Here is a 288,358-nt window from a genome sequence, read left to right on the forward strand (position 1 = left end):
GACGTTCTTATGGTGCTCTGTATTTTTATGTTTATACTCCCTGGGAGGCATCAAATTGAATATTCCACAAGGCTTCTCTGCGGTTTGATTCCCACACACTGAATAAATGTTTTGGCCCTCGGGGGTGGTAACATGAATGCCTGAGGCTTATGTCCCCCACAGAAGGTTCAAAAGGGAATCAAACTTCATTTTTGTTTTTTGTTTCTTGCTATTTCATTTCATTTTCTACCTTTCCCTCTTTTTTCTCCCTTTCTTTCTATCATATTTTTTTTCTTCAAAACTACAATGGATGAGGGGAACAAGTAAAAATAAGTGGCATGCTTTGGAGTGGCCTTGAGGTTGACTCCATTTTTATGCATTTCCATCACAGGACCTTTTATGTTAAATCACTTACTTGCTATCAGAGAGATGCACAGTGAACCCAACTTAGAGATTCATCAAAATGACAAGACGGAAAGTCTCCCAGGGCTGGAAAAGGTCGCCAGACTCTGTACAGCGCTCGATCTGTTTGAGTCCTTAACAAATGCTCTCAGGATGGTGATGCCTTTGTTCCCCTCTATTCTGGCGGAAATGATTTAGTGAATGCCTTGCACCTTCCTCTCCCTTCAATGCCACCCTTGACCCCTCACCCCTACCCCTTCACATTAGATCTTTTTGCTTCACTGGCCTTTCCGGGTGAGGAAGAGTCTCACCAAATGAAGAATGCACCTTTGGGGAAGAGGTCAATTAGTCCTGGGGAGTAATGAGGACTAAGCTGATCCCTCCACTTTAGCCATTGATTTAAATGCCATTCACAGGTTCCAGGATGCTAGTGAGGCAAAGCTTTGGGCACTGATGAGGGACTTTGTCCTCCATTCCCATAACCCATGCCCAGTCACCCCAGAGAATCAGCCACCAGCCACAGCTCCCTCCCACCCAGCTACACAGGAACCGAAACAAGCCCCTTCTGTGCACACTTTCTGTAGCGTGTAATTGCCAACTGGTGAAAGAGAAGAATGGAAAGGAAGTATATTAAGAGAGCGTTGACAGAACTATCGTGACAAGGGTTCTGAGGCCGCAGCCCTCCATGCCAAGAGGCACACTTTATGGCATGACCCAAGCCTGTAGGCTGGACAGTGCAGGAACCACTGCAGACAGAACCTGGCCCCTTCAATGCCGCCCCCACACTATGTGGGTCACCGTGTGCTTCCTAAAGCCACAGCCTTTCAGAGTCAGGAGAACAAAGAGATTCTTTACTCTTTGTCAACATGGCGATTCCTTCTTCAAATCCTGCGCAAGCGGCCACCATGGAGGCACCACTCTTTTCCCCCAGTACGTTCGAATTGAACCAAATAACTCATAAGTTATCAAGCCTTCCTTGATTTCATCATTTCTGCCCTAAGCTAAATTTCTGCCCTCCTTTTGATCGTGCCTAAGAAGGCAGGATTTTGCAATTGTTCCCTGTCCTGGTTACTCTTATGGTCAAGGTCAATAAGGACATTCAAGCTCAGCCCTATCTATATAGAAGCATTCGTTGGCCTCTAAATGTTTTATTTGAGTTTAGAAGAGCCTGAAGAGAGTGGAGGTAGGAGGTCAGGGAGGTCAGGGGAAGGGGAGGTCATGGCAGTGGCTTTAACCCATCTCTGAAGCAGCAGTGGGTTAGAGCAGGAGTTCCTAGAGATAGGAAGCAGCCTTCTCACTCTGAAAGAACAACAGTCTAGATATAATCACATAGTTTCTGAGCATCTATCAGGAATGATACCAGGCATTTCACATATTTTAGTCCTTATAAGAAAACATCCTCACAGTGAAAAACTACAATGAAAAACGAGGCTCATGATTTGCCCAAAGTTACACAGCTAGTAGGTAGCAAATGATATATTACTCCAGAACTTCTAACTTAGGATCATATTTCCTGGCCATTGCCACATCCTCAAACCATACAAACTACTGAGGTCCAGATATTTTCTCTTTCGACCGTTCAGATCTGTCCAGTCACTCCTGTTAGGTCTGATGCTTGGGGGCTTACTTAATTACTTGCTGTGACCTTCAGTTCCTTCCAGACTTCCTGCTCTGAACTCCTCTCTGACACCACTAACTAACCTAAATCCCTAGTTTTCCCCTCACTGTTATGTGTCGATATACACTAAAGCTCCTTCATGAAAAAGGGAGATTCCAGACCCCCGAATCACTGATGCCACCTGTTTCTTCCTGGCAGGTTCTGGGAAATAATACTCTTGGTGTTCAAAAAGAAAAGTTAGCTCTAGGCTTCCAAATGCCATTAGATGAATTTTAAATCTTCCAAATCTTTCTGCTAAATATTCACATCTTCCTTCTTTGAATGTGTGTATGTGGGGAGGAGGAACTTCCTCAAAGAATCCAGTGTCCTGTGGATGTTTCCTCAATTTCCAAAAAGTGAAACAAAAAAAAATGGAAGCATCCCATTGTTGAAAGGCTCATTAAATTGGCTTTCAGCTCATACTCAGAACAATAGAACTTGAGTCAAAACTCTAGAGACCTTTTTAAGCTATCCTACCTGCAATGCAATTCAGTTGATTGAGAACCATCAGAAAGTTCACATCCGAAATCCATGGACATTGAAACTGGGCATGGTATTCCGACTGAAGAACCTGCTTCTCATGAACTGAAGGCCCCTTGGTACTTTCAACAACTGTTTATAAACCAGAGCCCCATGATGTCCACGGTCTGCAAGTTACAGCATTCAAGTAAAGAGTCCAACAACTATAGGTAATTAAGAGCAATTCCAGTCTTTCCTTGAATATCTTAAAAGATATCAATGAAAACCAATTTATTATCCACAACCGTGCTTCCCTTTTTTTTTTTTTTTTTTTGTCTTTTGTCTTTTTAGGGCCACACTCACGGCATATGGAGGTTCCCAGGCTAGGGGTTGAATCACAGCTACAGCTGCCGGTCTATACCACAGTCACAGCAATTCAAGATCCAAGCCAAGTCTGTGACCTACACCACAGCTCACGGCAATGCCAGATCCTTAACCCACTGAGCAAGGCCAGGGATCAAACCGCAACCCCATGGTTCCTAGTCAGATTCATTAACCACTGAGCCATGACTGGAACTCTCACAATAGTGCTTCTTAAATCTCTTTCTCTATTACTTTTCCCTCAATATTAGTCAAATTCCCAGCTTCCCAAAATCTTCTCTCTACATACTTCACTCTCAACCTCCAATCCCCAAATCTTCCTCTAAAAACAAGTTGGCACAAACCTACTCTTTCCTCTTGATATCCCCTACCCAGAGCTTTCTCAGAACCCACAGGAACCCAGTCTGTCCTAACACACGTGCGATCTCACAGTGCGAGGTAGTTAACACCTTTGGGCCAAGCTTGACCGATGGAGAATAGGAGCAGATTGACAAATGTTTCCTTGTTTCTTCCCCGGGCATTTCATAAGCATTTCCCATCGTCCTGGAGAGGTCATTTGTGAGAGACTTAACATCCTTTTAGTAAATTCCTCTTTTTTTTCCTTTTCTTCTCTCTCTCCTTCTCTCTCTCTCTTTTTTTCTTGAAGTAGTCAGAGTGAATTATGTTGTTTGCAACCAAGGATCCCATCCAATAGTAGTTATTTGAGTTCCAGTTTTCCTGGGTTCTTGACAACACTGGTTATCATCAATTAAAAGAAGCAAACAAAATGAAACAAAAAAATTTCCTTAGGTTCTAGACTTACAGGACAAGAAAAGCAGATAAATTTTTGCAGAGTGCCCACAGTCGAGCTAGCTCTTAACTCTGTAGCTACAGATTGGGTTTGGGATTCATTTAAGTTGGTGAACATAGGGATTTAGCTGGAAGGCCATTTCCATCCTTTTATTATGCTGATCATTTCATGTTGTGACCCCAGGTTTCATGTGATGCTTGGTGGAAAACATGTGTTTTGCAAAGCATGACTGTTTCTGGTTGGTAAACCAAAAGATGGATGTTTCTGACCCACTGGAGGATATCATAGATTCCTTCTCAACAGAGGAACCGGTTCCCAAAGCATTTGTCTAAATTGCCTTGCCTCATAACAGCTTCTCAAATTTTTCTACTAAAGTATCCCTAATAGCAGAGTAAATACATTCCCTTCGGAATCTGGTGGCAGAGTAAGAAGTGGCACCACTTGAATTTTAAATGTCTTTGAAACTTTGTTCTTATCAAAAATTAATTCAAATTGTACATTCTGGGGAGCTCCTGTAGTGGCTCAGTGAGTTAGGAATCTGACTAGTATCCATGAGGATGCTGGTGTCATCCTTGGCCTTGCCTAGCAGATTAAAGGATCTGGCATTGCTGTGGAATAGCATAGCCCAGGAACTTCCATATGCTGCAGGTATGGCCCTAAAAATTTTAAAAATGACAAAAAAAATAAAAAAGCATAAATTTTACATTCTGTTCCCTACAATGCCAATTTTATATTTATATGAAAATAATAAACAATGACTTGCTAAGGAGAATTTCTATTAAATAAATGAGATAAAATAATGTATTTATCTCTGCTCCGTCCCAAAATAAATTGATATGACCCAGGTTTCAAATATGCTAGGTACACCTCCAGTTTCAACCCTACTTCATTCTGTATCAGCATAGTCAGCTAGTGACAATCAGATCCGTGAAATACAGAGACCAAAATTAATAAACCAAAAAGATGAAGCAGAGACCAGACTGGAGGACAGAAGGAAACTTAAACTTCAATTAAAAATCCTCAGAAATAAGAGAAAATACTGCCTCCATGACTAGAAGTAACAAGAATAGGATATCTTAAAATAAAAGAACAACTTTAAGAGAACAAGAAAGAACTCTCTGGGATTTAAAACATAAATGCAAACTAAAATATTAAAAAAGGTAAAGTCGGGAAACTTATAATAGAAGTAGAACAAAAAATTATAACGAACAGAAAAATAGGAGAAAAAAGGGATTTTTAAAATAGAGGATCAATTCAGAAGGTCTGACCTCTGACTAATAAGAGTTCCAGAAAGAATGCCAAGTAAACAGATGGAAGTAAAAAAATCAGATAATACTGGAAATTTTCCCAGAACTAAAGGCCATGAGCTTCTTTTTTTTTAATGCATTTTATTACATTTATAGGTGTACAACAATTATCACAACCAAATAAGGCCATGAGTTTCCAAATGAAAAGGCCCACCGAATGCCCAGGACAATAAATAAAAAACCAACCACACCAAAGAAAACCACTGTGAAATTTCTGAATATTAGAAATAAAGAAAAAGTCCTAAAAAAATCCCAGACAGAAAAAACAGGGCATATGCTTAAGCCAGGAATCAACATGGCATTGGATTTTCCATTAGCACCTTGAAATCTAGAGACACTATCAATATTCCAAAATTTATAAAATACTTTCAATCTAGAATTTTGTAGGTGGCCAAACTACAAATTAATGTAATTGTACAGTAAAAATTTTCTGACATTCAAGGTCTGTCTGAAAAAATTTACTTCCTTACGTACCTTATTTCAGAAAGCTACTAGAGGATGTGTTCCATAAAAACAAGAGAGTAAACAGAGATAAAAGAACGTAAGATATACAGAAAATGGGAATTATATAGGGCCCTCCATTAAAATAAGAGGGAACCATCCAGCTCTACTGCAAGGGGTCCAAAGAGTCAGTTCAGGAGTTCCCGTCGTGGCTCAGCGGTTAGCAAACCTGACTAGCATCCATGAGGGCACAGATTCAATCCCTGGCCTTGTTCAGTCAGTTAGGGATCCAGCATTGCTGTGATCTGTGGTGTAGGTCACAGACACAGCTTGGATCCTGCGTTGCTCTGGCTGTGGTGTAGGCCAGTGGCTACAGCTCCGATTAGACCCCTAGCCTGGGAACCTCCATATGCCATGGGCACGGCCCTAAAAAGACTGAAAAAAAAAAAGACCAGAAAAAAAAAAGAGTCACTTTACAGCTCTAGGACCCAGGCTTTCTGACTGAAATGTCACACACATTAAATTATAGGACAATAACAGCTTCAGTCTTGAAAAATAGCAAAATTAGGAGTTCCCACTGTGGTGAAGTGGATTAGGGATCTGCTGCACTTGTGGTGTAGGTCATAGCTGTGGCTCAGTATTAATCCCTGGCCTGGGAAATTCCATATGCTGTGGGTGCAGCTGAAAAAGAAAGAAAGGAAAGGAAGAAAGAAAAAGAAAGAAAGAAAAGAAAACAGCAAAATTAAATCTTCAATGCCAAAAAAATGAAACCATGGAAGCAATTTTGAAGCCCACAGAACTTTTGAAAATGTCATTCGCAAACTGTGAAATCAGGGAGATAAAAATCAGATGCCCCGAGGAGGAAGCACAGTGCCCCCAGCCCAGCCCCTCACCCTGAGTCCTGGAGAGCCCCGTTTGATGCTGCGGGTCAGGAGGCAGGGGGCCCCGAGCTAAATGCAAGTCTCCTGTTCCGAGGCACAGAATGAGAGAACTCTCCAATGTGGAAAGCTGAACTACAGAACGAGGAAACCAGAGCCCTGGGTGAAGACCTGGGGAGCAGAGGGGAAGCTCTTCCAAGGATCAAGGAGAAGCAGGTTCATTCTCCTGACTTCGGTTGGGTGATTCCACACCTTTGTGCAGGGAGTCAGAATCACAGAGCCTATCCATGATCATAAATTTACAGTTATTCCCAGGGCAAAGCACTTGTTACTGTGGGGTTAAGTGCTATAGAGCAAGCATGGAATACCCAGACCACAAACTATTTTCAAAAGCTTCTTTGTTCTTTAAGAACTTTAAGAGCAGAGAATGTGTATTCTATTGATGGGAAAACTTTGGAGCTGGCTCTCTTGAGGAACTCAAGAGATACTTTCTAGGACAAGAAAGATGGAGAAAGAATATCTAGAGAAGAGTGTCTGATCCTAGCAGGGTGGTAACCTCCTCTAGTCTTCGGCCACGATTGCCAAGTTCAAGAGTGAGGAAGCCTGAGGAGCGGGAGAGTTACACAAGTGCAGAATAAATGAGCGTGAGGGGGCCAGGAAATGCCCCCTTATCCTCAAGAAGAATAGCACTCAATTTCCCCAGAATAGAATCCAGGGATAAGAAATGGGAGTATTTCCACGGAAGTTCAGACAGCAGGCCACAGCTCAGCTTTCCTGGACCCAGTGCCATCCACTGGCTTTCCTGCTTCCCTGATCACTGGCTCACAGAAACTCCAGAAGGACCTACCCCAGACCACATTTTCAGTTTCTTCCCTCTGACCATGAGGTTGCAGAAAATTTCAAAAGGAGAAGGGGGTATTAACCATTTTGGAGGCCTCTGTCACAACGCCAGGTGGTGCTAAACCTCCCAGGGGCCAGCTGTCTCAGGGCACCAGGAGGCCCTCCTTTCCCACCTCTGCTGAGTGTTCAGTCAAGATCAGTAGATACAGCAGCACAGAAATGCATGTTTCCTTAAATCATTCATTCCTAGCCTGGGCATCTCCTCATTTGAATAGCATCAGAAGGGAAACTCTTGGATAGTGGGGGCTCGCACAGCCTAGGGAAAGGCAGGCAGGTGAGATGGAACTGCCTATCTTTGTCCTCAAAACTGTGGTCCAACTCTCTTTGCTCCTGGAATCCTTGACAACCTGTAATATTTCCTGGGAGAGTGCACTTCCCTCCTATTCAAATGCACACTGATATAAGCATCCTACGTTAGGGCAGAAAGGCACACTTCCTGACATGACGTATCTTGACGTATCTTATAGACCCTTTGCCCAGCAGCTGGGAGCTTTGTTGCAGGGCTGCTTGGCTTTAAGGTCTGTTCCTGCTCTGCCAATCAACAGGCCCGAAAGAGCGTTTACACTTCAACTCAAAATGATCCCCACCACATTCCTCTTACTTACCTCTACCAGAACTTTTTATTTTATTTTTTTTTCTTTTTAGGGCTGCACCTGCAGCATGTGGAAGTTCCCAGGCAAGGGGTGGAATCAGAGATGTAGCTGCTGGCCTTCATCACAGCCACAGCAACTCAAGATCTGAGTGGAGTCTGCAACTTACACCAGAGCTTGTGGCAACGGTGGATTCCCTAACCCACTGAACAAGGCCAGGGATTGAACCCGCAACCTCACAGAGACAAGGTCAGGTCCTTAACCTGCTGAACTCTCATCAGAACTTTTTTTTTTTTTTTTTTTTTGCTTTCAAGGGCTGCACTTGTGGCCTATGGAAATTCCCAGGCTAGGGATCGAATCAGAGCTACAGCCACTGGCCTACGCCACAACCACAGCAATGTAGGACCTGAGCTGTGTCTCTGACCTATGCCAGAGCTCACAGCCACGGAGCCAGGGATCAAACTGGCAACGTCATGGTTCCTAGTCAGATTTGTTTCCGCTGCACCATGACGGGAACTCCACCGCCAGAACATTTTAAACGCTGAGTACAGTTCACTTTTTTTTTTCAAGTTTAATAACTGAACCCTGCTTCTCTGCCTCCACAATCTTTCTATATCAAACAAGGCTTATAATAAATGCTGCCTCAATACCAATGGTGGGATCGAAATCAGCACAACTACTCCGAAAGATTACCTGGTCCTATAATAAAATCCCCCAATGAACATGCCTTCTGTCATTCTTCATTTCCACCTTATCATGTGGTTATATTTAGGACTGTTCCCAAAGATGTTCTTGTCAATAGGGAAAATGTGAAATAGGTCTAATGTGAAAACCTGGAATCAGTCTAAAGGTCCATTGATACAATTAACATTTCAATTAGTTAAAGGTACATCCAGACACTAGGCAGAAATCTATTGCATCAAATAAGAATAGTGCCATGAAGATCTGTTTACTTACAGGGAAAACGCCCAAGATGCAATACTGAATGTTAAAGTGGGCCACAAAACAATAGCCAGTTGATAAAATTTATAACATACACATGGATGCAGAAACTGTTCATTCGTTCATCCATTCACCAAAGGCATAGGAAGCACTCTTGTGTTCTTACTGTTGCAGGCGCTCTTTCCAGGCGCTGAAGGGACAACAGAGAACAAAATATTCAGAGTCCCCACCCTTATACAGTTTACAATATAAAAAGGTGCAGAGAAAGTACATATACGTGTGTGTGCATATGTATTATATATGTATGTGTATATGTGTGCGTGCGCGCGCATACACGTGTGTAGGTTGCATGTAACCCTATTTAACCCCTTTACTCCTTGCCTTTTGAAAACAGCCAAATGCAATGAGAGAAATAAATATGAATAAACATGAAAGGGATAACCCCTGAATCTGTTTTAATGTCTTTCAGCAGAAATTTTGCAAATGGATGACTGTAAATCACTACCCTTCATGTATCCCCACATATTCTGTTTGACGCACTCAAATGGACAGAAATTCACCAGTGGGGCCCCACACCAAGCTCTGGTTTGGATGTTTATATGAATTAGATAGCTGGAGGGCATTGATTTTTTTTTTATTTTCAACATTTCATAAGTGAGAGCTCTCATTTTGTGTTTTCTCTCCAATCAGTAGTCTTTAACCACAGATTTGGCTTTGTCCAACAAGTTCTGTCTCTATGAATGTGCTCAATGAAGCATAGACAGTAGGGATAATTATAACTCTTTACAGTGGATGAGCAGAAAGACATTTGGGGTGGGGCCTCTGTTAGTTACCATAGTGACACGCTCCTGATTGGCGAATCCTGCAATTCCACCTGCCCCAGGGAGGAACTGATTTGCACAGAATTCTGACTGTCCTCAGTCGCTATTTGATATTCTCAGGGTACATAAGTAGAAGACCCACTAATCATGTCCAATTTAAAAGGAAAACTCAGTTTGAGACTTGGGCTCGTTCTGCTCCTCCATTAATGCTTAATAAGCTCCCTGAGGCTGGAAGTACACCAAGGACAGTCAAATTCAATTACTGTCATCCCAAACAAATATCTATTTGTATTTTCTTTTGAGAAGGTAGAGAGAGTCTTATTACGTGGAACTGGATATGCTTTCAATCAAAAGGAGTCACCTAACTCAGGAATCTTAGAACCGGAGAAAAATTCGAGATTCCACAGCCAACTATGTCACTTAACACATAAGGAGACACATGATCAGAGAGACTGAGCCATCTCCCCAGGACCACACAGAATGACGGCCGCTACCCAGCTGCCCTCACCCTGAACCCAGGGCTTGCTCCACCCCCCAGAATTTGTGGCCTTTCTTTTGCACAAGCACCTGCCAAGGCTCCCCCAAGTGGTCCCAGGATCAGATCCAGGAACTGCCTCCATAACTTCACCATGTTCCACGTATCTCGTGGGTCCCCCAAGGAAAAAGGAAAACTCATGCAGGCAGCAGACAGATGACTTTAAATCACAGGAGGGACGCTCTAGTGCCCCATGGCTGGAGCCACAGAAGCCTGTGATCCTGCCCTGACGTCCAGTCCAGAGATTGCGAAAGGAAATTTAGGAGGACTAAAGAAAGGGAGAAAGGGGGTGTGGGAAATCAACATATATGCAAGAATCTATGGAAAATGAAAAAGACATTAAGGAAACGTAGGTCAGAAGCATTTAAGCCTTTACTATTTATTTATTTATGTCTGTTTAGGTCATGCCCAGGGCATACCCAAGTTTCTTGGCCAAAGATCAAACCCATGCCATGACAGCACCCTGAGCCACAACAGGGACAATGCTGGATCCTTAAGCGGCTGAGCCACTAGGAAACTCTAAGCCTTCAAAGCCACTTTCCGTAACAACTATCTTCTGAGAACTTCTGCCTTCCTTGTGAATGTTTGCTCAAGTTCTGAACAAGATAAAATTCAGATCACACTCTGGCTTTACACCTTTCTTCTCTCACACCTCGGCTACATTTCCTTTAGCAGATCAACCAGTAACAAGATCCCAGCCTGCTTTGCCATCAAGAGCCAAAAAGCTTATGATAGGAATTGTTTTAAAGATGAAAATTGGCATCCTGGAGTTCCTGTCATGGCTCAGAGGAAATGAAACTGACTAGTATCCATGGACACAGGTTTGATCCCTGGCCTCGCTCGGTGGGTTAAGGATCCAGTGTTGCCGTGAGCTGTGGTGTAGGTCACAGAAGTGGCTCAGATCTGGCATTGCTGTGGCTGTGGTGTAGGCCGACAGCGACAGTTCTGATTCGACCCCTAGCCTGGGAACTTCCATCTGCCACAGGTGTGGCCCTAAACATACACACACACACACACACACACACATGCACATGCACAGCACACGCACACAAACTGGCATCCTCTCTGCTCTGCAGTAAAATCAAAATGTTCTTAGCTTTGAGAGTAGGGATAGATGTTGGCAATACAATCTAGACTTGATGCGTATTTCTGCCTATAACTATCTGTCGCAATTACCGACTCTTACATACACTGCAGGGTGCTATAAACTGGCTGGGTTTACCTCACAAAATCTTTACCCTCTGTCTGGATGAAAAGAGGGACAATTCCCAGCTACCCCCTCCTTGTAGAGCCTTTCTCACCGTGGTGACAAGTCAGTGTACCATGTCAGTCAACGTAGCTGGGTTTGCCGTATCCCATCTGTCTTGGGACGGCACTGTTAACCGGTCCCCAGGGGCTCAAACTCTTGGCTTAGCTGTTGCTTGGATTTACTGAGTCGGTGGAATCCACCAATACTGCTAGGAAGTCACATGCAAATCCATTCATAGAGGAAAAACTGCCCCCTCTGTTTTAGTTACTAATGACTGGCGACCCTTCAGGAAAGTGGTCTGGAGCCTCATCCTGACCCCGCTGCTGGATGCCCTGATGTAGACAGGCTCTTCCCCTCTGAGCCTCTGCTCTCACGTGCAGGATAAAGCAGGAAGCCAAGAGAACCTCTGCAGTCCTCTCAGGCTCTGACATACTGTGATTTGGCTCTGGAGGAAAGTATGTATTTATACAGAAGGGGCACAATGAGAAAGATGTTATTTCTAATTGAAAACAACCAGCCTTGAGAGTTGACAAGACTTGTCACAGGCCAGGCCAGTCCTTTCCTGAGGATAAGGCAGGTGCCAGTCTGGGCAAGAGAAAAGAGGGTATCCACCTGTATGTTTGGGGGAAGGTCTGCAACCCTCTGCAGAATCATTCACATTTATTTTATTTACTTACTTAGTTAGTTAGTTAGTTAGTTAGTTAGTTAGTTAGTTAGTTAGTTTTGCTTTTAAGGGCCGCCCGCACCCATGGCATATGGAAGTTCCCAGGCTATGGGTCCAATTGGAGCTGCAGCTGCCAGCCTACACCACAGCCACAGCGACATCTAAGCTTCACATGCGACCTACACCACTTTTTAAGCTGGATCCTTAACTCGCTGAGCGAGACCAGGGATCAAACCCACATCCTCATGGATACTAGTTGGATTTTTTTTCCACTGAGCCACACTAGGCGCTCCAGAATTGTTCACATTTAAATGTGCATTTCTGAGCTATCTTTCCCCAGGCAAGTACCAGAAACTTCACCTACACGTCACCAAGAGCCAGTGTTCCTTCTCTAAATGCCAGGACAGCTCACACTGTAGATGCTGTCCTCAGTGGCATTTAGAAAGTGTCCGCTGGCCAGACATAGAATTCATGAATGTAACCTAATTTCTCACTATCTGCCCTCCAGAGGCCAGCTCTTTTACTGATTTAAAAATCCTGATATATCATGATTTCTGAAGCTGTGCTGACTGTCTGAAGAGTCAGTTTCCTTCAGGGTTATTGTGCATCAGGTCTTCTCTTGTTAAGGTACCAGGTAAGGCATAGAGCACTTCTGAGCCCCAGCTTTCCCAATAATAGTCTCCAAAAAATATTGCTGAGAGAAAAAGTAATCACAATGATAGAAGAGACAGTTTGCAAAAGCTGCATCCTATCCATAGCACAGGATTTATGTGGGGAATTTTATAACAAATAACAGCTGGAGAAATTGTGCCATATTTTAATCTTGCGTGTGCAGGCTAACCTTGTTTGAAGCAATCTCAATCTACAAAAATCAGGCAATATTAAGTTCTATTAAGTTCATAAATTATATAATAGTTGCTTTACATAATGTTTATTGACTTTGTTGTGAACAGAGAAATAAAATGTATTCAAACCTCTGCACCTGAGGCCTCACAAAGAAAAATCCTGGTAATTTACAAAAGGATCCAGAATAACACCACACCTAAGATGTACCTAATATGGGCCAAGCACTGTTCTAAGTGCTTTACAAATATGAACTCATTTAATCCTCAGAAGAATCCAAGGCAGGTTTTATTATTATCTCTCCACAACACTAACAGATTAAGAGATTTGCCAAAATCACATGCTAGTAAGGGAAGGGACTCAGTCTTGCTCCCAAACATGTTGAATCCATTCTTCACGCTTCCAACTTCTCTGTTATGTTTACATTCATTTAAAAATTTTACACTTAAGAATTTTTCAATTTAAAAATTTTACATTTTAAAATTTACTTAGTACATATACAAATGATTTTTTTTTTTACTTTTTTGAAATATTAGTTTTAAAACCAAAGTACCTTAACTTAGCCCAGAATAAGTCGGCACTACTTCTCATGGATTTTGAAGGTGAGATATTATATGTCTCTCACCTACAATGACAGAAACTCAACTTGGGCTTAAGCAAAAGAAAGACATATTGCAGTTACAAAAACTGAGCTATTGGGGGTAGAGTTGGCCTCAAGGATCCCAAAGGACTCAAGATACATCATCGAGACTCACTCCCTTTCCAGTTCCCTTTGTGGCTCAGTGGTTAAGGAATCCGACTAGGATCCATGAGGACATGGGTTCAATCCCTGGCCTTTCTCAGGGGGTTAAGGATCTGGCATTGCTGTGAGCTGTGCTGTAGGTCACAGACATGACTCAGATCCCTCATTGCAATGGCTGGGGTGTAGGCTGGCAGCTGTAGCTCCAATTCAGCCCCTAGACTGGGAACCTCCATATGCCATGAGTGTGGCCCTAAAAAGACCAAAAAAAAAAAAAACAAAACAAAACCCAAAGACTCACTCCCTTTCTCTGCTTAGTTCTCAGCTCTGACTTCCTCTGTCTATTGGCCATATTCTCTGAAGATAAGCTTTCTCTCTCCCCTCCCACCCCCATGTGTGTGTGTGTATGTGTGTGTGTGTGTGTGTGTGTGTGTGTGTGTGTGTGTGTGTGTGTGTGTGTGTGTTTAAGAGACCAAGGGGCATGGCTATGGGCATAGCTTGTTCACCTGATTCCAGGTTAGCAACCCCAGGACAAGCACTCAGTAACCCATAGACACATGCCCTGAAGGCCACTGACGGGCCTCACTCTGGGCCAGTCAAGGGATCAGAGGACTCCTTTACTATCAATAGTTGGAATCTGGGTTGTAAGATGGTTTCATTATTATTCATTTTTCCCCTTTTATTCATGCATATTTGGGGTTCTCTTGCAAACATTTCCCCCTCAACAAGTTGGAAGAATGCAGCTGACATCTGTTGGTTTGGTCTGCCCAAGATCCTGGCTCCCCCTCTTTTACTTGGGGAACCACTTTCATTCTGCTGCATGTGGTGCTAGGGGAGGGTGAGTGTGATCCATGGCATTTCACCTCTCTGCTCACAGTGATGGCCAATCATGAGGATAGTCCAGAAGATCATCGGGCTTTGCAGACAGTGATCATGTTCAGACAACAAACAACTCTTGGTATGGGCTTGGGGTGGAAAACATCTACACACATGGGCAGGAAGTGAAATCACTGTTAACACAAAGCTGTGACAGCAAGTCATCCCCAATATCCATTAGCCCTTTCCATAATAACAGAAAACCCAGTTGTAAGCTGAACACACCCCAATCTAACTTACAAGATAGGGGTGATCATGTGCCTAAGTTCTGGACAATGAGTTTGAGACAAAAGGGCTGTTGTGGTTTGTGAAAAGGCAGTAGGGGGTGCCCTTGCCCATTTTTTTTTTTTTTCTTTATTCCTCCTTCATTTCAGTTAGCTGGAATGGAAACATAATAGCTGGAATTACAGCAGCCATAATGGATCATGAGGTAACTTGGCATGGAAAGAATATGTGATAGAGGAACAAAACAAATTTGCCTGGGTCCCTGGGAATTCATGAGCAGAATAGCCATTTGCATTATCTACCTCCTAACTTCTACCGGAGAAAAATCAATTTCTATCTTGTTTAAGCCACTGTTATTTGGGGTCTCTTGTTACTTACAGCCGAACCAAATCTCAAATGAGTCTAGAAATAGACTCCAGCCAGCACATAGGGATGTGGGTCAGTGGATGGAACCAATGAAGAGTTAGGGACACTCACTTGGTTAGAGTGTGGAGAACACTTTCTAAAAAGATTCTAAGGCTGTTTTTTGTGACAGTCAGTTTTATGTGTCAACTTGGCCAGGCTATGGTCCCCAGTTATTCAATCAAACACTAACTTAGGTGTTGCTGAAGATATTTTGTAGATGTGGGTAATGTCTAGGATCAGTTGGCTTTAAGTAATGGAGATTATTTTAGATCATGGTGGTCCCAACTCAATCAGTTGATAGACTTTAACATCGGAACTACTAATTCCTTGATGAAGAAATTCTACCTATAGAGTTCCCGTCTTGGCGCAGTGATTAACGAATCCGACTAGGAACCATGAAGTTGTCGGTTTGATCCCTGGCCTTGCTCAGTGGGTTAAGGATCTGGCGTTGCCGTGAGCTGTGGCATAGGTTGCAGGCCTGGCTTGGATCCCGAGTTGCCATGGCTCTGGCATAGGCCAGTGGCTACAGCTCTGATTAGACCCCTAGCCTGAGAACCTCCATGTGCTGCGGGAAGTGGCCCTAGAAAAGGCAAAAAGACAAAAAGAAAGAAAGAAAGAAATTCTACCTATGAATTGCAGCTTCAGCTTGAGCCTGAGAGTTCCAGTCTGCCTGTTGTGATTTCATGAAGAGGACCTCACTGGAGCCAGGCTTTTCGCCTATGTTACCTCATTCAAAGCTCTAGCATCAAGTCTCTGAATTATTTCCACTTTGCAACTGAGGGAAAAAAGAGGGTCTGGTGGGTTCAATCTTTATCCTAAGGTCACACCATGAAGAAGTGACAAAGGAACAATTTGTGCCCTCCTGGAGCTGTCTCCAAAGCCACTGTGGTTTCTATTCTGTGAGCCCTACCTCCTTGCTCTCCTGGGCCCTGGACAATATGTTTGCAACAAGGCAACACAACACAAAAGTTAGTCAAGTTTGCCAATCCATTCAGGAGAATATTTTACAATGTTCTGTCCTAAAATATTCTTTTGTTACAATAGACTATTCCTTGGCATAAAAAAAAAAAAAAAAAAAAAAAAAAAAAAGGATATCCTACCATTTGTAACAACGTGGATGACCCTTGAGGGCACTAGGTTGAGTGAAGTGAGTTAGAGAAAGACAAATGCTATATATTCTCATCCACGTGGAATCTAAAGAAAAATCTTTTTTAAAAAGCTGAATTCATAGAAACAGAGAGTAGAATAATGGTTGCCAGGTACTGGGGAAATGGGAGATGTTTGTCAAAAGGGTAGTTGAGTTAAAAGTAAGTTTGGGGGTTATAACCCCCAGCATGGTGACTACCATTAATAATGCTGTATGTGAAAATTGCTAAGAGAGTACACCTTTTTTTTTTTTCAGTCTTTTTAGGGCCTCACCCACAGCATATGGCGGTTCCTAGGGTAGGGGTAGAATCAGACTGCAGCCTCCAGCCTACACCACAGCCACAGCAATGAGAAACCCGAGCTGTGTCTGTGACCTACAGCACAGCTCATGGCAACGCAGGATCCTTAACCCACTGAGCAAGGCCAGGGATCGAACATGTGTCCTCATGGATACTAGTCAGATTCGCTTCTGCTGAGCCGAAATGGGAACTCCTAAGAGAGTAAATCCTAAATATTCTCACTACACACAGACACAACATCTGTAACTACTATGTGAGGTGATGGATGTGTTCACTAACATTTTTGTGGTAGTCATTTCACAGTATGACTTAATTCACAATATGACATTTCACAATATGTCAAGTGATCGTGTGGTACATCTTAAACACACACATTGTTCTAAATCAATTATATCTCAATAAAGCTTGGGAGGGGGATCTACTTCATTTTTTAAGTTTATATTATACTTTTACACAATGGAATACTACTCAGCCATAAAAAACTATATTTTAATAGTCCCCACTATGGAGCAGCAGGTTAAGGATCCCGTGTTATCTCTGCAGGGGCTCGAGTTGCTGCTGAGGTGACCTTCCATATGCCTTGAGTGCAGCCAAAAAAATAAACAAATAAATAAATAAGTATAAAAATAAAAATTTTAATTTTGTATTGGAATATAGTTGATTTACAAGGCTGTGTTAATTTCAAATGTAGAGCAAAGTGATTCAGTTATACATGCACATATAGCCATTCTTTTTCAGATTCCTTCCCCATATAGGTTAATATAGAATATTGAGTAGCATTCCCTGTGCTATTCAGGAGGTCCTTGTTGATCATTTATTTTACATACAGTAGTGTATATCCTAATTTATCCCTCCCCCATTACCCCTTTGAGAACCATAAGTTTGTTTTCTATGTCTATGAGTCTGCTCCTGTTTTGTAAATAAGTTTATTTGTATCATTTTTTAGGTTCCACATACAAATAATATCATATGATATTTGTCTTTGTCTGACTTCACTTAGTATGGTAATCTCTAAGTCCATCCCTGTTGCTGCGAATGGCATTATTTCATTCTTTTTCATGGCTGAGTAATATTCCGTTGTAAACATGTACCACACTTTCTTTACCTACTTCACTCTTAAAAGTTAACTGACACCCAACTTTCAAGAACATGCATGTAACATGAATCAAACTACTCCTCCATTGAGGGCATTCCCCTTGTGAGATCATCTTCATCTTCCCTGTCTTGTGGGGGTGCAGTTTTGTTGTGTAAAATAGCCTAACTCTTGAATTAAGAAGTTCAGAGGTGAAATGGTGCTTTTCCCTAACAGCAGAGCACATTAGAGCAGATCTCTTGACTTGTTTCCACTCTGCAAGTCCTCTGGCCCCAGCAGCATCTTAAAGTAAGTGTTCAAGCCAGAAGTTGGTCAACCACGATTATGGAGCTGACAGATTTTTGGCTCTTCCAAGTTTTTTTTTTTTTTCTTTTTTTTTTTTTTTTTTTGAGTGACTAAGTAGGTCTAGTTAAGTTTATTATAGGAACAAAAGTTCTTCTGGAAAGCTAATTCTTTTGAATGGCTGAAAAGAAAACTAATATCCCCTTCCACCCTTCAAGAGTCCACTCTGGCTGAAGCAGAAGAAACTTTTTTCGCATTTCTAAGCCCAAGGCTTGGTGTGGGACGAAGACTGTGAAGTGCCTTTCTAGCCATTGTGATGGGAAAGGAATGCACAGGTTTCTCAAGAGAAGATTGCAAAGGCCACGCTGATCTAATTTATGTGTCTTCCTACCAGGAATAAAACCTCAGGGTTGTGGCACTTACTCGATGATGATTTGATATTTTATGTATTCAGCGCATATTTGGAAATCATTTTCAACTGGATTTTTTAAACTGCTTCTGAAGTGAAAAAGTATTCTTTTCCTCTCTTAGCTTCTGACAGCCACACTGAAAAGCCGTCCTTATATGGGAGAGGAGATGAATGATTGTAGGACCACAGGTTGAAATGAGCCAGTTAGGAAGCCCAAGGACAGCTTCTTTTTTTATTTTTTCCTTTTTTTCGGCCTTTTTTAGGGCTGCACCCGAGGCATATGGAAGTACCCAGGCTAGGGGTTGAATCGGAGCTATAGCTGCCAGCCACAGCCACAGCCACAGTAACGTGGCATCTGAGCCAAGTCTGCGACCTACACCACAGCTCATGGCAACGTGGGATCCTTAACCCACTGAGAGAGGCCAGGGATCAGATCGTACCCGCATCCCTATAGTTACTAGTCAGATTCGGTTCTGCTGCAGGAATGCCCCCAAGGACAGCTTCTAATGCTGGTCAGTGAGAGATGCGTGGTGCTGTATCTGGCACTGGTTTTCAATGTCAGCAACAGCCACTTGGAAGACTGTCCCCTGTCAGCCTGATCTCTTGTTTTTCTCTTTCTCTCTTAGGTGAGAGAGGAGCAATGAGACTTGCACCCTCACTGGAGTGGGCACACAAGCAAGGTTGTGCAGGCTGTGAGGGGACGACGTGTGACAGTGATCCAGACCCTGGGACACCAAGAAAGGAAGCTCCTAGGGTCAGAATCTGCTTTGGGACCTTCTGTGTAGCCCAGGGAACTCTATTCAATATTCTGTGAAAACCTCTATGGGAACAGAATCTGAACGAGACTGGATGTGTGTACACGTGTAACTGCATTACTTTGCTGTACAGCAAACGTGATCACAACCTCGTAAATCAACTCTTCAATAAAATTTTAAAAAATGAAAAAGAAAGAAGATTTGTGAGTATCACACCATCAGGGGAAGATAGTTTTTAAAAGTCTCTGTGCTGATCTCTTTTTCTCAAAAGTTAATCTGTTTAGAAGACACCCTATTAGAAGGGCTTTAAAAAAAAAGACCTGTAAGAAGACAGAACATTTAAAATATTTGTAAATGTGGAGTTCCCATTGTGGGGCAGAGGAAACAAATCCGACTAGGTATCAGGAGGTTGAGGGTTCGATCCCTGGCCTTGCTCAGTGGGTTTAGGATCCGGCGTTGCCGTGAGCTGTGGTGTAGGTTGCAGACCCCGCTCGGATCTGGCATTGCTGTGGCTGTGGTGTAGGCCAGCGGCTACAGCTCCGATTAGACCCCTCGCCTGGAACCTCCAAATGCCACGGGTATGGCCCTAAAAAGACAAATAGACAAAAAAAAAAAAAAAAAAACCTAAAATATTTGTAAATGTTTCATCTGTTCTGAAGATAAATGTTGTTATCCTGATTTCCCACTGTTGAGTTAGCTTTAGAGGGCTGCTGGAACAAATTACCACGAACTTGGTGGCTTCAAACAACAGATGCTTATTCTCCCTCTTTGTTCTGGAGGCCGGAAGTCTGGAATTAAAGTGGCGGCAGGGTTGGCTCCCTCTGGGCTCTGAGGGAGGATCAATTCGGGCCTCTCTCCCAGCTTCTAGTGGCTGCCCCACACATCTCGGCATTTTTCAGCCTATAAACTCATCACTCCGATCTCTGCCTCCTTCTCCTTCTCTTCTGCCTCCATAGGCCTGTGTGTCTTCTCCTTTTGCGACTCTTCTGAAGGCAGCATCACTGGATTCAGGGCCCACCCTGAACCAGGGTGATCTCATCTTGATGCCTTCACCTTCATCACCAGGGCAAAGACCCACACTCACAGATTTTGGGTAATGTGTGTTTGGGGGCCTGTCTTCATCCACTGCAGCTGTGATGCTGTCACTCCCCTGGGAATCCTCGAGGTCCCCAATCTTGGCTTCATCTGGGATCTTTCTTCTCTTTTCTTTGTTTCAATTTCTGTTTCCCGCCTCCCATGCCACCCACAACACAGCTCGGTAACTTGATTACTCCAACCACAGCCACAGCAATTTGGATTCCAAGGTGCATCTTCAACCTACACCACAGCTCACGGCAACACCAGATCCTTAACCCACTGAGAGAGTCCAGGGATCGAACCCGCATCATCATGGATTCTAGTCTGTTTCATTTTCACTGCACCGTGAAGAGAACTCCCCCCAAAAGGTTTTTGGGTTTTTTTAATGATGTTTATTTTTTCCATTATCGTTGGTTTAGAGTGTTCTGCCGATTTTCTACTGTACAGCAAAGGGACTCAGTCACACATGTGGAGCCACATGGATGGAACTAGAGACTCTCATACTAAGTGAAGTAACTCAGAAAGAGAACGACAAATACCAAATACCATATGACATCACTAATATCCGGAATCGAATATATGCCAAAAAGGTTTTTATTGAGAGTCTAGACACAAAGACAAACCAAAAATACCTGCCCTCAAGGACTATGTTACAGTACATCAGCAACTAGATAATATTAATGTGATAGCAGCAAACCAGATCCACCACGGGACTCTACTGGACCACCTGCTCACCGAGTCCAGCATGTCTATGCCTCTGTCTCCCCTGCCCAGACCTAAGCCTGCAACCTCTTTTCTCTATTTCAGCAGCTGCAAACATCACTTCCATAGAGTGACCTGGTACTTGGCACAACTGCATTATTTACGTGTGTGTGTGTGTGTGTGTGTGTGTGTGTGTGTGTGTGTGTAATTTTTTAAACCCATTAAGTCTGACTCTAGGGGTTTTTTCGGTTTGTTTGTTTGTTTTGGCTTTTTAGGGTCGCACTCCCGGAATATAGAGGTTCCCAGGCTAGAGGTCGCCTTCGAGCTGTAGCTGCTGGCCTACACCACAGCCACAGCAGTGCCCGATCCTTAACCCACTGAGCGAGGTCAGGGATCGAACCCATGTCCTCATGGATGCTAGTCAGATTTGTTTCCGCTGAGCCACGATGGGAACTCCACATCATTTCCATATTAAACCCGCCTTTTTCTTTTCTTCTTAGTCCTCAACCATGAAACAGTACATCACTCTGCCACACCATCCCATTTTCTTGGATAACAAATCCACATGTCACCATGTTACACAACTTAAGAAATCAGAATTTTCCACTAGGAAAGCGTCTTTCAAGTGCAAATGTCACAGTCAAGAAGCAATTTTTGTCTTTGGAACTGATTAAAATAAGTTACTTTTCATGGTCTGGCTTTTTTTTCGGGGGGTGGGGAGGTTCACCAGGATTCTCAGTATTTCAAGAGTCTGAACTCCAAAAGTTCGCTACTGTAGAAAAATGTTTGCTCTACCCTAGGATTTCATGAATGTATCCTCTGCTGTTTTTTGTTTTTTGTTTTTTTCCTTTCTAGTATTTAGATGAAGAAAAGGGATACATAAACTATATTTGTCAAATTTCACTTTAATACTTTGAATTTCACACTCTGGCTTAGGTGTTATTACCTGGCAAAATATAAGCAATCCAGAAGTACCACAACTCCGCCTATGAGCAAGGGAGAGAGAGACGGGAGGGGGAGACGCAGTGATTCCAGAAAGACCTTTTATGCCCATTCACACATCCTTGCTGCTCGAGCCACCTGCACCTCTGAATTCCCAGGCCATCCGCTGAGGCAAATGCCCTAGAGAGCTAGTCCTTCTTTATCACCACGAAGAAATTTCTTAGCAATTATTTTATCATCATTTAGGACAATTTTGTTCTTTGGGCACGTCCAGTGTTTAGACTCCTGGGTAAACAACCTTCTACTGAACAGCCCTGGCTGAGGGGTGGTTATTGTGATTTTGACATTAGAAGCAACCGGCCTAATAAGCAGCCAGACGTACTTGGTAGCATATTTAAAAATTAACACTAAGTCACAATGGGAACTTCTTTTTTTTCTTTCTCAATTCATTAGTTAAATGAATATTCCCTCCTATCCATCACTAGTTCCTAGGAGGCAAATTTTTAACTCCACTGTTCTTAGAGTGACCTCTTTGATACCCAACTCAATCTGAAAATTAACCCAAGATATATCGAAGGGCAAAAGTCTTTGCTCTCAGAGCTGACAAGATTTGAGACAAGCTCAGGCACAACTGGATCAGAGTCTAGAATTGTAGAAGCCGGCAATCTAGACAATGAGGCTGGGGCTTCCGTGTGCCCCACATTCACACCGCTAGACCAATGACACCCTGCAGAGCCCCTCAGCCTCCTAGAGTCTGAATCTAGGTTTGCACGCACAGTGGGATTTTTTTTTTTTTTTGCCCTTTAGGGCTGCATCCGCAGCACATGGAGGTTCCCAGGTTAGGGGCTGAATCAGAGCTGCAGCTGCCGGCCTACACCACAGCCACAGCCACAGCCACACAGGATCCTTAACCCACTGAGGGGGAACAGGGATTGCACCTGCATCCTCTTAGAGACAACATCGGGTCCTTAACCCCCTGAGCCACAACAGAAACTCCAGCAAACACTCTTCTAAACCCGCTTCGTAGACTAACTCAATCCTCATAACATCCCCAGGAGACGGAAAGTGTTATTACTCGCATTTGGATGGACACGGAGACACACCATTGAGACCCCACGTCCAGGAGGAAGAGCGTGTCAGGGTTCATGTCAGCAGCAGAGCAGCCACTCCAGCTCTGCCCCCAGGCAGCCTGCTTCATGGGGTAATTCCTCTAGGGATCCCCACTGGCCCAGCCCCCATGGGGCCCAGTTTTCCCCATGGTTTGAATACAGATTTTGAATCTTAGCAAAGTAGAGACAAGAAAAGATCATTAGAAAGTTTATCCCAGGAGTTCCCATCGTGGCTCAGTGGTTAACGAATCCGACCAGGAACCATGAGGTTGCGGGTTCAATCCCTGGCCTTGCTCAGTGGGTTAAGGATTCGGTGTTGCCATGAGCCATGGTGTGGGTTGCAGATGCGGCTCGGATCCCGAGTTGCTGTGGCTCTGGCGTAGGCCGGTGGCTACAGCTCCGATTCGACCCCTAGCCTGGGAACCTCCATATGCCCTGGGAGCGGCTCAAGAAAAGGCAAAAAGACAAAAAAAGAGAAAGAAAGAAAGAAAAAGAAAAAGAAAAAGAAAGTTTATCCCAGAGTTCCCACTGTGGTGCAACGTCTGGAGCAATGGCATACAGTTTCAATCCCCGGGCACAGGAGGGTAAGGATCTGAGTTGCCGAATCTGCTGCAGAGGTTGCAGAACATCATAAGCTCTCAGGGCAGCCAAGAAAGAAATAAAGTTTATCCCACTACAAATAATAATTAATTCTATCATAATGTTTGCCCACACAGCCCAAGTCTTAAAAGCCTAGACATTTTGCCTTTTTTTACCCAGTTAGCTTCAGGCCCGTGGCCAACCGGTTGTCAATCATTTTAACCTCTCAACCTAACTCCACAGAACAGAATATTCTCAGAGAAATCTGAAAAGAATTGGTTGGCTGCCTTTTGACTGCAGTTTCTCAGCCTGCACTTTACAGAATCCTTGGTTGGTAAGAAGAAATTCCCTCCAAAGCCACGGTGACCAAATTCTTTTAGAGCTTCAGCAGTTTTTCTTTCTTTAAGCCAGAGTCAAAAAAAAAAAAAAAAAAAAAGTTACCGTTACACTCTCTATTTATTTATTTTGGCCTCAGTGGACGAGACCACAGCTCAAACTTTATGGGCCTAATAAAATTCCCAACATTCTCAGACACAGGTCGTGATGTGTGAGTGCTGGGTGGAAAACAAAGGTGCATTTATGAAGGGAATGGACGCACTCAGAGATAAGGGAATGGAGTCAGGCTACCGGGTGAGGCTGCAGCCACCATATGAGCGAGCCTGTCCCCCATTTGCCACATGCCTTTTCCTCTGTCCTCCTTCCCCACAGTGACCCAGTGCCCGGTGCTGTTCCTCAATTACCAGGACCTCCCACCATGTCACTCACAAAGAATGAGGTCTAGGACTTTCCACCCTCATGATAGGGATGGAGTAGGATAGTTTCACAGGTAGTTGTAGGAGTCCCAGTTAGGGACCACAGATGGAGAGGGAAGCCTAGGGGACTTTGGGAGATCCCTGTAAGTTAATAATTGCTCAAGAAAGCATCCAAACGAGGCAGGCCCATGCTTGACTAGTGGAAGCCTGAGATGTGCCTCTGGTCATTGGATGGGGGATGGGATGAGCCCTGCATTCAGGTTCAGACCAAGGGCAGAAGTTTAAGGACCACCCTTCTGCTGATTAGAATAAGCACCATGACGATTCTATTTGACCTTATAGGGTCAAAGACTCTCTTCCTGGATACTAAGCTGGAGCTACTATGCTAAGAAAGAGAAAGAGGCGGTCTTTTCTGACCCCCCACCCACCTTGGATGATGAACTGTAGCCCACCAGATCCTGGGGGTAGAACCTCCTTGCCTGCCTGCTTGCATCTCTCACAAGCGTCCTATCCTAATCAATCTATTTCCTGCCTAGCACTTTGTCTCTCACTGAATTCCTTCTGTGCGGAGGCACAAAGAACCTGAACCTCAGTTAAGTCCAGATGCCGGGTGAGTGATTCTAATTTCAAAACCATGGGTTCAAGTCCCAATCTCGATTCTGGCTGGGTTCAAGTCATAAGTGCTCTCAGTTTCACTCATACCCACTCCTTCCCAACCTCTCTGTCCTGTGTGTCCTTCCCCAGCAGCTCAGCTTTCTTCTATGTGACAGTTGCTTAACCTGTTAGAGTTTCTTAATATGTTACCTCAACCTTGTAGGGAAGGCCTTTCAGCACCTTTCTGGGGCCAGTGGTTCTGTTGTTGAGGAAGTGGGTAGAGTTTGCGGCACTTTGGAAATTATACTACACCAGTGGTTGCCTAATGGACCATCTAATGTGGACTAAATCCTTGCATCCCCTGGAAATTCGCCCACTGAATACCTATCCCCCAAGGTATTTGGAAGTGAGGGTTGGATGAGGGCATGAGGGTGGGGCCATCATGATGGGATTAGTGCCTTCTAAGAGGAGGAGACATGGGGTCCCTTTCTACTTAGATAGAAGGGAGGGTGGAGAGGAAGGGGGAAGGTCACATGGAAACTAAGCAGGAAGAGGCTGCTCCACCAGAACCCAACCTGATCTCAGAGGTCCCACCTCCAAGACTGAGAGATGTCAATGCCTGTTGTTTATGGTATCTCATTGCAGCAGCCAGAACTGAGACACCTGCCGCAGCACTAGCCCCCAAAGCTTGCAGGAGTGTGCAAGTTACACTGGCCTGTAGTTGGGATGCTTAATCAGCCTGGTTTCACCTGCACTTTCTGTACTTCATCATGTTTCCATAAACTTTTCAACTTTCATCTCCCTGGATTCTCCTAACACTCCTACCTCGCTAGGTAAACAAAACTACACACAAATTGGTTTTCTCTTCCCTGTACCAAACGGAAGTTCTCTTACTAAAAGGAACTGGGTGAAGTTTGTTACTTTGAAGCCTACAGTTTATCAGCTAAAAACCACAAAACTTCCTTTAGGTAATGTGTATGGAAAAGAGATAAGGGGCTCTTAGTCCCTTGTAAGGGATTAATGACTTTAGTTCTTTAAGTAAGAATCACTCTTCCTGAAAGTATAAATCCTCAGATGGATCATGCATATAGCCTTTCCGTTTTTTAAGATCTGAAAACTCAGTGGGAACATATTACAAGACTAATTATGCCTAGAGCAAATAAGAACTGCTGTCTACCTTCAGATAAGATTAGGGTAGGGGTTTTATTTACTTCTTTTCTGCCCCCCAATTTTTTCATCTATGCACTTTCTCTCATGCATGATGTTTTTAAAAACTGCATTTAGCATTAACATCTTGCCATCTTTCCTGTCCCTCAATTTTCTCTCTTGCTTCTAACATCTGCATAAGTTTTCAATTTAGATTATATTTCCAGCAGACGTTATATCTTTTAGAGGGTTTGCTTTCTCTTCCTTAAAAAGGACATGTAATACATTCTATTACTTTGAAAGAAAATTAGCCTAAATAAAGATGTTCAGAGATCCTGATTGTTGCTTCTTAACTCTGTGTGTGTGTGTATGTCTGTGCGTGTGCGCATACTCACACGTGCCAGATAACATGCGGGATTGTGCACACACCTTCGCGCACATGCACACACGCACACACAGGCAAATAAGCATGCATGCAGAAAAAGATGAGCTATAGAGAGAAAGCTTGTGTTTCATAAACGCCAAAGGAAAATAAGACTATCTTCCACTTGTTCCTAAAAAGGTAATATAGATAAACATTTAAAACACAATCAAAAATTCCACCGCAGAGCATTTTCAATATTCAAAATCATATATGTGCAAAGCAGGATGTTTCTGTTTTCTGGTTTTCCCTTGATGCTCAGCAGAAACATTAGCTCATGATACTAATGAACAGCTCTCTGGGGATTTGAAGTATGTAAAAATCTACCTTTAGCTGTATGAACACAAGTTTTACTATAATTTTTTGTAACAGGCTGGTAGCTCTTGAAGAAAACTGTGGCTGTCTTAATTTTTTTTTTCTTTTCTACGTAGAAACCCTTCACTCCAATTACCCCTGCCCTCCAGCCCCACCCTTCCCTCTCTTTTCCAAAAAGGGAAACCTGTCAGTTATTCACATTCTTTTCAGATTTAAGTCTACAGTTATCTCTCTGCAGTAATTTGGCTTCTTTAACATCCTTAAAATATGTAAGGACCTCAGTCCCTATTATCGGAGTCCCAGACATCAGTCAGCAGGGCAGGGTGGGGAGGGGGCAGGTGGACCAGGCAGGAAAAGGGCACTTTTCCTGGCTTCTGAGCTCACCTGGGCTGCTTTTTCTTTTCCCAGCAAGACTGACCTTGTTAACTGTAACACAAACAGCAAAAAGCCCTAAACGACAACAGACTCTTCAGGGCACTTGAAGCCTATAAAATCTAAGTCTATGAAACTGGCCCACAGAGTTTTTCTTGGCTTCTCACCTTCTCACCTCTCCTGAGCAGGAGAGAACCCATTTTCCATGCATGATGGGTAGTTTAGCCTGATTATCTTGCTTTTGTCTAGAGGATAACTAAGATCGACAGTTATTAAGTTCTGGGGTTTCACTCCTCTTAGGACCTCTAGAGTTTAGCACAGTGACAAGCAGGCACCCAGTAAAATAGTGGATGCTTGACTGAATGCATGAATGAACGAATGCTCATATTTGAGAGTGAGCTGAGGTACCATTTCCGGTAGGCAACTGGAGCAGGATGGATGAACTAGTACAAATACCTGAAAGGACATTTCCAGGACTAACAGGATAGCCCATTATCCAACGAGAGCTCTTTGGGATGGTGAGTCAGCCTCAATCAATGGACATTCCTTGGAAATGATATTGAGAGATGGAACTTCTTGAGCAAAGTGTTGACGCAACTTCTGAGCAAGGAGCGTCCAGTCTATGGGATGCATAAGACAAAAAAACTGGGAATCAGGAAAGACTGTGTTGAGATTTTCTGTTACTCATGCCTGACTGAATGCATGCATGAATGAATGCCTACATTTGAGAGTTAGCTGAGGGTCCATTTCCAGCAGATAATTGGAAGGTTGCAGACAACTGCACAGGATGGTTGCCATCAATCATCAACTCAGCTCATCCAGAACTTCAACCAGAATTCTAGCACCTCGGAGGATTCCATGCTAGGGATTTACAACTCACACATAAACTTTGTAGATTACATCCTTGGTCTACGGTCAGCCCTACCCTAAATAGATGAGATGAACCCCTTCTTCTCCCCAAATTCCTCCTACCTGAATTGGTTAGTAGCAAACAAATACTTTCATCCCACAGTGAGATCTAAGTCTTAAAATAGATTTAACAAATGAAATAATAAATGCCTCACATTAGATTCTTTCGGAGATTCCAGAGATTGAGCAAGCAAGGACTGGGAGTTGAGAAAGGAATTGCTAAAAGGAGGCAGATGCAGACAAAAAAAAAAGAGGGAGAGAGAGAGAACTTGAGTGGGGAGTTCCCTCTGTGGCGCAGCAGAAACGAATCTGACTAGGAACCATGGGGTTGTGGGTTCGATCCCTGGCCTCACTCAGTGGGTTAGGGATCTGGTGTTGCTGTGAGCTGTGGTGTAAGTTGTGGACTCAGCTCAGATCCCGTGTTGCTGAGGCTGTGGTGTAGACTGGCAGCTGTGGAAGCTCGATCCCCTAGCCTGGAAACCACTATATGCCAGGAGTGCGGCCCTAAAAAGCAAAAAAAAGAGAGAGAGAGAGAGAGAGACCTTGAACACCAAGAAGTGGGCTGCTCACTCCTGAGTTAGCCAGAGGTTTACACACTTAGGACAGCTTGACATCTAGGCACTTCCTTCCCTGAGGTTTTGTTTGATGTTTGTTTTGTTTTTTGGCCCCATCCATAGCATATGGAAGTTCTAAGGCCAAGGATCAAATCCAAGCTGCAGCTGTGACTTATATCACAGATCCCTAACCCACTTCCCCACAGCGGGAACTCCCTTCCCTGAGTTTTTAGCAAACCGCTGTCACAAGCCACAGCCAGGGGACTGGACAAGAACCACCAAAAAATCAAGAACCACCATGAGGATGTCTGCCTCAAGCCCCAGCTCTAGTGCTGCCCACGCCCAAACCTCTCTGGACTTCAGGCCAGCAAGAAGCTGGAAGAGGCCAAGTTGTCAGAGATACTCTCCATAAGATCTCCAAGGACCTGAGTTCCTCTCCCACTGGCTCCAGTCACAGCCCCTGCAGCCAGTCAATGCTCCAAGGAGGGGGAAACAGAGCCACTGTCCCGAGCTGGGCACCATCTCAAGAGATTACAACCCCACTTGCAGTTTAATGACAATGCACTCGGCCCTATTCCATGGGAGTCCCTGCCCCTCGCAGGCTTTCATGTGTCCACAAATAAAACAACGAGGAGAAGATTGATGGTTATTCTCAAATCAGAGAGGAAAATATATTTTTCAAAGGAGTTTGATGGTTGGCTTGATTTGAGAAAAACGGTTCCTGATTAGTTTATCTTGAGATTCTTAAAATTAAATTGAGCATTAATAGATTGGGGGTAGACAATAGATACATTTATTTATAGCCTATAACCAAGTTACTCTACTAAGTTAAAAATTAATGTTTTTGTATATATATGTATAACTGATTCACGTTGCCATACACCTGAAATTACACAACATTGTAAGTCAACTATACTCCAATAATGTTTTTTAATTAATATTTTTACCAAAAAAAAGGTTCAAATATTTATAACAACATTTTCCTTTTGAGATAAATGCATTTGTGTATCCAAGTGCATCTTGCTAACCCTACATGGGTGAGTATTTATATGTGAATATTATTACAGTTATTTAAACATTACCTTCAAATATTTTAAGGCATGATTACCAGCCTTTAATCGAATACACATTAACAGAGCCACCATCTTGAAATGGAATTTACAAAAATGTTTTAAAAGAGAAAAGCTATAAGGATTGCAAAAACTAATGAGGTACAGAAATTGCAGTTGCATATTTTCTAATTATACAGTTGCATATAGATAAAATTCTGAAGTAACACAATCTTTGACATGGTTGTTCTTATGTTTTGGGGTTCCTGCTGTGGCTCGGCAGAAATGAATCTGACTAGTACCCATGAGGATACACTTTCTATCCCTGGCCTCACTCAGTGGGTTAAGGATCTGGCATTGCCGTGAGCTGTGGTACAGGTTGCAGATGTGGCTCAGGTCTAGCATTGCTGTGGCTGTGGTGTAGGCCGGCGGCTACACCTCTGATTCAACTCCTAGCCTAGGAACCTCCATCTGCAGTCCTTAAAAAAAAAAAAAAAAAAAAAGTTCTTTTCTTTCAATACTGTTTTTAACCTTTGTGGATAGCAAGATGGGAACCCCCTAATTTATTTCCCTTTGGTTTTCCTGTGAGCTCTGTAACAAGGCATTTTCTCCCATCTCCCACTCCTCACTGCAGTTTTCTCCAAATAGAGCACTATTTGAAATCTCCCATGAAAAAGCTCTATCACAATTTAAATAGATAGGGGAGGATGGTGGAAAGAACTCACAAACACTTGCTGTATGACCAAAGGTCTCCAGAAGACGGAAATCAGAATTTTCTCCCTAATTTCTGTGTGATGAAAACAATCACTATTTACACCCTCATGGAGCACATTGAACTCTGGCTTACATACTATACTTTACAAAACTGTTTAATGTGCTATTACTTGCATATTATTTCATGTTTTGTTTTGTTTTGTTTTGTCAGCTGCAATAAATATTTTCTCTGGGAAATCAGGACATTCAAGAGGCACATTGAGAAGACCTACCTGCCTCCTCATATGTCCCTGGACCATTTCCTTGTTGCTACACAAATATGCTATTTGCTTGTTGCTACATAAATATGCTATTCCTATAGAACATTCTATTTCCCATTTGCAAGGAAAAGCATTTATCAAGTATTTCTCAGATTCCTAACCTAATTCAGACACAGAGAAGGAGGGGAGAAAATGAGGGAAAAGAGAATAGAGTCTCAAGAATATGTTAGATAATATCAAGTGGCAGAACACACATGTAATCCAAGTCCCAGAAAGAGGAGAAAGAAAAAATGGGGAGAAACTATTTGAAGTGATGACCAAACATTTTCCAAATTTGAGGAAATGCATACATTTACACACTCTGCCTGCTCTCAAAACATCAGGAAGGAAAGCCAAATTTCAGAGTCAAAATCGGAAGTCAAGAGACAGAGGCAAAGTCAGAAGCCATGTATAATGAATAAGTCTGGAAAGGAGAAAAAGAAAAATGACACATTTTATACAGAGGAACAGCAATTCATTGCTGACTGACTTTTCATCAGAAACTATGGAAGCCAGAAGAGCATAGGAAAACATTTTTAAAGTGATGACAGGAAAAAAATTTATCAATCCATAATTCTATATCCAGCAAAAATACCCTTCAATAACAAAAACAAAAATAATGATATTTTCAGTTTAAAAAAAAAATGAAGAGAATTTGTCACCAGAAAACTCGTGTAACAAGGAATTCTAAAGAAAGTTCTTCAGGCTGATTGGGAAAATTATCAAACAGAAATTAAATGCTCAGGAAGGAATAAAGAGCAACAGAAATGAGGGGGAAACATATAAATCAAAATGTTGTTGTGAAAAAAAAATGCTATAGTGGACATCCATTTTGGGCCACGATAAGCACACTTACATCCAGTCAATCTTCCCTATCAAAAATTCGAAACTAAAAGGAACAAACAACTACTAAAACTAAACACAAAACCTCAGGAAAGGAAACACAGAAGATAAGACAGACTTCCAAGGGCACATTTACCTTCAAGGACATTTGCTCATTAGGAAGTGACGGCTTTAAAAAAAAAATGAAAACCTGAGCAGAGATTTCAGAACTCTCACAGGGTCAGAGGGACAAAATTGGGGTTCAAGGTGGTACGAGGCTGAATAATGTCCCCTAAAAATTCATGTCTACCTGGAACTTCAGAATGTAAACTTATTTGGAAATAGGCTCTTCACAGATAACAATTAGTTAAGGTGGTTCCTGAATCTAAAATGACCATTTAGATGAGCCATGGAAGACGTAGACATGCAGGGAAGCAGATCATGTGACAGCAGAGGCAGAGACTGGAGGGATGCAGCTGCACGCAAAGGATGCTAAGGGCAGCTGAGACCACCAGAAGCTAAGAAGAGGCAGACAAGGATTCTTCCTCAAGGCTTGAGAGGAGTGTGGCCCTGCTGATGCCTTGATTTGGAACTTCTGGACTTTAGAACTGTGTGAGTGAGAATCAATTTCTGCTGTTTTAAGCCACCTTGTAGTTATTTTTAATAGCAACCCTAGGAAACTAGCACAAGGGTCAACCAAGGAGGAAGAGTTAAAAAATAAGAGTGAGTCATACACAGACCAGACATCTTGAAGATGACTCAACTTACTCTTGAATTGCATTAACATGAGTTACATGTAACTTAAATGCTTGTCAAAAGGAAAGTCAACCCTCCCTGAAAAAAAAAAATGTAACATACAGAACTCCAAATTATCTCTGCAATAAGCGTACACATTGCTTATGCTGCAATTAAAAATAATCAAAAATGCCACCAAACAATGTCTAAGGCCATTTGAGGGGGTCTTTGATCTCCTTAACAAAAGCAATTTCAGGAGACAGAAGTATTGAAGCCCTGGGTAGAATTCAGAAAGCAGAAATAAAGTGAGGAAATAGAGCAGGACAAAAACAAATATTTTGGCCACAGAATCATAACCTTTTGGAAACCAGTGGCTACGATAAGCCAAAAAAAAAAAAAAAAAGGAGAATCCATAGATGATTCTTTGCCAAATGACCAAAGAATGAGAAGTACCTTGAACAAAAGCAGGAGGAGTGGGTGCGGAGTGGGGAAGGTCAGCTTGTGTCCTACTGTTCAAGCACTTTGTCCAGTTTCTGTCTAAAAATCTACTCCATGAAGAGTTCCTCAACTCTCAGCATGCACAGGCAACAGATCACAGGCCGGGTGAGAGATGGAAGTTACAAAGAATTGATTTGATTTGTGCTGCATTTGCCTGGACAGAGTCTTTGTTCAAAGGTGCTGGATTCCCAGCCTCCCTGCTGGCAGCATCATTCACGCTCACAGCCTGTGGTTTTGCCTTCAGTTCTAAGACTCAAGAACTTTTCAGAAGGAAGCTTTAAAAATCTGCTTTGAATTACAGCACAGCGAGGCCATATTTTTCTTCACCAATGGGGTTTTTCTCTTTATTGGACTTTGGAACACTTTGGAAGAGAAGGACATTGAAATGTTGGAAGGGCAGGAGGTCTCTCCAGCTCCCATCTCCAAGTTTAATAACTTGAATATCCTCTGGTGAACTCATTTTCAATAACTTGTATCCATTTTGATTGTCCTTTTTTCATTTTCTGTAAAGCCATTTTCCAAATTTTAAATTCCTCCTAAGAGCATGTGCCTCAGAACAACGAACTTGGACTTTGTTATTGTCAGTGAGCCTTCCTCATCTCCAGGTTCCAACACCCCTAAATTGGAACCACAGATTGATTAAAAAGTGTGTTCCATGGAACACAGAAATCTTGGGAAAGCTACCGTGACCTCGTTCTTGGGTGACTGTAGAAGATGCTTGCTCAGGAGTCCTAAGTGAGTTCTAGGCCTTCTGCAAAAATGGATGGAAAGGTTTAAAAAAAATGAATGAATGAGTGTAGGAAACCATCAATCCTGGAGATGCGATCAGTGATGTGAAAGAGGCTGGCGACCCCATGAAAATTGCATGTGGCAGACTCCACACTCTCTAGTTCAAGTGCCTGCAGGTGAGCTCCATTAGAGCTGAGCCCTCTTCTGTCTTTTTACCTCCCTGTCTCCAGAACTGGAAAATATGATCTCAAAGAATTGGGACTCCAAAAGCAAAATGGAAATGTTACTGTCACTTGACATTTTGGAGGAAAACATTAAGGAACAATCAAAAAAATCCACCCTAGCTCATCAAAGGCTATTTCCCGTACATCCAGAATGTGCGTATGTGTTTGAAGAACAGCTTTTTAAAGCTCTAAGAGGAAGTTCTGAGAACAGAAAGCAACAATTTATGTCTTTAGCACTTTTCCTGCTCTGGGTTTTATGGTCACTAGTTTCTAACCAATCCACACCACCCTTCCCTGGGAAAGCCCCCTATTACATCCCAGACTCCTCCAATCAGAAGAGTTATAAGAACTCCAAACAAATGTGACATCTGCTGTTGGCAATCTCAATGAAAATTCACTCTGGGAGATGTTGAATTCCAACTTCTCTGCAGTTCTCACTATTCTGTTTTCACTGTGTTGACTTTATAAGCAAACCAAGCAAGGTGACATCATTCCTCCAAAAAAGGAAAGGATAAAATTAAAACCCTTTGCAATGGGGATGTGTATTCATCTTCTTGGACTTTGACAGTGTTTAAATCAGGGAAATCTCAAAGTGTATGTATCTTTCCATTGGATTCCATATGTCAAATATATGTATACATATTCTCCGTAGAGCTGTGAAAGTCTTCTGCCATAGCATGCTTAAAATCTAGCGCTGTATTCATTGCCCTAGAAAACCAGGAACTATTTACCCTCAAGTGATAATGACTGTGGAACATGGCGGGGGAGCTGGCTATGACCTTCAAGTGGAACACACACAAAATTCCACTGCCACCCTTCCCCAGCCCAGCTCTGACTTTCCCCCAGGAAATCCAATGGTTCGTCCAACTGAGAATAGCGTCAGACTTTCACATAGAAAGTTTATCACTGTTGCGATGAGATTTTAACACCCCATTTTTTCTTCCTGTGTAAAATAAAGCACGGAGTCATTCAGACAGTTTAAGACAGGCCATCAAACCCTGCCTGCACTTATCAACTCCAAGAAAGACAGATCAACCTGTACTTCATCAGTCTTATCTTAGAAATCGAATCAGAGGCTCTTCTCTCTGGATTTTTTCACATTGTTCCTTATTACCTACTTGGGCTGTTTGCTTAAGTGTTTGTGTTTACATTTTTTAAAAGACTTAATGATATTTGTTTGCATTAAGGCTGATTTGCATTGCATCCTCTAAATCTGAGATAGCTGGCTTCACAAATTTGAACTTGCTTCTTTTTAAGGGATAAAAAAAGAAAAATAACATTTGAGTACTATTTCCAGACATTTTATACATGTTATCGAATTTACACCTTTTTTTCTTTTTCTTTTCATGGCCTCGCCTGCGGCATATGGAAGTTCTCGGGTCAGGGGTCAAATTGGAGCTGCAGCTGCCGGCCTACACCACAGCCACAGCAATGCCGAATCCAAGCTGCATCTGTGACCTACACCGCAGCTTGTGGCAATGCTGGATCCTTAACCTGAGAGAGGCCAGGGATCAAACCTGCCTCATCACAGACACTGTGTCAGGTCCTTAACCAGCTGAGCCACAATGGGAACTCCCACATTTACAACTTTAAATAGTCTAAATATTATTATCCCTATGATGTGGAGGAAGAGAATGAAAGTAATAGAAGTAAAATAACTTGCCCAAAATATTATACAACACATAAGGTGTGATACAGGAATAGGAATTGAGAACTGTCTGACCCCAAAGCCACTGATCTTTCCCCTCCACCACTTTCCCCTCATCACAGGTCTGGTTATGTGGGGAGTCAAGGAAACATTATGAGCCTGTAAATTGATCCGTTTACTAATACTACCCTTAAAAAGCATTCCACGTAATACTTATAACAAGAACCATCAGGATCCTTCCAAATGTATACAAATATAACAACGCCTTCAAGATTTTTTTTTTTTTGTCTTTTGTCCTTTTGGGGCCACACCCGCAGCATATGGAGGTTCCCAGGCTAGGGGTCTAATCAGAGCTACAGCTGCCAGCCTATGCCAGAGCCACAGCAACGCCAGATCAGGGCTGAGTCTGCGACCCATACCACAGCTCACAGCAAAGCTGAATCCTTAACCCACTGAGCAAGGCCAGGAATCGAACCCACAACCTCATGGTTCCTAGTCGGATTCATTTCCGCTGCACCATGATGGGAACTCCAACAATGCCTTCAAGATTAAATGAGAGTCTATTTAAACTATCTATATGATTAGAGTCTATTTAAACAATCTATATGAACTGTTGTATCAGTTCATTGGGATTGGGGTCCAGTGACCTGAGTAAAGGCTTAGGTTTCTCCATTTAATATCTGTGAGAGTTTGAATGAGCTACTTATTATTAAGAGTTGTATTATTTGTGAAATGGTATGTGGCAGAGAATGGTAGAGCTCTCAGAAGCATTCCCAACTTTCCTGCTGGCAGGTTGAGAAGCACCATGTGACTAATTAAAGCCTGTGAAATCAGAAAATGTATGACTTGGGTCACGCTAGGGCAAGGCAGGTGTACCTCTTCCATCTCTTTCTCAGCAACACTTAGAAGCCATATGTTCCAGATGTTCAATTTGATGTAGTTGCAAGAATGAGAGGGAAGGCTCGGGTGCCATCAGACTTCCTCTGAGCAGGAAAGAAAGCTTCATAGCGTTAAACCACTGAGGTTTCAGGGTTTACCTGTTTTGACAACTAAAGTTAATTAACCCCAACTAGCACGTGGAGATAACAACTTTGGCCATACCATACTAGATTATTGTGAAACTCATATAAGAATGTTGAAATCTTTGTTAACCCTTTCCTTACACAGTTGTAAAGCTTATCATTGTTATTGTTCATATGTTTAAATAAATCTGACTTTATTCTCCAAGGTTTCATAGTCTCATGACTATATAAAAGTTATTGTAGTTATAACAACTAAAGTGTGATTTCAAGTAAAATGAAGGTTGTATCTTGAGTACACTAGTCTCTTGTTCAGCAGCCTTCCACAGACAGTACAAATACAAGCTTCGACTCTATTTAATTGAAGAATATCAATATTAATGAGGCTTCCTTGGAAATTACTTCCTAAGAAATTTCTTTTTCCTCATCACATAGACAGAAGAGAGAATGGTTGGCTTTCATGAAACTAACAGCACAGGGCAATGATCCCCATCCACACTAGCATGGTAGCCTGCCTGGCTTTCAACCCCACTAACTATTGGTCTCGTTAAAACAATGCCAATTCATTCTCCAGGTACCAAAAAAAAAAAAAAAAAAAAAAAAAGCATCCTAGGCAGAGCAAATGAACAAATCATGGCCCTTCCATCAATGGACAAATGGATAAAGAAAATGTGACATTAATAGATGACTGGATTAAGAAGACATGGTACATATACACAATGGAATACTACTCAGTCATAAAAAAGAGCAAAATAACACCATTTGCAGCAACATAGATGCAACTCGAGACTCTCATACTAACTGAAGTAAGTCAGAAAGAAAAAGACAAATACCATATGATATCATTTATATCTGGAATCTAATATATGGCACAAATGAACCTATCTATAGAAAAGAAATAAATTCATGGACTTGGAGAACAGACTTGTGGTTGCCAAGGGGGAGGGAGAGGTGGAGGGAGTGGGATGGACTAGGAGTTTGGGGTTAGTAGATGCAAACTGTTGCATTTGGAGTGGATAAGCAATGAGATCCTGCTGTAGAGCACAGGGAACTACATCCAGGCACTTGTGATGGAACATGATGGAGGATAATGTGAGAAAAAGAATGTATATATCTGTATGACTGGGTCACTTTGCTGTACAGCAGAAATTGACAGAACATTGTAAATCAACTATAATAAAATTTTTTTAATGTGGAATATAATACAACAGAATACTATTCAGACATACCAAAGAAGGAAATCTTGCCATTTGTAACAACATGGCTGGATGGATCATGAGGGTATTATGCTAAGCAAAATAAGTCAGACAGAGAAATGCAACTATTGTATGACCTCACTTACAAGCAGAATGGAAAAAAAAAATGAACTCATACATACAGAGAACAGACTGTTGCCAGAAGTGGCTGTGTGGAGGTGGTGCATGAATGGAGTGAAGGCGGTAAGAGGAATTATCTTCCAGTTATAAAACAGGTGCTGGGGGTATATGATGAGGTGTGTATCAAATATCTTCTCCAGAACTTCTCTCAGAGGCTGCTTCATTTTACCATGAAGAGGCAGGCGCATGGCAGTCTTGAGTAACATGCCCACTTATCAGATGTGAAATTTGCTTCTTTCCTGTATTTCAGTTTTCCGTCCCTATGCATATGGGCAAGTGAGAAAGGGAATGTATTTATGAGAGTCTGATGCTATTCTCTCTCTCACACACACACACACACACACACACCTCACACACACATACTGAGAACACAAACTCTATCTTCGTTTTCAATGACTAAGCTGTAATATTATCAGGTGCCATATTATGTCACAATGAAAAACAGCAGGACTTTCAAGAACTGAAGAGAAGGAGGAATGGGAGGCAGAGAAGGGAGAGGAAGGAGGGGGTGGGCGGGGTCCCCGCCCAGAGAAGGGACTGGGTGACTGGGCTTCTGGGCTCCTGCCAGAGGGTCACTGGGAAGGGAGAAGATAAAGGTTATCTGGGAAGCCGTGCTTTCTTTCAGGAAGAATATTCAAATTGGGAATGAAAAGATTCTGTTTCCTGGCATATTTTACAATTAAAAAAAAAAAAAAAGCCTTTTATAAATCTGCCCATAATCTAGCTGAAGAAGGCCTAAAGCATCCTATTTCTGTTTGGTGTTTGTTTTTTTTTCCCCTGAACTATTGCGTGCGTGTAATTTTTTTTTTAAGAAAAATAAGGTGAACCACTACAATGAAAAGTTTTTTAAATCCTGGCAGAAGAAACATTTCATTGCCCAATCAAGAAAACTCTGCTGAGACATGCTTTACCAAGTGAGAGCTAGAGCCGTGAAAACCTGATTTTCAAAGCGGTTTGGTTTGGTCCTAAATCACAAGCAGGCCCTCGAAGCCCCATCCTTCTCTTCTTTCAGACGTTCAGGCCTGGCCAGAGAGGCTGTCCCACGGGGTGAGGCTCACCAGTGACAGAGAGAGAGCAGTTCCGAGGCTAAAAGGTCTGGTTCTCCAGGCGATTGGTCAGTGGCCAAGAGAGACGAAAGGACCAGTCAGAAGATACTCATTCAGGCAGCGCCAGCAAGGGCTTAGGTCTGAATTGATAACCTTTGCGGCTGGCCCAGCGCTGATCACTCACAACCACAAACAGCTAGCGGTCCCCCCAGCAGCTCCTAAGTAATACCTCTGAACAAGCTGTAACAGCGAATTCAGACACGGGAAAAGATATAGCGGCTTAACGTGGATTTGGAAAATCACTGCTGTCTTAGAACTGGGTAAGCGTTCCCTTGGCTAACAGAGTGGGAGGTTTTCTACATGGAGCCCTCTTGGGCTACCTAATCCTTGAGGAATCTGTCTCATTTTCCCTCTGCCTCCCACAGATCCTCATGTTATAGCCAAACCTTGAATCTGAAAGGAAGACCATAACCAGTGCTCTGAGGTCTTCTCCTTATTAGTACGTCTGATTTCTTGGTATGCGCAAAACCACGAAAGCGGGTCTCCTGCTCCAGTCCTGTCCTGCTCTCTGGACGGCCAAGTCTAGATGGTGGAAAGTGACATGGGGTAGCATTGGTCAACTGGTCTCTAATCATGTGCTGTCCTACTGCATCCATAAAGCAGTGATGGCAAGTATGTCCTCTTGAGGGACAACTCTAGTCATCTAGCTTTTCATGCCTAAAACATCTGTGTTAAGAAGGATTCTGAGGACACATCTGGCTTCAGGGGAAAGCATGAAAAATATAGGAAAATGGGAGTTCCCGTCGTGGCTCAGTGGTTAACGAATCCGACTAGGAACCATGAGGTTGCGGGTTCAATTCCTGGCCTTGCTCAGTGGGTTAAGGATCCGGCATTGCCGTGAGCTGTGGTGTAGGTTGCAGACACGGCTTGGATTCCGCGTTGCTGTGGCTCTGGTGTAGGCTGATGGCTATAGCTCCGATTTGACCCCTAGCCTGGGAACCTCCATATGCTGCGGGAGATGCCCAAGAAATGGCAAAAAGACAAAAAAACACACAAACAAACAAAAAGAAAAATGTAGGAAAATGGATCATTTCAGTTGAAACCCTGGGTTTGCAATTTTGTGAAGAAGCGTGCAAGTCAAAAGGGAGAAGCAATAAACCAGTTGGAGGTAAGATAAAGGCCAGGAGTACTTGGCTAGTGAAATGGAACTGGATGCAGTGTTTTTCCAGAAGGCAGTTTGACAATACACAGGAAAAGGCTTAACCAAGCTCCTGTTCTCTGGTTCAATATTTTTACTTCTACAAGTTATTCTAAAGAAATCAGTATGGGAGTTCCTATCATGGCTCAGCGTAAACGAACCTGACTAGCATCCATAAGGATACAAGATCAATCCCTGGCCTCACTCAGTGGGTTAAGGATCCAGCGTTACCGTGAGCTGTGGTGTAGGTCGAAGATGTGGCTTGAATCTGGTGTTGCTGTAGCTGTGGCGTCAGCCAGTGCTATAGCTCCAATTCAACCCCTAGTCTGGGAACCTCCACATGCTGCAGGTGCAGCCCTAAAAAAAAAAGAAATCAATATGGATACACTCAAAGTTTTGTCTACAGATCTGTTCATAGGATCATTGTTTATGACAGCTGAAAATTAGAATCTACATAAATGTTCAACAAGTGAGTATTCTCGAAATCATTTTGTAGAGGACAACTGAAAGATAATGGGGAGTTCTCCTGTGGTGCATCAGGTTAAGGATCTGGCAATGTCACTGCAGCAGCTTGGGTCACCTCTGTGGCTTGGGTTCCAGTCCTGGCCCAGGAATTTCTGTAAGCTGTGCGTGGCCAAAATAAAAAATAAAAAAATCCTTTAAAGAAAATGGGGAAATATTCATAGCATATTGTCTTATGGAAAAGGACATATGGTACATAGCATAGATAGCATAACAGTATATATAGTATGATCCAAATTGATTTTAAAATATAGACTATAAAGAGGTAATGTATCTATGTTCTACAATGTTAGCTCTGAGTATCTTAAATCCTCTACAATGATTAGGCGTCTCTTTTGTGACTACAATAATAAAAACATTGTATTTGTTTTTACAACCAATAATACACAACTTGACCATCCAACTTTATTGCCCCTCAAAAAAAAGTAAATTAGGTAAATTAATGTAATTAAGTCAGAACGTGAAAAACACTAGACCCAATAAATGGGAAAAGAGATGCATGATTGAACATCTGAGGGAAAAGGTGTGTGAAAGTCTCCTGGGGTCCAGCAGGCTGTGTCCACACATCCTGGCCGCTAAGTGGACCAAGACCAGCTTCCTCCTGCAATAGCAGCATCGGTCTTTCTTCCCAGTGCTTAAGTCTCTGAAATACCCTCCATAATAACACACTTAGAATTAGGGGCTTTTTAAAGACTGCCACTAAGCGGCTTAAGAAAAAAATGAATTGGCCAATGCAGCAAGGGACTAGGAGCACCCATGGCTCAGATGAAGTCATGCAATCACCCAAACGTGACCCACAGTTCTTCTGTTGAAGACCGTGTCTTGCTTTTTTATTAAGTGAATGGACCTCTTCCAGTGTCACAGACATGCTCGTCTCACTGTACCCACCCAGGATGGGGCATCGGTGTCCCGAGTTGAGCCCCGATGAGCCCCAAACTGTCTGGCTGCTGCTGCCTCTAGCCTTCCTATCCTAAATGTGGGGTGAATAAGCCCTAGTATTCAACTTACTTTGCCCCCCCACCAAAATGAATATTGTTGAGATCATGTCTGGAAAAATGCTATCCAGAAGTCCATGAACAGTGGGTACCTTTACGTGAATCAGAAAATTCTCTTTTCCTCCTGTTACCCTTTGTACCATAAGTCCAGTAAGGGAAGCTCTTGCTCTAGTGCACTATTATCTCCTCTTCCAGCAACATCTAACCCTTAACTGCTTGAGCTGCGCATATTTGTATGCCCTGGATTCAAAGTTGTGTTGAGTCTCCTGATTTGGGAAATCTTTTCACTAGTCAGAACAGTTTTTTAACAGCTTTAGTTCTGTGTATTTCTTAAAAGTGATTGAGCAGATAAGATGAATTCTTTTAAAGAGCAGATTTCTTTTTTTAGGGCCGCACCGGTGGCATGTGGAATTTCCCAGGCTAGGGGTCCAATCAGAGCTAAAGCTGCCAGCCTACACCACAGCCACAGCAATGCCAGATCCGAGCCATGTCTGTGACCGAAGCCACAACTCACGGCAACGCTGGATCCTTAACCCACTGAGCAAGGCCAGGGATCGAACCTGAAACCTTATGGTTCCTAGTTGGATTCATTTCTGCTTCGCCACAACAGGCACGCCAGATTGCTTTTTTTTAATGACTTGTTAGGACTGAAGGAACCACAACAATTTCATATGATGAATCACTATCATGTTCATAGGTTGTTGTGGGCGAATGTCTAAAAATAAGTTTATTTACGAGGACAAAGAGAATTGCATATCTTGCTTATCAGAAACTCACACCGTGGTGGGAAAGAAGCAGGAGGCACAACCAGCCAGGCTCCCTGACTCAGACTGAATGCCAGGAAATCATAACGGGGGAAGTTGTATTTTGTTTCCTAATAGAAGTGGGGCATCTGTAGCCAAATATCAATAATTTTTAGCAACGTTTTAAAATTGCTTCCCCCACAGTTTTGCTTTTTCTACTTTTCTAAAGTTTCCTTTATATGTGACTATTTTTCAAAATGCTTCTCAATGGATGTCACAGGAAAAAATAAAGCCCCCCCCAAATGCCACATGTTTCAGTATCTCTCCCTATCTATAAAAACACAGAGACATATTCTCCCATTTCGCCCCGACACACACACACACACACACACACACACACACACACACACGTTGTTCTGAGTCTATCTGGGAAGGCAGTGTGAGCTAGCTTAATCTCCACTTTCCCATATGGAAAAAAAGCAGCCACCTTGACAATTTGAGTTCAGATTCCCACAAGGATGACTCCAAATGAATGACCAATACAAGCATTTGACTCTGTGGTTAAAGCAAGCAATTGTTTAAAAATAAATAAAGTAAAATACTCAGGTATACAAACAGAATAAAGGTAAATTAAAGAAAAGGAGGTTTCTGTTTCCTATAATCCTGGTTAATAGGAGAAAACTGGAATTTCCAGATATTGAAGAAATATAAGGACCTTAAATCTCTTGAAGATCAAACGAATGAAGTTAGCTTTGCCAGCAATTGATTCTCTGCCAAATAAAATGTCTTGAGTGATCAGTCCTTCATAGACTTTTTTAAGCTGACATTTCATCTGAAAAGAATTTCCTAGAAAAGAAGAGAGAATTGCAGACCTGAGATTGGATATCACACGTCTTGCCAGGGAAGAACCTTTGACGACCTTTCTGTGACCCTGAACCCCCCTCCACCCCCACTAAGTGTCTCTAAGATAAGGTGCCCATGGCCCTGCCTGTACACTCACTTCCAAGATCTTTATTGGAAGGAGGTTCTTCTGGTCACAAGTTTGTTGGATACCTTGAATAATGTCATTTATGCTTAAAATCAGACTGCTTGGAATCAACAGCTGTTGCAATAGGGAACAGTCCAGAGTGTTGGGGAACAGAGGGGCTACTTAGAATCTAAGGTAAACATAAACACTTTATTTTACTTCTGTGTCTGGTACCAGCTTGCACTATTCAGACATTTAAAAGCTTCTTTTGAGAGCTCCTGTTGTGGCTCAGTGGGTTAAGAAGCTGACATAGTGTCTGTGAAGGTGCGGGTTCGATCCCTGGTCTCAATCAGTGGGTTTAGGATCTGGCATTTCCACAAGCGGCTCAGATCCTGCATTGCTGTGCCTGTGGTGTAGGCTGGCAGCCGCAGCTCCAATTTGACCCCCGTCCTGGGAACTTCCATATGCCACAGGTGCAGTAGTAAAAGGAAAAATAAATAAATAAGGAAATAAAAGCTTATTTTTCCTAATACTACGTTCTGTGGGATTTTTCATGCCTGTGCCTGCTGCACGTTTTTGGCTATAGCCACATCAGTCACCTCATAATCACGCTTTTGCTTTGCTGTGCTCATTTAAAATACCTGACGTTTGGGAGTGCCTGTGGTGGTGCAGCAATGACAAACCCAACTAGTATCCACGAGGACCTGGGTTCGATCCCTGGCCTCACTCCGTGGGTCAGGGATCTGGTGTTGCCATGAGCTGTGATGTAAATCACAGACACAGCTTGAATCCCGCGTTGCTGTGGCTGTGGTGTAGGTAGGCAGCTACAGCTCCCATTCAACCTCTAGTCCAGGAACTTCCATATGCCACGGGTGTGGCCCTGAAAACACAAAAATAAATAAAATTTTTTAAAATCTGATATTTACTTTTTTCCAAACACTACTAATCCTTACCTAAAAAATCTGAAATTCAAGTGAAATGGACAAAAATAACAGAATGCATATGCACCAGACTGAAAAACCAGGTTTGCATATTTGTATTTATAAGTGTGTATAAGTGTGTGTGTAAGTGTGTGCATGTGTAGGTGGGTGGGTGTATAAGTGGGTAGGTGTGTGTGTGTGTGTGTGTAAGTGTGTATGTGTGTAGGTGGGTGGGTGGCTGTAAAGGAGGCGGAGGCGGACCCCACAGGGGAGCCCCCCTCAGACAGGTGTGTAAGCAGCGCGCCTGTGCTGAAGGGAGCTCAACTGGACGCTCAGACAATAGTCTGTCATGTCACTGGGCACGTTAACAGCGGAATTCTATTCCCGTTGTGGCAAAAGAGCTGAGTCCATGCTACTTGGTCTTCATGCAAAATAACAAGCAGGGCTGCTACTCAAAGGAACTTCAAAGAGAACATTAAGAGACACTCAATGCTCCTTCTGAGAGACACAGTGATGAAAGCAATATTTTAGCTTGCCATGCTGTTGCTTGCTCTGATTAGGAACCCGCTAGCCCTCAGAGGAGATCTAGCCCTCTCGGAAAGTGAATAAATCAGAAGCCTAGGCTCTTTTCTCTTTTGGCAACTTGACCCTTGACCCCCTTTCCTCCCCCCAGGCAGAGGCCTTTGAAAATTTCTTTCGCTTTTGTTCTGGCTCACTGCTTCCGTATCTTTGGACTCCAGAGTAGCTGAGCTTGTCCTCAAATCCAGTGGCTTCAGGGAAAAGCCTGAGCGTCTCTAGACTCAGAGAAGCTTCTCTTTGTTACGCAACAGGCTCTCCAAAATCTTTTCTCAGAGAGGTATTTTATAGCCTATGGTTTGGGAAACAATACAAAAAATCTTTCAAGAGTCCCCCAAAGCAGCTCATAGGAGGTGGCAAACAGTCCTGTCAGAGAAGAAAACATAAATTTTGCCTAAATTGGAGGAAATCCCCCATACCACACACACACACACACACACACACACACGTGCATGCATGCACACATCCTAATAGATTTCTCTGTTTCCACCCAAGAAGCTTCTTAATCTGATGGAATTCGGGAGATCTGTGAATTGGAATGGGGAAAAATTAATTTTCACTACCACTATTTGCACTCATTTCTAACCAAAAAAAATAGCATTTCATTAGTAGAGTTCCTTTGGGTTTGTCATCAAAAAAAAGCACAGATATTTTCATATTTCCTAAAATTCACCTTTGGCATCACCACTTCAAAATGATGGTAATTTTTAGGCCCATGGCTGCATGTTAGTATCTGATGTATCAGGAAGCAAGAATGGTAACAGCCCAATACCGCTCTCCTTAACACTTGGATAATTCTGTTCCAATACAATTCCTTTTTAATTTATGTATTTGTATTTTATAATTGTATATTATTTGTCTTTTTTTTTTTTTTTTTTTAGGGCTGCACCTTTGGCATATGTAAGTTCCCAGGCTAGGGGTCGAATTGAAGCTATAGCCGCGGGCCTACACCACAGCCACAGTAACGTGAGACCCGAGCCTCATCTTCAACCTACACCATAGCTCACAGCAGTGCTGGATCCTTAACCCACTAAGCAAGGCCAGGGATCGAACCTGGGTCCTCATGGATACTAGTCAGATTTGTTTACACTGAGCCACAATGGGAACTCTTAATTTATGTATTTTTAAATGTCAGTCTGAGAAAGAGTCCACGGGCTTCACCAGACTGCCAAAAGAGTCCATGATCCTTTTTACAAAAATGCAAGGAAGCCTGGAAGTAAAGGTTTTAGACTAGATTAACTCATAATTTAAATGGATGCTGATATGTTTGGAAGAGTCTGTGACTTAACCTCTTAAAAAATAGTGTTCAGTAGTGTCTAGCAAATGTGGCATTTTCTACTCAAATCTGCAAGTTCCGTCTTCTTCTGGTGAACTAGAGAGACCAAAAGAGGCTTGCATTTCCTGAGTTTGGAGGGAGAAATGGGTTCCTTAAGCAAACCCTTCAAGAGTCACCTGAGGACAGCCCTCGGTGTCACTGTCAACAATGTCTCCCTGTTTTTCTAAGGATGCTAGTGGTATGAGCTCTCCTGGTTTGGGATCATTTCAGAGCCTTTCTTAGGTATTTTATTCTTTTTGATGCAGTGGTACATGGGATTGTGTGTTTCCCTAATTTCTTCTTCTGAGAAATTATACACTGTTAGTATGAATAGAAATGCAATTGATTTCTGTGTATTAATTTTATTTTTTACATTTATTTTTTTTAATTTAATGATTTTTTTCGTTATAGCTGGTTTACAGTGTTCTGTCAATTTTCTACTATGCAGCAAGGTGACCCAGTTATACATACATGTAAACATTCTTTTTTCTCATACTATCATGCTCCATCATAAGTGACTAGATATAGTTCCCAGAACAGTATAGTGCTAGAATAGTACCAAATTCATTGATGGTTTCTAATAGTTTTCTGGTAGAATGGATTAGGAAGATGTGGTATATACATACAATAGAATACTACTTGGCCAGAAAAAAGGACAAAATAATGCCATTTGCAGCAACATGGATGGGACTAGAGACTCTAATACTGAGTGAAGAAGTCAGAAAGAAAAAGACAGACACCATATCACTCATATGTGGAGTCTAAAATATGGCATAATTGATTTATTTACAAAACAGAAAAGAGATCATAGATATATAGGACAGAATTTTGTTTGCTGGTGGGGGGGGGAGTGGGATGGATTGGGAGTCTGGGCTTAGTAGATGATAACTTTTGCATTTGGAGTGGATAAGCAATGGGGTCCTGCTGTATAGCACAGGGAACTATATATCTAACCACTTGTGGTGGAGCATGATGGAGGATAATGTGAGAAAAAAGAATATATGTATATATGGATGACTGGGTCACTTTACTGTACAGCTGAAATTGACAGAACATTGTAAATCAATCATAATGAAATTTTAAAAAAAAAAAAAAGAGCCTTTATTCTGCTCTCAAAGATAGCTAGAATACCCTCTCAAAGGGATCCAGATGGCCAGACTCCACAAAGAGCACCTGGCCTGACGCACACGTCAGCACCTGCTGAGTTACAGCCACCGAGACTATGACCACCTTCCTTTTACAGGCTTATAAATGCAGATACAGGAAATCTCAGACACATGTATTTCTCTATATCATGGTCTAAAACTTTACATCTGCTGTGAGCTCTCAATGAAATCAGTGGCAAACTCTAGTTAGTACTGAGGATGCCTCCGCACCCTCCAAGGGGTCCCGCTCCAATCCGAAGCTCTCCCACTGCCAAAAAAAAAATGGGCGAGGGGTCAGTTTTGTCACCGCCATCGTTCCTGCTGTCCTTTCTGCTAATCAGTGCCTCCTGGCTCCCAGGAAGCACAAGGATGCCATCTCCATGGTCTCAGAAAGCCTCACCACTGTTTTTAGGGCTGAAGAGCACACAACACACCCTTTACCAGCCTCCCAATCACCCACGGAAGGGTCGCTGTACCAAATACAGACACCCTCAGTCCGACCTTATCCTTTCCTGTGGCAGCGACCCTGACTTCCCTCGAGTCTCCCCTGTGATGGCTTCCACCTCTCAAAATGCTCTCTTCCATTCTCTCCCCTACCAAGGACTGAACATCATTCCTCTCAATAAGCCCAGGCTTTTTTTGGTGGCAGGAGTGGGGTGGGGGGGCGCACATATGGAGGTTCCCAGGCTAGAGGTCTAATTGCAGCTGTAGCCACCGGCCTACACCACAGCCACAGCAACACTAGATCTGAGCTGTGTCTGGGACCTACACCACAGCTCATGGCAACGCTGGATCCTTAATCCACTGAGTGAGGCCTGGGATTGAACCTGCATCCTCATAGATACTAGTCAGATTCGTTTCCACTGAGCCACAATGGAAACTCCCAGCCCAGGCTTTTAGAAGCCAAAGGCAAGACAGGCCCTTGCCTTTCGGATGCCTGGCCATTTCTCCATTTTATCTGTAACCCCAACGCTATGTCCACTGAGCCAAGGGGACATAAATGCCTGGCTACCTTATGGGGGCAAAACAAAACCCTAGAGTAGCAGAAATAAAACACAAATTCATCTTTCAATCAAATATCCTGCACATAAAAGTAAGCACATCTGCTAGAGATGCATGTCTAGGGAAAATAGATTAGGTATTGGTGTAGAGTTCTAGAACAGAGATCTATTTTATGCAGTAAGAATAAATGACATTTTTGGAGTGAATTGATTTGTCCTCAAACACACACACACACACACACACACACACACACACACACACTATATTATAGCCTTTAACCAATCTCAGAGCAAAACCAAATAAGACCCAGTTAATGGACAAAGCTTTCAGTGAAAGTATTTGGAGATTCTGTGTAACCAGTGACACATCAGGACATCATATCAAGTAACAGAAGGATTGCTTTCAAGATAACAGCACTGACAACCCTCAATGCGCCCCAGCAGTGATTCCACAAATCTCTGCTATTTTAGCCAGGTCATACTGAATTTCTCAACTGCAGCCGCATTAGGAAAAGAGAAATATTCCAACTCTTATGGTCATTACTCACTCTTAAAAGATTAATTTAACAGAAATGAATACCCACCACAGTAATGAATGTGATTCACTGGGAGAGGAGTTTGAGAAAGCCAGCCACACGGGAAAGCATTACTTCTTAAATTAATGACAGATCTGAAGATTATTTTTAGATTGGGTCAGCATTTTTGAGAAGTAATGATTAGCCAGGGTGGGAAAAATCCAGATTAGTATTAAGTTTTTGCATGTTATGAGGCAGAATAAGCTAAATCCAAGACTGGGGCTTATTATTCAGCCTCTCACCATCCACTTCACTAGCCAAAACAGACACAAGGTCAGACTGCACTGCAAGGCTTGGAGAATTCATAATGTTGGCCCATTAAGACCTCAGTTACATGGATCCATCACAAGTAAGAACTAATAATCGCTAATATTCATTAAGCGTTGACTATGCCAACTCAATGGAAAAAGTACTTTATGTATATTACTTCATTGATGCCGCAAAGCTACACAATAAATGAAGTGTTATTTGTATTAATATTATTCTCACTTTAAAAATGAATGAGGATATTTAGGAACAGAGAGGTTGAGTAATTTGCCCATGGCCACACAGCTGATACCTATGGATCCAGAATGTGATTCTGAACAGTATAGTTACAGAGCCCGTATTTTTAACCACTGTTCCGTGTTGGTGGCAAAGACAAAAAAAAGCACACACCCATATATACACACTTGAAACTCCTCCTACATTTGTACAAGGTGATAAAGCACTTTCATGGGCCTTATCATAGCTAATCCTTGCCTAATAACAACAAGAATTGTCAGCCTTTACAGGCCCTGACTTCATTTCAGCCTCTGCTCCAGTACTTTGTGTCTACTCATTCAATGAATTCTCAACCCTGTGAGGTATGTATTATTATTACCCCATTTCACATGTGAACCAATTGAGGCAGAGAGAAACTAAGTTTCTTGTCCAAGATCACATAATTAAAAAGTAGCAGAGTCAGAATTTGAACCCATGAAGCTATGCTAACTCCTCTACTGACCTGATGAAGCAGGTATTATCATGCTTATTTTACAACTGAGGAAACAAATTCATTAAGACTCGTGATTTGTCTCAGAAAGTTGGTGTCGATGTATTGCTATTTTGTAAAAGTTACAAATCTCTGAATAAACTGGTATTCTTTATCTTTGTGGTAGGACCAAAGAGTAGTTAAATGTATATGTGACTGCATTTAAATAGGTAGGCTTTTGAAACCTTGGCTTTTTCCCACGGCAATGTCACTGCTCACACTGGGCTTCTACTGAATCCTGCTAGACCAGGATCAAAATTGTCTTTTCTACAGAAGCTGTACCTTACTATATTAGCTCTCTAGGATCCATCCCTAACCTCATCCAGCAAAATTACCGGGTTGTGTCATGTGTATTAGAACACTTTTAGTAGCCTAACAAAAAAGTTCTTTGAGAGGATAGACTTAAATATTTTTTAAAACCCCTACCCCTCCCCTCGTCATACCCACAGGACCCACAGACCAGGCAATGCTAGGGCCACAGACAGAAGAGAGCCAGGGTTGGTAATGGGTTATAGATGACTGGTGGATTTGTAGGTAGCATCAAGCACAAAATTCGGTTAATCAGGAGTTTCCGTTGTGGCTCAGTGGAGATGAAACTGATGAGTATCATGAGGACATGGTTTCAATACCTAGCCCTGTTCAGCAGGTTAAGGATCTGGCACTGCTGTGAGCTGATGTGTAGGTCACAGATGTGGCTCAGATCCTGCATTGCTTTGGCTGTGGTGTAGGTAGGCAGCTGCAGCTCCAATTTGTCCCCTAGCCCAGGGAACTTTTGTATGCTGCATGTGCAGCCTTAAAAAAATAAAAAATAAATTTAAAAAATAAAATTCAGTTAATCAGTACATGAATAAAGTTCTTGACCTCATAAAGTTTATAGAAATTTCAATGAAGAAAAACATAAAAAAAAAAAACAAGTAAGTATATCTCATGACCGATAATGATAAGAACTAAGAATGGAAACTCAGCAAAGTGAATAGGGAGATGCCAGAGGCAGATGGGAAGAGATTGCTTCTTCATACAAGGAGTCAGAGAAGACTTTTCTGGTAAAAGGAAAAATTGAGAGAGATCTGAAAGAAAGACATGCACATGAAATGAGTTCACATCTGCAAAGCATTTTCATATCTGCAAATCTACTGGAATAGACTTGGCACAGTGTGAGTGCAATGTTAGGGCTGTATCTCTCATGGGAAGAGCATTCCAGGCAGAGGAGTTAGCAAGGGCAAAGACCACAAGGTATGAAAGTTCCCAGCATCTTTAAGAAACAGTAAGGAAAACAGCATGGCTGAAGCTGAGTGAGTGAGGATGAAGTAAAGAAGATGATATGCTTAGGGAAGTAATGGATTCAGGGAGTGAGGAAGCAGATTCTAGAGCCATTGGAGAGATCTAAGGGAAGCTGTTTTATGATTTGGCATATTTTTAAGGGATCAACGGTCTGCCATCTTGAGGTTCCAATGCAGGGGGGAAGCCATGGCAAAGGCAAGAGCAGAAGCAGAAAAGTTAGGCAGCCCTTGCAATAACTCTGGTGAGAGAAAGTGGAAGATTGGTCCAGAGTGGTGGTAGTGGAAGTGGTAAGAAGTGGTCAGAATATGGATATATTTGGAGAGATGAATCGAGCTGTTGCTAGCTTATGGGTGGTGTTTAAGAGCCATGAGATTATTATTAATACACATAAGGAGTAAGTATGGAGAGAAAAATCAAAGAATTTCAAAGACTAAGCCTTGGTATACTCAAGGGCTCACAGATCAGAAAATGGGTTAGAAAAGAAACTAAGAGGAGAAGAAGTGGAGAGTCAATACAGAAAGTTCAAAATTTTTCTGTAAGGGAACAGAGGAATGAGGAAGTAACCGGAGGGAGAAGGGGAATTGAGAAAGGGTCATGTTATTTAAGGTGAGAGAAATCACAGCATTTTTGCAAACTTGTGCTCACTTTATAGTGCTGCTATAACAATGTACCACAGACTAAGAGGCTTAAATAACAGAAATGTATTTTCTCGCAGTTCTGGAGGCTAAGATCCTAAGGTGTCAGGTAGGGCAGACTTCCTCCTCGGCCTCTTTTCAATGGCTTGAAGATGGCCATTTTCTCCTTGTGTCTTTACATTGTCTATTGTCTTTCCTCTGTACATGTCTCTCTCTCTTTCTCTTTTTTTTTTCTTTTTGCTTTTTAGGGCTACACCTATAGCATATGTAAGTTCCCAGGGTTGAATCAGAGCTACCGGGGTACCTCAGCTTGATAAAGATTATCTTGAATAAGACCTACAGCTAGCATCATACTTAATAGTGAGAAACTTAAAGCTTTCCCACCAAGATTAGATACAAGGTAAGAATAACCCTTCTCACCCCTCATCTTCAATATCATTCTGGAAGTTCTAGCTAATGTGATAACACAAGAAAAGGAAGTAAAATATGTACAAGTTGAGAAGGAAGAAATAAACTGTCTTTGTGTACAGATAACAGGATATGTGTAGAATATCTGAAAAATATCAACCAAAAAAACTTCTGAACTAATAAGCAATTATAAAAAGATGCAGGATACAAAGTTAACATGTGAAAGTCAATTACTTTCCTGTATGTCAGCAATAAATAATTGGGATTTAAAATTAAATACACAATACTATTTGCATAAGCACCCCCTCAAAGTGAAATACTTAGCTGTAAGTCTAACAAAATACGTACACAATCTACATGAGGAAAACTATAAAACTCTGACGCACAAAGTCAAAGAATAAAGAAACAGAGCTAGTCTATGTTTGTAGGTAAGAAGACTCAATATTTTCAAGATGTCATTTCTTTCCAACTTAATCTATAGAGAAAATGCAATTCCTGTCAGAATCCCAGCAAGATATTTTTTGAATATCAAGAAACTGATTCTAAAGTTTATATGGAGGGTCAAAAGATCCAGAATAGTGAATGTAATATTCAGAGAGACCAAAGTTGGAGGACTAATATTACCAGACTTCAAGAATTACTATAAAGACACAGTAATCAAGATGGTATGGTATTGGCAACAGAATAGACAAATAGATCAATGGAACAGAATAGAGAGCCCAGAAATAGACCTTTATAAATATAGCAAGCTGATCTTTGACAGAAGAACAAAGGCAATGCAATGGAGTAAAGATATTATTTTCAACAAATGATGCTGGAACAATTGGACATCCACATGCAAAAAAAAAAAATTAATCTAGACATAGACCTTACACCCATCACAAAAACCAACTCAAAAAGCACTAGAGGATGACATATGAGAAAACAAAGAGGATACCGTAGGGGTTAACCTAGATGGCCTTGGTTATATAGATGCCTTTTTAAATACAACACTGAAGTCACAATTCATGAAAAAAAAATGATAAGCTGGACTCAAAAATTAATAATTTCTACTCGGCAAAAAGATAATGTTAAGAGAATGAGAAGACAAGACACAGACTGGGAGAAAATAATTACCAAAACACCTCTGGTAAAGGACTATTATTGAATATATGGAAATAACTATTAAAACTCAATAATAAAAAAACCCAAACATCTCCTCCAGAAATAACTCAGTGATGGAGAGCCTTCTATGCACATCTAATCCTCATGACAAGTCTACTATTAAAGAGGAGGAAAGAAAGAGATGTCAATTGGTTCAGCCCATTGCCTGAACAACTCAAAAGTTAGGAAGGAGAGGTGTAGTCAGTATGGCAGAGTGGGAAGACCCTGAGCTCACCTCTGCCCACAGGCACACCAGAGTTACAATATTTATGGAGAAATTTTTTTTGTCTTTTTTTGCCTTTTCTAGGGCCGCTCCTGCAGCATATGGAGGTTCCCAGGCTAGGGGTCCAATCAGCGCTTTTGCTGCTGGCCTATGCCAGAGCCACAGCAATGCCAGATCCAAGCCGTGTCTGCGACCTACACCACAGCTCACAGCAATGCTGGATCCTTAACCCACTGAGCAAAGCCAGGGATTGAACCCGCAACCTCATGGTTCCTAGTCGGATTCGTTAACCACTGCACCATGACGGGAACTCTTGGAGAAATTATTTTTTGAGAAAAACATGAAGGCTAGGAGAAGAGATTTTCCAGAACTAAAGATACAAAGAAAGAATCACAATGAGTCATGTAGGAGGGATGGAGATGAAGTGTAATCAAGACCCATACCTCTGGGTGGGTGACCCACAAACAGGAGGATAATCATAACTGCAGGGGTTCTTCCCAAGTAGCAAGGAGACTGAACCCCACATCAGGCTCCCCACTCAGGGGAGGTCCTGAACTAAGAAGACAAGCCTCCAGGACATCTGGCTTTGAAGGCTGGAGTATGGGAGAGCCAGCGGGCTATAGGAAACAGAGACTCCACTCTTAGAGTGCATGAACAAAATTACATACGCTCAAGCCCCAGCATGAAGGTAGTAATTTGAAAAAAGCCTGGGTCACGCCCACTTGCTGATCCTGGAGAATCTCTTGGAGAGGCAAAAAGCAAACAGGATGCCCCCTGGGGACAAAGATGCTAGAGGAAGCCATTTTTTGGAGCTTATTCTACCACAAGGACACTGGTGCTGGCAAGCCATTTTGGAGTCCTCTTTATAGCTTATTAATGCAAAGGGCTTACCAGCCCAACAGCAAGCCAGAACAGCTCCAGGACCTGGCGCCAACTACAACTGCAGCCGCAGAAATCAGAAGAGCCCACACAATAGAAGAGCCCACACAGCCCACATACGGGGCACCACTAGAGCATAAAGCTCTGGTGACTAGGGGGAGCATGATGCTGAGCTCCAATGGGACATTTTCTACATAAGCCCACTTCTCCAATATTGAGAAATATAACCTACATACCAAATGCATAGAAACAAATACATATCTAGGTGTATATATTAGGACATATACATACATGTATATATTTTTAAGTTGATGATCTCTTAAGTTAGCAACCCTGCATTTTTACTCCCCCACAGCATATTTAATGTTTTTGACTTATTTTACATCTTTCTGTTTGGGGTGTTTCTTAACTAAGAAAGATGCTTTTACTACTTTTGCCTTCTCACTTTGCGTCTTGCTTTAAAAATGTTCAATCTACTATATTTACTGTGTATTTGCCCTTACCAATGAGATTTTTCCTTTTGTAATTTTCATATTTCTAGTTAAGATCTTTGCTCTTCTGCTTAGAGAAGTCCCTTTAATGTTTCCTGTAAAGCTAGTTTAGTGGTGCTGAACTCTTTTTTGGCTTTTGCTTACCTGTAAAAGTCTATCTGTCCTTCACATCTGAATGATTGGTCTGCCAGGTAGAGTATTCTTGGTTATAGATTTTTTTCCTTTCATCACTTTGAATATATCATGCAACTCCCTTCTGGCCTGCAAAGTTTCTGCTGAAAGGTCAGCTGATAGTCTTATGGAAATTTCCTTGAATGTAACTAGTTGCTTTTCTCTTGCAGTTTTTAGAATTCTCTCTATTTAAAAAAATTCAGCATTTTAATTTTGGTGTGTACTTCTTTGATTCATCTTTTTTGGGACTCTGTGCTTCTTGGACCTAGAGATCTGTTGTTTCCAGCATCATACTCTACAATGAACAGCTAAAAGCATTTCCTCTAGGATTAAAAACATGACAAGGATGTCTACTCTCACCACTTTCATTCAACATAGTATTACAAGTCCTAACCACAGATAATATACAAGAAAAAGAAATAAAAGGAATCCAAATTGGAAGGAAGGAAGAAAATTTTCACTGTTAGCTAGGACATTCTATAAGCAAAAAAATCCTAAAGCCTACCACAAAAAAACTATTAGAATTAATAAGTGAATTCAATAAAGTTGTGGGTTAGAAAATTAATATACATAAATCTATTGTATTTCCATGCACTAATGAGGAATTATTAGAAAGAGAAATTAAGAAAACAAGCCCATTGATAATAAAAAGTGGGCCAATCTATGCATAATGGGGATTCCAGAAGGTGAAGAAAAAGAAAAGGGATTGAAAATATATTTCAAGAAATTATGGCTGAAAACTTTCCAAATCTAAAGGACATTACATCAAAAAAAAAAAAACCCAAAAAACCAGAATGTACATTCTTTTTAAGTGCACATGGAACATTCTCAAGGATTGACCACATTCTGGAGCACAAAACTAATCTCAGCAAATTTAAGAATATAGAAACTATTTCAAATATCTTCTTTGACCACAATGGCATGAAACTAAAAATCAATTACAGGAAAGGAAATGAGAAAAAAAAACCTGACTACATTGATACCAAACAACATGCTACTCAAAAACCAATGGGTCATGAGAAAATCAAAAGGGAAATTTAAAAATACATAAATACAAATGACAGTGAAAACATTACCAATTCAAAATCCATGGGATGCCACAAAAGCAGTTCTTAGAGGGAAGTTCATAGTGATAAAGGCCTTCCTCAAAAAGAAGAAAAATCTCAAATCAACAGCTTAACCTACCACCTAGAAGAACTAGAAAAAGAAAAAACAAAATCTAAAGTCAGCAGAAGGAAGGAAATCATAAAAATCAGAGAGGAAATCAGTAAAATTGAGATTCAAAAGGCAATCAAAAAAAATCAATAAAACCAAGAGCTGTTTCTCTGAAAAGTAAACAAAATTGAAAAACCTCTGGCCAGACTCACCAAGAAGTGAGAGAGAACACAAACAAAATAAGAAATAAAAAAGAAGTCTCAACAGATACCGCAGAAATGCAAAACAAAAAAAAATCATAGGAGAATACTACAAACAATTATAAGACAACAAATTTGATGACCTAAAAGAAATGGACAACTTTCTAGAGACATACAGCTTGCCAAAACTGAATCAGGAAGAAATAGATCCCTATCAAATTACATATGACATTTTTCACAGAACTAGAACAAGCAATTCAAAAATTCATATGGAACCATAAAAGACCCAGAATTGCCAAAGCAATCCTGAAGGAAAAAAAAAACAAGCAAGAGGCATAACTCTCCCAGACTTCAGACAATGTTAAAAAGCTACAGTAATCAAGACAACGTGGAACTGGTACAAAAAGAGACATACAGATCAGTGGAACAGAGAGCCCAGAAATAAACCCTGACACTGTGGTCAATTAATCTTTGTCAAAGGAGGCAAGAATATAAAATAGGAAAAAGAGAGTCTTTTCAGCAAGTGATGCTGGGAAAACTGGACAGCTACATGTAAATCAATGAAATTAAAACAAACCCTCACACCATGAACACAAATAAACCCAAAATACCTTAAAGACTTAAACATAGGACAAGACACCATAAAACGCCTAGAAGAGATTACAAGGCAAAACATTCTCTGACATCAACTGTATAAATGTCTTCTTAGGTCAGTTGACCAAAGCAATAGAACTAAAAACAAAAACAAACCAATGGGACCTAATTAAACTTACAAGCTTTTGCACAGCAAAGGAAACCATTAAAAAAAATTATAGTTTGGGAGAAAAAAATATGGAATGGGAGAAAATAGTTGTAAATAATGCAACCATCAAGGGCTTAATCTCCAAAATATACAAACAACACATACAACTCAACTGCAAAAAAACAAAAAACACAATTTTAAAATGGGCAGAAGATCTAAACAGACATTTAGACCTAGGCATTTAAATATTTATTTAAATACCTAAATAGACCTAAACAGACATTTCTCCAAAGAAGATGTATGGATGGGCAAGAGGCACATGAAAAGTGCTCAACATTACCAATCATTAGAGAAATGCAGATCAAAACTACAATGAGGTACTACTTCACACCAGTCAGAATGACTATCATCAGTAAGACTACAAATAACAAATGCTTGAGAGGGTGTGGAAAAAAAGGGAATCCTCATTCACTGTTGGTGGGAAAGTAAATTGGTATAACCACTATGGAAAACAGTATGGGAGTTTCTCAGAAAACTAAATATAGAACTGCCATATGATCTAGCAATCCCACTCCTGGGCATATTTCCAGATAAAACTTTCACTGAAAAAGACACATGCACTCCTATGTCCACTGCAGTACTATTCACAATAGCCAAAACAACCTAAATGTCCATTGACAGATGAATGGATTAAGTAGGTATGGTACATACACACAAGGTTACTACTCAGCCATAAAAAGAACAAGATGATTCCATTTGCAGCAACATGGACAGAAGTAGAGATTCTCATACTAAGTAAAGTAAGTCAGAAAGAGAAAGATAGATACCATATGATATTACTTATATGTGGAATCTAAAATATGGCGTGGAAGAACTTACCTATGGAACAGAAACAGATTCACAGACATGGACACCAGTTTTGTGGTTGCCAGGGGGAGGGGGTGGGGAGAGTGGGATGGACTGGGAGTTCAGGGTTAATAGATGCTAAGTATTACATTTAGAATGGATAGAAAATGAGGTCCTGCTGTAGAGCACAGGGAACTATGTCCAATCACTTGTGATGAGACATCATATGAAAAAGTGAGTGTGTATGGATGTATGACTGGGCCCCTTTGCTGTACAGCAGAAACTGACATAACAATGTAAATCAACTATAATAAAAATTAAAAAACAAAAAACAATCCCATTGACAATTACATCAAAAAGAATAAAGCACCTCCGAAAAAATATGACCAAGGAAATAAAATACCTGTATTTGGAAAACAATAGGACAGTGGTGAAAGAAATTGAAGATGACACAAACAAATAAAAAGATATACTATGCTCATGGAATGGAAGGGTTAATATTATTAAAATGACCACACTACCAGAGGCAGTCCATAAATGCAATGCAATACCTATCAAAGTACCAATGGAATTTTCACAGAACTAAAACAAATAATTCTAAAATTTGTATGGAAACACAAAGGACTGCAACCAGGCAAAACAATCTTGAGAAAGAAGAACAAATCAGGGGTATCATGTGGCTCAATTTCAAACCATACTACAAAGCTATAGTAATCAAGACAGTATGGTACTGGCACAAAAATAAGTCAATGGAACAGAATAGAGAGCCCAGATATATACCCACCCATGCACCTATGGTCATTTAGATTGTCAATTTTCCCAATGTATATGAGGCAAGAACACACAATGGCAAAAAAAAAACAGCCTTTTCAAAAAATGATGTTGTGAAAACTGGACAGCTAAATCCAAAAGAAACAAACCGGATTACTCATACCATATACAAAAATAAACCTAAAATGGTTTAAATACTTAAATATAAGAGCTGAAACCATAAAACTCCCAGAAGTAAAATAGGTAGTACACTCTTTGATGTCAGTCTTAACAATATTTTTTGGGATCTGTCTCCTCACACAAAGGAAACAAAAGCAAAAATAAACAAATGGGCCCACATCAAACTAAAAAGTTTTTGAATAATAAGGAAAACATCAATAAAACAAAAAAGAAGCCTACTGGATGGGAGAAGATATTACCAAACAATATATGAAATAAGAGGTTAATATTCATACAACTTAACATCAAAAACAAGTAACCCAACTAAAATATGGACAGAGGACTTGAATAGACGTTTTCCCAAAAAGACGTACAAATGGCCAACAAACATGAAAAGATGCTCAACATCCCTAATCATCAAAAAAAAAAATGCAAAACATAACCCCTCACACCTGTCAGAATGGTTATCATTAAAAAGACAACAAATAACAAGTTTTGGTGAGGGTGTGGAGAAAAGAGAAGCCTCGTACATTGTTGCTGGGAGTGTAAACTGGTGCAGCCACTATGGAAAACAATATGGAGTTTCCTCAAAAAACTAAAAATAGAACTACCACATGACCCAGCAAATTCACTTCTGGGTACTTATCTGAAGAAGATGAAAACACTAATTTGTAAAGTTATACACATTCCAGTGTTCACTGCAGCATTGTTTACAATAACCAAGATATGGAAATAACCTAGCTGTCCACCAATAGATAAATGGATAAAGAAGTGGTATGTATATACAATGGAGTGCTACTCAGCCATAAAAAAACAAATCTTACCATTTGTGACAACACATATGGAGATAGAGGATATTACATCAAGTGAAATAAGTCAACTACTGCATGACTTCACTTACATGCAGACTTTAAAACACAAAACAAACAAAATAAAATGAAGACAGACTCATAGATACTGAGAACAAACAGGTGGTTGCCAGAAGGGAAGGGGGTTTGAAGATCAGTGAAGTAAGTGATGGGGACTAAGAAGTACAATCCTCCATTTATATAATAAATAAATCACAGGGATGTCATATTCTGCACTAAAAATATGGTCAATAAAGAGTTCCCATTGTGACACAGTGAAAATGAACCTGACTAGTATCCTTGAGGACTCTGGTTAGATCCCTGGCTTCACTCAGTGGGTTAAGGATCTGGCATTGCCATGAGTTGTGGTGTAGGTCACGGATGTGGCTCAGATACCACATTGCTATGGCTGTGGTGTAGGCTTGCAGCTGTAGCTCCAACTCTACCCCTAGCCTGAAAACTTCCATATGCTGCAGGTGCAGCCCTAAAATGGGAATACTTGTATATAATTCAATCAACGGCACGCACCAATGGGCACCTCTCACCAATATAGAATTTCCAGTTATCTCTGTTCTGTTTTTCTCAAGTGGACCTCTATACATTCCAACCAGAGCGATTCTACTGGATCAAGCCTCAGGAAACTTGCAACAAATATCTCTAGAAATTTCCTTGGCTTTTGAGCTGAAAAGAGGAATTGCTTTATGGTGACATTGAAAGGGTGAGATGTCAGATAGGTGCCAGATGGTGCATGATTCACTGAAGAAACCCTTCCAGAAGTGCCAGGAAATTAGAGACAACTATCCTTTCCTTACATACGCTTTCAGGTCAGACATTGCACTAGCATCACTACAGTTGGTTCAACAAATAGTCCCTGGGCTCCTACTCTCCCAGGCACTGTCCTAGATGCCAGAGCCATGATGGTACTGAGCTAAGACATGCTCCCTGCCTGAGAAATATTCACACACCTAAAGGACTAAGGTAACAAAAATTATAAAAACATAGAGTAGAAGTGGTAAAACACAGACACAAAATAGCACGAGAATGATAGGAAAGCCGCAAGGACCAAAAGTTTTGGGAATGGGAATTAAGAAGAACTTTGTGAACAAGATGCTGTTCGAGGCAGAACTGGATGGACAGAGAAAATTTTAATGGTCTGTGTATCTGCACGAGTCAAGGCAGAGGGGCTGAATGAAGTCTGCGGGACATGTTTGGAGACTGACAAGTAGTTTAATTTGCCCAGTCTCAGAAATGCTGAGATGCATGTGTACCAAACCCAGGACGAAATCAGGAAGAGCTGATGGATTTTTTTTTTTTAAGGCTGCACCCACAGCATATGGAAATTCCTAGGCTAGAGGTCAACTCGGAGCTGTAGCCATGAGCCTACACCACAGTCACAGCAACGTCAGTCTGTGATGCATCTGAGACCTTCACCACAGTTCACAGCAATGCCAGATCCTTAACTCACTGAGTGAGGGCAAGGATCAAACCCAAATCCTCATGGATACTAGTCGGATGTATATCCACTGTGCTGTGCAATGGGAATTCCAGCTGATGGAATTTGAGCAAGCAGGTGACACAATCAGAACATGGTTGCATGAAGATATTCTGATAAAAAGCACAGAAGAGGGGCTGGAATAGAGAGCTGAAGGGGCACCAAGTGATAGAAGGTGTCCTCATGATAGAGGCAAGAGTGGTTGAAGGGATGGACAGAAAGCCCTGACTGTAGAACGTGACAGAATTAGGCTAGATGTGACCGCATGGGAGTTGGTCATTTATTGATGATGGGGGACAGCAAGTGAGAAGGAGTTGAAGAGGACACCAAGGTTTGGAACCTGGGGACTTGGAGGATGTGGAGCTATTCACAGACATGGGAACGAGAAAGGGAGGGGCTGGTCTCAATGGGAAAATGATTTCTTTTTGAACATATGAATTAAAGATGCTCGAGGACCTCCCAGTGAAGTCATCTAGCAGTTAGTTGGAATTTGGGGGTCAGAGATTGGGAAAGTAGAGCGGGGCAAGGAGGCAGATATTTGGTTGTCTTTTTCACAGAGGAGTGGTTAATATGGATAAAGTCTAATAGGAGAATTGGGATAAGAAAATACTAGTGACTAGAAGCCAAGGATGCTTCTCAATATCTTACTCTTCACAGGATAACCTCTTTCCACAGGATGACATTTATCTGGGTTAAACATTAGTAGGTCTAGGAATTCCTGTCGTGGCTCAGTAGTAATGAACCCAACTAGTATCCATGAGGACTCTGGTTCAATCCCTGGCCTCGCTCAGTGGGTCAGGGATCCGGCATTGTCATGAGTTGTGGTGTAGGTCGCAGATGCAGCTTGGATCCCACGTTGCTGTGGCTGTAGCTTGGATTCAGCCCCTAGCCTGGGACCTTCCATGTGCCTCAGGGGCAACCCTAAAAGGACAACGACAGCAACAACAAGTCGTTTCTAAAGTTGAGAAACTTTGTTATAATACTTTCTTCTTTCTTTGTATTTCAACTGTCTGTGTCATTTGCGAGGGCCTGCTAGCCTTAATTTACACACCTCGGCATTGCTAAAGCCCAGCACATGCTAAGCCCATCTTTCCTACATTTGGCACAGTATGATTTTGCAGATCAGAAAGGGTGGTGCTAGACACGCCCTCTGTCTCCTCCTGACTTCAAAACATCTTCCTGCAAGATCAGTTCTCTACTAGCATTTTACAAACCCTGAAACTGTGCATAGTTTGAAACAGCAAAAACATGACCTAAGAATGACTTAAGAAATAAAATAAAATGACTGACCTCTTACCCCTTTCTCACCCCTCATAAATACACCAGTCAGCTGGCCCTCTTGGTAGCCTTTTAGTCATTAAAAACCATTAGACCAAAATGAGAAGGAAACAGACTCTATTCTTCTCTTTGTCCTAAGCCTGTAAAACTGTAGGGCATTTGGGATAAAGTATTTTGCATTTTATGACCACTTTAGTTTACTATAGATGAGAGACATCACACATCTTTATCTAATTTATTAGCTTATACACTGTCCAGGTTTGGCTGATAACTGGAGCATATTTATCCCTTCCTACATAGTTAGATAGAAAAGGAACAGATGCATTGACTCCTTGTTGTATATTCTGAAATGTTCCTTTGTGGTTGTTAGTTACCACTTCATAGATCTGCACTGCGCTTATTTCCACTGGAACCTTGCAGCCCTATAACTTCTTTAAAAGAGATCTTTTTTTTTTCCCCAGTGAATTAGACTGTCTTGCCTTTGTACTCTATACTCTGCTTTTTTTTCCCTTCCTTTTTAAAAAAATCCTTGGTTTGGGAATGAAAGCAAGATAAGAGGAAGGCACATATTACATGAAATGTGTGTTTAACCTATGAGAAATACAAATGGGCTCCATTTGCCTTATAGTTCTTCCCTAAGATTATTTTTTAATCTATTTGGTTCAATGAACGAAGTAAAACATCCAGGTGTCCAGCCCATCCAATACAATGAACGTTATCAAGTTCAATGCTATTACACCTAAGATCACTGGACAAACCCTGTATTTTTACAGATGAGGAAGCTAGGGCTTGTCTTATATAAGGCCTCCTTATGTGAGGAATGGAACTCGACTTGCTTGGCCAAGAGCTTCAAAAGAGCAGGGAATTGAACTCATGCAACCTGAAAACAGATTCAATGCTCTTAATCAGAGGCCAGCAGCCTCTTCTTGAAACATAGCAAGACAGACTACAGTTGATGGTTCAGGATGGATCTACTCTCTTGAAGTCTTCAGGTTTCCTCATTGTCCCACTAACTGGCAAATCCAACACTTCGTTCTGCTTTCTTTTTTTTTTTAAGATTTTTATCTTTTCTATTATAGTTGAATTATAGTATTCTGTCAATTACTGCTATACAGCAAAGTGACCCAGGCCTACATATAGATACATTCTTTTTCTCACATTATCCTCCATCATGTTCCACCACAAGTGACTGGATATAGTTCCCTGTGCTCTACAGCAAGACCTCGTTGCTTATCCACTCCAAATGCAATAGTTTGCATCTACTAAGCCCAAAGCCCAGTCCATCCCACTCCCTCCCCTTCCCCCTTGGCAACCACAGATCTGTTCTCCACAGGTCTGTTTGTTTATTTTCTGCAGATAGGTTTGTTTATGCTGTATTTCTTATTTATCTATGTCTCAGCACTTGGCATTGCTGATGTTGTTGAGTAGCCTTCCCTCACTTGCTTCCCCTCATTAAACCTTCTCTCTATTATCACAAATTCTTCCATTTCTTTCTCAGTGAGTTCTATCCAACCAAAGTTCTCCTATCAGACTTTATCCATATCAACCCCTCCTCTGTGAAAAAAAGACAACCAAATACCTGCCTTCTTGCTTCTATTTTCCCAATCTCTGACCCCAAAATTCCAACTGACTCCTAGATGACTTCACTTGGAGGTCCTCAAGCATCTTTAATTCACATGTCCAAAAAGAAATCATCTCTCCTGTGGTATATATACACAATGGAATACTACTCAGCCATAAAAAAGAACAAAATAATGCCATTTGCAGCAACATGGATGCAACTAAGTGAAGTAAGTCAGAAAGAGAAAGACAAATACCATATCATATCACTTATATCTGGAATTCTATATACAGCACAAATGAACCTTTCCACAGAAAAGAAAATCATGGATTTTGAGAATAGACTCACGGTTGCCAATGGAGAGGGGGAGGGACCAGGATGGATTGGGAACTTGGAGTAGTAGATGCAGAATATTGCCTTTGGAATGGATTAGCAATGATATCCTGCTGTGTAGCACTGGGAACTGAATCTAGTCACTTACGATGGAGCATGCTAATGTGGGAAAAAAGAATGTATACATGTATGTGTAACTGGGTCACCATGCTGTACAGCAGAAAATTGACAGAACACTGTAAACCAGCTATAATAAAAAAAAATCATTATATAGATTTAAAAAAAAAAAGGAAAGAAATCATCTTCCCATTGAAACCACCTTCTCCCTTTCTTGTTTCCATATCTGTGAATAGCTCCACGTCCTCCAAGTCCCCAGGTTCCAAACCTTGGTGTCCTTTTCAACTCCTTCTCACTTACTGTCCCCCATCGTCAATAAATAAGCAACCCCCATGCAGTCACATCAAACCTAATTCTGTCACGTTCTGCAGTCAGGGCTTTCTGTCCATCCCTTCAGCCGCTCTTGCCTCCATCATGAGGACACCTTCCAGCTCTTGGTGCCCCTTCAGGATATTCCAGCCCCTCTTCTGTGCTTTTTATCAGAATATCCTTCATGCGACCACGTTCTGACCACTTCACCTGTTTGCTCAAAATTCATCAGCTCTTCCTGCCTGCATCCTGGGTTCTGTACACATGCATCTCAGTATTTCTGACACTGAGAAAATTAAACTGCTTTCAATATCCAAAAATGTCCTGCAGACTTCAGCCTCTCTGCCTTGACTTGTGCAGACACATGGACCATTAAAATTCTCTCTGTCCTTCCAGTTCTACCTCCAACAGCATCTCATTCACAAAGCCCTTCTTAATTCCCCCAATGCCTTAGACATCTAAACTTGCTCCTGGCTAAGAACTACTGAACTGTAAAAGGAAACTCATGGGTGATCACTTGAAATTTTCCTTTTATCAAGGTATTTTGTCCCCCAGATCGATTCTTTTTTTTACAAAGAAAAAGAGGTTTTCATAAACTGTGAAAACCCAAATTTCTCACTATTCCACCATACTGAAGAAAGGCTTTCTGTGTTTAGTCACCTAGTCGATGAAATAATCCTGGCATATTTCCAGTTCCAAAACCATCAAGAGATCACACAGATCATTCCATAACAAAACAGAGACACATTGGTTTTTTTTGTTTGTTTGTTTGTTTGTTTTGTCTTTTTGTTGTTGTTGTTGTTGTTGTTGCTATTTCTTTGGCCGCTCCCGCAGCATATGGAGGTTCCCAGGCTAGGGGTTGAATCGGAGCTGTAGCCACCGGCCTACGCCAGAGCCACAGCAACGCAGGATCCGAGCCGCGTCTGCAACCTACACCACAGCTCACGGCAACGCCGGATCGTTAACCCACTGAGCAAGGGCAGGGACCGAACCCCCAACCTCATGGTTCCTAGTCAGATTCGTTAACCACTGCGCCACGACGGGAACTCCCAGAGACACACTGTTAAGTTTCAAAATACCCTCCCTTCACATTGGATGTCTGTTATCAAAAGAACCCAAATTCTACAAACAAGTTTTTTGTTTTGTTTTGTTTTGTTGCTTTTTTAGGGCTGCACACATGGCATGTTGAAGTTCCCAGGCTGGAGGTCAAATCTAAGCTGCAGCTGCCAGTCTATGCCAGAGCCACAGCCACACAGGATCCGAGCCGTGTCTGCGACCTACACCACAGCTCACGGCAACACCAGATCCTTAGCCCACTGAGCAGGGCCAGGGATTGAACCCTGAATCCTCATGGATACTAGTCAAGTTTGTTTCCATTGAGTCACAAGGGGAACTCATACACACAAGATTTGAGCTGTGGGGGAAAAAAAAAAAAGATTTGAGCTGTGGGACAAAAGAGTTATGGGACAAGGGTTATAAAGATGAATCTTATTAAGTTTACCTAAGTCTATAGAGCAGCTGCTAGAGAAATAAACCTGCACAATTCTTTCCAAAGAGCATCACAAAGTCATTAAGTAGATAACACTTTATATTTTTCATTCTTGAGATAATGGCTTTGGATGTCTCCGTGGTTTGGGGGATTCACAGAAATTGCAGATGACTGACACTTCTTCTCCTTCTGTCACGTAGGAATCGTCCTTTGAATTCCTTCACAGAAACAAGCAAGACCGATTGAACAGAGAAACTAGGAGAATTTCTGAAAAGAAACCATTAGACTTCTTGGCCCTAGAGTCAATTTATCTGGACCTCAATGTCTCATTGCCAATTGCTGGTGCTTAGATTTTACCTCCTCTCTACAGGCCCTTCCCTTGCTAACACTACACAAAAACTAATGTTTAAATCCAAGACACCCAATAAAACATAATGGGAAGGGGAAGAAAACTTGAAACCATGTGTTGATGCTCTAATATTCAGATCAGATTGGCTTAGGCTTTGTAGAGGCGCTGTATTCTGTTTCAGACAAGACAATGAAAACCTCTCTGGAAGTCTTAGGGCATACAGTATCTGTCTTCTATGACAGTATAGGGGCCTGCCCTTTCTTCCATTATGACAAGGCTATGTGTTTGTTACTCTGGGGGAAAAAAAAAGAAGATTTAGTGTAGAGAAAGGGGAATCCCCAAACTCTGGCTTTAGGAGTTGTAGAAAGAAGATAGGAGACAGAATTAGTTCAGTTTTACTAAACACCTTCCATTTCCCCCCAAGGAACTTCCTTCTCCTTTTTTGTTGTTGTTCTTGATCCATGTATATGAATTTAATAAGCAACTAAAATGTGGAAGTAGAGAGGGAAAAGAATATATACCTGATAATCCAAATTTGCACAAGAGTCTGACTCTGAAGAGAGGAAACTTCCCAACCTGGAAAAACTAGAATCTTCAACCAGGGCTACTTCTTCCCAAAGTAATAAGCTTTGTCAGGTTGAGCTAGTACTATTATAAAGCCTTAGAATATGGCTATATCCAAACACAGATCCATAAAGTCACTTTGGCCATAATGTAGGTCCAAACCATCAGTACCAATTTTTCTTTAGGATGAATTAAAAGACTTTATTATTCAGGTTTCTTCTCCTTGGAAACAGATCCGCTGATTGGAGAAAAACCTCTGCTGGTAAGAATGAAAATGCATCTTAAGCTAAAACAGGCAAAAAGTGACATTGTCCAAACTTAATTTTTATTTCCCTGTACAAGGATTTCACATATGCTTTAAAATAAGGTCTTGATGTGTAGCAGACTCACTGATGAGCCCTGAAAATAAAGGAACAATCACAGTAGTATCTTTTTTGATCCACCTCCTAGAGTAATGAAAATCAAAACAAAAATAAACAAATGGAACTTAATTAAACTTAAAGGCTCTTGCACAGCAAAGGAAACCATAAACAAAATGAAAAAAACAACCCACAGAAAGGGAGAAAGTCTTTGCAAACAAAGCAACCCACAAGGGATTAATCTCTAACTATACCAATAACTCATACAGCTCAATATCAAAAACAAAACAAAACAATCCAGTCCAAAAAATGGGCGGAAGATCTAAACAGACATTTCTCCAAAGAAGACATATAGATGGCAAAAAGAAAAAGAAAAACACATGAAAAGATGCTCAACGTCACTATTAGGGAATTACAAATGAACACTACAATGAGGTATCACCTCACACTAGTCAGAATGGCCATCATCAAAAAGTCTACAAACAATAAATGCTGGAGAGGGTGTGGAGAAAAGGGAACCCTCCTACACTGCTGGTGGGAATGTAAATTGGTATAACCACTATGGAGAATAGTATGGAGATTTCTTTTAAAAACGAAATACGGAATTACTATATGATCCAGCAATCCCATTCCTGGGCATCTATCTGGAGAAAACTCCTAATAATCTATAATTTGAAAAAGATACATGCACCCCAATGTTCACTGCAGCACCTTTTACAATAGCCAAGACATGGAAGCAACCTAAATGTCCATCAACAGAAGATTGGATAAAGAAGATGTGGTAAAATACACAGTAGAATATTCCTACTGCAGTAATATTAGTAAGAAAGAATGAAATAATGCCATTTGCAGCAACATGGATGGACTTAGAAATTATCATAAGTGAAGTACATCAGACAAAAAAAGACAAATATCATACGCGATCATTCATATGTGGAATCTAACAAAAAATGATGCAAAAGAACTTACAAGACAGAAACAGGCTCGAAGATTTTAAAATCAAATTTATCGTTACCAAAGGGGGAATGTGGGGCAGGAGGGATAGATTAGGGGATTGGGATGGACATAGAAATAATGCTATGTATATAAAATAGACAACTCACAAGATCCTACTTTATAGCACAGGGTAATCTACTCAATACCTATATGGGAAAAAGTCTGAAAAGGATCAGATGTATGTACAGGTAAAACAGATTTACTTGGCTGGACACCTCAAACTAACACAACTTTCTATGTCAACTATACTCCAATAAAATGGACTTAGAAAAAAGAAAGTAAGGGAATGAAAACTGGCAAAGATGCCTTCCTACATGGGGTGACAGATCCTGCCTTTCAGGCTTTTTCCAGAGGTTTTGGGAAGCTCCCTAGGATTACAACAGTCTTATTCTTTCTACATTGTTATACCCTGTCTCCACCTGGCAAGGTGTCCTCTAGTTTTCAAAGCATCTTGATAATTTTTATATAATACTACATATTTTTATTGGGATCTTTCAGGGTACTAGGATTTGTTCAGAGCCCTTGAGTTTTCACTGTTTGGGTTGGGATTTTATTTTTATGAGGTGTTAGGGCACAAGAGGGGGTGTGTTTGGGTTTTATTTTGATTGCCGTGCATTCTTCTAACCCTTCCCCTGGGATTGACCCCTCTGAAAAGATGATAATCTTATTTCCTGCATCAGAAGAGAAATTCTTCACAGGTCAGGAATCGTAATCAGGTTTAGACGACTATTTTAGCCTTCCTTTTCCATCCCACTGACATGAAACCCAAGATGAGTCAAATGGTGATGTATGCCATGCGTTCTTTCCAAATCTCCTTGAAATAGGCACATGATTTCAGTTCTGTTCCGAATAGCCTGTTCCAAAGAATTGCAGCTTTGTGATCCTCCTTAACTGTTAGCATTGTATTTCTAGAAAGTACACCAAAGAAAGCTTTGCACTGGGCACAACATTAAACAGCTAAACTTAACCTTAAAGTAGATGACCTGAATCGTGCATAAGAGATATTAAAATCTTCCTCCCAAGAAGAAGAAAGGGACAAGTTCTAAACACAGTAAAAACATATGTTCAAAACCATTTGCTTCCAGATCGAAAGTGGGAATCTAACTTTCTTTTCTGACTTTGAGAGTGGAGAAAAAGTCCAATTTAACTGTGTAATCTCCTACCCTCTCACTGGGGTTGGATCTGAACGAGTAGGACATGTGAGAAGTCTCAAAGAAGAGCAGACAATAGTTTTTAATTCTGGGAACACATGTAGAAAGTCATGGGGGGGTTATGTACAGCAAGCACAACTCCACTCTTCACTCTCTCAGTGTAAAAAGAAAAAAGAAAAAAGAAAATTCACTGAAACATACTCTTTACTAAAGTTTCATTGCTCCAAAGAGTCGATGTAACTTTCAACCCAGAGGCACTCTGCAAACTGTACTTTCAAACCTTCCAAAATCCCTCTTGTAAATTCTGAGCTTAAATACATTTGCCCTCATTTTCTAGGGTAAAGTAATTTCTGAATTAACATCTATTTAATTGCAATAGTGATTAAATAAGTTATTTCTTAATGAGCCAGCCCATTACACACATGGTTTGCTATCACAGTGTAAATATATATAGTGGTCCCTTAGGATTTTCCTAGAGGCCTACTTTTCCCTTCATGTCTGGTTAAACAATAGCCAAAGCACAAATTACCCAGACTACACTAACAGGCAGTATCATAAAATAACAGAGGACTGAGGTAGTCCAAAGATACTGTGCAAACTCAACTGCTATATCATGTATTTTTGGCTATTTATTTTATTATTGTTATTTCTAATGAAGTATCATTGATTTACAACATTATATTTTTTTCAAGTGTTGACTATAGTGATTCAATATTTTCACAGTTTAAACTCCAGTAAAAGTGATTACAAGATAATGGCTATAGTTTCCTGTCCTAGTTATGTATCTATTTTATACATAATAGTTTCTAGCTCTTAATCCCATACCCTTAATGTGCCTCTCCCCCTTTTCCTCTCTCCTTTGGTAACTCTATTTTTTTATACCCATTGTGTCTGTCTCTGTTTTGCTATATATCTTTTATATATATATATATATATATATATATATTTTTGGTCTTTTTTAGACCACTGAACGAGGCCAGGGATCAAACCTGCATCCTCATGGATGCTAGTCAGGTTTGTTAACTGCTGAGCCATGACAGGAACTCCTGTTTCGCTATACATCTTCATTTTATTATTTTTCAGATTCCATATATAAGTGATAACAGTATTTGTCTCTCTTTGACTGACTTATTTCACTAAGCAAAATATTCTCTAGGTCCACCCACATTGCTGCAAATTGCAGAATTTCATTCTTTTTAGTGGTTGAGTGATGTTCCACTATATATATATATATATATATGCCATATCTTCTTTATCCATTCATCTGTTGCTTCCATATCTTGGCTATTATAAATAATGCTGCTGTCAATATTGGGATGCATGTATCTTTTTTGTTTGTTTGTTTGTATTTTTAGGGCTGCACCTGTGACACATGGAAGTTCCCAGGCCAGGGGTCAAGTTCCAGCTGCAGCTGCTAGCCTATGCCACAAGCCACAGCACTTCCAGATCCGAGCCACGTCTGTGACCTACACCACAGCCCACAGCAATTCTGGATCCTTAACCCACTGAGCAAGACCAGGGATTGAACCCATGTCCTCATGGATCCCAGTCAGGTTCATTACTTTTGAGCCACAACGAGAACTCCTGTATGTATCTTTTTGAATTAATGTTTTCATTTTTTTCTAGATAAGTATCCAGGAATAAAATTGCTGGGGTTATGAGGCCACCATCACCCTCATTCCAAAACCAGACAGAGATACCACCAAAAAAGAAAACTATCGGCCAATATCATTGATGAATATAGATGCAAAAATTCTCAACAAAAGCTTAGCCAACCGAATCCAACAACATACCAAAAAAATTATACACCATGACCAGGTTGGGTTCATCCCAGGTTCACAAGGATGGTTCAACATACGCAAATCAATCAGCATCATACACCACATTAACAAAAAGAAGGTCAAAAATCATATGATCATCTCAATAGACGCAGAAAAAGCATTTGACAAAGTCCAACATCCATTCATGATCAAGACCCTCGCCAAAGTGGGTATAGAGGGAACGTTCCTGAATATCATCAAAGCCATTTATGATAAACCCACAGCAAATATAATCCTCAATGGGGAAAAACTGAAAGCCTTCTCACTCAAATCTGGAACAAGACAGGGATGCCCACTCTCACCACTGCTCTTCAACATCGTTTTGGAAGTCCTAGCCACAGCAATTCGACAAACAAAAGAAATCAAAGGCATCCATATAGGAAGAGAAGAGATCAAACTCTCACTGTATGCAGATGACATGATACTATACCTAGAAAACCCTAAGGACTCAACCCAAAAACTCCTTGAACTGATTAATAAATTCAGCAAAGTGGCAGGATATAAGATTAACATTCAGAAGTCAGTTGCATTTCTGTATACCAGCAATGAAACATTAGAAAAGGAATACAAAAATACGATACCTTTTAAAATTGCACCTCACAAAATCAAATACCTCGGAATACACCTGACCAAAGAGGTAAAGGACCTATATGCCGAGAACTATAAAACTTTAATCAAAGAAATCAAAGAAGATGTAAAGAAATGGAAAGATATTCCATGTTCCTGGATTGGGAAAATCAATATTGTAAAAATGGCCATACTACCCAAAGCAATCTACAGATTCAATGCAATCCCTATCAAATTACCCATGACATTTTTCACAGAACTAGAACAAACAATCCAAACATTTATATGGAACCACAAAAGACCCAGAATCGCCAAAGCAATCCTGAGAAACAAAAACCAAGCAGGAGGCATAACTCTCCCAGACTTCAAGAAATACTACAAAGCCACAGTCATCAAAACTGTGTGGTACTGGTACCAAAACAGACAGACAGACCAATGGAACAGAATAGAGAATCCGGAAATAAACCCTGACACCTATGGTCAATGAATCTTTGACAAGGGAGGCAAGAACATCAAATGGGAAAAGGAAAGTCTATTCAACAAGCATTGCTGGGAAACCTGGACAGCTGCATGCAAAGCAATGAAACTAGAACACACCCTCACACCATGCACAAAAATAAACTCCAAATGGCTGAAAGACTTAAATATACGACAGGACACCATCAAACTCCTAGAAGAAAACATAGGCAAAACACTCTCTGACATCAACATCATGAATATTTTCTCAGGGCAGTCTCCCAAAGCAATAGAAATTAGAGCAAAAATAAACCCATGGGACCTCATCAAACTGAAAAGCTTTTGCACAGCAAAGGAAACCCAAAAGAAAACAAAAAGACAACTTACAGAATGGGAGAAAATAGTTTCAAATGATGCAACGGACAAGGGCTTAATCTCTAGAATATATAAGCAACTTATACAACCCAACAGCAAAAAAACCAATCAATCAATGGAAAAATGGGCAAAAGACCTGAAGAGACATTTCTCCAAAGAAGATATACAGATGGCCAACAAACACATGAAAAAATGCTCAACATCGCTGATTATAAGAGAAATGCAAATCAAAACTACCATGAGATACCACCTCACACCAGTCAGAATGGCCATCATTAATAAATCCACAAATAACAAGTGCTGGAGGGGCTGTGGAGAAAAGGGAACCCTCCTGCACTGCTGGTGGGAATGTCAACTGGTACAGCCACTATGGAGAACAGTTTGGAGATACCTTAGAAACCTATACATAGAACTTCCATATGACCCTGCAATCCCACTCTTGGGCATCTATCCGGACAAAGCTCTACTTAAAAGAGACACATGCACCCGCATGTTCATTGCAGCACTATTCACAATAGCCAGGACGTGGAAACAACCCAAATGTCCATCGACAGATGACTGGATTCGGAAGAGGTGGTATATATACACAATGGAATACTACTCAGCCATAAAAAAGGATGATATCATGCCATTTGCAGCAACATGGATGGAACTAGAGAATCTCATACTGAGTGAAATGAGCCAGAAAGACAAAGACAAATACCATATGATATCACTTATAACTGGAATCTAATATCCAGCACAAATGAACATCTCCTCAGAAAAGAAAATCATGGAGTTGGAGAAGAGACTTGTGGTTGCCTGATGGGAGGGGGAGGGAGTGGGAGGGATCGGGAGCTTGGGCTTATCAGACACAACCTAGAATAGATTTACAAGGAGATCCTGCTGAATAGCATTGAGAACTATGTCTAGATACTCATGTCGCAACAGAAGAAAGGGTGGGGGAAAAAACTGTAACTGCAATGTATACATGTAAGGATAACCTGACCCCCTTGCTGTACAGTGGGAAAATAAAAAAAAAAAATTGCTGGGGTTGACAATTCTTTAGGTGAAAATTTGTTTGTGATTCATAGATGAACCAAACCAATGTAATTCAATGTAATTATTGATTGAAAGCTGACAGGCAGGTTAGAGACCAGCATTTGCTGAGATTATCCTATCATTTAATCTTCCAACAATGTTCAGGAAAAATGCTATTTTTTTCCTATGTCACAGGTGAATAAACTGATGATAACTTGTTTAAGATCAGGCATCTAGTTAGAGACAAGACTAAGGTTGGAATTTGGATTATGGGATGATTTGTTCAGGAAGAGAAATCTTGGCTCAACTTAGGGAATTTCTTTCTACTTGTAAGATTATCAGAAACAAGGGAAAGAGGAAACAGCTTCATCATCATGATTTGAAAAAAACTTTATCGTGTTTATCAGCTCTGGAAAAAATTACCACAAATGAATAATTTTACTAGAGAGGAAGAGTAGAGAATCAAAATTCTCCCCAAGGTCCCTCAATCCACCTTTGGAAGAGGATTAAAGCTAGTACAATGGCAAACAAATCTCCCAGCCTGAAGTTTGCCAAAAAGTCAAAGAAGATTGCTTTGTCTTTTTCCTCTTGTCAGTGCAGTATTTCCAGCTCAAGAAATAAGGCTATCAACCATATGTGGCTCGACGTAATTCTTGATGTCACTTGTATGAACTAACAGCATTTCCTGAACTAACAGCATTTCCTGATGCGGATATTTCACTCTCTGAAAACCTACTGTGTCTTCAGGCCAGATGAGTGAGCTCTCTTCAAGAGCCATAGAGGGCACTTTCCTCAAGGCTGAACCCTCTCCCCTGACCTTTGAAGAACAGAATGATGCTCTAAATCTGAAGACAGTGGTACTGCTTTTGTTCTTTTTTGGCCGCCCTGAAACATATGGAGCTCCTGGGCCAGAGATCAGATCAGATCGGAGCTGCAGCTGTAGCAATGCTTGCTCCTTTAACCCACTGTGCTGGGCTGGAGATCAAACTTGTGTCCTGGCACTGGAGAGACACCACCGATCCTGTTGCACCACAGCAGGAACTTGTCTCTTTATTTGTTTGAATATTGTGAACATTTATTTATTTGTTTGTTTGTTTACTTATCTGTTTATTTATTTTCCTTTTAGGGCTGCACCAGCAGCATGTGGACGTTTCCAGGCTAGGAGTTAAATTGGAGCTGTAGCTGCTGGCCTACACTGCAGCCACAACAATGCCAGATCTGAGCCACATCTTTGACCTACACCACAGCTCATGGCAATGCCAGATCCTTAACTAGAAATTTTGAAAAAAGTCATTAAGAAAACAACTCCATTTAAAATAACATCAAGGGAGTTCCTGTTATGGTGCAGTGGAAACAAATCCAACTAGCATCCATGAGGATGCAGGTTTGCTCCCTGGCCTCATTCAGTGGATTAAGGCTCTGGCATTGCCGTGAGCTATGGTGTAGGTCAAAGACGTGGCTCAGATCTGGCAGGCTCATTACTGCTGCGCCACAACAGGAACTTCCATAAACATTATTGTAAATACTTTACAAATGGACTCATTCTGTCTGATTCTCAAGGTGCCAATTCTCCCACTGTTTGGTGGCTTATGCCTCCTGTGATGGTCCTTTTGCTGTCAGCTCACCTGCTGCAGAGGTTGTCTTGGGAGTGCCATGTTTCCTGGGCTGCTGTGTTCCTATCTAGTGGTCTGGGGCTGGTGTGCCAGGATCTACAGATTTCAGTGGCAAAGACCACTGGTTAAGTTAATGCATCGCTCTTGGATTTCTGTGCCCTTGGGGAGTGGAATTTGGACCCCACACCTGAGCAATGGGCTGGAATAAACACTTTGTGCCCTTGGGGAGTAGAGTTTAGACCCCACACCTGAGCAATGGGCTGGAACAAACGCTTTGATTGCTTATGAGCTTTTATGGCTCATGAGCAAACAATTCTTTCATCCACTGCCTCAGAAGGAAGAAATGGTCCTTAAAGCCAGCCCAGGCAGGGGGCAGGGGTGCCTTATCCTTCACATAGACAGGGCTGCCCTTTATGCCCTCAGCTTTATTCAAAAGGTCCAGTTCAAACCCCTCATTTTTCTTGGGCCTGATTTCTTCTATTTTGCTCCTTGGGTGCGTTAAACCCAGACCTCTTAGGCCCATATCTGGGTCTGACTGTGTGGACATTTGCTTTCAGCTCATCACTCTGGTTTTGAGTTCCCTCTTTTTTTCTGGTATATGGAAATTTCTCTTTCCTGTTTTCACTCTCAGGAGATTTCACTCTTCATTTTCTTTTGTCATCATTATTATTTAGTTCTATTCAGCATTTCTGTGTGTCTGTAGTGGGATGGAGTGTTCCTCTGCATCACCTCATATCGATTGGAGGTTTCCCATGACTGCATATATAATACTTCCAAAAAAATGAATATTTTCAGAAGGTTGATTTTCAAACTTCAGGTAGGTTGATTTTCCTATCTCATGGATAAGGTATAAACACATGACTGAGAATTAGATTGCACTGACTAGGAGTTCCCATTGTGGCTCAGCAGCACAAACCTGACTAGCATCCTTGAGGATGCGGGTTCGATCCCTGGCTTTGCTTAGCGGGCTGGGGATCCAGCGTAGCCGTGAGCTGTGGTGTAGATCACAGATGTGCCTCAGTTCCAGCATTGCGTTATTGTGGCTGTTGTGTAGGCCAGCAGGTGCATCGCCAATAGACCCCTAGCCTGGGGACCTCCATATGCCACAGGTGCACCCCCAAAAAGACAAAAAAAATTCCCCTAACTACCTGAGGGAGTAGCCACCCAACAAAAGATTCCATCCCTGTCATTATGAGTTTCATCATTTTCTTGAATTCAGAGGAGACTCTAACCCAAAATATAAGCCAACAATGGAACTTAGGTGGGAGTGATTAATATAAAGTCAATATTCAGCATCACAGGCAATGTTCATAGAAGACAGTTAATTTAATTTACTAATTCCCACTCAGTAAAAAAGCTAGCAACAAGATGAAGCCTGACAACCATTATGAACTACACAGGAATAATTAAATAATTATGCATGAGGAGTTCCCATCTTGGCTCAGCAGAAACAAATCTGACTAGCATGCATGAGGAGGCAGGTTCGATCCCTAACCCCCCTCAGTGGGTTAAGGATCAGGTGTTTCAGTGAGCTCTGGTGTAGGCCAGTGGCTACAGCTCTGTTTTGACCCCTAGCCTGGGAACCTCCATATGCTATGGGTGAGGCCCTAAAAAGATGAAAAAATAATAATAACAAAATAAAAAATATGCATAAATATTCAACTGAACCTCAAGAAACTTGAGAAATAATGGTGCTTCAGATTTCAACCTTAAAATTGTTTAGAAAATCAGAGAGGAACCCTGGAATTAACAACCAAAACAGAACAAGAAAAGACAGCATTACTATTAGAAGAAATTAAAAGAAAGATTTCCCCGGGAGACACATTGTATCATGCCACATATTTACCATTATATCATGTCACATCACTCATAACACCCGAGGTCCTAAATATAGACGTATCTACAGAAATTGCTCTAGATTTCAGCTTAATTTCTATTATTGTTCTTGCTTCAATCGGCATGCTACCTTAACAGACCCTCAAGTCTTTCTTTGAAACTTCTCTGAGAAAATAGCAAAGAAATTCCTTGTTCTTCCATGACACTACGTAAGATCAATCAAAAGGTTGCCTGATGGGAGGGGGAGGGAGTGGGAGGGATCAGGAGCTTGGGCTTATCAGACACAACCTAGAATAGATTTACAAGGAGATCCTGCTGAATAGCATTGAGAACTATGTCTAGATACTCATGTTGCAACAGAAGAAAGGGTGGGGGAAAAAACTGTAATTGCAATGTATACATCTAAGGATAACCTGACCCCCTTGCTGTACAGTGGGAAAATAAAAAAAAAATTAAAAAAAAAAAAAGATCTGTTGGATAGATCAAGGTTCAAGGAAAGCTAGGCTTAAAAGTTCTACTTCAAACTCTGAGAAGGTAGTGGGGGGAAAAAATCAACACTATTCACAAAAAAATATCTCCATCAATAGTTCTTAAATGATTAAACTTTACCATCTGGAATCAATTGCCCTGTGATGGAGAAACAGATGTTCTATCAAAGTTGCTTTGTGACCAAACAAGCCAAGAAGAAGGGTCAATCCAGCTCCTGAAACACGCAGAGCCCTTTACAGAGCCAAGGAAAGGGAAAAAATGGTAAAGTAGATTGTCTTTGGCCAGCGGAGACATGAACAAGGCTAGGAGTTCTACTTTGGTCCACTCATAAGCCATCAGTCCTGTAGCTGAGCAAAGACCACCACCGCACTTTTTCCTTGGGTTTCTGATATAAGAGAAAGATAAGTTTGTTATTAATATGAGTGATCCTACCAGAATATGTATTCCTTGAGGGCAGTGGCCTTCATTGATTTTGTGCCTTGCATGAAGTAGATCCTCAGCTATTTATCACATGGATGGATGGATGGACGGGTGGATGGATGGATGAAGCTGCTTCCCATTGAACAGCACCCCTCATTTGGATGCCTCTCCCATCCCCTTTTAGGTTGACACCAGCCACATCCAAATCCCCTCAGATTCCAGCATCTGGGTTTGAACAGATGCTGTGAAAGCCTACCTCCTGCAGGCTAGGGATGGAAAACACAACTGTGTGGTTTGCTCTGTAGGGATGTGAAATTTATTTCTAATCTAAGTTAAGGTTGAATTTACCCCTAAAATGTGAGTTATCAGAACCTTCATAAGTTTTACTCTACCTGCTTTTTTTAAAAAAAAATGTCTAATCTTTATGGGCAAATAATCTTAGACTTTTTTTTAAGTTTTCACACAGAACTTTTATTGCTTTTTTAATTAAAGTATAGTCAATTTACAATGTTGTGCCAATTTCTGCCATATCACAAAGTGACTTAGTCATATATATATATTTTTTTTTCCCTTTCTTATATTATCTTCCATCACATTCTATCCCAAGAGACTGGATGTGTTTCCTGGTGCTATAGAGTAGGACCTCATTGCTTATCCATTCTAAATGGAATAGTTTGCATCTACTAATCCCAAACTCTCCATCCATCCCGGTCCCTCCCAAGTATGGAGATTGCCTATATTTTCCATTCTCCTTCTTTTTTTTAATATAAAGTATATAAAAATAGGAGTTCCTGTCATGGCTCAGCGGAAACAAATCTGACTAGCATCCTTGAAGACGCATGTTCGATCCCTGGCCTCACTCAGTGGGTTAAGGATCCGGCATTGCTGTGAGCTGTGGTATAGGCCGGCAGCTGCAGCTCTGATTTGACCCCTTGCCTGGGATCCTCCATATGCTGTGGGTGTGGCCCTAAAAAGACCAAAAAAAAAAGGTATGTAAAGATAAGCAAAAAATCGATTTTGCATCTGTTTAAATGGATATTTTATTTTTCTTTTTTATATTTGGTAATATGGAGAATTATATTCATTGGCTCTCAAGAAGTAAAGCAATCTTGCATTTCTGGGATAACTTCTACTTCATTATTACGTAATGTTTTTACATGTTGTTGGATTTCATATGCTGATACTTTATGAAGGACTGGGTATTCATGAGGGATATTGGTTTGCAGTTTTCTTTGCTTTTTGATAATATCTTTGACTAGTTTTAGCATCAAGGTTATGTTGACCTCATAAAGCAGGTTGGGATGAATTCCCAATTCCTGAAACCATCTGGACTTGGAGTTTTCTTAAAGCCAAAGACCAGTTTTGAGAACACATTTTATTCTTACCCAACCCACCTGACAGAATGTACAATAAACACTTTCCCTTCATATCTCATTTGAAACTTTCGACCCACTATTATTTAATCATCATGATGGTGACCATGAATAGCAATTGACAACATCAAGATCAAAAATAGACATGATGGAGTTCCCGTCGTGGTGCAGTGGTTAACGAATCCGACTAGGAACCATGAGGTTGAGGGTTCGATCCCTGCCCTTGCTCAGTGGGTTAAGGATCCGGCATTCCTGTGAGCTGTGGTGTAGGTTGCAGATGCAGCTCGGATCCTGAGTTGCTGTGGCTCTGGCGTAGGCTGGCGGCTACAGCTCCAATTGGACCCCTAGCCTGGGAGCCTCCATATGCTGCGGAAGCAGCCCAAGAAATGGCAAAAAAGACAAAAAAAAATAGACATGATGATGAGTTCCCATTGTGGCTCAGTGGTTAACAAACCCAACTAGCATCCATGAGGACTCAGGTTCCATCCCTGGCCTCACTCAGTGGGTTACGGATCCGACGTTGCCGTGAGCTGTGCTGTAGGTCGCAGATGTGGCTCAGATCCCGCGTTGCTGTGGTTCTGCCCTAGGCCAGAGGCTACAGCTCCGATTCGACCCCTAGCCTGGGACCCTCCATGTGCCGCTGGTGTGGCCCTAAAAGACAAAAAGACAAAAACGAAAAAATACAGACTTGATGTTCATAGAAAAAAAAAATGTTCAGTTTCTCATTTTCTATGAAAGAGGACCTGATTAGACCAGAGAGTTAGAATCCCAGTTAGGTGATCCACACCCAAGTCTAGCAAGTCAAGGCTTGGGGACCAACACTTGCAATGGTTTCCAAAGCACACTCAGTGTAACTTGTCTTTTCTGTCCCTGACACGCCAACTACTGCCCATGTTCCTAATCTCCCCCCCCCCTCCAAAATAAAACATCATGGAGCTTGCCAATGCACTGACATCAGTTCAGGGAAGTAAAAACCGCTAAGAGCAGGCAGATTTGGATTATTACTGATTTACATACTTGTGGAGTTTAATCCTCCCATTCCCAAATCCAAGTTAGGTTTTTGGGATTCTATTTCACTCACACGCAGAGCCAACAAGTGCAGGTGTCTCCATAATGTAGAGTTATGTATATGTCTGGTGTCATTTTATATTTTTCCATTCTCTATTATGTCTCAACAAAGAAGACATGTGTTCAACCTAAAGGACTATGAAAATGTCTTAGACTGAATAGCTCAAGAGCCATTCAGCTGTGTTCCTATCAAAAGGCAAAGCATGGCCGCAAAGGAATAAGGCTGAATTGAATCCATAAACTAAAATAAATGTATTTCTCCTATTGGCTGCATCCTTATTCCAGTGAGTTTACATTCTCGGTTTATGTAAGGGACCTTCTCTTAGAATTGCCTTCAGGAGCTGCACCCCATCCCCTGACCGTCCCCCAGTGGAGCGATGGGGATTAGTGGTAACCGATGAAAGTCCTTAGTGGCCACCCTAGATGTTCTCCATTTGCCCTTCTGAACGGCTCTCCATGCCTCTCCACTCAGCCCCATGTTCTAGGAGACCGATCTGCGTGGGCTGCATTAAGTCTCCAAGGTTCTCTGGCTCTCTCCCAAGCTTGGCCAAAGGGAAACACCATCAGAAATTGGAGGCAAAGAAGGGAATGAGCTCAGAGGTAGTGCTGCCTTCCTTCTCTGAAGTCACCAGCTCCAGGGAGCGGAAGGGCTCCCCCATCCCTTGTTGATTTCCCATTATCCTTCTCACATCTTTTGTAATACACTCTTTAAAAATTTTTTTATTAAAATAGAGTTGATTTAAAATGTTGTTTTAGTTTCAGGTGTATAGCAAAGTTATTCAGATATATATTTTTTATATATACAGATAAATACATATCTATATATATTCTCTTTTTTTACATTCTTTTCCACTGTAGGTTATTACAAGATACTGAGTACAGTTCCCTGTGCTATACAGTAGGTTCCTGTTGTTTACTTGTTTTATGTATAGGCATGTGTATCTGTTAATACCTAATTTATCCCTTCTCCCCCTTTCCCTTTGGTAACCACAAATCTGTTCTCTATGTTTGTGAGTCTATTTATGTTTTATAAGTAAGTTCTTTGGTAGCATTTTTTAGATTCCACAAGTGATATCATAGGAGATTTGTCCTTCTCTGTCTGACTTACTTCCCTTGATATGATAATCTCTAGGTCTCTTCATTAAAGACTCCTCAGTCTCACACACACACACACACACACACACAACACACGCATAAGACACACACACACTGTGGATCAGCAGTACATGTCTTGCCCAAACCCTGACTGAAAAAAAAAGGGGGGGAATAAAGTTTGCTGAACAAGATTGGGTGATCAAGGTAGATAACACGTCTTTTAGTACAAAAAATAGACTGCATAATCATGAGAGTAATTTTTTGCCCTTGCTCATTCATTGGCTCTGAAGTCCTTTCCAAATGAATGGAAAAACTATTCATTTAGCTGCTAAATGTCTGGATGTTTTTTTTATCTCAACATCTCAAGACTTTACCGTCACATTTTGTAATATCTGCTCATCACTTCCCATAAAAAATAAATCCCTTGGAATTTCTTAATACATAATCAAATTTGGGGCGGGACAATACTTGTCCAGAGAGTAAAAACAGGAAATAGTTTATTACCAAAAAGGAGAGGGGGAGAGAGAGAGAGATTGAGAAAGAGATATTTGAGAATAGATTGGACATCACAGGATACTGAGAAAGAAATTGTTTCCAAAAAAACATTTAATTAAGCAGACATATGTAAAATTTACATGCTCTGAGGGGCAGATTGTCTATGTAAAATCTGCATGTGCTTGAGGAATCTTTGATTCCTTCGACTCCTCTAGAATCAGTTTTCTTTTTTAAGACTGTTAATGCATAGGACAAAAACTTGAAATCTGAACTAGTGGCTAGTTCTCTATTTGGATCCAGTTAATTTCATAAAGCTGTTGTTCAGCTATTCTCTTTCTTTTCTCCGTACATATTGTACTATTTTAAGCTGTTGTTGTGGCTTAAAAATACAAGACAAACATTTTGAATGTCCCAGTGTTTTTAATTTAGATTTACACAATCATAGAAATTAGAGATGGAAAAACTAGGATTCTTCCTCTTAACATGAACTATGGACCTTGGTCTGGGCTTGGTTCTCTTTTTCTGATTAATGAAGCTGGGGTGGAGCATGAAAAAACCCTCTGGGCAATTGCTCCCATTATTTCAGGATTTCGGGACAAGCGTTATCTCTTTAATGGAGCACCATTATGCCAATGATTTATCCTGGAAACCTAACAAATAATGTCTGTCTCTTGGGATTACATTTTAAACTTTTTGGTTGACAGAGGCTATGTCTCTATCAACTGCAGTATATTTGAGCAAAAGACGCTGTCAGTGCAATTAACTCTAATATCAAGATTGGCCTAAAAAGACAACAACATGTAACTCCCCAATCTGTCACGTTTGGGACCTTGGACAAAACCAAATTTAACCTGTCTTTTAGTCATATGTAATTCATATGATGGAATATTGGCAAACATAGACTCTTATGCAGGTTATTTTGTTAACAATGATCTATATCTTTAATTCCCTTAATCTACACATAACTTAATGCTTCAGTTTTTTCCATTTGAGGCAAAATGGTCTTTTAAATCCTCTGTTACTTTGGAGAGTCTCCTAATTTGGCTTTCCTTTCTCAAGTACAGATCCCTCTTTGATCCATGTAGCTGAAAGAAATTTTGCAAATCATCTAGTTGATAACCTCATTTCAAATATGAGGAAACTAAACCCAAAAAGTGATTTACCATTATCCTGTTCAAGCTTTCTCCTGATACTTACTAACAAGGTATAATATATGCCACTTTAAAAAAAAAAAATCTTGCAGTATAATTCACTTACAAAATTGTGCTAGTTTCAGGAATACAGCAAGTAAAATCAGTTATACATGTACAATTCATTTATTTTCAGATTCTTTTTCCACATAGGTTATTACACCGTATTGAGTAGATTTCCCTATCTTCTATAGTAGGTCCTTGTTACCTATCTATTTTATATGTAATAGTGTGTCAATCCCAACCCGCTAATTTCCCACCACCACCACCACCACTTTTCCCCTTTGGTGGCTGGTAAGTTCCATTTGAGTCTGTTTCTGTTTTGTAAGTTCTTTTGTATCATTTTTGTTAGATTCCACATATAAATGATATCATATGATATTTGTCTTTCTCAGTCTGACTTTGCTTAGTATGATAATCTCTAGGTCCATCCACATTGCTGCAAATGGAATTGTTTCACTCATTTTTATGGCTAATACTCCATTGTCTGTATAAACTACATCATCTTTATCCATAACTCTATTAATGGACATTTAGGTTGTTTCCATGTTTTGGCTATGTTTTGTTCATTGCAGCACTATTTAGTGCTGCAATGAACATTGGGGTGCATATATCTTTTCACATTATGAAAAAGCCAAATATATGCCCAGGAGTGGGATTGCTGGATCCCATGGTATTTTTATTTATTTATTTATTTATTTTGTCTTTTTGACTTTTTTTTTTTTTTTTTTGGCTTTTTGCCTTTTTTCTGGGGCCATTCCCACGGCATATGGAGGTTCCCAGGCTAGGGGTCGAATTGGAGCTGTAGCCTCCGGCCTGCAACCTACAACACAGTACACGGCAACGCTAGATCCTTAACCCACTGAGCAAGGACCGGGACCGAACCCTCAACCTCATGGTTCCTAGTTGGATTCGTTAACCACCGCGCCACAACGGGAACTCCCTTTTTGACTTTTCTAGGGCCACTCCCGCGGCATATGGTGGTTCTGAAGCTAGGGGTCTAATCAGAGATACAGCCGCTGGCCTATACTACAACCACAGCAACTCGGGATCCAAGCCTCTTCTGCGACCTACACCACAGCTCACAACAACGCCAGATCTTTAACCCACTGAGTAAGGCCAGGGATTGAACCGGCAACCTCATGGTTCCTAGTCAGAGTCGTTAACCACTGAGCCACGACAGGAACTCCTGGATCCTATAGTATTTTCATATTTAGTTTTTAAGGAACCTCCATACTGTCCTTCATAGTGGTTGCACCAATTTACCGTCCCACCAATAGTGTAAAATAGGGTTCCTTTTTCTCCACACCCTTTCTAGCACTTATTGTTTATAGATTTTTGATGATGGCCATTCTGACTGGTGTGAGGTGATACCTCATTAGAGTGTTCATTTGCATTTCTCTAATAATGAGTGATGTTGAGCATCTTTTCAAGTTCTTTTTGGCCATCTGTCTGTCTTCTTTGGAGAAATGTCTGTTTAGCTTTTCTGATCATTTTTTAATTGGGTTGTTTGGTTGGTTTGGTATGAGTTATATGAGATGTTTGTATATTTTAGAGATTAATCCCTTGTTGGTTGCTTCATTTGCAAAGATTTTCCCCCACTCTGTAGGTTATCTTTATGGTTATGGTTTCCTTTGCTGTGCAAAAGCTTTTAAGTTTAATTAGGTTCCATTTGTTTACTTTTATTTTTATTTTCATTATTCTGTGAGGTGGATCTGAAAAAATATTGCTGTGATTATCTCAAACACATATGCTTTCCTCTAAGAGTTGTATAGTATCTGGCCTTATGTTTAGGTCTTTAATCCATTTTCAGTTTACTTTTGTGTATGGTATCAGAGAACCTTCTAATTTCATTTTTTAACATGTAGCCGTCCAGTTTTCCCAGACCATTTTTGAAGAGGCTGTCTTTTCTCCACTGAATATTCCTGCCTCCTTTGTCATAGATTATTGGACCATATGTGCATGGGTTTACTTTGGGGCTTTCTTACATGTTCCACTGATCTGTTTCTGGTATGTGCCAGTACCATACTGTTTTGATTACTGTAGCTTTGTGATATAGCCTGAAGTCTGGGAGCCTGATTCCTCCAGCTCCATTTTTTTCTCTCAAGATTGCTTTGACTACTCTGGGTCTTTTGAGTCTCTATACAAGTTTAAAATTTTTTTGTTCTAGTTCTGTGAAAAATTCCATTGATAATTTAATAGGGATTATACTGAATCTATAGATTGCCTTGAGTAGTATAGTCATTTTGACAATATTGATTCTTCCAATCCAAGAACAAGATAATATATGGCACTTCAACAATAACATTTGAAAAAGAATATGATATACTTTCTAAGAGTTTAAGGCAAGTTTTTTTAAATGATTTGATATTCTACTAAAATTTCCAATTCATTTCAACTCAGTTATTTCAAAACCAAATGAGACTGTCTCATTCCAAGGTAAATGAACTGAGAACAGATGAGGACTAACCTGGCCCTTATCAAATGTTATGTTAGCTAGCCATATTTTAGAATACATTTCTTAACCTTTTTACCAGACCTTATGCTTTTTTCTTTTGTTTTCTTTCTTTTTTTTTTTTTTTTTTTTTTTTTTGCTTTTTAAGGCCACACATGAGACATATGGAAGTTCCTAGGCTAGGGGCTGAATCAGAGCTACAGCTGCTGGCCTACACCACAGCCACAGCAATGTGGGATCCACGCCATGTCTACAACCTACACCACAGCTCAGGGCAATGCCAGATCCCTAACCCACTCAGTGAGGCCAGGGATCAAACCCACATCCTCATGGAGCCTAGTTGGGTTCATTAACCTCTGAGCTGCAAAGGGAACTCTTTATGCTCTTTGTTTTTTCCATCTCCCAAGATGCCCATGCCAAAGCATTCCATGTAATCAAGTGCACTGACTGATGAAAGATATTAGCAACTAGAATCCACAGCTCTTAATCCCAGTTCACATAATGGTAATACCAACATAAATGTGGGAAAAAATAAATTGGTATTTATCTGGGTTTAAAAATACACAGAGGAGTGAGTTATTTGTTTTTAGCAGAAAGAACCCAACACATCTTGATGAAAATGTACAGGACCTGAAAGTAAGCATGTGATCTGAACACAGGCATGGGAGGAACTCTGGTGACTCCCAACCATCATTTTTGATTGGTCATTACTGTCCTCTGGAATGTCTAGCCTAAGGCTAGTACTTATGACCAATCAGTACAATGAAGCCAGTAAAATGCTTCCACTTCAACTTAACTTGTAAATTCACAAAGATAATCTACTTGCTCTCTTTGGCTAGAAAAACTGCAAAAGGGTGATTCTAATAGAATAGACATTTTTAATTATAGATGTCTTATGTCTTCTACATTCATTTGATACTTATTTTTCTGCTTTGTTTAAATAAACAGTGGTCTCTATATGAGTCTTGATTTATCTAAAATATTAATTAGTTAAAATTTTTCCCTCTGTATTATTTGTCTGGCATGACAGAAAAAAAATAACCAATAGGAAAAAAACTAAAATTTAGACTGAAGAATATTTTTCTAAGTTCATTTGGCCTGGTCAGTAGGTTTGGAATTTGGCAGTGCCTGTAAATTTTATTTAATTTCGCTTCACTTTGAAATTTTGCTGAGTAAAAAGAACTAGCTAAGGGAATCAGAGAATGACTGATTATAAGCTGTTTTTTAAAAATACTGCCTAAAATAGTGAGGGAAAGACAGGAAGTTTAAGACAAAGGAACCATTCAGTGGATTAAACAGAATTTTAGAAAGAAAGGTAAATGTACAGAATGAAAAGAGTCCTGAAAAGAATTGTTTTATTCTTCAGGGATATAGCTGATATTTCTTTCCCATAGAACATAGTAAATAGATGGTGTTTACTATAGAGAGATTTTAGTAATAAATATATAAATTGGAATTAAAAGAGTGAGAAGTTTGAAGGATTTACAAAAGTATCCCATATTCTGACCACAATGGGTACAGCTTTCTGTGTCATCTGAGGCATAAAACCATTTTCTCTCTCAATGGACATCATTATTCCCAAGGTTGGCTTAGCAGAATCATGTACCCCACAATTTTTCATAAACTGGGAACCCAATGTGTCACTTTAGAGAAAGCAGGGCAACCTTATGGGAAGGTCAAGGATCACAGAAACATAAAATAAAACACAATTCCAATGTATAGAATGTTACAGCAAAGAAAAGACTGAACTCACAGATATAGAAAATAAACAGTGGTTACCAGAGGGGATTGGCAAGGGGGAAGGAATAAACTAGAGGCATCGGATTAGCAGATACAAACTACTATATATAAAATAGGGAAGGAACAAGGATACATTCTCAAGTGCAGGGAATTACAGCCATTATGTTTTAATATCTTTTAATGGAGTATATAATCTGCAAAAATACTGAATCACTATGATATACACCTGAAACGAATAAAATATTACGTCAATTATACTTCAATTAAAATATTGCTATCTGGAAAAAAAAAAAAAAAAGACTGACTAGAGGAGAATGATCAACTTTCATCTGAATTCCTCTCTAAACATTTCAGAGCAGGTGCCTGCTATATATCAAAGCTGGTGGGAAGAGTGGACCTGTTCCCTCCTAATAAATGTGGGAGACCTACAAAGGCAGACATCACAGCTGTGGTGTAATAGGGAAGAACAAATCTGACTCCACCTTAGATCTGGTCTATTGCCTGTGCTTAGTCATGCTGGCTCTGCATCTTTTGTAAAAGAATGTTGGGTTGCCTATGGCCTGCCATAGACAGCAGAGCCCCTTCTCGGGGGGCTCTGACCTTTAAGGGTCCACTTACATAGAGATATAGAGTTGCAGCACAGAGAAGATTTGTCTTGTTGGAGGTTTACAGGAACACCTAGACCTGACCTACAGGGACAGCTGCAAGAACAAAGGATTCTGACATCAAGAAATTTGCAACAAGTAGCCACGCCCCTCCCTCACCTTGCATTTAAAAGAGTTTTGCTGAAACTCTTTGAGGAGTTCTGGATTTTTTGATCACGAGCCACCTGTCTCCTAGCATGTTTCTGCAATAAACCTTTCTCTGCTTCAAACTTGATGTTTTGGGTTGTTTGGCATTCCTGTGCCTCAGGCACACAAACTTGCATTCGGTGACAGTGGTGGCAGAACTTTAAAGGTTCTCTTTATTTCCCCTCAATCACAGGCAAATGAAGTGTAGGTCAGATGTGAAAGTGAGGGATAAATACCCTTTCCAAGGAAACTTTCTACAGGCATGTTTACATGGGAGGAGAGTCCCATAGAACAGAGGGTGCAAAGTCTTAAGCTTTTGCCATTGTGAGACAAGCGGGCATAGCATAGTTTAAAAATTCACCCCAATGTAGCTTCACAGACATTTTTTTTTAATTTGCTACTATGCAGCAAGTTTTGTAACATAATTTGAGGCTCAGTGGAGGAGCAAAATTTAAAAAGGGGGGAGGGGCAACAAGAAAGATAGTTTGTTCCCGGAAATGGAGATGAAATCACAACTTGCACTGTTTCTGTCCTCCCAGAAAACAGCCTTGCTAAGGATCCAGTGCTCTTGGTTTGCATTGCTAGCGCAGAAACACTTATTTGGCCCTTTGGCCAGGACCCCTGAGCTCAGCCTATGCTAGCCTCCCGGTGATCACAAGTCAGGTAGTCCTCTCAAGAGGGTCAATGAGATCAAGAGCAGCTTTCTCTGTGCCTGGAAACTTCATGGAGAAAAAACAGGGTAATTTAAATGTGTAATAAGCAAAAGGAAGCATGAAATCAGTAATACTCCCTCCGAAGTTATTGTTACTCAGGACTTTGGAGAGGGTATTTGACAAATTAAGTCATGACATTTATTTGTCAAATAAATTCAGTGCAGCTCAGATATGAGTGTGGCCACATGAATGAAAATAACCAAAAAGCAGGAAGAGGGGAGAAAAAAAGAGATGTCTCCTGCAAAGAGGAAATAATGGCTCTTGGGGCACCATAAAGCCCAGGATTTGTTGGGTTTGTTTATGCCATGAGATTTAGGTGTCCTGACTTTGGGTGACTATCTACTGGGTATTTTGTTATGAATGTACCTTAGGTATCTAAAAGACAACATATCCAAACACAGATCCATTATTTTAAAATTCCAGCATAGACTAATAGAATTAAGGTTTATTCTAGGGTCTCTAAGAGAACTAATACATTGTGGATGTCAAGGAAAGCATCACAGAAAAGGCAAACTGTGAGCCACTTGTTGACAAGTGAGCTCCCAAGGTGATGAGTATCTGAAGAAGAGTCCAGACAGAGAGCAGAGCACAAATTAAAGCAAGAGGCAGGGGGATCATGCGGTATTTCAAGAACTTCAAAGAGAAATAGACATTTCTCCAGAGAAAATATACAGATGGCCACCAGGCACATGAAAAGATGCTCAACATCGCTAATTATTAGAGAAATGCAAATGAACACTACAATAGGTATCACCTCACACCAGTCAGGATGGCCATCATCAAAAGGTCTGCAAACAACAAATGCTGGAGAGGGTGTGGAGAAAAGAGAACCCTCATACGCTACTGGTTGGAATGTAAACTGGTGGAGCCACTGTGGATAACAGTATGGAGGTTCCTTAAAAAAACTAAAAATAGAGCTACTGTATGATCCTCCAAACTCACTCCTGGACATAGATCCAGAGAAAACTCTAATTCAAAAACTACATGCACTCCAGTGTTCATAGCAGCACTCACTATTCACAATAGCCATGACAAGGAAGCAACCTAAATGTTCATTGACAGATGAATGGATAAAGAAGATGTGGTGCATGTATACAATGGAATATTACACAGCCATAGAAAAAGAGCAAAATAATGCAATTTGTAACATCATGGATGGATCTGGAAATTATCATATGAAGTGAAGCAAACCAGATAAAGACAAATATTTGATATCACTTGTATGTGGAATCTAGGGAAAAAAGACACAAATGAACTAATTTACAAAACAGAAAGAGACTCACAGACATAGAAAACAAACTTATGGTTACCAAATGGGAAAGAGTTGAGGGATAAATTAGGAGGTTAGGATTAATATATTCACATTACTACATATAAAACAGATAATCAGCAAAGACCTACTGTACAGCACAGGGAAATATACTCGATATTTTGTAACCTATAAGGGAAAAGAATCTGTAAAAGAATATATACATATGTATGTGTGTGTGTGTGTGTGTGTGTGTGTATATATATATATATATATATATATATATATATAGCTGAATCACTGTGCTATACACCTGAAACCAACGTGACATTGTAAATCAACTTTTAATAATTTTTTTTAAACTGAAAAAAAGGAATGTCAAAGAATATAGGTGGTCATGATTTGTTTCTACCATATTTCTGGCACCAATGTGGGTGGGGGGACTTTCCTCACATCAACCAATTTTCCAGTTCTCTGAACACTAACTAGGGATCCTACAACTCAATTCAATTCTGACACTAACTACCCAGAATCAGCGCAGACCCTGCAGATTAAGGGCTCAGTAACGCAAGACTGCCCCCACTTCAGATGTCAGTCGCAAGTCCTGGGCTCCTGTATTTCTCCTAAACAACTGGCCATAAATCAGGGCTTCTCACAATGTCGTCCTTGGATCTGAGCATTTGCTAGAATGGCTCAAAGAACTCAAACACACACACACACACACAAAAGAGTGTACTTACTATTACCAGATTATTATAAAGGATACAAGTGAACCGCTGGATGAAGAGGTACATAGAGTGAAGTCTGGAAGGGTCTTGAGCACCGAAACTTCTGTCCCCATAAAGTTGGGGGGTGCCACCCTCACCTCCCAGCTTGTGGATATGAGTTCCATCATGTAGGCATAATTGATTAAATCATTGGATATTGCTGATTAACTCTCCAGAGGTAAAAGGATGGGGCTGAAATTTCCACCTAACTAATACGGTTAGTTCCTCTGGCAACCAGCCCCCATTCAGAAGCTGTCTAGGGGCCCAGGGAGGATCCTGTTGTTAACATAAACTAGGTATGGTCGGAAAGGGGATTATGGGGAATAACAAAAGACACTCCTCCCACCTCTATCACTCAGGAAATTCCAAGGGTTCTGACAATGTCTGACAAAGATTAACTATATATTTCTTATTAAATCACAATATCACATTGGAATAAAAGGGGTGATAGGAGATGACCGAGTAGGGGAAGGAAGGGTCCAATTATGAAAGGCTCTTATTAAAGTTAAATGTCTCCAGTGGTCAATAGGGAGTTACTGAAAGATTCAAAGTGTGTGATATGGTCATATTTGCATTTTCCAGAGATCCCTCTAGGAACAGTGTGGACAGTGGGTTGGAGAGAGGCAAGACTAAAAGCCAGGCGAGACTACACCACAGCTCAAGGAAGATTGGGAGATCACTGTGACCATGCCATTGAAGAGACACGGCCAGGGCAGGGCAGGGGGAATGGTACAAAGATAGATTTGTGGGTCTTCATAGGATAATCTGATGAGAGGAGAAAAGGAGAGGAACAAATTAAGGACATCGTTTTGACTGCAGGCTTAGGTGACCAGTGGGGCAGTGGCCCAAGTAACCAAGAACCCAAGCAGAGAAGAAGAAGGACTAGGCTTTGGGATGGGTTAGAAGGTGATGAGGGAGTTCCCATCGTGGCGCAGTGGTTAACGAATCCGACTGGGAACCATGAGGTTGCGGGTTCAGTCCCTGCCCTTGCTCAGTGGGTTAACGATCTGGTGTTGCCGTGAGCTGTGGTGTAGGTTGCAGAAGCGGCTTGGATCCAGCGTTGCTGCGGCTCTGGCGTAGGCCGGTGGCTGCAGCTCCAAATTCAACCCCTAGCCTGGGAACTTCCATATGCCGTGGGAGTGGCCCAAGAAATAGCAATCAATCAATCAATCAATCAATCAATAAATAAAACTTTGGGGAAAAAAAAGAATCCAAATAATGCAATTTCCTAAAAAAAAAAAAAAAAAAAAAAAAAAAAAAAGAAGGTGATGAGAAGTCTTTGGGACATGCTGAGGTCCCAGGGGAACATTCTGGTGGAAATGCCAAGGAGAAAACTAGAGAAACAGATCTGGAGCTGAGAAGAAAGTTCTTACCAAAGGTAAGGATCTGTGAGTCTATGGGCCTGACTGTGGTTATCCTTGGACCTAACGAGTAGTCCTAACTGAGGCTAAGGTGAAAAGATTTGAGGCAGGATCCTTGGGGCAAGCATCCGTAGAGACTCACCTCTTCACCTAAGAAGGGAGCCTCAGAACTCCCATCATGGCCCTGCGGAAACGAATCCCACTAGGAACTATAAGGTTTGATCCCTGGCCTTAATCAGTGGGTTAGGGATCCGGCATTGCTGTGAGCTGTGGTGTAGGTCACAGACAAGGCTCAGATCCCACGTTGCTATGGCTGTGGCATAGGCCAGCAGCTGTAGCTCTGATTAGACCCCTAGTCTGGGAACCTCCATATGCTGTAGGAGCAGCCCTAGATAAGTCAAAAAGACAAATAAATAAATAAATAAATAAATAAATAAATAAACATTAATGGATAGAAACAGTATTTCAGTTGTATGTTTAAATAAACACAGAGGTCTGCTTTATGTTACAGCTAAAGGAATAATAATTTTTATATAAAACACTTTAGCAGTTACATTTCTTTTTAATGTTTCAATATATGCATCTATATACATCTAAACATCTGTATGAAAACAGAATTTTTTTTGAGATCCTATCACATCTTACTCAAAGGGTAAATAAGTCTATCTTTTTGAACAGCAGTTTGGCAATCAGCAATCACAATTTGAGTGTGTAAAACTTCCGAATTGATGGAATTTGCTTATTGAATTTTATCTATTCCTACTCAAATGTATAAAGAAGAAAGTATGATATAGAATGAGTATAGGAACAATGATACTCATATAAGTATCACTCAAACACTGAAAAAAATTGACATTGAAGGGTGTTTTAAGTTGATTTTTTAAATTATGTCTTTTTTTTTTTTTTTTTTTTGGTCTTTTGTCTTTTTAGGGCCGCACCCAAGGCATGTGGAGTTTCCCAGGCTAGGAGTCAAATCAGAGCTGCAGCTGCCAGCCTACACTACAGCCACAGCAACACGGGATCCAAGCCACGTCTGTGACCTACACCACAGCTCATGGCAATGTCGGATCCTTAACCCCCTGAGCAAGGTCAGGGATCGAACCCGTGTCCTCAAGGATGCTAGTCAGGGTTCATTAACCACGGAGCCATGATGAGAACTCCAGATTATGTCATTTTTGAACAAATATCAAATAAATATGTGTATAGAGGTGTGTCACATATTTAGTTGATATGTTTTCGTCTGTTTTTTCTAATTTAAATTTTAATGGTTACTATTACTGGAAAATGGGGTTACCTAGACAAGAAAATAGAGTTAAGATTTGCTTACTCATTAGGATGATGATAGTGGTGATTATCTTAGCATTCTTTTTGAAATTTTTGTACTTGTGTAAGGTAAACACTAAAACACTATTTACATATTTGTATACTGCTACATGACAATCTAAAATCTAAAATGCATGTCTTAATTATTGAATAGAAAGTTACCCGGAAGAACATGGCAAAATTTTAACATTACTGTACAAAGCGAGGACTATTTAAGGGGCTGCTGCTACTTTCTGCCTGTAAAATTTTAAAGGTATTTCCAAAGCAACATTTAAACAACAGAGGGAATTCTAGAGATACAACTGATTTCTACCTGTCCTCCCTGCTGCCTATTGACATCTTTGGAGTGTTGGGCTTTTGTATCTAACTTTCTGTTTATTTGTTTATCCTTTTAGGGCCACACCTGTGGCATATGGAGGTTCCCAGGCTAGGAGTCGAATCGGAGCTGTAACCACCAGCCTACACCACAGCCTTAGCAACACAGGATCCATCTGAGCAGCATCTGTGACTCACACCACAGCTCACAGCAATGCTGGATCCTTAACCCACTGAGCGAGGCCAGGGATCGAACCTGCATCCTCATGGATGCTAGTCAGATTCATTTCCGCTGGGCCACAACAGGCACTCCTATTATGCATAGTTTTGAGTGATCATGAAGAGCCTGTGACAGAGGCTAATGCAGCAGAGAGTTACCTGGTGAAACAGAGTGTTGGGTTACCCAAGGAAAGATGAAGGGGGAAGAGAGGATTTGAGGTAAACATGGTGAAAAAAAGGCAGACTTGTATATGACCTGGGGGTAGCCGCCATCGGGAACATTATTCTTCCTATGGAGTTCCTTCATTTACAAATTTCAGCTTTAAACCCCAGGAGATGACAGTGGCAACAAAAGATGCTTTTGCCATCTTTGTTTTTAATCTCAATAATTGGAACCACCAGACCTGCTGCAGTATTCTTCATTCCCAGTGTTCTTCACTCCCATCTCTGGAACCAGGAGAAGCCCTGGTGGTCATGATTGTAAGGATGGTTTGAGTGCTCACTGAATTCAGAGTTCAGCACTTAGACAGGTGATGACTGAATAGGAAACTGATACCATTGCTTCTGCCACCATCTTTACGAAAACTAAAAGACAATCTTCATAACATCTGTAGACTCTGCACTGATGTGTTGCAATAGACACTCCCTGTAGACAAGAAAAACTGGACTGAGAAGGCTCAAGTTTGAAAGTGACCTAAAGAATGTTATTGGAGAGAACTATAACCAGGCATGTTGACTGTTTTCATTGTTGCCATTGGACTAAATCTCAGATTTTCATGGAGAAGCTCAACATGGTGTAATTACAAAGCTTTGTTTCAATGGTATCATAAATATTAGGTGCCTGTATTTAAAATTTTCACTTATCACCGGAAAAATTTAAATCGGTTCATGAAAAGCACCTTTTTCAAGATTTCAAAGGACATGGAAATTGGTGAAATATGTTTTTAATTTGCCTTTTGTTTTCTTAATTCTACACATCCTTTTGAGTGTATTTATAAATTAATATGCAAGTCATTTGGGGATCCATACACTAGCTACAAATTTTCCTTTGCAGTAAGTATGATTTATATATAAATTATTGTAATTTGTCCCAATAATTTGTTGAAATAATTCTTATGATGTCGAATTGCCAGTACTCAGGATATCCAAAATTCATATTTTGAGTCCTGTCTACAGATTTCTCCCAACTGTATAGATGGGTCCTCACTGGTCTTATCCACAGTGTTTGTTTATGAGGGACTGTTTCCTAAAACTGTACAAATATTAGATTTTTAATCTTTGGCAACAAGAGGTTACAAAGAAATTGCTGAACTCTGTTACTGTTCAGCTCAGTCATTTTCATGTATGTTTAACCCTTACTGGTCATTTGTGTTATTTCAGTTTCTTCTTTTTTTTTATCTCCCTTGTAATATAAATGTCTGTGTTATTGGTTTCTAAGAACTCATTTATGACTAAGGATATTAACCATCTGTCATGCATTACAAATGAAATACCATGTTTTTAATGCCATCAGTTTACTATGGTGTTTTGTATTTTGCTTGCAATTTAAAATATAATTGTGCTGTGTTTTAAAAAAATTAATGGGTGAAATTATCATGTGTGGTGACAAGTGCAAAATTTATAGACAGTCAATTCTTCTTATTTGCAAATTCTTTATTTGCAAATTCACTAACTAAAATCAGTAACCCCCAAAACAATACTCACAACATGTGTGGTCATTTATGGACGTGGATGGAGTGTCAAAAATTTGAGTCCCCAACTTAACAACAATCCCAGCTGAGGTTGAAAAAGCTAATGCTCTGCTGTCCTGTTTCAGCTCTCATGCTATAAGGAAATGTCCTTTTCAAGGAGGTTAGTGTCTTTTTTGGGGGTGGGGGGCTTGTGGTTGGGAATTTAGCTATTTATTTTTATTTTTATTTTGCTTTTTAGGGCTGCACCCGTGGCATATGGAAGTTTCCAGGCTAGGGGTCAAATCAGAGCTCCAGTGGCCAGCCTACACCACAGTCACAGCAACATGGGATCCAAGCCGCATCTGAGACCTACATTGCAGCTCATAGCAATGCCGGATCCCTTACCCACTGAGTGAGATCAGGGATGGAACCTGCATCCTCGTGGATCCTAGTCAGGTTCATTAACCACTGAGCCATGAAGGGAACTCCTGGAATTAGCTATTTAAAATGGCCCCCAGACTACTATGGAAAACAGTATGGAGGTACCTTAGAAAACTATATATAGAACTACCACATGACCCAGCCATCTCATTCTTGGGCATACATCCAGACAAAACTTTCCTTGAAAAAGACACATGCATCCGTATGCTCACTGCAACACTATTCACAATAGCCAAAACAAGGAAACAACCTAAATGTCCATGACAGATGAATGGATTAAGAAGATGTGGTTATATACACAATGGAATACTACTCAACCATAAAAAAGAACAAAATAATGTCATTTGCAGCAACATGGATGCAACTAGAGACTTTCATATTAAGTGAAGTAAATCAGAAAGAAAAAGACAAATACCATATGATATCACTTATATCTGGAATCTAATATACGGCACAGATCCACAGAAAAGAAAATCATGGACATGGAGAACAGACTTGTGGTTGCCAACAGGGAGGGGGGGGTGAGATGGACTGGGAATTTGGGGTTAATAGATGCAGACTATTTCCTTTGGAATGGATGAGCGATGAGATCCTGCTGTACAGCACTGGGAACCGTATCTAGTCACTTACAACGGAGCATGATAATGTGAGAAAAAAGAATGTAAATATGTATGTGTAACTGGGTCACCTTGCTGTACAGCAGAAAATTGACAGAACACTATAAACCAACTATAACGGGAAAAAATCACTAATAAAAACACAAAAGTAAAAATAAATTAAAAAAAATAAATAAAATGGCCCCCAGCACAGTTAACATGCCATCTACTGTTCTAACACAAGGTTTTGATGTGCCTTTTGGAGAAAATAGATGAGCTTCTTTCAGGCATGAATTTTATAGTGCTGTTGGCTATGAGTTCAATGTTAACGAATCAACTAGATATATCAGGTAAGACATCTTTAAACAGAAACACACATGAAACAAGACTATACACTGATTGATTGATGGAAATGTGACCAGAGACTCTCAGGAACCTAACCCTGCATTTCCCCCAGGATCGGTGGTTTGACATTCACTAATTCAGTGTTCATAGTGACTCTACTGGACATAATTACTGCAAATAACAAGGACTGACTACACATGCAGAAGGCTAAAGCCACATCAGTCCTAAATGAAGCTCCTAATTTATTCAGAATGGTTCATTATGCACTCACCTAAAGTTCAGGATAAGGTATTGTTTTGGGTTTTTATTTGGGTTTCTGGGGTTGGGGCAGGGGTGGCGGGTGGGGATTTTCTCTTTGAGCCACCTCATCACTGATGCAGTCACATGAACTGAAGAGGGAAGCATATCATGGAGTCCAGGGTCCTATCCTGCTATATACTTGCTCCGTGACCTTGGCATTTGCCTTCTCTGCATCCTCATGCTTCACCCATGAAACAAAGCAATGCCACCACGTGACCCCTCAGATCCCTATCAGCTCTGACAGTCCATGATTCTGCAGTCAGCCCCAAAGCAAAAGACACTGTCCTCAGTTGTGACATTAGGATGGCAAAAAACCTACAAAGAAGGATTTACTGGAGCGCATTTCCTGTCTTTCCCAGAGCAACCTGAGGACAACAACCTGAGATTCATTAGATTATTAATTTAAAGATCCTGCAACTCTTGTCTAATTTTAACTTTTACGCCGGGAACAAATCCAAAGGAAAACTGTAAAACGGAAAGGGTGAAACATCCTTTATTATTTCAAATTTAATGGTATTAAAAATAGAAAGGATGAGTTCCATCGTGGCTCAGCAGAAACAAATCTGACTAGCATCCATGAGGATGCAGGTTCGATCTCTGGCCTCACCTTGCTCAATGGGTTAAGGATCCGGCATTGCGTGAGCTGTGGTGTAGGTCGCAGACTCGGCTGGGATCTGGCGTTGCTGTGGCTGTGGTGCTGGCTGGCAGTTCCAGCTCCAATTCAACCCCTAGCCTAGGAACCTGCATATGCCACCAGTGTGGCCCTAAAAAGATAAAAGACAAAAAAAAAAAAAAAAAAAAAAGGAAGGAAGGAACCACACAAAAAGAAGAGTGTCTAATTGTAATTATTTAAAGCAAATGACTTAGATGATCAAGGCTGTACCCCAAATGCTGTGCCTGCCAGGCTCTATCCTGAGCACCCCCCTCTGCCCTTTAGGTCTCTCCAGAGGACCTCAGCATATCTTACCAGCAGCTGCAGCTCTATTAAGCACTTGGCAAAGGACTGGATGGACACGTGTGACACAGACATTTCCCTGGAAGGCTAGGCCTTCCAGATGGAGTCCTCATCCTAAATGTGGGTAGGATTAAGATGTAATCCATTATTTCAAAGAAGACAATGGTGCACAAAATAAACGCTCTGGTTTATTTTTCCTCTTCTTTAAACGGTAGAGGACACATTAATAAACAGAATCCTCTCTTTAACAAAAGGTATTTCTATTCTGTTTTAATTATCAGAGTGGGGAAGCTCCCACTGCGGCTCACCAGGTCAAGAATACGTCACAGTATCCATGAGGATGTGGGTTTGATCCCTAGCCTTACTCAGCGTGTTTAGCATCCCGTGTTGCCAGAAGCTGTAGTGTGGGTTGCAGATGCGACTTGGATCCCACGTTGCTGTGGCTGTGGGGTAGGCCTCAGCTACAGCTCTGATTTGACCCCTAGACCAGGAACTTGCATATGCTGCAGGTGCAGCCATAGAAAAAAAATTATCAGAGGGGAACCCTAGGTAGTAATGGGAAAAGTTGAAAAGATTAAACACACACACACATGAAAATCACCTTGCCTTAGCTTTTTTTTTTTTTTTTTTTTTTTTTGGCCATGCCTGAAGCATGCAGTTCCTAGTGCGGGAATGGAACCACAGAACGGCAGTGACAAAGCTGGATCCTTAACCTGCTGAACCACCAGGGAATTCCTGCCTTACTTTTTCTTTAGCAAATGAGAAAATCCCCATAGCTATATGCAGGCTGAGATCTAACATCTGAGAGGGTCCGGCCAGCTTCTCCTCCTCCATCTGCATCCTATGCTGGGAGGGGGTCTTGTATTCATGATTATACACACCAGCACTCACTGACAGCCCAGTCATCATTCTAGAAGACAGACCTTGCCAGCACTGGCAGTGGGTTCAGGGCTACCAGGCTGGGGATTGTGAGATGCTGAGTGCTTGGGATGTGGTCTGGAAGCTGTGAAGTCCAGAAAGCAAGAATCTCCTTTAGTTCCTCAGGTCCCTCACCCCGTGCAGGAAGGACACAACTGAGCTGGCGCGCATACACCTCTCTCAAGATGCAGTTTTATTCTTTCTCCACATATGGTAACATACATATCTTTTCATGGTTTTCTTAGGCACCTGTCCCACTCAAAATGGCTCAGCACACTGAAAGCTGTTCCTCTTGGAGAATTGAAAGCATAATAGTAAATTGCAGTGTGTGAAATACACCTGTAATGCTTGAAGACACACTGGACATACTCATCTGGGGAGAAGTGTAAACAGTCTCTTCTGTATAGAAGCAGCTCAAGACATAAGATGAATCAAAGCCATGTTTCACTGAGAAACCACTGTTCAGTCCTACTCCCACTTAGGAAATTACCAAAATGTATCACCACTGCTCTACTTCCAATTAATACTCCCTTCTAGAAGTACCATGAAAGCTCTAGGGCTGCAGGACCCAGTCGGTCTTTGGCACCTGGCCCAGTGCCTAACATCTACTGAATGGTCAATAAATGCTTTTTGAATTTAATTCCTTCTTTTTATCTGCGGAACATCAGTACCTCTGCTCTCAACAATGGGTTTCATCTCAAAACCCACATAAGAAAGTCAACCGTGTTCCCCATTCCACCTCCCTTTCTGTGGCTGGAGATGTTTTCAATCTTGGGAAATGCGGGGAGCACACCGTGTGCCACTGTTTGCTTGGCTAGTCTTCATGATAGGACCCAACATCCTTCCACTGCTCTCCAAGCAATTAGGTGAGCATGCAGCCTTTGACTTTAAGCAACAGACTGGGTCCTGGCAGCAGCAGCTGTGAGGAAAGGATCATTGGACAGAAGGACTGTTGAGCGGGAGGAGCCCCTGTCAGCACGGCTCCTTCAGACAAGCCTCGGGATGCACCAACACATCCGACAACTTCGGCTGGGAAGCAACCAGGATCCACAGCCTCTCCAGTCAGTTTACTTCGCTCTTGTCAACTTTTCCTCCCTAAATATCCTGGCACTTAGAAGTCGGCACATCAAGTCAGCAGCTGCTGAAAGGGAGGCAAGGGTACCAGCAAAACTGTTTAGAGTGAGGGACAGAGGAAAGGCAGGATCGTTGGGGTTGCTTTTCCCAAGAAGAGGGGTATTTTGAATATTCCGACCTTTGCTAATTGATGGTTTTAGTCCCGTAACTAAACATCCAAAAGAAAAATACTTTTAGAATTACACACTTAGTTAAAAGCCCTGTGCACTGTGTTGTCATCATGTGATGTGTGTAAAAAGAAGTAGGTGACTCGGATGCACTGGTAACAGCCACCCCGGACCAGCGCGTTGGGAAATAGCAGCGGCCCGCATGCCCCCTGCTTGCAATGCTCCCCCACTGGGCCCCTGGCTCTCCCTACCAGCCAGATACTCAGGGGTTACAGCAGGTCTGTGCCCTTGACATACAGACCATTCAAATGTTTTAACATTATTGCTAAATATGGCTCTCATTTTTTAAAACTTGCATATGTATGTGTGCATGTGTGTGTGTGTGTGAAAATACACCAAAATGCTTACCAGTGATTATATGGAGACCTGGAATTATGAGTGACTTTTATTTTCTTCTTTATGTTGTTGGGTTTTCAGAATTTTCTACACTTAGTATATTACCTTTATGGCCAGCAGTGGGGTGGGGGGTGGGAAGAGCAAGAACATTATTGTGAGAGAGAGAGACCCTTAAGGAAAATTAAATCATCCCACTATTCACTCATCCCTAATTCAGTCCTGGTAGCAATTCGCTAAATCTGATATGGTCTAAATCCAGTCAATGGGCCTTGGGAGTGTACCATGCGCCTAGCACAGGGGACATCAAGTAATATAAAGCGTGACCCCTGTCCAGGAGCATACAGTTGAGTTAGGTGTACACCACACACACACACACACACACACACCACTCCCCACATACCCTTCCAATCTTTGCTCGAATATCCTCATCTGAAAGAAGCACACCTGACCACCCTGTTTAAAATACTGCAGCACATCTCCACCCCAGCACACTGTATTCTCTTTACTTAGCTCCAACCTTTCCTTGTCCAACCTCTAAACACCTCCTTAAAGAGCCCTTAAAGAATGCAGGACAGTGGAATACTACTCAGCCATAAAAAAAGAATGCCATAATGCCATTAGCAGCAACACGGATGGACCTAGAGATTATCACACTAAGTGAAGTAAGTCAGACAGAAAGACAAATCCCATATGATATCACTTATATGTAGAATCTAAAATATGACACAAGCAAACTTATATGCAAAACAGAAACGGACTCACAGACATAGAGAACAGACATGTGGTTTGCCAAAGCAGAGGGGGCATGTGAGGGAGAAGGACTGGGAGTTTGGGATGAGCAGATACATACTAGTATCTATAGGATGGACAACAGCAAGATCCTACTGTATAACACAGGGGACTATATTCAACATCTTGAGATAAACTGTAATGGAAAAGAATATGAAAAAGAATGTATATATCTGTATACCTGAATCACTTTGCTCTACAGCGGAAATTAAGACAACACTGTAAATTATCTATACATCAATAAAATAAAAAAATCCCCAAATGAGAAAGGAAAAAAGAAAAACAGCAGCACAGGCAGTGTCTTCCGAGTGCCACGGAAGCTGCAGGCTGTCAGAGGAGGAGCCAGGCACAGAGGACCAGATGGCTCCAAGACAGGGCTGTGGGGATGGAGAAAAACAGAGAGGAAAACCAATGCCAGGCTGGAACGAATAAACTGACCTAATCCTCAAGCACTGGTCCTCAAGGAGAAAGGAGGGACGACAAAGCACCAGCCAGCTTTAAATGAAGGGGACTTGAGTCATCAGAGTAAGTCCTGCCCTTGTCATCTCAAGTTCAGGTACAGAGAAAGGTGAGTCCTTAATTCCAGTTGTCACAAGCCAAGGTTCTCTAGCCAGAAAGAGACTTGATTCAGGCTCCAGGAGTGTTATCTCTGTGATTCAGGGCAAGTTACCCCACACCTCTGAGCCTCCATCTGTACAGTGGGGAGAAGAGCAGACCCACCATAAAGAATGGAATGGAACTTGGGATGCAGGGCTCTGGGCTCAGCATCTGGAAGGGAGTGAGAACTGGGCTGGGCTGGGTGAGGAGGCAAGGAGTCTGGATGCAGCATCTATCAAATCAGATGCAGCCCTTCTCACCAAGGCATCGCCCTTCCTCCGAGCTCTCTGAGCACAGAATCTGCTCCCGGCACACACCTGCCTTTATCGGGTCCTCTGTGCACAGAGCTGTAAGGGGACGGCAGGCAGGGATGCTCCCAACAGACGCTGGGGAAGACATGCATCCTTCCCAAGCCCCGCCCACAGTCCTCCCTGGAGGGGGACCCTGCCTCTGTTTCGTGGTCCTTGTAATCTTGCTGTGTATGTAGGACAGATGGAAGCAGGACCAGTGGTGAAACTTGAGTGGCCGCCTGTGTTCAATGAATGGAAAGCTCCCCCGTGTCCCGGGAACAGAGAGAAACCCCACTGCAAAGTGTCCTCCCAGCTCGGTCTTTGCAGAACACTCCTGAAACTGCTTGCCTTGAAGAAAGAAGACCCAAAGTGACCAGGATCCATCAGCCCCAGGAGACCCTCAGAACAGTCACTTTTCTCAGAAGGGGAAACTAAGCGTACTTTCCTCATGCCAAGGGGTGAGGCGTGTGTCAGGGTTGAGAGAGTACCAAGCGCTCTTATGAAACAGTTTTGAGAAGACTGCTTGGAGCAAGCGTGACCTTTTCAGGACATCAGTTTGGGAGTTCCTGCCATGGCTCAGCAGGTAAGAACCCAACTAGCATCCATGAGGATTCGAGTTCGATGCCAAGCCTCGATCAGTGATTTAAGGATCCAGCATCACCGCCAGCTGCCGAGTAGGTCACAGATGTGTCTGGGATCTGGCATGACTATGGCTCTCATTAGACCCCTGGCCCAGGAGCTTCCATAAGCCACCACTGCAGCCTTAAAAAAAAAAAAAAAAGAAAAGAAAAGAAAAAGTCAGCAGCTGGACTCTAGCATCCAGACCTCGGTGTTTATCTAAGCACTGTTTTTCTCCACTCTTCATGGTAGTCCTCAGAGAAATGAGAAAAACATATGCTCCACAGATTTCTTGAGTTGCCTGTGTGGGACAACAAAGGTTAACTGTCTTCTTTGTCCCAAAGGAGAGCAGTTGGTGGGGGTGTCAGACCACATGTGTCAGCATCTTCCCTGACCTCCTGCATCCCCTGTGCTTGGCCATGGGACTGTCAGCTTGTAAAACATTTCCATCCCACGCATCACAGTCAATCACCGGAAATTCAATTTTACTTTTACACTTGTCCAGCCCCTCAGGCAACACATGACTTAGTCCTAACAGCTAGCACCTCCATCGAGTCTATTTTCCCTCCAATCCAAGCCAAAACTCAAATAATATCAGGAGTCTAAAACTAGAAGAAAGCACCCCAATTTTCTGGCCCTAGAACTGAATGCATTTTTAACCCAATTTTGAACGAAGTCTCTCTCTCTCTTTTTTTTTTTTGAAAGCTCTCTCAAAACTATCTAAAATAGAACGAAATCCAGTTTTCTAGTTATTCATCTGGAACTAAACTAGAATTTAAAAAAACAAAACAAAACAAAAAAACAAAAACTATTCCTCGAAGCCAAAAACCAACTCTTGGTGCCATTTGAGTAAAGCAGGTGTCACATTCTTCTGATGGAGTGGGACTGGGCCCGGAGGCCTGAAAACAACGAGATGTTAAAGTGAAAAGTGCGAACAGAGGTAGAAGATGCAGCTTGAAGCCATTGGTCAAGGTCAAGTCATTGGTGTGGAATAAAGGAGACCACAGATCCACAGTAGAAACATGCCCCAGTAGGTCATGTCAGAAGTAGCAGCACCTTTTCAGCACCGAGTTAGCCCATCAGAGCCCGGATGTGGGCAAGAGTAGGGACCAGCTCAAGTGATGAGCTGGGTGGGCGACAAAGGAGTAGGCAGATGGTGCAGAAGGCCAGCTGGGGAAGAGTCCCAGAATTTGGGTCAGGAAGGTGGATAGAGGCAAACCATTGCTTTCAGAGTGGATAAGCAATGAGATTCTGCTGTATGTAGCCCAAGGAACAAGAATGTATGTATGTATGTATATAAAACTGGATCACTTTGCTGTACAGCAGAAATTGACAGAACACTGTAAATCAACTATACTTAAATTTTTTTAAATATTACAAACATACTAAAGAATAAAAGAAGCACAACACAAAATTTTTTTAAAAAAAGGAAAAGGAGATGACTAGAAATGGAAGGAGGAAGCATACAAAAAATGTAAGAAGGATTGTTCCTGCTGTGGTGCAATGGGTTAAGAATCCTACGGCAGCAGCTCGGGTCTCTGCAGAGGTGCAGTTTGATCCCTGGCCCTGAGCAGTGGATTAAAGGATCCATCATTGCCACAGTTGTGGCATAGGTCACAGCTGCAGCTCAGATTCAGTCCCTGGCCCAGGAACTCGTATGCCATGGGTGTGGCCATGAAAAGAAAAAGAAATGTAAGAAGGTATATTGACAAGGATCAATGCCCCCAAAGACACTGATAATAGTGGAAAGTTCTCTGGTTACTGAAAAGATGAGAGCTGACAGGCCTAGCCAGGACAGCTCAAGCTGAGATGGCCAGGGGGTGGCCCTGGCTTCCAGAAGTCGAGCCCAACCTGCAAACTGGGTTTCAAGGGCCCATATCATGCATTTAACACACGAGCTTAAAGCATGTTTTTGAATGAATGAATGAATGAATGAATGGTTCCTGCAGATCTGAGGTATGACTCTGCTGTTTTTTTTTCTTTTTTTTCATTTTATGGCCATACCCATGGCATATGGAAGATTCCAGGCCAGGGATTGAATCTGAGCCTCAGCTGTGACCTACACGGCAGCTACAGCAATGCCAGAGCCTTTAACCCACTGCGCTGGGCTGGGGAATCGAACTCACACTTCCACAGTGACCCAAGCTGCTGCTGTCAGATTCTTAACCCACTGCGCCGCAGCAGGACCTCCTATTTTTTCTTATATGTACCATGCATAGCCCATCCAGAGAAGAATAAGTCTTGTGAAGATAATAGTTTTTCTTCCCTCTGGGCACTGGACTCTTGAATCTAATAATCAGGTAAATAACACCTGGCATGCCCCTTTAACACCATCTTTTTTTTTTTTTTTTTTTTTTTTTTTTTTGGTCTTTCTGCCTTTTCTAGGGCCGCTCCCACAGCATATGGAGGTTCCCAGGCTAGGGGTCTAGTCAGAGCTGTAGCCGCCGGCCTATCCCACAGCCACAGCAACGCAGAATCCGAGCCACGTCTGCAACCTACACCACAGCTCACGGCAATGCTGGACCCTTAACCCACTGAGCAAGGCCAGGGATTGAACCCTTAACCTCATGGTTCCTAGTTGGATTCATTAACCACTGAGCCACAATGGGAACTCCTCATTTTTTTTCTTGTTAGGGTTACACCTGCGACATATGGAGGTTCCCAGGCTAGTGGATGAATTGGAGCTGTAGCCGCTCCTTCTACACCATAGCCATGGCAACTCAGGATCCAAGCTGTACCTGCGAACTACACCACAGCTCACAGCAACACTGGATCTTTAACTGACTGAGCAGAGCCAGAGATTGAACCCAAGTCCTCATGGATACTACTCGGGTTCGTCACTGCTGAGCCACAATGAGAACTCCTTAATCGTTTTTTAATTTTAATTGTATTGGGGTATTGTTGACTTACAATGTTGTGTTAATTTCAAGTGGACGGCAAAATGATCCAGTTATACATATACATATCTCCATTCCTTTTCAGATCCTTTTCTGAAAAGAAAGGTTATTACACAGCATTGAGTAGATTTCCCTGTGCTGTAGAGTAGGTCCTTGTTACTTATCTAGCTTATATACAGCAGTGTGCATTGATTCTAACCTTAATACAAGCGACCACAGGATGGTTTAAGAGCAACATGCAAACTGCTCTTCCTGCGAACCCACCTCCAAGCACAAAGCGTGAGGTTGGGACACCAGCCCCTGGCACGTCCTCACTACAGAGCAGTTGTGACGTCATCCGGTACCTTTTCTGGATGTCCCAAGTATACTTGTCCCCAAAGCCTGGTTTGTCCTGCCCAATTATTCTGGAAGCACATTTCAGATGTGCACCAGCTCAGCGCAGGGTCAATGTTCTTCCACCATCAATTAATAAAACCCTTCTTCGGGCAGCCTGGTGGGTCTCACACTCCACTACCCCTCTCCACGCAGCTTTCTCACTGGTCGTGCCGACTGCATTTGCTTTGCTGGTATCCTGAACTTTTCCACCTCTGTGTTTTGCTCACGCACTTCCTCCACCTGGAGTGTTCATTTCTCACTTCCATTCCCTGGGTTTAAGTCGAATTTATCACAGATCCTCCCTGGGCTATTGCTACCTCTGACCCCCTCAATCTGTGATCAGACATGCAACGCCAGCAAATTTTCTGCACACCCGACTTTTGGATCATATTCCATCCCATCCCATGCAGTTTTGGAGGCATGTGTCACTCATATAACACATTCAGGAAGATGCACTGATTGTATGAGCACACTGCCAAGATGGGCGAGAAAGGGACCCTCTCCTCCCATGATCCAGCAGTGACCACTTAGGGACCGGCTCTACGACATACAACTCTACACAAAAACCTCATAAACATTCTATTGGATGGAGGAAGGATGTGATTTGGGAGGAGGGCACAGGGAATTTTTAGAGGTGAGGCTATTGTTCCATAACCTCACGGTGGAGGTGGTGACACAAACCTATAGATGTGGTAAAGTCATGGAACCGGAGGAAAGAAAAGGCAGCTTTTCTGTACGATTTTTTTAAAAATTATTTTACTAGAGACATGAACTCTGCATTAATAATCAGTCGTTATTTTTCTGAAAACTGCTGTCAACCAGGGTTGAATTAATGACCTACTCTTGACGTGAGTCCAGCTCCAAGATAATAAACAGCAACAGTTCCGTTTGGGCGTAAGGGGAGGGAGCTGAGGAAAGCAGGTATCTGATGCCAAACAATACTGTACAGTTTGAAAATTTTGGCCTTGCTCTATGTAGCACCAAACGTAATTTGCAATTTCCTTTCTCACATACCTTGAAACAGGACTTTAATACAACTATAACATACCAATTGTATGTATATATATATAATATATATATATTAGCTTTTCTTCACCTGACCTAGACCTTTATATGTCTTTTCATTCATTATTTCTTATCTAATTAGTTTCATTATTTCGATTAAACCTGGCTTCAGGTGATGCAGGCAATTTGTTTCGGAGCCATAAAACCATGCGTGTTTTTATTGTTACAAGAGTTTTCCAAAGTATGCGCTAATTTCATCACTGGGGACGTACTTTATCAGGATAACAATTCCTGTCTACACTCGCAGCGATTTGATGACTCCAGTAAAATCTAGACACGTGAGTCGTTAATTATCTAATGTGCTATCTTTTCCATTGTTTCTTCACATTAATCTCATTTCCATCCTCATCTCATTCTGTAACAATCCTAATTGAAATCCACCAGGGGTTAGTGAAAATGCAGGCTCAAGTGAGAAGGGATTTAAATGAGTTCTTAATGGAACCCAGAGACTTGCCAGATTTGAAAGCTGCCTTATTCCTAGCCAGGTTACAAAAGACTTTCAACGGTGAAAAGATGTAGCCCAGATTCTCAGCGGTTCTTACTGAGGGTGGTGGTGACCAGGTCAAGTTTGGGGGTTTGGGTTTGGGGGTTTTTCCACAGAGAAGGCAAAGACAAACAAAACAGAAAAACTCTCTGCTTATTAAAGTTCTACAAAGCACTTGCACTCAGCCAGGTTATATACACTGTATGTTTTATGGTGTATCTCTATTTTGCATAACAGCAATTGGGTTATATAATCAATGACCAAAAAAATGAATAAAACATGGGGTTTGAAAACCAGCAAAGTGTCGATGCCGAGTTAACGTCCACCCTGCATGAGTGAACTCTGCACACAAAGTCACTGGGCTTGAAGAGGGTAAAATCCAAAGTTTTAGAAAATAATATTTCCGCTGAGGACAAGACTGTTCCCTCAGTTCTCTGCCTCAGTTAAAACTGCTTCAATGGGGGGCAGTTTGATCGAGGGAAAATTGAATAGTGGCTGGGCTAAAAATAAAAATCAATATACCAAAGGGGGGGGCAGTTTTTACTAATCACATACCTCTGAATTTTTACAGCTTTAAACATACTTAAGTGTATTCTCCAATTTGGGCTGGTTACTTTTCTCTCTCTGGGAAAGATTTTTTTTTTTTTTAAGTTATTGGAGTGGATAAGCAATGAGATCCTGTTGTGTAGCTCAGGGAATTATAGTCACTTGTGATGGAATGTAATGGAGGATAATGTAAGAAAAAAATATATGTGTATATGTATGACTCTGTCACTTTGCTATAGCAGAAATTGACAGAACATTGTCAATCAACTATAATAAAAAAAATTTTTTTAAAGAAAAAGAAAGTGTAATTGGTTGACAATGTTGTGCCAATCTCTGCTGTATGGCAAAGTAATCTCTGGGAAAGGTTTTAATGGTAGGGTATCAGAACCCTCTCTCCCATATCAGGTTCTTCTACCAGCTTTTTTTTTTTTTTTTTTTTTTTAAGGCTGTACCCACAGCATATGGAGGTTCCCAGTCTAGGGGTCGAATAGGAGCTACATCTGCCAGCCTACACCACAGCCACAGCAACTCCAGATCTGAGCCGCATCTGCAATCTACCCCCAGCTCACGGCAACGCCAGATCTTTATCCCACTGAGCGAGGCCGGGGATCAAACCTGCAACCTCATGGTTCCTAGTCGGATGTGTTTCTGCTGCACCATGATGGGAACTCCCCCTAAGCTCTTCTTCTCATGCTCCTACCCTGGATAGCTTTCGTGCTGCTCTGTTAAGATTATCTGGGACTTGGAGTTCCCATCGTGGCGCAGTGGTTAACGAATCCGACTAGGAACCATGAGGTTGCGGGTTCGGTCCCTGCCCTTGCTCAGTGGGTTAACGATCTGGCGTTGCCCTGAGCTGCGGTGTAGGTTGCAGACGCGGCTCGGATCCCGAGTTGCTGTGGCTCTGGCGCAGGCTGGTGGCTGCAGCTCCGATTTGACCCCTAGTCTGGGAACCTCCATATGCCGCGGGAGCGGCCCAAGAAATGGCAAAAAGACCAAAAAAAAAAAAAAAAAAAAAAAAAAGATTATCTGGGACTCGGTAATCATCAGCTCAGTAAACAGCCATGAAACATTGCTCTGTGTCGGTGCCTAGAGAAAAACCAGGAAGGAAATTAGACAGTGGAACTAATTCCTCACTCTGCCTTGCCTCACCAGCCCTCTGCATGTGACTCTGTTATTGGTGAATGCCAAAACGTTGTCTCCTGGCAAACTCTCATATTTTCTTAGCCTGACGACCAGGATCTCATTATGACTGACCCATCATCACAAGGGAAAAGCCCGCTTCAATTCATTGTCGCCAGCAGTGGTGATGGGTTTGTGGCAAGCCATCCATAGTCTCCTGGGTTCATTTGTGACCCCTGGTGGAGAAAAAGCATAAGCTCTGGCCAAAGACTAGGCCCTACAGAGATCAAGGCCATAGTCCCCCCAGCACCTGCTCTGGTCCTCGGCACCCCACCCCTCTGCGAGCAGACTGCAAGACAACAGTAACAGGAGGAGGCATTCAGGAGAAACAAGGAATCGAGCAGATGAACACCAATGCATAGGCACCTATTACGAAGAGTAATAAAGGATGACTTTGGAGGGAAAAAAATGAAAATTAAATAAAAATACTATAAAATATTATAGAAACATATACTAGTTCTGTGGATGGTCTGGTCTTTGTTTTCCAGAATAAGTCAAGAATCAAAGTTCTACCTAGCAAGAGTTGACTGGTGGCCTAGAGGTTAAAGATCCAGCAATGTCACTGCTGTGGCTTGGGTCACTGCTATGGCATAGGTTCAATCCCTGACCCAGGAACTTTCACATGCTGCAGGCATGGCCAAAAATAAATAAATAAGTACGACCTAGCAATTTCAAGTAAAACACATGCATGTTCCCCAAATGCCTTTGCTTCCCTGAATAGCACATAGGAAACTTTTCTAATTAGCGAACTAATAAGGAGTCTAAACCTTATCCTTTTGAACTAAACTAGCAGAGATTTGTGGAGTGCGCTCTAATGTCAGTATTTCAAAGAGTCTTTGGTCACTGATTTTCTGTTGGAATTGCTCAGTTCTCTGCTTGGTGCTCTCAGCCTGGGATTGGTGGAAGGGAACTTGGAAGTTACCCACTTTAATCCCTTCGGTTTGGAATAAAAAGACCTGGATGGCTGTGAACTTTGATCAGAGAGTGTCAGGAGGTGAGCACAGCACTGGACATCCATGCTGACGCCCACTGCACTAGTCCAGGCCTACTGTGCTGAGTCTCAGCTCAATTATCTAACCAGAGAGGGAGAAAAGGCAAGAGAAAGTATCCATCCTTGTGACCCGACCATCATGGGAACATCACTTTATCCTCTGAGACATCTGGGATCTAAGATCCCAGACAGATCCATGTATGTCCCCAGAGCTTGAAGCAAAAAATACGAGGCCATTCAGTTAAGTGATGTGAGCTGACTTGAAATAGACACTGGAAGTGTTTTCTTTATAAATCATGTCTTGTTAAATTAAAATTTGAATAATGGCTGGGAATCCACGATCCTTCAACCCAGCCACCTTCCTCAGTGTCTCAGAGAGAGAGGTACAGGCTCAGAGAAGAAGCCAGGCAAAGGCACTCAGTACCCACAGGCCCTTGCCCCAAACCCATGAAGGCGGATCCCCACCCACAATGAAAGCTTGTCTTCATGCTATCGCTCTGATGACAAGCAAAGGTAAGTTGAAGGGAGTGTGTCAAAGAAACAAGGGGGAGCAAGAGGTTCCTTAGAGTCTAGAGCTGGTCTGACATCCCACCACAAACCCTTTAGAGCAGTCCAGCTTCCTAGGAAGGAAAAGTCCAAAATGAGCCCACTGCCAGTCCAGAGTTTGGACCCATTCTCTAATTACACCAAAGAGCCACAGCCTTGGACCGTGAGCCAAGAAACACACTTGACTTTCATCGATTTTGATCAGAACTCCTTCCCTCAGTTGGGCACAGGAGAAGGAAAAGCATAGCACACCCACCAAAGTCAAACCTCCATTTAACATTTAACTGTGTGCAGTGTAGACACATCCCAACTGAGACCAAGACTAAGTAGAAGCCTACATGGCAGACATCCAGCCTCATCTCTCCCCCGATCTGGGTCAATGGAAACGAGCCCATCCCTCTTCCACCTTCAAGTAGCCATTTGCCTGGGCTCAAGCAGAGATGATGAAGAGCGTGGACCATCGTGCCAAAACTATGATAAAATGCTATACCTGGCCTGGGACTGTTAAACTTTGCTCACGTTCCCTGAGCCCCAGCATATCCATTTGGAAGTAGGAAAGAAATATAGTCTAAGCCACTGAGGACAAAAACAGGCCCCAAAAGGTTCTTATTCCTTCTCTTGGATTGCATTTCCTTACTTACTTTCAAGCATCTTTCATCAGCTTTAGTGCATCTCGGCCTCTCTCCCAATGGGGTTCAAGCTATCTTGATACCATGATGAATAAGCACTGATGGGTAACCCCCACAGGGTCAAAGCGTGCCACCTAGTCCAGAAGGGCACCTGGTCAGATGCTATCCCCTCCTCTCCTACAAGCTCACTCTTAATTTCTGAAAGCCTTCTCCATTTATGCTCCAGATCCATTTGGTGGAATTTTTCTGAGTAACACCTGGACGGCACCTTATTAGGTCAAGTGGCTCTCTGCTTGTCAGGAAGGAAAGCCAACATGCAAATAGTCTCTTGTTGCCAGTTTTCTGTATGCAAAGTGATTTCTCCCTTGAAAATCACAACAGTCTGGAGTAAAAGCCCACGTGGACTAGGCTCTGAGTGTACAGGGATCAGACTGGGTCTCTGGCCTGCCAACAGTGGCCATCTCGGAGAAAGGCCAACTTCCTTGAAATGCGTTGTTTCACGTGGACCCGAATTTGCCTCTTGCAGACTCATAAGAGCAAGACAATTGTAACCATGTAGGTTTCACATCAATGGTAGATCATCCCTGAGTGGCTCGTGAGATCTTACCACATAAAGTAATCTAGACAAGTCTTGGAAGAGATGAATCCAATCTCTTGACATGAGGAAATGTCTCTTTCCCTCTTTAATGCCTTGGTTGTTGTCATCCCAGCTGTTACCTCTCAGAAGCGTGATGGTTTGACAAGTTGTTTTAGTCCAGGGGCTCCAGGTCCATGAAAATCAGCAATGTGCCATCCTTCCTGAGAATGAAGATAATAGCTCCACCGGCAGCCTATTTTAACCCTCTTCCACTTGGAGAAACATTTCTGCCTGGCTGCCTTCTTCTAAGCGGTAGAGCTGAGAACCGGACCCCGGTGTCCTGGCTCTTGCGGTTTCTCCACAGTTCCTCTTGGTTTTAGGATTCCATATACACTTTCGGTGTGCCTCCTTGGCTCCAGCTATGTTATTAAACTATTATTACCTAACAATACTCCCATTAATCACCATGACAGATGGAAAGCAGCCCTGGTCGTGTTCTCTGAACACAACGTCAAACAGTCCCAGTGCTAATGGAGGTGACGCCAGCCATGAATTAGTTCTAAAAGCTTCTGTTTATCCCCTCACCCCCTGTCTGATTACTCTTCACTGCGAGGCCTTTTTGCTTGTCACAAGACTCCATGCTTCTACAGGGAGCAACTCCTTATGGAATTCTGGGAAATGGTTTTCTGTTGACAGACACCATATAATGATGATAAACGATGGACAAGTCAGCAGTCTTAAAACTGTTATTCCCCTAGCAGCACGCTTCCAAATACATGGAGTATTTCTACGGGCTTAAGCAACCGAAAGCCCAAACCTGGAAAAAATTCACCATTCCACCTCCTTTCGCAGATTGAAGAAAAAGAAGTGATACTGAACAGAAAATGTAAATCACTTGTGAGGTAATATGCCCCAAATGATGCCTTGAAAGTGTTGAGGGTACATAAACAGTTTCTTTACAAAGGAGCTTTGTTCTGACTTAACTATAAATGGGGGTTCAGGTTCTCCTTGCTTTCCTTGAATAAATTACACCTTGAAGTAAGAGTTGCATACAACAGCAGACCTGTCTCTCTGAAAAGAGGCATAATTTTTAAAGCTCAGTCATGCATTTGGGCTCTTTTATTATTTTTTTATTGATTTTATTTGTGTCTTCTTAGGGTCATACCTGCAGTGTATGGAAATTCCCAAGGGACGGGTCAAATCAGAGCTGAAGCTGCCGGCCAACACCATAGCCACAGCAACACAGGATCCAAGCTATATCTGTGACCTACACCACAGCTCACAGCAACGCCAGACCCTTAACCACCGAGCAAGGCCAGGGATCGAACCCACACCCCCAAGGATACTAGGCAGGTTCATTACTGCTGAGCCACAATGGCCCTCCCTTTGAGCTCTTTTAATTGAAAGCCATTTGATGTCCTTTCAAAATCTCAAGAAACTGTTAGATATAGAACTCCACACAACTGACTAATAGGTTATTAATGGAAGGAAAACATATAGTAAAGAAGCCAGCCTGAAAAGCATAGGGCAGCTATTAGGACTTTCTCGGCTGCTCCCATTGACAGATGCTAAAGTTGAATTTCAAAAAATGGGTTTGCTTGAGTTTGCTGGATGATGTTGTTCTACTCCAATGATCCCATTAAAGGATAAAAAAGAGAAAGTTTCATAAAGAAAAACATTGCACATGTTGCTAGTGCTCTTGGGCTATGGGTATGTTGCTATTGATTCGATCATTAAGTACCAAAGGCGGAACAGAGCTATGCTATCCAAATGGTAACCACCGCGATGATTTAAAAACTTAAATGAATTAAGCAAAACTTAAAATTCACTTTCTCAGTTTCGGACCCCACATTTCCAGTGTGTAATAGACACATGTGACGCCATGGCTGCCATGTTGGAGAAGGCCAACCAGAGGACGTTTTCATCGTTGCAGAAAGTTCTACTGGGCAGCAGTGGCATAGAAGAGTCACTCATTCATCCACTGAGTTGATATTTGCTGAACACAGCAGTAAGCGAAACAAAATGTGTGCCCTCAAGGAAAGAACATTCTACGAGGGGGAGAGAGACAATGCAGTCAAGTAAATAAGTAGCGGTTCATTGCTGTGAAGAAAGTCAAATCCATCAATAAGGTAGACAATGACTGGACTGGAGGCAAGGCGGGGATGGGGTTGGGGGCTAGTGTGAGCGCAATGGCCATTGAAGGCCCTCTCTAGGGAGGTGACATCTAAGCAGAGCCTCAAGTGGCAAGAAAGAGGTAGCCATGGAAATCTGGGGCTAGCGCAGTCCAATCAGAGGCAAGAGGAAATGCTCAAGCCCCAGTTAGAAACTATGGGAGCACCTGTAGGGTCGTAAGAAGGTAGCTGGGGGGCACGTGGGACGGTGGGAGTGGTGGGTGATGATGTCACATGCGCACCACAGGCCAGGTCCAGTAGCACCTTGTCGGTCACCAGGGAGAGTCCATATTTTATTCTTCGAGGGATGAAACACTCCCTTGAAGCTCTCATTTTGGAAAAAAAAAATCATAAACTTTGAGAAATAACTCATTCTGTTGTTCTTACTCCAAAAGCAACTGCCATCAAGAGCACGATCCAGATACGCAGGCAGCTGCTGCTAAGAATAACCAAACATGACTGTCTTCGGTCTGAAAATCAGGCAGAGTTTTATGACCATCTCATGACTTCCTCCAACACTTCTTAGGAACTATTAAGTATTGTTCATAAAAGGATGAGTAACTAAAAAATACATATATACATGCATATACATTTATACATACTCAGTCAATGACCACAGGATGCAGCAAAAATTGTCCTTCTTCGCAAATAACCTAGGGCTAATAATTAAATGAAAATGCTCTAGCCACCCCACCCCATGATGAACAGACAGGAATAAAATAATCCATCTTCCAGCACCAAATATTTCACCACAATCATTTGAGTTGCAAGCTCTGAAATCCCAGTGACTGAACAAGAAAATGAAATCTCTTCTCTGCCCAAGTTTAATATTTTCTGTGGAGGATGTGGTTTTATCCGTGGTCAGTCCCAAGTCTTGCTGGAACACACCCTCCCAATCTGTCAACAGGTTGCCCAGAGCTGCCCTGTCCTTCCTGGGCTGCTGCTCCTTGTGGTATTTTGCAATAACTCAGACATAACTCGCCTCACCACTCTCTCTGCTCTAAAGAGGAAACTGCATTTTTCTTCTGTTTTGGAAAAAGCCTAAAGGTTTCAAAATGACAGTCACCAGATCAAAGAGGCATATACAAGCCCGGGAAAGCCACTGCAAACTGAGTCATTGGGTCATGAATGAAGGCTTTGCAAGTGCTCCCTTCTATGGATGCAACAGAACACACCTTAGACCCATGTCCATTGGCTCAAGTCTCGCGTGTGTGTGTGCAAACATGTGTGCAGAGAGATTGTATTCAACCAGATACATAGCCTTTACAAGAAATAATTCTTAAGATTCTTTTTTTAATGCAAACATTTATTCTCTTTTTTTTTTTTTTTTTGGTCCTTTTAGGGCCGTACTTGTGGCATATGGAAGTTCCCAGACTAGGGGTCCAATCGAAGCTACAGCTGCCGGTCTACACCATAGCCATAGCATCACGGGATCTGAGCTGTGTCTGTGACCTACACCACAGCTCACGGCAACACCAGATCCTTAACCCACCGAGCAGGGCCAGGGATCAAACCCATGTCCTCATGGATCCTAATTGGGTTCTTAACCCAATGAGTCACAAGGGGAACTCCAAAGTGTCTATTTATTTATTTTTTAGGGCCACACCCTTGGCATATGGAAGTTTCCAGGCTAAGGGTCCAATAGCAACTGTAGCTGCCGGCCTATGCCAGAACCACAGCAATCTGAGCTCCATCTGCAACCTACACCACAGCTCATGGCAATGCCAGATCCTTAACCCACTGAGTGAGGCCAGGGATCGAACCCACGTCCTCATGGATGTTATTCAGGTTTGCTAACCGCTGAGCCACAGGGGGAATGCCTGAATATTTTTAAATAAACATTTATTGAGCACCTAACATCATCAGTTCCTACATTAGATACTGTCATCAGAGAGACAAAGATTTATGAAGCATTTTAAGGAGCAGAAATCTACTAGGAGAAGTAAACAAGGAAAGAATGCCTGTAGTGCAAGACAGAAAAAGCACAAGCAGAGAATAACAGAAATCAGTGGGAATTCCCGTTGTGGCTCAGTGGTAATGAACCCAACTAGGATCCATGAGGATGCGGGTTCCATCCCTCGCCCCACTCAGTAGGTTAAGGATCCAGTGTCGCTGTGAGCTGTGGTGTAGGTCGCAGACTCGGCTCAGATCCCGTGTGGCTGTGGCTGGGCTGTGGTGTAGGCTGGCAGCTGAACCTCTGATTCATCCCTTAGCCTCGGAATATCCATACGTTGCAGGATGATAAAAAAGCAACAAAAAAAAGTATTAAAAAAAAAAAAGAAATCAATGGCTTATTCCTATTGGGTTAATTTGGGCATTTCTTGAGTGGCAGTTAGCCAGAACTTGACTGATGAAGAGTATTTTAACTGGAGAAGAAAGTGAAGGAAGTTCCAGCCTGAAGAAATAGCACTAGCACTTTGCTAGTAAGTGCCAGGAAATGGCCACAAGTCCAGGAAAGGTGGTAAATAGGGAAATAAGAGGATCCATGTAGAGTAGGAGATTTAGGGACAGAAGATGGAGACTGAGACGCTGTGCTCACTGAAAGCTTTGGAGGCAGATTATCCCACACTGGACGGGAGGAGGGCATGAAGAGGCCTCCAAGGGAACAGCGTTGGACGGCTGACAGTACTCACGGGGTGAGAGCTGACCAGGGCTAAACTAGGTCAGGATCAATGAATGGGGTGGAAAGAAAAAGAAGCAATAGGACCAAATGATTGACAGGCTGTGACAGATAAAGGGTGACTAGGTCAGCTGGCTGCCTGTAAGAAATATATTGGGGAATGAGGGCAAATTCTGGACATCCATACAAAAAGGCCCAAGAAGGGGTTGCAATGTTGGAATTCATCTTCATGGAGATGGCATTTGGGGTCCAGTGGGTGAAATCAGGACAGAAGCAGGCTTGACTTGTTCACTGTTGTTGGATTAGAAGTCACTCGCATACTTTCCAGTGCCTATTGAGTATCCATTAAATATTTGTTTAATAAATATAATCTAAAGGGAAGAATTAAGCAGATAATGGATACTGAGGAAGGCCTATATTTACAGAGGAGACACCAATGAAGAGGAGAGGAAAATCAGTAAAGAAGACAAGGAGACTACAACATCTCAGAAACCAAGGAAAGAGCAAATTTTAAGAAGCAAATGTAGCAGAGGAGGGATGGACTGGGGGTTTGCGATGGGCACCTGCACACTGCGGTATATGGAGTGACTGGTCAGTGGGGACCTGCTGTCCAGCACAGGGAACTCTACTCAATAGTCTGTGGCAATCTACAGGGGAAAAAGATCTGAAAAAGAATGGATGTGTGTCCACGTATATCTGGATCACTTTGTTGTACCACAGAAATTATCAGAACCATTGTAAATCAACTCTACTTCAATGAAACTTTTAAAATGAAAAAAGTAAAAAAAGTAAAAAGAAGCAAACATATATAATCATTTAGTCAAGTGTTGATTCCTATTTCTTCCCAGCAGATAGTATTCTGTGTGTTGGTGACATGGTATAAATGAGTCATGCTCTTATGGAGCACAGTTTCTAGAGAATATATAGCAATGCCTAAGGCCCGTTTCTTGGTAGGATGTGGATCTGCAAATGATGGGCTTGGCAATTAGCAAATCTTCAGTTGTCAATCTTCAGTGACCTTTGATGAGCAGTTTAGAGGAGCTGTGGGAATAAAAGCCACCTTCACGCTTTACATGCCTGTTTTTTTCCCACAAGCTCTCGAGGGCAAGAACCAATCTTACCTGCTGCTGCAGTCAACACAAGGTCTGGCAAACCCTGGTTGGATGCAGTGTCTATGAATTCACGACGAGGCATTAGGAAACACGTGTTTGGTGATAAAGACAAAGCACAGAACAAACTCTTAGTGAATTCATTCATTTACCATCTGTCTCTCCAGTGAGGTAGAAAGATGGACCATTATCTCACATACTGGTCAAGGTTTAGCTTGAAAAAATGTATAAAATCCAATTGTACAAGTCAGGGTTTAATAGAGAAGCAATACCTATCGAATTCTTTCAACAGATATTTTCAAGTATGTGCTTTGCCACGCAAAGTTCTGGCTCTACCGTAAAAGGTGAATTTGATAGACCCTGCCATAAGGACTATGCATCAAAGTAGGAGAAACGACCTTATTAACAATGATCATACAAAATTAAACAAACACAGGGAAATAATAAATCAGTAAATCAAAAGGGGGGAAAAATCAATCTAATTAGGAAGATCAAGAAAGCACCAGAACAGGAGTTCCATTGTGGCTCAGCAGTTAACGAATCCAACTAGTGTCCGTGAGGATGAGGGTTCGATCCCTGGCCTTGCTCAATAGGTTAGGGATCTGGCATTGCCATGAGCTGTGGTGTAGGTCACAGATGCAGTTCAGATCCCACGTTGCTGTGGCTCTGGTGTAGGGTGGCAGCTGCAGCTCCGATTCGATCCTTAGCCTGGGAACCTCCATATGCCACAAGGGCAGCCAAAGAAAGAAAGAAAGAAAGAAAGAACCAGAACAAATACTGGTATTTGAACTAGAAGTTCCCTGGTCAGGGATCGAACACTTGCCACAGCAGTGACAACACCGGATCCTTAATCCACTGAGCCACAAGCAAAGTACTGATCTAGGCCTCAATATCAATAGGTAAAGAGACAAGGAAGGAACCTAGATCAGACCTAGAAAACCAAGGTGAGGAAAAGCAGAGGCAAAGGCTGAAAGGCGTAAATCCTCACCCCATTCTGGGCTCTAGAAGACATAAGTTTCATTTCTAATTGCTTTTGTTTTTTTCCCCCTGTACTGGCTCTGTGTTACAACCTAAGAATTATATTGTATATGACACCAAACCCCCTTAGGGGAATAAATGCCATTATATCTTAAAAACACAACACAGAGAAGCAATGCCACTAGGAGTGATATGCAAAAAGAATTGATTTGAGGGACAGACCTCGTGCAGCTATGGTGTGGGCTCAGTGGCTGCCCCGTGTCCACCACTAGATCAGCCTCCCTGTGCGATGAGAGCAGGTGCCTCCAGCCCCCACCAGGCTCAGTGTGCTTCATTTTTGCCTTTCAAATCTCCGGCTCGTTTCTTCTGGAGTCAACTGTAGCCACATCCTATAACCCCAAACCACGGAGGAAATGAATTCTGGGGAACTCGGCTCTAGCCCACCTGATACATGACAAAGCCACCACAGCCCTCCCTTTGTCTGCAAACCTTTCTCAACTCTCCTTAACCTGCAAATAAAAATAATTTCAAAGGCATGCCTCTGCCTAACATTATGTGACTCTTGTCCAGTCTCAAACACAATCCTGTCTTCAAAAAAAGACACCAAGTCCCTTTATCCGTCTTCCAGTGATGCTCATTCTTCTGGATGAGTCACATTTCCCCTTTGATATCATAGAAGTTAACTATTGAGATATAAGGTTACATGGTAGGTACATGGTAGGAAAATGGAAAGGGGCAAAGAATTTGTACATATGTGTGTGTGTGTCAAAATAAGGAAAAATACTCATAATCCTTTTTAGTGATACTTATAACTTCCTTGTTCTTCTACTCATTGCCCATTCCCTTTGCCTTCAGAAGGCACCTTGGCCTGGTGCCACAGTTCTTTGGTTAGGTGACCCAAAACTTTGTTCCTGGTGGGTCTGGTTTATTGTGCCTGAACTGGGTGGTCAGAGTCATCTGCTGACTTTTATCATAGGACATAAGAGTACAAAGAGGCTCAAAGGGGGTCCCCTGAATTCCAGAAATTCTTCCTCATTCCCATAGTATAGTAGCAACACTCAGTGGTCAGTATAGCAATCCCCCTGACAATACAGTAATCCCCCCACCTGTATACTAATCCCCCACCAGTATAGAAATCCCCCCCCGGTAGAGTAATCCCCCACCAGTATAGCAATCCTCCCCCAGTATAGTAATCCCCCCACCAGTACAATAATCCCCCACTGGTATAGAAATGCCCCACAGGTATAGTAATTCCCCACCAGTATAGTAGTACCCCCACCAGTATAGTAATCCCCCCACCAGTATAGTAATCCCCCCACCAGTACCGTAATCCCCCCACCAGTACAATAATCCCCCCCAGTATAGTAATCCCCCCCCACTATAGTAATCCCCCACCAGTACAGTAATTCCCCACCAGTACAGTAATCTTTACAGTAATGTTTATTGGTTCACTGGCATGAGGAGCCTCAGGGGTCGGATGACAGCTTCACCTTCCAATTTAATGGAACCATTGCTGTGTCCCCTGGTGGAAACTTTCCCCTTCAGGAGCTAAGTTTCCCGCATTAGCAGAACCCAAAGTCAAAATGGAAGGCAAAAATGTTGCTAGTAAACTTACAGAGACAGTAGTGAAGGGAGCCGCTCCCATTTCCACTCCTTGATTTCCTGGATACTTGAATCCTGCTTAGGGGAGAGAAAACACTATGTACTAGCTGTTGAATTAGAGCGAATGCATCATGTTGAGGACATTTCTGAGGCCACGCAAGATGATGCCACCCGGCTGGCACAAGTGAAACTTCAAAAGGCCACCATTCTATCCGGCCAGTGGCTTCAGTATCTTGGGGACCTTGGGAAGACCAGTGATCTGCATGAGAGGAGAGCATCGCCACGCTCCATTTGCTGGGACGTGAGTGCTTTGGTCAGAGGTAATGCTGTGTGGAATGTCACGCGGTGAATAAGGTACCATTAAAGTGCAAAGATGGTGGTCGGGGCACAAGCAGGAAAGGCAAATTTGTAGCCGGAGCACGTGGATGTTTTCATAAGAAGCGCTGCCCCTTCGCTACTAGAAGTGGCCCAGTGTACTCAATCTGCCAGCAGTGGCAGGTGAGCCCCTGGGGAGTGATGCCACATGAAGGCTGAGTGTTCGTCCCGCTGCTGGCAGGCCGGGAAATCAGCTGTGCTCTAGTCTCATTCCCTTGCTGCAAGGGATCCAGGCTGCTGAGACCGTGCATAGCCTCCAGCCCTGGGGCTTTAGCCACCTTATTGTGAGATCACTGAACAGGGACCAAGGTGCCTGGGGAAAGAAACTCTACAGAACCGATCATCTTTTCGGCTTGATTGTTTAAGAGCAACCTTACTGAGGTACACATGCCTACTGAGATAGATCTTTGGTCGGCATTCATATAGGACACAAAAATATTTATGCTCTGCCTACTTGGAAAGGTCTATTCCCACATCTCCCCCTCAGATTTCCTTTCAAGTACTTGAGAAAAGACACACTCTATTTCTAGAGTACCCAAGAGAGGAAGTGCTCTCCCTAGAGTACTTGAGAGAGGAGGTGCTCTACTCCTAGAGTACTCAAGAGAGGAAATGCTCTACTTTTAGAGTATTTGAGAGAGGAAGTGCTCTACCTCTAAAGTACTTGAGAGAGGAAGTACTCTATCTCTAGAGTACTAAAGAAAGGAAGTACTGTACTTCTAGAGTACTTGAGAGGAAGTAACTTGACCTCTAGAGTACTCGAGGGAGGAAGCGCTCCCCTCTTAGAGTACCAGGGAGAGGAAGCACACCTCTCCTAGAGCACTAGCGAGAGGAAGCAATCCACTTTAGGAGTACTCTGGAAAAGAAATGCTCTACTCCTAGAGTACTCAAGAGAGGAAGTGCTTTACTTCTAGAGTATTTGAGAGAGGACGTGCTCTAACTCTAGAGTACTTAGAAAGGAAGTACTGTACTTCTAGACTACTTGAGAGCAAGTCCTCGACCTCTAAAATACTTGAGGGAGGAAGCACCCCCCTCCTAGAGCACTAGAGAGAGGAAGTACCCCCCTCCAGAGTACTAGAGAGAGGAAGCAATCCCCCTCTGGAGTACTCTGGAGAAGAAGCGCTCTACTCCTAGAGTACTCAAGAAAGGAAGTGTTTTACTTCTAGAGTACTTGAGAGAGGAAGCACTCCACTTCTAGAGAACTCGAGAGAGGAAGCGCTACACTTGTAGAGTACTTGAGAAATACTCCAGCCAGACCACTAGGCCTGTGAATCAGGACACCTCTTCCTCTGGGTCAAATGTGCAACCACGTAAAGCAGTGAGCGTTCAGCCCATTAGGAGTTCACTTGGCCCCCAGGAGTAGGACTAGAATTCAGCATTTTTATGACAAGTTGTGACACGACTTGCCCCAAAATGAGGAGTTTGAAAGGAAAGATTCAAGTCTAAGTGTCCAGAAATGACTCCCAAAGGCACAACACAAAACCAGGCCACCAAGAAAGCATGCCTACCATCACTAAGAAGCCATAGGACCAAAGCCCCAGATGAAACCAGAAACCAGGGCTGTAGCTACTGGGCACAGAAGCAGGCCACCTGCCCAACCCACTCCAGCAAAATCCATCTCCTGGCCTCACCTCTGCTGAGCCCAGAGGCTGGACCCTGAACCTGGAGGCGTCTGTTCCAGCTGCCACAGGAGGAGCAAACACCTCCAGGACTGTGGCCCCCCTGGAAAGAAGCAGATGTCAGTCTCGCCTCGGTTCATTTTATTTCCATTTTCCACATCTCATGCAAGTACATCTAACAGACTTAAAATCGTATCCAAAACACTGGCTTCCAGGTACCCGGGCAACTGTGGTTTTCGCCTCTCAAACTCTGCAGAACCAGAAGCAGCACAGGCAGAGGCTGGCGTAGGTGTCATCCGCCACTCAGAGAGGTGCTTTCCACGTGAGGTTTGCTCCTTGCAGGAGGGAAAGGAAAAGGACACACAAAGGTGAGGCTGGCTGACCGACAAAAAGGGAAAGAAAGTGGTCCGCATGCAGGTGAAAGGTTCACCCTTATAAAGGAGGAAGGGTATTCGTGTCTCACTCCCTGTTGGACGCCTTCCGCATCCTCATTGGAGTAGGAGGCAGAGTCATCTATCGTCGGAAGGGGAAGGTTGTAAGCGCCGAATGGAGTGGGAAGGCTTGGAAATGTGGGAAAGGAGCTGAGGGTTGATCCGATGGGCGAGGGAACATATGTGCCTTTCTGTGTGTGGAGTCAAGTATATTAAAAAAGCCCAAGGGTTGGAATTTGTGCCAGTTCCCATTCGGACTGATAAGGCCTAATGGATGCCGACCCCAAAGAGGGCTGTCTTCCAGCCTTGCTGCAGTCCTGGAATCCTCTCAACATCTTTCTTCTCTCCCAGGTATAGGAACGACTTAACAGGAAACAAGAAGCCTTCCATTTAAGGACTAAAGCTTGAAGTGTTGAACTGCAGTCATCAAGGGATTCAATTTGGAAGGTACTTGGGGCCCACAGTATTTACTTGGGGCCAACCACACTTAACGTCAGAGAGTATAAATAATTCCCATAAAATCTCACTTGAGACAGCAATTTTGCAGCCTGATTTCTTTTTAATTTGGTGACCCACCAGATATCTCTTAGATGCATACTGTTTGAGGCTATGGAAGGAATACATATAAACAGGTCTAAGACAAGATCTTGCTTTTGACAAAGCTGACTCACCCTGTAGATAAAAATAAAATAAAATCTCTAACCAATATTACAACAAATATAGATTCAAGATGGATAAAGACCTCAGAGAAAGTTCTCAAAACATGATAGAAGAAAATATAAAATATCTTTATAACCTAAAAGTGAAGAAGTATTAAAGAAAATTCAAAAAGCACACACTAAAATAAGGAGAAGAAATTAATAATCTGCTTATATCGAAATGTTTGAAGTATGCCATTGATAAAGTTCATAAACAGGTGGTAAATTAGAGGAAAAACATGTGTATCTAAAGCCAATTAGGAACCAATGGTTGAATATATTAGGAGGCCCTAAAAATCAACAGTAGCAAACCAAGGAAGAACACCAATAGAAAAAATGGACAAAGGATATGAATGAACAATTTATAAAAGAAACCCAACAGACTGCAAGCTTTTGAAGAGGCGTGCAAACTCGTTAGCCGTTAGGGAAATGCAAATTAAAACAATAACGAGCATTCACTTCACACCCATTAGACTGGCAACATTTGGAAAGCTGGCCAACAGGAGACTTTGCAGAAAATGTGATGACAAAGAGAGGCATGCATTCTCAGTGGGAACAGCCCTCCTGGAGAGCCATCTGGCAGTAGTCAGTGAGCAGAGCCATTTAAGTTTGTAAATAAATCAGGGTTTTGTCCATTTGACCAAACATGTAGATGGATACAACGTGACGTGCTGACGTTTTTAAACAAACAAACAAACAAACACACGTGACCTTGATGGTCAGGGAAGCAGGTACTGAGAAAACCACTACCAGAGGCTGAAGAGTTGGTGATGCTTATTTCATTTGGTTCACTGTTGCCTGCAGAGAGCTGGGACATGGACCCCATGTGCCTAATGAACCTGTTTCTCTAAGGGAAGGGCTGGAAAACTGTACCTTAGTAATACTTGGTTATTGATTATTTGGCAAGCAAGGAATTAAAAAGAAAGAGATGGGAGTTCCCGCTGTGGCTCAGCAGAAATGAATCTGACTAGTATCCATGAGGATGCAGATTCGATCCCTGGCTTTGCTCAGTGAGTTAAGGACCCAGCTCATTGCCATGAGCTGTGGTGTAGGTCACAGACCCAGCTAGGATCTCGCATGGCTGTGGCTGTGGTGTAGGCCAGCAGCTACAGCTCCGATTCGACTCCTAGCCTGGGAACTTCCATATGATGCAGGTGCAGCCCTAAAAAAAAAAAAAAAGAGAGAGAGAAAGCAAGAGATGAACTAAAGAAAACTGTCTGATTTACAAAGAGATATTCCAGAAATTGCCAAGTCAGAAAAGCCTACAGTTTTCTTGATTCCAGATAGTAAGAGATAGAGAAGTCTTTTGAGCAATGAGGGCCCAGAGTGACACAGAGAAAAGATCAGCCTGAGAGTAGGATGCTTTATAAAATCTTCTAGTAGCAAAAGAAAGAAAGAGAAGAGGGAAAGGGAGGAAGGAAGGAAGGGATGGAGGAGGTAGAGAAGGAAGAAAAAGAAAGAAACAACAAGCAAACTCGGGGTGAAATTCAGCGCACTAAGTGCGTGGCCTTCCCATCTATTTTCCAGTGAGGCTGGAAGGAGAGGAGCCCATTCGGTTGAAAGAGGTGGGGTACAAAGGAAAAGCCAAACAATTGAGCACATTCGAAAATTAAGCCTCACAAAGAACTTAGGTCTGGTGACTGGCTCACAGAACTGATTAGAAGTAAAACAAAAAAAGCTTATAAAGTGTTGAAAATATTCGCAGGATCAAAGAAACCGCAAAGAAAAGGCCCTTGAATGTTTGAGGCTAGCAACACCCTTCTTGCACAGGACAAAGAAAGCTATGCAGCCCCCAACAAGAGCACGTTCCCCAGTTCCCATTTCCTGTTCTGTCAAGAGGGGAACAGAAAAGAAAGCTTTCTCTGAAGGGCAGGGCTGAGGGCTTTCCAGCGGCTGCCTGATGTGTGATATTACACAGACGGAGGGCAGAAGCCGACGTGACAAGCCAGCTGACTTGGATTAAGCCAGACAATGAAGAGACTTGCAAACATGAAAACAAGGCCGCTTTTCTCATAAATTTGGTTTTGTTTTGGAAAATATGGTAAAATTTTCATAAATAATGGAGCTTATGTTAACCTTAACGGTTGATTACAGCAATTAAAAATAATAACTATTAAAAATGTATGTTTCCCTTTCAAATTTGGTAATAGGTGCCGTCAACATATAAAAGCTTCTCGAGGCGTTTCATTTTTTCTTTGTTGTCTCTTTAGAGCTGCACCCGTGGCATATGGAGATTCCCAGGCTAGGGGTCAAATCAGAGCTACAGTTGCCTGCCTCCTCCACAGCCACAGCACTGCGGGATCTGAGCTGCATCTGTGACCCACACCATAACTCACGCCAACTCCAGATCCTCAGCCCATCGAACAAAGCCAGGGATTGAACCCACATCCTCGTGGATACTAGTCGGGTTTGTTACCACTGAGCCACAACAGAAACTCCCAGCTTTCAATTATTTTTAAGAGTTTAGAGAAGCTGTAAGACCCAAGGGCTTCGCGGTGGCGGTGGTGTCTGAGTTGGGTCTTTAGGAAGGACGGGATTTAGACAATCGGTGGAAGATGGCATTTCAGGCAGGCTTGGAGGCTTATACGGGCAACGGCAGGATCAGTGTGGCTCAGACCATAGTCAGGTCTGAAGTGTAAGATCCAAAATTTGTAAGGAAAGCGGCCCTGTCTTCATGTTTGCCAGTCTTTTCATTGTCTGGCTTAATCCAAATCAGCTGGCTTGTCGCATCTGCTTCTGCCCTCCGTCTGTGTAATATCACACATCAGGCAGCCACTGAAAAACCCCACCATACACTCAGGTAACCAGGAGACGTAAAAGGGCAAACAACATCCTGGAACTGCAGGGCTTACGTAAATGGTTTTGACCTTGGGAACCCAGACCACACTTTGAGAACTGCTGGTCTGAGGCCAAAAGTTTCACTCTTCTCAACAGGGATGTGATAGACGTTGTGTCTCTGGCCCAGCAAGCCAGCTTCGCAGAACCCAGGCTATTTTTCTGTCTGTAGCAATTGGCACCTTCTAACATATTATATGATTTCAGTATTCGTGTGTGAGTCTATCATCTGCCCAACAACTAAAAGAGAGGTTGTAAAAAGGAGGGATTTTCTGTTTTGTTCACAGTCTCCTACTGGTTTTCACCAATGATGGTGCTGAGATGGGAAGCGAGGGGTCGTTAAAAATATGTATATCAATATCGGAGTTCCCGTCATGGCTCAGTGGTTAACAAATCCGACTAGGAACCATGAGGTTGCAGGTTCGATCCCTGGCCTTGCTCAGTGGGTTAAGGATCCGGTGTTGCCATGAGCTGTGGTATAGGTCACAGACGCGGCTCAGATCCCGCGTTGCTGTGGCTCTGGCATAGGACGGTAGCTATAGCTCCGATTTGACCCCTATCCTGGGAACCTCCATATGCCACAGGTGTGGCCCTAGAAAAGACAAAAAGACAAATATATATATATGTATATCAATATCGATCACAATGATCCAGCTAACATGCTCATGGATTCGATGTCCAGAGTAGCTCTTCTCTATTTCATCCAATTTGAACATCTAAGAGGTGACCAAAGTGTCTTTTTTTATGCAGAGGATTGACAATTATTGGCGGGCACTTGGCCAACCTCCCCAACTCTGTGACAAGGACTCTACTTCCTGGCATGTATTTGGAAGCTACTGTATGCCCCACCATCTGTAATCAGCATATTTGAAATAGAAATGTCACTGCTATGCCTGAGGTCCATTAGGAGTCAAACAGCACCCATTAGCTGACCGAGCATCTCAGCCACCATCAGGGCTTAACATGAAAATGCGTCATGAAAACCAAACACTGACTTGCAACAACACTTTGCCAATTCCCACTCTTGGAAGCCGTGCCTGTTCTAAGCAGAGGAGGTGGCACAGAAAAAAACGAGGTCAGGTGTTCAGAGAGGAGAAGAAGGCCCTTCCATGGAGGGGAGCATCTTGAATCCAGACATGAAGCAGGATGAAAATTCAGAAACTGCTGGTTAAACGGATGCATTTTCGAAGCGACTTTGTTAAAAACATGTGGCGAAAATCCAGTAAGCTAAGCCAGTGGATCTCCATCGCCCTAAATCTAGAAACCACAGACACGTTGGCTGAGAGCTCAGAGCAGGACCTTCTGCTGAAAACGCTGAAACATCTGATGACGTCATCGAGAGGATGGTACCCAGCACCTCTGTGTCTCTTGCTCAGTGGGTTAAGGATCCGGCATTGCCGTGAGCTGTGGTGTAGGTCTCAAACTCGGCTCGGATCTGGCATTGCTGTGGCTCTGGTGTAGGCCGGCGGCTATAGCTCCGATTCAGCAGCTCCCTGCTGACATGTTAAGCCAGAGCTACCCCTGGAAATACAATGCAAGTGCTCTCTGCCATAATTTTAAAGAAATAAAAAAGAAACAGATACCAGGAGTTCCCATTGTGGCTCAGTGGAAATGAGCCCGACTAGTATCCATGAGGATGCAGGTTTGATCCCTGGCCTTGCTCAGTGGATTAAGGATTTGGCGTTGCGGAGGCTGTGGTATAGGTCGGCAGCTGTAGCTCCCATTTGACCCCTAGCCAGGGAACTTCCATATGCTGTGGGTGTGGCCCTAAAAAGCAAAAAGCAAAAGAAAGAAAAGAAATAGATACAAATTCTTAATAATAGATTTTACTTAACCCATTGTATTCAAAATATTAGCTTTTGAACATGTAAGCTACGTAAAAATATTAATGGATATTTTATATTGTTTTTCATACCTCTTGGCTCTTACTGGCTATGGCCCTCTAGAATTTAGAGAAGAGCCCAAAAGGAATTCACAGCTTTTGAGAAGCAAATATTTGAATGTGGGTGCTAAAGACGTCTCCGAAAAAAAGCATGCTTTGCCAGGGAACTATATCAAAGTTCCTGGGATAGATCATGATGGAAAATAATATTTTTAAAATATGAATGACTGAGTCACTTTGCTGTACAGCAGAAATCAGCATAACGTTGTAAATCAACTAGACGTTAATAAAAAAGTTAAAATCTAGAGACAAAAATTTTTAAGAAGTGTTTTGCCATGTTTCAACAGGCCTCCGTGTCGTTTTATTCAAATGTTGGCCAGTATGATTCAATATTCACATCCAAATAAATTAAATCTAAGTTAAATAAGTGTATAATGTCAGATTCTAGTTATATAAAGTACAAAATAGTCAAAACTAAGCTATGCTCTTGGGACAGGCTAGTGGTTCCCCTTGGGGGAGAGGTATAACTTGCAGAAGGCATGAAGGGCCTACTGGTGTATTGGCACTATTCTCTATCTCCATCCATGTGGTGGTTCTATGGGAGAGCTCAGCTAGTAAAAATTCATTAAGCTGTTCACCTATGGTATATGATCATTGTGTGTATGCAGGTAATCGGTATATGCACGTTGCATGTCTGTGTGTGTGTACAACTTCGATAAAGCCAAGACATGAAAGCAGCATAAATGTCCAGCAACAAAGGAATGGATAAAGAAGATGTGATACGTATACACCATGGAATATTACTCAGCACTAAAAAAGAATGAAGTCATGCCATTTGCAGCAACATGGATGGACCTAAAGATGATCACACTAAGTGAAGTAAGTCAGACAGATAAAGACAAATATGATATGCTATCAATTATATGTGGAATCTAAAAAAATATATATATGGAGTTCCCGTCATGGTGCAGTGGTTAACAAATCCAACTAGGAACCATGAGGTTTCGGGTTTGATCCCTGGCCTTGCTCAGTGGGTTAAGGATCTGGTGTTGCCGTGAGCTGTGATGTAGGTTGCAGACACAGCTCGGATCCTGCATTGCTGTGGCTGTGGTGTAGGCCGGCGGCTACAGCTCTGATTAGACCCCTTGCCTGGGAACCTCCATATGCCGCGAGAGCGGCCCTAGAAAAGGTAAAAAGATAAATAAATAAATAAATAAATAAAAAAATACAAGTTAACTTATTGACAAAACAGAAACAGATTCACAGACTTTGAAAACAAACTTATGGTTACCAAAGGGGACAGGTCGGGGAAGGGATGCACTGGGGGTCTGGCACTGGCATATGCACACTGTGGTATGTGGAATGGATGAGCAATGGGGACCTGCTGTAGAGCACAAGGGACTCTACTCATTTTGTATATATGGGAAAAGAATCTGAAAAAGATGGATATGTGTATAATTCTAACTGAATCACTTTGTTGTACACCTGAAACTAATAAAATGCACAATACAAATCAATGCCACTAATGCAAATCAATGATACTTCAATAAAAACATCTTAATGGGGGAAAAAAGGACTTAGGCTCCTCTCTTTAGTAAAGTGAAATGATTTAAGGATCAAAACTTTGGATACAAATAGGATGACTTTATTGGCATCATCTTCATAATGGGTGACTAATTCAAATACTGTGGCATAAAAGATTTGTGATGTAAAAATTCTCCTGTTTTCATTGGTGAATAAATCACACATTACTTTTCCTTTCCTGAAGTAATCTGGAAATAATTATTTCCTTGCCATAAATAATCTAAACATTGACCATGTGATCTCAAAAAGTTATCTTAAAAAGTGTATATAATTTTTCTTTTTAGGGCCACACCTACAGCATGTGGAAGTTCCCAGGCCAGTGGTCAAATTGGAGCATTAGCTGCCAGACTACACCACAGCCCCAGCAATGCCAGATCCAAGCTGCATCTGTGACCTACACTTCAGCTTGTAGCAATGCTGGATCCTTAACCCACTGAGCGAGGCCAGGGATCGAACCCACACCCTCACAGACACTGTGTTGGGTTCTTAACCCTCTGAGCCACAACAGGATCTCCCAAGAGAAATTTTGAAGTAGGATCTAGCAACTTAAAGTGTGTTTGAATATGTGAATGAAGGCGCATTTTAGGACACGTATTCCTTAGACATTAATCTACTCCAGCTCTTCCTTATCTGTACATGAAATAATGGAGCATGTTCCTTTGGGAGCTCTTGGAAAATCTGTTCTTTATGAGAAACTTGGAATCCAGCATTCACCAAATACAACATTCAAAGAAAAAATGCCTTATTATCAATAAAAATCATTCTTACCTTGATTGCATTTCATATGATGATTAAGAGTTATTCTCAAAGGTCTAGAGTATTGCAAAGAACAAGCCAAAAGAAACCCAGATGGTCATGGGAGATGAAAAAAAATGTGGGATCAGGACTGAACGTTATCTAACTTGGACAACTTCATGTTCAACACCTCCCCCCCGCTCACCTCCACATACCCCCCACCACCACTCCAGCAATGCAGCTGGCACCAAATAAACAGAAGCCCCTAGAAACTGAAGTCAGAACCTATGGTGCAGAGCAGAATCTGGGGCGCCCTGTAGCTTAGTTCCGCGATCCCTATAAGAAACAGTAAGACTTGATCAATTCAAGAGAAGTCTTACTTTAAACCACGCTTGTTAGATAGAGAAGAGATGGTCTCCCACAGCCAGCTCCAGGAGGGAGCCCTTCCCATTCTCCCACGACACTGCATAGACACCTTGAGAACAACTCTGCTGTATTTAAATGGCCAGTTCTGCTGTTTGTTGGTTGGTTGCTTTTTCTGTTTTTTCTTTGTTTGTTTGTTGTTTATGGCCACACCCATGGCACATGGAAGTTCCCAGGACAGGACTGAATCCCAGCCGCAGCTATGACCCACAACACGGCTGGAGCAATGCCAAATATTTTAATCCACTGCCATGGGCCAAGGGATCAAACACACACCTCCACAGCGATGCAAGCCACTGCAGTCAGATTCTTAACCCAGTGCATCACAGCAGGAACTCCTAATGGCCAGTTTAATATCAGTCTTTTCCTACCTAAACTCTGAACCCTCTATAATGCCTGGCGCATAGTAAGTTCTCTTTGAATTTAATTTAACATATATTTACTAAAATAAGAGAAGAGCTCTAATAATTAAACACCAAGACACCTGACTCTTAGGCTAAAACAATATATTCTTAAAGCATGGAATCACAATAAAAGCATATTTATTATGGCTCAAGTCAAAATTTTAGGATAAAGGAAGGGAGAGGGAATGGATGCAGACCTTTAAAATGTACACAAGCCTTTATTTCATTTCATTTTATTTTATTTATTTTATTTTTGCTTTTTAGGGCCACAACCGTAGCACGTAGAAATTCCCGGGTTAGGGATTGAATTGGAGCTGCAGCTGCCGGCCTACACCACAGCCACAGCAACTTGGGATCCAAACCTCATCTGCAACCTACACCACAGCTCAGGGCAACACCAGATCCTTAACCAACTGAGTGAGGCCGGGGATTGAATCTATGTCCTCATGGAAACTAGTTGCATTTGTTTCCACAGAGCCACAACAGGGGCTCCAAGCCTTTATTTTTTTAATTGCCCCAAAAGCCCCACTTTCAGAGTCCTTTGGAATGAGATCTTAGTACTTTGAGAGCTACTTAGATTTCTCTTGTACACGTGCACGTGCCTGGTAAATATACTGGAACAGACCTCAGGCCCATGGCACACGTGTGAGAAATATTTATTGAATGAATGCACAAATAAACTAATTGTTACAAAGCACTTGATGACCGTTTCTATAAGTGTTTGCTCCTCCCTAAAACTCTCACTTGGAGTTCCCTTGTGGCAGAGAGGGTTGAGGATCCGGCATTGTCACTATAGGGGCTTCGGTTGCTGCTCTGGTACAGGTTCAACCCCAGGCTCAGAACTTCAATATACCACGGGCATGGCCAAAATAAACAAGCAAATAAACAAAACGCTAATTAGAAATTTTCAAGCCATCATAATCACCTGGAGTGCTGATTAAAATGCAGACTCCTGAGCTCTACCTCAGGGTTCTCCAGAAAATTTGAACCAATTAAATATATACATGTATAAATATATATTATATATACTGTGTATATATCATTTACACAGAGAGAGAGAAGTACAGAGAATGATATTTACTTTAGGGAGTTGACTAACATGATTATGGTGGCTTGAAAGTCCAGAATCCATATGGCAAGCCCAGAAGACTGGAAAGTCAGGTGAGTTGAATCCACAGAGCAAACCAGTGGGCTGGGGGCTCAGGCAGAGTTTCTCTGTTGCAGTCTTGAGACCAAATTCTTTCTCTTTCAGAAACCTCAGTCTTTGGTCTTAAGACCTTCAACTGATTGGACGAGGCCCACCCACATTATGGAGGGTTATCTGCTTTACTGAAAGCCTACTGATTTAAATGCGAATCATGACAGAGAAAGACAAGTCCTGTATGATATAATTTATATGCGGAACTAAAAATGCAATGAACTAGTGAATATAACTATTAAGAAGCCGACTCAGATACAGAGAACACACTAGTGGTTACACGTGTGGGGAGTGGGGGGAGGGGCCACACAGACGTGGGGGAGTGGGAAGCACCAACTATTGGGTGTTCAACATGGAGAAAACAGCCAATATTTTGTAGTAACTGTAAATGGAAAGTAACCTCTAAAAATTGAATTTAAAAACATAAAATAATTTTTAAATGTGAATTGCATCTTAAAAATACCTTCACAGGGGAGTTCCCCTTGTGGCTCAGCAGGTTAAGAACCCGACTAGTATTCATGAGGATGTGGGTTCGATCCCAGGCCCTGCTCAGTGGGTTAAGGATCTGGCATTGCCATGAGCTGTGATGTAGGTCGCAGACTCGGCTTGGATCTGGCGTTGCTGTGGCTGTGGTGTAGGCCAGCAGCTATAGCTCTGATTTGAGCCCTAGCCTGGGAACTTCCATATGCTGCGGATGTGGCCTTAAAAAGCAATAATAATAATAATAATAATAATAATAACTTCACAGCCAATATCTAGACTGGTGTTTGACCAAATAACTCTGCACCATAACCTTGCCAAGCTGACTCATAAATGAATCATCACACCCATCATGGAAACTCACCTAGAAAGTTGATCTAAAATGCAAGTTTATGTGGGGATGGGACTCAGGGATATGCATGTTTAATAAGCATCCTAGGTGGTTCTGATTCAAATGCTCTGTGGAACTACAGCCAGAGAAAGACAGCAGTTTATATGCTTCCTGAATAGCTTCTGAATCACAGGCATTCAAATTCCACATTCTGGAATTTGAAGGCAATAGCATGGGGTGCTAATATCACTAACATTACCAATGTCACAGTAAGACAGACGTGGCTGGTATCAGCGTTCAGAGAGGAAAGCAAAAACCCAGGAGTTCCTTCTGTGGTGCAGTAGGTTAAGGATCCGGGGCTGTCTCTCAGGCGGCTTGGGTTGCTGCTGAGGTGCAGGTTCGATGTGATCCAAGATGATCTAAGGCACCATTCAGCCTGTTTAACACCCACCCTTTCTCTTTGATCTCTGCTCCTTGCTCCCTGGTTATGACTGAATCTGCTGCAATCCAGCCCCTCCCCCCACCATCTACGGTACTCTAGCTGGCCGATGTCACTCATGGCCCCCAGTTGCCAAATCCAGGGGCCCTGTTGCAGTCTGTATCCTGCTCCCACTCCCACTCTGTGTCCTTTCTTAACCTTCTTCATCCTCAAATGTCAGTTCTCACCTCCTCCTCTGATGCTCCCTAGAGCTCTCAGTGGGGATAAACGCTGTCCCCCCCCGCCCCCGCCCCGAGCCCAGCCTCTCCTAACACCCTGTTTTTGTCTCTGACATCCCTTTCCAGATATCGTATCACAGCTCCTGCTTATGAATCTGTCTTCCCCAGGGAGAGTTACAGACGATACTAATTCACCTTTGTATGTGCAGTGACTGGCACGCAGTAAGTACTTGACAAATACCTATGAATAAAGAAAGGAATAGATGAGCAAATTGAAATGAATAGATGAGCAACTGAGGGAACAAAGAATTAAAATAGGTTTTAAGTTTGTTAGGAGTAGGAAAGTCTGCAGTTCTTCCGGAAGAATCATTTTGTCCCAAACCATTAGCTTTATCCAGGAGGCTACCCTACATAAAGCAAACTAAATCAAGTGTAGAAAAAAAGTATATGCTTTTCTCCTTTCCTTGCTGGACATTTTTAAAGAGTTTGGATTAGTCGTGTCCTTCCAAATCTATTTGGGGTCTTAAGACGGCACCATCCCAAAGTGTTGTGCAGCTCCAGATGCACAATGATGGAAGTTGTAGGAAAGACTCTACACTAAGAGAGGAAAACCACGCTCATCATGAGCATCTGAGCCATAGAAATACTATAAGGGAATAATGGGGTGCAATGAAATGAATGTGCCTCAAAGCCCCTTAGCCAGTCATTCGCTGGCAGCATCGCACAGAAGCAGCTCAACGCGGTAGCTAAAAACAAGGCTGGGAAGTTAAGTCTCCCATTTCTCACCCTTTCCAGAGTGCTGCTCTCACAAGCTCTACTCTGGACCAGCAGAGAGATGGAATGGAAAATAAGAACGGAAGCTGGAGGTCCCAGGCATTGACAGTCTACCTGTGCTGGCAAGAAGGAGGGATAGAGGCAGGCTTTGGTGGGAGGAAAAAAGATGGGGGCTTGTGGGCAGCTGCCCACGGCGTGGTCCCTCACCCACCACAGTAATTTTTCAGCCCACATTTATTATAGAGAAAGACATAGATACATACATACACAGATTCTCTCTCAAGTCTGGGCTCAAAGAAGTGTGTCTGAAAACGCTCTGCACTGCTGTCACCCACTTGTTCATGTAGCTCCTAGTCACCATGGGAGAATTTGAACCCTTAGTGATGGCGGAAGGGCCTTGGTGCTGGGATCAACTGCCTGTCCCAAAATACCCAAGCATTTTTTATTCCCATTAAGCAGCCAGAACCCTCCAACAGGTTCACAACGACACCCCTCCTTGTGTATCTAGAAACATCTGCATTGACTGAATGTTCTCCACTGGGCCCAGGAGAATCTCCAGGTTCCTCGCTAGGCCCCTTTCCAATACGCAAAGAGCACCACCTGGCCAGCCTGGAGAGCCCCCACTTCAGCTCTCTTGGTAAAAAGGGACCTTCCTTATATCGTGTCTCCTCACTTTATTTTCCACTCTCGTTCCTTTTTACTTTGTCAGTTGATCAAACACAGTGAAAGAAAACAGCAGTTCCATCCATGTTGCTGCAAATGGCATTATTTTTTTCTTTTTATGGCTGATTAGTATTCATTTGTGTATATATACCACATCTTCCTAATCCCATCATCTGTCATGGACATTTGGGTTGTTTCCGTGTCTTGGCTATTGTGAATGGTGCTGCAGTGAACATGCAGGTGCATGTGTCTTTTTCAAGGAAAGTTTTGTCTGGATATATCCCCAAGAGTGAAAAAAATAAAAATCATTATTAAAAAGAAAATAGCAGCAGTCTTTAAAATCTCCATAGAACCAGATGAAGAAAACTGCTAACTCCAGGTATGCCTTTCTCCCAACTCGAGTGCCTTGCCTCACCCATCCCATAGCAAAACTCTGAAAAGACTGCCCTGGAAACTAAAACTATTTGACTGATCAATGGATATACACATCATGTGGTTTCCAGGCAATTTTTTTCTTTTTTTTTCTGTTTTCTTTTTTTTTTTTTTTTTTGCTCTTTAGGGATGCACCTGCAACATAGGGAGGTTCCCAGGTTATGTGTTGAATTGGAGCTGCAGCTGCCAGCTTACACCACAGCCACAGCAACGCCAGATCCGAGCCGCATCTGCAACCTACACCACAGCTCATGGCAATGCCGGATCCTTAACCCACTGAGAGAGGCCAGGGATCGAACCCACATCCTCATGGATATCAGTTAGATTCATTTCTGCTGTGCCACAATGGGAACTCCCAATTTCCAGGCAATTATTATCAGACAAATTCAAAAACATAGTTTTGAATATCTCCAATGACTGCCTCATTGGCTCTAAGAATAGCCTGTCATGCCTTAAACGAACAATAGCTTTTTCAAAGTGATGCCCCTTATGGCAAAAAATAAATAAAAATGGACACTATGATAACTAAGACTGCTATTTTATATGAAAAATATTTGAAAGCTGCTAAGGATTTTTCTATGAGAGATATGAGTATTTTGAGTTTCTAGATAATTTCATTATTAACATTGTCTAAGCAGCTCCTTGTAAAGCCCTGTCTTCCATGTGATACCTACCTTAGTAATAAAAGCAATTCATGCTAATCCTAATACAAGAAAACTCTAGTATTTGATGATACAGACCTTGCTGTGGCAAGGGTTTCATCCGTGGCTCAGGAACTTCTGCATGCTGCCAAAGTTGGCCAAAAAAACAAACAAACAAACAAACAAAACTGTATTAATCATTAAGAGATCTGTGCTCAGGAGCTCCTGCTGTGGCCCAGTGGTAATGAGCCCAACTAGGATCCATGAGGATGTGGGTTTGATCCCTGGCCTCGATCAGTGGGTTAAAGATCCAGTGTTGCTGTGGTTGTGGTGTAGGATGCAGCTGCAGCTCCAATATACCCCTAGCCCGGGAACTTCCATAGGCCGCGGGTACAGCCCTAAAAAGACAAAAAGAGAGAGAGAGAGCTGTGCTGAAACAGCTCAGACAGGAAAGGCATGGCATTCCATGGTCCTGAAAGGGCAAGGGCACACTATCACGATCACTTTGCCAGGACTGGCCCAACCCTCAGCTCTACCAACACCAGCTTTCCTGCTTGGGCGTCTAGTCCCAAGAACATAACTGTTTGCCTAGTGTTTTCCAAAGCCTTCCCCTCCCTGAAGACACTCAGGGGCAGAGAGCTGAGAAGCAAAAGGCTCTGAGGGCCCAGGGAGGATTCGGATTCGGACAACTTGACCTCTGGCAGCCCCCCTCACCTTGTGTCCCTCCAGCCACACGGCACATAATCAGTGCCGAGTGCTAGGAAATCACTTAGCGTTGTCGAAACCTCCTCCGCTACCACGTGGCTTTCTCAGGGCGACATACACATTATCTTTGTAGCCTACACTTACATGGGGAAATTTCTGGATGCAATTATCCTTTGCAACTAATAAAATAGGATGTCATTACAGACGCACTGTTTAGCAGTGCCACTGTACATTTAGGTTGAGATGTGTGTGGCTGTCTGGAATTCCAGATCTGGTGGCTGCTTGGCACTTTCACCCACACATTGCTATGGCTCCGGGTGAGAGCTATCTGGGACAACACAGCCACACTCTTTGGGGTGAGACTGCCTCCTCGCTGGCTCCCTGTCCTGAGCAACTTACAATGCATCATTCAGCCCAAGTAGAGCCCCTGGTCGCCACCCAGAACCCACAGTCTCGTGGCCTGGCATTAAATGACTTTAAATGTCAGTCTGTTGTCTACTGATTTCAATGAGGAGCAGAGATTTACATCCAGAGGCCTCAATCAATAATTTCAGAAAGAACCCACTTAGCCTGGGACACAACCATGTCTCTGCATTTTTTGTAATGAGCTAGCATCATTTTTTAAACAGAAAAACCATACAATAAATGTTATCTAATGTCAGGAGGAGACTAGGTCCTTCCTTTTGAGACATCCCCCCCCCCATGGGAACTCTGGAGCTATGTGAAGACTTCCTACTGGCTCATTCAATTCTAGAAACTCAACTTCCTAAACCCAGGCCAACTGAAAACTGGGCCTGAGATGTGTAAAGTCACTCTATGCAACTTATGTCTCAGCATAAAAACTTATTTTAAAAAGAATAAATTGGGAGTTCCCATTGTGGCTCAGTGGAAGTGAATGAGGACTTGGGTTTGATCCCTGGCCTTGCTCAGTGGGTTAAGGATCCAGCGTTGCCGTGGGCTGTGGTGTAGGTCGCAGGTGCGGCTCGGATCTGGTGTTGCTGTGGCTGTGGTGTAGGCCGGCAGCTGTAGCTCCAATGTGATCCCTAGCCTGGGAACTTCCACATGCCACAGATGCGGCCCTAAAACAACAACAACAATAACAAAAGAATAGATTCATGAAGTGCGTTCAGAAAATAACACATGGAAGACCGGGTTTCTCTCGACTTGAACATTCTAGAGGCAGCACGAAGTATCCTCAGCACCTACTATGTGTCTATCCATCAGAAAGGTGTCAAAGGCTTAGGCCCTCTGGACACACCCGTGAAGCCCCTCCAGCCTATGAGGACAGCATGCCCTTAGGGACCAGCCAAGCCATTTGCCCTGTGCTGCCCATCAGATGAACCAGGTAGACCAAGAAGCTCAAGCAGACAGGTGAGAAGGAAGTCAGAAAACCTGCATGCGAGGCAGGATGGCTAGTGCCCGGAAATGGTTGAGACATCAGAAGAAATCAGCCAGGGGGATGGGAGGCCTCACAGAGGACCAGGTAGTGGCATGGTCCAGCCCAAAGAATCCTGAGGTCAGAGCAGGACCGCAGTGACAGGGCAGTGAGCACAGTGTCCAGAAGGAATCGTATGGAAGGACCACTCTAGCAGAGGAGCCCAAGGGTGTGGGATGGTGAACCGTGGCCTGTCAGGGTGACAGGGGGCTGGGTTGCTGCAGATGTGGAGTCCAGAGACTGGGTCCTTCAGTGGGGAAGCTCCAGAAAAGATGACAGATATGGACATGGGCTGGAAGAACAACCTAAGGGCTGGGAGCATCAGCCCTGAGCTCAGGGAGCTCAGATGACAGCTCTGCCACCCTTCTCATGCTCGCGGTGAGAACTAGAGCAAGTCAATTTCCCTTCCTGTAAAATCGAGCCCCTCGTAGTAGTAGCGGTTATCTTACAGACTGTTGTGGGAATTAACTAGAGGGATTCGGGTAAAGCACCTACCACAGTGCATGGCACAGGATTAGAGGCCAGCTATCACATGATAGTATTCATTCCCCATTTTTTCAGGCAGAGGAACGTGTCGAGTCAAAGCTAGAGTTTCTGCCACAATCAGAGGGAGGAGAAAAATGAAGACAGCTCAGGGGGCGATAGAATGGGGTGAGCAGGGGCAGAGACTAAATCAAACGTGGAGGGTTTTCTACTCTTTTCTTCCCAGAACGCCCAGATTTGGTCAGCGCTGAACCCTCACAGATGACATGTCTAAGGAGGGGCATTGCAGACCAGGGGACGCCAAGGGGCTCAGGGGACAATGGACACCCCAGAAGTAGATGAGGCTGCTGTAGTGTTCAGTATGGATGCCTAACTTGGCCAAATTCATTCAGTGTTTTGTTTTTGTTTTGTTTTGTTTTGTTTTTATCTGTGAATTGATTCCTTCAATAAGCACATGCCAAACCTCTACCACCTGCCAAGCACTGTGTGAGGTGCCCAGGGTGTAAAGACTTTTAAAGTGTGTGCGTGCACACACACACACACACAAACACAGCTCCTGCCCTAAATCAGTCTAATGGTGTATGAGTCAAGACAGAAGTTAAGAAATTAACTCCAAGACTTGAGACGTTAAACATGCTAAGGATTTATCTTTCCCTGGTGTTGGCAGAGTGGGCAGAGGTTTGTGGAAGGTCAGAGGGACCTGCTCACTCAGCGACCAGAGGACCTTGGCAGACAGATGCTCAACCTCTCCACCTGTTTTAGGTGAGGCAAGCGGAGTTGGAGTTGGCTTCACACAGACCCTTAACTGCTGGAGTCGAGGAGGGTCTGCCCCACTTCTGTAACAGCCCACTGCTCAGAGGTCGCATATGGCTCTGCCTTTGCTACAAAAGGCTAGGAAATGAGAGGGCAGACATGGCCAGTTCATGGGCTATAAGCAGCGATGCAGATACATAACAATCCCCAAATAGGACTTAGACACTGTCTGCTGTCTGGGGGAGTGGGAGTGGGGCAGGGAGTAGGGATGCCCCTAGAAGAGCTTGAGAGGAGGGCAAGAGGTTGTAAGGGAGAAGAGAAGCATTCACAGGAGACAGTGATCAGAACCGATCTCCTGTCTCTTCAGCTACACATTGTAAAAGATGCTCTGCCCAGTCAACCCCAGACATACACCTGCAGGACACGGAGCAGTCAAGTGTACACTCTTTACTACTGAGTGGAAAACTTTACCCAGAATATCTTCTTCACCCACAGATCTTCACATCACCTAATCTGGTAAGGTTCGTTCTGTAAAATTGTAGGCATTCTTGCCATGCTCGAGGAAAATGGGCTGTTTGCCTGCCAAGTGAAGCTTTTAACAAGCCCTATGGGAGTTCCCATCGTGGCTCAGCAGAAACAAATCTGGTAGTATCCATGAGGACTCAGGTTCAATCCCTGGCCTCGCTCAGTGGGTTAAGGATCCGGCATTGCTGTGAGCTGTGGTATAGGTCACAGACACGGCTCGGATCCTGTGTTGCTGTGGCTGCAGTGTAGGCCGGTGGCTGCAGCTCCGATTCAACCCCTACCTGGCCTGAGAACCTCCATATGCAGCGGGTGCAACCCTAAAAAGACAAAAAAAAATTTTTTTTAAATAAACTAGCCTTATGCATTGTGAACAATGAATACTTGCCCTGCCTCCTTCACAGAAGAAAGTGTGGCTGAAATGAAGCCACTCATTTCATTTTTTGTATTTTGTAGAAAATACCAAATCTTATGAAAATGTATGCTGTAGCTGTAGATAGGAAATTTGGGGTTGTTTACATAGGCTGATACGTTATCTCGCCGCCTCACCTCAGGAAAATAATCAAGTCTTACTGAGCTAGGGAAAGACATTTCAAAGGGATGCAGGCATCTACCTACTCTTTATTCGACTGATATTTATGGACTTTGCACCTCACCAGGCTCTGGAGCGCCCCCTGTGTGCTCAATGGAAACCACCCTCATCTTCCTGGAATTTACCCTCTGAGCTGCACAGACATGGCCTTTGTAGGCAAGGGACTTAGACCACAGCTTAGATACAGAAGCTGTTGGAGCCTTTTTCAGAAATAAACACAGTCCCATCTTTTCAGCAAATGAAGGAAGAGGGGATACTAGTTCGTGCATCTTCTCCTGCCTCTAAGATTGAGAATTGATAGAATCAGTGTGACACCTGCCTGACTGCAAAACCCAAGCTCCTTCCCTCACACAATTCTGGGTCTCCAGCCAAGTGGGTGATTGTTGGGTAGGTGATTTTGAACCGCTAAAATGTGACAGCGGTATTGGTGCAGACTCATGAGATAAATAATTGTAGATGAACAAGTCCTGCCATATCCTCCATATCAAGCCATCCACATCTTCACCCCTCGTAGTTTCGCTTTGTCATAACTGACCACAGGTATAGCCATGCTCAGCACCTCACACTCTTAGCTGATCTTTTCTGATCAATTCCTACATAGCAAATGGTAGTGTTTCAAAAGATCACAGTTCGAAACAAGACAGCACATCCCCAATCTAACAAATCCCCTTGGGGAACATATTTCTCAAAATGTTTTCTTCATAGACACCAAGAAGCTCCTTGAACTGGACAGAGGATTCTCAGAATTCTCGTGCCTTACTGAAACATTTGGGAACCTCAACCCTTTGCTGTGGTGGCTACAATGCTGGCACCTAGACAAACATCTCCTCCAGGGACAAAATACAAAGAAAAAATAAGGGGCTAAAAAAGAACTGTGGACATGCGTAGGTGGAGCAAGAAGATACAAAAAGACTAAAAACTCAGCTGACACTTCTGAAGAGCAGAGAGCAAAGGCGGGTACTATGCATGCCCCCTGCACAGGACACCACCAAAGGGGTGGGCAGAGCACCTAAGCCACCCCCTGGCCCAACCCCTGGACCCACACCTACCCTCATCCTGTAAAAGGAACCAGCTCAACACCCCCCCACACCAGCAAGTAAGCAAGCAACAGAACCTGTTGCAGCAACGGAACCGCTGCAGCAGGGGCCCGAGTAAAGCCTTGCCTGCATTTTCCTGTCTTAATCTATTTCCATTGATTAAGAAGGCCAAGAGCCCTGGGCAGAAACATTCTCACAACAGTGACAGGCACTGCTCGGTTTTTGTTAAACATCCTTGAAAAAACTTAAGGTGTTCTTCAAAGAAAGAAAACCAGGAGTTCCCTGGTGGCCTAGGGGTTAAGGATCCGAGGTTGTCACTGCTGTGGCTCGGGTTCAGTCCTTGGCTTGGGAATTTCTACATGCCGAAGGCATGCGAAAGAAGGAAAGGAAGGAAGGAAGGAAAATAAATCAGCATAATCCTGCTGATGTTTAGTTACATTGAGGCAATAATTTACTATTGAAGTTTATTATTGAAGAGTGTTCTGAGTCTGAAATGTCCCAGATTGGTTCCTTAAATATAGTCCTAAGCTTGAAGACTTTGGATCATGAGCCGCTGGCACTTATCAGGCTTTTTTTTTTAAACCATAAATATGACCACAAGTAAATGTTTTCTAACCAGCACAAAGCATATAAAAAAGGCTTTCCTGACTATAAGGTTGTCCAGTGTTAAACAACTACCTACCCCCTGACAAGCTTGCTGCTGTTGGAAAGTTAGGACACTTCCACTGTCCTGACAGGGTAAAAAGACTAAGTTTAAAGGACAAAAATGAAACAATACTACACAATCTCAGAGAACTCTTAAATATGAGACCTTTCTCCATACCTCTTTTGAGTTCCACACCAACATTGTTTATTGGCCATTCATTACAATGTTAACAGTGGGGAGTTCCTGCTGTGGCTCAGAGGTAAGGAACCCAACTAGATCCATGAGGATACGGGTTCGATCCCTGGCCTCACTCAGTGGGTAAAGGATCTGGCGTTGCCATGAGCTGTAGTGTAGGTCGCAGATGTGGCTCAGATCCCACGTTGCTGTGGCTGTGGTGAAGGCCAGCAGCTGTAGCTCTGATTCGACCCTGAGTGCCTGGAAACTTCCATATGCCACAGGTGCAGCCCCCAAAAGCAAAAAAAAAAAAATGTTAATGGCATCTCCCGCCCCAGCTGTGGTGGGGTTTGGGGGAATGTTTACTTTCTTCTTTTACCTTTTCTCTATCAGATTTTAAATTTGTCTGCAATAAGCATATATCCCATTTGTAAATAAGAAATGAAATAATTATTTCTCTCATGAGGGAAGGGCATATAAAAAAGAATTGTATTCAAAAATCCAAAGAGATCAAGGAAGTTAACCTGCTCTTTTTTCTCTTTCTCATCAGATAGAAAAGCATATTTGATAACTGCTGAAACTTATGACATTATTTTTTAAAAATTATAGAAATCCCTGAGATGCTAACTGACACAACACTTCATCATGACCGTTTCTAGGTTAAGTCACCAGAACACCTCACAGTAATTTCTCTCCTTGGACAGACGTTTGCTACAACGTCCATTGCTTATTAATACATTGAAAAGATACAGCAGTAATTTCTTTTAAATAAAAAAAATTCAAATCAAAATATGATTTTAATAATCTAGGAATCAAGGTCAAGGGCTTTGTCTCTTAAAAAATGGTGTTACTGGCAACCCCAAAGTGATAATAAATAATGCCACAGCATTTTTCTTTGACGGCATAGAACCGCCACTACTTGCACACAAAAAATCCCAAAGAAGAAAGTGGAATCTCTTTAGAGGTTCAGCCAGTCTCCTCCCCCAATACTTCATGCTGCTGCTTCTTCACTAACCAGCTTCCCGTGATGCCCTGCAAACCCTTCTTTTGGGACCACTCAAGAGAAGTGGGCTGCCCACCCCCAGCCTCAACTACCCGAATAGCTCCTCAACCTCTGCTTCCTGTCTCTGGCAGAGGCTGGCGTTCTTCCAGAGTCTTTAAATAGTATTAATATTTAAAGTAACAGTAATCTTCATTTAGGATACGAAAACTAAGTAATTTAAATATTGTTGATATTTAAATTCAGGCTAATTAATATTAAACTCAAACGTCTTCCTCGCTCATCATAATCTCCTGCCCTGGTTCTTTCACTGAGTTATTCCCCACACACCGACCTATCAGCGCCTCAGACTGTCGCTGCACACAGCCAGCTTCAACTCTATCATCTGTCCACTCTCTTACTAGCACCATCAACTGATGTGCCCAATGGGCTTGCCATCGTATCTTCCTGGAAAAGCCTAAATCTGTGCGCATCTAGCTTTCCACCTTTTCCATGTCACATCCATGCTGCACTAGCTAAAGACTGAACTGATGAATCACTATGATAATAATAATAACAATAACAATAATAATAACATCAATAATAGAAAATATTTAACAATATTAATTCTTCCATTCAAGAACACACATTTTTTTTTTTTTTGTCTTTTTTTTAAGGCCGCACCAATAGCACATGGAGGCTCCCAGGCTACGGGTCTAATCGGAGATGTTGCTGGTGGCCTACACCACGGTCACAGAAATGCCAGATCCAAGCCACGTCTGCAACCTACATCACAGCTCATGGCAACACCAGATCCTTAACCCACTGAGCGAGGCCAGGGATCAAACCTGCAACCTCATGGTTCGTAGTCGGATTCGTTTCTGCTGCGCCATGACAGGAACTCCCTCGCGGTATATTTTTCCATCTGTTTATGTCATCTTCAGTTTCTTTCATCAGTGTCTTATATTTTCAAAGTACAGGTCTTTTACCTCCTTAGGTAGGGTTGTTCCTAGGTAGTCTATGCTTTTTGATGCAATAGTAAATGGGATTGTTTCCTTAATTTCTGGGCTTCTTTAAAGGGTAATGAAAATGTTCTAAAATCGATCACAGTGATGACTGCACAATTCTGTGAATATGCTAAAAAGCATTGAATGGCATGCTTTAAATGAATGGGTGAGTGTCTGATATGTGATTGACATCTCAGTAAGGGTATTACAAAAATATAATTATTGAAGTGGCATTCTTTTATATAGGCTCATGTATGTGGAGAAAAAGACAAAGAAATGAGGGTTGGGCACATACTACTTTCAGCAGCGAAGGGTGAGGCATATTTATGCCAACTGACTGCTTTTCAGGAAACAAATCAGGAGAGTAACAGCTTAATCAAGAGCAAATTAAATGCACCAATAAGATTTACTTTTTGTCTCCATTTGGGATAAATCCTTATGTTAAATTAAGAAACATCTTTGCCTATCATTTTCCTGAATTTGGGTTCACTTATTTTGTTCTAAGGAAGGCTGAAGTGTCAAGGACAGGGGAAAAAAAATGGATGATCTAATTTTTAAAATACTGAGATAAAGATTCTTTCCTTGGGAGGAAAGTTGAAGTAAAAGATATCTCAGAGTTCATGTTGTGGTGTGGCAAAACGAATCCGATTAGTATCCACCAGGATATGGGTTCAATCCCTGGCCTCGCTCAGTGGGTTAAGGATCTGGCATTGCCATAAGCTATGACGTAGCTCGAAGACGTGGCTCAGATCTGGCATTGCTATGGCTGTGGTACAGGCCGGCAGCTGTAGCTCCCTAGCCTGGGAACCTCCATGTGCCATGGGTGCATCCCTAAAAAAAAGAGCAGAAAAAAAAAAAAAAGACTAAAAGACATCTCAAATTCCTCCTCCTCTGAGATCTCTTTCAAACTCCCTCTTCTCACTTGTAGAATGTGGAGGAGGGTGTTTAACTAGATACCTCTAAGGTGGCTCCTAATTCTAAAATTGTGCAACTATAGCAAAGAATTCAACCACAGAATGCGTATAAAAACTATGGTCAAACCTATAAGGATTAAAGAGCAAACTTTGAGCCTTCGTGGGGACTCAGATGGAAACCACATGTCGGTGAGCCATTGCCAAACCTCATCTGAGAGCTCATCCTCCGCAATGACTCTTTCACCTGAACTAAACAAGGATGGGGAAAGAGGCAGTTCAGCGTGATCGCTAGCTTACTTTCTGCAAACCAACTGATAATCAAGGTGTATAGTGAATCGTTTCACTCACTATACAGTGAACAGGAACAATCACAGAAAGATTCTCTCTGAAATTATCTGGTCTGTTGAGGCCTTTGCATTGGGATTGGCCATTTCTTCCAATTATGATTGTATTATTTTAATGGAGTGAGGACTCAGCAAGAAATTTCTCAGGCCAAAGTAATGCATTCCTTTTCCCCCTTGATAAATGTAGACACGTTGGGGTATTCAAAACAGAAGGGCTTTGAGACAAGGAAGGAATGCATGTTGGCTCCTTAGATTTGGAACTGGGAAGCTAATTCCAAGGACTAGGAACTCAAAGATGAGGTGGTCCACTGGGGAAGCATAGCTCTCTAATAGAGAAAGCTAGAAAAAAAAGTAATAAAAATCTAATGAGTTTTCCAGGAATTGGAAATGCTGAGTAGTGAGTGAAATCCAAAGAATTAAAATTGGGGCAGACAGAAAATATATTTTATCTTTCTCCTTTAAAAATATTTTTTGAAAGACCTAGGCTATCTGGTCAAGGTACTAAAAAAACGCTAATATGATTATAGCCTAGTGCTAGAGGGTCTGGGTTCCTTTGAGTCCCAAAAGAACTAGTCTCTGCCTTCACCCCATGAAGAATGAGCTAAAATCAACTTTAAAAAAGTAAATGGAGTTCCCGTCGTGGCACAGAGGAAATGAATCCGACTAGGAACCAGGAGGTTTCGGGTTCGATCCCTGGCCTTGTTCAGTGGGTAAGGATTTGGTGTTGCCATGAGCTGTGGTGTAGGTCGCAGACGTGGCTCGGATCTGCATTGCTGTGGCTGTGGCGTAGGCTGGCAGCTGTAGCTCCGATTAGACCCCTAGCCTGGGAACCTCCGTATGCCACGGGTGCGGCCCTAAATAGACAAAAGATAAAAAAAAAAAAAATGAAATGGATTGGATCCACTCTGGATTGGATCCACTCAAACCCACTGTTTCCATTTTCCTAGATTTTAGTTGGTTTTTAGGGAGGAGGCACATAAAAATGAGGCTTCTCTCCCCAATCCATAAATTTTATTTGACTTCAATGTAAGTAGGCCCTGACATCAATCTGGTGTGCATTTCAGCTTTATTCCAGCTGGACTTGCGAAGGCTTTCCCTGTGGGGCAGCAAAGTGCCCAGGTTCACGGTACAGAGAAGGTATCTAGGTTAGGGAAAATAAGAAAGATAGGAAAGAGCACCATGCAGATAACAGTGGTGTGGGTAAGGAAAGGAATGTGGAAGGGAAGTAGGAAGAAAAATCTATTTGCCAGTTGTTTTAACAAAACATCAGACTTTTTTCAAGATTTCTAAGATGGCCTTTGCTAAAATGTGACTGGTGTGTAGGACTTTTCTTTTTTCGCTTTTTTTTTTTTTTTTTGCTTTTTCGGGGTGCACCCGCAGCATATGGAGGCTCCAGGCTAGGGGTCGAATCAGCTGCTGGCCTACACCACAGCCACACCAGATCCGAGCCACATCTGCGACCTACACCACAGCTCACAGCAACGCTGGATCCTTAACCCACTGAGCAAGGCCAGGGATCAAACCTGCCTCCTCATGGATACTAGTCAGATTAGTTTCCGCTGAGCCACAACAGGAACTTGGGTGTGTAGGACTTTTAACTGGAGTGAGGGTGAACTCTTGCCTGTGATTGATAAAAGACCACTGTGACTAGTTCAAACCATCCACACACAAGGCAAGAAATTAAACAGAAGACCACCAAAGACTTGTTTTCATGCAAGTATAGGGATACCTCAATCTGAGTTTCCAGAAACTTCTGCAAATGAGACTCTGTTTCAAACAAATGTTTCCAGTGGAAATGTGAGTTCTCTGGAAGCCAAGCCAGTAAACCACCCTCCCTTCTCCCTGTGAGGGTAACGATGTTGTACCAGTACCCTTCGGCTTGACTTAAATTACATGTGGTCAGTAGAATTCACAGCAAAGGCACTGCAAAGGAATTCAAACCTTGAGTGGATTCACAGAAGGAGAAAAAGGAAATCATCATAGGGTTCAAAGAATGAAAAACTCTCAGATCAAAAATGAAACTGCGGGACTTCCCGTCGTGGCGCAGCAGAAACGAATCTAACTAGGAACCATGAGGTTTCAGGTTCGATCCCTGGCCTTGCTCAGTGAGTTAAGGATCCGGTGTTGCCATGAGCTGTGGTGTCACAGATGAGGCTTGGATCCAGCATTGCTGTGGCTGTGGTGTAGGCTGGCAGCTGTAGCTCTGATTAGCTCCCTAGCTTGGGAACCTCCATATGCCCTAGAAAAGAGAGAAAGACAAAAAAAAAAAAAAAAGAAAAAAGAAACTGCATATTTCTGTCTGCAAACTTACCAACAGAATCAGGCCTGAAAAAAAAAAACCACTAAGAGGACGTGTACTAAGGTCATGGGGGTCGAGTATCAGGGGAATAAATCCTTGATATCCAGGATGCTTTAAGGAAATTTACATACTTTATATAACTCAGTTCCCCACCCCCATACCAAGATGTAAGTGTTACTCCTTGTTGCACAGCTGAGGACACCAAAGCTCAGAGAGGCAGAGCACTCTGTCAAAAGTCAATCCACCCCTGAACCAAACCAGAATTTGAACACAAATCTATCTGGCTCTTCCAGGCCATTAAACCGGCCTAGGAAGCCCTGCAGGTTTTTGTTTGGGTTTTTTTTTTTTTTTTTTTTATTTACTTTATTTATTTTTTTATTGTCTTTTTGCCTTTTCTAGGGCTGCTCCCGAGGCGTATGGAGGTTCCCAGGCTAGGGGTCTAATAGGAGCTGTAGCCGCCGGCCTACGCCACAGCCACAGAAACGCAGGATCGAGCCACGTCTGCGACCTGCAACACCAGATCCTTAACCCACTGAGCAAAGCCAGGGATTGAACCCGCACCTTCATGGTTTCCAGTCAGATTCATTAACCACTACACCACAACAGGAACTCCTATTTGGGGTTTTATTTTCTTTTTTTGGCTACACCCGGAGCATATGGAAGTTCCCGGGGCCAGGGATCGAATCTGAGCTGCAGCTGTGACCTACACCGTGGGAACTCCAGCCCTGAGCTTTTATCAACTACAGAAAAGAATGAGCTCAGGGGTCTTCCTTTTTTGCTCTCTTTTTTTTTTTTTTTTTTTTTTTTTTTTTCTGTAAAGGACCACTTCACCCTGAGTATAAAAACAATCTAGGCATGAACAGACTTCATTCCCATCCTCACAGATTAAGGTAAGCTCTGCAAAGTCCACTTGTCATTGCCAGAAATACAGTGTATGGAAAGAAGCAGAAATGCCCAAGATGACGTTCATTTTCCAGCTGGCTCAGTATAGTCAGTGATGTTCCTGTAGGAATGCATCACACGTGAGCTCTTTATGCTCAGTTCTTCAAACATGCAGCTTCATGGGGTTCCCAGTGGCGCAGCAGATTAAGGATCCAGTGTTGTCACTGCTGGGGTTCATTGCCTGGCAGGGGAACTTCCACGTGCGGCAGACATGGCCAAAAAAATAAATGCAGCTTCCAGCTCCATTTTTCTTTTTCAGGATGTCTTTGGCTATTCTGGGTCTTTCAGCTTCATTAAAAATAACATTTTAACCGTGTTTTTCTAAAGCTTCCGCCCCGTCCCCAGGAGCTCCACTCATTTAATCTTGATGACAATCCATGAGGTAGGAGAATTGCTCGTCCAAGATGTTTGAAGTGTATATAGCATTTTATGAATTGCTATTATAATATGAGCGAGGCATAGCCTCATTAGACACATTTTAATAAATACTTAATTGGCATCTGAACTGCTTGGATACAAATGGATTGTATGAAATACTTGCAACGAGTTACTTTACATGCAAGAGACAGTCAATGGCATTCACCATGTCCAGTGTGGGATAGTCACTGAGCCAATTTGCATTCCTCCTTAACAAATGACTCTTTTTGTTTTCCATTCTTAAATTCATTCAAAATGATTTTTTTCTCTGAAGGTCCACTGAGGATAAGAAACAGTGCTAGACATCCTGGAGGCTACAAAAGCAAAGAATCCCTCAGGGACCAAGAGCTTGACAAGGAAGAAAGAATGCGGTACCACTAAAATGATCCACAAGAATGTCACATACAAGCAGACCCAAAGTCTTGGCTGCATAGAGGAATCCCTCGGTGAGCTTTTAAAAAATCCTAATAACTGGGTCACAGCCACAGCAATTTTGATCGTAATGGCTCTGGGATGCAGCCTGGATGTTGGTGCTTTAAGCGCTCCCAGGCGACCGTGTGCAGCTGAGATTGAGACGCATATAGGACCACAGCAAAGGGAGCCCAGAGGTGCCTGAATGTGGAGTGTGTCAGTTCGATGGCTATGGCATAATTGCAGGGATCGCCTTTTCCTTCTTTCCTTCCTTCCTTCCTGAATTGACCCTTTGAAGTGGTGTATACACGGGACCATGAAGAATGGGGAGTTTGGGGGGGGGGAGGTTGGCGGTACCCATGACATGCAGAAGTTCCCAGGCCAGGGACTGAACCCAAGCTGCAGTGGTGACAACACCAAGTCCTTAACTGCTAGGGCCACCAGAGAACTCCAAGAATGGGGAGTCTTGAAGCACTGAAGATGGAAGGAGGAGAAAGGGTATTAGAAGAAATGGAAATACTTAAACCAAGACAAGGGTACAGAAAGGGACAAGGAGCATTTCCGGGGGTTTACATTTGAATGAAGCAGAGTCTTATGGAAAATTAGAAGGGACAGCAGGATAGAAATGTGGCCAGGGCCCGTGAGGCAGAGGGACCCAAGACAGTTAAGTCTGGAGCTGATTTCAGACGAAATAAGACACCACTGATCATTTCTGAGCCAGGGTGTGGTAGGACTAAGCGATTCTAACTGCAACTGGAGAGAGTTCTGTTGTGGTACAGTGGAAATGAATCCGACTAGCATCCATGAGGTTTGTGTTCAATCCCTGGCCTCACTCAGTGGGTTAAGGATCCAGCGTTGCCGTGAGCTGTGGTGTAGGTCACAGACACGACTCAAATCCCATGTTGCCGTGGCTGTGGTGTAAGCCGGCAGCTGCAGCTCCAATTCCACCCTGCGTGCCTGGAAACTTCCATATGCCACAGGTGCAGCCCTAAAAAGCAAAAAAAAAAAAAAAAAAAACAACACTGCAACTGGAAATTTAGGGACATTTAGAGAAGGTGCTGTATGGGCTGCAGGGAGAAAGGGAGGCCAGGGAGGAGGCAGAGGTCAGAGGCACTGAACCAGGGCCAGGGCAGTGGGAGGGCAAAGGACAGATTCCAGGCACATGGTGACCGAGGAGTGACTGGACTTAATTGGATGATAGGAGACAAGGAAAGAAAAGGATCAAAGATTTGGTGCTTGGAGACATAATTAACAGAAATAGGAAGTCAGGAGGAAGAAGCAAGTTTAAAGGGCAAATGATGAATTCTATTTTACGTACATCGTGCTTTAGCTGCCGTCATGTCATCAATTCAGAAATGTCCAGTGGCATGGTTGAGATGGGAACACAGCAGAGAATTTTAAAGCACAAGTAGAGATCTGGGTGTCGTATAATTGTGGGTCACCAGCAAAGGTGACACATGCAGTCTCTGAGGGACATGAAGAAGATGGGAGCATCTTTGGTTGTGCTTCGGGAGTCTTGTGCAGGAGACAGGGGCAGGTAAACAAAGAAAGAGACAGGACTGGCTGTGTCACAGGGCTCAGTGAAAAGAAGAGATTCCAAGAGATAGGGCAATCTATAATGACAACTGTGGCAAGAAGAAAAAACACAGATTAAGGCAGGATTAAAAAAAAAAAAAAAAAAAAAAAAAAAAAAAACACCTGGGTAGGAGTTCCCTTTGTCACTCAGCAGAATAAGGACCGATGTTTTCTCAGCAGGTTAGCTCCCTGGCATCACTCAGTGGGTTAAGGATCCCGCATTGCCATAAGCTGCAATGTAGGTTGCAGCTGCCACTCCAATTTGACCCCTGGCCCAGGAACCTCCATATGCCGCAGGTGCTGCCCTAAAAAGGAAACAAAACAAAACAAAACAAAACCCTGCAGGTTGCCAATCACAGATCACAGGGGACCAAAAAATACTTGGATGAATGTAGCATGGGTCGCATGTGGGGTAAGAGAAGATGGTTGGGAGATGAAGGGGGTGGGCACAGACAGCGGTGACAAAGTGGAGCCTTGAACTGGAGGCCACTGAGTCAGTTTGCAGGTGTGGGAGAGAGGCAACTACCCAGTTGGCAGGAGTATTGGGAGCAAGCAAAATCCATAAAGGAGCTCCCCAAACATGGGCGCCAGGGTCAACAAGGGAGATTTAGATGCCCAAGGGCAAGGGGTGCTGGGGAGAGGGAGGAAGGTCATTCAGAAGGTAAAATGCAGTCTAGGGGAAGGATGGCGAGAAGGCCCTGAGAAGGGCGGGAAGGCTGGGCATCTCTTCCCTAGAAACGGAAGGAAAAAAAGGAGGAAAGATTCGTGAAGGGACAGCTCAGCAGAAATGTGCAACAGAAGAATGAAGGAGCTTGCAAGCCTGATGAGGGAGGCTTTCCCAGTGAAGCAGAAAGCAGGGACCGCTTAGAAAGATGGGGGCATGGAGGGGAAAGGAAGCTTGTGCGCAGGCTCAGGGGAGGGCGGGGAGCTCGGGGCGGCGCTAGTGCTGCTGCTCATCCCAGTGGGTACCAGCCTCAAAGTGGTCTCCTCTAGGTGCTACCACCCAGATGGCACCTGAACATGCAAGCTCTTTTCTGCTGCAAAGTCCCCATCCCCCACCCCGGAGATCTTAAACCAGTAAGTCTTTGCCACCTTCCACTCAGGGGTTAGGATTCCTTCAAAGGGCTGCAAACCTCAGCCTGCCCCAGCATGAGCCCCTCTCCCCAGGGCAGCTTCCATGACATCATCTCCACTTTCGAGGCTCCTGTGGCCCCAGTGGGCAGATTCTCAACCCGACCTTCGTTCTTGACAAAGTCACATCTCCTGCGCCTCCTGGACTGGAAAATGATGGGCCACGATCCTGGGGCTCTGCCTCCAGCACAGAGGGCTGGTGGGGATTAAAGGACAAAGGGCTGAGCAATTTGCAGTTATGAAGCTACGGAAAAGCTTAGTGATCATCTCTGCCTGGCTGGGCACAGCACAGGCCACCGAACACAAAGGCCACATTCAGACCTTCCCAGGTGCCAAAGTCCCGCAGAGAGCCGGTCAAATGAAGCAGAATCAGAGGACAAAAGAAAATCCCTCCACACAGAGGAAAGGGATGGGGAGGTTAGAGGGCAGGCCGTGGAGTTTCTGCCGCTGAAATGCCCCTGGACAAAGAAATCATTTCGTGTTTCTGTTTGGGTTACGCCATACAAGTACGTAAATCCAAGGCTGTGCATTGACCCCACGCCGCCTAGGAAATCAATCTGATGGGAAGGGCGAGATCCCTGCCAAGCGCGGGCACCACTGCAGTCCAATAAAACTGGCTGCTGTGCCCTTTCCGGTCTTCCAAATGCATCCCTCCAGTGAAGCAGCAACACTTAGAAGCATTTGGGGGCCCTCTTTTCCTTTTTTTTTTTTTTTTCTTTTTCTTTTCTTTTCTTTTTTTGATTTTTAGGGCCGCACCGACAGCGTAAGAAAGTTTCCAGGTTAGGGGTCGAATTGGAGCTGCTGGTCTACACCACAGCCATAGCAACTCGGGATATGAGCCACACCTGCAACCTACACCACAGTTCACTGAAACGCTGGATCCCCAACCCACTGAGCGAGGCCGGGGATTGAACCTACATCCTCATGAATACTCATCAGATTCATTTCTGCTGAGCCATGCCAGGAATTCCCCCCTTATTTTCCCTTTCTTTCTCTTTTGAGTACACCCACAACATGTGGAAGCTCCCAGACTAGGGATCGAACTCTCGCCCCAGGAATGACACTACCAGATCCTTAATGACTAGGCCACCAGGGAACTCCAGGCTGACACAATTCTTTAACTCCTTATTCTTTATTTTGATGTCTCTCTTCAACGCATCTTTCAAAAAATTTAGTCTTATCTTGGTTAGGCTGATCAGAGTGACAGGGTATCATGGCTGGCTCTACTAGTCTCTTACTCAGCCCTGTAGGGATCTCTGGCCTCCTCTTTGAAAATTGGAAGCTACCTACTGCTTTATTCTCAGCTCTAGGACAGCAGCTGAAATCAGGATGATAGGATGTCATTTATTTATGTATGTGTTTGGGTTACTGAGTGCAAATTATCAATGTGAGTAACAGTTGTTGAAAAACAATGGTTACTATCAGTTTTTAATATAGATTAACCACTATTCCATCTGTTTCAGGATGAGACACTTCCCAGAGTACAGCCACAATTTAGTGCATAAAAAAGAAATTATCAAGATTTATTGGGAGTTCCCGTCATGGCTCAGTGGTTAATGAACCTGACCAGCATCCATGAGAATGCGGTTTCGATCCCTGGCTTTGATCAGTGGATTAAGGATCTGGCGGTGCCCTGAGCTGTGGTGTAGGTCGAAGACGCGGCTCAGATCCCGCATTGCTGTGGTTCTGGTGTAGGCTGGCGGCTACAGCTCTGATTCAACTCCTAGCCTGGGAACCTCCATATGCCGCTGGTGCGGCCCTAAAAGACAAAAAGACATGAAAGAAAAAAAAAAATTTATTGGAGCTTCGAAAGAGTAAGGAAGAAATCCAACATAGCAGCATTTAATATGGATTATTTCACTTATTTGAAATCTAGCGACTCACTTTTGTTCACCAAGCCTCTTCTAGACAGTAATGATTCTGATTGCTCTGTCTACTACAGACATTGGAAATCAGGAAATTAGTTGAAAAAAATACTTTTTTTCTCTCATATATTAAAGTAAAAAAAAGATTCATTCTGCATAAGGTCTAGTTATTAAACTGAATTATCAATCTGTAACGAACTCCTCAATAGCAGAGTTTTACCACTCAAGTTTAAAAAAAAAAAAAATTCCAAATACGTTAATATGCTTCCAAACCAAGTCATGGCACTATTTCAAATCATCCAGAAACAGTCACACAAGATGTATCTGGCTTGACACTTAATCCCTGCTGTCATGTTTTTGGCTCTCTCTGTATCATTGACCAGTGTGTTATATAACCTTCTACTCTGAACCTAGACACAGTATATCAACTGTAGCTTTGGCTCGGGTTCTTTTGGCAGAGTTGGCAGGTTTTGACACATAATGAATTAGGAGCAGAGGCGTCCTGACAGTCCCACTGTTGATTTATCTCTGTGGTTTTTGCCTCTAAAATGTAGTCATCCGCCAACATTGTTGAGATCCTGTTGGCCAAAGAAGCCACTCAGGCAGCTGGTTCCACCATCCCAGTCACACACACCTGCCTCCCTCCTGCCCAGAAACCACGGTTTTCTCGGAGCCTGGGTGACATTCTCAGGTGACCTCCAGAGATCCCCTGTCCTCTCCATTCTCCCCTTCCTCGTGCCCCCAGCTCATGGCCCTGACTCATCACGCCCTAAACAAATAGGGGAAATGCATCGTTGAATCATCTTTCCCTTTTCTTCTCTGTGTCATCTCCCAGTCACCAGACCCCAGGTGCCCTGAGTTTGTTCCTTCCCTCGTATCAAAGTGCATTCTCGAAAGAATCAGGACAAGTCATTAGCTCCCTGGAACTGAAGTGTAAAAAGACTGACAAGGTTGCCTTTTCCTTAATGATAAGAACAATCATTAAGTCCCTTGTTTGGCATGAGCGGAAGCTGATTGCTCCAGACTTGTGCCAGCTTCTCTCTGCATTAACCTCTCATAGCCACTCATTCTTGACTATCGTACCAATCTCATGATCTGGCCAAAGAGCACATACACACCCCCAACCCCAACCATTTCACTTCTAAATATCTAACAAGATTCCCTTTTTTTTCTCTGCCACCTACTCTGCTTGCCCCCAACACAACCGTGGTCTCTCAGCCCTAAGACAGCGTTATCTTCTCCTGTTAAACTAGACTCTCCGGAGTTCCCATTGTGGCTCAGTGGTTACTGAATCCGACTAAGAACCATGAGGTTGCAGGTTCGATCCCTGGCCTGCTCAATAGGTTAAGGATCCAGTGTTGCCGTGAGCTGTGGTGTAGGTCGCAGACGCGGCTCGGATCCCGTGTTGCTGTGGCTCTGGCTTAGGTCGGTGGCTGCAGCTCTGATTCAACCCCCAGCTTGGGAACCTCCATGTGCCATGACAGCGGCCCTAGAAAAGGCAAAAAGACAAAAATAAATTAATTAATTAAATTAAATAAATAAACTAGACTCCACTCTCTCCTCTAGCTATAAGCAAAACAGTTAAACCAATTTTCTAAGCTATCTCTGGTCTGCAACCTCTTGAAAGAGAAAAGAAAGACCATAAGTTCCCTAAAGTGAGTGCATAGCTTACTCCTCCATGACAGTCCAAAAGCAAAGGAGAGAAGATGAAGGGCCCCTCAATTCTTGGCACACTGAAACCAAATCAGTGTGTTTTCAAACACACTGCATAGGATAAAATGGGTTATCCGGAGAGTACTAAGTTTAATAGAGAGAGAGCTTTTTTTTTTTTTTGTCTTTTTGCTATTTTTGGGCGCTCCCACGGCATATGGAGGTTCCCAGGCTAGGGGTCGAATCGGAGCTGTAGCCACCGGCCTACGCCAGAGGCACAGCAACTTGGGATCCAAGCCGCGTCTGCAACCTACACCACAGCTCATGGCAACGCCGGATCGTTAACCCACTGAGCAAGGGCAGGGACCGAACCCGCAACCTCATGGTTCCTAGTCGGATTCGTTAACCACTGCACCACGACAGGAACTCCTCATTTTTTTTTAAATCAGTGATTTCAATAGGAAAATGTACAAGTGATATGCATGGCTATATAAAAAGAGGAAACGTAATTGATTTTAAAAAGAGAAGTCTCCTCTCTCTACATAGTTAATGCTCCAATGAAATTAACATTGTTCATGTACAACATTAGGGGGAACAAAACAATAATACTCAGTGTCATACTCAATGTTGTAGAAGAGTAAATCACGAGATCCTTTTGGAAAGCAATTTGGTAAAACAGATTGGCAGCCTTAAGAAGTTTATACTGTTTAATCAGTAATTCCCTTTCTAAGGAAAAATTCCAAATTCAGAAAAAAAACAAGATTCTTAAAACTTTATACAGCAGTGCTCATAAGAGCAAAATGTTGGAATAATCTGAAGATCTAATAAAAAGGGAATGCTTCAGTAAAATATGATATTTCCACTTCACAGAACAGTGAAGCAAAATGAAAGGTATATGTACATATACATTATGTGTAGAAAAGACAGAAGGAAATATACTAAAGTGTTAGCACTGTTTTCTCTGAGAGATGAAGGTAATGGTGGTTATTTCTTTTTATTTGATATTCTCCGTGGTGAATATGTATTCCGTTTTTAAAGTACATCTTAAAGGAAATCATTTGTAAGCTATACTTATTTTCAACCTAATAAATTTAGAAATCAAAAAAAAAGTCTGGAGAAGTGCACTCCCCAGCTTTATCCTTGGCTCCTTCTTGATGATATGCTTCTGATTCTCGCTGGAGATAAAAATCAGTCGAAGGATAAAAGGTAATTCTGGTTTAAGACGACAAACTGAATACACATGCACACATACCACTGTCTTTGCTGCTGACAGAATGTAATAAATACTGTTCTAGACCATGCATACCCAGTTCTCCTAGACTTCCTGGGTACAGAGTGAAACTCAGTTTCTCAACTTCTCTTGATGAGTCCAGCCAATTAATGTTGGCAGGATGATATACCTACTTGAAGGCCTCTTGGGACAGCTCTCTAGCTGTCCCCTGCCTGCATGATTGGAAGTGGAGGACTCACAGCTTGGAGGAGAGCTGACCTGAAAGGATGTCCAAACTACACATCAGATAAGACTCTGGAAGAGGCAGAAAAGCACCTTTATTATATTAAGCCACAGAGATGTCAGGATTTTTATATAGCACAGTCTAACCTACTCTGCCTAATACATCAAGGCTCCAGTGAAAGCAAAGGAATCCATATAGACATAAACCCATAAAAAAAATCTTGAAAAAGAGAAGGCTAAGAGAGGCAATTTGATGGAAGGAACGGAGGGGAAAGACTTACAGCCCCAAATACATGCAGGATAAGGCTGCAGTTGGCAGAGTGGAGGATCTTCCCACAAAAAAACTAAAGATGACATCAAGGAGAATGGAGGACAGGTCTTAGAAACAGAGCTGAAGCAAGGAAATGGTGGATACCTGTCAATGGGAAAGCTATATCAGTTACCCTGCTTACAGCAACAGGTCAGCCAGTGTTTACCTTCAAGGAAAATAAAATTTGTTCCCTAAACAGTGGAAAGAACAATAAATAAATAAGGCACGAGGAGGAATGATCCAATAGGATTTCCTAAATAGAGGAAAATGGAGAGTAGGAAATTCTTAGAGAAATAATAAGTAAATATTCCCAACCTGAAGAAAGGGAGTGTTCCAATGGTAAGGACCCATGGAGTACATGCACAGACAACATAAATGAGCCAACCTAAACAGCATTATGAAATTTCAAAACTGTACACAGTAAAAGAAGATCAATTCAAGACAACAGAATTATCAAGATGGCCACGCACAGAATTGAAACTGAAACAGTTCAAAGTGACTGCCTCTGAAAGGCAGAGGGAGGGAAAGGTAGGAACCCACACTTCATTATAACTCTTTCTATCTACTTTGTGTTTCCTGTTTTTATGTATTTCCCTGATGCATTTTTATTTCAATTTGAAAACAAAAGTAGAAGTGCCGCCTACCATATTTCTAGTCAAACCCATACCTGTGAATTATGAATAAGAGAGAAAAAAAATCACCCCATCTTTACAGAACTATTATTTGCATAATCAAATCTCATCCATTAACTTCTGCAGATGCACCTTCCCAAATATTTGAGATGAGCTTTGGCTTGGTATCTCACTAACCCGCCCTAGTGGTTGGCAGGAATGGGGATGAAATGCATATTTGTGTGGTAAGGTTATAACTACCCTCAGAGTCCAAATGAAAAAGGCTTAGGAGTTCCCATGTGGTTCAGAAAGTTAATGATCTGGTGTTGTCACTGCTGTGGCACAGGTTCCATCCCTGGCCTGTAATTTCCACATGCCATGGCATGATGGAAGGAAGGGAGGGAGGGAGGGAGGAAGGAAGAAGCTTAAATTAGGCACCATTTAAATCATCATCTCTTTTGGAGTTCCGTCATGGCTCAGTAGTTAACGAATCTGGCTAGGAAATATAAGGTTGTGGGTTCAATCCCTGGCCTTGCTCAGTGGGTTAAGGATCTGGCGTTGCCGTGAGCTGTGGTGTAGGCTGCAGATGTGGCTTGGATCCCACATTGCTGTGGCTCTGGCTTAGGCCAGTGGCTACAGCTCCGATTCGACCCCTAGCCTTGGAACCTCCATATGCCACAGGAGCACCCCAAGAAATGGCAAAAACACACACAAAAAAAATAAAAATAAAAAATCATCATATTTTTTCCCTCCACTTATAACTAGTCATTAGTAGTTCCCTTAATGTATTCACACTCTGACATTTTTTAGGGGGCAAAAGATCAGGGATCACATATCATAAACAGATAAGGATGATAAGTATGATTGAAGAAACAGATATAAAATCCATCGAACTAGAGATGAAAAAAGAAGGTGACACGTGATAGAAAGAAGAAATCTAAAGCCAATTGTAGCCGCAGATGATCGTAGTAACAGTGACTGAGCATAAAGCCAGCATCACACTTCTTGACAACTGAGGCAAAGAGGGAATTCAGTAAGTAGCAAAATTTTCATAGAAGAAAATGAAGCGGTTCCTTAGGAAAGACAAAGGTCTTTCTTGAACCAACTTTGAGAGACATGCACTGGATGACCATTAGAGAGAACTTTGAGATACAGGAAGGCAACGTTTTTCCAGCGTCTTCTCAACAAACAAAGCAGGATGGTCCTGACAGTTATTCGTCACCCAAGCCCCCCACCCCCACAACACATCCAGTCCCAAAACCCACCCCTTTGTAAGTGCCTGTCCTAATTATCCAAGGTGAGTAATTCCCAGCCTTTCCGGATCATAACCATCAGCTAGTCCATCTCCCAGGCTCCTCCGCTGGAGGCTGGTCTGATGAGTCTGCAGGAACCTCCACTGCCAACAGACTCCCCAGGTGAGCGGGTGAGTCTGGGAAACAAGGTGGTTGGCGATACTCTCCAGCTGAAAGTGAGCCTGGCTCCCCTGGTTTATGACACCCCCACTGTAACCTCCCTCAACTGGCTTCCTTGCAGCATCCTGGCGCTAGACTCTCTCCAGATGACCGCCCACTCTGACATGCATTGGCGGGAAAGCATTTGAGAAAGATAAAGAATGTAACATTTGTTCCATGATGGTAATAACTCAAACCTCCCCCCTCCCTCCCTCAACAGCCCTAATTTCATCCGTGTGACCATGAGCATTCTCTAGAGGCTCCCACGTGAGGTACGTCATGCACACGATTTGATACAAACACATCTGTGCTGATGTGCACAGCTTTTTATCATTACAGATGCTAGGGAGGCTGCTGCAGAACGTTTTGAAAGTCTTAAGATTGCATCTATTATTTCTGAAGTGAGGGAGGAAAAAAAAATCTCCCTGGGAAAAGAGCTACATACAGGGAGCATACATTAGCTTTGCTGGACTCCCGTGATGAATTCTTGCACTTCCAAAACATTCTTGCCCAAACCGCGTTTCAAGAAGGCTCTCAGCTGCAGAGAACGAACACTCCCTTCCATAACCATCGAAATCAGGAAATCAGAAAAGGCACCAGACCTCCCCCCCAGTGTCTTGTTTCTCTCCTGCCACTCAGGGGAAACCTGGTCCAAGATGTTGCATGGCAAGGAAATTGGAGATGAAACGGTCACAAAAGTGGAGAGATGTTTTAGCCTAAGGACAGTTACATGTGTTCCAGAACAAAGTAAAAAAAAAAAAAAAAAAAAAGTTCAAGCCTGAGTCAAGGGAATGGCTCAGCTTTCTCTAAAATAGAGACAGCAAACTTTTCTAGCTGGAAACATAATAATTGCAGGAGAGAAAAAAAAAAACCAAAAACCTGAAAGGGAGCTGGATAGCATTCCCTTGTCTTGGCCACATGCTTGTGTGGATTGTCAAAATTCACGGAGAATCAAACTGTGTGTGTGTGAAGCCTAAAGGTGAAATATGACCTATAAATAAATACAAAATTCATTAATCATGGGCTGGAGTGAGGGGCCCCCAAAAGTACATTGTCCGTGTACCCTGAAGTTTTAGGACGCCCTGGAAGTCAGAGTCAAAAAGGGCCAATGGGGGAGGTCAGACGTGCTATGTGCATTCTAAATCAGCCTACCAAGCAGACCTCTGGCCATCCAATCGGGATTAAAGATGAGTGATCATTTCAATCCTATGAAAGAAGATCTATATTTCTCTTTTAGACACAGAATTCTCTAGAGACTGGTGCTTGCCAACACTCTGAAAAAAATAATCTCTCAAAATTCTTGCAACCCACTGTGTTATGATTTCATCTCATGAAATACAACACCTTTGCATTAAACCTCATAAAACTAAATCCCACTGGATCTCTTCCAAACTCAGAGAATAAGCAGCTCTGTTGGTGATGCTTGGAAAAGTGAAACACAGGCTCTTCTCATTGGGTTGGTTCCCACCACCAGGTCCATTTTGCAGGGAATAAATTTGCTTTACTTCTACCAAATATTTACATGTGATTAATCTCACACGTAATACATCTCACAAACGCTTGGTGATGGCAATAACGCCTTCCAAGAGCACAACGTTAATTCTCTTTAAAAGGATCTTTTAAATAGAAATACACACAAATTTTTTCTCGTTTTCCAGCCTAGAAAAGTTATCTCTAGCTGTCTTTTTTAAAATTTTGTAATTATGGTTGATTTACAATGTTCCATCAATTTCTGCTGTACAGCAAAGTGACCCAGTTACATGTGTATATACACTCTTTTTCTCCATTCTCCTCCCTCATGTTCCATCACTAGTGATTAGATATGGTTCCCTGTGTTAGGCAGCAGGATCCCATTGCTTATCCTCTAGCTGTCTTGGATTTGCCTGTGAGTGGTCAAAAGTGTGAACCTAAGTTCAGAAGGCTCTTCTGGCTAAGGAAAAGTTCCCTTGGGTTTCCACTATATTCTTGACTCGAGAGCAAGAAATTCTTGAGTTGCCTTGCTAGACAGAATGACAGCATCTCCAGCTAACATATACACACATTCACACAAAGCAAGTCTCACAAGCTCTCATCAGGGGCTATATATTTTCCCAGTACTGTCATTTTCAGCCACAAGGTTATCTCTTGATAAAGATCTCACCAAGAAGTCAATCAGTGGTCAATACCCCAAAGATCGATACTGCCTGCCTTCCTATCACCAGCATCAGAATCACTTCACACTTATCTTCCGTCTTTCCATTTGACTCAGAGGTGGGCCAAATATCAAGAAAGTTCTATTGGAATTCCACATGTCTTCTCACTTGCCCTCCGATCCTATCCTCCTTCTGTCAGATGTAAAATGATACGGTATCGATTATGCTTTGGTATCACCACAGACAACTCCCCATACACCCCAGCAAGTCTTACTTGGAAGAGATGCTAGTTTCTTGGCCTTGGAAACTCTCCTCTAGTCAGGCATTCATACAATAAGACAGAGTAACTGTCTTTTGGTTTGGTTTGGTTTTTGTCTTTTTAGGAACGCATGTGCAGCATATGGAAGTTCCCAGGCTAAGGGTCGAATCAGAGCTGCAGCAGCCTGCCTACACCACAGCCACAGCAACATGGGATCCGAGCTGCGTCTTCGACCTACACCACAGCTCATGGCAATGCCAGATCCTTAATCCACCGAGCGAGGCCAGAGATTGAACCCGCATCCTCATGGATGCTACTCGGGTTCATTACCACTGAACCACAACAGGAACTCCACAGAGTTGCTATTTTATTCAATGAATAACTGTTGGATGCCTTCACTGAACCAGAATGATGAGGCAAAGATATTACTAGGTAGCAATGATTATCCACCCCGTGAAGAATCTAGTCTCAATTCTAATGTACCTTCTAAGGGTATTAGTACAGATGTGACATCTCTTTTTACCTTTTCTGTGTATATTTTCAAGACTCGACCATCATTCATGAGTAAAAAGTCTGAGGTGGTGAGTTAGTGACATTTAGATGTAGCCTGGGAACTCCAATGATCTGCAGAAGACTTTCAGCTGCTCTCCTATAGCATTCAAGTTCATAATGTACTCACATTTCTACTTGATTTGAGGAATGTATTAATAACTTATCTACAATAGGCTCTCAGACAGGTAAGTCCATTATTCCCACTATTACTAGTTTAGTGCAGGTTAAGATTTTGGTCCCCATGTTGCCAGGTGTAAGAAAAGACAGGATGAATGGGTCTAAATTGTCTTTGTCCCATCAAATGACTCTGTGAACCACTGGTCAAGGCCTCCTTTATCTCATTCAGATGTCATTCATTTACATGAATGTTAATACAGAGAAAATATTTTATTTTATTCTTCGAAACATCAAAATTCTTTTCCTGTTTGGTATTAGCATCCACTGGAGCTACAAAATGCTCTCTGGCTATCCCTGGAATACAAATTGAAGACAGTGTTTTTGTTGCCACAGGCTGGTAAGAGGTCATAAGCAATTCATACAAATTCTCATCTAGATATAAACACACTTGCTCTCTGAACCAGTTCACAAGAAATATAGAAGAATCAGTTACTCATTCACTGAATATGACATTAAAACATGTTCTATCTCCCCAAATCTGTATGGACAAGAAAGAATGGGGCCCAAATTCTGTAATACAATGATTATGGGATATGAGGCCTTCAGATGTTCAATTTCTCTGCGCTCCCTCAGTTTTCTCATTTATAAAATAGAAACTATCTTTTTGCTAGGGTGTTCGTGATTATTAAGTGAGAATAACATCTATGAAAACACTCTTTAAACTCACATTAGTGGTTGCTGTTGTTATTAATAACCCAAGGCTGCTCTTCTGAGATCTAAGAAGTTATGATCGAGCCCTCATCAAGTACCAAGCACTGCATGACTCAGTGATGACCCCAAACAACTATAGCTTATGCCTTCCTGGAGCTGTTTACGGTCTGCCTAGTGAGGGGGAAAGACATTAATTTGATAATCGCACTAAAAAAAAAAAAAGAAAAAAGAAAGAAGAATGGTCACTGTAACAAGTGCTTTGAAGTCGCTGTACATAGTGTTATGAGAATTTATCATAGAGGATTTTGACCAGAAGGGGCCTTCACGGTTCATGGATTTAACAATATTAATTGGGCACATGCACTGCCGCACACCGGAAAAGTCCTGGGGATTCAAAGACGACAGCATGATGCCAGCCCCCAGGCAGCTCACCACCGTGCAGAAGGGGAATCATGTGCATAAACAAGCAAGTGCTGTGCCCCTTGGGAGGACAGCGAGGTGCCAGGAAGAGGGGAATCTACAGGGAAAGGAAGGGAACGGGATATGAGAAAAGACTCTGTGAACTAAGTGAGCCACTACTTAAAAGGTAAGTGGAAGTTTCTGCGGTGTCCATGCCAAGGAAGGCAATTCAGAAAGAGCAGTGGGACATGCCATCCATTAGACCAGAGTTGAGGGGTGCAGGGGTCATCCCTTGAAGACAAGGGGTATCGTGGGAGTGGAGAGAGTAGCCGGACCATCTTCATCCCCCTCACCCTCCAGCCTGGTCCCCCATCTCAGATTCTTACAGACCAGCATCAGGAGCACTGGACCCGCTGACACAGCCAGCTTGCCATGGATTTGTGGGCTCGAATTGAGAATCAGGACTTCTAGGACCTGCCATCACAATCCCCCACCCCATATCCACTGCATCTCCACGTGACCATCAGCCTCCTTTCCTAGTGATCTGGCTATAAGCTCTGGCTCTCTTAGAACCTCAGGTTTGTCATCACCTGTGAAACAGCAGAAGCACTAAATTCTCAGCCTGGGGCTGGGTGCTGGATCAACCAACTTGGGACCACCACTTTGGCTCAGGCTTCTGCTCAGGGTGATTTTACCTCAAACATCATGGAGAAGAAAAACTTGTCAGCCAAGCAGTCTTCTCCATGGATGTTTCCAGTATCTAGCCTCCCCAAAGTCAAGGCAACCTCAGAAGATAAACTTGCACTGTGAGGTCAATATGTACTTCACCATGAGCCAATTCCAATGTGAACCAACGCTGGCATCCATCCAGTTTTTAAAGCCTTTCTGTTTATTCCAAGGAAAGCTGTGCTGAGGCAAACCACAGATGAACTAAGAAATCTCTCAAATAAAAAGCTTAAAATGACTTTATATACGTGAAAAAATCTTTATCACCAACTTTTGATCTTACAAGCATGGCTTTTTTTTTTTTTTAAGGGCCGCAGGTGCAGCCTATGGAAGCTCCCAGGCTAGGGGTCAAATTGGAACTGCAGCTGCCCACCTACACCACAACTCACATCAACACCAGATCCTTAACCCACTGAGCGAGGCCAGGGATCGAACCTGAAAGTTCATGGTTCCAAGACAGATTCGCTTCCACTGAGCCACAATGAGAACTCCCAGCATGGCATTTTTTAATCAAGAAGGATGACGTTCAAAAAAGGTGGGAAAGGAGTTCCACAGTGGTTCAGCAAGTAAAGGATCCAGCATTGTCATCACAAGTGCTCTGGTTGATGCTGTGGTACAGATTAAATCCCTGGCCCGGGAACTTCCTCATGCCATGGGTGTGTCCCAAACTATTTTTTTTTAATGTCCATGTGGGCGTTCCTTTTGTAGCTCAGCAGTTAACAAACTTGACTTGTATCCATAAGGATGAGAGTTCTCAAACCCTGGCCTCACTCAGTGGGTTAAGGATCCAGCGTTGCCGTGAGCTGTGGTGTAGGTTGCAGAAGGGGCTTGGATCTGGAGTTACTGTGGCTGTGGTGTAGGCCGGCAGCTGCAGCTCCAATTTGACCACTAGCCTGTGAACCTCCATATACCACGGGTGCGGCCTGAAGAGGAAAAAAAATGTGCCTGTGGTACCCAACCTGCCACAGTGAATCCTCGATGCCTGCAGAAAGATTGATGAAAACTTGGGACCATTGTTGGGACATGGGGTACTGATCTATCATGAACTGCCTCTCGATCTATAGTCATCTGTAATCCCTCCTATTGGAAAGGAAACGCTGGATACACATCTCCTCCCCTTCCTTGTTGGATCATCCCTCACCTCGCCTCACGAACACGCACCTTTTTTGTGAATGTCTTCAGTGAAAACCAATACTGAATGAATGGATGAATGAATCAAATATGTTTGGCTATAAATGAATGTGAAAAATAAATACTTCCACGACAGGCCTAACACAGATATGGGTTTATTTTGCCTCTGGCCATAAGTAGAAACACCAGGAGTTCCCGTTGTGGCTCAGCAGTAACGAACCCAACTAGGATCCATAAGGACTCGGGTTCGATCCCTGGCCTTGCTCAGTGGGTTGGGGAGCAGCGTGGCCATGAGCTGTGGTGCAGGTCACAGACACGGCTTGGATCCTGCATTGCTGTGGCTGTGGTGTAGGCCGGCAGCTGCAGCTCCAATTTGACTTCTAGCCTGGGAACTCCATTCGCCGCAGGTACGGCCCTAAAAAGCCAAAAAAAAAAAAAAAAAAAAAAAAGGAGTAGAAACAGCAGGCTGGCAGAGGAGCTCAGAATGCCATGACTCTCTGTTCTCAGTGTCACAAAATAGCCTCCTGGTCCTATGTGCAGACAGCTCTTTTCTCCAAGAATAAATGGTCTTCACATAACTTGCTCCTCACCGATACTGTTTTGTTCAATTGACTTAGTCCAGGCTCTTGGGGTGTGTGTTATTAAGGGTCCCCTTCATTTCATTCTCATATTTCTAGGTCCACTGAGAGCCTTGTATTCCCGCTCTTCCAACCATTTCAAATCGATACGGACAGTTCAGATGCCTACCCCCAGCTTCTGTCCAATTATATTTATGTCAATACCAACTTGTTTCAAATGGATTCATTTTGTTACCCAACTTTGTTTATAAGTGAGAGAGCTTGAATTCAAACTCAATCAGATCGGTAGTCCCCATTTTCCAGCTGCTTCTGGAATACCTGTGACTACAGGAATGCTTGGCACACTTTGCCGTTGAAAGGATTTCCACGATTTTGGCTCACTCAAGTCTGCACAAGGTCGTCTGGCATGTGATAAACACATAAAAATAAAATGTAAAAAGAATTACTTATGCACTTAGAGAGTTGGCTGTCCTTTGGGGAAAAAAATATTATAACCCTATCTCGAACCATAAACGAAAATCAATTCCAGGTCAATTAAACACTTATGAAAAGCAAAATTTCTGGACAGAATGTTAGTATACCCTCTTATGAAGTATGTTAAGAAAGGTTTTCTTAAGTCATGGAAAACATAAACCACAAACAAAAAGAATTATAGGAGTTCCTGCCGTGGCTCAGTGGTTAACGAATCCGACTAGGAACCATGAGGTTGCAGGTTTGACCCCTGGCCTTGCTCAGTGGGTTGAGGATCCGGCGTTGCCATGAGCTGTGGTGTAGGTCGCAGTGCGGCTCAGATCCTACACCCATGAGCTGTGGTGTAGGCCAGCAGCTGTAGCTCCAATTAGACCCCTGGCCTGGGAACCTCCATATGCCACAGGAGTGGCCCTAGAAAAGACAACAACAAAAAAAAAGAATTATAGTTTTGCCTAAATTAAAATTACTTCTGGGAGTTCCCTGGTGGCTCACTGGATCAAGGATCCAATGTTGTTACTGCTGTGGCTCTGGTTACTGCTCTGGGGCAGGTTTGAACTTTTTCATGCTGAGAACACAGCCAATAAATACATAAATGAAATGAAAATAATATATAATTACTTCTGGATGAAATAAGACAATAATAAAAGCTTAAAAGACAAGACCCAGAGAAAATTAATATATCTGCAGTTCACTTCATTGATTTTTTTTTTTTTTTTGGCTTTTTAGGGCCTTACCCAAAGCATAAGGAAGTTTCCAGGCTAAGAGTAGCATCAGAGCTGCAGCTGCCAGCCTACACCACAGCCACAGCAACGCCAGATCCTTAACCTGCTGAGTAGGGCCAGGGATCGAACCCAGATACTCATAGATACTAGTCGGGTTCATTACTGCTGAGCCATGACGGGAACTCCACATTAATTTTTTTAAAAACATGACATCCAAAATATATAAAGATCTATAATAGTCAACTAAAGAAACAGAGAAGACAGGAAATAGAAAATAGAGGAAAACACACAATTTGCTCAAGAAGAAACCTGAAGAGCCCATAAATATACAAAATATATGTGAAATTCATTTGTAATCAGGGAATTGAAAAAAATTAATATTATACTTATTCACACCCATGAAATTGGTAAAAACTTACATCTGTCAATACTAAATGTAAAAGCGTGGGAAAATAGGAGCCCTCCAACTTTACTGGGGGGAGTTTCAATTGTCACAGACACCTGAAGAACAGTGTGGAGTATCTAGTGGGAACCCCAAGGCTCAGTAATCCTACCCCCACCCCAATATGTATCCTGAAAAACCCTCTCCGTTTGCAAGAGAAAATATATGCTAAGATGTTTACAATAGTTTTGTTTGCGACAGCAAAACATTTGGAAACAATTGAATTGTTCATCAGAAGGAGAATGGGTAAATATAATACATATTTATGTATATAAATATATATTCATCCAATGGATACTATAAAAACACTGAAATGAATGAGATAGACCACACGTTTCAAGTAGATAAACTCCAGAACTTGGGGAGATGAAAAAGCACCACCTTTAATGGAGCTCTGTGCCCTGCCTTCCATTCCCATCTTCCATCTGTTTAAATTCTGTCTCTCCTCCAAAGTCTTCCAGGAAGTTTCCCTGCTGTTCTCAATATGGATGTTCCCTGGGGGCTTTTGGTCTGTGTCTCTCTTCGGACACTGCCAGCACAGAACAGCAAAGTGACCCAGCAGTATGGCCTCACCAGCTTTCTTTTTTCTTAATCTTGGATAACTTGTGGGGTGATGGGAGAATCTCACTTTTTTTTTTTTTTTTTTTTTTTTGCTTTTTAGGGCCACCCTCAAGACATATGGAGGTTCCTAGGCTAGGAGTCCGATCAGAGCAGTAGCCACCAGCCTATGCCACAGACACAGCAACGCCAGATCCAAGCCATATCTTCGACCTACACCACAGCTCATGGCAGTGCCAGATCCTTAACCCAGTGAGCAGGGTCAGGGATCGAACCCACATCCTCATGGATCCTAGTCAGATTTTGTTTCCGCTGAGCCACAAAGGGAACTCCAGAATCTTACTTTATTTAATGTGTATTTACTGATTACTAGTGAGATTGAGATTTTTCACATGTGAGTTATTTCCTTGTATTTCTTCTGTCTTATTTATGGCACCCTCTACAGCCTTTGGCACATATTGAAAGCAGAAAATAAATTCTGAACGGAACTGGACTTAAAGGTAGAAATGCAAAGTGAATCCACAAAAACACTCAAAAAATTACTCCAACATAAGTAGTGTACTAAACTATAAAAGCATATTGCTAATACTCCAATCTTGGCTGCTGAGGCCCCCTTTCTTAATTAGGTATATGGAACACAAGTCCTATTGCTAACATGATGCCAGGTGAAGGAGGTGTCCATCCCTTGTGGCTTAAATAGTTTCTGCATGTTTGAGGAACAAGCAGCATTCGAGGCAGACAGAAAGAATACAGATGCCAAGAGACTGTGTGCCAGGAACCTGTGTTTCCTGCAAAGTCGCTAGTGTGAGACAGATACCCGTCTCATAAACCTTGAATTCTCCAATGTATGACCTTGCTCCCCAAGTTTAATGTATGTGTTTTTGGAAAGGTTCCTATTAACCTCCTGACTTCTGCAATTTATAGCTAATAAGCAGAGTTATATTGAAATGGTTACCTAAATACAGAGAGTCACTTTTCCTCCAGAAAATGCACACTATTTTTTTCCCCAGCGGTTCACGTGGCAGTTAGCGGTCCCTGGGTTTTCTCTTATTCCTGGGCAGGCTTCTAGAGATCCCAAGGTTCATTTCCAGACGGCACAGTGTTTCCCGAACAGCCTCCAGTGGCTTATTCTGCCATTCAAATTCAGAGGTTCAAATTGAGAATCAAATGTTAAGTATAAAAAAATAATTGCAGCCCAAAGAATAGCTATAGAACTGGAATAACCAAGATCGTGGCCAGGGACCATCACGGCAATAGTTTCCTCTTTTCGTTTATGAGTCATTTATCACTCTGTCTGGATTTTGACAGGTACCATCAGCCAACCCAGATTTTAAAGGAGCATTGTTCCACTGGAGGCCTGATTTAGCTGAGCAGGCAGATTCTCTTCCTCTGAGGGTAGTCAGAACATCAGGATGGAGCTGCTGAGGAGATTAACTCTAGAACACTGCTTACTCAGGATTGGACCTGTTCTGACCCCACCTGCATCAGTATGACGCTTTATGGTTATCAAAGGACATGAAAGCCAGAAAAGACCAGTTTTGCCTTCTTTCCATTACTTTGTCCCTTTATGGGGCTGTAAGGTAAGGTAAAAACATTACTTGGTAGAAAAGCAAAACCAAGCAAAATAACCATGGCAGCATTGCCCAGAAATATTCTTCTTCCTCTGAATATTCCACCAGGTTCTAACCTGTGTTTTCATAGATAGAAATTTAAATGGAATTTTAGCTGCATGGTATAAGGTACTCGAGGGCTGTGTCTGCTTTTTGTCCATTGGGGTTTTCTGGGTTTGTTCTGAAGCAAATCAATAAATAAGGCTTGGTACTGAATCAGTACCTATCATGAGTAAACACTTTTCACAAAGTTTAAAAACATCAGCCTAAACCAGACTTGAGTTTATATTACGAAGCTCCCTAGGGAACGGGGTTTTACATCTGAGCCCTGATTTAGCTAAAAGATTTATAAGGGCACATGGAAAAATACAGGTCCCCATTGGGTGATGAACCAGGGCTGCGACATAATTATGATTCTTTCTGCTCTCCATTCCCCTGGAAACTGCTCCCAGGAGCCCCAAGGTGAGGTGGTCATCGAAGAAGAACATAAATGCTCCATGTAACATGACCACCTGGTCACCTTCCCACCCTCCAACCCGCCATCAGAAGATGCCCAAATCTTTTCCGATATTAAATTAATCAGAATACTTGCTCCTCTTGGAAAACTAATGTCAGTGGAATGTTTCATAGACCTGGAAGCCGAATTCAGTTGCATCCATTTGTGCGTTATCGCTCCAGGCTGCCGCTGAGTTCAGCTGGTCCTATGAGCAGGGATGGCACTCGTAAGCCTAAGCAAAAAATGATGTCGCCACGCAACGTGTATAAAACAGTCCAAGAATGGAGACTTGAAATTGTCCTTGTTAAAAAAAAAAAACAAAAAATTGTGCAATAAATTGCTACAATTGCTCAAGAGTGAGGTAGCTCCCCAGGAGGCCTAATCTAGGCAGCCCCTTGGAAAATGCACCCAAACCATCGTCGTTATGGGAAAGACTCCTTATCAGTCCACTGGGGGGCGCCACGAGTTTCCTACCAGCCTCATGGAGTGACAGCATGGATGTCCTCATTTAACTATCACAGCAAAGATCTGGGCCACCCAAAAAGCTCCTCACTGGAGCCTGGTGACCAACAGCCCTTGTCTCAGGAACACAGGGGGTGAATGTCGATATTCAGTTATGTAACCAAAACAAGACTGAACAAGGAGATTATAGGGGGAAAGCTTCCATTCTTTCTCTTGATGACACCCTACCCAACAGCAACCACACACCTTCCCCTCTGCCAACAATTCAAGAAATGCAACAGGGTTCCAAAATTGTAAAACTTCCACCCTTCTCATATGGAAACGACCCTGTTATCAGTTCTCACTAAGAAAAACACACACATTTGTGCCCATATTTTGTCCAGTAGGTAAAGGTGTAAAAAGTTAGAAATGTACAAATCCAAGGGAAAAATTAGCGAGGTATTGTTCAGAATATTTACTGAAAGTTTGATAATCAAGTTCATTCCACAGAGAGAGGTAATTTCTTTTTCTTTCTTTTTCTTTTTTTTTCTTTTTTTGTCTTTTTGCCTTTTCTAGAGCCGTTCCCACAGCACATGGAGGTTCCGGGCAATGGGTCTAATCGCCAGCCTATGCCAGAGCCATAGCAACTCAGGATCCCAGCCGCGTCTGTGACCTACACCACAGCTCACGGCAATGCCAGATCCTTAACCCACTGAGCAAGGCCAGGGATCGAACCCCCAACCTCATGGTTCCTAGTCGATTTGTTAACCACAGAGCCACGATGGGAACTCCAGGGAGAGGTAATTTCAAAGTATTTGTCTTAATCCTATTTAGTTCTGTTGAATAAAACACTGGTCATCAGGAATTGTTTATTCCCTAAAGTAAGATAACTTACATACTTTTCTAAAATTTGTGTTGAGGATTTCCTATTCCTTTGATAAAAGGATTTCACTTCTGTAGCTTTACCAGCTTGCCATCATTTGATTCTCACATCCAACGTTGAAGTTTGTGCCAGTTTTTAATTTCATAAAGTGTTTATGGAAATTAATGTCATTTTTGGATACCTTCAACATCAAGCTTTTGCTACATTAGAATAAATTTCACCTGCTAATTTTTGTAATAATCTGTCTATCAACAAGTGGTCTCTTTGCCTGTGGCTTTAGCTTAGGAACTGGACGGTGGACTCCCAGATGTCCCTTGTGGTTCCAGGCATTAGACCGTGTGTTCCATGAACCACAAGCCACACAGGATAGAATACTGGAACTGCCTTACAACCACAGCATAAATAACAGGTGAAATTTTCCTGTGACAGCCAGCCTCTCTTGGTCGGTACCATAATTTCTATGGCTTAAAGCAATAATTCAGTGTTGAGGAGTTCCTGTCATGGTGCAGTGGAAAAGAATCCGACTGGGAACCATGAGGTTGCGGGTTCGATCCCTGGCCTCGCTCAGTGGGTTAAGGATCTGGCGTGGCCGTGAGCTGTGGTGTAGGTGACAGACATGGCTCAGATCTGGCATTGATGTGGCTGTGGTGTAGGCTGGCAGCAAAAGCTCGATTACACCCCTAGCCTGAGAACCTTCATATGCTGCAGGTGCAGCCCTAAAAGGACAAAAGATAAATAATAGTAATAATGCAGTGTTGAATGTATTTGTGCCTTATTCTCAGTTCTGGAAAACTATTCTTTTATCCTCGGTTTGTGATATTTAAGGCCAAGGACAGTAATCACCACTGGACTTTGCCAAATGAGGACAACCTTTACCCTCCATCTTCATCTAACTAGGTTTGAATGGAAAAAAATGGTAATGAATATGAATATAATACATGCATTGAAATATTTCTTTTACAGGGTGTTCCCATCATGGCTCAGCGGTAACGAACATGACTAATATCCATGAGGATGCAGGTTTGATCCCTGGCCTCGCTCAGTGGGTCAAGGATCCAGCATTGCTGTGGCTGTGGTGTAGGCCAGCAGCTGTAGCTCTGATTCAACCCCTAGCCTGGAACTTCCACATGCTACACGGATACAGCCTACAAAGCAAAAAAAGATATATATGTATATTATATATATATATATTTCTTTTATCAAGGTAGATGTATTTTTTCTATTTTAAAATGTTTATTTATTGTCTTTTTTTTTTCTTGTCTTTTCTAGGGCCACACCCACAGCATTTGGAGGTTCCCAGGCTAGGGGTCTAATTGGAGCTACAGCTGCCTGCCACAGCCACAGCAACACCAGATCCGAGCCACAGCTCACAGCAACGCAGGATCTTTAACCCACTGAGTGAGGCCAGGGATCGAACCCACAACCTCATGGATCCTAGTTGGATTCCTTAACCACTGAGCCACAAAGGAAACTCCTAAAATACGTTTATTTAGAAGAAAGATTTTTAAAGTCATAAAAATGTTAACAGTGATTGGCATTTCTGTGTGAATGAAGAGTGGTTATTTGAGCATTCTTTTTAAGAACATTTTCCATACTTCTCTAGGTTTTTTTTTTCCTCATGAATGCAAAATGCTTTTAAAAACAAGGGGAGAAAAATGCCCTCTGTATCCTAATTAAAGAAAAAAAGGAGGATGCAAGAAAGGAGGAAAGAGGGGTGGACATATTTTTAACAACAGACCTTTCAAAATGAATAGCAACATAAAAAAGTAGGAAGGAACATCAGAACAGAAGCAAACAGAGACAATGGAAGTGCCACCACATAAGGACAGCTGTGACATTAGGGACAATCGACATAAAGAAAAACAGGAACGATAGATACAGGCTCCACCGACTAAGCAATCAGCCATGAGTGAAACTGAGTGATGAGTGAAACCTATCACACCCAAGAGTTTGTAAATTTCCTTCATTTGAGAAGGGCAAAGAAATAGTGATAATAAAAGAGGATCTCATTGAATGTAAGTAATCTAGACTATAATTACCTGCCCAAAGATCCTAAATACCTGACAGCTATCTACCCAGAGTAGCAAGAGCAGCTCACTGGAGCATGCAGAGCGCATCTCTTGGCTTTATCAAATATCTGCTGTGATCTGCCCTTAGCTGTTTAGAAACAAGAAATCATCACAGTATCGTCAGCACCTAATTCCAGTATAAATGCCCTTCGGGGAGGATGAAAACTCACTGCATTACTGAGAAGTATGAACTCTCAAAAGACCATCACACACTTAAGAGCTGCCTGATGGGATCTTGCTTGGTTATGTGCAAAATCATCTCACTTTCCAAGCAGCCAAAGTCCTGACATGCCCGGGCGCCCTCAAGAGGCTGTTCTCTCACATTTCTCCAGTCTCTTTAACCCAGTGCTGTTTTGCCTTCCCACAGGAGAGCCCCAAGCATAAAAAGATGCAACTTAGTGTATTTCACTGGGATTCCTTTGAGTATTGAGTGCCTGCTATGTGCTAGGGACCGTACTAGACTCTGGCTGCCCGGAGAGAGAGAAGGCAGGAACTCATTAGGAAGTTCATGGTTGAATATGGTCATTCAAGAGGTGATCAAATGAACGAGGCCCCTAGATGGGGCCCTGATCATATACAAGAGGGAGTTATAAGAAGAGGAAGAGGGAGTTCCCTGGCAACTGACGGGTAAGGATCTGGTGTTGTCACTGCTGTCAATGCCTGGGCTGGGAACTTCCACAAGCCACAGGCATGGCCAAAACAAAAAGAAGAGGAAGAGAGAGCAGGGTGCATGCACAGAGGGACAAGAGGCAGCATGACGACGGGATCTCCAGAAACCAAGCCTGCTGCCGCCTTAACCTTGGACTTCCAGCCTCCAAAACTGTGAGAAAAGAAATTTCTGTTGTCTAAGTGCCCCAGTCTATGGTATTGAGTTCTGACAGCCCTGGCTGGCTAATGCAGCATCCTTCCCTAGGGCGGGGTTGCTTAGTGAATGCAGGAGACAGGAAAGGGAGCCAGATGATTTTGAAAAAGAGCTCGAGAGGGAGCTGCCCATCCCAGTGCATATTCAAGAAGAAATGATGTGCATCCCTGTCAGCAAATCACACTGGGTGGGAAAACGGACCAGGTGGTCTCAAATGCCTTCCCAACACTTCGATTCTATCCGTTTTTTCAAACATCTTTCCAACCCTTAGATTCCATTATTTTCCTACAACTTCATTTTCTACCAACTTCATCTTATCCGTGAAACACAATCATCACTTCCATCACCAAATATACTTTGGGGAGTTTCTGTCGTGGCACAGCGGAAACACACCTGACTAGTACTCATGAGGACACCGGTTCGATCCCTGGCCTTGCTCAGTGGGTTAAGCGTTGCTGTGGCTGTGGTATAGGCCGGCAACTGTAGATCCAATTCAACCCCTAGCCTGGGAACTCTAGATGTGGTGGGTGAGGTCCTAGGTCTCCTTCTAGAAATTTAAAACAAAAGAAAAGCACATGTAAATACTTTCATTTGACTCCCTCTGTCCCCTCCTTCATTTGGCCCATTCATTTCTCAAACACACAGTGTCTTACTGCCACCATCATTTTTCTCCCACGTTTTAGACGTGAGTATTTGAAATGGAACTTGAAAGGTCAATGGGAACTTACCCAAGGGAAGGAAAGGCCTGGGAGTTGTCTCACCAGGTGAGAAGACGGAGGGTGATGAACCCCTGTCTCCACTGTCAGGGTCACAGAGAGGTGAGCTGCAGTCACGGGTATTCTAGAATCTTCTGCCAGGCTCAAAAGTCAGCAGAGCTGCATCCACTCTTGCTGGCTGTAAAGAGCCAACTCACCTTGGGGAACTGTGACTTGTGTTATTAGCCAGTCTAACCAACTCTGTTGAGAGAAAAGAATAGGAAGACTAGTGGCTATTGCTGTTGATACTGATACAACATTTTCATTTTGGTCAATAAATTCTATTTCTTACACCAACACATCATTTCATAAAGCTGCTGCTGAGAGAACCCATTAAACCGTAAGAGTATCCTTGCTCTTCTGTACCCCACTTAGGGAAAAATGCTAATAGTACACTCCCCAAAATGTGAATGGTGTCCTGATGAAAAAGTTAACATATGCACCTTAAAACGGATCAAGTGTGGAGTTCCATCATGGATCAGTGGTTAACAAACTCAACTAGTATCCATGAGGACGTGGGTTAGATCCCTGGCCTTGCTCAGTGGGTTAACAATCCAGCGTTGCCATGAGCTGTGGTGTAGGTCGCAGACGCAGCTCGGATCCCACATTGCTGTGGCTGTGGTGTAGGCCGGTGGCTACAGCTCCGATTGGACCCCTAGCCTGGGAACCTCCATATGCCTCACGTGCAGCCCTAAAAAAAAAGGCAAAAGATCAAAAAAAAAGGACCAAGTGGTAAAGTTTGTGTTACGTATATGTCACCACAATTTTTTCGTGTTCTAATTTTTTGTGTGATTTTTTTATTTTAATGATTTTTATTTTTCCCATTATAGTTGGTTTACAGTGTTCTGTCAATTTCTACTGGACAGCAAAGTGACCCGGTCACACATATACACACATTCTTTTCGCACATCATCCTCCATCAGGCTCCATCACAAGTGACTAGATACAGTTCCCTGTGCTGCACAGCAGGATCTCCTTGCTTATCCACTCCAAATGCAATCATTTACATCTATTAACCCCGCACTTTTTTAAAAGTAACACCAAGTCTTAGTCACATAATAAAATAACACTTGGAAGCAGGCTAGCCTTCTAAGTGGATAGGTAACCTATTCATAGTACCATGTGGGCCAGTGTGGTGGGGTGGGGAGAGGAATGGAAAGTTGAGAATAATATCATCTGTCCTCAAAGACAGGTAAATTTTTTCCTTTTTTTGCTTTTTAGGGCCGCACCTGCGGCATATGGAGGTTCCTAGGCTAGGGGTTGAATCGGAGATACAGCTGCCCGCTTACACCATAGCCACAGCAACGCAGGATCCGAGCCATGTCTGTGACCTATACCACAGCTCATGAAATTCCGGATCCCTAACCCACTGAGCGAGGCCAGGGATCAAACCTGTGCCCTCATAGATCCTAGTCAGGTTCATTAACCGCTGAGCCACGATGGAAACTCCAAGATGTAAAGTCTTTATGCTGAGAATACTACTCAGTGTGACCTTTTCTGCAAAATGCAAGTCACCTTGCCCTGGGGGGTTTTACCACGTTACACTCTTAGGCTGTTTGAATCATTTTTCTCTGAGCTCTTGTGTGTCTGCAATTTTGGAAGGAGCAGGTTAAGGCCCAGAGGGAAGGGTCAGGCTGCAGACGCGTGGCTCATCCTGGCAGACCCAAGGTCACTCCTTCCACTTGAACTGCCCCTAGACTTTGGCAGGTGACAGGGCAAAGGAATGGCCCTGTACAAGGACACCCCGCTCTTCTGTGTTCGCCTCGAGTCTGTGATTTTAGGTGCCACCCTCACCGCAGAGTAGTAACAAACTGCATTGATTATACACTTGCTGTATGCAAAACATACCCTAGTCTCGGGGCTATGGCAGTGCAAAAAGATATGCATGCCCCTGCTGTCCCCACCGGGCGTAGAATCTGGACGGCTGGCAGAACGTGATTTTAATTAGTAATGGTTACCTGAGGAGATTACCAGCGAAGCTCCATTACAAGGGTTCTTCTGGGATCGCCAAAACGGTTTCCCTCTGTTAAAATATTTCAACTACTTGTCATCTATCTTGTGATATAATTTTGACTTAAAATTCAAATCCCAACAACCGTGACAACGTTTTCAAAATAATTAGATCTCTTTCCAGCTTCCTGAGTCTGATCTTCTTTGGAATCTGGGCAAAGTGTGAGCCGGCTCTGCCCCCAGCCTCCCTGGGGGGCTGCGGGTGTGGAGTTGACCCCTGGCCTGGTCCTTCACAGCTGAGTGGCCATCCAACTCTCCTAATGATCTGGGGCTGTCTCTGTGACCTGGGCAATCTCTTCACACTTCATTACGTCCCCAAGATAAGTGCCCAGAGGAAGCCTCCGTGGGTAGAGCTGGCTGATGGGAGGCACTGATGATGGCCTAGAGGGGTAACAATAATACGGAGCACTGACATCGAGTGCCTCCAGTGTACAGTTAGGCTCTTCAATCCTTTACTCTCACTAGGTGCACTGGTCTCCCATTTTACTGATGAAGAAACTGAGGCATGGTGCGTGCAGGTAACCCGTCCAGGATTCTCTGAGCTAGAAAACAGTGAAGTGGCATCTGAATGCAGCCTGGGCTTTGACTGTCATCCAGCCCCAGGAATCAGCCCGGGAAAAGCTGTTCTCTCCCAGCACCAGAGGTATATCATAAATTAAGCCACAGGATTTGCTTTCTGGAGTTGCAACCCTGCTGCAAGAGACTCTAAGAAAACATCTGCAATCCTCATTCCGCCTCTGTGACTAGAAGACCTCGGACTCCCCCTCCTCTGGGGAGTCTTGAAGCCCCTTCTTCTTTTGGAAAAACAAGAGCATCAAAATAGCTCCGAGGGTTCCTTTCTCTTCCTTCCCTCAATCCACTGTCTTTATCTCATTTCCTGGCAATTTACATTTCAACAAACACAGTTTCCTAGCCAGATCACCTCAAAATGCCATCCCCCCCCAAAAAAAAACAACTCTAACCCATGAAGACCAGTAAAAGACCAGTAAAGCAAAATACGTCATAATAAGTATTCCTGGCTAAAGCCCCCATACATTTCAGCTTGCTCAAGAATTTTATTTTATTAATTCGGAGAGTCATTTTAGGTCTCTAAAAAAAGTTTTCCTCTCCCAGATGACATGCTCTCAGAGAAAGCAGTCTCTCAGCTACATTAGGGAAACATATTTTTAAAGTATATTTCTATTCTTAGGCCATTTAGGTAATGCTCTTATTTCCTTTTGCTTTAATATCTGTGAATCTGTTTATTTTTGTTTACATATATTCGTTTGCTTTATTTTTCAGATTCCATACACAAGTGACAACATAGAGTGTCTTTCTCTGGATGATTTATTTCACTAAGCATAATACTTTCTAAGTCCATCCACATTGTTGCCAATGGCAAAATTTCATTCTTTTTACGGCTGAGTAATATTCCACTGTGTGTGTGTGTGTGTGTGTGTGTGTGTGTGTGTGTGTGTGTGTGTGTGTGTGTGTGTGTGTATACCACATCATCTTTATCCATTCCTCTGCCGATGAACTCTTGGGTTGCCTCCATATTTTGGCTATTGGAAGCAGCACTGCTGTGAACATTGGTGTGCATGTATCTTTTTGAGTTAGTGTTTTTATTTTCTTTGGATACATACCTAGGAATAGAATTATTCTAGTTTTAGATTTCTGAGGAAACTCCATACTATTTTCCAAAGTGGCTGCACCAATTTACAACCCCCTGAACAGTGTACAAAGGTTCCCTTTCCTCCACATTTGTTATTTGCAGACTTTTTCCCCCTTTTTTTGGCCACCCTTGTGGCATATGGATGTTCTAGGCCAGGGACTGAATCTGAGCAGGCAACGCTCTTATTTCCTAGACATGTTCCACTTGGAACCACTATAGGAGTTCATTAAAACTAGCAATTAGAAATGCAGAAGAAGGGAGTTCCCATTGTGGCTCAGTGGGTTAAGAACCAGAAGTAATCTCCGTGGCGAGGCAGGTTTGGCCCCTGGCCTCGCTCAGCGGGTTAAGGATCCGGTGTTGCCACTAGCTGCGGTGTAGGTCACAGAGGTCGTTTGGATCCCGTGTTGCTGTGGCTGTGATGTAGACCTGAAGTTGCAGCTCTGATTCAACCCCCAGCCGGGGAATTTCCATATGCTGCAGGTATGTCCCTAAAAAGAAAAAAAAAAAAGAAATGTAGAAGAACTTTCATAGTACCCATCAACTCAGGCCTCTCAGTTCCAGGGAGCAGATTTATATTTCTCTAGCCTTCCTAACAGTGAATGGCCTATTTTTATTTCTTCATGTAAGCTGACAGCGCCAGTTACAAATGCAGTGGAACTAGACATAAGGGAGCTTGCTGTCAAGTGGATTCCACTTCAATACAAATCAAACAAAACCATAGCAAAAGGTTCATGTAATATTTTCCAGTTGTCAATGTTTTTGTTAACCCCAACTTTACAGCAGATCAATCTCTAAACCTTACCACCTTACTAGTATTTACTCATTACTTGACCTATAATGATCAGCAGTAGTCGCTAAAGCACTGAACAAAGCATGGAATTAGACATGAAATATGAATGGCGTTGCTACCGTTCCCTGATAGCCAATTCCTTTCCACTTCCGGCCATGGCGCAGGAGCATACATTGGACCCCTCTGAAGTTAGGGGTGACCCTCCTACTCATTTTGGCCAATGGAATGTGAGTGAAAGTGACATGTGTCATTTCCCAATGGAATCATTTACCTTCCTTATAATGGATGCATCCGTCCTCTCTTTGTCCCCTAAGCGATTACGGGAGCACAACCTTTTTTTGGTCTTTTGGGCCACACCTGCAGCATCTGGAAGGTCACAGGCTAGGGGTCCAATCGGAGCTATAGCTGCTGCCCTACACCACAGCCACAGCAACACGGGATCGGAGCCACATCTTCAACCTACACCACAGCTCAGAGCAACACCGGATCCTTAACCCACTGAGTAAGGCCAGGGATGGAACCTGAGTCCTCATGGATACTAGTCAGGTTTGTAATCCACTAAGCCACAATAGGAGCTCCTGGGAGCACACCTTGATCTGGAAATGTCATCGAATAAAGCAGCTGGGAATGCTGAGCTGGGAAATCAGCTGCCCTGGAAAGACTCAACAAACTTAGCATTAGTGAGAGACAAACTTCTATTGTTAGCTGATGATTGTTACAGCAGTAAAACCCAGCCTATCCTGACTGATGCAGTATTTACATGACTGATGGTTTGCACCACACTGAAGCCCAGCCCTGGGTAAACTAGTCCATTTGCTTTGTCAGTGGCCAAACATCATTTTGAACCCTGCCATCTTGAAAATGCATACTAGTACATGTCTACACCCAAAATTGAAAAAGATAATTTGTGTAAATAGTTGTACATTCCCTTTATTTCTATAAAAGCCAAGTGGTGACAAATATCTTAATAATGAACATTCAATAGGACCCACTTTGCTTGCGTGCAAGGACAGTCCATGATATCTTGTATATTAAAAACCTATTTAGCTACATTGATTCTGGAAGCAGAACACAGACACGTCACACAGTGTCCAACTGTTTCGCACTAACATAAAGTCCTTTTTTTTCTTTTTAAGGCCACACCTGCAGCATATGGAGGTTCCCAGGCTAGGGGTCCAACTGGAGCTGTAGCCACCGGCCTACACTAGAGCTCACAACACCACCAGATCCTTAACCCACCGAGCGAGGCCAGGGATGGAACCTGCATCCTCAAGGATGCTAGTCAGATTCCTTTCCAATGAGCCACAACAGGAAGTCCTAGCATAAAGTCCTTATTAGAGGTCTTGGGGGCACACACCGTGTGACCAAAAGGAGCACCACTCCTTGAGCGTGTCTGACCTCTTCTGAGCCTGTCTCCTTCCAAAACTACCCCCGCCTGAGAGGGAGCAGACTCCTCGGCCAGAAAACATCCACTCCTGGAGTGACAGCCCTCAGCATGACTCAGCCTTCCCGCAGCTTCCCTGTGGATCATCCTCAGGGTGGGCAGACCTGGGCCTTCCAGGGAGACTCGCCAAGAACCAGAAAGTTCTGGTTCCCAAAGCACATTCTTCTCAGCACAAAGGGATTTTTGAAAGACATGAATGGGAAAAATGGCTCAGAAAAATAAGAGCTAACCCCTCTCAAATTCTAACCACGCCATTTTTGAGGTTAAGAGAAAAGCTCTGTTGCTTCTCTCTCTCTCTCTCTTTTTTTTTTTTTTCCCCTGCAAATCGAAAATTCCTCTTTTCAACCAAGTCGATATGGGAACTATCATATTGGGAAATATGAGAAAAACAGTTTCTGAGCTGTGGCCAACCTGTCCAAATGCCTGAAGATACTATGAACAGAGTTCAGTGTTGGGAGAAATTGGACAGCGAGGTGCCTACCTAGAGCCATCGTAACCGTGAGAGGCAGCAATTCAGCCATGACAAGAGCAGTGTCACTTAGGAACTGGTGAGAAACTGGAAAGGAAACCTCAGTGCAGAAGAATTCATTCATGAAATCAAATATGATTTTAATATTACATTCAAAGTTCATTTATTATGACATAGGTCTGCACTTCTTGACATATGGAAAATTGTTACAAATAGTAACATTTGATTTCACTTTTTTTGTTGTTGTTGTTGTCTTTTTGCTATTTCTTTGGGCTGCTCCCGAGGCATATGGAGGTTCCCAGGCTAGGGGTCCAGTCGGAGCTGCAGTCGCCAGCCTACGCCAGAGCCACAGCAACACGGGATCCGAGCCGTATCTGCAACCTACACCACAGCTCACTGCGACGCCGGATCCTTAACCCACTGAGCAAGGGCAGGGACCGAACCCGCAACCTCATGGTTCCTAGTCAGATTGGTTAACTACTGCGCCACGACGGGAACTCCTGATTTCACTTTTTAAATTTTATTAGAGTATAGTTTACTGACACTATTGTGTTATTTTCAGGTGTACAGCAAAGTGAATCAGCTATATATAGGGGGTGTGTGTGTGTGGTGTGTGTGCGTTCCACTATTTTTCAGATTCTTTTCCCATACAAGTTATTGAGTTGATTTCCCTGTGCAATACAATAGATTCTTGTTATTTATCTATTTTATATATAGTAGTGTACATATTTTAATCTCAAACTCCTAATTTATCCTTCCCCCCAACATTTCCCCTTTAGTAACCATAAATTTGGTTTTGAAATCTTTGAGTTTGCTTCTGTTTTTTAAGATCTCTTGTATCATTTTTTTATTAAATTTCACATATTAGTGATCTCATATGATATCTGTCTTTCTCTAACTTACTTCACTTAGCATGATAATCTTTAGGTCCATCCATGTTATTGCAAATGGCATCGTTTTATTCTTTTTAATGACTGATATTCCATTGTATATATGTATCACATCTTCTTTATCCATTTCTCCGTTGATGGACATTTAAGTTGCTGATTGCCTTTTTATAAGGCTTTCTATATATAAATTTTCTCAAGTTAGAAAATATGTTTTGCACTTTTTGGTAAATCTGGGCAGTGAAATTAAAATAGTTCCACTTTCTTCTTTATAATGGTCTGTGTCACCTAAACTTTTTACATGTATCACTTTTACAAACAACAGGCATTGGTGGGGGAGCAATTCATGAGTAAAAAATGAAAGTTTCATATTAACTTGATTTAATTTTCAAGTCATTCCTTGAGTCTTCTACCCAGGTGTCTGCTGTTGATTTGGGAAATGTAGCTGTACAGGATGTATCATTTGTCTGGTGACTAATGAGAATTCCCATGTATCTATTACAGTTTAGGGGGGTCTAGACACTGAATGTTCTTCTCCGAAAGCGAATTCATAAACTGGATGATATGTAATCTCTTTTTGTTTAAGCTGGTCTTGAGAGATATCTGTTCCTCTTGAGGTCTTTTTCAGAAGGTTTTTCTGATTGCGTTCTAAAAAGGCTTGTGACTATATTCTATCACAATTCAAAAGCAACTAAGCTCCTCAGACCTGACTTACAAATCCATCATTAGCCTTGGCCATGTTATTCCCAGCAACACATATTTTGCTCTAGAGGGATCTTTGTAGCCTTCACAGCCCTTTATCCAAGCGTAATGGGGAAAACTTCTTTATCCTCAGAAATATGTGCCATCTTTGCCTTTAAGTAGGGAAGTAGAAATTTTACTTTTACCTACAAATACCAAATCACAAACCCTATAAATACTTGGACCTTTTGATTACTCCCACAGTATGTGGTAGCAGACCCAATAATCTTTGGATAGGATGGATGAAATTAAGCCCCAAGGAACCTGAGGGATTCCCTGCTTAAGGCATTAGGCTGCGAATTACATCATCTATGGTTTAAAAGAAGAAAGAACAGGGCACAATATTTGTCCTGCCTCTGGTGAAATGGTAGCATTCCATGGAAATAATTCAGTGACTACCTGTCCAAGTCTTTCGGATGCCATGAGAATATCCTAAGGAACTATACACTCTTCCATCAAAAAAAAAAAAAAAATTCCAAAATTTAAGAAATATGGTTTGGAGGCAGGGTGCAAGCAAGATTGATCCCTCCCCACCTCTCCACCACCACCACACTCACCTGTTCTGAATGGAAGGATAACTAGCATAAGACGTAGAAGTTTCAACCTAATAATACAAAAGCGCATAGAGCTAAAAACACATGTTCAGTATTTATTCCAGCGAAGAATCTATAAAAGAAAACATCTGATAATCTTTGCGCTAATCTAATTTTGAAGCTCTAATCCAGACAAATTTAGACATGGAAAAGGTTTCCAAACTAGCACAAATAATAATAAATTAACTGTACTCGTAAAAGCACTCTTCTTTATTTTCTTCCAGGGCAGAACTTGTTGGGAACTTCTTTAATTAAGTAAGATTTCAAGGAAACTGAGAGAAAACAGCAAAGCTCTGGACAACGTGACCTAGATGATCATTAGACACTTCACAGACTGGCCATCTACCAGAAACCCAATTTAACATTTGGAAATGTTATTTCTATGTACTGTTTCACTCCCCATTGTTCCAGCTAGAGATTTACAAGCTATTAAGAAGTATCAGGTTTGCTAATGAAACTTTGTTAACATTTAGTGCCAATGAATTCAGTCAGAGTTCCAAATCTTGTGTATGCTGGACACTGCAGTTTGAAATTACAGGTTACATTAAATCAACCCAAAACAAGTGCCTTTTCTAATTTACAGATTTGTTTGTAGCTGTGAATACCCGTGACTTATCGAAGCCGAGGATGTCATAAAAGGATGAATTCCTTTCAATGCATCGGACAAATATCTTAGCTTGGGCAACATAAAATTCTACCACTACAGAGAAAGACAAACACATGCCGAATATGGCAAGGGGTCCCTAAAAGTCAGTTCAGTAGGAATGACAAAGGGCTTTTTATTCTGGGATTTGTCTCTGGAAAGATGGTTTATGTGTGCAGGAACTCAGATTCCAGCTGTTGCTTTAGAACCAACAGGCTTTATTGTATTGACTTTGTGCTCTTATCTGATGGCAATAAATTCCCACCAGAGTGAAACACCAGCTTAGCCAGTGACCCCTGCTGTTCAAATCAGACAATGGAGCAGGTTTTTCTTCCCAGAGACACACAGTGGTTCTGGACCGCCCTCTGTGAATGGCCTTGGAATTTTGCCCTTTCCATTCAGGATTTCCTAATGTGAGCAATTAGGAGATGCTTCATTTCAAGAGTCTCATCAGCACTTGCAACACATCGGTGAGCAATAAACTACTGGGACCCCAGGAAGAGAGGGAGGGGTTGGGAAGAAAGAGGCAGGACAGTGGAAAGGGAGCACATCCACGGGTTCCTTGTATACAAGCCCTGCTCAGTAAGTATTTCGTTAAGTAAGAGCACCAAAAGGACTAGGTGTACACTCGAATTTCAAGTTTCTGAAGCCCCAAGGCCAAGGAAGTACTACCGGTCCAGCAAATTTGAGACTTTACGCTGTAAACAAAAAGTTTCTGGGGAGGAAAGCTGAGAACAGAAACAGAATCTCCTTCTCAGAGGTCCAGGCCACTGAACCACGCCAGGCAGGTGCTTTTGTGTTCGGTGGGTTGGGGTTTTTGGGGGGTTGCTTTTGTTTCTGTGTTGAAGCAGAAGCAGCCCCAGGGAGGACCAACCCTGCCCTAGCTCCATCCTGACTCCTCAAATGTCTAGGGCTGATTTCCCATTGAGGGAACAAGAGAAGAAACAGAAATCAGTCTCCCCCAAGGCAGAGAGCAGTCTCTCATAACACGTCTATAGCTGTTTCTGAGAGAAGCATACAAACAGCTTCCTGGGTCCATCCCAAGTCAGCTGTGACTAAAACATCCCAGTGACTGGGGAAGAGCAAGAAAATGATGTGTTGCATTAGGAGATGATCATTGTGGGGGTAATTTATTTATTCAGTTAGCATTTTGGAGTTGCTTTCTATCAGTCACTCCAAAAGTATCCATCCATTGCCTTCAGACCTCTGCTCAAAGAGGAACTCGGGAACCTCGCGGATGAGGGCTTCACACTGGCTTTGAACCCCACCCCCAAACGGAGGGCTCACACAGGCGCAAGCAATTACAGCTCTCGCTGGCAGGCTTGTTCACAGCCAGGTAGCCGCTAGGTACCTGGTACAACTCCTGCTTTGCCCCCAGGGCCCCGCGGCCCCGCGCCCTGCGCCAGGGCCCCGGCAGAGAGCCAACCTCAGTCTGGGTCTCCGCCGCCCTTCCCACTCCCTTCCTCGGCCTGCTCCCAGAGTCAGAGCTTCCTTGGACCCTTGGTTTTCTCCTCCGGCTCCGATGTGGGGCCCACCGGCCCCTTAAATGTTGAAAGAGATACACGCAAAGAGCTCGGGGGAGCAGTGGGTAACTTGACTTAAGACGCAAGGCAAAGGCTCTGCGGTCACGGGTCGGAACCTTGGTATCGAAAATCTGTGTCTGAACCCGCAAGCACAAAGGGGGAGGCAGTGGAGCTGCAAACACCTGCCCCGCGCGCCTTTGCGCAAGGCATCTTCCGGTCCAGCGGCACCGTGTGTCCTCGCGGTGCGGCGCGGGCGCAGGGGAAAGCCAAAGGCGAAAGAACGAGGTAATATTCCTCCTCCGCTGCACGCAAATAAAAGAAAATAAAGAAATGACCCAGTCTCACGCCCGATGTATACTAACATAAAAGATCTCCGAGCCTGGACAGAGTAAAGGAAGCCCATTTGCAACCCTAGAGGTGTTTCGGGAAGCCTTCCGTTTGGGGAAATGGCGCCCCAATCGGCTGCCGCGATTCCCACGAAAAATGCTGGAGCTGGCACGCCGCTCTGCCCCCGGGGAGCAGCCAAGGCCAGGGGTCACAGTCCCAGCAGGAGAAGGTGACGTCACCCACCAGGCCGGCCTGCGGATAGATGAAAACCAAACACCCACGCTGTCTCGGACGCCCGACTGGTCAGGCTGCATCCCCAGGGCCGCCAGGGCCCGAACATCACCCAGCCGACACACGTGCAACACCGGCATCTGGGCCGCACGTCGTGTGACCCGGTTCTAGCTCCTTAACCCCTCGGCGCCTCAGTTTCCTCCTGCTTCTTTGCCAAGTGCTAATAACCACACCCACTTACCGGATGGCTACAAGGATCTCCGGGGACAGGGGTGGCCCTTGGCCAGTCTGTTAGGGCGCCGGGTCTTCCTTCGCGGTGCTTCTCCAGGGCACTGCGGGCCTGCCAGCTGTAACTGCACTCTTGACCGCTCCCGAGTTGTTGTAAAGGCTTAAATCCCAAGAGGCCGTGCGTTTTAATAGGGTACGTCGAAAGACAAGCTTTCCGAGCTAAAGGTCAGTGGTATGACCACTTGGGGGCTAAGAAGCTTGTTTCCAGTTCGAGGTTGCCCCTTCACCGGTGCTCAATTATGAGAAATTAATTCGTCAGCTGATTACCCCTCCCCCCCTCTTGCTTGCACTCCCTCTCGGAAATAAGAGTCCGGAAGCCTTTATTGTTCTTGAGTGGGTAGGAGGCTCGGTTTCCCCGTCAGAGTTCTGGCGGCCCCAGGCTTGGAGACCAGCCCTAGCCTCTCCCCCCCACCCCATTCCAGCCTCCGGACAGAATATGAGCATGAGAGTGAGGGGCCTGCCTTCCCCAGAAACTCTTGCAAGCGGCATAGGTTGAACCAAGCACTGAATTATTCTGGCAAGTTTGGCAGGAACTTTCTTGGTGCCTGAACAACAGAAAACAACATCCTTCAGTGCCTTAACAACAAAAAACAAGCAGAGAAACGGCCAAATCCAGATCATGGGGGACTGAGATTCTCAGGCTTGCAGCATCCAGGTGGACTGTAGTTTAATGAGTGTGTGGTGGGAGCGGGGCGGAGGGCCAACCCCATCACCTGGGACCCACAGACCACCCTTTTAAGCAGGTTGCCCGGCTGTGCACTTCAGTCCCAAGAGGAGTGGACGCCCTCCACTACTTACTTTGGGAGAACTGTTTCTGTACCTAAAAAAGAGCAAGTACCAAACGGATCCCGGAGGAGTGGGGCTGGGGAGTTGGGGGTGGGGGGTTGAAGGGGAGTAAGCACTAACTCTCCGTCTGTAAAAAGACAAAACTTCGGCGAATTTTGATGAATTGCAAGGATCTGAGAAGACCTGTAGGCCCAAGGGCCAACACAGAGCGAGAAAGAGCCTGGGTCAATGCAGCGGCGGCGGGGCTGCACCGCGCGCGCCCATCTCTCTGCCGTGGCGCAGCGACCCGGGCTGAAGAGTTGCGCCAATCATCTGTGTCCGTGCGGTTTTTCACACAGAGAGCGGTACGCACTCGTGTCCGGGCCTCGGTGAGAGGTTATTCTCCTATTTTCTTGCGATCTGCCTCTCGTCTCGCGGGCGCGCCCGTCTGGCGCGAAACGAGTGGCGGAAGGGAAAGCGAGAGGGGCGCGATCCGAGATGCGGGAGGAAGACCGAGTCTGAGCAGGGTAAGGTCTAGGCTGAGTGGCGCAGGTACGAAAAGGAGCAGCCACCCAAGAACCAGGCAGGCTGGAACCCGACCCTTGGCGCGGCGGCTGTGGAGCCCCTAGAGCGGTTCCCGGCGCCCCCTGGCGGCCAGCAGTGCAGCGCGGGCTCTCGGAACAATGCCTCCGGCCGCGCGGGCCCAAGGGGCGCCGGGGCCCCCAGACTCTCCCGGGTGCACAGCTGCGCACCGCCTCAAAACACCCGGATCGGCTTCCAGACCCTTGTGCTCAGGACTCCTTGACCTCCTCGGAGGTCCGGGAAGCAGCGGCGACCCAGAGGAGGGCGTTGGGGCTGGGGGCGGCGGAGGCGGGAGGGCCTTCATCCCAGCCCTGGACCCAAGTTCTAGCATCTCTCAGAGCGCAGGCTCTGATGAGCTGCTTGGTTCCGTGTATTTGCGTTTCATTTGAAGTTTACTTTCAAAGTAGTCTTTACCAGGGAGACGAGTTTTTAGACATCTTGGTGCTTTACTTTGACACAAAAAAACCCAGGACCAATTCGGCTGGAAGAGCGTCTTTTTGTCCTTCTGGGCGGAGCCCACCGGCGTCAAAGCAGAACAGATGCAAGCTAGGCTTTTAGGGACCCAGATTATTGGTTCAGAATTGAAAGAGGCTCTCCTTCTGGGTGGCGATTTTCCTGATGGGTTCACGGCCAGGATGATAACAGAGTGGGCTTTCGCCACCCACACGTTAACCCCCTCCTCTAAGCAGTGGGACCACTAAGCTAGCCGAGCGACTTGGGCCTGGGGGCACCCCCAGGCCAAACCATCTTCCGGAAGCAGAGAAATAGAGAAGCCTTGAACGGAGCTTACTGATGGCCCTTAAGTGGCCGGGAGGAAATAAAATGCTCCCATCTTCCATTTGAAAGAAACGTGGCGGCTCGCTCTTGGTCGGGGCGGGAGCAGGGGGAGGGGTTGAAAGGACAGAGACGACCGTCCCCAAGTGGAAACTCGGGGCGCTTAGAGAAAATGAGGCCCGCTGCACGCACCTTCCCCCTGCTGGCAACTTAGTCCCGGTTTACAGCTGTGAACTTACTCTTTGGGGTCCTCCGGGGCCCTAGATGCCCCAGCTCCGTGAGAGCAGAGAGCCTGTTTGCTGGTGTCTTACACCCGCCGGTCTGTGTAAGGTGAAGGAACCACCACTGCCAAGGCTTCGTGGGTGTCTAGGCATTCCTGCCCCTCCCCAGGCTGCCCACCTGGCGCACTTTCTGCCAGTCCCTGGTACCCGGCACCAGCCTTTCCACTCGGTGTCCTGAGGGCACACGCTGCGTTTCTCCCGAGCGCCCGCGGCAAAGGCCAGCGTATGTTAGGGCCCGTGATGCCTTCGAGCCTTGAGTCCTTCCGTTCACTTCGGAAGTGAGGCAGGCTCTCTTCTCCCAAACCGGGAAATGGTGCACAGTGGTGTGTGACCGATAAAACCCTGTAGAGGCGTTTCCACAATGGCAAAATTTTCTAGATTCACCCCAAAATAACATCCCCAACGATTTACAGAGATTTCATTTTTCATGTCACAGTTTGGCTCCTCCGACTCTACTTACATAAATTCTGATTTTTGAAAGGGCAGGCGGGAGCACACCCACACCGTACGGGATGGGCCAGGCTGGGCACTGTGGCTGGGGATTCATGGGGGCGGCCAACCTCACCCAGGCGGCCTCGAGCGGGCACAAAGAGCCGGCCGGCTGCTGGCTCGCGGCTCCCAGGAACGCAGTTCCGCCCCGCAGCCCCCAGGCCCGAGCAGAAACTTCAGGCTGGGGTCAAACAAACCCTGGCCCGGGCCTCGTGGGGGCGGAGCGCGTTCTGTCCGGGACCTGGCGACGAGGCCGCTCATCGCGTCCCCCCCCCCCCACCGCGCGCAGCCCGCGCCCCGCCCGCTCACTGTTGGGGCAAAGCTGCCAGGCTTGTCTATTTGTTTGGTGGTTGTTTACGGCAGCCCTCGAGCGCGCTTGGCAGCATCTGGGGAGGGGGTGGCGGGGGTCGGTGGGGGCGCAGCCAGAATTTCCTTCCAGGGAGGGCGTGAGGGGCATTCTCAACGGAAAACAAGACCCAGAGAGCAGTGACCAACCCTCCTCGGATTACTCTCCGCTGGCTCCTCCCCGGCTCCCCCCCACCTCCAGATTTGCATAAAAAAAGGCCAAGAAAACTCTGGCTGGGCCCCAGCCGCCGCTCACTCTGCTCCCCCGGGTCGGAGGCCCCCGGAGCTGCCGTGCGGAGCCGAGCGCAGAGCCCCTCGCCCGCGCAATCCTCCCCGCGCCTGGCATCCCGTCTCTCCTGCAGCCCCGCCGCTCTCCTCCCGGCCCCGGAGCCTCACCGAGCGCAGAGAGCGGGCCCGGGAGAAGCTCGGGCCCCGGCCGCCTCGTGCTTCTCCTGCTCGGCTCGGCTCCCTCCGCCCCCCGGGGGTCGCGCGCCCACGATGCCGCAGGGCCCCGGCTCGCTGCTGCTGCTAGTCCTCGCCTCGCACTGCTGCTTGGGTTCGGCGCGCGGGCTCTTCTTCGGCCAGCCCGACTTCTCCTACAAGCGCAGCAACTGCAAGCCCATCCCGGCCAACCTGCAGCTTTGCCACGGCATAGAGTACCAGAACATGCGGCTGCCCAACCTGCTGGGCCACGAGACCATGAAGGAGGTGCTGGAGCAGGCGGGCGCCTGGATCCCTCTGGTCATGAAGCAGTGCCACCCGGACACCAAGAAGTTCCTGTGCTCGCTCTTCGCCCCTGTCTGCCTCGATGACCTGGACGAAACCATCCAGCCGTGCCATTCGCTCTGCGTGCAGGTGAAGGACCGCTGCGCTCCGGTTATGTCCGCGTTCGGCTTCCCCTGGCCCGACATGCTGGAGTGCGACCGTTTCCCCCAGGACAACGACCTCTGCATCCCCCTCGCTAGCAGCGACCACCTCCTGCCGGCCACGGAGGAAGGTAAGCCCTCCTCTTTATTACTCTCGCTTCTCCCACCGCGGCCTTCCGGGAGATGTTCTCTCGGCCCCCAGCCCACATCCCGGTGCTTCCATGCCAGCTCCGGGCGCGGCAGACGCCCTCCTTGACCTGGTGTGTCATCGCGACAAATTTTAGATACCACTAACCCTCAGCACACACCCAAGACTCTCATCCCCTTCCCGAGTTATACCAGTTCTTTCTTAGGGACAGTTAAAAAGTGGGATTGGGGCGGGGGGTGATGAGCTGAAAATGGTCTTTCCTTTGTAGGTGTATATACAATTATTTTTAAAGATGCTAGCGCGGGGGCGGCAATTGAGAGTGTCCTGCGTGGAGGAGGACACCCTGGCCAGAGCACCTTGGCCCCAGCCTCCCGCAGCACGTTCTCACACTGGGCAGGATTCGAGGCACAGGAATTTTCCCTCCAGGCACGGACAGCCAAAATGCGCTAGCAGAGAGTCTTTTAAGGAACTCTCCATTTTTTGCCTATTTAGGCTTTGAAAATAAAAAGCAGCAGGACTGGCTCGTTTGTGTTGTAGATGGAGCCTTGGTTGTCACTGTTCAGGTGTCCAAGACAGAGGCCACAAAGGGAATCTGCAGGAGTCATTTTTCTATCAATAATCAGCCTTTATCTTAGGAGTGGTTTTAATTAGCTGGAAAAAAATCGTACAAAAGAGTTTCCCAAGTTTTTTAGAAAACCAAGGGGGAGTTCCTGTGCAAAAACCATCAAAGCAATGAAAACCTCATGGGCTCTTGATAGTCTTCCTAAAAGGAAAACATATACAATGTGCCTGAGCTGATTTGGGTCCCCCTAGGATGGAAAAGGGGCTCTCAGATCCTTTTCAGGTCTCCAGCAGCATCTCCCTTTCAATCCTTAATTGTTTTCCTACAGCCATCATTAGTTAAAGAAAATGCAAAGTTGCTTAGCAATCTTTCCTGGCAGGCACCGTGAGTTTGCAATCATCTTATTGGTTAGATTTATAATTTATTGCAAATGTTTGGCATATTTCAAACATTTGTCCAACATATACCACAGACCAACCAATACAGGTTAGTAACATTTTATATACATTCCTAGACTCCTAATTGGAAAAGTTGCATTTTGTTTGAGAGAGGGGAGTTAAGGGCAGTTTTATGTGTGTTGCTTTTGTTTTTATTTTTCACCATCCCCACCAACATTATATCCTCCATTTCTCCAAAAAGCCCTTTCTCCCTTCAAAACAAAAGTGTACATTCTTCAAAATCTGCTCTGCGCGTTTTCTAATTTGATAAATAATTTCTATCAATGAGTCACATGGGCTTTTGCTCCTGTGAAAATTCAATCTCAGAGTAATGAAAGTTTAATTCCGCCTGCATTTAAAAGACAACATCAGTACATTTATAAATGAATGGAGAATATGCATATTTTCTTTTTTCCCTTTCCCAAGAAATCAGACTCTTTGAGAGGAGGCAGTCTTGATTAGGCCAGGACACATTCCTAGGTTTGGTCAGACCCCAGAGACAGTTTGCTTCAACTTTCACTGGCTTCAGGAAAAGCCTTGGGTTTTTGGTTTGTTGGGGGTTTGTTGTTGTCTCGTTTGTTTTCGAGAGTTTGACACAGGCAGGGAGAGAGAGGCAAGAAGAATGGGCACCAGAGGTGAAGGTAACAACGAAAGAAAAGCTGTTCAAGGCAAGCACAAACTGGGCGGGAAGCACGAGGTGCTACAGAACCCGTTGGAACAGGCCGTGTAGCCCATAGTGAGGTGTGCATCCAAGAGGCAGAGAGCAGAAGAGAGCCTTGGAATGTTAGCCACCTCTCCTCCAGTCCATGCTTGAAAATATCTTGAACAGAACTTCCCGCCCCCAGCCCCTCCTCAGAGAAAATGAGCCTGGCTGCAGAGCCTGGCAGCAGCCAGGCTGCCCCGGTGGCCTGCAGCTGACAAAGAAGATCTTCTGGCCATCGTTTGTGGCTGCTAGTTTTCCAAAAACCCTCAAGGGTCTTTTAGTGCTTTCTCCTCAGAGAGGCTTCAGGACCAGCTCTTTCAAGACTGAGTTTGTCCCAGGAATGGGAGGAAAAGCTAAGCTAAAAGCTGGCTGTTACCTGCAGCTGCACCCATGCTCCCCGGCACACCCGTAGCTGGCATAAGCCATCATATGTGACATACAACACTTGGGCATTTTTTTGCCCATCAAAAAAAAATGGGAGGCATGGGAGACTTTCCTAGGAATGAGTGAGCCTTCTTTTATAAAGAAGCTGGGGTCTTCCAGGACCGTTGCCACACCTGCCTGGATAAGCCCCTGTGAATTGCACATAAATGCCACCTGCTGTTCCCTTTTAAGCGAACTTACTAATGTTTTCACCTTTCTAGCTCCAAAGGTATGTGAAGCCTGCAAAAACAAAAACGAGGATGACAACGACATAATGGAAACTCTTTGTAAAAATGATTTTGGTAAGTCATCCACCACCAAGAATGAAATGCTTCACCTTCAAAAGTTTTATTCACTGGTACAGCTTAAAGACACACTTCATTAAGATGTTACTAGATAAAGATTGGGTAACACAGCTCATCTTTCCTAAAATCATCTAACTTGTGTTTTCTAGTTTCCTCTCTGCCTAACTACCCCATATTGAGTTGGATATTTTTTAGGTGAGATCCATTGTTCTCTTATGCAATAATCACATAATGAGAATTGTTCAAATTACACATTTTTATTGGCACATTTTTCATTTCACTTTGGCTTTTTCTTGCCAACAAGCATAATCCTGAGCCATTTTCTCTTTTAGTCACTTAGCACATGTCCTAGGAATGGAAACATGTAAATATGGGCCCCAGCAAAACAGATTCAAGGCATTAAGTTGGCCGAAAGTAGAAATACATATACTCAAATGCCAAATAGAAATATTTTTACTTAATTCGCAACCCATGATGCTTTGCTTCCCTGTGTTCCACCATCAGTGAATATATCCAAGGTTAATAATTGGACGGGGAGAGTTCCCTTCAATTTAAAAAGAAGAAAAAGTAAAGCTAGGGATTTACTTTGGTAAGCGGTACCGTAATGACATGGTGCTTGGGGCCTGTAAATAATGTGTCGTGTATTTGCTCAAGCTCCAGTGGCATAGAAGTCGCTCCCCTTAAGAGAGAACTTTGAAAGCAAAGAGGGTTGGAGAGTCCACCCAGAGCTGCTCCAGCAACACCTTACCTGTGTCCTCTGGCCTTGGGCAGGGGGCAGGGGAGCCAGGGAGACACAGGCTCGGCACTCAGTTGCTCATCTCAGAGGTGGGGGTGGCTGGGAATTTCATCCAGACTCTCGGGACATGCTTGTTTTCCTCCCATTCCAAGAGAAGGCACTTCTGGGTGTGTTTGAGAGGTTGGTGCCCTTCGAAAGTATTTATTCAGGCAGAAGCGTGAACTTACTGGTAAACCGATGTGGTCCCAGGTCCAGCAAACAATAGCAGACGCTAATAGATCTCTCCTAACATGTCTACACGCTCAGCCAAGTCCTGGAGACGGAGGGCCATCACGCCAGCTCCCACTGTTGAAGTCACTGCCTGCCCACTCTCTCTCCCGACACCTTACCGGCCGGGTCTGAGAAGTGGCCAGATTCCAGAAATGCCAGAAGCAATCCGATCACTGTTCCTTACAGCCCCACATCTCTGGGAAGTGTCCTGGGTTTAACCTCACCAGCTTTAGGAGAAGAAGGAAGGGATGACTCTTAAGTTCTGGCCAGTCCTGTGCCTCAGGGAAAGCCACAGATGGATGACAGGGTCTCGTGTCCATGTTCAGATACCGCCAACTCTCCAAATAGGAGGGGCTGGGAATGTTGCAGCATCCATCCAAGCTTTACCCAAAGCACCAGTCTTAGCTTCCATGCTACAGCATTGGGTTAACAGCAGGATTTAAGCAATGTAATTTTAGTAGAACCTATAGAAAAAAAAATGGATACAAAATATCTGTTCTTCTGGCAGCTCATGGACTTTGCTCTAGAGTTAACAGAGCTCTCTCTCCTGACTTCCATGAAAAAGTTAGTGGGACTCCAAAAGAGCTGAAATTAGGGTACACACATACACACACCCGTGTGCTTTGTGGCTCACCTTATAGAAGACCTCCTTCCTAAGGATGCTGTATCAAGACCTGGGCCAGAAGAGTGTGTGTGTGTGTGTGTGTGTGTGTGTGCGCGCGCGCGCGCGTGTGTCCATCCTAGTGTTCTCTTTGCTTAGAGGAGAAGGACTTTCTTTTGTTTGTTTTTTCGTCTTTTTAGGACCGCTGCCATGGCATATGGAAATTCCCAGGCTAGGGGTCCAATCAGAGCTGAAGCCGGCGGCATACACCACAGCCACAGCAACGCCAGATCTAAGCCGAGTCTGTGACCTACACCACAGTCAAGGCAACGCTGGATCATTAACCCACTGAGCGAGGCCAGGAATGGAACCCATGTCTTCATGGATGCTTGTTGGGTTCGTTAACCGCTGAGCCACAATGGCAGCTCCCAAGAAGGACTTTCAAAACAACATGAGAAGGAGTTCAGACGGCTCAGATCTGGTGTGGCTGTGGTGTAGGCCGGCAGCTGCAGCTCAGATTCGGCCCCTAGCCTGGGAACCTCCATATGCTACAGGCGCGGCCCTAAAAAGAACAAAAAAATACAAAAACAACAACATGGGAGTCATCACAATTGAAGTTATCACGCATGTAGATACCTCACAAGTTTTATTTCCTATTTCTCCACATTCGTTTGATCCCGAAGGGGATGATAAACCTAAATCGTGGAAGATGCACCTTTTAGTGGTTTGTATGATGCATCATACGGTGGTTCTCCATGCTGCCTTTGTACTTTGGGGAGTCGTGAGAGGGTGGAGGAAACAAAGAGGAAAATCTGATGTATTTAACTTGAACCATCCATGAAAGCATGACACTCTGCCCACTGCACGTCTGGAGTTCAGGGAAGATGGTAGAGACTCCTTAGTTCAGTGGAGAAGGTACCGGTGAAGAAAGCACAGCCCACCGCTGCCTGCCTCTATAGGCAATCGGTTGCTGGAGCAGAGCGTAACATCACCTCTGCCTCTGACCACATCTGGCATCCCCTTCACATCTTCCAGGGCAGGAAAAGCTATCTGGGAGCTTTGATTCCCTATATTTGGTCCCAGCTGAAAACCCAGGAAGGAAATGTCCAAAGTTTTCCCATAGTTAAACTCGTACAAACTTGATGTTTTCCTAGCCAGAGAAAGAGGCATAATAAATATCTTGCCCCTGGTTAAAAGTGATGGTTTTTTCTGATGTTTGGAGCTCGAGCTTGTCAACTTTGACCGATGCTCTGTGCTATAGACGAGGCTCCCGGGTACCAGTGCTATCACTTTCCCCACTCTCTCTTCCCCACTCCCACCCCTTAGGCAGAGGCCATGGGAAGAAGATGCATTGCCAGGGGTCAAGCCCCAGCCTTCTTCATTTACCTGGTTGAGCCTCAGTCCCTTCCTGGTTGACTGGAAAAGCCCTGCTTTGTCAAAGGCCCTTTCTGAGAGAGAAAGGGATCCCCAGAGTTGTGATACCCACCCCAAACCCTCTTCCTCTATTACTGATTTAAACAATGCATTAAACGCCATCAAAGTCAGGAAGTCACACCTGCATGTCATCAAGGGTCTTGGGACGCATTACTTATTTTGGTTGGATGTGTTAATGAGCCAAGCAGGACAAGACATTTGATATTAAGTGTAAGAAACAACAGGGGTGTTACAGAAGGGCGATCGGAGACCCGAGTTCTAAGAGCTAGACTCAGCCAGGGCACAGCCTAACGGGATGACCTCACGTCAGTCACTGAACGTCTCTAGATTTCCGATTCTTGGTGTACCAAGAAGAGATTTTTAACTGGGTCATCCCTTCCAGCTTTAAAACTCTATCCTTTCCCTGCCTTCATGGAGTCTTGAAATTTAACTCCAGCATGTATGTTTGCAGGTTTTCGTTCCCAAAGCATACTGTCCATGATGATAAAATGTGTCTTTTATAGTAAACCACTTACTTTTGGTCTTAGCATTCTAATGAGTCTACATATCCATTTTGGAAACAGCACATATATGATCTATAAACGCCTTGGCCTTGGACAGGCATATGAGGATGAGGTCTGCAGAAAAACACTTTTACAGCTAAACATGTTGTGCTCTTAAAAAGAGTCTTGGCTATTTTTCTGCCAGTTACTTTACCAAATCAAATGCAGCTGTAAGATCAATTTTCCTGCCCCGTAGTCTGTTCTTTAGAAAACAATGATTGTGTGATATAATTTCCTTACAGGTTTGTCCAAAAACCTCTCCGATGTAATAAATTGAGTTTAAAGTTTACGGCCACAGAAGGATCAGGTTTCACCTAAGAGTCAGGCCCTTCTTTTCATGCTGAAGTTTCCAGGAGGGGAAGTCATTTGTTGAGGAAAGCACAAGTCACAGGCAGCCTACATACAAACACGAGGGCAAGGCAGAAAAGTCACCGGCGTCCTGCAAAAGAGAGTTTTGAGAGGATGGCTGATGCAGAGCAAGGTGCCTGTTAGAAATGGATCCACCTGCTGTGCTCAGCTCCCAACCCCCTCCCTGCAGCCCCTGAGGGTCCCATTAGCCCTGGGGAGCGTTTCTCCCCTCCCTCAAGCCAAGTCACGCAAATAGGCAGGGGGATGTGTTGCCCTCGTGATAACTCTCTGGTCCTCTGTCCCCTCTGGTCTCGGCAGCACTGAAAATCAAAGTGAAAGAGATTACCTACATCAACAGAGACACCAAAATCATCCTGGAGACCAAGAGCAAGACCATTTACAAGCTGAACGGCGTGTCCGAGCGGGACCTGAAGAAGTCAGTGCTGTGGCTCAAAGACAGCCTGCAGTGCACCTGCGAGGAGATGAACGATATCAACGCGCCCTATCTGGTCATGGGACAGAAGCTGGGCGGGGAGCTGGTGATCACCTCGGTGAAGCGGTGGCAGAAGGGGCAGAGAGAGTTCAAGCGCATCTCTCGTAGCATCCGCAAGCTGCAGTGCTAGTCCTGGTGCCCCGCCTGCTCCTGGGGCCAGCTCGGGGCTCAGCGACCCCCCTTCCACGTCCGCTCTGGGATCCAAGCACAGTCCCTTGCAGCCCCGGCCCCAGCCCCGAGCAGCTTCTCTGGCCTTTTGCACGTTTGCACCCCCACCCCCACCCCCCCAGCATTTCCTGAGTTATAAGGCCCTAGGAGGCCTCAGGAATGGATAGCTGTTTTCACGTAAAGGAAAAACCCATCCAAGTCTCGTAGAACTCTTCCAACTAATAAAACCACGGCTATGTGTATGGAGTTTTAAAATAGCTCACTTCAACGCTAATTTTGAATAGGTGCAACAGTGACTTGGGTGTGATGTTTGGGGTTGTTTGGTTTGGGTCAACCAATTTTCACGTTCTGCTGAGCTTGCCGTTATGTGCAAAAGAGCTTCACTTTTCAGCGTGGCCCAAACTTTGGTGGGTCTAAAACCCGGTTGAGATAAAGCTGGCTGTTATCTCAACGATCTCGCTCAGCTCCAGCCTGACACTCAGCGCCTAAGTCATCTTACCTCCCTGATGGGAACTTAACAGCTGTAGCATGTCTTGCATTTTGCGTTTCCAGGTAGAGTCCTTCCATTTATAAAAACCACAGTAACCACCGTAGCATGAGTTCTTCAGATACAGGGCAAAGCAGACCAACTTTGTGATTGACCTGAGTACTTTACGCTTTGTTTAAAACATGTTTTACTTACTTTTGCCACTTAAACCATTGTAGCTTACCTGTAATATACATAGTAGTTGACCCGGAAAAGTTGTAAAAATATTGCTTTAACCAACACTGTAAATATTTCAGATAAACATTATATTCTTGTATATAAACTTGACCTCCTGTTTTACCAACTCCTTGTCTTCTGTCTTGTCTTAGTAGGAGGAACCGGGAAGGGAGCGGTTGGTACAAGAGCAGTCGTTTTCTTTCTTCTGCAGCCCACCAGCCTTCCTGTAGTGTGATGTGTCTGCTTCCGAAGTGACTCAGAAAATGTCACCCCACTGCGCCACCCACCATGCAGCTCGCCTCACATCTCACACAGATTTTACCCCTGGGAACCTGCAGGGAAGCAGAGATCTGCAGGTTCTACAAGGGGCTCAGCAGCCCGGTGGCAGCTCTGCGGCCACACCCGTCTAAACCCAAGCTTCGTGACCTTGACCGTGGTGCTTTTCATTTCTGCAGACTTTTATCCTGAAAGCGCTAACCTTCAGATAACCAGAGCCATGATTTTGAAAAGTAGCCACAGGAAGGCAGGGAGGGAATGGTGGAAAAACAGCGTTCAGAGGAGAAGGGCATCCATCCATAAAACGTCCATCCAAATGCTTCACTCTTTCCTTTGAGGAGCCTCCAGGGAAATTCTGTTAGACCCATGAGGCTCAGAGGCGTTAGGCAGCATGGCTAATAGGAGGCAGAACCAGAGCTGAAAGTCAGCCTTTCAGACGACAAATTCTGTCTTCTGTTCAATCCAGGGTGGATTATAGAAGCATGATGGCCCTCATCTAGTCAACAAATACTGACTGGGCATCGGCTACATGCCTGGCCCTGTTTTAAGTGCTGGGGACACATAACACTAATCCTTGTTCCTATGGATCTTATGCAAGAGAGTGAAAGAAAATCAACAAATAACCACCATTACAATTATACGTTACAACTCGTAAATTACATGAAGTATAAGGACAGGGAACACATGGGATCAAGAGTGTCCCCATCAAATCTGAAATTTTTAGCAGTGTTCCAGGGAAGCCTTTGATGGCATTTTGTTGATTAAGCTTAAAAGTTTCCTGACCATTCAGCCATGATCTCCCAACTGTACTTCAAGCTTTTCTGGCACCAAAAGTCAATAGAGCCCTCTGCCTACCTGAGCGGCATAATCTGGGCAGTCCTGTTCATTGCCCTCTGCATTGCCACTTGACTCTGCTTCTCATCTGACGCCACAAACTCGTGAGCCAACCCTCTTCCTAATAAGGCACCCATGGACCGGAAGAGGGACACTCATGGACTAAGGTCATTACTCATTTGGAACATTTGGAACAGGAAAATGGCACCCTGGAAAAGGCGAAAGAGAGACAGAGAGAGAGAGAGAGAAAGAGAGAAGATAAAAGAAAAAAGAAACAGTAGACCAAGGATTTAGGAATTAGTGGAAATAGGTACAATGCATTCAGAACTAGAGGAAAGAAACAATTTGCAAGAAACCGACCTATCAGAATGCTCCCTTTCCAATCAAAATGAAAGCCACTCTCCCGCAGTAAAGGATGCAAAATGTCCAGCTCTGGGGAGCTAGTTAATGCCAGACACACCTTCTTCAGTCACATTTTGAGGAAGGAGCAGAGGCCTCGGTCCAATGTCTGTCTCCCGCTTTATGTGCCTGTCCATGGACTTTCCAATCCCCACACACCTTTGTTCCCACCTTTAATGAGGCTATGAGCCAACAAGACATGTTTGAGCAGAGCAAGTTCATTTTTCTTTTTTTCTTTCTTTCTTTTTTTTTTTTTTTTTTTTTTTTTGTCTTGTTGCCATTTCTAGGGCCGCTCCCATGGCATTTGGCAGTTCCCAGGCGAGGGGGTCAAATCAGAGCTGTAGCTGCCAGCCTACACCACAGCCACAGCAATGTGGGATCCGAGCCGCATCTGCAACCTATACCACAGCTCAGAGCAATGCCAGATCCTTAACCCACTGAGCAAGGCCAGGGATCGAACCTGTAACTTCATGGTTCCTAGTCGGATTCATTAACCACTGAGCCTCGACAGGAACTCCCCATTTTTCATTTTTTTACTGTTTTCTTTTGCATGAAGATTCAAATATATATATATATAAGTATATACATACACACTACATATATGGCTCATTCAATTTTGAAATAATCATGATTGTATTCTTAATTATTTTTTCAACTATCAGATTTCTTCTGTAGACAGAGGAAAATATGAATGTTCATCCATTTTTGGAAAAAGAAAGCAAGGAATCAGAAGATACTAGATTTCTGAGTTTCCTAAAATGATTCATGACCTGTTAATAAAACTGCTAAAGGGAGTTCCCATTGTGGCTCAGTGGGTTAAGAACCTGTCACTGTCTCTCTGAGGATGCAGGTGCCATTCCTAACCTCGCCCAGTGGGTTAAGGATCTGGCATTGCCTCCAGCTGTGGCGTACGCCTCAGCAGCAGCTCCAATTCACCCCTGGCCCAGAACTTCCATATGCCGCATGCGCAGCTGTAAAAAGAAAAAATAAAAAGATAACTGTTAAAACTGCCCAAATCGGAGATCAGCCTAAATGGAAACGTTTAAGGATATAAAAACTACATACCTACTACATGGGTAATTTTTCCTCTCTTTCCTAAATAATGAGAAATGAGGTTTTTTTTTACAAGAACATAGTTATAAGACTTCTGGGGCAATATTTCATAAGTGCTCAAAGGTTCTGTCTACATGCACTGAAACTCAGAGGGCAAAAAAGGATCTATTTTATCTAACAGTCTTCTTTAGTCTCTCATCAGATGATAATTTTATTTTTTTTACCTTTTAAGTCTTTACTCTCAGGTTTTCAATATTCTTGATGCAGGGAGGAGTCACCTTGAAAAGGAAGTCCAGGAGTTCGGTCGTGGCTCAGCAGTTCATGAACCCGACTAGCATTTATGAGGACACAGGTTCAATCCCTGGCCTCACTCAGTGGGTTAAGGATCTGGCGTTGCCGTGAGCTGTGGTGTAGGCTGACAGCTGAAGCTCCGATTCAACTCCTAGCCTGGGAACTTCCATACACCACAGGTGTGGCCCTTAAAAAAAAAAAAAAAAGGCAAAACGCAAAAAGGAAAGAAAAGAAAAGCAAGTCCAGGCCAATGTATCGCTTGTGCAGATCCTGCACCTACATTATGAAACAATTCGGGTTTTGCCTATGAAAGTTTTTGCACAAATACAAATTAATTCACTAACTTAGCAAAGTTTTTTTTTTGTTTTTTATTGTTTGTTTGTTTGTTTGCTTGCTTTTTAGGGCCACACTTGCAGCATATGGAGGTTCCCAGGCTAGAGGTCGAATCAGAGCTACAGTTGCCAGCCTATACCACAGCCACAGCCACAGCCACAGCCAGATCCGAGCCACGTCTGCGACCTACACCATAGCTCATGGCAACGCCAGATCATTGACCCGCTGAGCAAGGCCAGAGACCGAACCTGCATCCTCATGGATCCTATTCGGGTTCTTTAACCACTGAGCCACCAAGGGAACTCCAGCAAAGATTTTTTTAAGCACCAACTGTCGCCACTGATTTATTCATTCAGTGAAAGGTATCGCGTGCCTAAACACTTGCCAGGCATTGTTCTAGAAGGTGGATCCACAGTGATCTTGCCCTCCTTTGGCTTCTATTCTAGAGTTAGAATTTGTGTCGAGCACTGGAGATAGAGTTTCCAAAAGGAGCTCATAATCCAGCAAGGGAGAGAGGCATGCAAATAAATAATTCCAGTATGCCATCTTAAGAGGGATAGTGTAAAGGGGAGTGGATTAACTCAGGTAGGAGACAGAGTGTTTGGTTTGGGTAGAGTTTTAGAATCAGGGTAAAAAGATGCTTAAAAGGAAAGAACTTGCATTGAGTTATTCCAGGATACCTTCTATAAGGACAGAGCCTTAGAAATGAAGTATTTAGGGAGTTCCCGTGGTGGCGCAGTGGAAATGAATCCAACTAGGAACCATGAGGTTTCGGGTTCAGTCCCTGGTCTTACTCAGTGGGTTAAGGATCCGGCGTTCCTGTGAGCTGTGGTGTAGGTCGCAGACTAGGCTCAGATCCTGTGTTGCTGTGGCTGTGGTATAGGCCTGCAGCTGTAGCTCCTATTTGACACCTAGCCTGGGAACTTCCGTATGCCGTGGGTGCAGTCCTAAAAAGACAGACAGACAGACAGACAGACAGACAGACAGACAGAAAGAAAGAAAGAAAGAGAGAGAAAGAAATTAAGTATTATTTTATCATCAGTTTTACATATTGACCAATCAACACTGTGCAACTCTCAAGCTGAAGGTATTGTTCTAGACACCATAAAAAAAAAAAAAAAAAAAAAAAAAAACTAACATAAGATCCATTGCCTTTAAAATCAGCAAAATCCTTTAATTCTCAAATTAAAAACAAATGAATTGAGGCAGTCCCATGTAGCTCAGTGGAAATGAACCCAACTAGTATCCATGAGGACTCGAGTTCAATCCCTGGCATCCTTCAGTGGGTTAAAGATCTGGCATTGCCATGAGCCATGGTGTAGATTACAAATGCAGCTCGGATCCCAAGTTGTTGTGGCTGTGGTACAGGCCAGCAGTTGCAGCTCCAATTCAACCCCTAGCCTGGGAACTTTCATATGTTTTATGAAACTTTAGGGTGCAGCCCTAAAACTTTATGAACTTTAGGGTGTGGCCCTAAAAAAAGACCAAAAAAAAAAAAAAAGCAAGTTGATATTTAGCCCAGAAATAAACAGTACTTCAACATAATAAACAAAATATTTATAAAGCAGTTCATAATTGTCCAAAGAGTAATGCAAATAAGCAGACACTAAAAAAAGTTCCATTGATAAAGACAGCAGTTAATGGGAGTTCTGATCGTGACTCAGTGGTTAACAATCCGACTAGGAACCATGAGGTTGCTGGTTCTATCCCTGGCCTTGCTCAGTGGGTTGAGGATCTGGTGTTGCCGTGAGCTGTGGTCGAGTACTGCAGCTTGGATCCCACGTTGCTATGGGTCTGGTGTAGGCCGGCGGCTACAGCTCTGATGAGACCCCTAGCCTGGGAACCTCCACATGCCAAGGGTTCAGTCCTGGAAAAGGCAAAAAAGACCAAAAAAAAAAAAAAAAAGAAAAGAAAAGAAAAGAAAAAAGATAGCAGTTAATGCAGATAGTGTTAGAAGAACAAACCAATCCAAACTGAACTTTCACAAGTTGTTCAAGCACAGAGTAGTAAAAATCATTAATTTAACAACCCAGATATTTGGTTATGCTAGGAAATGCACAAAGCATGAGACTGTGTCATTAACTGGCTCCCCAGGAGAAACTCTTAAAAACCTGTGCACTTACTCAGGCATGCCCATGTTTTCTTGTGCACCCACGCATGAAGATATTCTGGTAGAATATCTTCTAAAACTATATCACCTAAGCGATGTCAAAACAAACCACTTAGCAGACCAGAGACTTCAGTCCAAGCGGTAAAGACTTTGTTGTAGCTTTTGAAATTCAAAGAGACCGAGGCAAGACAATAGCTTCTACAAGCCTGAGACCACTCATCTATAAATAATTAAGAATCATTACGTTATGCTTAAGCTCAATACATTCTCATCTCCTTCCATGCTCTATTTTATTTTATTTTTATTTATTTATTTGTCTTTTTGCCATTTCTTCGGCTGCTCCCACGGCATATGGAGGTTCCCAGGCTAGGGGTCGAATCGGAGCTGTAGCCACCAGCCTACTCCAGAGCCACAGCAACGCAGGATCCGAGCCACGTCTGCAACCTACACCACAGCTCATGGCAACACCGGATCCTTAACCCACTGAGCAAGGCCAGGGATCAAACCTGCAACCTCATGGTTCCTAGTTGGTTTCGTTAACCACTGAGCTACGATGGGAACTCCCCATCCTCTCTTTTAAAGTGTGATTCTTGGAGCTTTTCTCTGTGTGAAGGGGCATTCAGAGTAGAAGGGAGTACCAGCCTGCAGCCTGCCCTGGCCCTACACCCACACACCCCTCTAGTGATGAGCAACCCTCCATGCTCTTCAAGTTCTTGAGCACACTGGTTTGTCTGGGTGGTATGGCCGATCAGAGCCTGACTGGTAGCAGCTTAGGCAAAAGGAGAGGGGAAAAAATGGACCCCTAAGTGCTATGGACTCCTCCCTTCTTCCCCAAAGATTTCTCCATCCCTATAAAAGGACTCGGGTGCCTCCATGGCGCCCTCTGATGGCGCCAGGCTTCCACTGCAGCAGAGTGCTGAGAGTAGATTCCACACTGAACACCTGCTACATTACGTGCCAGGTGATGTCCTAGGTGCTGAGGTCCCAGCAATGACCAACACACAATGTCTACTCTCAAGAAGGTCACAGTCTAATGTGACACGCACACATGTGGGGTCAATGGGCACGAAGACCACTGCTCCAGACCTTCCTGAACACGGTCTTCCTGGGCACCATTTGGTCTGATGGGTACAGATAAATTCACATGAAAATAATACCAGGAGTCAAAATCTCTAGACCCAGAAAATGTTGCTGTAGAATTTTACCCACTTTCAGCCATGGGGTGGAAGATCAAAAGCAAACAGAAGACTCGAACCATAGCATAAACCAACTAGACAGACAGCTCTAGAACTTTCCATCAAACAACTGCAGGATACACATTTTGCTCAGATTGTTCTATAAGTGGCCCAACGATGGCCCCCATATGTTATGTTGCTTACTTTTTCACAAGAGGTTGGCACCATCAGCTCAAAGCCAAACTCAAATTCTTACATAGCCAATTGCTTTAAATATATCCAAAATAAGCGCATTTTTAGCCATTTAGAACCTGCCTGCTTTGCACACTCTGCAAAACTGCACCCAATATCTGAAAGTCATAGAGAAGACAAATCGTGTGGGTGTGAAGACCCCAAACCACTATTGCCCCTCTTCTGACCTGAGACCCCCGACTTTGCTGCTGAATGACATCACGGACACATCAGCCCCTCTCCCTCCTCTCTTCCCTGAGAGCTCACTTACTCTCTTCCCCTGGGGACAGTGGCCCTTGCCTCTGGAAGGTCTTCTGCTGTCAGCATCTTCGCTCTCATGCAACCCTGTCCAAATACTGCCTGGAAGCTTATTGTGAACTACAGCATCTCACTCTCTGGGCTTTCCTCGGTCAGCCCCCAAATCCTTAAAATCACCACACAGAGCCTTCTCCAGGATGGACCATGTGTTCAGTCCATCAAAACATTTTAAAGGGCCAAAATCAGGCAAAGTATGTTTGTAAACCACAATGGAGTGGAGACATAAATAACCGGAGGAAATTTGGGAAATTGACAAATATGTGAACATTAAACACCATTTTTCTAAGTGTGTTTGAAATGAACGTGAAAATGAAAACTCAATATACCAAAAACGAGTAAGATTCAGTCAAAGCAATGTTCAGAGGGAAATAGAAGTAAAGGCCCATATTAAAAAAGAAGGAGTTCCCATTGTGGCTCAGCAGGTTAAGAACCTGACATAGTATCCGAGAGGATGAAAGTTCGATCCCTGGATTCACTCAGTGGGTTAAAGACCAGCCTTTTTGCAAGCTGCAGCCTGGCTGCAGATGCGGCTCAGATCCAGCATTGCTGTGGCTGTGACGTAGGCTTCAGCTGCATCTCCGATTCAATGCCTAACCTAGGAACTTCCATTTGTCACAAGTGTGCCCTCCCCCAAAAAGATTTCAAATCAACAACCTAATCTTCCTCCCTAAAAAACAAAGATCTACAAATAACAAATGCTGGAGAGGGTGTAGAGAAAAGGGAACACTCCTACACTGCTGGTGGGAATGTAAATTCTTACAACCTGTATGGGAAACAGTATGGAGGTACATCAGACAACTAAACATAGAACTACCACGTGATCCAGCATATGGGCATATATCTTGACAAAACTACAATTCAAGAAGATACTGCACCCCTACGTTCACTGCAGCACTATTCACAATAGCCAAGACATGGAAACAACCTAAATGTCCATTGACAGATGAGTGGATTAAGAAGGTGTGTTCCGTGTATACAATGGAATACTACTTGACCATAAAAGTGACAAAATAATGCCATTTGCAGCAATGTGGATGCAACTAGAGATGCTCATACTAAGTGAAATGTCAGAAAGAGAAAGACAAATACCATATGATATTTTAGATGTGGAATCTAAAATATGGCACAAATGAACCTATCTACAGAAAAGAAAGACACTCACAGACAGATCTGTGGTTGCCAAGAGGGAGGGGAAGGGAGAGGAAGGAGGGAGATGGACTGGGATTTGGGGGTTGGTAGATGCAAACTATTACATTTAGAATGGATTAACAATGAGGTCCTGCTGTGTAGCACAGGGAACTATATCCAATCACATGTGATGGAATGTGATAGAAGATAATGTGAAAAAAAAAGAGTGTATACATATATATATGTATGACTGGGTCACTTTGTGGTACAGAAGAAATCGACAGAACAATGTAAATCAATTATACTAAAAAAATTAAAGAAAAACAAGCCATGAAGAGCAAACCAAGCCCAAAATAAGCAGAAGAAAGTAAATTACACAGATTAGAGCAGAAATCAATCAAATTGAGAATAGAAACGTAATAGAGAAAATAAATGACAATAAAGTTTCTTGTTTAGAAAAATCAATAAAATTGACAAAACTTTAGCTACACTGAAGAAAATAAAAAGAGAGAAGACCCACATTACTAAGATCAGGAATGAAAAAGGGATATGACTCTACCAGTCTTGCAGAAGTGAAAAGGATTATGCGGGAAAGCTATGAGCAATTTTATGCTAATAAATTAGATCATCCTAACACATCTTTAAAGAAGAACTAACATCAGTCATTTACAAATTCATCTAAACCCCACTTACACTATGAGGCCAATATTATTCTGATACCACAACCAGACAAAGGAAGAAAAAAAGACTACCAGCCAATATTCCTCATGAGTACAGGTGCAAAAATCTAGCTGCATATTAAAAGGATTATGCACCATGACCAAATGGGACTCATCCCAGGAATGCTTGCTTGGTTTAATACATAAAAATCAATCAATGTAATACACTATACTATAGAATAAAGGACAAAAACCACATGATCATATCAATAGATACAGAAAAGCACTTGACAACATTCAATACCCTTTTGGGATAAAAAACACTCAATACACTAGGAGTAAAAGGGAACTTCCTTAACCTGATAAAGCCATAGACCCCACGGTCAACATCATGTTACTAATGAAAAAGTGAATGCCTTCCCTTTAGGATCAGGATGAAAAGTAGTAACATTCACCCTAAGCATTCTTATTCAACATATTACTGAAAGTTCTAGCCAGCACAATAAGGCAAAAAGGAGAAATGAAGATGAGATGGAGGAAGGGAGGAAAGAAGTAGGTGGAGGGGAGGAAAGGGAAAAAAAGAGAGCACAGGAATCCAGGTCGGAAAGAAGTAACACAACTACCTCTGTTTGCAGATGACATGGACCAAAAGTCCACCACTTAATGAGTGGATAGCAAAATGTGTTATAACTGTATAACAGAATATTATGTGACCACAAAAAGAAATGAGTACTGTTACATGCTACTGCCTAGATAAACCTTGAAAACACTAGGCTAAATGAAATAAACGAGACACAAAAGGCCACATATGGTATGATTCCATTTATATGAAATACCCAGAAGAGGCAAAGCTGTATAGATCAAAAGGAGATTAGTGGTTGCTAGGGAATGGGGAAATGGGGAGTGATAGCCAATGAATATGGAGTTTCTTTTTAGGATGATGAAAATGTCCTGACATTATGTAGGGGTGCTTGGTACACTGCTGAATCATACACTTTAAAAGGGTGAATTGTATTGTATGTAAATTATATCTCAAAACTTATTTTTTTAAAGTCAGAAAGATACATGCACCCATATGTTCACAGCAGTGCTATGCACAAGAACCAAGACATGGAAACAACCTAAATGTTCATTGACAGAGGAATGAATAAAGATGTGATACATATACACAATGGAATACTACTCAGCCATAAAAAAGAACAAAATAATGACATCTGCAGCAACATGGATACAACCAGAGATTCTCGTACTAAGTGAAATAAGTCAGAAAGAGAAAGACAAATGCCATATGACAGCACTAATACGTGGAATCTAAAATATGGCACAAATGAACCAATATTCAAAACAGAAACAAACTCACAGGCATGGAGAACAGACTTGTGGTTGTCAGGGGAGAGGAGGAGGGAGTGGGATGGACTGAGAGTTTGGGGTTAGCAGAGACAACATGGTTCTTTTGTGCAGCACAGGGAACTACATTCAATACTCTGTGATAAAGTGTAAAGGAAAAGAATATTTTAAAAAAGAATGTATACATACATGTATAACAGAATCACTTCGCTATACAGTAGAAGTTAACACAACATTTCAAATCAACTCTACTTCAATAAAATAAATACATTTTTTCCATTTAAAAACTTAAAAAAAGGGAGTTCTCATTGTTGCTCAGCAGTAACCAACCCAACTAGTGTCCATGAGGATTCGAGTTTGATCCCTAGCCTCACTCAGTGGGTTAAGGAGCCAGCGTTGACATGAACCGTGGTGTAGATCACAGATGTGGCTCGGATCTGGTGTTGCTGTGACTGTGGCGTAGGCTGGCAGCTGTAGCTCTGATCCGACCCCTGGCCTGGGAACGTCCATGTGCCGCAGGCGTGGCCCTAAAAAGCAAAATAAATAAATAAATAAGCCAGGTATCCCAAGGCTTAAGGTCACACAGACTGTTATAAATGAGACTCGAAGCCGAGTTCGTTTGATTCTACATTTCTGTTGTCTCAACCGTCAACCGGATTCCTAGGCCACCTTCTTTCTCATGTTAAAGACTTTTCTAGCGTGACTCTAGCCAAACACGAGATTTCTGCCTCTCCCCGCAGCCCTTCTCCTGAGTTAGTGTGTCTCACGGTGGATGTTCCCCCCTGCATGGCCTAGAAATCAAAAATCAGTGTGTTTAAACCACATTTAACTCCACCATCCACAACTTTATCTTCCTTTCCCAAACCGCTTGTCCAGGGAGTTATTCCTCATTGGCTGTGATCCTTTTATTCCTCGGGCTGTTTGGAAAGCAAAGATAAATCCAGTAAATGATCAAGTTTTTCAGGCTCAGGTTACCAGCTCTAACCATCCCCTTTGCTGGCTCTTCCCCTCAGATGACATCTTCCCAAGAGGTCTGTCATGCTCATTTCACATTAATAATGCCTTCGACATCCACTGAGGCTATGGACACAATAGTGACTAAGAAGAGACAAAAAAAAAACCCCGTTTCCAGGAACTTCCAGAGCTAGTAGGGAAGCAGGACCCTGACTCAAGTCTCTCTGGGCACTGAGATCACAGGAGCCCTTCTCCTCATTAAATTCCCTTTGAGTTGTTCGCTCTTAAAGTAATCCCCCAAACTAGGGCCATGCTGGTGGATGTCTTCAGGAAAACCTTCAATGGATAAAGTCTAACTATTTCTAAATTACCCACAAACAATGGCAGCAGGATGGCTTCTAAAATCTTCCTTCTTTTGAGACCCAGCGAAATGTGTTTGCTATAAAAATTAAACCTACACTGGAGTTCCCTTTGTGGCTCAGCGGTTAACGACTAGGATCCATGATGATGCGGGTTCTATTCCTGGCCTTGCTCAGTGGGTTAAGGATCGGGTGTTGCTGTGGCTGTGGCATAGGCTGGCTGCTACAGCTCTGATTAGACTCCTAGCCTGGGAACCTCCATATGTTGCGGGTGTGGCCCTAAAATAGCAAAAAAAAAATTTTTTTTAATTAAAATTAAAATTAAACCTACATGAATACTTGTATGCCAAGTTATCAAAATTTTTAAATAGCCATAATTAGACAACATGCCCAACCCCTAATTTTTGTTTATAACCATTTAGTCACTTGGAATAATTGAAATCCTTCCACCCTCCCTGAAAAAAAAAAAAAAAAGGTGAAATCAACAGCCAATAACCCCAAACACTGATATCCCATTTACTTGATACTCTAAAATAATGTAAAAATGTGTTTTATTTCCATCTCTGCACTATTCCAATTATTATATGACGTACTACGATTACTGCATTGATGGAATAAATCAGAAAAGCAATTCTGTCTCTAACACTCACGGGTGCCACATAGTTTCAGCAGTTAAGCTGCTAAACACCAAAACGCTATGTTCTTTCTTGGACATGAGGATAAAATAACAGGCAGAATGGAACAGACTCAAGCCTTACCTGGATCCCGCTTTCCTTCTCCCAGTCACATGTCAGCATCTCTAAGTGATGGCAAAAGTCTGTCCCCATCCTGATGCCACATCATTTTATGACAGTGCCACGTCATAAAACAAGACCCAGACTGGGCACGTTCAGAACGCCATGGACCTGGGCTCAGCACACAATTTAGGCGTCTTATTTTAAGTCTGTATCAAGGCACAGGGTTCTCAGTGGTCCTGTGGTGGGGAGATGGCCAAAGTCTGTGGCCATAGTGACAAGAGCTTCCTCCCCTTCCTGAAGGAACCTCTGCAGGCAGACGACGGGCTAAGGGGAAACATCTGTCCTGGAAATGTGACCATACCACCCATTCCATTTGGCTCGAGGCCAGGCATCGTGCTGGATGCAGTGGTGGAATAAAGATGATCAGGCCTTTGCTCTCCAAGTCTTTGCAGCTGGTGGCTGACAGAGATGGCTATGCCTGCCCTTGCACACAAAGCAGGCTAGGCCAGAGCCAAATGCAGAACGCTAGGGCTGAAAGAGATGTGTTCCCACCGGGGATCTGGGAGAGCCTGGTGAGAGAACAAGGCTGGCCGGGCCCCTGGCTGAGGGGCGGTCCTTGCACAGAAACAAATGAGGAAAGGAAAGGGCGTTATAAGCAGAGAGGATGGCCCAGAAGTCCTTATTGGTCCTCGATTGTAAGTGAGGGCAATTATAGCACACCTACCTCATAGGGTGGTTTTAAGGATTAAATATATGCAAAGTCCTTGGCATTGGAAGGGACTAGAAAAAGTTTTAGCTACCATGGGGGGTAGGGAAGAGAATCAGGAAGGCGGGGAAGGCACACTGGGAGGCTCTGTACTCCAGAACATAATAGCTGCGTCCTCCTGGCGTTGCTTCAAGAACTGATCTTGTTCCAAGCCCCCAAGCAGGACAAATATCTATGCTCAAGAGAGAAAAAAAAACAAAAAAACAAAAACAGAATGTTAGTGCTTTTCTTCCAAGAAAATGTGACTTTTGTGGAACGGAGGTGCAACATGATCTCGACCATTAAACTGAGGTAGAGGAATTGTGATGGCAAGTCCTCGGGTTGTAACCAGAAATGACAAATACAACTTCCACAATGGAACAGACTCAAGCCTTACCTGGATCCCGCTCTCCTTCTCCCAGTCACATGTCAGCATCTCTAAGTGATGGCAAAAGTCTGTCCCCATCCTGATGACCAGTCTGGATGGGGTTTCCTGGGGGGGGGGGCAGGAAGCAGGGGTCCTTCCACCCCACCCAGGGCTTAGGGAGCTGGGGTGGGGGGGGCACACCACAGCTCTGCATTCTTAGGTCAAACAATTACCCTCTTCTAACTTAAATATCTTCATCTGCAAAATATAGAGGCTGATGTCTGGTGGGGGCAGGGGGGTCATTCTGAGGATTAAATGACATCACACAAGTAGCCCACTTAGTCCAGTGTCGGGCACACTGAAGGCTTTTAATAAATATTAACTCTTTTGATGGGACAGGGGAGAGACTGGCTGGCCTGGGATAAGTTGTCTGGCTTCTAACTTAGTAAAGATGAGACCTCTTGGAGGAGGCATCATCCAGAAAGGAAAACAAGGAGAGGGGAGGGGCGTGACCCCATCAAGGATTTAAATATGGTTTTCCCTCCCACTGAGGGGGCTCCTGCACTCAATTAAGTGGAGTGACCCTAGCTGAACTTCCAGGCTTGAAAGGATAGTTGGTTTTTTAAAGGAGTTCTTCTTTTTCAAGATCGATTGTTCTACAGACCTGAAAACCTTGCCCACAGAAGAGGCTCAGTCCTAAGACCTGCCAGGAAAACCATGAGCAGTGGGGCCACGCCCTCCTCTCTGGGGAGGGGGAGCCCCATACACACTATTGCCTGATCACTGCAACTCTGCTGCCTCCTCGAGTTTAAATTAACCAGAAACTGGAGAACCAGAAACCGGAGAACCTGAAAGCTGAGCTCCAGCTAACATTATTTAAATGAACCAGCTGCTACATGAACTTTAAACCACATGTCATTGGGTAGTGGGGCTGCCCTGGGCCAAGAGACAGCAACACAGAGAGTTCCCAGCTCAACACAAATGGATTGTGTTCCAAATGTGCATTTGGAAGGCTGTGGTCTGAAAGACAGAATACACTTTCCCAAAGAAGTGACCTTACAAATGGTGATAAGGGCCACACACCAGCTCAGTAAACTCCATGGCACCATAATAGAGCTAAATACTGTATGTTTTAGCCAAAAAAAAAAAAAAAAAAAGTCAACAACATTACCATCTAATAATGAAAGAATGAAATAAACAATAAAGTTGAGTATCTTCCTTTGTCTAGAGTCCTAATGATGAAGCGAACGCAGATTTAATTAAGGGCGAATATAAATGTCCACCCAGTGAGGCTGAGGGGCTGGGCAACACTGGACTGAGGCAAGGAACCCCGGCAGGTGGCAAGCAGATGAGTTTGGATGATTTCTGCGGATGCTAAGCAGCCAGTGTCTACACCTGAAGACTAACCTATTACCCAGAGGGCCGTGGGGGTTGGGCGATGACTGCAGAGAAGGTAACCGAATTTTCTCTACACAGCCACTCCTTCTTCCAAGGCAGAACCTGGCTTCTGCATACCCCTCTCCTTTTAGGAAGATCTCCCCCATCAATGACTCAGCCTACCCCGGGGCCCCAAGAATCACCAAAGGGCAGAACTTTTGGTGCCTCTTTTAATATGGATTTCTGAGACAGGGCAGGCTCTTGATTACCCACATTGCCTGGATGGTTTTGAACTTGACGCCCTTGCCCCCATATAGACTGCATCAGCTGTCACAGAAGAGAGGTCACGCCAGGTACCCAGACTCCTCCATGCTCCACGTGACCAGCATTGCCCCAGACTGAAAACCCGCTGAATCGCTCATTTGAGCTGTCATGATATGGAAGAAATATGGATTTTATCTATCCATATGAAAAAGATGTAAGAAAGAGGAAAGGAGCACGGGGAAAAAGAAAGTCACTTGGAAAAGATCACTTATAGGAAGTTCCCATTGTGGCTTGGTGGTAACAAACCCAATTAGTAGCCATGAGGATGCGGGTTCCATCCCTGGCCTCGCTCAGCAGGTTAAGGATCTGGCGTTGCCGTGAGCTGTGGCATAGACCAGCAACTGTAGCTTCAATTCAGCCCCTAGCCTGGGAACCTCCATATGCTGTGGGGGTGGGTGCAACCCTAAAAAGACCCAAAAAAAATTATTTCTATTTATTCTGAGCACTAATCCTTTGGCAACTAGATATATGCAAATATATTCTCTTGGTCCGTGGCTTGCTTCTTTTTAATGGTAACCTTCTGTTATGGCAATTTTACATTTCAACATAGACTAAGTTATGAATCTTTCCACTCTGGTTTGTTCTTTTTGGGTTTTGTTTAATAGATCTCCACAGTCTTGAGATGATCAATATATTTTTCTAAATTGTCTTAAAGTTTTGCTTCTTAAACCACCAGCTTTGTCTTGATATACTTAAACTTTTCTTTCCGATGGATAAGCCAGTGATTAACTAGTCCCTGCTGATTTGCTATTTTTCTCACAAAACCAGTTTCCTGAAAATGCATGTATCCATTTGGAGTCTCTGCTCTGTTCTGTGGGTCTGTTTCTCTGATGCCGTGCCACAGACCACATCTGTCCAGCTGGTCCTGACTCCTCTTTGTTTTCCATGCACCTTTATAACATTAGCTCAGTCTTTTTTGTTTTGTTTTGTTTGTTTGTTTTGCTGTTTAGGGCCAAACCTGTGGCATATGGAGGTTCCCAGGCTAGGGGTAGAATCAGAGCTGCAGCTGCTGGCCTACACCACAGCCACAGCAGCGCAGGATCCAAGCTGCGTCTGCGACATACACCACAGCTCACGGCAACGCCAGATCCTTAACCCATTGATCGAGGCCAGGGATTGAACCTGCATCCTCATGGATCCCAGTCAGGTTTGTTAACTGCTGAGCCATGAAGGGAACTCCAACGTTAGCTCATTTCTTGTCTTACATCACTGCAATCAGCTCTAGACCAGAAGACAACAGGAGGAAGTACAGACTACAGCTAGTAGGCTGAAGAGATCCCAGCTAAACAGCAGGGCTACAGTTCATCCATTCTGCACTGACAGTCAGCCACCAACCATTTGATTTGTGAAAACAAGTTGTCAATTAAATAACTTTGGGTGGGTGAACTACTGCAGACAGGGTGGTTAACTTACTGGGAAACAAGAGGTTGGTTTTGGCCACCAGGAATTTGGTCACCAAAGGAACCAAGCGTGACAGGAGAACGGATGAGAACAAATCTGTCACTACCTACCCACAGGCAAATGATAGTCTTGATTGTTGAGCTGAAGCCAGGAGAAAGATGACTACCTTTGTGTTTACATGTGTTTCCAGCAAAATGCATGGATATTTCTTTCTCTTAAGGTTTTTCCCTCGGCATATGGAAGTTCCCACTCTAGGGGTTGAATCAGAGCTACAGTTGCTGGCTTACAGCAGCCACAGCAACATGGGATCCGAGCCCCATCTGTAACCTACACCACAGCTCATGTCAACGCCCGATCCTTAACCCACTGAGCGGGGCCAGGGATCAAACCTGCATCCTCAGGATACTAGTTGGATTCGTTTCCACTGTGCCACTAACAGGGACTCCTGTATGGATATTTCTGGTGTCGATCAACCAGGGAAGAGAGTCTCCTATCAGGGAGCCAGAACTTATATCATGACGATGGCCTAGAATTTTATAGGGAAGGGAAATTCTGGGTCTTTTTTAGAGGGCAATGACTTAGAAGAATCTAGAATTTGAGGACATCCTGGGCTAGAGAGAAAAAGTGGCCTTTGTGACATGAAGACAGCTGGGCAGAGAGGACAAATGCAAAATTAACTTGTTCTCTTTTTTTTCCCCACCAAATCTGCTGCACTTTCCCTATTTCCACTGACATGACCGCTCTCTCTGCTCAAATGTCCCGCTCAAGCCACAAGCATGGACACCGTCCTTGAAGATCAACTAAGCCCTGTAGAATAGGTCAGCTAAATTGTTCAGCTCCATTTCCATCTCCCCATCTCCCTCCACTGCATCACCGCTCAGACCAACATATACCATCAAGGTCACTGCCATCCTCAGCTGGAACTACAGCAACAGGCTCCCGCTGGTCCCCTGCCTTGGGTCATAGTTGAGCTCCCCTTCCCACCCTTGAATCTGAAAGGCTAGTCTAGAAATGTCATTTTCTTTTTTTTTTGGTCTTTTTTTTTTTTTTTTCTAGGACTACACCCTTGTCATATGGAGGTTCCCAGGCTAGGGGTCTAATCGGAGTTGTTGCCACCGGCCTATGCCAGAGCCACAGCAACGTGGGATCCGAGCTGCGTCTGCAACCCACACCACAGCTCAAGGCAATGCCAGATCCTTAACCCACTGAGCGAGGCCAGGGGTTGAACCCGCAACCTCATGATTCCTAGTCGGATTTGTTAACCACTGAGCCACGACGGGAACTCCCACAGAAATGTCATTGTCTTACTTACCATTCTGTAGTGAATTCCCATGCATCTTAGACTCCAGTCGAAACTATTTGATATGATTTACACAGAACTTGATCTGGCCTCTGGCCCCTACTGAACTTTGCAGCTACTTTCTTTCTTCTTTTTTTGTTTTTTGTTTTTTTTTTAGAGTCTGCGCGGTCCTCCTCCGGGTTTTAAGATCTCTCCATGGGGTTCTACTGCACCCCAAGGCTGGAAACCTAAAGCACTTACACTAAATTGTACCACAGGTTTGTCTCCTCCACCTGCTGGGCTGGAAGGTTCACAGTGACAGGGACTCATCCACATCCACCGGCAGCTCCCTCCAGGTGTGGAAAAATATGAGCTATGGCGGCCGGGAACTGAATAAGCCACGTTGTCAGAACCCCGTCCTCTGTGTCCTTTCTTTGTCTAAATGAACACCCAAGTCCCTAAAGACTTGCCGAAATGTTCCAGCTAGTCCCTGCGGCGAATCGCTGCCTGGGCCTCAAGCTGAGGGGAAGGAGGGTGCCCCGAGGGTGGCGGGCATCTCCCAGGGGAAGCCCAGGGAAGCAGCATCGGGCCCAGGAGTCTGCATTCTCCCACAGTGCAGTGTCTCTCCTTTGTCATCCGTGCAGGGGGGCCACGTGGAATGTTACCAGGGAGCCGTCCCACCTTTTCCAGATTCCAGATAACCGGGGAGGAAGGGCGGGGGCAGGGAAAGACACCGGGCTGGGCAGGTCGCAGGGGTTCGTGCTTGGCATCTGGACCATGGTCTGAACTCTTCTGAGGCTTCCCAGGGAGAGAAGGGAGGCGCCAACGACGCGCTCTCCCTCACTGCTCCCTGTGGCTCACTCTTCGCGCTCCCAGCTCTCCGCCTGCCCTGTGACCTGGTAACCGAACAGCTGCTTCCAGCCCAGCTCCCTGGCGGGCAGCGCTGGACATGTTACCAGCGATGCTGGCTGAGAGCAGGGCTTCACCGCAGAGGGCGCCGAGCCTCCGAGGGTCTCCCCAGTAGTTATGGTGACGATCGCGAGCGTCCCTCCTCTGCCAGAGGCCAGCGAGCGCCAGGAGGCTCCCAGCGCGGGCACCAGGACCTCAGCGCTAGCCCAGGGCGACGCATCAGAGGGCCCCGCCTGGGGACTCGGAGACCCTAGGCAGCAGGCCCGGCATCCCGCAGCACCGACGCGGGGCGGCGCTGGGGCTGAAAGCTTCCCCCGCCCCGGCAAGAGGAGGTATCCCGCGCGGGTGCGGGATACGCCTGGTCCGGGTCCGAGGCCCGCGCAGGGGCCGGGCGGCAGCACATATAGGTCCCCAAGCCCCTGGACCCCAACCGGTGATCGGGCCCGGGAGGAACGGGTGGAGGACCTTCTGGAAGATGCCGAGCTTCCCCTCGCCTCGCCTCGCCCCGCCCCGCCCTACCCCAGGGAGGGCCAAGCGCCTCTCCTTTTCTCTCTTCCCCTTTCCTTTTCCTCTCCCTTTCCTCCTCCCCCTCCCCTTCTTTCCCCCTCCCTCGGTCCCCCTCCCTCCTGACCTCTGCCCTTTCTCTCCTTGGAAGACCCTCATCCCGCTCCTCGTCATCCCCCCGCCCTCCCTACAGGCTGGGCCGCTCTCCCCTCCACTCCCTGGCGGAAGCCCCTGGAGCACCGGAGGAGGACCGCCCAGGGGAGGTGGGAGTATATCCCTCTCGACTCCTTGATGCTCAGACCCGGGCTCTGCCCCCAGGGTTTCTAATCCTCACCTCATCATTCGCAAGTCTAACCGGTTCCCAGAAAGTGCTAGCGCTTGAGCTTTGGGTTAGTGCGTTCTTCCTCCTGCTGGTGGTGATTTCAAGCCTAATCCTTAAGCGTTTCCATTCATAGGACAATTCTTAGGCCATGGCCAGGTTCTAGGAGCTGTGTTGCACATGGGGTCAGGGGATGCAATTAAAGGCAGACCTTCCCTCTGGAGCTCAGATCTCGGAAGGAAAGTGAAACAAGAACAAAAATAACTCCTAGAGGGTAGGAAGAAATTACTGTCCCCCAAATCAGTTGTAGGATTTCTAAAGAAGCAAGGGATTGCTCCTGGCTGGGGTGGGAGGTGGTGGGGGGAATGGGCTAGGCGGTGGCATTTGAGCTGTGCCTTGGAGATCTGACCCTGTGGTGATGAGGGGGAATAGCAATTCTAGATGGAGGGGAGAGCAGTACTAAATTGAAGAAAATTGTAAAATTGTTGGGGGGAGGGGTGACCATAGGGGTTGGGGGAGGGAGGTGTCTTTACTATGGCTCTGGTAGAAATCCAGGGTTCATGAAGGCTTGTCCTGGGGGAGCTAGGCTGTGACAGGCCCAACTCTGTGTTTGGGAGTTACTCTCTAAAATTGGGAAGCTACAAGGAAACTGTAGCTTGCTGGTTTCAAACCCAGGTCATCGGAAGTGGATTACGGATGAAGGATGAAGAACTCTGCACAGCAGGAGGGGCAGAAGGTGGGCAGAGTCACTTTTGCTTCTACTACTTGCCTCCCTCCTGTAAGGCCCCTGCCCCTAGAAGTCATGGCCACATTATTTTTTTCTTCTTTTTTGTTTTTTTTTTTTGTCTTTTTAGCCCCACACCTGCAGCATATGGAGGTTCCCAGGCCAGAGGTTTAATGAAAGCTGTAGCTGCCAGCCTATACCCCAGCCACAGCAACTCAGGATCCGAGCTGCATCTGTGATCTACACCACAGCTCATGGCAACACTGGATCCTTAACCCACTGAGCAAGGCCAGGGATTGAACCTTCGTCCTCATGGGTACTAGTCAGATTCATTTCCGCTGAGCCACGATGGGAACTCCCCATGGCCAAGCTTAAGTCCAACCTGGAAGAGACTCATGGATTTCCCCTTAGTCCCCCAAGGCGAAGCTGTGTGGTCCTGAGACCCAGAGCCAAGGTGTCACCTGGGAGCCAGTGAGACACGAGTCTGTGTCCCCATCCCAGACCTACTGAATTAAAATATGCATTTTAACGAGTCCCCTTGGTGACCACACATCAAAGTTTGAGAAGTGCTGGTTTAAACTAGACTTTACAAGAGCTGGGGGTAACAAAAGGAAACTAGATCAAGTTACTGACCGCCCCATAAAAATGTACTAACCCTCTATATTGTGCCACCCTCTCAATCTACACCTCACCCAATTTTGTTTTCCTTCAACTCCATTGCCACCTGAAGTGGTCTGTTTGTGTGTTTCTCTGAGATCTGCCATCGCCCAGGAAGGTCCAGGAGAGCAGGTTCCCCCAGAAGGGAGGAGCACCCTGAGAACCTGGCTCCATCTCTCCTAGCTCCCAGTGCCTTCCCACCACCCATCTAAAGCCTAATGGCCCCTCCCCCACCAGTTATGCCTTATCATACATTGTGTTTATTTTCTTCTAGGATTTACTGCATTAGGTAATTGTTTTGTTTACTTGTTTATTGTCCACACTTTCTGTCGAGCACAAGGCTCCTTTCATGAGAACAGAACCTCAACTGTCTCATTGACCATTGTCTGCCAGCCCCGACCCCAGTGCCTGGCACACGGGAGGCACCCGATAAGTATTTGTTGAGTGAATGAAAAAACGGATGGCATGGAGGCCACAGAGGTGGAAAGAAGTGGTTTGCAAGGTACAGAGGTAGCCTCAACAGGAGTTAACAGGTTGGAGGTGGAGAGTTAGGTCGAGAATGGTGGCCTGGGTTTCTGCTTTGAGCCAGTGGGTGGATGGGATGTGGGGCTACTGAGGGAGACAAGGGACACTGAAATGGGGGCAGTTTTGGGGGAAATTCATGTATTCAGTCTGGGGCAGGTGGCGTTCATGTGTCTGGGGGACACCCAGATGGAGACAGGGGAGGCCCTTCAGTGGAAAAATCCAGAGCTCAAAAGTGAGACTTGGCTAAAAGAAGAGGAAATGTTGACAATGAGGCAAGGATAGAAGAAAAGGACTTAGCAACTGGGAGACCAGGGGAAGGGGCAAGAGGAGGGCGGAGTACCAAGTGACATATGTTCACATAGAATATATTCACTATAGACCAGTATAAAAAGAAGTAAATGAAATGCAAATCAAAACTACAGTGAGGTACCACCTTACACCAGCCAGAATGGCCATCATCAAAAAGTCTACAAACAGGGGTTCCTGTTGTGGCATAGCGGAAATGAATCAGACTAGGAAACATGAGGTTGCGGGTTCGATCCCTGGCCTAGCTCAGTGGATTGAGGATCGGGCATTGCTGTGAGCTGTGGTGTAGGCTGGCAGCTATAGCTTCGATTGGACCCCTACCTGGGAACCTCCGTATGCCTCAGGTGTGGCCCTAAGAAGACAAAAAAAAGAAAAGTCTATGATGAATGCTAGAGAAGGTGTGGAGAAAAGGGAACCCTCTTACACTGTTGGTGGGAATGTAAATTGGTGCAACTACTGTGGAAAACAGTAGGGAGAGTCCTCAAAAAACTAGCAATGGAATTACCATATGATCCAGCAATCCTGCTCCTGGGCATCTATCCAGAGAAAACCAGGACTTGAAAAGATACATGTACTCCAATGTTCATTGCAGCACTATATACAATAGCCGAGACATGGAAGCAACCTAAATGTCCATCAACAGAGGAGTGGATAAAGATGTGGTACATATACACAATGGAATATTACTCAGCCATTAAAAGGAATGAAATAATGGCATTTACAGCAACATGCATGGACCTAGAAATGATCATGCTAAGTGAAGTTCGTCAGACAGTGAGACACCAACATCATATGCTATCACTTATGTGCAGAATCTTAAAAAAGGATACAACGAACTTCTTTGCAAAACAGATAATGACTGACTCACAGACTTGGAAAATTTATGGTTTCCAAAGGGGACAGGTTAGCAGGGGGAAGGATAGGCTGGGGGTTTGGGATGGAAATGCTGTAAAATTGGGTTGTGATGATCGTTGTACAACTATACATAAAATAAAATTCATTGAGTTAAAAAAAAAAAAGTAAATGTTCCAAGATCCAGCACCACCGATGGCATTTTGGTAACCATTCTAGATGTCTCTCTCTTCTTCTGGATGTCTCTGTTCTTCTTTCTGTAGAACTACACATTTAGATTAATAATTTCATCTTTTTGGAGCACGCTTTTTCTCCAAAGTCATGGAACTATTTCTGCATCAATAAATAAGGAGCTACACGTATCTCCTTTGTAGAAAGACATCACAGCTCATTAACCCATCCCCACCCATTGACACATGGATTGTTGCCAACTTCTCAATGGGATAAATAAATCTATGTGAACACCTGTGTCACCCTTTCCTGTCTCTTTCTTATTTTTTTATGTTTGCTTTTTAGGGCTACACATGTGGCATATAGAAGTTCCCAGTTCCGGGGTCTAACCACAGCCACAGCGACGAGGGAACCTAGCCACGTCTGCGACCTACACCACAGCTCATGGCAACGCCAGATCCTTAACCCACTGAGCATGGCCAGGGATCAAGCCTACATCCTCGTGGATCCTAGTCGGGTTCATTACCACTGAGCCACCAAGGAAACTCCACTCTTCTTTGTCTCTTCATTTCCCAAGAGAATATCCTGGTACATTCTCTACTAAATAGACAAACACTTAGAATTTCTTGCCAAATTTCTCTCCAGAAAAACTGTCTTAACATACATGTTATGCATGAGAGGCTGTTTTGCCCCTTAGGTGAAAATGTATACTTCATTGTTATGGAAAATTCTTTCTTTTTCATGTTAATTTTTATGAAAATTTTATACATCCCAAATTTGAAGTCAAATAATTCTACAAGACTTAAAAATACAGCTGCCCCCCTTCCTCAGCCTTCCCCATTCCTGACTTCCACTCCCCAGAGGAAATGATTTTAATTTTCAGCCATTTTTTCTGGTATATGCTCCATATTTTAAATAACAGAATGTTACTGTACAGCTGTAACAGCTGTACAGAATTTCTTTTCTTTTTCTTTTTCTTTTTTTTTTATGGCCACACCTGTAGCCTATAGAAGTTCCCAGGCCAGGAATCCAAGCCAAAACTGTGGCAACGTTGGATCCTTTAACCCACTGCCCTGGGCCGGGAATCAAAGCCACGCCTCTGCAGCAACAGGAGCTGCTGTAGTCAGGTTCTTAACCCACGGTGCCACAGCAGGAGCTCCAGGCAGCATCTCTTGGTTTTCAGTCCCTGGTGTTATTTTAGTGGTTCTCTACTGTGGCTGATGAGACGTGTGAGCTCTGCCAGCTGCCCATTCACCCACCCCATCCCACTCTTCCTGCTACTCTTTCTTCCAGCCTCAGTTTAGTTTTATCGCACATTTTGGCAAAGGCTTCATTCACTGTGTATGTTACAGAATCTAAATGAGTTCTATTCACTCTCAATGAGGTCACTACCTATGCCCTCTGTCCCCAAACCCCCTTCTCAACACGCTGGAACACGTTGGCTGATCTCCGGGCTTCATCATTCTCTAGGAGATGCACTTGATGAAACCCTGAGCCTGGTCCAGTCTAGGCTGGCCGCACCCTCGGTCTGCCGCCCAGACACCTGTCCATCCTCCTGGGGAGCCCTCCACTCGAAGGGCCTGACCTGTCTGCACCTCTCTTTCCTGGAAATCCTGTTTCCCTCTTTCTCCATTTATCCTGTTGGAGACTCCTGAGACAGGACCTGTGGGAAGTAAATTTTTTGAAATTGTTTACGTCCATAAATATCTTTATTTTGCCTTCAGATTTGATCGGGAGTTTGAGTATAGAAGTAACTTTCTCTCAGAAGTGAAGGCTTTGTGGAGTTCCCGACGTGGCTCAGTGGTTAATGAATCTGACTAGGAACCATGAGGTTGTGGGTTTGATTCCTGGCCTTGCTCAGTGAGTTAAGGACTGGTGTAGGTCACAGACGCAGCTTGGATCCCGCGTTGCTATGGCTGTGGTATAGGCTGGAGGCTAGAGCTCCAATTAGACCCCTAGCCTGGGAACCTCCATATGCCGCAGGAGCGGCCCTAAAAAGACAAACACACACACAAACACACACCCACACACACACACACAAACACACACAAATTGAGAGCTTAGTTCTGCTGTAACACATGGAGCTGGGCTTCAGTGCTCTCCTGAGTGTTGATCCTCTGCATTCGAACTTCTGTTTTCTCTCTGGATAGGTTTTTCCTATCGAACCACAGTTTTCAATTTTTCTGATAGGTCTTTTTTCATTTATTGTGCTGGATACCTGGTGAGTCCTTTCATTTGAAAATAGGTGTCTTTCAATCCTCGGGAACTTTCTTGTATAATTTCTTTTAAGTTTCTTGCCACCAGCTATATCTCTATTCTCATGTTCCAGAACACCTCTTTTTTGGATATGAGAGTTCCTGGCCCGATTCTCTAATTTTCTTATATTCCCTTTCTTCTTTCCCATCTTCTTGGGGGGGGCGGGGTGGTTATTCTTTCTGAGAGAGTTTCATAATGTATCTTGAAGCTTTCCATTGGGTTTTTAAAAAATTATTATTATTATTATTATTATTATTATTATTGCTTTTTAGGGCCACACCCACGGCATATGGAGGTTCCCAGGCTAGGGGTCGAATTGGAGCTGCAGCCACCAGCCTACACCACAGCCACAGCAACGTGGGATCCAAGCCACGTCTGCAACCTACACCACAGCTCATGGCAGTGCCAGATCCTTAACCCACTGAGCATGGCCAGGGATCGAACCCACAACTTCATGCTTCCCAGTTGGATTCATTTCCGCTGGGCCACAACAGGAAGTCCCAGATTTTTAAATTGTTTACAGCTACACCTGGAGCATATGGAAGTTCCCGGGCCAGGGGTTGAATTGAAACTGCAGCTGTGAGCTACACCACAGCCACAGCAACACCGGATCCTTAACCCACTGAGTGAGGCCAGGGATTGAACCCTCATCCTCACAGAGACATTGAGTCCTTAACCTACTGAGCCACAATGGGAACTCCTGTTTCCATTGTTAAAACCTAGTGTCCTTGTCATCATGTGAGCCCTCTCTTATCTCAGACACTTGGTGATCTCTGGCCATCTGTTTGTATGTAAGGGGAGACAGTAAGTGTTCTGAAGCTCTCGTAAGCAGGGAGGCTTATGGATAGGCAGGCTGTGCAGTGGGTGGGTCAGGGGCTGGTCACTGAGCTGGGCTTCTTCATAGGGAGAAGGAGGATGGCCCAGATCTGTACGTCTTTTCTCTTGGCCTGGATGGCTGCACACAGACAAGTCCTTCCGTGTGCTGCCTGGCAACCAGCATCCCCAGCCAGGTGGCAGGCCAGCCTCTTATAGGCCCAGGGCAGAAGTACAAATAAAGGCCCACATGCTGCAGATCTAAAGATTATAAACCCAGCTGCTCTAAGAGCCTGCCTGCTGGTCCACCATGATCTGTGCAGCCTGCCTGACCCAGAGGTTGCAGGAGCCATGCTCTCCCCACCTGCACTGATGTTTGCAAATCTGAGTGCTCTTTATAAACCCACTGGGGCTGGATATTCATGTATTTTTTTTCCCAGAGATGCTTTAATAATAGAAATGCATTCTTTCCACAGTTCTGGAGGCCGGATGTCCAAAGCCTGCCTACTGGCAGGGCCATGGTCCCACCAAAGACTCTAAGGTGCCTCCTTCCTTGCCTCTCCCAGCTTGAGGGGTCTTTGCCGTGTAGCTGCTCATCTCCAGTCTCGGCCTCTGTCTTCCCGGGGCCTCCTTCTCTGTGTTTCTCCTTCGTGCTTGTGTGTCTCTGGGTATCAAATCTCCCTCTGACTTTCTCTTATAAGGACATCAGCCACTGGATTTGGGGCCCACCCTAAATCCTGGATGATCCCATCCCAAAGTCCTTAAGTTGATTACATCTTCAAACACCCTATTGGCAAATAAGATCACAGTCCAGGGTACCAGAGATGAGGCACTGGACCTATCTTGCGGGGAGGGGCAGAGAGGGACATAGTTCAACTCATTACAATGCCCAAGCCAGGGACAAAGACTGGGGCCATCAGACACCCCAAGGACTCATGATAGGACCGGCCAGGCCCACCTCACCTCCTCAATTCTCAGACTAGGATTTCCTGGCAGTGCATAGCTGCTTCCAAACCACTCCACCGCAGTGAAGGGAGAGAGGCACTGCAGTTCCGGAGCTGAGGGTGGGGGTGAGGGGCTCAGTCTGTCTAGACAGCAGCTTTGGAGAGCCTGGAGGGTGGGGGGCAAGTTACAAACTGATTTCCCAGGGTTCAGCCTGTTCTTTACTTCTGCCCACTCTCCCCAGTCCACCTGAGGCTGTCAGTCCTGCATCAGCCCCTTTCCATCAATTCCCACTCAGTCAGGCACCAAAACTTTCAAAAGATTTTCTTTTTTTTCTTTCTTTTTTTAGGAGCACACCTGCGGCATATGGAGGTTCCCAGGCTAGGGGTTGAATTGGAGCTGCAGCCGCTGGCCTCCTCCACAGCCATAGCAACGCCAGATCCAAGCCACATCTGTGAACTACACCACAGCTCATGGCAACGCTGGATCCTTAACCCACTGAGCAAGGCCAGGGATCGAACCCACATCCTCATGTATACTACTCGGCTTTGTTAACCACTGTGCCACGATGGGAATGCCTCAAAAGATTTTCTTAAGAGTTAGGAAAGACCAAAAAAAAAAAAAAAAAACAAAAACAAAAACAAAATAACTTCCCATGTTCCCAGCTTTGAAATGCACAGGGCCTTCCAGAACTGGGCAGCACCCGAAGGATCTAGCAGCAATATGACTGTGCAGGAAGGACCAGGCTGGGTCTTGCTTCATCAGACGAGGACTTTCAGGGCCTCCTCCCTCCCCTCAAGGGCCGGGCTCGACCCCTGCACGCCTCAGCCCTCCCAAGGGTCTCAGAACAGTCAGCCTGGTTTCACAGAGCCTTTTCCAAAGTTATTACTAGTGAGTTGGACCATAAATGAGCCATTTGTGTTGCTCCTTTTATGAATTTCTTGTTCATGTGGAAATGTTTGTCTCTTTCAGATTAAATTGTAAAAGCTCTTTTTCTATTTGGGTTATTTACATCTTGCCTTCCCACAGGCTATATTTTCTCCAGTTTAATTTTTCTTTCAAATATCAGTGATTTTGATGGATTTGATTGTTATGTTCTCAAAGTTCATCTGTTGTTTGCTTTTTTTTTTGTTTTTCTTTCTTTTTCCTTTTGCGGCCACACCTGCAACACATGGAAGCTCTCAGGTGAGGGGTTAAACTGGAGCTACAGCTGCCAGCCTACCCCAGAGCCACAGCAGCGCAGGATCTGAGCAGCATCTGCAACCTACACCAAAGCTCACAGTAATGCCAGATTCCCAACCCACTAAGCAAGGCCAGGAATTGAACCCGCATTCTCAGGGATACTAGTTGGATTCATTTCCTCTGCACCATAACAGGAACTCCTCGATTTTTTTTTTTTTTAACTTTACAGCTTCTGGGCTCCATGTCATCCTTAGAAATGCCCTCTCCACTGCATGATCATTAAAACGTTTACCCATATTTACTTCTAGCGCTTTTAAGGTTTTCTTCTTTACATTGAAATATTTGCGCCTTCTGGATTTTTTTTTTTTTTTAATGGCTTCCCCTGCAGCATATGGATGTTCCTGGGCCAGGGAATGAATCTGAGTCATAGCTGTGACCTACACCACAGCTGAGGCTATGCTGGATCCTTTAACCCTCTGAGCTGGGCCCAGGATCAGATCCACGCATCCATAGCGAAACGAGCCACTTCAGTCAGGTTCTTAACCCACTGTACCACAGAGGGAACTCCTCCTTCTAGAATGTAAGATCCAGCTTTATATTTTTCCCAAATGGTCATCTCAGCACCATTTATTGAATAACCCATTTTTTCCTCGCTGATTTGATGTGAGTCACTTACACATGTAATTGAGTCTGTTCCTGGATGCTGTGTTCTATTCCTCATCTGTCTTCATGTTTCTGAGCCAGTGAGACCTTCGGTTAATTTCTATGGCTGCATCGTGATTTCAGTATCTGATAGGCCAAGCCCCCAGTCTTCACTCTTCTGTATTTTCCTGGCTATCCTTCTGCTTATCCTTTGGATGAATTTTGGTGTTATTTCAACCTCCATAATAAATCCTTAAGAGATCCTGGATGGGCTTACATAATAACGCATTAGGAAAAAACTGTTTAAAAAGTTGATTCCAGGAGTTCCCATTGTGGCTCAGGGGTAACGAACCCAACTGGTATCCACGAGGACATGGGTTGAATCCCTGGCCTCACTTGCTGAGTGGTTAAGGATCGGGCATTACCGTGAGCTGTGGTGTAGGTCCCAGATGTGGCTTGGATCTGATGTTGCTCTGACTGTGGTGTAGGTTGATAGCTATAGCCCTGATTTGACCCCTAGCCTGGTAACTTCCATATGCCAAAGGTGTGGCTCTAAAAAGACAAAAAAAAAAAAAAAGTAGATTCCACCTTAGAAAAAAATATTACTCTAGGGAACTATTACCCTTTCTAGTAAACATCATCGGAGTTTGCTTTTTCCCCTAGGGAATAAGAATATTGTTTCAATATCACTTTATCTGAGGGCATTCTTTTTTGGCGGGGTGCTTTTGTCCTTTCAGGTCCACACCTGCGGCATATGGAGGTTCCTGGGCTAGGGGTCTAATCGGAGCTGTTGCTGCTGGCCTATACCACAGCCACAGCAATGCGGGATCTGAGCCGTGTCTGCAACCTACACCCCAGCTCATGGCAATGCCGGATCCTTAATCCACTGAGCAAGGCCAGGGATCGAACCCGCAACCTCAAGGTTCCTAGTCAGATTCCCTTCTGCTGCACCACGAGGGGAACTCCCAGAAGAAAGAGTACATTTTTTAAAGAGCTGCTAGAAATCATTCTTGGCTCCTAAGCTCAGCTTCCAAAACAGAGACTAATAGATGTGTTGTTTGATTCAGGCTGCTCACCTGACATGGACATCAGAATCTTCCCTTGATGAGTGAAGGGGAGTCTCAGTATATCTGTGGCACCTGCCAGGATGAAGCTTCCAATAGTACATCTCAGAGAAGGTGAACTCAAGCAGGAATATTTACGAGGCTCTGTGGGCTCCTTTCTGCACATTCTCCAGCAGGGGGCACCCCTGGGATTTGGATGGAGCCCTTTATCCAGGCAGCTCTGTAGAAACGGTGGGAAAGGGCGAGACCCACCCCAGGTTGTGTTCCCAATAAGTGCCTTTAAAAGGTCACAGAATGTCACCCAGCCATGCTTTCTGACAGGTACTCTTAACTAAAAGCAAATTATGACTGGTCATAAGTGGAAATTTGAAGAGGTTTTGTGACAGCTAATGGCCCACGTGGGGTGAAAGAGAATGCAAACCAATATTGATAAGTAATTGATTGGCAAGATTCATAACCCTCACCCCCATCCCCGCTTCCCTAACCTGGGTCCTGGACCACTCTCTCTTCCTCTAGGCCAGTGGATCCCAACCCAATCTTGGCTGCACCTTAAAATCACACGAGGAACTTTAAAAATTACTAATTCCCAAGGACTCTCATCAACTTGCTTGGGCTGCCGTCACAAAGCCCCACAGCCTGGGTTCTGTACCAACAGACATCTACTTTCTCACAGGCTGCCCTTGCTGTAGGAGGTTAAACCAGATGACATACTATTTGAGTGGTTTTCTCTACCAGCGTATAAAATGAAAGAATCCAGGGAGTTCCCGCCGTGGCTCAGCAGAAACGAATCCAACTAGTATCCATGAGGATGCAGGTTCGATCCCTGGCCTCACTCAGTGGGTTAAGGATCTGGAATTGCCATGAGCTGTGGTGTAGGTCGCAGATGTGGCTCAGATCTGGCATTGCTGTGGTTGAGGCAGAGGCCGGCAGCAACAGCTCCAATTCAGCCCCTAGCCTGGGAACCTCCATGTGCCGTGGGTGCAGCCCTAAAAAGCAAAAAACAAATAAATAAATAAAAATAAAAACAAAGATAAAACTAAGAGTCCAACTAAAGCATTACACCTAATGCTTAACACCAAAGCATCAAGCCACCCTCTGAATGTCTGTGCCTAAGAGAATACCTAGGCCTCTTCTTTCTCTTTATAATGAAAATGATTTCTACAACTCAGGAGTTTGCCATAGCCCCGTGGACCACATTCTGTCCACAGGCACCACCTGCAGGATACCCTTTGCTTGAGACTATGGGGCAGTACTTGAAATTATCAATCATATACAGGATTATTTTGACTTTCAAAAGCAGCAATTCCATATGATTCAGCCTAATGGCAATGATTATTCCTCATGAGGTATAAATAAAATAATACATGGGCTTTCCAGCTTTAAAACAATCCTGCAAGGTACAGAGGGATCATGATTTTAAATTTGCAAATGAGGAGCCTGAAGCTTAAGAGGATGAGTGATGATGAAAAAGCAGATGAAGGGCTAGAACCCAGGTCTTGCCAGGGCTCAGCAGGCAGTTCTCAGCCCCATCACCTACCACCAAGAGACCAGACTGAGGCCAAAAGCACAGGAGAAAGCTAAGGCCTGAGAGGAGTTGGTTCTCATCTCAGCCGCTCCTTCTCCAAGCTTGGGGGAAAGGCAGGAAACAAGGAGAACGAGAACGTAGGAGGAATTCCCTCATGGCAATGTGAAAATGAATCCCACTAACATCCATGAGGACACAGGTTCAATCCCTGGCCTTGCTCAGTGGGTGGGGGATCCGACGACGCTGTGAGCTGTGGTGTAGGTCGCAGACGTGGCTCAGATCTGGTGTTGCTGTGGCTGTGGTGTAGGCCAGTAGCTGCAACTCGGATTCGACCCCTAGCCTGGGAACTTCCATATGCCACAGGTGCAGCCCTAAAAAAAAAAAAAAGCAAAAAATTTAAAAAAGAATGTAGGAAAACTTTCAAAAGCAAGCTTTAGAAACCCTACATTTGACACCCCCATTGCTTCTTTTGAGTCCTGCCTACGTTCCTTGTTTTGCTAATTGTGCGAGAATGAAGGGCCTTTTCAGCCAAACTTCTTGGCCAGTTCCAGCCTGCGGCAGGCAAGCATTTATAAGATGCACCTCGGTCATGAGTCCGTGCACGTGGAGATGACCTTGATCTTCCTCTGTGCCCTGGTCATCGCCCAGGTAGTGCTGGTGCAGGGGCAACAGAGGTATGGCCTGTCTTACCACGTGAGTCGCCCCCATCACATCCCCCTTTGGTACCACTTGGAAGGACATGGTTTGGTTTAAGCCAGTGACTCTCAACCCAGCGCAGCTCCACCCCTGGGAGACATTCAGAGACCCTGGGCAACATCTGGAAACGTTTGCCATTGTCACGCCTTCGCGGGAGAGGAGAAGGGATGGAGGCTGCTACCGGAATGCAGTGGGGAGAGGCCAGAGATGCGGTGAAACACGTGCAGGACAGCTCCATGTGACAAAAACGTCACTGGTGCCAAGGCTGAGGAGCCCTGGTTTAAGTCAACCAGTTTTCCTTTGGGGTCTGAGCAACTCCTGCCAATGGCCCAGGACAGGAGGATTAGGAAGAGCAAAAACAAAGAGCTGAGGCTGGCTCATTTGGCTTCACTGGCAGTAAACTGTCTTGGCGCTGATGGTTTCCAGGTCCAAGAAGCCCGTTAATACAGACACTGTGCTGACCCTGACCACATGAAGCGGGACCCCATTCTCACAGACCAGTCCTCCCCCCTCCCTACCAGCGTCGCCCCTGGACCCTTTCTATCTCACAGCCTCAGAGCCGTACCCCAAGCTTGTCAGACCTGAGACCATGCCACGGCAGTCTTGGGAGCAGAGGTTCTCACGTCTTCGGGGGCATCAAAACACCTGGAGGTCTTCTTCGATCAGATTCCCTTGGCCCACCCCCAGAGTTTTTGATTCAACAGGGGCCAAATAATTGGCATGTCTGCCAAGTTTCCAGGGGTACTGATGTTACCGGTCCTGGAACTTCACTTTGAGAACCAGTGGTTTCGACTTGGGTGTGGCCGAAGTGGAGAAATGATGCAAAGAAAGAAGGACTTCAGTTAGCACACTGCATGGTTCTAGGTCTGGGGCTGGGTATTGCAGAAGAGGCCTTGCCTGTGACACATGACGTGCTGGCTTAGACCAGTGTTTTCTTTTTGCCCATCCTAACGATGTGCTTACACAGCAAGTTGAGTTTTCCAGAATATGTACATTTCAGCAATTGTGAACTTTTTATTTAGAAAGGAGAATTGTGAGTGGGTTTTTTGGTTGCTGTTGGTTTCTTTAAGCAAAAGCATCCATATGCTGCTATATCACTATTGTCTTGTCAATGAAAATGAGCACCCTCTCTATTTCACTTGGACAAATTCTCTTCAATGAGGGAGACTAGAATCCCTCATTGGGATTCTAGAATATTAGTTATTCTCTCTTTTATCAAGGGAAACTCCCTTAAATATATGGTTTCCTTATTTTCAACGTGGAAATACCTAACATAGAATTATTAGCATCCTTAAGAAGAAACCTGGATTCTTCTTCTTTTTTTTTCTTTTTTGTCTTTTTTTTAGAGCCATACCTGTGGCATATGGAGATTCCCAGGCTAGGGATCAAATTGGAGCAGCCTACACCATAGCCATAGCAATGCGGGATCCAAGCTACATCTGCAGCCTACACCGCAGCTCATGGAAATGCCGGATCCTTAGCCTACTGAGCGAGGCCAGGTATTGAACCTGAGTTTTCATGGATACTAGTCAGGTTTGTTACCACTGATCCACAAAGGGAACTCTGAAACCTGGATTCTTAAGGAGAGGCTTCATAGCCCTCTATCCTAAGGCATCATTCTTCTATAACTGATAATTACCTCTGGATTAGATTTTTTAAGTTCAGTTGCCATGATGACACAGGTATGGATTTTACATAGAAAGAAATCCCCCTTGAAGGGAAATACCGCATGAGCCAACTGACTTGCCCTGTGTCCCACCACTCCTCTGCCATTTTTCTTCTCTCTCTCCTGTTGCTCACTGCACAAGCTGTACTGACCAGAATGCCTCTCCAGGGATGTTGCTTTTGGCTGTGCTCCAGCCCTCCCACCTGGGCTCCCTTGATCACCCCGCTTCTCCCTGAGGTTGCTGTTTCTGGGTCCTTCTGTCACACAGCTGTGCTATTTTATGGCCACCCAGAAGAGCTCTGTGGTCCGAAGAATACCTCCGCGGTGACTCAGTGACTGTGATCACGGCCTCTCTTAGAGTGACCCAATCTGGCCCTTTGACAAAGCCAAGAGCCTAAAGATGCTCCAGTGATCAAGAACAGACTTTGGTCTCCTGGTGGTCCCCTTGGAACTCTTTCGGGTTGGCTCATAGATACAACTGGCCTCTAGAATATTTTCTACTTCTTTGCCCATCAGTCCATCCATGACTGCCTTGTCCCAAAGGAGCAGGTAGAGTAACCCCTTTTCCCTGCATGTCTCTGATGACAATCTTTGGTTCAAGGCGAGATCTAGCAAGTAAAGCTGCTGGCCTTTCCCATGCAGCTGCCTTTACCTTGACCCACGCTGTGCGTACCTTTTTGGGGTTCACTGCCAGAGCCATCATCAGAACACAGCCATTTCAGGAGTTCTGTAATATCTGCAATCATTGGAGCTGGAGACGGTTCCCAGAGCACCAGTAGCTGATTTTAGCAGTGGGTTTATTGTACTCTGCAGGAACTGGATCCAAAAACCCTGACCCAATGTACTACTCAGTTTAACATCATTGGGATGGAATGTGATGGACGTATTTCCACAAAAGTTGACCTACACAGCTTTATCATGCAAAGTAAACCTAACTTTTATTTTGTTTTTCTTGGCATTTAAGATTATGTAGGAGCTACCAGAGTTACAGAGAGGTTTGAATATGTCTATAATGTTCATGAAATTCCTGGCTCTTTTCTACAAGGGGCCATATAGTGAAGTGTATTTCCAAGATTTGATATTGTAACCTCCACCAATATACTGGTAATATGTATAACATATTAATTATAATTACCATAATAATAGTTACTCTGTATGAATAATTATAATTATCTTATAATATTTATATTTGAAATACTATACATACATTTATATAGTAATATATTTATATATGAAATACTATACATACATTTATATATAAGTGACTATTACTTATTATTATAGTTGCAATAAATGATTTTTGCGTATTATTTAAATTACCCTAGGAGGTAATTATTTTTTATCCCCTTTGTGAAACATAGCTCAGAGAGATTAAATAACTTGGTCAAGGTCACACAACTAATTAGAGGAGATGAGAATCTAACCTCAAAATTTTCTCTCTTTCATATCAAGGAAAAGCTTCTTCAATATCTCTGAATATTTCCTTACCCGCAACATGTAAATGCTGTAGTTAAGAGCCAATCGACCAGACTTGTGATTCAGAACATTTCCCTGTGATTCTAGATATACAGGGCTCCATACCATTAGTTGACTCTGAATATGTTCAAGAGATATGATTTGCATAGCAATTGTGTAAATTTGATCATACACTGGAAAAGCAGTTTACCAGAATCCTTTTCTGGATGCTTTTGTCAAGCTAAAGTGAATTTGCCCCCCATTAATCTACAGTCTCTGTTAGGAGACGTTGATGCACTGATTTTTCAAAGCATCACACCTATTTATCCTGCCTTGCCACACCTTCTACTCTGCCCTCTGCTTGGTCTGGGAAGGTTCCCCAGGCTGACTTCTGTGAGATGTATTAAGAGGAACCAGAGGCAGAGCACTGGTTTAGGAGTTAGAAGACCCAAGCTGCTCATTTTACCACAGGGAGCCTGTTTCCCGATCTTTCAAATGATGGAATATTTAAAAATAGGAAGGACTTCTGGTTTCAGCTCTGATATGTAAAAAGCTTGAAAGCCATCACTTTCATATTATAAGAAAAAAGCTGAACAAACTGCATGCCAGTGACTTTTCTGGGACCTATCCAAGGACTGAGGTCACAGAGCCCCATCCCCCCAAAATCTGGAAGGACGGATGAAAGCAGGGAAGCATAAGCAAGATTTACTTACTGGGAGCAGAAACTGCTAGAGCCATAAACTGGAGGAAACAATGGGTAAGTCTGAAGAATTGCTGGGAATGGAGTTCAGACTAGTGTGAGAGTGAAAACTCCTAGAGGCCACAGTCTTAGGTATCCCCTGTAGTTTATGGTTTTACCTCCAGGAATCCCACCAGGTATCCTCATAGTAAAAAGCTAAGAAAAACCCTTGTACTTCTAATAGAGTTATGGGAAGCTAATCCTTTTGAACTTCTTTCTTCTTTCAGACAGACAAAGACAAAGAGGAAATCTTAAAAGCAACCAGGAACAAGGATAAGAATTACATCAGATTTTTCTTCACAAATCATACATGCAACAAGAAAAAGGTCCAATATTTAAAGTATTGAAAGAAAAAAAATCCACCAACCTAGAATTACATATCCAGAGAAATTAACCTTTAAAAGTGAAGGAGAAATAAAGACTTTATCAGACAAACAAAAGATGAGTTCATCATCAGTAGACCTGACCTGCAAAAAATGTTAAAAGTTCTGCATGGAGTTCTGCTATGGATCAGCAGTAACAAACCTAACTAGTATCCATGAGGATGCAAGTTCAATCCCTGGCCTCGCTCAGTGGGTTGAGGATTCAACGTTGCTGTGAGCTGTGGTGTAGGTTGCAGATGTGGCTCAGATCCCACGTTGCTGTGACTGTGGTGTAGGCCAGCGGCTATAGCTCAGATTAGACCCCTAGCCTGGGAACCTCCATGTGCCGAGGGTGTGGCCCTAGAAAAGACAAAAAATAAATAAAATATCAAGAAATAGGTTAATTGTAGTGCTTCCTTGCAATGGAATAGTAGTCAGAGTCCATTAGTCAGCAGTAAGAGATGAGCTATCAAACCACATGGAGGAACAAACCAATATGAAAAGGCTTCATACTGTATGATTCCATTATATGACATTCTGAAAAATGCAAAACCAAAGAGACAGTAAAATGAACAGCGGTTGCCAGGGAAGGAAAAGGATAAAGATAAACAAGTGAAGGAGGAATTTCAAGACAGTAAAATTGATCCATACGATACTGTAATTTTGGATGCAAGATGCGCATTTGTCAAATCTCATTGAATCGTATAGCATGATAAGTGGACCCTTAGGGTATGCAAAAATTTTGAAAATCATCTAAGAGGTTGAGGGATCCCACAGAGAAAGGTAGACAATGAAGAGAAAGATCTAAGAGCATTACACGTGCATGAAACACACTCACTGAAGGGATTTTGGGGAAAGGTGCTGCTCGGAGTATCTTTGGCAATGAGAGGCATCTGTAAGATGAAGGCAGGAGGAAAGGCACAGGACCACTGGTTGTTAAGGCTGTTTTCCATACGGTATGAGGTCAACAATTCTGGTACTGCTATATCTGTGTACTGGGATGGAGCAGTTAATGAAATCACTGATAAAGGGTGGGAGTGAGAGTGTGCAGATTAAAAAAAGGAGAGAGTTAGAAAAAATAAGAGGGAAGAACACACAATAAGATATGTGAACAGCTTTGTATGCTGAAGGTATTACATAGCATTGATACCCTGAAGATAATATTTATTATTCATAAAGTAGTATTACTTTCACATCATTGCATGTACAATCTGGACTGTGTACTTCAGAGGCAAGAGACTACTCTTTAGACCTTTTTTCAGATACAGCTTTCAATAAATTTTTCTGAAGTGCTCTTTTAATTTGTGTAGATAGATTCTGTTTATGGTCTGTAGGAACAGGGTACATCAGCAAAACTTATCTTCAATACCTAAAGCAAAGGAAGTGGGTGATTAAGAAAAGAAAGGTGAGGAGTTCCCTGGTGGCTCGGCAGGTTAAAGATCCAGCATTGTCACTGCTGTGGCATGGGTTTGGTCCCTGGCCTGTGGCACTTTCACATGCCACAGGCATAGGGGAAGAAAAAGGAAAATAAAGTTGAAATATACTGGAGTTCCCATTGTGGCTCAGTGGTTAACAAATCTGACTAGTATCCATGATGATGCAGGTTCTATCCCTGGCCTTGCTCAGGGGGTTAAGGATCCAGCGTTGTCGTGAGCTCTGTGGTGTAGGACGCAGACACGGCTTGGATCTGGCGTTGCTATAGTGCAGTGTAGGCCAGCAGCTGTAGCTCTGATTCTACCCCTAGCCTGGAAACTTTCATATGCCGTGGGTGCGGCCCTGAAAAGACAAAAGACAAAAAAAAAAAAAAAAAAGTGTGGGTAGGAGTTCCCGCTGTGGTGCAGAGGGTTAAGGACCTGACGTTGTCTTTGAGATGAAACAGGTTTGATCCCCAACCCAGCGCGGTGGGTTAAGGATCCAGCATTGCTGTGGCTGTGGTGTAGTTTGCAGCTGTAGCTCTGATTCAATACCTGGCCTGAGGAGCTTCCATACGCCACTGGCACATCTGAAAAAGAAAAAAAAAGTGTGAGTAAAAAGTAGAAAATGTTAATATTTTATTTGAGATACTACTAAATATCTGCAATGCTTCCAAACACATAATCACATTTTTAGCACAGCATAGAGCATCTGGATATTTGAACTTTTGCTAGAAAGCTGCTAGTGTTGATACAGTATAGACACAGGCAAAGCCTCAAAATTAAATTATTGCCACATGCTTTTAACAGTATTTAATTACAAATAAAATTTCATTCAACACCACCCTCTCCACCTTCTTTCATGTATCCTACTTCTCATATCTGCAGGAAATGGGGGAGGGAGCACCAAAAAAAGAATCTTTCTACTGCCCTTCAAATCAATAGAAGGCCTGATGGCTGCATACACAGAATTTTGGCTTCAAAACGCACAGTTAACTTGCACACAGGCAAATCATTTCCCACAGATTGAAACACTGCTCTATTTAAATCAAACTTCCTGCCTATTAATAGCTGTGAAACGCTAGAACCGGTTACTGGACCAATAAAGCATTACTTATTTGAATCTTTTTAATGAGGTAAGACACAAATACATACAGAGTTGCCTGCATGCGTGTGCACACACATACATGTACACCATCACAGAACTCCTTTAATTCTTTTTTTAGGGCCACACCCATAGCATATGGAGGTTCCCTGGTTAGGGGTGCAATCAGAGCTATAGCTGCCGACCTACACCACAGCCACAGCAAATCCAGATCCTTAACGCACTGAGCGAGGTCAGGGATCAAACCCGCTTCCTCATGGATCCTAGTCAGGTTCCTTACCTGCTGAGCCACAACGGGAACTCCCTTTTAGGTATTTAAATAGCAAAATCAATAGTCAGTTGATTTGAAGATAGAAATATGGACCAACTATATTTCTAAGAGCCTGTCATATGCCAACATTTCATACTTCGACTTGTTTGATTTGTCCAGACTTTCTTTCATTGCCTTTGAACCGACAGCAGCAATATTTCCCAGGGCCACTTCTTCTAATGTTCTGCCTACCTCTGACATCCCTCTGCTCTCCGCCACCCCTTCCAGTACAAATACGCACAGACACAGGCACAAAGGTTGCATGTGGGTCATTTGGGATTTGCAGTGCAAAGGTGATGGCCATCGCATCATTTTCTTTCTTTCTCTTTCCTTCTTTTTTGCTTTCTTTCTTCCACAGCGTGTGACTCATTCATCATTCCGTACAGTCAGGCAGCTGAAAAGATAAACCTTGGTTCTAACTTGATTAGCAGTTCTTTCCAGCTCCATTATGGGCATGGCTACAAGAACAAACAGGGTACCTTTCGGCAGCATCTTATTGTCAGGAAATTCCTCCTGCCATGATGTGTGGGTGGGGAGGACGGGGGTGATATGATCCAGATGCATATGGGCTGCCCTTCGCCAGGAATGCAGATGTGTTTTATCCGCACATGCCCACATGGTGACCCCTTTAGCATTATTAATGGTTCCCAGCTGCCAGGCTCCCTCCTCTGCGTGCATGTGCTTTAATTTCACATATTTCGTGGGTTTATTTATGAGACACAACTTTCCTACATTTCATATGCGGCTGTTACTATTAAAAATGAGACGTTTTCACTGCTCTGGAAATTGATAAAGAATCTTTTAAATTGGGAGTTCCCTTCATGTCTCAATGGTTAACAAACCCAACTAGGATCCATGAGGACACAAGTTCGATCCCTGGTCTCGCTCAGTGGTTTACGGATCTGGCGTTGCCATGAGCTGTGGTGTAGGTTGCAGACCTGGCTCAGATCCTGCATTGCTATGACTGTGGGTAGGCTGGAGGCTACAGCTCCTATTAGACCCCTAGCCTGGGAACCTCCATATGCCATGGGTGCGGCCCTAACATAGCAAACAAACAAACAAACAAACAAAACAAAACAAACAAAAAAAAACCAATCTTTTAAATTGCTATGAAATGTGGCCCTCATTTGAAAATGACTTCTCATACAGTGTTGAGTTTATAATGCAAATTTTGTACCTTTCCCCTTGGCGTGCCAAGAACAAATGGTACTAACTGTACACCTTAGAGATAGTTAAGAAATTAAATATTTACATACATGATGCATGATGATGATTTTTTTGCTTTCCTTTTATTTCTGATCTCCAAGGCCAATTTTTAAAAAAGTAGTATGTCTGGATATTTGAACATTGTTATTTAGTGTTCATGAAATCCAGGCACCAAGTAAGAGAAATTTGGCATCTTCTAGAAATGGGTTGTACTTAACAGATCTACAGGGAGAGAACTGGTTTTGTAAAAATAGAGTCCAATCATCACTTCAAACTATAGTTAAGGGTAGCCCCAATTATTAGAGGAAATGGATTAGTCCTGTCAATTTTAGCTTATGATCTAAAGTATAAAATATAGGGGCGTGGTCATTTCCCTGAATTAAAATTAACTGAATCAGAATGTTTTCTTTTTAAAAATCCAGCATTTGTGGGTAAATGTAAAAATAAATCAAATTCTTAAAAAGATGAAAGATACAAATGACAGAGGGTCAGATTTTGAAAGATGGAATTCATCTCCCTTTCTTTCTTTAATATCAGAAGTAATGAACTAAAAAAAAAAAGCCAAATCTATCATTTATCATAAATAACAATCTCCATGATCAGCTATAGGAAATGCATGACCAAAATACTGAGATTTTTTTGAGGGGCTGTACACTTTTATTATCAACAGTAGATGCAAAGTTGCTAATGCTGAGTGCTAAAGGGAATATGTTGAGTCCTCTAGTGGCCTAACAGTAAGGACTCATCATTGTCACTGCTGCAGTTCAGGTTACTGCTGTGGCTTGGGTTTGATCCCCAGCCTGAGAACTTCTGCATGCCATGGGCAGGGTCAAAATAAATTAACAAAGGGAACATATCTTGAGTCTTGGCTGGAGTTACAGAAAAATAGTGCCAACGCTACTTCCTTACTGAGAAATGAGGGGTTCTTTCTTTCTTTCTTTCTTTCTTTCTTTCTTTCTTTCTTTCTTCAGTGTGTATGGGAGGGTTTGGGGAGTGATGCTTTCTGTGGACTGTATAGCTTTTCTTCTGCATGAGACATCGTGTTGTGAGATCTATAGAAAACTCCTAGAGTATGAATAAAAAAAGAAAATATTTGAAAGTTTTTTATTATTATTATTCAAGTATAGTTGATTTACAATGTTCCATCAAGTTCTGTTGTACAACAGTGACCCAATCACACTCATTTCCCTGGGCTGTACAGTAGGATCCCATTGCTCATCCATTCCAAATATAACAGTTTGCATCCAAAAAAACCCCAAAATGTCCATTCATCCCACTTCCTCTCCTTTTCCCAACCCAGAACCCCAAGTCTGCACTTCTTGGCCATGATCTGTTTCTGTTTTGTTGTTGTTGTTTGTTTGTTATTTTTAGAGAGGATCATCTGTTCCATATTTTAGATTCCACAAATACGTGATATCATATGGTATTTGTCTAGATTCATCCATGTTGCTGAAAATGGCATTAATTTGTCTTTTTTATGGCTGAGTAATATTCCATTGTATATATGTACCACATCTTCTTAATCCACTCATCTGTCAATGGACATTTAGGTTGTTTCCATGTGTTGGCTATTGTGAAGAGTGCTGCAATGAACATAGGGATGCATGTATTTTTTCAATGAAAGTTTTTCCCCCCAGCAGTGGAACTGCTAGATCATATGGTAGCTTTATATTTAATTTCCTGAGGTACCTCTATACTGTTTTCCATAGTGGTTGTACCAATTTACATTCCCACCAGCAGTGGAGGAGGGTATGTTTTTCTCCACACCCTCTCCAGCATTTGTTACATGTTGACTTGTTAATGACGGCCATTCTGACTGGTGTCAGGTGGTACCTCATGGTAGTTTTGATTTGCATTTCTCTAATAATTAGTGATACTGAGCCTTTTTTCATATGCCTATTGGCCATCCATATGTCTTTGGAGAAATGTCTATTTAGGTCTCCTGCCCATTTTTCAATTGGGTTGTTTGTTTTTTTTGTTCTTGAGTTGCATGAGTTGTTTGTATATTTTGGAGATTAGGCCCTTGTCTGTTACATCATTGGCAAATACTTTCTCCCACTCTGTGTGTTGTTTTTTTAATGGTTTCCTTTGCTGTGCAAAATCCTTTGAGTTTGATTAGGTCCCATTGGTTTATTTGCGTCTTTATTGTCATTATTCTAGGAGGTGGGTCAAACAAGATGTTGCTGTGGTTTATGTCAAAGAGTGTTTTCCTCTAGGAGTTTTCTAGTGTCTGGAAAAATAGAGAAGATCAATGAAACCAAAAGTTGGTTCTTTGAAAAGATCAACAAAACTGATAAAACTTTAGCCAGACTCATCAAGAAAGAATGGGAGAGGGTGCAAATCAATAAAACTAGAAATGAAAAAGGAGAAATTACAACTGACTCCACAGAAATACAAAAGATCATAAGAGACTACTATAAGCAACTATATGCCAATAAAATGGACAACCTAGAAGAAATGAACAGAATCTTACAAAGTTACAACCTACAAAGACTGAACCAGGAAGAAGTTGAAAATATGAACAGAGCTATCACAAGTATCAAAATTGAAAACATGATTAAAAACCTTCCAGAAAATAAAAGTCCAGGACCCAATGGCTACATAGGCAAATTCTATCAAACATTCAGAACAGAGTTAACACCTATTCTTCTGAAACTCTTTCAAAAAGCAGCAGAGGAAGGAACACTGCCAAGCTCATTCTATGAGGTCACCATCACCTGGATACCAAAACCAGACAAAGATACCACAAAAAAGGAAAATTATAGACCAAATCACTGATGAACATAGATGCACAAATCCTCAACAAAATACTAGCAAACTGAATCCAAATGTATATTAAAAGGATCATACACCATGATCAAGTAGGATTTATCCCCGGGATGCAAGGATTCTTCAGTATCCACAAATCTATCAATGTGATACACCACATTAACAAACTAAAGAATAAAAACCACATGATCATCTCGATAGATGCAGGGAAAAGTCTTTTGAAACTTTTTTTAAAAACAGCCTTAAGGAGTTCCCATCGTGGCACAGTGGTTAATGAATCCGACTAGGAACCATGAGGTTGCAGGTTCCATCCCTGGCCTTGCTCAGTGGGTTAAGGATCTGGCGTTGCCATGAGCTGTGGTGTAGGTCACAGGCGCGGCTTGAATCCCGTGTTGCTGTGGCTCTGGTGTAGGCCAGTGGCTACAGCTCTGATTAGACCCCTAGCCAGGGATCCTCCATATGCCGCAGGAGCCACCCTAGAAAGGCAAAAAGACAAAAAAAAAAAAAAAAAAAAGCCTTAAATAAAGTCTGTTTGGATATAAATATGCACATTTATCTCAATTTCAGAAATAAAGGTACAAACTCATTCATTAGCTTTGACCCTACCCATGGAAAATTAAAGCAATGATCTGACTAATTCAGGCAGGAGTAAAGAATATTTACTCTTTCCTGAAAGCACTGCCTGGAATTTAAAAACAAAAGAAAGTAGGTTATAGGACAATTTTTCCTGAACTCTCCAAATAGTTACATCAGATGTGCTCTGTGTGTGTTTTTGTTGGGATGTAGTGTGAAAGAGGATTTAGAGTACTCCTAGGAAGACTTCAGATTCTGGCCATGTACGGGGATGAAGAAATAAAAAGAATAAAAATGGGAACGGTCTTCTCATTTGACATGGAGAGAAGAAGGGCTATGGCCTTGCCTTTTTCATTTACGTCTTAAAGGTGTATCGTAGAACTCTGGTTATTGACCTTGAGACTATTATAACCAGGTATTTATTTATTTACTTACTTATTTATTTTGCTTTTTAGGGCTGCGCCTGTGACATATGGAAGTTCCCAGGTTAGGGGTCAAATCAGAGCTATACACCACAGCCACAACAAGGCTGGATCCGAGCTGCATCTGCGACCCACACCACAGCTCACAGCAACACCATATCCTTAACCCACTGATTGAAGCCAGGGCCTCATGGATACTAGTCTGGCTGGTTACTGCTGTGCCACAAGGGAAACTTCCTATAACCAGGTTTTTAAAGCACCCCAAGAGGAGTTCCTATCCTCACTCAGCAGTGATGATCCTGACTAGGATCCATGAAGACACTGGTTCAATCCCTGTCCTCGCTCAGTGGGTTAAGGATAAGGCATTGCTGTGTCTGTGGTGTAGGCCGGCAGCTACAGTTCCAATTGGACCCCTAGCCGGGGAACCTCCATATGCCGCAGGTGCAGCCCTAAAAACCAAATTAAATAAATAAATAAATAAAGGACCCCAAAATATACCAACAAACTTTTTTCTAAGTCACCTCCTTTTATGACAAAGATGAAGACAGGAAGTCAACAGACAGCATCACTCTTTTTCACACTCAGATGACAAAGGTGACATGCGTGCTCTGACAACCCTTTCCATGTCACTGGCAGACATAATTAATTGATCATGCTAAACCAGGATCCAGGCTCAGAAATTTCCTCAACAGAACGTTGCCAGATGCCACCACCAGTTAAAGCCCACACCTGAGACAGTATCTCTTTGCCGTCCCCCTCGTATATTGGTACCAAGCAAATCTAGGTGGTTGGTCTGATAAAATATAAGTAGCCAAAGGTTATTATGGTTGAAACCTATCTGCTTTTTACAAGGAGGTGAATAGCTGATATTAGGCCTAATCTGATTGATAGAGTAGGGGTGTCACTCTGGTAACCGTATCAAGTCATAGACCCACAGTCCATCAGCATCCTGCTTCCTGCCTTGTGGGATTGAGGCCAGCTAACTTAAAAGACCCTTGAAGGCTACTTGAACTCAGGTCAGTGGTACAGGCCACCTAGGGTTTGTATACAGAGGGACACGAAAGAGTCCGAGCCGCATCTTGGGCCGCCTGGAAAGGGCACTAGTAACTGAAAGACAAGAAACAAAATGGTGGGTTGAAGACCCAGTTGTCAGGGTCAACGTAAGCCCACCAGTCAGGATGCGGTAACCTTGCAGGGTGCATTGGGACAGCAGGCATCAGAGTCCCAGATGCAGCTCTGACACCACTCCCACTTTACCATCGCCACACATTTGCGCATGTGCCACGACAGCATCGCCATGCATTTGCGCTAGTGCCACGATAGTGACAACAGCCCGCCCCCCAATCCTTTCCCCCTCTCGTTCCGCCCCCCAGCTCACTGTAGCCCAGTGCTGTTTCCAGAGCACCTTCCAACTTTGATCCCACGGGTCCCCCACCTCAGTGAGCACAGGCAAGCAAGACACTGTAGTCCCCAGTTTTACAGCTAAAGGGAGGCTCGCTTGTCCACAATCGCATCACTGTTGCAGCCTCCAGTTCCTCTCATCTTGGAGGAAGGAGGTGACAGGAGTTGGATATTTGGGATTATTTCCCATACGGGTGTCCAGATACCAGTGCCAATCCGCTCCCTAACTGTGCATGGACGGGGCTGCTTGCAGGAGAGTGGTGATCCAGGCGTGTTCCACACAGCATGGTGAAGGTGGCACCCCATTCCCCCCCACCCCACCCCCAGTAGCTTCTGAATCACTTAAGAGTGGACGTGCCATCTGGCCCTCCCTCATCGAAGGAGACTTTCTGTTCATCTTGCTAACAGCTGCTGACCTTGCTGCAGATGTGGGTTATCCCTTTGTATTTCACGATAAAACTTTTCTGGTGGTGGTTTCTGTCTATATGAGGAATGGTCTGTTATTATGAGCTACATCCTCTTCAGAGCTACCCAAAACCACCCCTCTCAGGGCGAACACCACGGTGTGCCTTCCGTTCGTGCCCCCCCCCCGCCCTTTATGTTAATTATGAAAAAGTGCATCTCATTTCCATTTTCCTGATGGGGAGGAGGCTGTGACACCCTCGACCCTTTGTGGCAAAACTGTTTGGAGATTAACTCTACTGTGGCGAATTCCCATTCATATCAAACGATGATTCACAGAGGCCTGTGAAGTGTATACCTTTAGGCATTAGCTCCATCGAGGAGGAAGAGAAGTGAAACCATGGTTTAAATTTTCTAGAGCACTATTTGCATGGTGATTTTTAGGACAGCATCTTCCTGGGTCCCACTCTAAGTCACGTCACATCCATTTTATACTGAAGCAGGAGTCAGAAGTTTCTACTTTGAACAACTGCGTGTGTATTTTAGGTCTGACAAATCATAAGTAATGGACCACTTATTACTCTCATAACAAACGAGGCTTTAGCATTGCAATGCTCCCTTTAGTTACTCTCAAGACCTCCTGCAGTGTCCATGACTCCATCAGATCATTCATAAATCCTTCCGAAGTGCTCATAATCTCATAATGTGTCTGTAAGTTTGGTCTTGCTCTCTGTGTTCTGTGGGATAAAATCGATGAGGTCAGAGAAAATGTGTAGTTTCAATAGTAATACGACAATGTCAAGTTTTGATCTGGGCTGGATAAATCATAAGCTGCTATGAAGTAGTCTTGTGATTTTTTAGACATTCAGTTATTTGTTTTTAATCCTCTAGAAAAGTGGGGGAGACCAATATCAACTTTTCCTTCTGCTTAGGAGATGGAAAATATATTCAGGGGAGAAACTAGATAAAGAAGGGTTCCCATTGTGGCTCAGCAGGAACGAACCTGACTAGTATCCTCGAGCACACGGGTTCGATCCCTGGCTTCGCTCAGTGGGTTAAGGATCTGGCATTGCCATGAGCTGTGGTGTAGGCCATAGATGCGGCTCGTATCCACCGCTGCTGTGGCTGTGGTGTAAGCCACCAGCTACAGCTCCAATTTGACCCCTAGCCTGGGAACTTCCATATGCCTATGTCACGGGTGCAGCCCTAAAAAGCAAGCAAAGAAACAAACAAACAGATAAAGAAATATAATGATCAAGGCTGAACTTGAATTAATGAATTCAGGTTTATGAATATTTTAATTTAATCCCACTTAGGGAAGAGCTTTAGGGTGGGGCGAGGGGACCTTCTAAACTGGCCAGTTTGGGGTTTTATGCAGCCTTTATAGGGCATGGTTCACCCCTCAGTAAATGGACATATGACCATCTCTCCTTACAAAATGTTACCCGTTATTTAAGATTTGCAAGAGGGATCTGTTTTGGATGAATCCAAATGTACTTGTTGTCCTCCCTTGGATATAATCGATATCCCATTTCAATGAGAATGGTTTTTTTCCTACCGTATAATGAATTACCTGAGCCACAGGCAGTACTTCTGTGCACACGTAGAGGAACTCTATTACCAAAAATACCCCCACATACCCCAAATATATGCCTCATGACACTTCCTGGGGCATATATCTCAGATGACCAGGGTTCAAGCCCTCTGCGTCTCATATTCACACTTCAGGTCTGTCCTGTTGCTCAGCTCTGAGCCCTGGCACAATCTGAGAGCCAAGATTCTCTGAAACCATTATAAGGTATAATAATGGGAGAGGCTCACGGGGGCCCCATTTCTCTAGAAAAGCAGTCTGGATAAAGAAGCTCCTGACTGTCGTTCCTTCGTAGTGCTACAGGTTAAGGATCAGGTGTTGTTGCTGCAGCAGCTCAGGTCCCTGCAGGGACCTGGGTTTGATTCCTGGCCCAGGAACTTGCACATGCTGTGGACATAGCCAGAAGAAGAAGAAGAAGCAGGAGAAGAAGCATCTCTTAAAATTTTTTAAATATTTTTTTTTAAAAGAAACGCCTGTTCATGAGACGTAGTACACTCCAAGGCTCTTTGTGGATCTTTGCTTACTCACCATATTATCAGTAAGTCACATCTTAGCTCTCTTCCACTTGGAAGTGGAGGATTTCATGATGAGATTGGCACGCACTGGCCTGGAGCAGAGGGCAAACCCAAAGGGAGTGTCCAGTATCAATGCAGGTTAAAAGCTGGCTGTTGATCTCCCAGGGTAAACCAAGGCTCTGTCGTGGGAGAGAGTAACAGAGAAAGGGAAGCGGGTTTCCTTTCTGCCGCAGTGGGTTGTCTGTCAAGCAATATTCAGGCTCCAAAACAGGCCGTAGGTTAGCCACAAAGAACTGGGCTCCATCATGTCAACCCCACCTCCAGGCCAAGCTCACCTTGGAGGAGACTGCTCTTTCCTAACCCTAATCCGGCATATCTGCTTCCGGTGTAATCTGAGTAGCAGGGGGTTCTGGGCTGTGGTGCTCTACAAACTCGGACCACCAATAAGCAGGAAGATCAGGGTAGGGGCAGGGAGGGGAGATTTGGGAAACTTCTTACCTCCATAACAATGAGATGACGTATTGAGCTTTTGACGTGTCAGATCTTTTCAGTCTTAATACATTTTCTTTTGTGTGTGTGTGTCCTCTGTCCTTTTAGGGCCGCACCTGCGGCATATGGAGGTTCCCAGGCTAGGGGTCTAATCGGAGCTGCAGTTGACAGCCTACACCACAGCTCATGGCAACGCCGGATCCTTAACCCACTGAGTGAAGCCAGGGATCAAACCTGCAACCTCATGGTTCCTAGTTGGATTCATTTCCACTGTGCCATAATGGGAACTCCCTTAATACATTTTCCCACATCATCTTCAGGACTGCCTCAGGAGCTGGTGCTCCCCTCCTCACATCATCAGTGAAGCAACCATGGGAAAAAATGCCAATAAGGTGGCCAGGGTCTCACGGACGGTAAGCAGGAGAGCCCAGAATCAAGCCACAGACTACCGGAATGCAAAGCTCCTGCTCCTAGCAGCACACTGTGGCTTACTTACATCAGCGAGCAGATTTGCACAGAGGAACTCTGCAGTTTAAACAGTTATTAATCAGACACACCTCTCATGCTGGCTCAATCTTGCGAGGGGGCTCCCCAGGCAGGGAGTGTCTATGGAGTTCAGGAAGCCCAGTCTGGTGTTGGCTGATGTTGTGAGGGTGGAGGGGGAGCCTCTCCCAGCCATGGCTTTGCCCATCATCACCCTTTTCAACAATATTAATTGTGCTTTTATCTCACTGAACTAAGCAATGATCCACAATGCTCAGGATTGGTAAATCCTAAGGACCAATGCTCACAACAATTTGAGTACCTTGTACAGCCCATGTGAACTCTCTGATCCATTGCTGACTCTCTCATGGAATAGCATTACACCGATAGGAGAAGGTGCTGTCTGGATAACTCTCATATGTCAGTTGCTTAAAGTGGGGAAAGCATTTCACTGTAGAAATAATGTAAATGACAAATCATTTCTCAGGCAAGCCCACAAACCCTCATTTAACCCATCATGTTTCAGGAAGTCCCTTCTGACTGGAGCTCAGTAAAGCAAGCATCTTTTAAAATAACACTGGCCCCAGCCTGCACCCACTCCAGCCTTCCTGCCAAGGCTGCCCATCCTCAGCACGCCCTGAGAAATCCCCAGTCACTGCCCACTCCAGCCCCAGCCAGGCTGCCCAACACATGGAGTCTCCATGCGTGCAACTACACAAGGGCACACCTTCAAGACTGGAAGTAGAAACAAACATAAAAGGTCAAACAAAACAAGGAGACAGAGGAATCTGTTCCAAAAGACAAAACAAGATAAAACTCCAGGAAAAAAAAAACCCTAATGAAATAGAGATAAGTCATTTACCTGATAAATAGTTCAGTGATAGCTCACAAATCTTAGGAGAAGAAGCAAAGAACACAATGAGAACTTTAGCACATAGGAAATGTAAAAGGGAGCCAATGAGAGCTGAGGAAAACAATAATTGAAATGAAAAGTACACTAGAGGGACTCAGCAGCAGATTAGATGATACAGAAGAATGGATCTGTGACCTGGAAGACAGAATGTTGGAAATCACCCTATCAGAACAACAAAAAGGAAAAAAAAAGGAATTTTTTAAAATGAGGAGCATTAAGTGATCTCAGGGACAACACCAAGCATACTAACATTCAGTTACAGGGGTCTCAGAAGGAGAAGAGAGCAAGAAAGTTACAAAAAAAACTTCTCTGAAGAAATAATGAGTGAAACATTACTTAACCCGGGGAGGAAAACAGATATCCAGGTCCAGGAAGCACAGATAATCCCAAACATGAGGAACCCAAAGAGATCCACACTGACATATGTCATAATTGAAATGGCAAAATTTAAAGGCAACAAGGAAAATGAGTCACATACAAGAGAACTCCCATAAGACTATCAGCTGACTTTTTTAGCAGAAATGTTAGCACCCAAAGGAGAGTGGCAGGATATATTTAAAGTGCTAAAAGGAATAAAACTAACAACCAAGAATACTCTTTTCAGTGAGAGTTTTCATTCAGATTGAAGGAGAAATAGAAATTCCCAGAGTTCATCACTGTTAAGCCAGCCTTACAAGAAATGGTAAAGGGTTTTAAGTGGAAAACAAATGGCCATAACTAGAAATAAAAAAAAAAAAACATATGAAAGATGGGACTTCCCATAATGGCTCAGTGGTTAATGAACCTGACTAGCATCCATGAGGACACAGGTTGGATCCCTGGCCTCACTCATTGGGTTAAAGATCTGGCGTTGCCGTGAGCTATGGTGTAGGTCACAGACCCAGCTCAGACCCCACGTTGCTGTGGCTATGGCATAGGCCGGCAGCTACAGCTCCAATGGGACCCCTAGCCTGGGAACCTCCACATGCCGTGAGTGTGGCCCTAAAAAGACAAAAAAATAATAAATAAATCCAAGGAAAGTGTTTTAAAATATATGAAAGAAAAAAAAATCTCACAGGTACAAGCAGTGGATCAACTACTAGAAGTATGAAGGTTAAAGAACAAAATTTATCAAATCAACTGTAACTATAAAAAGTAGTTAAGGGATACACAAAGTGAAAAGATATAAAATATGATGTCAAAACCATAAAATGGGACTTAAGATGGCCATCTTATATGGGCATGGTTCATGGTGCCCCAAAACAGTTATAATTGTAACATCAAAGATCACTGATCACAACTTACCACAATAAATATAATAATGAAAAATTCTGCAATATTATGAAAATTGCCAAATGTAATACAAAGACATGAAGTGAGCAAATGCTATTGGAAAAAAATGATGCTTATAGACTGGCTCAATGCACCACTGCCACAAACCTTCAATTTGTAAAAAAAAAAAAAAAAAAAAAAAAAAAAAGATATCTGCAAAGTGCAGTAAAACAAGGTCTGCTTATATAGTTGACAATGATATGAAACAGCGCATCAGCAATACCATAGAACCTCCAGGGGTCAGAGGTGAAAGGGTGGGGACAAGTCTCTAAATGAAGTTTGCAGTGAAATGCAGAAGGGGGGCTTCAGGAGGATGAGGAGGGAAAGGGCAAAGGGCAACAAGGTCCCCTGCCATTGTTCACCCTGCGTGTCGCATGCCAGCCCCCCTTATCTTCTATGCACACAGGGATGGCCCACCAGCCCTCCTCCTTCCGTGTCCTCTTCTTGTTCCAAGGGGTGGAGCCCTTGTAAGCGGTGCATCAAGAATGGAGCTGGGCCCCCAGATTCTTTCCATGTTGCCTCAGGCACAAAGCAGCCACTTGGCCCTTCTCATGGATTTTCTAAGGCTTTGAGCCTGTCGTAAGAGAAACAACCAGGGTACCTGGCTCCTTCTACAGCATCTCCACTCTTGCCCTCCATCTCCATCCTCCGCTTCTCCACTTGGGCCTGTGGGAAGAAGGAAAAGCCTTCAGAGTCATCAGAGCGAGTGTGGGACACACAAAGGGCTCGTGCACATAGCGGAAAAAAACAAGTCTGAAGCACTCTGGCTCCAGGGAGAGGGGAGGGGCTTTTTGAGCAGAGAGGGGATGGGGTAAAGATGAGGATGCCTGCCCTGGGTGGGGGCAGTAGGAGCAGGAGAGAAGGCCCTCCCCTCTTGACTTCTTCTCCCATCTTTTGCTCACCTCCCAGGTACTCTTGCCAAAACCACTCTAAGCTAACACTACGGCCAAATGAGAAAAGGAGGAGAGGAAGGTAGGAAGGGTTTCATATAAAATAACCATTCCTGAAGGCCATTCATACATGAGGAACACTAATAAATCACAGTGAATTTACATATGCATATACACAGAAATGCATATACATTTATGCATTGTTTGTTGATTGCATATTAAAACTCTATGTTACTATTGAGTTTAACTTGATATAACATACTCACTGTGTATTGCATAATGAATAGAATTCTAGAAACTAAAAATTGACTTATAACGATGTTTGAAAAAGATAAAATATTTTATAATACATCATGTTTGGTGCTTCTCCCCATTTTTCACTCCACAGATTGGTCTACAAATGATTTCTTCTAATCTACAAGCTCAGCTATGCATTTGAAAGTAGATTACTTGGCCACCCTGTTTACAGTCTGTGATTCAATTTAGTTTTCAAGTATTTATAATTAAGATGGATAACTCCCAGCACTTGCTTGTAATATTCACCTGATCTAGCTCTCTGTTTCTCGAAGCTGCATTTGACCTTATAATTTTCCATGGACACATTGTTTATATCACTGGTAGAGTGGATGTCATTGGGGAAAACCAAGGAAAGGAGGAAAAAGCCCATGGATATAGATTTCTTGAAAAAGTATATGCTTTAAAGAGAATCTAATCCAATCATCTGTCTATGGACATTTATGTTGTTTCCAGGTCTTGGCTATTGTGAATAGTGCTGCAAAGAACATAGGGGTGCATAAGAAGATGAGGTATATATACACAATGGAATACTACTCAGCCATAAAAAAGAACAAAATAATGCCATTTGCAGCAACATGCATGGAACTAGAGACTCTCATACTAAGTGAACCAAGTTAGAAAGAGAGAGACATCATGTATTTACCACATGATATCACGTATCTGGAATCTAATATACGTCACAAACAAAACTTTCCACAGCAAAGAAACTCATGGCCTTAGAGAGCTGACTTGTGGTTGCCAAGGGGGAGGGGAAGAAGTGGGATGGACTGGGATCCTGGGGTTAATAGATGCAAACTATTGCATTTAGAGTGCATAAGTCAACAGATGCTGCTGTATAGCACAGGGAACTATATCTAGTCACTTGTAATGGAACATGATGGAGGATAATATGAGAAAAACAATATATATATTTAAAAATATTATTTAAAAAATAAAGAGAATCTATATGTGATCTACAAATTTAAAGGTAGATTAAAAGTTGGGCGACATTTATAGTAAAGAAATACTTACTGGAGTTCCCGTCGTGGCGCAGTGGTTAACGAATCCAACTAGGCACCATGAGGTTGTGGGTTCGATCCCTGACCTTGCTCAGTGGGTTAAGGATCTGGTGTTGCCGTGAGCTGTGGTGTAGGTTGCAGACACGGCTTGGATCCCGCATTGCTGTGGCTCTGGCGGAGGCTGGTGGCTACGGCTCCCCTTCGACCCATAGCCTGGGAATCTCCATATGCCACAGGAGCAGCCCTAGAAAAGACAAAAAAAAAAAAAAAAAAAAGAGAGAGAGAAATACTTACTGAGCTACAAATTTCCCTTCCATAAAATTCTGAAGTGTCATATCCTTCTGTGTATCTTCTTCTTTATTAAAACCCCTAGATCTATGCTATCCAATATGGTAGCTGCTAGTTCATGTCACTACTGAGCACACAAAATGTGAAATAAGAGGTGCTGTGTCTCAAATGCACATTGGGTTTCAAAAACAGTACAAAAAGTAATTTTTATATCAACCACATGTTGAGACAATAGCCCTCTGGATATACTGGTGAAATTATTTCATCTGGGTTTTTTTACCCTTTTAAGTGGCTACAAGAAAATTTTAATTTTCTCTATCTGTCCAATCTGTATTTCCATTGGATAGCACTGCTCTAGAATTTTGTTTCAGGCATCCATGACATACTTTTTGCTGGGGACAACTAGAAAACGAGGAAACCAAGTACTTAGACATTGAAACGAAAGCGAAGAGACAACAGAATGAAGAAATGTGGGGAGAAGTAAAAGGAATTGGGATAATAGTATCTATGACTCAGAACCATGATCCCATTGAGAAGACAGCTGCTGAGTGCGCTGCGGGCAAGGTTCTCAAGGCAGAGCTGAGACTGTGTGATCAACCTGTGTTCTGGAAGGGAATTTAAGACATGCTGTGGAAAGCAGTTCAAATGGAAATTCCCCAGAAAAGCTCTCATATCAATGTTATTCTTAATCTTTGGAACCTTCACAGGAATTGAAAGGCAGAGGACAGCAACCCTTAACTCATAAAATCAGGAAGACAGTTGACTGGAGGGCCAGTCTTGGGGGAGGGCTCTTTGTGGCAACAGGGCCATCAGAGACCTTCCAGAAACTTTCAGAGAGGGAGTTCCTGCCATTTTCTAGCAGGAAAGGGATAGAAGACAGATCTATTATCATTAGCTTAAGCTATAGAGAGACATGAATTTATTTTTTCAGCATACTATCTATATTACTTTAACGAATGGAAAAGTAGCTGTTTCCTCATAGCTCCTAGGAGGGTTCGTTTCCACTGTGTCCTGACAGGAACGTCTCACCTGCCTTTCCTACAAGGTTTAAGGTGAGCACGGGAGGGAGCATTTCACTCCAAGTTTCTCCGAAAAAACCAGAGTCATTCCCTTTTAAACAATCCCAAAGCCTCCTGTGCTTGTTATGGACAGGACAGGACGAGAAGAATTATCTGCCCTCTGTTCTCCAGAAGAGACTTAACCTGGCAAGACAACCAAGTCTTTTTTTGCACAAATGTTCTTATTAGCTTTATTTTTTAAAAAATTTTATTATAGTTGATTTAGAATGTTGTGTCAATTTCTGCTGTACAGCAAAGTGACCCAGTCATACATGTGTGTATACATTCTTTTTCTCACATTATCCTCCATCATGCTCCATCACAAGTGATCAGATATAGTTCCCTGTGACAACCCAGTCTTGAAGTACCAGCTTCCTGGCAATTTCTCACCTGATCCCACTCCACCGTTCAGCATCTTCTTATCTCCTGCCATCTTCATTCCAACCGTCAAATCTATAAAACCCACTGCCAGAAGCCATTGGCACAGCCACCAGTGACTCGAACTGATGGTGAGGTGTGTCTGCGTCTCTGTGTGTGTGTGTGTCTGCATGTGTGTGTGCACGTGTGTGTGTGTGTGTGTGTGTGTGTGTGTGTGTGTGTGTGTGTGCTTGCGCATTTACAGAGGTAAAGAGGAAGCAAAGGAGGAGCAATCTCTGTTCTCACACCAGGGCCTGAGCCTCACACTAATTAAGTCAGATTCTGGGAGAGGAGCCAATGCATCTGCTTTATTTTAAATGCTCCCTGGGAAAAGGAATGAGTTATAAGCCATGCAAAAACATGGATGCTGAGTGGAAACTATCCAGGAAGCTGGTTCTTAAGGACTAAGTGGAAAATAGATTGCTAAAATATATACTGTTAAGTGAAATAGCCAGTCTGAAAAAGGCTATGTATGATTCCATTTATATGACAATTTAGAGAAGGCACAACTATGGAGATGCTGAAGAGATCAGTGGTTGCCAGGGTGTAGGAAGGGTGTAGGGTTGAAGAGGTGAAGCACAGGGAAGTTTTTAGGGTGGTGAAATTATTCTGCATGATATCTATTGGTGAATACATGACCAGATGCATTTGTCAGAGTCAACAGCACTTTACAGCAAAAAGGGTAAACCTTTTTTTTTTTGTCTTTTTAGGGCCACACCGCCAGTATATGGACGTTTCCAGGCTAGGGGTCCAATTGGAGCTGCAGCTGCGGGCCTACCCACAGCCATAGCAATGCAGGATCCAAGCCACATCTATGACCTACACCACAGCTCACAGCAACATCAGATCCTCAACCCACTGAGCAAAGCCAGGGATGAAACCCACGTCCCCATGGATACTAGTTGGGTTTGTTACCACTGAGCCACAATGGGAACTCTCAGTAAGGATTATTTACTTTACTATGGTAAAAGTTATATTACTCCTTAGTGTATACAAATGTAAAAAATCATTTAGAATGTCAAGAAATGCCATGATAGAATGTAGACAAATATATGAAGAAAACTGTATAACAAACATACGAAGAAACCTCACTGAAGGGGGTGGGAGGAAGGTCTGACCTAAGTAACTTTGAAATGAGTGTAGATCTAAGATTCAAAGCAAAGGGGATTACAGGTAAGCACTGTCCTCCAGGTCATAAAGTGGCTTCCCTCAGGGTTGTGGGTTAATTCTGATACCGCTATACATTTATTCTAGAATTGGACTACTAAGTAAATGGAAGATGCTATGCTAAGTAAGTAGTGGATGCTGTGTTTCTTACTCTCAGAAGATTACAGCTCAGTAAGGAGAGGCTAGAGAGATCTATGTATAAAAGTTGGAGACATCAGTCTGAACTCATGTTTAGCTCAATATAGATTATATAAATCTTAATGTAGATGATACATATAGAAATACTTATAGATACGTGTAGACACTCGGGTCAGTATATACAGATATAATTCCTTGCTCTGTCAGCTAAGAAGCCCTAGAAGCAAAGGACACTTCAGCAGCAGTGAGCACACCAAGCACCCAGCTCTTGGTTTCTAATACCAACTATAATAAAATGAAGCAGGGCTTCTTAGGAAAATGGCTGATTCTGGGTCTTGGCAGGGAGCATACAATAGGAGTCTGGAGTATCTTGTAGTTCAAGAAAGTGAGAAAGGGCTCAAAAAACCCCCCACACAAGAAAAAACCCACAATGATGGGGGTATGTTAAAGAGACACAGAAGCTACTAGTAGCAGCAACAGTAGTAGTAGTAGTAGCAATAGCAGTAGTAGCAGCAGCAGTATTAGCAGCAGTGGTAGCAGCAGTGGTAGTAGTAGCAGCAGCAGTAGTAGTAGCAGTAGTAGTAGCAGCAACAGTAGCAATAACAGTAGTAGTAGTAGCAGCAGTAGTAGTAGCAATAGTAGTAGCAGCAATAGTAGCAGTAAGCAGCAGCAATAGTAGCAGTAGCAGTAATAGCAGCAGCAGTAATAGTAATAGTAGCACTCACAGTAGTAATAGTAGCAGTAACTGTAGCAGTAGCAGTAGAAGCAGGATTGGGTTATAACACAAAGTATAGAATATATATCCACGAGACCATGGTGACATAAATAAACTGTTGCCTGGATAGACAGATAGATAGATAGATAGAAGAGAATAGACAAGTCTCCTATGCAGAAGAATTCAACCCTAAAGAATTCCATTTACATAAATGAAGAATTACTTTTTTTTTTTTTTTTGTCTTTTTGCCATTTCTAGGGCCGCTCCTGCGGCATATGGAGGTTCCCAGGCTAGGGGTCGAATCGGAGCTGTAGCCTCTGGCCTACACCAGAGCCACAGCAACACAGGATCCGAGCCGCGTCTGCAACCTACACCACAGCTCATGGCAACGCCAGATCGTTAACCCACTGAGCAAGGGCAGGGACCGAACCCGCAACCTCATGGTTCCTAGTCGGATTCGTTAACCACTGCGCCACGACGGGAACTCCTGAAGAATTACTTTTAATTGGTCCTCCTCATTGTGGAGCAGCAGAAAAGAATCTGACTCGTCTCCATGAGATTCGGATTCAATCCTTGGCCTCACTCAGGGGGTTAAGGATCCGGCATTGCCATGAGCTGCAGTGTAGACCAACAGCTACAGCTCTGATTCAACCCCTAGCCTGGGAACTTCTTTATGCTGTGGGCGGGCCTTAAAAAGAAAAGAAAAGTAAGAAAAATAGTACTTCACCTCTGTTACTTTCCTCCCTAAAACCCACAACCCCAGTGCAATCAAGAGCAAAAATATAGGCCAAATTCCATCTGGGGGACACTCTACAAAACACTCCTCCAAACTGTCAGTCATAGAAAAAAAGCAAAGTCTGACAAAGTGCCAAAGTCAAGGGGAACCTAAGGAGACATGACAATTAAATGGTATCCTGGATGGGATTCTGGAACAAAATAAGGAAATTAGGAAAAGACCAAGTTATCTGAATATAGACTTTATTTCATAATAATGTATCAAGGTGGGTCATTAATTGTGACAAATGTACCACACTAGTGTAAAATGTTCATCACGGGGAAACGCGGTATGGCAACTCTGTACTATCTTCCCTTTTTTGGCCATACCCGTGGCATGTGGAAGCTCCCTGGACAGGGATCGAATCCAAGTCGTTACTGTGACCTAAACTGCTGCAGAGACAGCAGGAACTCCCTATACTAGCTTCTTATCTTTTAAGTCTAAACAATGGTAAAATAGGATTTCCCATTGTGGCTCAGCAGTAACGAACCCAGCTAGCATCGATGAGGACGCAGGGTCGATCTCTGTCCTCGCTCAGTGGGTTAAGGAGCCAGCGATGCCATGAGCTGTGGTGTAGGTCACAGACGCTACTCAAATCTCAAATCCTGCATTGCTGTGGCTGTGGCTGTGTCTGTGGCATAGGCCAGTAGCTGTAGCTCTGATTCGAACCCTAGCCTGAGAGTTTCCATAGGCCACAGGTGCAGCCCTAAAAAGCAAAAAAAAAAAAAAAAAAAAAAAAAAAGAAAAAAGAAAAAAGTAAAATAAATATTTTATTTTATTATTATTATTATTATTTTAAAGGCTGCACCCTCAGCATATGGAGGTTCCCAGGCTATGGGTCTCATCAGAGCTACAACTGCTGGCCTATACCACAGCCACAGCAACACGGGATCCAAGCTGCATCTGCAAACTACACCACAGCTCACGGCAATGCCAGATCCTTAACCCACTGAGCGAGGCCAGGGATCGAACCTGCATCCTCATGGATACTGGTCAGGTTCGCTTCCACTGAGCCATGATGGGAACTCCTTTTTTTTCTTTTTAATATTTTTACCTTTTAAAAAGCTTCTTAGACTTTCTAATGTGCTATCAATGTTGAGAATCAGTCCTTGTCCACAACAGTGAAGAGGTGCAATATCCCAAATTAGAATTCTTCTAACAGGATTAGTCTGTCACATGGCATTAAAATTAATTTAAAATGTACATGTATCCAAATTAATTCAATTTTGATTATTTTAAAATTAATAAATTTAATTGTATTAAAGTTAATTAAAAGATACATAGATGTCTAGGTTTACTCCAGATCTATGAATCAGAGTCTCCAGGAAAAAAAATAAAGCAAGGGTGAGGTTCTATGTTAGTTTTAAAAGCTTCTGTATGAGAGTTCCCGCTGGGGTGCAACAGATCGGTGGAGTCTCTGCAGTGCTGAGACACAGGTTCGACCCAGCCCAACCCAGTGGGTGTTTTGCCGCATAGGTTGCAACTGCAGCTGGGATCTGACCCCTGGCCTGGGAACTCCATATGCCGCAGGGCAGCCAAAAATAAAAAGTAAAGAAAAGCTTCTGTGTGATCCTGAACTACAGCCCCAGATAAAAACTGTTCTTCCTGAAAGATTCCTCAGTGGGGAGGTTAGACTGGATGTTAAAATTAGCCATGGCTTGGGGTTCACTTGGGGTTCAGTGGGGTTTTGCCTGGATACCTTCAAGCCCCCAAAGCATTGTTGCCATGGGGGAAGGTGATTCGAGTTCTAAACCAAGAGAGAAGCGGTAAAGACTCATGTCCTAAAGCCTGGTGGTGGCGTCCCTGTGCCCAGAGACTGGCAGGGGCACTGCTTTGCATTGGTGCTCTGCGCCTTCACCCCAACAGTTCTATAGCATTAGCGGGAAGCCTACCAGGAGCTTGGCAGACTGCTGTCTGTGGGCAGAAGATCATCGTGGAGCTTGGTGAAGAAGGGCTCATGGAAAGCACCTGCCAGCTTTCCTGCAGTCATGTATAGCCTTTTCCTGGGAGACCATTTGGCCTTCATCAAGGGTCAGGGCCAGGAAGAGGTTTTCAGATCATCTGTGATGGGCATGGGAGTTGGCAGGTCAGGGGAGCCCTTCTCATCAGCTACCTCCTCTTCCTCTCCTCCTACATGTGTCCCCTGAGCCCAGCTCAGTTCCCATCCCCAGACTCCACACCTTTTCCCACCCTCCTGTCTTTCCATCTGAGACTTCCTGGTGAGCCCTGCTGAATAATGAACTGCAAATTAAGGTGAACCTCCGCCAGTAACTCTGTTTTTTAAAAAAGAATCTTCATGGGAGCTCCCTGGGGGAGAGGGGGTCTAGCGGTGAAGACTCAGTGCTCTCATCACTGCAGCCCGGGTTCAATCCCTGGTCTGGGAACTCAGGTTCCACATCAAGCTGCTGCATGCTGCGGCCCCCCAAATAAATTGATTTATTTAATTAATTAAATAAAAAGGAACCTTCACGCCACACAGATAGGAGGGTTGCAACATCTGTGCAGAGACTGGCTGAGGAAGTTGGCGAAGCTGCAAATGAACAGGAAGCCAAGAAGGACCAGGGAGAGAAGGCGGTTGGGGACTGGAAAACAGAACGAAGTCTCAGCTGCAGAAAGGAACTCAGGTCTGCATCTCACAGGACCAAGAACATCAAAGGGCTATGCTTTTGCCTGGAAATAATCCTTAGGAACCTGCTATGTCATCAGGGATGATGGGGAAAGCCGAGTATCAGCATCGGTCTTGGAAAGAGGATAACGCCCCAGGCAGCCGGAGGGACCAAAACAGGATTGGCCACCTCTTAGAGCATTTGGTTCCTCTGCCTATGGGTTCTGCCCCAAATGGCTATCTACTGGCTGAGGGATCTTTGGGTGTTAGGGACCAGACAGTCCTGGGCCTGGAAACCAGCATCCTCTGGGACTCCAGTGACCACGGAGGAAGCACTCTGGTGGCTGAAAGTCGCTGGGATCAAGAGCCTGGGCAATGCAGCCTGTGCATGTGACTTTGGATCCCAGAGTTGTGCTTGGGTTGGCCAACAGTCAGTTTTTTAATTCGTCTCTAGATACAGGGAAAAGAAGGCATCATTTATCTTTATTTTATAATACAATACCAATTTTATAATATTGCTAGGCACTCAGTCAGTTCAAAGCACTGGCATCGTGAGGTGCTTAAGCCATCTGTCTTTGGCCTCTGAAGCCCGTCTAACTCAGTCGGTAATAGCTTAGATGGGCAGTACCTATGATTCGATTCTGTTTAATCTGGACAGATTCCATGTATTCAATCCTGAGAGTAAAAACCTGGACCAAAATGCATCTGAAATGTAATAGGAGCCTTTACTCCAACATTTTAAGTCTTGACATTTTAAGGGAAGAAACACAAAGACATCCCATGTGGAATTCTATGTGGGTTTTTTTTTTTTTTTCAGTGCAATACCTTTCCCCAAAACCTATCATGCTTAGTAGAAATTTTCCAAATCTGGTGCTAGTTTTAAATATGATTTACTTTTCAAATGTTGGAACAGAGCCCCTTCTGCCATTTGCAAGTGGAAATATTTTCTCTCTCCACCTTTAAAAGCCCTTAGGGATTGTTGTACACGTGTGCATGTGTAATCTAAAATGTAGTCACCTTTAAATTTGCTTTGCAGGGAGTATTATTAATGGCCCATTTTAGCATGAGTCATATTAACAAGAGGGCAGGAATCTGAGCCTTGCTCTGTGGCAGTTCTGCCAGTATGGAGGCTTTTCAGCAGGGAGATTTTGAAGATGGATGAGAATATTAAAGAGGAGATGGGACATTTCAATGCTGGCTCTATGACCCCTGACCTCCATACCTATCAGGAAGATGGGGCTGTATTCCAGCCCTTTTGAATGAAGGGCTATATGGGTTTGGGTTCAAAATCTTTGTAAGAATATACCACTTTTTGTTAGCATGTTGCAAAAGAGACCCCATTTTCAAGAACAAAAAAGAGTGGAAACTCTTTGCTGCACATGGATTCAGTATGGAGGCCGCATCTACATGGCCTTGACTTGTCTACACCGCCATGACCCGCCATCTGTCAGGGAGGGAACTTCGACCACACTGCTGTTCACACGGGTGCGTAGCAGGTCAGTAAGAACACTGTGTGACCTTGATCCACAAAGCCACACCAGCACCAAGAACCACAGAAATAAGTAAGTCAACACAATGGATCTCATTATAGTTCATCATGTTACCCAAATCTGTAAGTTGTGGAACCTGGGGAAAATATGTTTGCAAAAGTCATTGGTCTTGAATGATTCCTTCAAATATTTGTTCAGTAAATAAGCACTTAGGCACTGCTTGTGGTGCTGAGGACAGAGGCCAATGAGTCATGGTCTCACAGGTAGCCTATGGCCTGGGTACACATACAAGTATCCAGAAAATCATGATATAGGGTGACATGTGCTCTAAGTCCCTGGTGCTGTGGGAAAAGATAGGTTCACTCTCGGCTTTGGGGCCAAAGGGTCCAACTTTCTGGACAAGGGTTTGTATACAAATGACTCTATAAATGCCTAGAGGTTTAGATGTTTATTATGTTTATATTCTATTTTTAAAAATAGCAACTCAATCCCAAAAGAAACAACCTAAATTGAAAAATGGGGGGAAGACCTAAATAGACATTTCTCCAAAGAAGACATACAGATGGTCAGTAGGCACATGAAAAAAATGCTCAATGTCACTAATTATTAGAGAAATGCAAATCAAAACTACAAGGAGTTACCTCCTCTCACCAGTCAGAATGGCCATCATTAATAAGTCCACAAATCTGCAAATGCTGGAGAGGGTGTGGAGAAAAGGGAACCCTTTTATGCTGTTGGTAGGAATGTAAATTGGAAAAACCACTGTGGAAAACAGCATGTAGGTACCTCAGAAAACTAAATGTAGAACAACCATATAATCCAGCAATCCCACTCCTGGGCATATATCCAGACAAAACTACAATTCAAAAACATACATGCACCTATATGTTCATAGCAGCACTGTTCACAATAGCCAAGACCTAGAAACAACCTCAATCCCATCAACAGATGAATGGATTAAGCAGATGTGGTATATGTACACAATGGAATGCTACTTGGTCGTAAAAAAGAACAAAATAATGCCATTTACAGCAACATGGATGCAACTAGAGATTCTCATACTAGGTGACGTAATGCAGAAAGAGACAAATACCATATGATATCATTTATATGTGGAAACTAAAATATGACACAAATGGACCTTTCTACAAAACAGAACCCCCCTTCGGTTGCCAAGGGGGAGGGAGAGGGAGTGGAATGAGCTGGAAGTTTGGGGTTAGTAAATGCTAACTGTTACATTTAGAATGGATGGGCAGTGAGGTCCTACTGTACAGCACAGGGAACTCTGTCCAGTTTTTTGGGATGGAACATGATGGAGGATAATATGAGAAAAGGAATGTGTGTGTGTGTGTGTGTGTGTGTGTATACATATGTGTTTGTGTGTGTATGACTGGGTCACTTCACTGTACAGAGAGACAGGCACAACACTGTAAATCAACTATACTTTAATAAAAAAAAATACTGGCTCCTTATCAGTGATAAAAAGTCAAGGAAAAAACTTATGAAGCTAATAGAAATATGTGTACATCCCTGGCTGTAAATAATTTAAACTGTCTAAGTACCTAAGACAAGTCTGATTACATAGGAGGTGTGAGTTGGTGCCCAAAAAGCAGATGGGGAAAAATGCAGAGAAAGGCAGGATAAGCCAGGAGGGGAAATCCGATGGTATGTTTACATGAGACATTCCTGTAACAAAGCACTTCCACATTCTTTATCTAATTTAATTACACGAGTCAAGTGAGACAAGAACACGGAAGATCAGGAAGGTCAGTAAATTCCTCAGGGGCATAAGCTACTGCAGCGGACTCCAGGCTCTCTGTCCTTGGCAGTGCCATCTCTCTGAGAAAGCAGTGGGCACAGGTGAGTCAGGACTGAGAGCCCTCCGCATCCCCAGTCGTCTATCCTACAGGTGGGACCACTTCCACTGCGTCATTATGACGCAGACCTTGCCCTTTAGTATCCAGAAGCTTCCCTAACGAGATGCCAAGGCTTTGGTGAATTTTGCATCTGAGGTTGGTGTATTGTTGATAAAAAGCAGACATGACCTCACTGCAAAGAGATGGTTGATTTGAAGAAGATGATCAATAACCTGTGTCCTTTTTTATAAAGTTATGAAATAGTATCTGAAATGTTTCTGGTGATGCATTCTCTAAACTTGCCTAATCTTCATTAGAGGTATAGCAGAAAACAGCCCGTTTTCCCTAACCGCCTATTTCAAAATGATTTCCTGGTCTCTTTTCTCCCCTGTGCCTATGTGACTATTCTAGTTAGGAAGTTAAATGACAAAACATATATTCTCTCTTTTTTTTTTTTCTTTTGTCTTTTTAGGGCCGCACTTATGGTATATGGAGGTTCCTAGGCTAGGGGTCGAATCAGAGCTGTAGCCGCCGGCCTACGCCAGAGCCACAGCAACGCCAGATCCGAGCTATGTCTGCGACCTACACCACAGCTCACGGCGATGCCAATTCCTTAACCTACTGAGCAAGGCCAGGGAGTGAACCTGCAAATTCATGGTTCCTAGTCAGATTCGTTAACCACTGCGCCACAACAGGAACTCCGCCAAAAAATATATTCTATTCTTTTTTTTTTTTTTTTTTGTCTTTTGTCTTTTTAGGGCTGCACCTGCAGCATATGGAGGTTCCCAGGCTAGGGGTCTAATCAGAGCCGTTGTTGCTGGCTTATGCCAGAGCCACAGCAACACCAGATCCGAGCCACTTCTGCGAACTACACCATAGCTCATGGCAACGCCAGATCCTTAATCCACTGCGTGAGGGCGGGGATGGAACCCGCAACCTCACAGTTCACAGTCAGATTCGTTTCCGCTGCACCACAATGGAAACTCCGATATATTCTATACTTTACACTCCATATAGTCCACTATGAGGGCTTTAGCGGAAATGTGATGGGGCATTGCAAAAGACAGGTGATTATATAGAAAGATAAAATGATACATAATAGATATGAGAGATGACAGATGATAAATAGATGATAGATGGATAGATAAGTGATAGATAATAGAGAATAGACAGATAGATGATAGCTAAATAAGAGATAGTAAGACAAGATGATAGATAATAGATGATAGATGGATAGATAAATAGATAATAGATGATAATAGATAGATAAATGATGATAGAGAGATGACAGAAGACAAGTGAATGATAGTAAGTGGGGTGGTGGGTGGGATGAGTGAGTAGGGAGATAGAAAGTTGAAATTCTAAAAGCCCCAAAGTGGAGTTCCCGTCGCAGCGAAACAGAAACGAATCCGACTAGGAACCATGTGGTTGCAGGTTCGATCCCTGGCCTTGCTCAGTGGGTTAAGGATCCAGCATTGCCATGAGCTGTGGTGTAGGTTGCAGATGCAGCTCGGATCCTGTGTTGCTGTGGCTGTGGCGTAGGCCGGTGGCTACAGCTCCGATTCGACTCCTAGCCTGGGAACCTCCATATGCCGCGGGTGTGGCCCTAAAAGGACAAAAGACAAAAATAAATAAATAAATAAGCCCCAATGTGAACTAGAATTAAGGTGTACCAAATACTATTATTTCCAGAAATCAGTAGGGCTTTTTCCCCCCTGGATTCTGGATTTGCAGTTCCTTGCTGTACCTCATCTTTCCTCGGGCTAAGCTAAATAATAACAATATTGAAAGGAGTAAAAACTTAACTACAGATTTGGTTAGTCAATGGCAGCTACCAGACTTTCACAGGCAGCAGGGATCTGCCCGGAGTAAACCCAAACCTCATTAAGGTGGCAGGAAGGGAATGTGCCATCCAGAGCCCCCAGCCCCTTGGCCCAGGACCACAGTGCATCTCTTCCAGGGTAGAAGTGGAACTGAAACACATCCCCCGCACGCAGAACCCCGAGGGTTTGGCTTCAACCTGCCAGGCGTGAGCTCTCCTCCAGAGACAGCCTCACTCTTCTGAGGACCAGGCACTGCACCTTAGGTGCCAAAGAACTCCCCCAGGCCCCCTGCTCTTCCCCAAACCTAAGCCTACAGTTTGTGGCTATTGGCAGCAACACCCCAGTCTCTGAGGACTGCAAATGAAAGAAAGACTCTCCAGAGGGACAGCCGAGGAGGCAGCAGGGTGGGTCTCTGGGTCTCAGAGCCAGGCCCCCAGCTCCCTGCCAGGTCTGGCCTTTCTCGCTGAGTCAGCACCAGGCAAGCAGAGCCAAGGTCAAGGGCCTGCAGTGGCCTCCCTGGCTCCCTCCTCTGCCTGAATCGCCCGCCTAACAAGAGGAGACTGAGTCCAGCAGAGCTTTCAGTTAGTTAATAACTTACTTACAAGACTGCAGGACATAAATCTGTGCTCTAAAATTGGTGGTAATTTGATCATAAGTGTCACCTTAAAGAGCATGGAAAGAACAAAGGACAATTGGCTTCTCTGAGTGAAAGAAATGGTCTTGAGAGGATAAGCTTTTATGATCTTGAGAGAAGAAACTTTGAATAGTAGACGCACTTCTTTTATTCTCGGAAATACAGAACTTTTATTTCTGAATATAACACCCCTCTCAACAATCTTCATTATTCTAAGTCAGCTAAATAAATACATGTGCTCTTTATGGGGATGCCCTAGAAGACAGAAGCTCCATGTGACAAATCTGCCTTTCTGTGTATAACAGAGATACGATGTATTAATTAAGTTCCCCTGGAAAAATTTATCAAAGATCCCAGGATAAGCTACGTATTGTCTATGAACTGTTTTGTTTGTTTGTTTGTTTTCTTTTTTAGCTGCGCCCATGGTATATGGAAGTTCCCGGGCCAGAGATCAAACCCTAGCCACAGCAGCGACAACACCAGATCCTTAACCTGCTGCACCACCAGGGAACTCCTAGTGTTTTCTCTTCCACATGCCATGAGTTCCTGCCGATGAGCTGATGGCAGGAGAGCCCAGAGCTGTTTTTGCCCACTTACAGCAGTTTCCATTATCCTGGGTTTTCCAATGTAATCTTCCCCTTGTGCCCTTTGTTTTAGAGTATGTGACCCTAAGCCTTTCATTCTCCTTTGGGATTCTGATAGTTTGGGATGTTACTGTAGACTGGTTTGATTTATTTTTGGAAATAAGGTGTAGTGTACATAACAGTGGATGTTTCTCCTACGTGGCTGTATGGAGAGCAACCTCCTTCACTGAGATTTAGCTGAGAGTGCATGCACTTTTTATAGGGACACATCCTGGATTGGCTTTGTTATCTGGTGGCCTGGCAGCCTGTGGTAATAGGAAGAGTCCAAGCCATTAATTATTCCCTCAGGCTGGAATAACCCAGAAGACTTACCTCAGAAGCAAGGCGCTGTATATTGAATTTTTTTTTTTTTTAATGGCTGCACCCATGACATATGGAGGTCCCCAGCCTGGGGATCGAATTGGAGCTGCAGCTGCCGGTCTACACCACAGTTATAGCACTGTAGGATCTGAGCCACATCCGAGACCTACACCACAGCTTACGGCAACACCAGATCCTTAACCCACTGAGCAAGGCCAGGGATCGAACCTGCATCCTCATGGATGCTAGTGGGGTTTGTTATGGCTGAGCCACAACGGATACTCCTGCATGTTGAGATGTTTTCTAATCCTCGACCCTGCATTTAATATCGACATTTCTTGAGATGATCCTAAGAACTGATAGAACAGAATAAATGTTGGCACTTTGCGTGTGGGGAGAGAATACAGAGAAAAGCTGAAAGGCGGAATAAACAAACCAAGTGTACTTTGTCTCTTGCCTGTCACAACCATTTTCTAGTCCACATCCGCATGTGACGCATTGGGGACAACCCACCACGGACATCCACCTCTACTCTGGCTTATAAGGAAGGGCCTCCTCTGCAATGTCTTTCAGGGTTTGCAAAGTACTTCTCACAGACAACACCGGGTTATAAAAAACACCTTCTTATCAGTTCAACATCTTCCAAGAAGTAGGCAGAGCTGTTGGATTTACGGTTGAAGGACACAGTCTTTCCTGGTCTTTGTGCTAGTGACCTTGGCGCCCAGGGCCCTTCCGGGTCTAGATGACTCCCCAAAGCTCTAGCACTGGGTGCGGCAGCTGACTCAGGGGGCCAGAGCTACACTGGGCTTCTGGGGGCTGCCAGAGACACTCAGCCCCTCAAGGGCTATTCGACAGTGGGGGTGCCAGGGGTGGGTGGGGGGCACCAACTTCTTTTGTGCTGCTCTGTCCCTCTCACCCTCTCTCTCTCACATACTCACACACACAAATCATCCCAATTTTTTCTTCTTCACAGCATTTTCCAATACCTGAAATCACATCATAGACTTATTTGTTTGCTGTCTGCCCTCCCCTCCCCCCCCCTTTTTTTTTTTTTTGCTTTATAGGGCCACACTTGCAGCATACAGAGGTTCCCAGGCTAGGGGTCTAATCAGGGCTACAGCTGCCAGCTTATACCACAGCCACAGCAACGGAGGATCCAAGCCTCATCTGCAACCTACACTACAGCTCACAGAAATGCTGGATCCTTAACTCGCTGAGCGAGGCCAGGGATTGAACCTGCAACCTCATGGTTCCTAGTCAGAGTCATTTCCACGGCATCACCACAGGAAGTTCTGCCCTCCCCTCCTTGAAGGCAGAGAACTTTATCTATTTTGGTCCCTACTATCTCTCCATGAGCTGGTGTAGTACCTGATATGTAAAAGGCACACACAAAAAAAATATTTGCTGAATGAATGAATTAATCCAGCAAGAAAGAAAAAAAAATCAACAGAATTGGGGAGACCAGACAGAACAAATTAACCCAAGAATATGGTGAACTCCCCCAAATTAATCTATTTTAAATTGCTGATCATTTGGTAAACAGCCAACACCGTATACATAACACCAAACATCTACTCTGCAATACTTAAAGACATTACATGTGTATGACGTAGAAAGAAAATACATCTTTTGTCAGAAATATTGGCAATGCTGGAGTTCCCTGATGGCCTAGGGGTCAAGAATCTGTGGTATTGCTGCTATGGCTCAGGTCACTTCTGTGGCCCAGGTTCGATCCCTGGCCCAGGAACTTCTACATGCCATGGGTACAGCAAAAAAAAAAATGTAGATAGATAGATAGATGATGATAGACAGATGACAGATGATGGATAGACAGACAGACAGATGATAGATAGATAGATAGATAGATAGATAGATAGATAGATAGATAGATAGAGATAGCAAATGTCACACAAAATTCCACCATAGTTGTAATGAGGATAACTCACACTATATTTTCTACCTGTTGCTAATTTTCTTTCTTGAAGCTGATCAGTGCTTCAGTATTACAGCTGGCTCACCATGCAGATTATTAGAAGATTTAACCTTGGTTTATTTCTCTACTCAGCAAACGTTTCGACAATTTGATACTTATTATGTACCAGGTATGTGCAAGGAATAAAGAGATAATACCTTGGAGTCTACTGACAAATAAAAGCTGGATGAAGCACCAACTAAAAATTAGTTTTTCTCCTGCAGAAGCAAGAGCCCTCAAACTGACCTCTGATGGATTGGCCACTTATTTTTTTCTGGACAGCTGCAAGACTTTCTAGAGATCTGGGCAAAAAAACCCAGTATGAATCTGCATGGAATTCTGAAAGACCCTCAGAGACCAGAAATGTTACCTAGCACTAAACAGTCAGAAAGAAAAAATGCTATTTTCTTTACACAGTTTTGGCATTCAAAAATCAAATCCCGGGTGATCCCATTGTGGTTCAGTGGAAACGAATCCAACTAGTATCCATGAGGATGTGAATTCCATCCCTGGCCTCACTCAGTGGATTAAGGATCCAGCGTTCCCGTGAGCTGTGGTGTAGGTTGCAGAAGTGGCTCGGATCTAGCGTTGCTGTGGCTGTGGTGTAGGTCGGTGGCTACAGGTCTGATTCGACCCCTAGCCTTCAAACTTCCATATGCCACAGGTGCGGCCCTAAAAAGTAAAAACAACAACCAAACAAATCCAATTTCATAAAGTAATATGTATACACTGAACACACTGAAAAAATTATGGAGAGCGCTATACATTACCCAGTTACCAGCCGTTATCACAAGACAATGAAATAAAAGCTGATTCTTTTCTTTTACGTGCTTTCATCTCTTTCCCAAAATTCCTACCATGAACATGTTTAACATTTGCAATGAGAAAAATAAAGAGTATTTTTAAAATATTACTTTAAATCTATCGATTAACTATGAGGTGGTTCCCATTGCTCTTTAAATTACTGAAATGAAATCTAAAGAACAAGTCCACATTAAATTTGTCTGGCCCCCATGACAATTAATATTTAATGGAAGCAATAGAGAAGCGAAGCGCAAAGTCCATTTTGCGTTTGGTTTCTCTGACATCTCCAGTTTCCTTCGCCTAAATCTGCCCATTTTTCCCTTTGGCTGGCTACTGCCCCCTCCATTCTGCTCTCCCTGGTGTCTGGATGAGACAGGAAAAACACCGAATGCGTTGCCCAAGGACCAAAGCCTATGATGCACTTTTTTTTTTTTTTTTTTGACTTTTCTAGGGTCGCACCTGAGGCATAGGGAAGTTACCAGGCTAGGGATCCAATCGGAGCTGTAGTTGCCAGCCTATGCCAGAGCCACGCCAAGGCGGGATCCGAGCCATGTCTGCAACCTACATCACAGCTCACGACAATGCAGGATCCCTAACCCACTAAGTAAGGCCAGGGATGGAACCTGCAACCTCATGGTTCCTAGTCAGATTCGTTAACTACTGAGCCACGACGGGAACTCCTGTGATGCACGTTATGAATTTATTTCTTTGGAATAACATTCTGCAAACAACAGAAAAGTATACCCTGAGGTCCCCGCCAGTACCCATAATGGCAAAACAATCATTTATAAGCAACAATACCTAAGGAGATAGGTCATTTCTTAGAAAATAAAAATAACAGCTAACATCTACCACGTGCACCTGTCACCCTGTGAGGGCCCCCATGGCTCCCATTCTCACTGGCTCGGCTCTCTTGCCTCCCCAGCCTGCATGACCCAAGGGACTGTGCCCAGGGCCATGCTGACATTACTACACGCTGACATCCACATCAGATGCTGCGATGTAGACACTATGATCCCCAGCTTGAGGACAGGGAAATATTTGCAGTCAGAGTGAGGTGGCCAAAGATACCCAAGCACTTAACTGAGGTCCTTCTGACTCCGGAGCCCAATTAACCACATAGACCCAGTCCTGCCCGAGGTCCTGAAAAGATCACCTCCTTTCACTTGTGGTTCCCGGCTTTACAAAGAGAGACACATGAAAGCCATAAATATCTCCTTCTTTTAAACCGAATGTGTTCATTTGATGGATTATCTCTATTCTAATAATTAAAACCTGGATGTAGTATCTGCCTCTGACATGACTGTGTATAAAAAGATTTCTGGAGCCATGATGAGGAACCTCTAGATCTATACTTGTTTAAAAATCAATTCAGGAGTTCCCATCGTGGCTCAGTGGTTAACGAATCCGACTAGGAACCATGAGGTTGAGGGCTCGATCCCTGGCCTTGATCAGTGGGTTAAGGATCCAGCGTTGCTATGGCTGTGGTGTAAGCCAGCGGCTACAGCTCCGATTGGACCCCTAGCCTGGGAACCTCCATATGCCGCGGGAACGGCCCAAGAAATGGCAAATAGACCAAAAATAAATAAATAAATAAATAAAAATCAATTCAGCTCACAGATACTTTTATAACATTTCTGAAGGGGGGGGGGAAGAAGCCTTTTTAGAATCAGAAACAAGGCTTTTCAAAGAAAAATGCAACAATGCTGCAGGACTAGAAGACGAAGGCCAAGAGCAGCGTAACCAGACGCTAACTAGAACCTCCCACAGAGTGAAAGGCTGAAGATCAGCATCAAGGACATAGAAGGCGGCTTTCAAATTCTTCTAAACTGAGTATTTCATTGATTTTACTAGTTTCATTTTCCTAGAAATATATCATTTACTGTATCTTGCGTCATGGATCCTCTCTCAAGTAACTGTGGCTGGAAAAACCTACCAAGTACCCAGAAAGACAGCCCCTGTTCACCTCAAAATACACCCTTTAGTATTTTCTGTAAGGCTCACTGGGGACACACAGCCCTATTTTCTAAAAAGAGCAGTAAGTGTGGCTGAGTGGCTGGAGAGCACACCTGCAGAGGATGGATGGCAAGTGGGAGAGAGAAAGCCCTCGGCATGGATGGTCTCCTGGCAGAAAGCTGACTGACACAGTCATTTGAGACACCTCTTGGTCTGGGCTATTTCCTGATGAATGAACGCAGCCCAGGACTACAGATAATTCAGCTCTTATAAACCGATTTAGATTGTGATTCTCTCATAGGATAAAGAAAAGCCCAGAAGCATGGTTTTTTTTTTTTTTCCACTCAGGTATGGGTTTTTATAAAACAGCCCTCTAGATCAAACCGGAAGGGTTGGAGTAGTTTGAGTCAGCAAGTCACCCTTTATGTTATTCATGTTCTTGTGTTAGAAGAGACTTGGTTCCACCTAGAGCGATAAAGACCAGCATCGGACCAAGACTGGCCTTTCACGAAGGAACCTAGGACTTGATCGCAGCTCTCAAATTTAACCAAAACCCTTCCCGCTGCGTCTCATCCGCGGGCCACTCCAGGTAGGTCCTGGTGTTCATTATCTTCCGCAGCTTACAGAAACGCTGGGGAATGGCCTTCTTCTCGATGGGTTCCAGCAGAATGAGGATGGCGGTGTCATCGTTCTCATCAAAGAGACGGAAGTGGGAGAAGTCCAGCTCGTACTTGCACCACTCGCTCTTCACAAAGTTCTCGGAAAGCACGAAGATGGTTTTCTGGCTCTTTTCGATGGAGTCGATGATGTTGTCAATAATCCACTTGCCTGGAATGAAGTCGCGCTTATGAAGACACAACTTAAAGGGAGGCTGGAAGTGCTCCAGCTCCTGGACCATGAGGTTCTCCACCCAGTAGGAGTCCTGCTCACTGTAGGACACGAAAGCGTCATAGCACACGTCCCTGCGGGGAGCTTTCCGCGGCTTCCTCTTGGCCTGGAGCCAGGCCCACATCATCTTCATGTACCACAGTCCGTGGAAGTGGTGGCACAGAGCCCCCGTGAGCAGGAGCAGCAGGAAGAGGGCACAGCACACGACGGACACCACGGCCACCCTGTGGCACTCAGTGAGCGAGAGGCGGGTGTCCTGGACCCGCTGGCCCCGCACGTGGGATGGAGAGTCACACAGGTAGTTCTCCGGCCAGTCGCTCAGCACCTGGGCCAGCGCCTGCTGCCCCTGAGTGAAGGACAGGAAGTCACAGGAGCAGATGAAGTTGTTGCCTCCAGCTTCCAAAGTCTTCAGCTTTTGAAAAGAATCAAGTTGCTCCTTAGAGAAAGTATTGATCGTATTTCTGCTGATTCTCAGAACTGACAACATGGGTAGAAAGGAGGCATCTGGGAGCGTCTTCAACTTATTTCTGGAAATATAAAGTTCTTTGAGTTGTGGCAGACTCAAAGAAAACGAGTTGAGATTGTTATTGCTAATATCTAAAACTTCCAGGGTCTGGGGAAGACAATGGGTTAAACTGTGTATTCTCGTGCTGGATAAGTTCAAATATTTCATCTTTTCCGGCCACTGGCAAGTTTCCGGCATGGAATCAAAATTATTCTTACTGATATCAAGGTTAGTCAGGTTTTTCAGAGTAACCAAAACTTCTCCAGTTTTTTCTAATGATTTCAAATGATTTTGCCTTAAAATTAAAGTGTGTAGGAAGGGCCAGGCATGCTCACAGGCTGAGTTTTTCAAGTATTCTTCAGACATTAAATTTTCACTGAGATCTAAATATTCCAGTGATTTTAAATGCTGTGAAAGGGAACAGGGAACCAGAAAAACCTTACTGTTTTCTATTGTGATTCTTTTAACTGCTCCTGTGAGTGAATATATACTTCTTAGATCATAAAACAAGAAAAACTGTGGAATATGCAACCTCCGGACTGTTAATGTCTCCACATTACCGAGGGATTTAATTGTGTCCAAAGCAGATGTACTAAAATCACCACGTCCGTTAAGGGTGCAGTCATCAAACTCTACTTCTAAGGCTCCAGAAACATAATTTAACAGTTTCACAATTTCCGTAAAACTTGCGTCAGTGATTTCTGCCTTTCGAAACGTAAATTTTTTCATCACTGTGCTGGGTTCATTGATGGATACGTCTGAAAAATTGAAAGTGCTAAAATCAGTGTTTCTCAGTTCTAAATATTCCAAGGAACTTAAAAGATCTACGAAAATCTTCGGCAGCAGAGCAGGCCGCCTCATGTGAAGAATCAGATGGCTGATGTTCTGAATTGACCTCAGACTCTTTGGCGCGTACCTCTGCAGATGTGAGGCACCAATCTCAAGTTCCTGGAGAAAAGTGAGCCCCTGGAAATCCTTGGCCTGAATCTCAGCGAAGGTGTCATTATTGCCTATTTTCAGGATTCGCAGATTTGGGAGATGAGAAAAAAGCGGTGTTTCCCCGAGTGTTTTGTAAGGATTTCCCAGTAAGTTTAAGAATTTCAAGGTGGAAAGGGACTTGAACCAAGAGGATGATAAGTTAGACAAGTGATTATAGGATAAGTCCAGATGTTCGAGACTTCCCAGGGAAGAAAAAGAATCTTCCTCCACGGTATGAATGCTATTGGCCCCCAGCCTCAGAGCTCTGAGGTTCACGCATTTCCGCAGGTCACTGCTGCCCACATAGGCGATCCTGTTATTGGACAGGTCAAGGCTTTTCACAGCTGCCGTGAGCCCTGAGGGGATGGAGCTCAAAGATCTGGAGCGGCCGTCGCAGACACCAGCAGGGTCACAAGACAGAGAAGAAGCCTGATGGGGGGCTCCTTCCTTGGAGAGGCTGATTACAATCCCCAAGACCCATGCTGTCCACAAAGCACATGGCATGGTCCAGAGAGTTGACCTACAAGTGAAAGAGGTGCAAGTGAGTGACTGTGTTTAACAGTGAGATGTTTTATAAGATGTAACGCACACTTGTGTGTGCGCGCGCGCACACACACACACACACACAGAGCTACCAAGATAGAACAGAGGCAAATGGAACATATGACCTGGGGGGGGAGGTGTAAAAAATGAATTCTTGACACACTGAGCAACACTAACGCAGACAGGCTGCCCCTGAGCAAAGACTTAAAAGCAGAGCAGCATCTGGGAATACAGAGCAGGACCAAGCATGGCTTGAAAGAACTGAGTAAAGGCGTGAAAGAAGCAAGCGTTTTAAGAAACGGGCAAGGCTTAACCCTGCGGATGTACTGCCACCTATTTGTACCCTTCAGACCTTACACAGGAGCACGCCTCTTCCCTGCCCCCATGCTGCCTGGAGTTAGGGAGCTCACAGAACCCAACCACAGCTCTCAGCGAACACCTTTCATTGAACGCAGTTCCAGAAGGAGCATCCTCTTCAACCAAAAGGAAAAAGGTCCAAGCTTGTCCGTCTGTCTCCCACCCACTAGCAGATGGGAGGATGCTGAGATGCTGAGAACCCCAGGCAGAGCAAGGCGGCTTGCTGGGCCCCAGGGCCATCAGAACCTTCCCTTCCTGCAGAGAACTGAGTGCAGAAAGCAGTGTTTAATTGAATTGGCATGACTTTTTTTTTTTAGGGCTGCACCCGTGGCATATGGAGGTTCCCAGGTTAGGGGTCAAATCAGAGCTGCCAGCCTACACCACAGCCACAGCAATGCCAGATCCTTAACCCAATGAGTGAGGCCAGGGATGAAACCCACATCCTCATGGATCCTAGTCGGGTTTGTTAACTGCTGAGCCACGAAGGGAACTCCGTTTCTTTTGTTAGTTTTGCTAAGTTGTGCTTTTCAAGGCATTTACCATTTTCTTCTAAATTTTCAAATTAACTGATATAGTTAATTACGCACTCTTTTTTTTTTTTTTCTTTTTTGGCCACTCGGTGGCATACGGAGTTCCTTGCCTGGATTAGACCCTAGCCAGAGCTGCAACCTACCCCACAGCTATGGCAACACAGGGTCCCTAACCCACTGTCCCTGACCAGGAATCGTACTCACGTCCTGTGGATGCAGAGACACCATAGATGCCATTGCACCACAGCAGGAACTCCCCTCATTATTTTAATGTCTGCAGGATGCCGACATTATTGGTTAGAAGAGTTACTTGTGCCTGCTTTCTTTCTTGTCTTGACAGAGGTTTATCCTTTTATTAGCATTTTTCAAAAAACCAACTTCTTACTTTATGGAGCCTTGATTTATTTTCTATCTCATTAGTTTCTCTTCTTATATTACTCTTCCCTCCTTTCTGCTTTCTGTAGATTTACATTACTGTTCTTATTCTAATTTCCTGGCATAGACGCCCTCTCATTAATTTTTAACCCTTCTTTACTTTGAATATGTCCATTTTAGGACATGACTTTTCACCTAAGTGCTAGTTTAACTGCCCACGTCTCTCTCTTCTATTCTTTCCATACTTTTGTCTGTTCAAGTTTCAGTCTAGATATTTTCTTCTGATCTGTTTGCTGGTTTATTTTTCTTTCTCTCGCTATGTTTAATTTGCTATTAAATGCATCCACTGCTTTTAAGTTTTTTGATCTCTACAGTGTTCACTTATATAATTTCTCTTTGGTTCTTTTTCACATCTGCTATATCATTTTCATAGCTTCAGATTCTCTGCAAACATTTTCAGCTTTGTCTTTTATCACTGTGAATACACGTTAAGCACAGTCTGTCTGGCAGGCTGCACGGCACTTCTGACAGCCTTAGAAGATGAGAGAGTTAAAGGTTAACGTCTGGGGCAGGCATGGGTAAGAGAGATAAGACTGAACTTGAGGAGAGTAAATTCTTACAGAGACTGCAACTCAGCTTTGATTTATCTGGATGGCTCAGGCCGCCACAATCTCTGAATGCAGACTAAGATTATTGCTGGGACAGCGGTGCTCATGAGTACCTGCAGAAGCCAAGGAATAGTTTCTCCAGAAGAAGATTACATCACCCGAGTCCTTAAATTTCTTTCTTTGAACACTTTTTCACATAGAATGTCTAGCATAAAATTTTATTTATTTATTTATTGTCTTTTTTTTTTTTTTGCCATTTCTTGGGCCGCTCCTGCGGCATATAGAGGTTCCCAGGCTAGGAGTCGAATCAGAGCTGTAGTCACTGGCCTACACCAGAGCCACAGCAACACGGGATCTGAGCCACATCTGCAACCTACACCACAGCTCACGGCAACGCCGGATCCTTAACCCACTGAGCGAGGCCAGGGGATCGAACCCGAAACCTCATGGTTCCTAGTTGGATTTGTTCCTACTGTGCCACGATGGGAACTCCAACTGGCATAAAAATTAAAAACAACTGGGCACTAAAGGAAGCAAGATGGCAAAGCATGAGAAGAACAGAAAGAACAGAGAACAGAAACTAACCCATAGAAGGCTATAAACCTAGCCTCGCCCCTACTGCTAAAACTCCCAGAGTTTAAGATGAGATGGCTATCACCATTTGGTACTATATCTACCCCATTGTCTTTCTGCATAATCAGTTACTGAAAAAAAAAAATCAAGTCCTTTTAGTATAATTGTTCTGGACAACCAAGATTTATTTGATTTTTTTTCCATGTTGTAACATATTACACAAATCCTAAGAAAGCGATACCAATTTCCATCTAAGACTTAAGCTCAAATACATCCATTTTAAAAATTGTCCTAGGCTTTTCTCTTTACAAAGGTAAAATTTATAAAAGCAGAGATCTTGTGCTATTTCATACAAATATTATATGGTACCTATTTCATGGTGGGTTTTCAACAAATGATAATTATTGATGATGCTAAAACTACAGTTAACAACTTGACACTTGAGGTCAGATTTATTTGCCTTTCCTTCCATTTCCCTAATACATTACAGCAGCAGACAGAGAATTCCTCAAAGTAAAACACTGAGAATGGAAGGGTGAGGGCCCAAGTTAGACTGGGTGGAGTCAGATCTTATGAAAATTGTGGATCTGGACCGAGTATAAGAATCATCTCCAGGGGAGTTCCCATCATCGTGGCTCAGTGGTTAACAAATCCGACTAGGAACCATGAGGTTGCGGGTTCCATCCCTGGCCTTGCTCAGTGGGTTAAGGATCTGGCATTGCCGTGAGCTGTGGTGTAGGTCGCAGACATAGCTCAGATCTGGCGTTGCTGTGGCTCTGGCATAGGCCTGCAGCAACAGCTCTGATTAGACCCCTAGCCTGGGAATCTCCATATGCTGCAGGTGTGGCCCTAGAAAAGGCAAAAAAGACAAAAAAAAAAAAGAAAAAAGAAAAGAAAAAGAAATTCCTTATCTAGCCCCAAAACAATGGGAAAACATCTTCAAAGGGCTGAGGAAACATACCTGTCAGTCTAGACTTCTACAACCATTTAAATGATCATCCAAGATAAAGAACTACAGATATACAGTGGAATAGTATTCAGCCATAAAAAGAATGAAATAATACCATCTTCAGCAACATGGGTGCAACTAGAAATTCTCCTACTAAGTGAAGTCAGTCAGAAAGAGAAAGACAAATACCATATGATACACTTACAGGTGGAATCTAAAATATGGCACAAATGAACCAATCTGCAAAACAGAAAAACTCAAAGAGGACACTGGGAGTTCCCGTCTTGGCTCAGCGGAAACAATTCCGACTAGAAACCATGAGGTTGCATGTTTGATCCCTGGCCTCGCTCAGTGGGTTAAGGATCGGCATTGCCTTGAGCTGTGATGTAGGTCGCAGACATAGCTCGAATCTGGCATTGCTGTGGCTCTGGTGTAGGCCGGCGGCTACAGCTCTGATTAGACCCCTAGCCTGGGAACCTCCATATGCTGTGGGTGCGGCCCTAAAAAGACAAAAGACAAAAAAAAAAAAAAAAAAAAAAAAAAAAGGAGAAGACTTGTGGCTGCCAAGGGGGAGGGGGAGGGAAGGACTGGGAGTTTGGGGTTGGTAGATGAAAATTATTGCATTTAGAATGGATAAGCAACGAGGTCTTCCTACTAACCTCAGGGAACTATATTCAGTCTCCTGGGATAGACCTCGATAGAAGATAATATGAGAAAGGGAATGTATATATACATGTGCCTGGGTTGCTTTGCTGTACAGCAGAAATCGGCACAACACTGTAAATCAACTATACTTAAATAAATAAATAAGACATAAATGAACTTATTTACAAAACAGAAACAGACTCACAGACATAGAAAAACAAACTTATGGGGAGTTGCCGTCGTGGCTTGGCGGTTACCGAATCTGACCAGCGTCCACGAGGACCCAGGTTCAATCCCTGGCCTTGCTCAGTGGGTTAAGGATCCAGGATTGCCATGAGCTGTCATGTAGGTCCCAGATGTGGCTCGGATCCCTCACTGCTGTGGCTGTGGTGTAGGCCGGCAGCTACAGCTCCAATTCAACCCCTAGCTTGGGAACTTCCACATGCCTCGGGTGTCCCTTAAAAGATGAAAAAAAAAACAAACTAATGTTACCAAAAGAGAAGGGGGTAGGGATAAAATCAGGAATATGGGATTAAGAGACATACACTGCTGCATATAAAATAGATAACAAAGATTTACTGTATAACACAGGGAATTATACTCAATGTCTTGTAATAACCTATAATGGAAAAGAATAAATAAATATATATATATACACACACACACACACACACACACACATGTATAACTAAATCACTTTTCTGTACACCTGAAACACAATACTATAAATCAATTATACTTCCATAAAAATTAATTTAAAATAAATTATTATCTGAGAGTAAAGATGAAATAAACAATGTCATATATTCAAGACATTAAAAAGAATTTTATCCATAGAACTTCATTGAAAAAAGTACCCAAAAACATATGTTCTTTGGCAATATGGGAAATAAACCTGTTAAGAGTAGGCATCAAGAAAAAAAAAGTTAATTAATTAATTAATTTAAAAAGGAGTTCCCGTTGAGGCGAAGCAAAAGTGAATCCGACTAGTACCCATGAGGATGCAGGTTCAATCCCTGGCCTCACTCAGTGGGTTAAGGATCCGGTATTTCTCTGAGCTGTGGTGTAGGCCGCAGATGCTGCTCTGATCCAGAGTTGCTGTGGCTGTGGTGTAGGCTGGCAGCTATAGCTCTGACTGGACACCCAGCCTGGAAACTTCCATATGCCACAGGTGCCGCCCTATAAAGCAAAATAAAATAAAATTTAAAAGAGTAGGCAGCAAGCAACAATTTTTTAATGCAATGACAGATAAGAAAGAAGACAGCACTCAGAAACTCAGACGTGGCTTTTCAGTATGAGAAAAAAAATAACTGAATTTAAAATGATTTCATGGAGATAAAAACATAAATTTGACAAGCAAGCCTATATGGATGGAATAAATACAACCTAGATTTACTAAAAGTTCTTCAAAGAGGCAGTCACACGCAGGATGCTGCATACATAAATTATGCTCAATCACTGAAATCAAAACTGGATACTTAACCAAGCAAGTCAAATTCTTAAATAAAATAATGAAAAACAATTACCTGATAACTTAGAAACTTCCAAAAGGCCTTGTCAACCTCAGGGCTTTTTCATAAAATGGGAACATTATAAAAAGTTTACAGATACAAATGTTCTCTGCCTAAAACAGGAAGAACTTAAAATGTTGGTGAATAAATCATTTGCAAATAGGATGTTTGCCATGGGTTTTGTTTGTTTGTTGTTTGGGCTTTTTTTTTTTTTTTTTTTTGGTCTTTTGTCTTTTTAGGGCAGCACCCACGCATATGGAGGTTCCCAGGCTAGGGGAATTGGAGCTGTAGCCGCCAGCCTACACTACAGCCACAGCAACGCCAGATCCAAGACGCGTCTGGGACCAACACTACAGCTCACGGCAACACCGGATCCTTAACCCACTGAGCGAGGCCAGGGATCGAACCCTCAACCTCATAGTTGCTAGTCGGGTTCCTTAACCACTGAACCACGACGGGAACTCCGGGTTGATTTTTGTTTTTGGTTTGTTTGGTTTTTTGTTTTTTGGGGGTTTTTTTGTGGGTTTTTTTTTTTTTTTTTTTTTTTTTTTTTTTTTTGTCTCTCAGGCCATTCTATGTCCCGGTTGTTTTGTTTTGGTAAAGATTTGAGTAAGTAACCATACAGACATGACCTCCTGCAAGATTACAAGGATCTCGCCCAGCTGAACTGTTTACATCTAAAACAATTTTTCTCTCTCCCCCAGCCCCGCCCCCTTTTTCAAACCAGATAAACACTATCCTGGCTGGCACGGAAGTTCCAAACACAAGTTCTCATTTCCAGAAGTTTAAAAAGTTGTAAGGGCGTGAAGCCCACCCTGGCGCAGAGGCCAGGTGGGGGCTCGAGAGTCCTGGGCTGATCCGAGTCCTGACCCTGTCCCACTTTGAAGCCCTGGCGACCGAAACCTCACCTTTGGAAGCAGCCCTAGCGGTAAGTAATGAGCGCAAAAGTACCCCAAACAAGACGCAAAGACGTACCTGCGCACCCGGCAAAGCCTGAACCAGGTCCCGGTTGCCCGCGCCCGGAGCGAACTCGGCAGAGGCTGCCAGGGAGCACAGAGCAGCGGACGAGGCGGGCGGTCCTTCGGCCACCCGGGCCCCGCCCCTCCAGGCCCCGCCCGCCCCCGCCCTCTGGGACGCCGCAACCCGCAGCGGGAGGAAACCTCCGACGGCGACCCCCTCGGAGACTGTAGGGCGCTGGGCCCCGCCGCGGCTCGCGGGCACCCGGACGCCGTGGGCTGGGCGTACCTCGGCCGCGCCAGGTCCCCTTCCTGGAGGCCCGAGGTGTGGTGTCCGCCCGGACCCTGCTGCGGGATCGTGGACTCCCTCGCATCCCGAAGTTCCCCTCGCCCCCCGGCCCTCGCTGCGATTCCGCCCCGTGCCGCCGACTGGGAAGCGGGGACTCCCGGCGCCCGCGTCCGTGCCGCGGCCACCCTCGGGGGCCGCCAGACCCGGAGAGCCCTGCCGAGCAAGGATGCCTGGAATGTACCTTTGGCCCGACGTACTGCGAGGCCGCTCAGTCGCAGCCTGGCCGCGCCTTTTGCCGCCACCGGCCGGGACTCGCCCGCGCCGCGGAAGAGGGGACAGACCCGTCCGCGCCTGTGGCGGGGGCCCCCGCCTCCACTCTTCCCCGCGGGCTCCGTGGGGTGACCGTAAATCAGGTCGTGCTCCGACCGCCGCCTCCTGCCAGGCCCGGGTTGGAGAGGGCACTGGGCCCTGGGTGGGTGGAGATGCTCGAAGCCCCGGTGTGGGATTTCCCCAAACACCAAGGCAGATTTTGAAACCAAAGAGAAGGCTTATTACCCAACTGGTGTTTTCTTGAAGCCACGGGCAGCCTCGTATTACCTTGCAGCACACCGTCTTTAAACTCCATTTCCCGGTTTTTCTCCATCCTTGGAAGCCGCAACGAGAGGCTCACCAATCCCGCCTCCCACCGCCCCGCCTCCATAGCCCCGCCCCACAACCACGCCCCCCTCCACAACCCCGCCCCCTTTTCCACGCTGTTCAGGGATCAATTGTCTCTGGGGTCCACCTCCACCTGGAAGTCTATGTTCTCCTGTATTAAAATAACTCACCAATCGCTACCCAGACCAAAGCAGCAAGATTTTGCCTGGGGAGCAGAAAAGGATTGCCCGGATTTTTTCAAAAATGTCAACTCTGGGGCAGTCTCCCGTCCTTAGTCCTTGCTCTCCCTGTGAAAAGCTGTGGGCTCCCGCTCACAGCTAAGATTTTGAACCTACGCCCTTCCCTTGCGCAGTTCCATCTGTTTCTCAAAGTGAGTAATTCCCCAAACAGTCTTAGATTGACTTCCTTCATTGCCACGGAAACCTGTGAGGCATGTTCAGAAGGGAAACAAGCTGCTTTTTAGAAATTCTGCTGCCTTCATAAACTACATTTTCTTTTCACAATTACATCTGACCTTCCCAGACCGAGATTGGCGGCTGAAGAAGCAGGCTCGTTCCTCTTTTACACAGGAGGAAATGCCATGCAAATCATAAATGGCAGAATTGAGATTTGAAACCAAAGTTCTACCCTCCGCCCAGGGTTCTTTCTGTGACCCTATTTCACATGCCTAGTTCTCATTAAAGGTTCCAACCCAGGGCGAACTTAATCTATAGTCATTAATGTGAACTCGAGAGGGTGGAATCTAGTTTTCTATACAGTTTACTGACTCCTGTGTAGATGTTCTGGACCATCTCAGACCATTCTTCGCCAGCCGTCTGAAATATTTTCTTTTATTACTTCAAACTTTCCACCTCTCTTCCTCCCGATTACTCAAGTGTGTCTTTGACAAAACTTCCTTTTTTTTTTTCCTTAGCCCCGGGACTAAAACATTCTGTACTTTCTCTATGTATCTTTCCTGGTTGAACGGTCTAGATTGACTGACGCTGTTGCTTTGTAATCCCAAAGTCAATTCAAATAGCTGGAAAAGTTTGTAGAAATTATTTATCCGCAAACTGTTACCAGAGTTACCTACAGACTGGGAAGATTCTTCTACACTCTCAGCAGAGCTATTAGCACATTGTACTCTGGGGCATTCTTCCCCGTGTTCAGGGCTTAATGTGTTCAAAGCATTCTCACATAAATCTTTCCTCCGAATAATACATGAAATAAATAGTTCTGGAGTTCCCATCATGGCTCAGTGGGTTAAGGATCTGGCATTGCTGCAAGCTGTGGCATAGGTTGCAGACATGGCTCGGATCTGGCGTTGCCGTGGCTGTGGTGTAGGCCTGCAGCAAGTCCGATTCAACCCCTGGCCTGGAAACTTCCATATGCCACAGGTGCGACCATGAAAAGAGTAAATAAATAAATAAATAAATAAAAAGTTCTGATATTATTACACCTTCAGTTCAAGTGATTAAAGAACTTGCCTCATGGAAACAACCTACATGTCCATCGACAGAGGAGTGGATCAAGAAGATGTGGTACATATACACAATGGAATATTACTCAGCCATTACAAGGAATGAAATAATGGCATTTTTAGCAACACGGATGGACCTAGAAATTATCATGCTAAGTGAAGTCATGAGACGCCAATGAGACGCCAACATCGAATGCTGTCACTGACATGTGGAATCTGAAAAAAAGAGCACAATGAACTTCTTTGCAGAACAGATACTCACTTACAGATTTTGAAAAATGTATGGTTTCCAAAGGAGACAGGTTGGGGAATGGGGGGATGTGCTGGGGGTGTGGGATGCAAATCCTATAAAACTGTATTGTGATGATCATTGTACAACTATAAATGTAATAAATTCATTGAGTAATTTAAAAAAACACAAAGTATAACCCCCCCCCAAAAAAGAACTTGCCTCAAGTCACGTGGCTTGGCAAGTAGCAAATCCCAGGTTAGACTCCGAAACTCCCTACCTTTTTGCTTTGCTTTGCTTTGCTTTTTTTTTTTTTACCATAGATCACAGTTTTTTATTCTTATGACATAAGCAAAGAGAAAAACCCCACATTCATATGAAAAATTCCAACTAGACTCACAGGAATTCAGTCTTTATTTGTAATGGAAAGTCCCAGCCTCCTGTTGCTGTCCAGGGCACATCCACGTCCACACCCGCACTCACACTCAGGCAGCGCTAGGCTGGGGGTCCTGGACCATCAGTCCTGCCCGTAGAACTGAGGCAAACTAGCTCAGAGTGCTGACCTAAGATGGTCCACCTGACGTAAGGTATAGGCAGAAGCCTGACTTCTAGACCCGTGCCCCACCCCCCTCCTTCCGGGCATGTGTTCGAGGTTCAGGTCCCTCCTCAGCTCCACACACAACAGTGGGGAGTGGAGCTCTCCTTGGGGGTGGGGGGCGCCAGCAGACATTCACCCTCAGTCACAAAGGGGAGGGGGACTAGTTACATCTATGTCACGTTTATAAAATAAGAATTACATTCTGTGTTTCCAGAAGGAGCTCCAGTCCCTTGGAAAAGCTGCCTGGGACAGCATTTGAGCCTCTCCTTCACACAGGCGTAACTTAACTATACAGCTAATTTCTAGTCAATAGCATTTATACTTAACCACCTAAATGAACCAAGCTTGAAGGAATTTAAAAGGCAATGTAGCTTAAATACGGAAATAAATATTGTATTTTGTTTAAAAAATGTTTACATATTTTTTTCTTTTAACTTAGACACACGCATTCATACTTCTCCCAAAGAGGATGGGTCAGGCAGTGAGGCTCTTGGGCCTGGGGTACATGGTCTGGGGACAAAGAAAGGAAGGGGCCGGGGGAGTAAGGTACACTTTTAAAATGTGGCTTATTTTGGGTTTTCTAACTTACACTACAGGTGATCCGGCCTACAGTGAGGTTAGGCAGGTGGGAAAGAGAGAGGGAAGAGGGTTTTGCTTCTCGGCCCCATCCTCCTAGGCTGCCAGCCCTTTAAGTCAAAACGCCATGTGAAAATTCAAGATTCGGCACTTGTAGCCATAAAGCGGTGCTACTTTCCACATTCAATTAGCGAGGCCCCAGAAACTTGAGAAACAGTTACGTCTGGCACGACCAACATGCCACCACTCATATAATTCAACTCTTCCTCCAAACTTGATTCAAAGAGCAACAGACATAGCATCGGACAAAGTAACACAAGACAAGGCTTTAAACATATGACCCAGGAGAGGCAGACAAGCCCAGGGAGGCCAACAGGGAAGGTGGGTGAGGAGGCAGCTGAAAGCAGCTGCAGGCATCCTGCCTGTTCCAAGATTTTTCCTTTCCCAGAGTGAGGGGTCACCCCTGGATCTGCCAGGCTAACAGTCTTGAGCCACCAAGCTTGTGGGGGGCCAAACTGGCAGAGAGGGTTGGAGATGAAACAGCAGCTTGGGACTTAGCAGGAGCAGCACCCATTGGGGTCTCCAAGGCAAAGCTAGATTCAGGATTATTCTAAAGGGAATTGATCCTGCAAGGAGTTGGTGAGGGACGAAGCCGCAGGAATGGGGGAACCGAGTCTTCTAATGGGACAAGAGGGGGAGAAGCACTTTTTATAGCCAAGCCAAGCAAGGTAAAGCCATAGGGATGAGCTGCTTCCCCCAAACCCATCAAATTTGTATCAGAGATGCAAGTGATGTGGGCTCTACCTGCCACCCGCCAGCAGAGGTGGCTCTCAGGGAAACGGCAGGGAAGGGAAGCGCCTGACTAAGCTTATACACTACTCGAGCGTCAGGGAAGGAAGAGGGCAATATGTACAGGTGTTTCTTTAGTTCTCTCCAGCCTCACCAGTGGGACAGTTCAAGTAAGGTCACAGGCTTCTGCCCTGCCATGTCCTTCCTGCGTCCCCCTCCCCCCAGTGGCCTGGGGCTTCTGCTCCCTGGAAGAGAGGGAATGGCCCCTGCAGCGGCCACTCCCATCCCAGTGGCTGAAGCCAGACTGGTTCCAGGTAGCTCTGCTTTATGGAACTAGAAGATGAGAGGCTCTTTCTGGCAGGTGCCGAGGTCCAGATGTGGGTGGGGGTGGGGCGGGGGTGGGGGAAGGGCCAGGGGCTGCTTCTTGGGAGTGTGCTGCCTCCGGGGCTATGGCTGTTGCCGAGCCCCTGGGGGCTTGGATCCCGCACCAATGGAAAAGGAAGGGGAAGCAGATCCAAAAGGTCCAACTCCAACAAAGCCCTGGGTGGATGTTGAGGATGCCCCAAAGGAGAGACTGCTGCCTGATGTGCCCACCCCAGGGGCAGGGGCACTCTGACCAAAGGTGGGCCAGGCAGTGCCTCCAAACACAGGCTTGCTGTCCAGCGTGCTGGCCATACTGAATGCAAAGGATGCGTTCTGGCTGGGAGCGCCCAGGCTGTTCCGGCTCAAGCCTCCCCCGAAAGGAATCATGTTGCCAGTGGGCCCACTCTGTCCTGCCCCGAAGCTGAAAGCTCCCGAGGCAGAGCTGGTGCCTGGGGTGGCCACACAGATCTCAAAGCCTCCGCCGCCGCCGGCTGGGGCTGGGGGCTGGCACTGCCAATTCCCCAAATTTGAAGGGACATGGTGTTATGCTGCCCAACACAGAGCTACTGGTCCCACTGCCGGTGGTCTGGGTTGTAGCTCCTAAGCCAGAGGTGGTGGCTGCACCAAAGGAGAAGGTGCTGCCAAAGGCTGGCTGGGTGCTGGCAGGGGTGCCAAAGACAGAGGCTGTGGCTTTTAGGTCACCAAAAGCAGACTGCATGGTGCTGCCAAAGGCTGGCTGGGCTGGGGCTGGCACTGGAGTTGCAGTCAGGGTGGGGGCTGCAGCATTTTCAAAAGTGAAGGAGCTGCCAAAGCTGGGGACAAGGGCTGGTGTGGCAGCCCCCTGCTGATGCCCATCCGTGGCCCCGAAGCTGGGCTGGGGGTTGGCTCCCGGGTATAATGGGAGAGAGGGCTTGGCACTTGAGCCAAAGGGAATGTTGAATGCCGGGGCAGTGGGGCTACTGAAAGGCAGCATGGGCTGGCTGGTGGTGGCCTGGGTGGAGGCTGTAAGCGTGCTGCCAAAACCACTAAAGCCAGCAGTGCTGCTGCTGCTGGCAGCTGTCTGAGCAGCACTGGGAAGGGACTGGCCAAAGGCGGTGACTGATGTTGCAGTAGGCATGGTGGGAGGCTTACCAAACTGGAATATGGAGCCCATAGCTGGGGTGAAGCTGGCATCAGAGGCAGGGGGAGTCCCAAAAAGGAAGGGCTGGGAGGTGGCAACAGTGGTGCTAGTCATGGTGCTCAGGGTGCTGGTCATGCTGCTCACACAGAAGCTGAATGTGGGCTTCAGGGCAAAGTCTGTGGAGGTGCTCGCTGTGGTCACAGAAGCCGCTGCAGGGGTGGCACTAGCCTGGCTATTGAAGAGAGGGGTGCTCGTAGTAGTGGCTGGAGGAGCTGTTTGCTGGAAAGAGAAGGGAGTTAATACGGGCGTGGATGCAGGAGGCCCATGGTACTAAAGACAGGTTTGAAAGTGAGGGATGGGCTGCTGGTAGTCATGGGGACGGCTGAGCTGGAAGATGCTGTGGCTGTGACCTTGGAAGGGCTAGAGGGCAAGGGGCCCTCCTTTTCACTTTTGGGAGGGGGCAGAAAAATGGGATTGAACAT

General features: G+C 43.7%; 3 protein-coding genes and 1 long non-coding RNA gene across 10 annotated transcripts in view; 1 reads left to right on the forward strand and 3 right to left on the reverse strand.

Moving 5' to 3' along the window:
- On the reverse strand, positions 37,525–189,545 carry LOC110262135. Of its 3 annotated transcripts, none has more exons than XR_002346724.1 (6): positions 188,622–189,545; positions 177,045–177,272; positions 123,296–123,618; positions 121,306–121,367; positions 119,913–120,079; positions 37,525–37,912 (listed from the first exon to the last, which is right to left on the reverse strand). It is a non-coding gene; the product is annotated as an uncharacterized LOC110262135 (long non-coding RNA). The 3 variants fall into 3 exon arrangements; XR_002346723.1 differs by lacking the exon at positions 37,525–37,912 and adding an exon at positions 42,723–43,002; XR_002346725.1 differs by lacking the exons at positions 37,525–37,912; positions 123,296–123,618 and adding an exon at positions 42,723–43,002 and having other exon boundaries at positions 188,622–189,539.
- SFRP2 (secreted frizzled related protein 2) lies at positions 192,155–200,770 on the forward strand. The gene is given in 3 exon segments (NM_001244395.1): positions 192,155–192,901; positions 195,265–195,345; positions 199,598–200,770. Coding segments are annotated over 3 exon segments (885 nt in total). The 5' UTR covers positions 192,155–192,402; the 3' UTR covers positions 199,903–200,770.
- Positions 271,101–283,214, reverse strand: TLR2 (toll like receptor 2). 5 transcript variants are annotated; one of them, XM_005653576.3, is made up of 2 exons: positions 281,816–281,938; positions 271,101–275,269 (listed from the first exon to the last, which is right to left on the reverse strand). In XM_005653576.3, the coding sequence occupies exon 2, from the start codon at positions 275,251–275,253 to the stop codon at positions 272,896–272,898; it is 2,358 nt and encodes a 785-aa protein (XP_005653633.1). In that variant the 5' UTR covers positions 275,254–275,269; positions 281,816–281,938; the 3' UTR covers positions 271,101–272,895.
- Positions 286,727–288,358, reverse strand: part of LOC100627016 (nuclear envelope pore membrane protein POM 121C-like) — a 12,889-nt gene continuing 11,257 nt past the window's right edge. The window contains 3 exon segments of the mRNA XM_021100542.1: positions 286,727–287,242; positions 287,244–288,199; positions 288,202–288,358. The exon segment at positions 288,202–288,358 is cut by the window's right edge and continues 1,851 nt beyond it. Of these exon segments, the coding sequence (XP_020956201.1) occupies positions 286,727–287,242; positions 287,244–288,199; positions 288,202–288,358 (1,629 nt within the window).

This window comes from Sus scrofa, chromosome 8 (genome assembly GCF_000003025.6).
Source record: "Sus scrofa isolate TJ Tabasco breed Duroc chromosome 8, Sscrofa11.1, whole genome shotgun sequence".
Taxonomy (NCBI): domain Eukaryota; kingdom Metazoa; phylum Chordata; class Mammalia; order Artiodactyla; family Suidae; genus Sus; species Sus scrofa.

Excerpts from the sequence above, each read along its gene's own strand:
- TLR2 (XM_005653576.3), bottom strand. The coding sequence starts at position 275,253 with ATGCCATGTGCTTTGTGGACAGCATGGGTCTTGGGGATTGTAATCAGC.